Source organism: Syngnathus acus, chromosome 3 (genome assembly GCF_901709675.1).
Source record: "Syngnathus acus chromosome 3, fSynAcu1.2, whole genome shotgun sequence".
Classification (NCBI taxonomy): Eukaryota; Metazoa; Chordata; class Actinopteri; order Syngnathiformes; family Syngnathidae; genus Syngnathus; species Syngnathus acus.
This window is the reverse complement of record NC_051089.1, coordinates 18,300,904-18,589,261: the sequence shown is the minus strand read 5'-3', so window position 1 is coordinate 18,589,261 and position 288,358 is coordinate 18,300,904. Positions and strand designations below refer to the sequence as shown.

The following is a 288,358-nucleotide window of genomic DNA, read 5'->3' as shown; positions in this document are numbered from 1 at the left end:
CGTTTCACTGGTCGTCACTAGATTGAAATGTCAGTTGTAGGAATGTGCATTGAAGGTATTTACTTTTATTGCCGTTTGCAATCAATCATCATTTTTCATTTACGGATAAGGGTGGGTGGGATTGTGAGAATGTCTAGAAAAAGAACAGGGCGATTGCAGATGGCGGGTGCTTGCAACAGGAAGTCCCCAACATCATGTGGGGGGATGTAACTGCACAACCGAATGTAAAATCTTCACCTCAATAGTCCCATGGAGATGAGACTTTCCTTATTTGGAAAAGCAGCAGTGCCTCCCTGCAAACAAGTCTCACACAAAACTTACCCACCCTTGGCAAGAACAGAACACACAAACAGCTAGGCAGGCTCTTTTGATGAAATGTATGGTATAGGCTGGGTCAGGGATAGGAGTTTTTTGTCACTCTACTTTGCGGTTAGGGGCAGCTGTGACCCAGAGGTCCACCTAGAGACCAGGCTTGCTGTAATTTTTTGTTAGGAATAAATACTTTATGTTGCTGATGCAATAGAAGCATGTATGTGTGCATTCCTGAGCCCACCAAATGAGCACCTCTGAACTTCACAAAGGACAATTGCTTATTTAAAAATAATTGATTTTTCTGCCTTCAAAGTACACTTTGACCCGTGGTTCGCGAGCCGCATGCAGCTCTTTTCCTGGTTTCATGCGGCTATTTTACGTTCATATCAAGATTTGTGGGGGGTTTTTTTTGTGCGTGTTCGCTTCAAAAATATGGTATTTTCGTCAAACGCGCATGCGCATGAGGTGAAATCCCGCAAAGGAGGAGGGGCAAACCCATTCGAGGAAACAATGGAGGATATGCACTGACGTCACAGCCATTATTGTTTGGGTGGCAAAAAGCCTCGTCCGCTGCCACTAGACTCGTGAGGATGGCTGCCTGGGTGGGTGTCGTGAGTGATTATTTCGTCCAGTTGGACCAAGAAAGCCGCAAGAGATACATTGAAAAGTTAAAAAAATATAACATTCGTGTTGATCCGCTGTGGAAGCCAAGTAAGAACGCCACCAGCTCAAGCGTAGCAGGAGCTGGGACAGCAAGCGTTTGGTCCTCTGATAAAGCGACTTTTCCGCCAGTAACATTTCCAGACATTTACAGCTATTTGATAGATTGTTCAAGTCCATATACCAAGGAAGACCTCAGAGCCTACAAGAGTTTGCAACGATATCGCTACCTGACTGCTGGTTATGTCCATTCCGTTGAGTCACCGCCAGTGGAGCGAAACGGAGAAGATGCCAGCCATGGCAGCACATAATATAATAATAATAATATATTATAATTCTAGATATGTGAACAATCTAATTATTAGAAACTAGCAATTGGACAAACATACTGTAATGAAGCTGTGTAATTATGCATTCCTTAGGTCATGGCAGAGTAGCAGCAAGAAAAAGGGAATATCCGAGCAATAATAATAAACTTTATTCCAGGCTCTTGGCCCACAGGGTAAAAAACAAACATCACATACATTAAAATAAATAAAAAGAGTACATTTAAATGTTATGAGAGGCACTCATGCTAGCGTCCTCTGATGGTGGATGTGTACCTTACACTACATCCAGTATACCTCACAGATGAATGTTGACGTCAATAAAACAAAATTACGTACTTCCCACAAAGAGATCTGAGCAGATGTAAGAATGGATAGTTGGCTTCCAAAGCTTGGAGCTGTTGCGACCATGTTCCGCCCTGCGAAGCGCCGCCACCCAGCTATCCTTTCTGGTATGGTCCGCAGGGAACTGATATAACTTCTTGGTATCGCTTTTTTGGAAGCGATAGGCACACCCTATGGCACAACAACTCTTCACCATGGTTTAAGTTGCCTCCGTAACAACTCTGCCACGATCTGCAACCGATAAAATGCTAAAAAATGCTCCAGTACCAGGCTTGGCCCTATTAGCGTCCGCCGCTTTTTGCCACCCAAACAAACCGTCGGCCGGTCAGTGACGTCACGTGCATATCCTCCATTAGTGTCAATTTCGCTCTTGAAATGGCAGGGAAAAAATGCACAGCTAAAAGAAAAGGTAAAGATGAACACAGGACGTTTTTAACAGAGTGGGAAAGTTTATATTTTTTGTTGAACGCAATGGCAACCCATTCTGCCTGATGTCAGACGTCATTAGCGCATTTCAAAGCGTCAAATCTTCAGCGCCACTTCAGCTCACATCATGTTAATATCGATAAGGACTTTCCAAAAAGGACTGGATTTCGTAAGCGCAAGTTAGACACTTTGAAAAGTCAAGCAGAAAAACAGGTACAGTTTTTCCCAAAAATCACGAAGCACTCAGAAACTGTCACGCTTGCATCGTATCAACTGGCTTGGAACAAAGACATACAATGAAGGGAAGTTTGTTAAAAAATGCCTCAGTGACGGTATTGAAATCTTGTCTCCTGAAAACGACAAACTAAAATGAATGGTATCAGACATCCGACAAAAAGAATTGCTTCGAGTAGCAACAACGGAATACAAGCCAGATTTGAAGATGATTGTTCAAGGTAAGGAATGCACTGAGTTGTACTAAGCAACATGCATAGTAAGTGAAAAAACGCTATTGTAAATTATTATGTTTTTGTTTGTTGACTTTGTTGAACTGAGAGTTTGTGTGTGTGAGACAGTGCACACAATGTTCTTTGTTGAAAATGACTGGCCTGTGGTCTACTGTAGGAGTCATTATCATGTTAGTGCGTGACATGATAATGTCACACAATAAATTTGGCTGAGCGGAAGGTGTGTATGCGTGTGTGTGTGTGTGTGCGTGTGTGTGTGTGTGTGTGTGTATGTGTGTGTGTGAGAGTGTGTGTGCGCGCGCGCTCTTTGCGGTAACAGAGTAAAAAATATGGCTCTTAGTCTCTGACTGGTTGGCCACCCCTGATCTAGCTGTACTGTGAATACCGTATTGGGCCGAATATAAGACGTTTTTTGCATTGAAATAAGACTGAAAAAGTGGGGGTCGTTTTACATTCGGGGTCTAGACATTATACCCATTTTCACTTGTGCGCAGCGGTAAGTTAAAGGTTGCTGGTATCGACTGAGTATGTTGCTGTGAACGCGTGCGTCTTTGACACAAAGTGAGTACCGTAATTTTCGGACTATAAGTCGCGGTTTTTTTCATAGTTTGGGTGGGGGGGCGACTTATAAGGAGCGACTTATGTGTTTTTTTTCAAAAATGTTAAAAAAAAAAAAAAAAGTGAAACCGCGATAAACGAACCGCAATGTAGCAAGGGATTACTGTAATTTGAATTTCAAGTGACGTCAGCAGCGCGACGTCGCGTCAGCAGCGCGACGCGGCGTGGCGCGGCGGTTGTTTACATAAAGGACAAAGATTGACTCGACGGAGCTCTCTTTCACTTCCGTGGATTGAAGTCGGGGGCCGGCGCTCGGCCGGGTGGCTGTCCAGGGACGGTGGATGGGGCTCGGACAATGCTTTTACGCACGCCCAGTCCTACTCTACCGAGCTGTCTTTCACCTCCGTGGATGGAAGTCGAGGGCCGGCGCTCGGCCGGGTGGCTGTCTGGGGACGGTGGATGGGGCTCGGTCATGGCTTTTACGCACGCCCGGTCCTATGCTATGGAGCTCTCTTCCACTTCCGTGGCTGGAAGTCCACGCCGCCACACGCCTGGAAGTTTGTTTTCTTAAATAAAGAGCCGTTTACCAAACCCACGTCTTTCCTTGAACTTTGTTAACGCTACAATATAGTTATATAGTAGATCTGTGGAATAACGACGAGGCTGACGTCAGGGCGCACGCGCGGCGTTGTTGACAAAGGACGAGGAATTTGATCGATGGATTTAATGATTTAGAGTGCACAGATGGTTTGATAACATTATTGCTTATTAGGGGTGTAACGATTCATCGATACACATCGATTAATCGATATAATGCTCTACGATTTATTGGCATCGATGCTAAACGTAAACATCGATTTATATCGCCGTGTTTGACCTCGGACATTAGACGCGACTTTATTTTGAAATCCAGTTCATTGTTGCTTGCTTCCTCTTTCCGGGAGCAGTACGCGGCGTGTTGTGTTGTGAGCAGAGCAGGCACGTGAAAGGGGAGCCGACAACTACGCGGCTCCTGGGCTGGTGCTATGGCTAGTGTCCAAGAAGACGAGGAAATTCGCTCCCCTTTGAGCTTCAAGTCATTCGTTTGGAAGCACTTTGGATTCCAAAGAAAAGATGGCTCAACGGACAATTAAAATTATTGTAAATAAATAGTTCAGTAATGCACTTTAAAGTTAATGGTATTACAAAAAAAAGAAAGAATATTCATTTTTCTTTACTTATATGAGAAAAAATATAGGAATTTGATAAAGTTCAGTGTTAAAATAAGTACTTTGTATACTACAATACTCTTGTAATTTCCTAAATAAAGAGTTTGCAGTACCTTGTTGATTTTGCGTATGAATTGTTATAAATCAGGATATTGTTCTATATTTATTTAAAAAAAAAAAGAAAAAAAATATCGATCGTGGAGCACTATATCGTGATGTATCGTGAATGAATCACAGCAGGCTTTAAGATATCGGCAAATATCGTATCGTGAGTCTTTGTATCGATATGATATCGTATCGTGACAAAACCCGCGATTTACACCCCTATTGCTTAGATAATAGTTATTTGATATATACCGTATTTTCCGCCCTAAAAGGCGCACCGGGTTATAAGGCGCACCTTCAATGAACGGCCCATTTTAAAACTTTGTCCATATATAAGGCGCACCGGATTATAAGGCGCATAAAATAGAAGCTATACTGCATCAAACTGAGGTTGACTAGGGTTGCGGTATGCATCCACTAGCCAATAACCAACGAGCCCTCTGTAAACAATCGCGTTTCTCAAACGATCTCCTATAAAATGATCAGAACTGACTAAAGTTCGATCTAACGCATTGGTACTACTTACCTATGTTTCCCTTCCATATCGATCCGTAGATTTACTCGAAACATTAACAGAGCCTATTTTGACATGAAATAGCCTGGTACGTATAGCAGCTATCGCAATAGCATTAGCCATCCGCAAAGTCTCACGAGCCTCAGCTCGCAATCTCCCATGAGCCTCAGCAAAGTGTAAACAATCGCGTTTCTCAAACGATCTCCTATAAAATGATCGGAACTGACTAAAGTTCGATCTAACGCATTGGTACTACTTACCTTTGTTTCCCTTCCATATCGATCCGTAGATTTACTCGAAACATTAACAGAGCAGCCTATTTTGACATGAAATAGCCTGGTACGTATAGCAGCTATCGCAATAGCATTAGCCATCCGCAAAGTCTCACGAGCCTCAGCTCGCAATCTCCCATGAGCCTCAGCAAAGTGTAAACAATCGCGTTTCTCAAACAATCTCCTATAAAATGATCGGAACTGACTAAAGTTCGATCTAACGCATTGGTACTACTTACCTATGTTTCCCTTCCATATCGATCCGTAGATTTACTCGAAACATTAACAGAGCAGCCTATTTTGACATGAAATAGCCTGGTACGTATAGCAGCTATCGCAATAGCATTAGCCATCCGCAAAGTCTCACGAGCCTCAGCTCGCAATCTCCCATGAGCCTCAGCGAAGTGTAAACAATCGCGTTTCTCAAACGATCTCCTATAAAATGATCGGAACTGACTAAAGTTCGATCTAACGCATTGGTACTACTTACCTATGTTTCCCTTCCATATCGATCCGTAGATTTACTCGAAACATTAACAGAGCAGCCTATTTTGACATGAAATAGCCTGGTACGTATAGCAGCTATCGCAATAGCATTAGCCATCCGCAAAGTCTCACGAGCCTCAGCTCGCAATCTCCCATGAGCCTCAGCAAAGTGTAAACAATCGCGTTTCTCAAACGATCTCCTATAAAATGATCGGAACTGACTAAAGTTCGATCTAACGCATTGGTACTACTTACCTATGTTTCCCTTCCATATCGATCCGTAGATTTACTCGAAACATTAACAGAGCAGCCTATTTTGACATGAAATAGCCTCGCGGGTACAACAGCTATTCGGTGACGCCCCCTGACTACAGTTGCCGTAATGCTGGGAAGCGATGCGACCTTGTAATTTACTAGTCGTACTAAAACGTACTGAAACATTTTGGCAGAGCACTGTGTACAACCAGTATGGATCAACAAATTCATCAGTTGATCCATATATAAGGCGCACTGGCCTATAAGGCGCACTGCCGGCTTTTGAGAAAATTTTAGGTTTTTAGGTGCGCCTTTTAGGGCGGAAAATACGGTAATTTATATATCGTTATATGGGCCTGTGGAATATTTTGAAGTGCAAGAGCCGTCAGCGGCGCGCACGCATTGTTGACAAAGGACGATTGATGGATTTAATGAATTGGAGTGACACAGATGGTTTTATTAACGTGTTATTTATGTAATAGTTTTTTTAATAACTCTGAATTTTACGTCAGGGCCGTTCTCAGCTCTTAGTTTGTGTTTATGTCACGTTAGCATACCTATCGTTTAGCCTGTTGTTGCTCGTTCATGACTGTTCTTGGTGTTGGATTTTGTCGAATAAATTGCCCCCCAAAATGCGACTTATACTCCGGAGCGACTTATATATGTTTTTTTTTTACTTTTTTGGGCATTTTATGGCTGATGCGACTTATACTCCGGAGCGACTTATAGTCCGAAAATTACGGTATATACATTTCATTGTTACTACTGTCCACTGTTGTGCCATTTGTCCGATCGCGGTTTGCTTCGTGTGCGTGCCGTTTGATTGACAGGTCCGGCGCGCTCATAATCGATTCAGTATGTTGCTGTGATCGTGTGCGTCTTTGACACAAAGTGAGTATATACCGTAATTTTCGGACTATAAGTCGCGTTTGTTTTTCATAGTTTGGGTGGGGGGACGACGTATACTGAGGAGCGACTTGTATGTGAATTTTTTTCACAAATTTTTAAAATTCAAAAAAAAAAAAAAAGTTAAACTGCGATAAACGAACCGCGATGTAACAAGGGATTACTGTAATTTGAATTTCAAGTGACGTCAGTGGCGCGGCGCGGCGGTTGTTTACATAAAGGGCAAAGATTCGATCACGGGATGACGAAGGGCCCCGCGTACTACCGGCATCATTAGCGGCTTTGTTTGTAGGTGACACGGAGGACTAAGAGTTTGAAGGTTTTAATGATTTGAAGTGACACAGAAGGTTTGAAAAACTATTACGGCTTTTACGCACGCCCGGTCCTACTCTACGGAGCTCTCTTTCACCTCCGTGGATTGAATTCGGGGGCCGGCGCTCGGCCGGGTGGCTGTCCAGGGACGGTGGATGGGGCTCGGACATAGCTTTTACGCACGCCCGGTCCTACTCTACGGAGCTCTCTTTCACCTCTGTGGATGGAAGTCGGAGGCCGGCGCTCGGCCGGGTGGCTGTCCGGGGACGGTGGATGGGGCTCGGACATGGCTTTTACGCACGCCCGGTCCTATTCTATGGAGCTCTCTTCCACCTCCATGGCTGGAAGTGCCACCTCCGGTGATGGAAGTCCATGCCGCCACACACCTGGAAGTCGACGCCGGTGCTTGGGGCCGTGTGGTGGTGAACTATTTATGTTATAGTTATTTGATATATTTTATTTCGTATAGCAACTTGTATATGTTTTTATCGTTACAGTTCAGTACTTGTTGGCTCGTTGAACTCTTGTTTTGTTAAATAAAGAGACGTTTACCAAACCCACGTCTTTCCTTGTACTTTGTTAACGCTACAATATAGTTATATACTAGATCTGTGGAATAACGACGAGGCTGACGTCAGGGCGCACGCGCGGTGTTGTTGACAAAGGACGAGGAATTTGATCGATGGATTTAATGATTTGGAGTGACAGATGGTTTGATAATATTGTTGTTTATATGATAGTTATTTGATATATACTTCATATATCGTTATATGGGTCTGTGGAATATTTTGAATATTTAGGCGGCGCGGCGCATACGCGGCATCGTTTCCATAAAGGACGATCGATGGATTTACTGAATTGGAGTGACACAGATGGTTTTATAAACTTGTTATTTATGTAATAGTTATTTGAATAACTCTGAATGTTACGTCTGTATAAAAATTAAATTTGGTGTTCAAAAAGTCTTTTTTCAAACTTGAGTCTTGAAAAAGAGGGGGTCGTCTTATAATCGGGGTCATCTTATATTCGGGCCAATACGGTAAATCGTTTTAACTCAATTTTGGTTCTTCGGGTGTTTGTGGCGGTAGAGGGTGGTGCTGGTGGTTGGGTCAGTATGTGATCTTACCTGTAACAGATGAATAGTACAGCATTAAGATTGCAACCCTCATGTTTTGTCACTTACTAGTATACATTTATTAAATGGCTGCAGTGCAGACTGACAAGAACATACTCTGAGGATGCACATTGAGTATGCAGTAGGTCAAACATTGCTTCAGCCGCAAAAACAGCGAAACAAGCAATCAGGGTATAGTTTGGATTTTCATTTTTCAATTAAGTAAATGCACATTGTTGTTGCAGGTCAAAAGCAGTTAAAGTTTGGAGAAACAAAGCTGGCTTCATACGCTTTTTTTATTCATTTATTCTCAAATTCTTAATTCTTTCCTTACCCTCCATGTCACTTGTTTGTGTATGTTCTTTTGTGTGGTTTTTAGTTTGTATAGTCTTTTAGCTTTTATTTTTTATTTTTTTATTTTAGCAGATGCACTGATCGGTTGGCACTTTTAATTTTGTTGTACATGTGACAATGACAAGAAAGATCTATTCTATTCTAAATTGAGCATTAGATTGTGGCTGGTTGATGTGCTAGTTGTTATCTGAATAATAATCTTTAGCTATGACGCTCAAAACAAGCATACCTGCGCAATTTTACTATGCACAACGGTGCCGATGGTGCCCGCACAAAGCCTTGGACCGAGCCCTTTGAAGAGACCCGCTTTTCCATCAATCTTGATGATGTGTTTTGCTGAAACATGAAAGAAACAATCAAAAATTATGCCAATGTTGAAAAGGGTACATTCATGAAAAAAAAATCAAAGCATGAAAAATGCAATTTTTATTTACAATGAAAAAAAAAAGGGTTTACCGTAATTTTAGAGACTATAAGTCGCGGTTTTTTTTCATAGTTTGGGTGAGGGGGCGATTTATACTCAGGAGCGACTTATATGTGAATTTTTTCACAAATTTTTACTTGATCATTAACACATTACTTACTTACTAGTATAGTTGATCACTTCACATGTTATTTTCACTTTAAACCGCATGAGGGCGCACTATGGCTGTGGAATAATTGGAACCTCAATGACAATGAGTTCCGTTCACCGACTTCCGAAGTCGGGAGATTTTATGATTTGGAGTGACACAGATGATTTGATAAACTTGTTATTTATGTCATAGCTATTTGACATATAGTTTATTTAGAGTAGCAACGTGTATGTTGTTAGACTTCAGTAATTTCTGATTGTCTAGGGAGCCCGTGAAGGCAGCAGGGGAGGGGGGGGAGCGATCCAGGGCGCTTGCGTGTGTTGGCTTATATGTTGAGCTCTTGATTTGTGAAATAAAGAGCCGGTTACCAAACCCACGTCTTGCCTGGTACTTTGGTAAAGCTACAATATAGTTATATACTAGATCTGTGGAATAATTGGGGCCGCAGCTGATGACGAGACTGACATTAGCGGCACACATAGGTCCGGAATTGACAGCTGTTTTTTTGTTTTTTTTTGACACAGAGAATAATATTCCGGTGGATTTAATGATTTGTAGTGACACGGATGGTTCGTTGAAATTCTTGTTTATATAACATTTATTATATTTATTATATAGACCATTATTATATTTATTATATAGACCAGCTCAGTGGCCTAGTGGTAGAGTGTCCGCCCTGAGACTGGAAGGTTGTGGGTTCAAACCCCGGCCGGGTCATACCAAAGACTATAAAAATGGGACCCATTGCCTCCCTGCTTGGCACTCAGCATTAAGGGTTGGAATTGGGGGGTTAGATCACCAACTGATTCCCGAGCGCGGCACCGCTGCTGCTCACTGCTCCCCTCTCCCCCAGGGGATGGATTAAAATCACACGGGGATGGGTTAAATGCAGAGGACAAATTTCACCACACCCAGATGCGTGTGTGACGATCATTGGGACTTTAACTTTAACTTTAACTTTTTGATATATCTAGTCTGACGTTAGCAGCCCACGTAGTCCGGCGTCAACAGCTGTGTATTTTTCTTTTTTTTTTTTACACAGGATAAATATTCCGATGGATTTAATGATTTAGAGTGTCTCGGATGGTTTGTTAAAAATTTTCTTTATATTACATTTATTTGATATATCTAGTCTGAGGTCAGCAGCGCACATAGTCTTTCCGGTGTCAACAGCCGTGTGTGTGCGTGTTTTTTTTTTTTTTTTTTAAGTGACAAGACGAAGATTCCATTGGATTTAAAGATTTGGAGTGACACGGATAGTTTGATTAAATTGTTGTTTATAATATTGTTATTTCATACATACCGTATTTATTCTAATTATCGCCCATATTCTAATAATCGCCCAGTGTGTGTTAGCGATGACGTAAATAAAAAACATTGATACCTTTAATTATCGCTCATGCTGCTAAAAATTCCCCCCAAAACTTACGTTTTCCTCCGCGACCGCATGCCGACGTCATTGCGCAAGTTTAAATATGACTGATTTGACAGCACGTCGAATGTCCCTTTTAAATTGTTTTTCTCCATAAACTATGATACAATTACACTCGTCACTCCGCTACAATATCCTCACACAATTACGTTATCGGGGCGTGCGCTCGAACAAGACGATCGCGATAACGACGGGCGCAACATGTGATGTGCGACGGTAACGTGTCACATCGATGGAGCATCAATTGACGCACCCCGCTGTTAGAGGTAGATGAAAACAGCTGCTGTTCTAGTGTTAAGAACACCAGTGAGATGCAGGTATTGCATACTACATAAGGAAAATATACATATCGCCCATTTCAGTGACCCTTGGCGATCGGACAAAAAGTGTTTGTTTCTATTAATCGCCCATAAACATAAACATGGACATAAACCTTCGCCCTGGGCGATAATTAGAATAAATACAGTAGTTTATATATTATTTGGGCCTGTAGAAAAATTTGATCTGCAACGCGCCGCTGACGTTGAACTTGTTTTCATAAAGGAGGACGAACTCGATCGATGGCTTTAATAATTTGGAGTGACACAGATGGTTTGATAAAGGTGTTATGTATCTTATAGTTATTTGAATAAGTGTTAATCTTACATCAGGCCCGTTCTCAGCTTCTCATTTGTGTTTATGTCACGTTAGCATACCGTAGCGTTAGCCTGTTGCTGGTTCATGTCTGTTTTTGGTGTTGGATTTTGTTGAATAAATTTCCCCCAAAATGCGACTTATACTCCGGTGCGACTTGTATTGCGGAGCTACTTTTAGTCCGAAAAATACGGTATTAGCCTAGTCACATTGTCATTAAGTGAATTTCTGAGGCAGGGCAAATCTAAGCAAATACAGTCAAATCTCGGTTTTCGAACGTCCCGGTTCTCGAACAAATCGGAATTCGAACGCAAAATTCGAGATTTTTTTGCTTCGGTTGTTGAACAAAGTTCGGAGGTCAAACCTCGCGAGATGAGCCAAAAGGACCCGAGAAAACCCGACCGCGCGGCCCGGATAACGACTGACTCCGTTCGTTATTGTATTTTCGTTACTTTGAGGAATGTATTAACCCCTAATCATGCCTCCAAAGAAAGCAAGTGGGAGCAGTAAAGCCATTCTAAAACACAAAGACGCTCTTAAAGCAATGAGACAGTGAGCGCCCGGCTCAGCTCTCTTAACCCCGACGGACTGGTACAGAGTCCGCATTACTGCCGACGCTGCACTAATCTGCCTGTCGATCTCGCGCTCCATTCTGCCCTCACTCGTGAACAAGACCCCAAGATACTTGAACTCCTCCACTTGGGGCAGGATCTCATCCCCGATCCGGAGAGGGCATTCCACCCTTTTCCGACCAAGGACCATGGACTCGGATTTGGAGGTGCTGACCCTCATCCCGACCGCTTCATACTCGGCTGCGAACCGCTCCAGTGAGAGCTGGAGATCATGGCTTGAAGAAGCCAACAGCACCATGTTGCCTTCAAAAAGCAGAGACGCGATGCTGAGGTCCCCAAACCGGACACCCTCAACGCCTCGGCTGCGCCTAGAAATTCTGTGCATAAAAATTAGGAACAGAATCGGTGACAAAGGGCAGCCTTGGCGGAGTACAACCCTCACTGGGAACGAATCCGACTTACTGACAGAAATGCGGACCAAACTCTGGCATCGGTGATACAGGGACCGAACCGCCCTAATCAGTTGGCTCGGCACCCCGTACTCCCGAAGCACCCTCCACAGAACTTCCCGAGGGACACGGTCGAACGCCTTCTCCAAGTCCACAAAACACATGTGGACTGCTTGGGCGAACTCCCATGGATCCTGCCGAGGGTGTAGAGCTGGTCCACTGTTCCACGGCCAGGACGAAAGCCACCTCCCGACGGACCCTCCTCTCCAGCACCCCTGAATAGACCTTACCAGGGAGGCTGAGGAGTGTTATTCCCCTGTAATTGGAACACACCTTCCGGTCCCCATTCCTAAAGAGGGGAACCACCACCCCAGTCTGCCAATCCAGAGGCACCGTACCGTCCCTGATGTCCACGCAAAGTTGCAGAGGCGTGTCAGCCAGGACAGCCCCACAACATCCAGAGCCTTTAAGAACTCCGGGCGGATGACGTCATATGATGGCGCCGCGGATGGCAGCCACGGTGAGTCGCTCTGTTTCTTTGTCTTATTTTGTGTGTTTTCTGTGTCCTCTGCTGTCCATCCCGGATCACTTTTACCAGAGAAGCGCTGTTAAACATCGGACAGTCTTCTTCTGGTATTTTCTCTCCTGTTCTCTCTGATTCAGACTGTTTGTCGGAGATTCTAGCCGGAGCGGCGGTGCTATACAAGCTAGCGCGACGGCGGCGCAGAAAACGAGCCGGAGCACTCGTAAAGCTGAGGGAGAGAGGGTTCCGTTCTGCCCTACCGTCAATTCATCTGGCGAATGTCCGCTCCCTGGCGAACAAGATGGACGAACTGCTGCTCCTCACTTCAAGGAACACGAACTTCAGCAGATCCGCCGCGCTGTGCTTTGTGGAAACGTGGCTCAGCGAACGAACCCCCCACCACGCGGTGGAGCTAGCGGGGTATAGGCTAACTCGTGCAGATCGCAGTGCGGAGCTCTCCGGAAAATCGAAGGGAGGTGGTCTCTGTTTCTACATTAATGAACGTTGGTGTACTGATGTCACGGTGTTGAAAGAGTTTTGCAGCCCTCTCCTAGAAACACTTTTCATAAACTGCCGGCCGTTCTATTCACCACGGGAGTTCTCCTCGATCGTCATGGCGGCTGTTTACATTCCACCACACGCACGTGCAAGTGAAGCCACGCAGATGCTGGCTGACCAGGTAACAGACATGGAGAAACTTCTACCAAATTCACTCATCATTGTTCTGGGTGATCTTAACAGGGCGAACCTCGCACACGAACTCCCCAGATACAGACAGCACGTAACGTGTCCCACCAGAGGGGCACAGACTCTGGACCACTGCTACACCGTGATTAAGGATGCATACCACTCTGCGGCTCGTGCAGCTTTAGGACTCTCGGACCACTGTCTAGTTCATCTGGTCCCGGCCAACAGGCAGAAACTAAAAACTTCTAAGCCTGTGGTGAGGACCGTGAGGAAGTGGACAGTGGAGTCAAGGCAGGACCTCCAAGCCTGCTTTGACTGCACCGATTGGGGAGTTTTCGAGGCTGCAACTTCAGACTTGCATGAACTCACTGACACATCATACATCAGTTTTTGTGAGGATCTGTGTATGCAGACTAAGACCTTCTGCACGTACAACAACGACAAACGTTGGTTTACACCACAGGTGTCAAACTCACGGCCCGGGGGCCAGATACGGCCCGCCACATCATTTTATGTGGCCCGCGAAGATAAATTGTGCATCAAATTCACGTGTCATTACTAGAATTGCAAATTGTCTTCACTCTTGAAAAGATATATTTTTTTAATATTTGACCAGTTTTTACTAGTCTGATTTGAAAACGAGTTATTTGTCAGTTTGTTTTGTAGCTTATACTGTATATAATATGAGGTGCTCATACATTTATTTGGGTTGACAGTCATAATGGCCCTCCGAAAGAAACTACGACTACAATGTGCCCCGCGAAAAAAAATGAGTTTGACACCCCTGGTTTACACCGAACCTCAGGAGGCTGCGCAAAGTCAAGGAGGAGGCCTACAGGAGCGGCGACCGCGACCTGTTCAAGCAGACCAGAAACACACTGAACCGAGAGGTCAGGAAAGCCAGGAGGTGTTACGGGGAGAACCTGAAGAGACACCTCTCTGCCAATCCTGATCCCTCAACAGTGTGGAAAGGTCTGCAGAGCATCACGGGGTACAAGAAACGAACCCCCCGCCCTGTGGAGAGCCCAAGGCTTGCTAACCAGCTAAACAGGTTCTACTGCAGGTTTGATCGGTCCTCCCACACAACGGGACTTCCTGCAGCACAATCTACATACTCATCGTTGTCACCCACTCTCTCTCTTGCAGAGGCCGCGCCCGCACTCCAGATCCGCGAGGAGGAAGTGCGCCAGATGTTCCGGAGACAAAAGACCAGGAAGGCACCGGGCCCAGACGGCGTGTCACCTTCCTGCTTGAAAGTCTGCGCTGAGCAGCTGGCGCCCACCTTTGCCCGGATCTTCAACCGTTTTCTGGAGCTGTGTGAGGTGCCCTCGTGCTTCAAGAGCTCCACCATCGTTCCAGTGGCCAAGAAGCCCGCCATCACAGGTTTGAATGACTATAGACCCGTCGCACTGACATCTGTGGTCATGAAATCTTTCGAGAGGTTAGTGCTGAACCACCTGAAGGATGTCACGGGCCCCCTGCTTGACCTCCTCCAGTTTGCCTACCGGGCAAACAGGTCAGTGGATGATGCGGTCAACATGGGACTGCACTACATCCTGCACCACCTGGACACCCCAGGAACGTACGCCAGGATCCTGTTCGTGGACTTCAGCTCGGCGTTCAACACCATCGCTCCTGACATCCTCCAACAGAAGCTCATCCAGCTTGCGGTGCCTGCCTCCACCTGTCAGTGGATCACCAGCTTCCTGACCAACAGGAGACAGCGTGTGAGGCTGGGGGGCATCACATCTGACACCCGGACCACCCATACTGGAGCCCCTCAGGGGTGCGTCCTCTCCCCACTGCTCTTCTCTCTCTACACCAATGATTTCTCCTCAGGTGACTCTCCTGTGAAGCTCCTGAAGTATGCAGACGACACCACTCTCATCGGACTGATCCAGGACGGTGATGAGACTGCGTACAGACAAGAGGTGGAGCGGCTGGTCCACTGGTGCAGCCAAAACCACCTGGAGCTGAACCCGCTCAAGACCGTGGAGATGACAGTGGACTTCAGGCGAGACCCTTCACCACTTTTACCCCTCACTATCCGCAGTAATACTATTCTCTCCACAGACACCTTCAAGTTCCTGGGAACCACAATCTCTCGGGACCTGAAATGGACCGGCCACATAGACTCTGTCCGGAAGAAGGCCCAGCAGAGGCTGTACTTCCTGAGACAGCTCAAGAAGTTCAACCTGCCGCGAGAGCTTCTGAAGACCTTCTACACTGCCATCATCCAGTCTGTCCTCTGCACCTCCATCACTGTCTGGTTTGGATCGGCCTCCAAACAAGACAAGCACAGACTGCAACGGACAATCAGGACTGCAGAAAAGATCATTGGAATCAACCTCCCATCTATCCAAGACTTGTACCTGTCCAGGACCAGGAAACGTGCAACGAACATCTCTACAGACCCTTCTCACCCACGTTGCAGTCTGTTTGAACTACTCCCCCCGGACGGCGTTATAGAGCTCGGTACGCCAAAACCAGCAGACACAGAGACAGCTTCTTCCCCCAGGCTGTTGCTCTGATGAACTCACACCACTCTTAGAGTCTCAGAGTCATTACTGTCAATAACATCCTGCTCTTCACACCTTTTTTGAATTTGTCTACACTGTGTTTGCCATTTTTCACATGTCCTGAGTGTTGTTAGTCACCAAAATGTTGAACAGAGGGTGTGTTTTACCGAAGTCAAATTCCTTGTTTGGCACGCTCAAACATGGCGAATAAAAAACTCTTGAATCTTGAATATCATCCACCCCTGGGGCCTTTCCCCCGAGGAGTTTTTTAACTGCCTCAGTGACTTCGACCCTGGAGATTGGAAAGTCTACCTCAGAGTCTATATAAGCAATAATATTATCAAACCATCTGTGTCACTCCAAATCATTAAATCCATCGATCGTCTGTCTGTCAACAATGCCGCAGGCGCGCCGCGCCACTGACGGCGGTTGCACTTCAAATTATTCCACAGGCGTATATAACCATATATAAATTATACATCAAATAACTATTATATAAGCAATATTATCATCAAACCATTTGTGTCACACCAAATCATTAAATCCATCGATCGTACTTAATGTCAACAATGCCGTGTGTGCGCTGCTGACGGCGGTTGCACTTCAAAATATTCCACAGGCCCATATAATTATAAACAATTTTATCAAACAATCTCTGTCACTCCAAGTCATTAAATCCCGTGATCGAATCATTTGTCCTTAATGTAAAACATCGCCGCGTATGCGCCGCAGTTGCAGTTCAGATTACAGTAATCCCTTGCTACATCACGGTTCGTTTATCGCGGTTTCACTACATCGCGGACTTTTGAATTTTGAAAATTTGTGAATAATTTCACATATAAGTCACTCCTGAGTATAAGTCGCCCCCCCACCTAAACTATGGAAAAAAACGCGACAGTCCGAAAAATACGGTAATCACATTCTTTATTAACTCATTTAATCGCGCATTTTGATTTGACGGCTGCGTGTGGACCAAGGCGGAAGTAATCTGGGGAGAGGACGCTGGCGCTGATTGTTCGCCGCTTCTCCACCAGAATTAGTTTAGTTTTAGTGTTTTTATTTATTTATTTTTTTTAGCCATTATTAAAGTTTAGTTTTTAGCTTCTAGTTTTAGTGTGCAGTGCGCCTGGACCACGGCGATCCGCGGCGAACCTCCACAGAGCCGGCTGCCTACTACGGCGCGCCCACCCCACCACCCCCCGCCAAGGCATCCTGGCTAGCCTAGCCAATGGCTAACACCCAAGTTCAGTGTTCTCCAACCGGCACTATGTTAACTTACTCCATCCCCCCGCTTGCTGGAGCTGAGTAATCACACCATTCCAGGGTGTGTCTCAGTCATCAAACAACTCGGACTTCTCCGCAGACCACGTTACATCCACAGAAGCACCCGTCGTAACTTTGTTTTCTCCCAACCCGTCCATAACACTGTACCATTCATCTGCTCCTCCTCCGCCCGACACCCCGTCGCATGTACAACACGTCATCAGATACCTGGCGCACTTGGATCTTATTGTAGCAACCATGCGGGGCTGCAGTACTCCAGGTGGCCTGGAAAACATGGTGCGGACGTCACTCCTACACGGAGCGGACTCCGACACAAGACGGACACCGGGTTGCCGGGAAAACACGGAGTGTTAATTTCTCCAGCTCGGGACGGACACTAACACGGAGTGGATTTCACTCCAACACAGAGTGGACTGCACTGCATGTGGCACAGAAAACGTGGAGTGGATTTCTCTCTACTTCGCCCCCTACCTAAACACAGCCCCACAGCCACAATCAAAATGGATCTCCTCAACATCCAAGCACTCACCCGTAAATCATCATTTATTCACGACCTCATCCTGGACAAAGGCTTAGACATAATGTGCCTGACTGAGACCTGGCAACCACCGGATGTCTATCAATCCCTCAATGAAGCCTGTCCCTCTGGTTATAAATACATAACTAAACCTCGCAGCACTGGCCGTGGCGGTGGCCTGGCTGTACTCCACCGTCTTGATCTAGAGCTGTCCCCCCTCCCTCTACCTGATCACTCCTCATTCGAATCCCTTGCATTCAAATGTAAACCTCCATATCCTATCACAGTTTTACTTATTTACCGCCCTCCTAAACCAAACTCCTCTTTCATTCCAGAACTACACGATCTACTCACTACCCTCTGTACCTCCACTTCCTCTAATCTAATCATATTAGGTGATGTTAACATCCATGTCGACACCCCCTCCTGCCCCCCTGCCTCTGACCTGTTGCAACTATTGGACTGTTTACACCTCACCCAACATGTAAATGTCCCCACACATGACAAAGGGCATACACTTGACCTTGTCATCTCCTCATCGGCCATAAGCAACCTGCAAGTTCACGAGGTCGGTGTGTCTGACCACAAACTTATTCAAATGGAACTTCCTTTCCCACGCCCCCACTCCAAACCCAAGCGGCAAATCTCATTCAGAAATTTCAAAAACATCAACCAAGACACTATAGCACAGGACCTCCAGCTTCTCTCCTCCTCCTCCTCTGCAACCTTTACATCAGTCAGCAAGGCAGTGGACCATTACAATAACTCTTTGGCCAAACTTCTAAGTATCCACGCCCCCCGAAAAACCAAAACAGTCACCTTTTCACGCTCAGCCCCCTGGTACACCAGTGAGCTGCGTCTGATGAAGTCAACTGGACGCATCCTGGAGCGTCGTCTTAAAGCCTCAGGACTGACCGTGCACAAACAGGCCTACAAAGAACATCAGAAGGCCTACTCAAAAGCCCTTGGGACTGCACGTGCCCAGTTCTATTCCAATATCATAAACAATACCCCTGGAAATTCAAAACAGCTCTTTTCAACCATCAACCACTTTCTCAAACCCCAACCCACCACTCCAACAGAATCCTCAGAGGTAGTGTCCAATAACTTTATGACCTTCTTTACCGCTAAGGTTGACAACATCCGCACCCAGCTCCTCTCCTCTTCTGGCCCCACCACTTCACCTCCTCCCCCCTTCCTTCCACCCGGGACAGTCCAGCCTCTCCGCTGCTTCTCCCCTATCTTGCAGTCGGAGGTAGAGGACATCATCAAAAAGATGAAACCCTCCACATGTGCCCTGGACCCTTTCCCCACAGCCCTCATTAAACAACAAACCTCAGCCATTAGTCCCCTAATAACCAATGTCATCAACCTCTCACTCCAGTCTGGCTCTGTACCCCCTGCATTGAAGACTGCCATTATTACCCCCCTGCTCAAAAAACCCTCACTTGACCCGGACAACCTTGCCAACTACAGACCAATATCTAACCTCCCGTTCCTCTCCAAGGTTCTGGAAAAAGTGGTAGCTGCCCAACTTCACACTCATCTCACCCGCAATAACATCGCTGAGAAATTTCAATCCGGGTTTCGCTCTGGCCACAGCACTGAAACAGCACTTGTTAGGGTCACCAACGACCTTCTCATGGCTGCCGATGCAGGCTCCCCGTCACTTCTCATCCTGTTGGATCTGTCCGCTGCATTTGACACTGTCCACCACAATATCCTCCTTAACCAACTTCACTCCACTGGATTCTCTGGCACTGCTCTAACCTGGCTTCAGTCCTACCTCTCGAACCGGACCGAGTACGTTTCCCTGGGGGGGAAAAAATCCGACACTCACACTGTCACCTCCGGTGTCCCCCGGGGATCTGTACTCGGTCCTACCCTCTTCACTCTCTACATACTACCCCTCGGCAATATAATCAGGAAGTTCGGCATCTCATATCATTGTTATGCGGACGACACCCAGCTATACCTCAAACTTGACCCCCCGCCCTCCATAACCCAGCCTTCTCCATCTCCCTCATCCATCCTCTCCCTGTGTCTGGAGGAGATAAAGGCGTGGATGAATCTCAGCTTCCTGCAAGTTAACAGTGACAAAACCCAAGCCATGTTAATTGGCACTCCCCATCAGATCCATACCTGCCCAATAACAAGCATCTTATTCGCCGGTCTCACTATTCCCCTCTCAGCCACTGTCACCAACCTGGGTGTGAAACTGGACCCTCAACTCAACCTTGAGTCACACATGAAACACATCTGCAAAACCTCCTTCTTCCACCTCAGAAATATTTCCAAACTCCGCCCCACACTTACCCTGACGGATGCTGAGAAACTTGTCCACGCCTTTGTCTCCTCAAGGCTAGACTATTGTAACGCACTCCTCATCGGGATCCCTAGCAAGAGCCTCCAGAGGCTTCAGTACATTCAAAACAGCGCTGCTAGGATCCTGATGAGGGTGCGGAAAAGCAATCACATCACACCCATCCTCCGTTCTCTGCACTGGCTCCCCATCAAATTCCGAATTGATTATAAGATCGCCCTCCTCACTCACCATTGTATCCTCGGACATGCTCCCCCATACCTCAAAGAACTCCTTGCCCCAAAACCTGCCACCCGAAGCCTCCGCTCATCCAATTCACACCTTCTCCACGTTCCGAAAACCAAGCTGCGCACCATGGGCGACCGGGCCTTCTGCCATACAGCCCCTACACTGTGGAACTCCCTCCCCGACCACCTAAGAGCACCCCAATCCACTGACTCTTTCAAAACTGGACTTAAAACTCACCTCTTTACCTTAGCATTTCCGTAATTTCTCTCATATCTTGGTTGTCGTCCAGTTGTTTTAAACTTGTCCTTGTTTTGTTTTCTTGTTTTTTATCTGCCATGTAGCACTTTGAGATTCCCCCGAATGTAAAGTGCGTTATAAATATAATTTATTATTATTATTATTTTGTTTTTATTTATTGGAAAAAAAATCCCCAGATTTTTTTTTCCTGAGTCATGTTTTTAGGAAATTTTGATAACCTTAACATGAAGAGAATTGATTTTCTATGCAGACATTTTTTATTGAATTGGATTCAATTTATAAAAAGTCAGACAAACAGACCCTCAACAGTCCATTCTAAGAATTGAAAATTTGGGCATTATAAACAATAATAATAACAACAATAATATGCATACATATAAACAAAGACTCAACCAATAGTGCAACAAACCATTTATCAAAGTTTATTTTGAACTTTCTAAAAATGGATGAAATCCCTAAAAAATAAGCCAAGACAAGTGTCACCAATGTGGTGTGCTTGATGTTTATTTCCAGTCTCGCAAAATCTGCCGATGTATTGTAGTTTTTCTGCAGCAACAGTACATGAAAAGAAAACTAATTTTATTAGGTCAAAATGAGCCTTAATCACGTGATTAAAAAAATGTATGACATTAAAAGGGATTAATCGCGTATCTGACACCACTAATAACCGGGACAACAACTTCCCGACATGTTGCGTTGAAAATTGAATATGTTGAGGACCAAGGTGGTTGACTGCGAGTGTGTGTGTGTGCGTGTGTGTGTGTGTGTGTGCGCGTCTGCGTGCACTCTTTGCGGTAACAGTAAAAAATGTGGCTCTTAGGCTCTGACTGGTTCACCACCCCTGATCTAGCCAAAGTTGCTCTACTGAAACAGGGAAAGAATCTAAGAGGATCAAATGTCTACAATAACGAAAATCTCAACAAGCAAAATGCAACCTTTGCATGGAGACCTCACCAACTGAAAAAGAAGGAAAAAATACAAAGCTCTTGGACAGCAAATTGCAAAATCTACATAAAGCCGAATGGCTCATCCCCATAAAGTACCAAACCAGTGCCGATCAAAGCGACGGAAGAGCTGGAGAAGTATGCAAATTAATGTTTGTCAAGCTTAACTTCATTCTATTAAATCACAACAAAAATGTTAAACAAATTGCAAGAACGGACTTGGCTGCGAGATTTGAGAGAATTCAATTGGAAATTAAAAATCATCAATGATCAAAATGATCGTCACGACTATGGAAATGGATTAGACAAATGTAGATACTACTTGGAAGACCAATTCAACAACTGCATAAATATGAAAGAACTCCAACTCTTGACATTGATTCAATTGTTACTGTTACTCAGTCTTGGTACCGGCTCCCCACAGGGCTGCGTACTGAGCCTACTGCTTTACACGCTCTACACACATACATGCACCCCCGCCCACCGAAGCAACACCATCGTGAAATTTGCGGATGACACCACCGTGGTGGGGCTCATCTCAAAGGGGGATGAGTCTGCCTACAGGTACGAAGTGGTGCAGCTATCGGAGTGGTGCGGAGAGAACAATCTGCTCCTAAACACGGCTAAAACCCAAGAACTGGTCATTGATTTTAGGAGGAAAAATAAAACGGACATTCCACCAGTTATTATCAACGGGGTCTGTGTGGAGAGGGTGTCCTCCTTCCGCTACCTGGGAGTCCACATCGAGGAGGACTTCACCTGGAGCGTGAACACCTCTGAGCTGCTAAAAAAGGCACAGCAGAGACTCTACTTCCTAAGGGTGCTGAGGAGGCACAGCATTACACAAAGACTGCTGGTGTCCTTCTATCGCTGCTCCATAGAGAGCACTTTAACATACTGTATATGTGTTTGGTACTCCAGCTGCACTGCTGCTCAGAGGAAAAAGCTCCAAGGGGTCATCAACACAGCACAGAAGATCATTGGCTGCCCTCTCCCCACACTGGAAGACCTACACAGAACCCGCTGTCTCAAAAAAAACACAGAACATTCTGAAGGACAATTCCCACCCTGGCCACTCCCTTTTCGAACTGTTGCCATCAGGCAGACGCTACAGATCAATTACCGTAATTTTCGGACTATAAGTCGCACCGGAGTATAAGTCGCACCAGCCATAAAATGCCCACAAAAGTGAAAAAAAACCATATATATGTATATAAATCGCTCCTGAGTATAAGTCGCCCCCCCACCCAAACTATGAAAAAAACCCGCGACTTATAGTCCGAACATTACGGTAGGTCAAGGACTAGCAGATTCGCCAACAGTTTTTACCCTACAGCGGTAGTCACATTGAATGCCGCTAAAAGAAAATGATTGTCTGTGTATGTTCTTCTGTGGGTTTTTAGCTTGTATTTTTTAATCTTTTTCTTCTATTTATTTTTTTATTTTCATGCACTGATCGGTTGGCACTTTTTAAATTTCGTTGTACATGTGTGACAATGACAATAAAGATCTATTCTATTCTATTCTATTGTATTCAAATAAAATAGTCATAATCCGTACAACTCAGTTAACTTGTCATTGCTATAGTCACATCAAATATTATCCTGTGTAAATTTTCTGATTCTTTGTGTCTTCCTCTTCTTGGTTATGGTGGTACTATAGGTAATGCTGTAGATATGCAGACCGTGTGTCTGGCAATGTAAACCCTTGGTTGAAATTGGGACGGGACCAGATCTGCGCTTTAAATGGACCTCTGAGTCTATCAAGAAGCATGTGCATTTACACCAGGGGTCTCAAACGCACGGCCTGCGGGCAGTAGTTTGTGGGCCTTGCCTTAATATGAAAGTTAAATGTTAGTGTGGCCCGCCATTTTGATATGAATTGTGTGCGATGTTGATTCGAATGCGTCTTTCTGGGAGAACATACAGTGATAGTTACGAACGCCTATACTTACAAACTTTTCGAGATACGAAGCAGAGCCTCGTGGTTTTTTTTGCATCTACTTACGAACCAATTTTCGACTTCTGTGTAGAAAATTAGAACAGGTTCCTCCCTCCCCAAGCAAAGATAGGAGGTCAAGAATAAAGTGACATTTATATTTTGTTCAAAAGGTTTGAAAATGAGAAAATAAAACTGTTGTCTTGATTTTCTGTGTGTTTTACACAGAATAATAGGACCAAAAATGTGACTTTTGAGATAGACCGGCTCGCAGTATTTCCTTTTACATTGATTCCTATAGAAAAGTGTTTCCAACTTTTTTTCATCCACACCTTTTCATTGGAAAAAGTCTCGGAGCACACCACCAACAAAAATCTGTTAGGCTTTACGTCAGTCTCTATATTAAAATGAGTTACCGTAAATTCCGGACTATAAGGCGCACCGGACTATAAGCCGCACCAGCTAAAATTGGGGGATATTTTAGTTTTTTTCTTATATAAGCCGCACCGGACTATAAGCCGCACGTGCACACGCGTTTTTTACAAAGAAAGACCGTTCACAGAAAGCCTTTTTAAAGTTTTAATAACATACTTTAACATGTCTTTCTAAACATTGCCTGTGACGCAGCAGTAGTACCGCAGCAACACGGAAGTGTGCACGCGAGTTATTAACAAAGAAAGACTGGACACAGAAAGCTTTTTTAAAGTTTTAATAACATACCTTAACATTTCTTTCCAAACACTGCCCGTGACGCGGCAGTAATACCGCAGCAACACGGAAGTAACACAAGACTAATAGGGCTGGATTAAAAAAAACATACCCGGTAAAAGTCACTGAGACGTCATCAACATCGACTGCCTTTAGCTTAAAAGCGGCATCATAGGCATTTCTTTTGTCCCCCATGACGGTTTGTGTATAAAAGCTTCCTTTCAGTAATGTCCGTCTTGAAAAACTAGCACGTCTTCTTCGGCGCATTATCTCTTCTTCGTCTGTCTCGCTCTTGCTTCCTGCTAGAGCGCCCCCTGGAGGCCGTAAAAATTCATAAATACGCCGCGCCGCCATTTAAGCTCTATTTCCCTCTTTGACAGCCAAACCGATTGCTTTTAACTTAAAAGCTGCATCAAATGCATTTCTTCGTGTGTTTTCCATGATGAGGGTGTGTGCGTGATCCGCGAAATGTTCAAAACACAAACTAGCACGTCTTCTTCGGCGCATTATCTCTTCTTCGTCTGTCTCGCTCTTGCTTCCTGCTAGAGCGCCCCCTGGAGGCCGTAAAAACCCATAAATACGCCGCACCGCCATTTAAGCCTCGGGGTTCAAAGTAACCTTCTGAATAAAATGCATTAAAAGTTCACGTTCATTACAACTTGTTTTTGGTGAGCAAAATGTCAGAAGAATTGAATTTAAATGCTGATTGATTGGGTTTTAATACAATGCAGAGGGTCCAAACAGCGCCACTGCTTTGTGTAATCTCTGAGTCACATGGCAGAGTAAGAGAAAGGGTTTAGAGCCCTTTGACGCAGGTCACCTAGCGTGCATTCCTACTAAAGCGCATAATAGTCACAAGCAACACAGCCAGAATAAGCAGCAGCCATAGTAGTGTTTCAAAATAGTATTTTTGTTGTTTTTTTCTTCAAGATACCGCAGTGTATAAAAGTGATCAAGTCATCACAAGAATCACGAAAAAAATCCTTATATAAGCCGCACCTGACTATAAGCCGCAGGGTTCAAAATTTTGGAAAAAAGTCGCAGCTTATAGTCCGGAATTTACGGTATATTACAACGAAAGACGTTGTAAACTTGCTATATAGTAAATAGAGTCAGAGAGAGTCAGAGAGAGAGAGAGAGAGAGAGAGAAACCTGAACCTCCTGAGAAGCCTGAACCTCTTTTATTTTCCCTTACACTCTTATGTAAGGCCTTGATTTTATTACACTTTCAAGACTTTCTAAATTACGCGCTTTCGGGGTAAATGCGATTTCCAAATCCTGGACCCCAAAGTCCGCATAAAATCGAGGCTCATCTGTAGAAATCGTATTATTACAGCAAAACCATGATCACCAAACAATAGACTACAACAGACTAATAAAAAAGAACTACAACATTGTCAGAGTGTACACACCCTTTGTGGTTCTACAAAAAGTGTTATTTTTGTTTGTGTGTGCGTGCCATGCACGCTTGCAATGGTCGCTGTAACGTGACATCACTAGAGAGGTGAGGAGGGGCTCCTGGGTTGAGGCAGTGGATGTGGAGACGCACTGTTTTTGGGTCTGGAACCGAGCAGAGTGAAGCAGGGTCGTGGATCAGGGTAGATACCGTCGGTGGAAACTGTAAATTTCCATATACGACGATATTTGTCACAAACATTTATTTAGCCACGTTTCTCACTCCACCGCACTCACAGGCTAAACAGCAAAAACTAGCAACACTTTTGCATTGGAAGTTAACAGAAACTAGGCTAAAGTTGGTAGGGTATACGAGTGTTGCATTTGTAGTAATTCATGAAATCTTGCAAACTGAAATACCCTTTGCATCTCTTGAATACAATTCAACTCAGGCAGCCTGGACTGGGCCACTTCGGCATTGTTATGGGCCAATTATTGAAAAGCACAGATTTAAAGAATACATTAATGGATATTGATAATCTGTTGCGTGAAAAGCATTCCCCGAAGTGCCAGCCAAAACAAATGTCCGTGCAGAAACACAAGAACAAGAACCAATACGTCCAGTACCAATTTGGTGCCAACACGCAAAAAATACCGATACCTGTTTTTTGTGGTACCATCTGAACTTTTCACTCAGCGAGCTGTGTTAATTCTTCCCGAAACTGAAGGGGGCAGTATACGCATACAAGCAGCACGGAGCAGCAGTCAGCAGCGTTGAAGAAGAAGAAAACTTTCGGTCATTCATAACAATGGCTTCAGCAAGTGGGAGTGGAAGTCCAACACGCCGGCTTGTTGAGAAGCCAGGGCGCTCAAAGAGTCGTGCGTGGAAATACTTTGCATTCGAGGCGGATGCAACCGGAGCAATTATATATTCATCCGTTTACTATCACTGTTGTGCCACGTTACATTATAAATACGTTAACCTGAATATGCCTATGTGCCGTCATTTCGGCATGAGTCAGCTGGGGCAATACGGTTACCAAACGTATTTAAAGTCAAACACATAGACAAAGTGCTCAGACAAAGGCTCAAATATGCAAAATTACATTTGGGCACATGTTGAGGGTGTGTACGCAAGCCTTCTTGGCTATAGCAGATGGATTAGTGATTTTAAAAGTAAGTGGATTCTGTTGTTTTGTTGTTTTTTACCGTGGTAACGAATTAGTATAGAGAATTGTGGAAAATCACAGGTATTGGTACCGACTACTGAAATTCTGGTGGTATGACAACCCTCGTTGCAGGTTTCGCAAAAAAATATTTTAAAAATATAGTTTCAAGCGATACATTTATATTTTGACCAATTTTGGTGGTCTACACAATCGAGCTGGTATACTATGACATGAATATCATTTCATAAGCATATAGCCATATTTTAACCTTCAAATAATAAGCCCCGATTATCTTTGCGGGTGTATGTACAAGGCTTTTCAGAGTGAGACTTACCATAAGCAAACAGTCCAGGTAACTGGTAGACCTGTCTCCCCAATAGGTTCCTGCCGAGGGTGGGAGGAAGTGGCTCATGTCCAACCTACAAACAATAATAAATATTATACAAATATATAATGGGCTGATATCTGCTATTTTTTAATTACAGGGATGAGAATGGCAAATGTGAAAAAGCACCGAAAAGTAGCGGGGGGGAATATATATATATATATATAGGGGTGTAAATCGCGGGTTTTGTCACGATACGATATCATATCGAAAGATACACGATACGATATTTGCCGATATCTTAAAGCCTGCTGTGATTCATTCACGATACCACGATATAGTGCTCCACGATCGATGTTTTTTTTTTAATTATTATTTTTTTAAATAAAAAATATAGAACAATATCCTGATTTATAACAATTCATACGCAAAATCAACAAGGTACTGCAAACTCTTTATTTAGGAAATTACAGGAGTATTGTAGTATACAAAGTGCTTATTTTAACACTGAACTTTATCAAATTCCTATATTTTTTCTCATACAAGTAAAGAAAAATGAATATTCTTTCTTTTTTTGTAATACCATTAACTTTAAAGTGCATTACTGAACTATTTATTAACAATAATTTTAATTGTCCGTTGAGCCATCTTTTCTTTGGAATCCAAAGTGCTTCCAAACGAATGACTTGAAGCCCAAAGGGGAGCGAATTTCCTCGTCTTCTTGGACACTAGCCATAGCACCAGCCCAGGAGCCGCGTAGTTGTCGGCTCCCCTTTCACGTGCCTGCTCGGCTCACAACACAACAGCCGCGTACTGCTCCCGGAAAGAGGAAGCAAGCAACAATGAACTGGATTTCAAAATAAAGTCGCGTCTAATGTCCGAGGTCAAACACGGCGATATAAATCGATGTTTACGTTTAGCATCGATGCCAATAAATCGTAGAGCATTATATCGATTAATCGATGTGTATCGATGAATCGTTACACCCCTATATATATATATACTATATATATGCCGTCGGGCGGGGGAATGCTCGCGAGTCGCCGAGGCTAACGTTGCCCGGCCAGCTGGCCAGCCGCTCCCCCCATATATAAAAAAATAATTTTGTCAACGGATTTACACGATTCATGAAAATACTTTCGACGGAAAAAAACACGGAAATCTGCGGATCCGCGGAAAATTCTCATCCCTGTAATTAATCGTCACTGGCGATATTTGTGTTTAGTCGATTTAAAGTCAGGCATGTCCGCTGGCAGCCCCGTGTAAATGGTGCAGTGGAACATGCTGTTGTTGGTTGCCTTACTGAAGAACCCCAAACCAAAATGTTTGGAATACGTACTCAACAACAGACCTGGGAGAAAGGTCAGTCTTACATTCTGATATCTGATTCTGAAGTCCTATGGTCATACATTTACATTTATTGTATGTTACGAGTAAACTATTAAGTGATCAGTTACTGATCAGTTTGAAAAAACGAATGGCATAAAACCGTCTAAAACTGGTAGCTACAGCTGACTGAAGGTTCACTAACTTGCAGTTAACTTGAAGGACTGCAATTGAAAGCTATCAGGAGTTAGCTTTACATAGCGTTATTAGCCCCAATGTTATAAATTGTGTTTTATTTCTCCACGAGTCTGAGAATTATTGGCTGTGCATGGGGTAGAATAGGCATAGCCCTAGCAAATGCTGCACTCCCTCCCGCTCACACACACAGCACCGTGCTCAGAGACAGAAGCTCCCCTGGACCAGAACTGTAGGCTATGATATCTTTTTTGAAATCATGGTAGTTGATGCAAACACGAGACAGGTTTCCATCCAATTTACCGTATTTTCTGGACTATAAATCGCAGGTTTTTTTCATAGTTTGGCCAGGGGGTGCGATTTATAATCTGGAGCGATTTATATGTGAAATTATTAAGACTATTACTTGATCATTAACACATTACTTACTTACCAGTAGTTTTCACTTCGCATGTTATTTTCACTTTAAACCGCATGAGGGTGCTCTAAGCCTGCAAAATAATTGGAACTGCAACTGACGATGGGTCTGACATCCACTGACTTCCACCATCCACTGACTTCCGGAGTCAGCAGAGTTGTTTATAACAGTGGTCCCCAACCACTGGGCCGCGGACCGGTACCGGTCACGTGACATGTTTCCCCAGTCGAGTCCGCAAAGCTAGCAAAAATGAGTAAGAATTTATTTTGAAAAACATAAAAAAAATTGGCGATTCTCTCCCAATTACATCCGTCGGTTCAGGTCAAGACGCTCATCTCGGTCACGTGACCTCACATCAGTCGAGCCCGTGAAGCAAGCAAAAATGAGCAAGAAACAGAGATGTTTGGAAAGCTTCTTCGGAAAGGGAAAAAAGCCCAATGAGGAGACGGAAGAAGAAGAGGCTACGACTTCTAAGAAAAGGAAAGCTGCTTTTAAAAGAACATTTCTGGAGTCCTACTTAAAATATGGATTTATCGCCACAGGTGACTCTGACGCGCCAAGCTCACTCTGCATAATATGTGGCGACAGGCTAGCTAACGAGGCAATGAAGCCTTCAAAACTGCTTCAGCACATGGAGACCAAGCATCCTGCATTTAAAGACAAACCTTAACCACTTCGTGTCATTGTCTCCGATTACGCCGAGATGGGACCGGCTCGTTTCTGAGAAACAAGCTGAGTGCTCCCACTAATTCAACGTAATGGTGAGTTTTATTTTTATGTCATTTATACTTGTTTTTATGCCAGTCGTATCATTTTATTTCATCGTATTCATATATTTATTATAAATGTATTATTTATTTATATAAATGTATTATTTAGTTATATAAATCTATTATTTATTTATATAAAGGCCGGTCCGCGAAAATATTTCTGACACGTAACCGGTCCGTGGCGCAAAAAAGGTTGGGGACCACTGGTTTATTAGACACAGAGGACAACGATTTCGATGGTTTTAATGCTTTGGAGTGACACGGATGGTTCAATAATTGTTTCTGTTATAGTTGTTTGATATATAGTTTATATATCCATAGTTATATAGGCCTGTGGAATAATTGGAACTGCAACTGACGAGGCCGACGTCAGCACCGCTTGTACTTCTGGAGTCAGCAACGGCGTTGTTTATAAGCAACACAAAGGACGAAGATTTTGATGGATTTAATGGTTTGGAGTGACACGGATGGTTTGATAAAATTGTTGTTTATGTTATAGTTATTTGGTAAATAGTTTATATTTTGTTATATAGGCCTGTGGAATAATTGAAACCGCAACTGACGAGTCTGATGTCAGCGCCGCATTTACTTCCGGAGTCAGCAGTGGCATTGTTTACACAGAGGACGAAGATTTCAATGGATTTAATGATTTGGAGTGAATCGGACGCTTCGATGAACTTCTTATTTATGTCATAGTTATTTGATTTATAGTTTATATATAGTTATATAGGCCAGTGGAATAATTGGCACCACAACTGACGAGTCTGACGTCAGCGCCGCATGTACTTCCGGAGTCAGCAGCGGCGTTGTTTACGCAGAGGACGAAGATTTCGATGAATTTAAGTATTGGGAGTGACACAGATGGTTTGATAAACTTGTTATTTATGTTATAGATATTTGAATAACCGTTAATGTTACGTCAGGCACGTTCTCAGTTCCTCGTTTGTGTTTATGTAACGCAGTGGTTCCCAAAGTGGGCGGTACCGCCCCCCTGGGGGCGGTGGAAAGATCTGGGGGGGCGGTGAGGAAGAAAGGGGCGGTAGGGGGGCGGTAGGGGGTGGCAGTCGATTTGTACACAACACGCCGCTCTGGCCCAGTCAGATCCGACAGCATAGACTACAAAAGCAAAAGCTCAGGTTTGTAATTTCAAGCTTGTAATGTTCAGAATTTTATCTTATAATAAAAACCGCATTCTGGCGGTCAACATCATCTTGAGTTCAAGTCAACATGAAATTGGGGACTCGCCAGAACGCGCCGTGTTGTGTTGAGCTGGTTAGGGCAGTGGTCCCCAACCACCGGGCCGCGGACCGGTACCGGTCCGTGGGTCACTTGGTACCGGGCCGCCAAGCCGCACAGAATTTTTTTTTTATCGACGATCAATTAATTCAGGTCAAGACACTCGTCCCGGTCACGTGACATGTTTCCCCAGTCGAGCCCGCAAAGCTAATATGTGGCGACAGGCTAACTAACCAGGCAGTGAAGCATTCAAAACTGCTTCAACACATGGAGACCAAGCATCCTGCAATAAAAGACAAACCTTAAATCACTTCGGGTGTCATTGTCTCCGATTACGTCTAGATGGGACCGGCTCGTTTCTGAGAAACAAACTCAGTGCTCCCACTAATTCAACGTAATGGTAATGATATTATAAATGTATTATTTATTTATTTATATAAATGTATTATTTATTTATATAAATGCCGGTCCGCGAAAATATGCCTGGGGGGGGGGGGGGGCGCTAGGAATTCACTGGGGAGCCAAAGGGGGCGCCAGCCTGCAAAAGTTTGGGAACCACTGATGTAACGTGAGCATACCGTATCGTTTAGCCTGTTGTCGCCTATTCATGTCTGTTCTTGGTGTTAAATTTTGTCAAATAAACTTCCCCCAAAATGCGACTTGTACTCCGGTGCGAGTTTCTGTATGTTTTCTTTCTGTATTATGCATTTTATGGCTGGTGCAATTTGTACTCCGAAGCGACTTATAGTCCGGAAAATACAGTATTTGCATTAATGAAAATTCAGCTCAAGTATCTATTGTGTATTGGGAGTAAAAGTGGACTTAATTAGTGGAATAAAGTGATGTGTTTGAGCGATGACGTTGCAGTTATTTTCCTTATTAAATCTCTCTAACTTTGACAGTCAAGATCAGAAAATCATTATGGTTTTGCACACAAGGCTGAGAAACATGAGTTGTTTATTTTTTTGATTGATTCTTGGTATGTAACGTGTAAGCAATTTGTTAAACGACAGTGAATATTTTGGATCATTTACACTTCATTTTGAAAATATATTAGATCGTAATTGTATTTAAAAAATACATTCTACTATATTAGATTGTAAATGACAATTGACAATTCACGCCAGGCAGTGCGTATTGTCAAAGTCCATTAAAGAGCTCTAAATTAACCTAGATATTTCCACTTAATTAGCGCTGGGTAAAATTGATACGATTAAAATGTTATATAATTGATTCATGGGACATTAAATTTATAATTGTAATACACATATGGTGCGTACAGGAGAGTTCCTTACAAGATGGACGATGGGATTGTGGGATAATACCTTTTTAGCACAAAGAGCAGTAAATAGTTGTTTTTTGTTTCTGTAGTTACAGAGCCGTATTATTTTGTAAAAGTAGTAAATCCAATTAATTGTGAAAGGCGAATTGGATGTTGTTGGGTAGGGAACTTCCTTTTTAACGTCATACAGGGAAGCTATGAGTCCAAGTTTTTGAGGCGAGCACAGCCTGTACATTTGTGAGTAGTGTTGCCACCTTTCATGGTCTGTCCCAGAAAAAAAAAAATCCATTAATTGTAGCGCGCCTATGTCCATAAACTTGTGCACAGCCTTATTGGCTCTAGAAAAATGATGTAGCATATTCTAAAGATGACTGTTTAGAATAGGAGAAATACACTATGTGGCTAAAACCATGCCCAGACGATCCATTTTATTCCAGCTGCTCCCTGTGCCCAGCAAAAATTATCTTCAAATATTAAGGTAAGATCGCATTAGATGATCACGCCAAGTCTAAAAAACATCAAAATCGAACCCAGCCATAAGCAGCAAGCAGCAGAGGCACAGGCAAGCACAAGCAAAGCACTCACCACACTCTAAGCAATCACATAAGTTTGACATTACACTTTAAATTGTTACATTTGGTTATTATTACAGACTGTGAATAATAACATAACTTGTTTTTCTTCCACATAAGCAAACAGAACAATTATTTATTCCCCCTTTTCCCCCCAATACTGCCCCCAGGTGCCCACAACAAAACACTGTTGAAAATGAACCAAAATAATAAAGGCCTGCTATTAAATAAAGCAAATAAACAAATAACTAGTACGTGTTATTTTTACTAAATAGAGCTATACAATTGCAGCGTAGAAGGGTGATTTTTATCTTGGGTTTGATGTGCGAAGGGCGCTGTTGCTTACAAACAAAACTGGCTGGTCAAAATTTACAGTATTTTTGGTTCATAGGTGGCAACCCTATGTGTGAGAAATAATACGCAATATGTCAGTGCTAATTAGTGGGATGTTCACACTAAACGGTACAAAACAAAATTTCCTCAATTCCATACTTGTCCAAATCCGTTTGATTTCTAACTTCTCTAAAGAAGCAGGGTGATCCTGCTAAAAAGTAAATTAAAGAATGCGTTCACATACACAAACGTCAAACGGTTCTACGGGCATTTATTGCTAATCTTTTGACCCATATCAATGGAAGAATAACGATTTCGTTTTCCGTAATCCCGAGCTGGTGACCAACAATAACAATCGTGTTTACAACTGCTCACGACATAAAACTCAGCGTATCAACAGGACGTGCATTGCAGTTCCAGATTGCATATTCAAAATAAAACCGGTTAACATACGTCGCTTCAACCCGATTTCGCAATCTCAGGATAAGAGAAGGTCAAGGGGACAGTTCACGAACTGTTAAGATTAGTCGTGGAGGTCAGGCATCAACAATTGCGGTGGCGTTGTATTAAATATGCTTTTTATCATGTTGTAAACATTAATATATTCTATTGGTCACCTAAATGGAAAAGAAGAGTGTAATTAAAATACACTATTTCCATGTGTAAGCAGTTCTCTAAGCTAATAAAGTCAGCTATTATAGTTTAAAACATTCGCGCTAAGAAATATTATTTAGCATATAAAAGACAACGCTACAGCAGCCATCATCAGAATCAAATGCAATCGTTTTACCTGAACCAACACTTTTATGTACATCAAAGGATGAGATAGGACAGTAAGCCCGGATCCCAATATTACTTGGCCGCACGTGTCCGCCATTTTTAGTACCACAGCTTCACCGGAAGATATTCTTTGCACTTTCTTTACGGAGAACTCGAACACATTACTCTTATCATACGTACCGCCATCTAGTGTTGAATTCCGCCATGTCAGGCTACAAAGAAAATCAAACGCGTGACACACGCCGTTCATGACTCTCATTCGTTCCTTCCATTTTCAGTTATCAATCAATAATCAATAAGTGAAACGTGTCAGACTGTGTAGAAATTGGAACTCGAACAAAAAAGGCTCAAGTCAACTCAAACACGTGAAGTTGATTTGCATAGCCCTTAATTAAACTTCTCTTCTGTGTGTGTGCGTATATATATATATATAAAAGTTAAAGTCCCAATGATCGTCACACACACATCTGGGTGTGGTGAAATTTGTCCTCTGCATTTAACCCATCCCCATGTGATTTTAATCCATCCCCTGGGGGAGAGGGGAGCAGTGAGCAGCAGCGGTGCCGCGCTCGGGAATCAGTTGGTGATCTAACCCCCCCAATTCCAACCCTTAATGCTGAGTGCCAAGCAGGGAGGCAATGGGTCCCATTTTTATAGTCTTTGGTATGACCCGGCCGGGGTTTGAACCCACAACCTTCCAGTCTCAGGTCGGACACTCTACCACTAGGACACTGAGCTGGTAAAAAAAAAAAAAAAAAAAAAAAAAAAAAAAAAATATATATATATATATATATATATATATATATATATTTTTTTTTATTTTTTTTTTTTTTTTTTTTTTTTAAGATATAGTTAATAGTTGATCTCGGTGCAGTAGAGATATAGCAATTTTGAAAGACTTTGAATTAAGAGCAAAATTACATTTTAATTCTGACATGCCAGCTAACACAAGGATGAAAAAAAATCTAGCTGAAAAGTGGCAAGTGTTGTAAATTGGGCCATGAGACATTCACTTTAAAGTACTATCCTTGACTGAGCATCCGTGAAGACGCTGGCGCACCTGGCTGCCGCTTCTCGCTCTACCTCAATCTCAAACCGGATTACCCACCGAAAAACCTCCACCTATCTATGCTACAGCTTCAGAAACCCCTGCGTTGTCTGTGTGTGTTGGCTGGACTTGCCGGAGTCGTGGGGCTCGGCGTAGGAGCCATCGACACTACCTGGACGCGGGTGGGCGCCTTGGCGGCCCCACATCGCCGGCGCTGCCGCGGCTGCCGGGCCCCAGGGCCAGGCCCGGCGCACCGCCGTCGGGGGCCCCGCTGTTGCTGCTCACCCTTCTTCACCATCTGCCACTTCTCAGCGTCTGTCATGGTCCTCCATTACACGCCGGCCGAGCTTCACCGGTTCGTTCCCGGGCTTCCTTCTTCCGGCGAGCTGGTCAACGCACTGCGAGACTTTGCCCTTTTACGCCGACTCCCCTACATCCATCGCGGATTCTTGTCGAATATTCATTTACACTTTTAACACTGAAAACTGTATTCCAACACTATGGGCTGATCGCAGCTCACACACCGGCTTCCACACTTCGCCCTATGTCATCGCAACAACCCACATCATCAGATTTCGTCCTAGGTGAAACTTTTCAACCTCCTGACAATCCCAACCACCTCCCCAACGGCTTCAAAACAAAAGCCGAACCAAAACAAAACCGCACAATCATCTTTCGCAACCTCAAGTCCATCTGCCCAGGCACTCTCTCCACCTGCATATCAGACACACTTGCCGCCCTCACCCCCCCCTGAAACCCCCACGGACCTCGTCAACACTTACGACAACATTCTGTCTACCTCCCTCAACACAGTGGCTCCTCTGAAAACCAAAACATTCACTTTTACTCACTCAACACCCTGGTTCAACCCAGAACTCCATAAATTTAAGAAACAACTCCGACATCTAGAACGATTATGCAAGAAAACCAGCCTCACAGTCCATGCCCTCACTTACAAAGACCTCATGCACCATTATAAATCAGCCCTTAACAAAGCCTGCTCATCTTATTACTCTGGCATCATCCACTCTGGTTCTTCAAGCCCACGTTCCCGGTTTTCGCCCATAAACAAACTACCGTTTTTTTCCATGTATAATGCGCAAAATTTAACTAATTTATTGTCCTAAAATCTGGGGTGCGCATTATACATGGGTACAATTTTTTTTTTTCTTTTTTTTTTTTAATCTGGATATCATACGGAGGCCGCCATTACAGATGCGCTTGCTTTCTTCTCTGCTGTTCACTTCAAACACGCTCCATACGAACATAATGCTCTCGTATCAGACGCTTGCTCGATCACCTGCTCGTTTGCTGTCACAATGTACCCTACACAAATCCAAAACATTTCTTCGCTATTGAGTTTGCTAGCGCATGCGCAGTGATACTGACCGGCAGAATAACATCCGGTTGTTCCCAAAGATGATCTTTTTTCTGAAATAATTTTACGTTTACGGACTTTTTCCAAGATGGCGGCGCCCCAGTTGGCCGCGGCCGCCACGGGTCTCAGCAATCGACGAGGATTTTCACAAAATATGTCGCCTAGGACACTACAAACAACACAAAGTTTAGTTTATCCATCCAGTAGATTAGTGTATGATCGCCAGCGCCTGCTGGAGGTACGGTCATCGAGTGTTTTCGGACTCGTAGCCACAACTACCCTAGTCTGTTTGCGTAGCCTCGGAGTGCTTAGGGCGCTAGCCCCAGAAGCTCACGACGCAGCGGGCTCGCCGGGCAGCACACGCCGGAGGAGGAGTAAGCGTAGGCGGTGTGACCGGCGGCGAAAGCGCGGCTGTCGAGGTGGGCTAACGGCTAAGCTTAGAGCTAACCCCTACAAACCGCCGCTTCCATCCATCTTCCTCTCCAACGTCCGCTCACTGGATAATAAAATGGACCATCTAAAACTGGAACTCTCTTCAAAGAGGGAAGTTAGAAACTGCTGCGCTCTCATCCTGACGGAGACATGGCTGAACTCATCAATGCCGGACAATGCCGTTAGCCTGGAGGGGCTCGCTACATTCCGCGCCGACAGAAACAGCGAGCTAAGCGGTAAATCCCGAGGAGGTGGGCTGTGTGTCTACATCAACAACAACTGGTGCAAAAATGCTAGATCTGTCGCCAGCTTCTGCTCTTCGGACATCGAGCTTTTGACTGTTAACTGCAGACCCTTCTACCTGCCCAGAGAGTTTACTGTTGTTAGCATCACGGCTGTGTACGTGCCTCCTAGCGCTAACACTAAAGAGGCCATGAGGGTTCTCTATCGGACAATCAGTGAGCTGCAATCCACGCACACAGAAGGGGTTTTCATCATTGCTGGGGACTTCAACCAGGCTAGCATGAAGACTATTCTCCCTCATTTTTACCAACACGTGGATTTTCCAACTCGGGGAGAGAACACTCTGGACTTGGTTTACACCAATATAAAGGATGCATTCAGAGCAGCCCCCCGCCCCCACCTCGGCTCTTCAGACCACCTATCTGTTATGCTAACCCCTGCATACAGGCCCCTGCTGATCAGAGCAAAACCCACAGTGAAGCAGGTGAGGGTGTGGTCTGAGGGGGCCATGGAGGCACTCCAGGACTGCTTTGAGTGCTCTGACTGGGACATGTTTAAATCAGCAGCAACATATGACAATCAGATCGACATTGATGAGTACGCCATGACTGTGTCAGCCTACATCAACAAATGCTCCGAGGACGTCAGCACCACTAAGAACATCATCACCCGAGCCAACCAACGACCCTGGATGACTGAGGATGTACGTCATACGCTACGAGCACGGAACTCAGCCTTCAAGTCTGGCGACAAGGAGGCACTGAGGACAGCGAGAGCCAACTTGAACCGTGCCATCAGGCTAGCGAAGCGAAGCCACAGTCGGAAAATTCAGGATTTTTTCCACGACGCCAATAACACCAGGAGTATGTGGCAAGGCATACGGGCGATCACGGACTACAACTTACCCTCCCCCCCGGTGGGTGAGGTTGATGCTGACTTCCTAAATGGTCTAAATAACTTCTTTGGGCGTTTTGAGGCACTAAACAGCACTCCTGCAGTTAAAACTGTTCCCCACCAGGAAGAGGAGGCCCTCTGCCTTGACTCAGCCGACGTGTGGAAGACTCTGAGAAGAGTCAACCCACGTAAGGCCCCAGGCCCCGACAACATACCTGGGCGGGTGTTCAAGGAATGTGCAGGCCAGCTGGCTGGTGTCATCACAGACATTTTTAACATCTCGCTGGACCAAGCCAAAGTGCCAGTGTGCTTCAAGGCTGCCTCCATCATTCCGGTGCCGAAGAAACCTCAAATCACCTCATGGAATGACTACAGACCTGTGGCACTGACTCCCATCATGATGAAGTGCTTCGAAAGGCTGCTCAAAGATCACATCGTCTCCAGACTCCCCCCAGCATTCGATCCGTTCCAGTTTGCCTACCGGCAGAACCGCTCCACTGAGGATGCCATCTCCTCCGTTCTTCACCTGAGCCTGGCTCACCTGGAGGAGAGGAACACCCACGTGCGGTTGCTGTTCCTGGACTTCAGCTCAGCGTTTAACACCATCATTCCACAACATCTGGTGGAAAAACTGGAACACCTGGGCTTCAGCACCCCCCTTCGGAACTGGCTGCTAGACTTCCTCACCAACAGACCTCAGTCAGTCCGGGTCGGACAGATCACCTCAGATGTCATCACCCTCAGCACAGGCTCCCCTCAGGGCTGCGTCCTGAGCCCCCTGCTGTTCACCCTGATGACACACGACTGCGCCCCCAGGTTCACCACCAATCACATCGTGAAGTTTGCAGACGACACAACGGTGGTGGGCCTCATCAGGGACAACAACGACCTGGACTACAGAGAGGAGGTGGAGCAGTTGGTGGGCTGGTGCAGAGAAAATAGCCTGATCCTGAATGTGGAGAAGACGAAGGAGATCATCGTCGACTTCAGGAAGAACCAGCCTCACCACGCTCCACTGATCATCAACAGCTCAGCTGTGGAGGTGGTCAGCAGCACTAAATTCCTGGGAGTCCACATCACAGACGACCTCACCTGGACTGTGAACACCACAACACTGGTCAAGAGGGCACAGAAGCGCTTGTACTTCCTGCGGAGGATGAGGAGAGCCCACCTGCCCCCACCCATCATGAGGACGTTCTACCGAAGCACCATAGAGAGCATTCTGACAAGCTGTCTCTCGGTGTGGTGTGGAGGTTGCAGCGCCTCCGATTGGAAGAACCTGAGGAGAGTGGTGAGGACAGCAGAGAGGATCATCGGGGCTCCCCTTCCCTCCATTCAGGACTTGTCATCCCAGCGCTGCGTGTCCCGAGCCCGTAATATTATCAGTGACCCATCACACCCCCACCATGGACTGTTCTCCCTGCTGCCCTCTGGGAAGAGGTTTCGCAGCATCCGCTGCAGGTCCACCAGGTTCTGCAATAGTTTTTTTCCCTGCTGTCGTCAGACTGTTGAACATTCAAACGTAGCATTCCTCTGCACACTTGTAAATACTGCTTTTGTCTCCTGCACTGTTTACATACTTTATCACTGCTGCACTTTGTACTTTATAATTATCTTATTTCATATTTTTATATAGAATGTCACTTTTTTTAACCAGCCGAAATACCACTACATTGTTGAAAGCCGTATGCAACGAAATTTCGTTTTGTACACACCTAGTGTTGACAAAATGACAATAAAGTTCTGTCTAAGTCTAAGTCTAAGTTAAGTAGGAGTCAAAATTTGGGTGCGTATTATACATGGGTACAGGCTTTTTTCCAGCATCAACATGCCATTTTTAGGGTGCGTATTATACATGGGGGCGCATTATACATGGATTAAAACGGTACTCAAACCCCACGACAACACTTCATCATCATTCACCCCAGAGAAGTGTGACACGCTTTTGTCATTTTCAATTCTAAAATAGAAAACATCTACCACCAGCTCGCATCCTCCCCCTCCACTACCCCACAACCTGAACCCACATTCTTTTCATCATCTGACCCCCGGCTATCAACCTTTTCCCCCATAACTTCTGGTGACCTCTCCAAAATACTCTCGACCATGAAATCCTCTACCTCCCCTCTGGACCCCATGCCATCTCAACTCGTCAAAGACTGCCTCACCCCCATTGCCCCACTCATCATAGACATCATCAATTCCTCCCTCGCCTCTGGCACAGTCCCCTCACCTCTTGAGCTTCCAGCCATCACTCCTCTCCTCAAAAAACCCAGCCTTGACCCTGAGGATCCCAACAACTACAGACCCATCTCTAATCTCACATTTCTATCAAAACTATTGGAAAGAGCCGTCGCAACTCAACTCAAGACCCACCTCCTCTCAAATAACCTGTATGAAACATTCCAATCTGGTTTCCGTACACACCACAGCACTGAAACGGCCCTACTCAAAGTCACAAATGATCTCCTGCTTTCCTCTGACTCTGGCTCTCTCACCATCCTCCTCCTCCTTGACCTCAGTGCTGCCTTTGACACAGTAAACCACTCCATTCTTCTCAACCGCCTAGAATCCATCGGCATCACCAACACCGCCCTCTCCTGGTTCAAATCCTACCTGCCTGACAGATGTCACTACATCACCATCAACCAACACAAATCCCACACCACCCCTGTTGCACACGGAGTCCCTCAAGGATCAGTTCTGGGACCCATTCTCTTCAGTCTGTACATGCTTCCCATTAGACACATCATCCGCCACCATGGTCTCAAATTCCACTGTTACGCTGACGATACACAACTCTACATCACCACTAAAATCATCTCTCCTGCCATCCTCTCTACCCTCCCTTGCTGCCTCACAGACGTCAAAGACTGGATGACTCAAAACTTTCTCAAACTAAACAGTAACAAAACGAAGATCATCATTGTTGGTCCTAAATCCAGTCTCCCTACCGACCAGAACTTTACACTCTGTATTGACGGCCACTCTGTCACTCCCTCCCCCCTAGTCAGAAACCTCGGAATTTATATGGACCTCACACTCTCCTTCAAACTACTCATCAACCACGTTACCAAAACATCCTTCTTTCATCTACGAAACATTGCACGCCTTCGACCCTTTCTTTCTACCCCTGCGGCAGAGACATTAATTCATGCATTTATTACATCCAGACTGGACTACTGCAATAGCACCCTGTATGGTCTCCCCTCAACTGTCCTTCACAAATTACAATATGTTCAAAACTCTGCTGCTCGACTGCTCACCCGCTCACCCTCCAGACAGCAAATCACCCCTGTCCTCCGTCAACTTCTCTGGCTTCCCATAAAACAGCGGATACATTTCAAGATCCTTTTCACTACGTACAAGGCCCTAAACAACCTTGCCCACCTCCCACCTGTCTGACCTCCTGCACCGCTACACGCCCACCCGCCGACTCCGCTCTACTGACGCCAAACTCCTCATCCCCACCACCTTGACCAAATACCAGACCATTGGGGATAGAGCCTTTGCCATTGGTGCACCCACTCTATGGAACTCTCTCCCCCTGACCATTCGTAACGCTGACTCCCTGCACTCCTTCAAACACCATATCAAGACCCACCTCTTCAGCTCTGCATATGACACCTAACTCATCGTGTGTGTCTGTGTGCGTGCGTGCGTGTGTGTGTGTGTGTGCATGTGTGTGCACGTGTGTGTGTGTGTGCGTGATTATGCGTAAATTTTTCTATGTAAAGCGGCTTTGAGTACTTAGAAAAGCGCTATACAAAACTGATATATTATTATTATTATTATTATCCATACGCGCTGCTGACAACAATAACTTGTGAGAGCTTCACATGCCCACAGTTGACAAATATAAGACATCCCCTCAAATTTTAATTTTAAAATGCTACAAATAAATACAAATATAAATAAATACAACTATTTATAGAGCGTATTTCACAACACCTGCAGCTGTAACATAAAAAATAAAAAACTATATATATATATATATATATATATATACATATATAAATGTATATATATATATATACATATATACATGTATATATACATATACATTGTTTGTTATTGTTGTTATTGTTTGTTTTTTAAAGATATAGTTAATAGTTTATCTCGGTGCAGTAGGGATATAGCAATTTTGAGAGACTTAGAATTAAAAGCAAAATTACATTTTAATTCTGACATATGCCAGCTAACGTAAGGATGAAAAAAATACTACCGTGTTTTTCCGTGCATAATACGCACCCTAAAAATGGCATGTCGATCCTGGAAAAAAGCCTGTACCCATGTATAATACGCACTCAAATTTTGACTCTTAAGTCCGTAAACGTAAAATTAGTTCAGAAAAAAGATCATCTTTGGGAACAACCGGATGTTATTCTGCCGGTCATTATCACTGCGCATGCGGTAGCAAACTCGATAGCGAAGAAATGTTTCGGATTTGTGTAGGGTACATTGTGACAGCAAACGAGCAGGTGATCGAGCAAGCGTCTGATACGAGAGCATTGTGTTCGTATGGAGCGTGTTTGAAGTGAACAGCAGAGAAGAAAGGAACAAGGCAAAGTGTTGTGAAATAAAATATTACCTGTAATACGCATTTAGGTAGAGAACTGAACTCTCGCTCTTTATATAGCTGACGTGTCTTGCGCATCCGTTCTGCGCATCTGTAATGGCAGCCTCCGTATGATATCCGGTTTGCGGTGGAGATTAAAAAACAAACAATATTTGACAATAACACACCATCAAGGATTGCACCATCGCATCAAACGATGTGTCGTCAATTATGAATTTTACTGACTAAGTGTGTTGGGCAGGATGGTTGAATGCGATGCGCGATTGACAACAAACAAGAAGAAAGGTGTGATTTCAAGTTTTATTTCGAGGGAGATTTTCTTCAAAAATTGTTGTAGCCATGCATAATGCGCACCCCAGATTTTAGGACAATAAATTAGTTAAATTTTGCGCATTATGCATGGAAAAACACGGTAGCTGAAAAGTGGCAAGTGTTGTAAATTGAGACATTCACTTTAAAGTACAATCCTTAAGCGCTGCTGACAACAATAACTTATGAGATGTAAAATCAAGGAGGAGTGTCATATTTAGAACACAGGCGCTGTATGACCTATAGATCGAACAATAACATTTGTCGCCTATACAACCTTGTTGGTAGAATGTAAAATTACATTACAGTTTATTACAAAGGATTTTGAAATTTTATCTGATGATAAATGCTGGAAGTCAGAAAAAAGAAGAATGAGGAATGTGAGTTGACAATGGGGTGTGAGTGACGTGTGAAGTGAGAGATTGGAAGAGGAGAAGAAATTATTTACGTGAGGCCAGTAGGTGATCGAAGGAAAAAGGAATCGAAGATTGGAGTCAGGATAAAGGGAAAATGCAAGGTTTTTTGAATATTTGATTTTGAATGTCGGAAACAATTATTGAAAAGTTGTGAAACATTTTTGAAGAAAGAGGATTATAGCCATGTTAATAGGTAGGCTGGATGGATTACTCAGAAGGAAAAAGAGAAAGCATTTGATAAGGGCGGCTTGATAGTAAGATGATGAGTGTGCGCAACTGATGGTATACAAAATGTTAATAGGAAGATTTGGGGTGTAATAAACAAAAGCTACACAGGAAGTAATGACTGATAACACAAAGATAGTTTTGTAAAGTTTCTGTCCCAGTGTGTTCTGCCCTAGCACATGGCACGATTCCTGAATTGGGTCCTTTTACTCTATTTTTGGCAGCATTTAGTGTGACTACTGCTGTAGGGTAAAAGCTGTTGGCGAATCTGCTGGTCCTTGATTTAATTGATCTGTAGCGTCTGCCTGATGGCAACAGTTCGAAAAGGGAGTGGCCAGGGTGGGAAGTGTCCTTTAGAATGTTCTGTGTTTTTTTGAGACAGCGGGTTCTGTGTAGATCTTCCAGTTATGGGGAGAGGGCAGCCAACGATCTTCTGTGCTGTGTTGATGACCCCTTGGAGCTTTTTCCTCTGAGCTGCACTGCAGCTGGTGTACCAAACACATATACAGTATGTTAAAATGCTCTCTATGGAGCACCGATAGAAGGACACCAGCAGTCTCTGTGTGATGCTGTACCTCCTAAGCACCCTTAGGAAGTAGAGTCTCTGCTGGGCTTTTTTTTAGCAGCTCAGAGGTGTTCACGCTCCAGGTGAAGTCCTCCTCGATGTGGACTCCCAGGACACCCTCTCCACATGATGATTAGTGGTGGAATGTCCATTTTTTTCCTCCTAAAGTCAACGACCAGTTCTTGGGTTTTAGCCGTGTTTAGGAGCAGATTGTTCTCTCCGCACCACTCCGACAGCTGCACCACCTCGTCCCTGTAGGCAGACTCATCCCCCTTTGAGATGAGCCCCACCACGGTTGTGTCATCCGCAAACTTTACAATGGTATTGCTAAGGTGGGCGGGGGTGCATGTGTGTGTGTAGAGCGTGTAGAGCAGTGGGCTCAGTGCGCAGCCCTGTGGGGAGCCGGTACCAAGGCTGACGGCCCACTCTCCCCCTCTGGCTGCGACCTGTCAAGAAGCTCTTAATCCACATGCAGGTGTTGTGTGGAAGTCCCAGGTCCCCCAGTATATCCCCCAGTCTGTGGGGGAGGATGGTGTTAAATGCAGAGCTGAAGTCCACGAAGAGCATCCGCACATACATCTCAGAAAATTTGAATATTGTGATAAAGTTCTTTATTTTCTGTAATGCAATTAAAAAATAAAATGTCATACATTCTGGATTCATTACAAATCAACTGAAATATTGCAAGCCTTTTATTATTTTAATATTGCTGATTATGGCATACAGCGAAAGAAAACTCAAATATCCTATCTCAAAATATTAGAATATCATGAAAAAGTATACTAGTAGGGTATTCAACGAATCACTTGAATCGTCTAACTCGAAACACCTGCAATGGTTTCCTGAGCCTTGAAAACCACTCATCTTGGTTCAGTAAACTAAATCACAAGTATGGGGAAGATTGCTGATCTGACTGCTGTCCAGAGGACCATCATTGACACCCTCCATCAGGAGGGTAACACACAAAAATAAATATCTCAAAGAGCAAGCTGTTTACAGAGTGCAGTTTCAAAGCAAAAAGTCTGTTGGAAGGGGGAAATGTGGCAGGAAACGCTGCACAACCAAGAGAGATGACCGCAGCCTTAACAGCATTGTGAAGAAGAATCGCTTCCAGAATTTGGGGAGCTTCAATGACAGTGGACTGAAGTTGGAGTCCAGGTATCAAAAGCCACTGTTCACAGACATGTCCGGGAAATGGCCGACAATAGGTCAAGCCACTTCTGAACTCAAGATAACGGAAGAAGCGTCTGACTTGGGCTATGGAAAAGAAGCACTGGACAGTTGCAGAGTGGTCCAAAGTCTTCTTTTCAGACGAAAGCAAGTGTTTCATCAAGTCCAGAGTAAATGCAGCTGTGTACCAAGAGATTTTAGAGCACTACGTTTCCGTCTGCTGAAAAGCTCTATGGAGATGATGATTTAATTTTCCAGCATGATCTGGCACCTGCCCACAGTGCCAAAACCACCAGTAAATGGTGTACTGACCATGGCATTACTGTCCTCGATTGGCCTCCCAATTCCCCTGACCTGAACCCCATAGAGAATTTGTGGGGTATTGTGAAGAAGCTGAAAGACACCAGACCCAACAATGCAAATGAGCTAAAGGCCGCTATTGAAGCATCCTGGGCATCCATAACACGAAATATTAAAACAAAACCAGCAATAATAGTGCGGTTTGCAAGCAGGTAATACAAATACGAGCTATTGAAACCGGGGAGACGGCTGAAGGGATCAGACGTATACCTTAACGAGAATCTGATAAAGAAAAATGCGGATATTGCAAGAATGTTCAGCCCGTCTTTTAAGAAAACAGAAGAAAATACAATCTACATGGACTTCAAACTGCAAAGTATATATCAAACTAATCGGAACACCAGAACAAGCCAAAGTACTAGTCATCAAGGAGCTGGAGGAGCTGAGCAAATACCAATAAAACACACAACACTAAGGTAAACACAAACCACATTCATGACAACTCCTGATAACAAAAACCCATTAGGACTAGAAACCTTTGTATATACAGAACATAAATCACAGTAGTGTTGGCTCGTGAGTGAACGATTCGTTCAGAAGGAACGAATCCTTTCAGTGAACGAGAGTGAACGAATCACTTCCTAAAGTGATTCGTTCTTTTCCTTTCATATATAACTTCAACCAGTAGGTGTCAGTAATGCCCATTGAAGCTGGTGCTACCTCGCCGTAAAACAAAACGAAGAAGAAAATGATGTAACTTCCCGTTCACGAACGAGTCGTGAATTGCATTTCCCGTTCACCAACGAACGAATCTGTGAGTGAATCACTGAGTGATTCGCATTTCCAGTTCACCGCGAGAACGGATCAGTGAGGGAACGAATCCTGGCTTTCCCGTTCGCGAACGAGTCAATGAGTGAAATGCCTTCTTGTGCATCAACGGATCAGTCATTAAATATGTTGCGTCTCCTGGCGTGAACTATGGAAGCCAGAATGTAGATTTACGATTTACTTATAGTAGGTTTTAAATAACGTGTTGTGGCGTGCAAGGACTGGCGTCGGAGGCGGAGTGACAAACGACGGTGCCAACGGCAGTTGTTTTAATGACATTTATAATTATTCTCATTCAACAACGGGCAGACTCTTTTCCCCTCGAGATCCTAACACACACTCAACTAAACAGGAAATTCCCACCCGTGTAACTGTCCCACCGGAACTATGTAACGTGAACTTAGGTTCCGGGCTCAGGCGAGCGGGGGCTCCTCCCGCCGTCATGACTACTTTTTACCGCGGCACCATTGAGAGCGTCCTCTCCAGCTGTATTGCTGTCTGGGGTGGCAGCTGCACTGACTACGACTTGAAGGCCCTGCAGCGCATAGTGAAACGGCTAGTAAGACTATTGGTGCTTCTCTCCCCTCCTTGAAGGACATTTACACCTCCCATCTCACCCGCAAGGCGACCAAGATTGTGAGTGATGTGAGTCACCCCGCTCACTCTTTGTTTGAACTTCTGCCCTCTGGGAGGCGGTACAGGAGCCTGCGCTCCCGCACCACCAGACTCTCCAACAGCTTCGTACTCCAGGCTGTTAGGATCCTAAACTCGCTCCCCCTTTCAGCGTAGCGTCCTGTTCTTGCTGTCTGCTGTATGCACACTGGCTCGGTTTTGCCCCTCTTATTTAATGGGTTATTGGTCTATTATTTATTCATCGCTCATTTTATTTTATTTATTATTTATTATTTATGGTTTGTGCCTTCTTGTTTTTGTTTTGTGTCGCCTACTTGTATGTCTCGTCACCGTGGGATGGAGGAAACGGAATTTCGGTTTCTTTGTGGGTCTTGACATATGAAGGGATTGACAATAAAGCTGACTTTGACTTTGACTTTGACTTATGTCAACCCACTACACAAGCCCCCCCAGAATTCACCCATAGTCAAAATCGCCACGCCGGAAAGGGACGACAGCCCGACCACAGCGGGTGTAGGTGGCAGGGGCTGGCAGGGGGTCAGGGGTAGGGGGCGCCGCCGGAAAGACCGCCGGGCCGGACGGTCGTGTCGTCGGTCGGGCAGGCGGGAGCTCGGTCAGGTTGGAGGGGCGAGGCGCTGGGGGGCGTCCGCGGCGTGGGGCCTGCGCCAATTCCAAAGTCCGGGAAACATCCACGTGGGCAGGCTTAATCCTATCAACCGAGACAGTCTCAGGCCTACCGCCGATGTCCACGACCATGCTCTTACCCCCGTGCTGCAAGACCTTAAAAGGCCCGTCGTAAGGCGGACGCAACGGTCCGCAGTGGGCGTCGTGGCGGATGAACACAAAACCCGCCGAGCGCAGGTTGGTGGGCACCCGGGAAACAGGGGTGCAGTGCTGTGATGTGGGGACAGGTGCGAACGTCCTGGCAACTTCCAGCAGGGAGGACCGCTGCCTGGCCGCCGACCAAGGCGTTGTGGCGTCCGGAATGAAGTCCCCAGGAACCCGTAGTACCTGGCCGTAGACGAGTTCAGCAGACGAGGACTGCAGGTCCTCCTTAGGGGCCCAGCATGACCCAGGGAAGTCTGTCCACCCAGTTGCCATCCACCAGACTGGCGCGTAGAGCAGCCTTCATGGAGCGGTGGAACCGCTCGCACAGCCCGTTAGCCTGGGGGTGATATGCGGTGGTGCGGTGCAGCTTGACCCCTAAGTCTCTAGCAACCACATTCCAGACTCCGGAAGTAAACTGTGCACCCCGGTCCGAGGAGAGGTCCGAAGGTGTTCCAAAGCGTGCGACCCATGTGCCGATAAACGCCCGGGCCACGTCGGCAGCTGAGGTTGAGGAGAGGGGGACGGCCTCAGGCCAACGGGTCGTCCTGTCCACCATGGTGAGGAGGTAGGTGAAACCATGGGAAGGGGGGAGCGGGCCCACAAGGTCGATGTTGACGTGGTCGAACCTCCTCTCGGGGACAGTAAACGGCTCCAACGGGGCCTTGGTATGGCGGTGCACCTTCGCACGCTGACAAGCCACACATGAGTCGACCCAGGCCCGCACGTCTCTCTTCAGCCCTTTCCAGACGAACTTCTGAGCCACCAGCCTCACGGACGCCTTTCTGCCAGGATGGGACAGGCCGTGTATCGCCTCAAAGACAGCCCGCTGCCAGCCGGCAGGGACAAGTGGTCTAGGTTGGCCGGTGGAGAGGTCGCACCACAGCCTGACTCCTGAGTCGCCAACCGCGACCTCCTCCAGACGCAGCCCAGTGTCCGAGTCTTTGAGTGACTGGATCCCAGGATCTGAGGCTTGGTCAGCACTCATACCTGAGTAGTCGAGACCCAGCTGAACCGTGTGGATGACCGCTCTAGAGAGGCAATCGGCGACCACGTTGGACTTGCCGGCGATGTGTCGGATATCTGTGGTGTACTCGGAGACAAAAGACAGCTGACGCTGCTGGCGGGCGGACCACGGCTCAGCCACCTTGGACATAGAGAACGTGAGGGGTTTGTGGTCGACGAAAACCGTAAACCCACGGCCTTCCAGGATGGAGCGGAAATGGCGGATCGCCAACCAGACGCCGAGTAGCTCCCTGTCAAATGTGCTGTATCTGCGCTCCCTAGGGACCAGCTGGCGGCTGAAAAAGGCGAGCGGTTGCCAGGCGCCACCAACCCACTGCTCAAATACAGCACCAACTGCGTAGTCAGATGCGTCGGTTGTGAGGGCGACCGGGGCTCCAGGCGACGGGTGGACCAACATGGTGGCCTGGCACAGCGCAGCCTTAGTATCCTCGAAAGCCTTGACCCTCTCGGGGGTCCAGTCGATGTCCTGGTTGGGGGTCCTACCCTTAAGGGCCTCATACAGTGGGTGCATGATGTGGGCCGCCCGGCGTATGAATCGGTGGTAGAATGTAACCTTCCCAAGGAACTCCCGGAGCCCCCGGGCCGAATGTGGGCGGGGAAAAGCGGAGACTGCTTCCACCTTTGACGGGAGGGGGGTGGCCCCATTACTGCTGATGAGATGCCCAAGAAACTGGATCGACGGCACTCCGAAAACGCACTTCGCCGGGTTAACGATCAGGCCATGCTGGTCGAGCCTTGTGAAAAGGGCCCGCAGGTGCGCCGCATGCTCCTCCTCCGAGGAGCTGGCGACGAGGACATCGTCCAAGTAGACGAAGATGAAAGGCATGTCCCTAAGCGCAGAGTCCATCAACCGCTGGAAGGACTGGGCCGCGTTTTTCAGGCCGAAGGGCATCCTAAGAAACTCGAAAAGCCCGAAAGGAGTCACCACTGCTGTTTTAGGGATGTCGGCAGGGTGCACTGGGACTTGGTGACAACCCCGCACCAGGTCCACTTTGGAGAACAGGTGCTTCCCTGCTAGATGTACCGAAAAGTCCTGAACATGGGGGACCGGGTAGCGGTCGGGCGTGGTGGCATCATTGAGGCGGCGGTAGTCGCCACACGGGCGCCAACCACCATCTGGCTTAGGCACCATGTGGAGTGGGGAGGCCCACGGGCTGTCAGAGCGGCGAATAATGCCAAGGCGTTCCATGTTGGCGAACTCGGCCCGAGCAATTGTCAGTCTCTCCGGGTTGAGCCGTCGGGCCCTAGCGTAGATGGGGGGGCCTTTGGTCTCGATGTGGTGCTCGACCCCATGTTTAGCTGTGGTGCCGGCAAAGGTGGGCTGTGTAAGGCTGGGGAACTCTCCGAGGAGTTTCTGGTACATGTCGCCCTCGGAGAGCGAACTGGAGAGACTCGCATACTTCCCCTCATCGCGGACACATGCGAAGGAGGAGAAGGTTAACGCGTCCACCAGGCGGCCATTCTTAACATCCACGAGCAGTCCGTGGGCGCACAAAAAATCTGCGCCGAGCAGGGGGAAGGAAATGTCGGCAGTGACAAAGTCCCATGTGAAACGCTGCCCCCCGAAACATATGTCCACAGTCTTCGTGCCATACGTCCTGATGGGGGTGTCGTTGGCGGATGTTAAGGGTGGGCCGTGCAACCCTCCCGCGGCGTCGTCCACCGTAGCCGGCAGGACGCTCCTCTGGGCACCGGTGTCACAGAGGAATCTGCGACCCGAGAGGGTGTCCTCAACGAACAGCAGCCGGTTCTTTTTGCCTGCGCTCACGGCCACTACTGAGCGCAGGCTTTGGCGTTTCCCGTCGTGTTGAAGTTGCAAGGGGAGCGGCACCTTTTAGCCTTGGCACCAAAACGTGCATGGAAGTAGCACAAACCTGTGCTGGTGCGGCCGTCGGTTGCAGCGTGTCCTCTGCCAGGGGAAACGCCAGCGCCTGGGGACGTGTAGCTGCGTGTTGGGGCCAGCACATCAGGGGCGAAACGCTGGGTGGCCAAGTAGAAACGGTCTGCTTCCTCCGCCAGAGCACGCGGCTCCGCAATAGTCGTATTTGCGAGGGCCGTTTGTACGTGCGGCGGCATATGTCGCAGAAACAGTTCAATGAAAAGAAAATTCGGCTCTTCCCCACCCAGGAGGTTTAACATCATCGCCATGTGTTCAGAGGGTTTGCTGTCCCCTATGCCTTGAATAGCAAGCAGGCGCCGGGCTCGTTCGGATCGTGACAGTTCAAAAATCCTGAGGAGATAAGCCTTGAGCCCTGCATATTTATCCTGGGCAGGAGGGGAAGTGATGAAACTTACGGCTCTGGCTGCGGTGGAGCTTCCGAGTGCTGAGACGACGTGGTAGTAGCGTGTGGTGTCATCCGTAATTCCCCGGAGGGCGAACTGAGCCTCCGCCTGTGCGAACCACGTTGCCGCAGACGTCTCCCAAAACTCAGGCAGTCTGAGGACGGCGGAATGCGCCATGCCGTTTCGCTCGTTATTCTGTTCAGTCCCGAAATCTTCAGCGGAATCACGTCGGGGTCACCAGTGTGGCGTGCAAGGACTGGAGTCGGAGGCGGAGTGACAAACGACGGTGCCAACGGCAGTTGTTTTAATGACATTTATAATTATTCTCATTCAACAACGGGCAGACTCTTTTCCCCTCGAGATCCTAACACACACTCAACTAAACATGAAATTCCCACCTGTGTACCTGTCCCACCGGAACTATGTAACGTGAACTTAGGTTCCGGGTGAACTATGTCAACCCACTACAGTGTATGCATATATATGCCTAAATGTTGTTATCCAATACATCGACTGCAGTTCCACATTAGATTGCTGATTTGAAATGTACTTTTATTATTGTGTGAAGGCGATGAACATATGTTATTCTACACCATTAACTTTATTGTGTGAAGGCGAAGGCCTTCACACATATGTTATTCTACTCCATTCACTTTATTGTGTGAAGGCGATGGCCTTCACACATATGTTATTCTACACCATTCTCTATTATTATTATTGTGTGAAGGCGATGGCCTTCACACATATGTTATTCTACACCATTCTCTATTATTATTATTATTATTCTTCTCTTTTATTCTCCACACTTTTTTGACACGCTTCTTCTTCCACAAAATTCATCCGATTCACTCCATTCCACTTTTCACGTATTCCAAATATTCACGACACGAGCGCTTCCATTTTTCTCGTTCCGAAAATTTTCCGTTTTCGCAAAATTCCCAGAATTCCGACAAATTTTTCCCCATTCATTCTTAATGTCACATTCGACATTTCACAATATTTCGTTTTTCACCTCTCATTTCTACATTTTTCAACCGATTCAACCCATTCCAACTTTCAACTGTTCAACCTTTTGCCTACCTATTCCACAACTTCCCACTTACCAAAAATTCGAAATTTGAAATTCAACCAAAATTCTCTAAAATTTCGTTTTTCTACTCTAATTTCTACATTTTTCAACCGATTCAACCCATTCCAACTTTCAACCTTTTGCCTACCTATTCCACAACTTCCCACATACCAAAAATTCCAAATTTGAAATTCAACCAAATTCTCCAAAATTTCCTTTTTCTACTCTAATTTCTACATTTTTCAACCGATTCAACCCATTCCAACTTTCAACCTTTTGCCTACCTATTCCACAACTTCCCATTTACCAAAAAATCCAAATTTGAAATTCAACCAAATTCTCCAAAATTTCGTTTTTCTACTCTAATTTCTACATTTTTCAACCGATTCAACCCATTCCAACTTTCAACCTTTTGCCTACCTATTCCACAACTTCCCACTTACCAAAAATTCCAAATTTGAAATTCGACCAAATTCTCCAAAATTTCGTTTTTCTACTCTAATTTCTACATTTTTCAACCGATTCAACCCATTCCAACTTTCAACCTTTTGCCTACTTATTCCACAACTTCCCACTTACCAAAAATTTGAAATTCGACCAAATTCTCCTAAATTCCGTTTTTCTAGTCTAATTTCTACATTTTTCAACCGATTCAACCCATTCCAACTTTCAATTGTGATTCCTAATTTTCAAATTTGAAATTCGACCAAATTCCCCAAATTCTCGTTTTTCTACTCTAATTTCTATATTTTTCAACCGATTCAACCCATTCCAAGTTTCAATTGTAATTCCTAATTTTCAAATTTGAAATTCGACCAAATTCTCCAAAATTTCGTTTTTCTACTCTAATTTCTACATTTTTCAACTGATTCAACCGATTCCAACTTTCAATTGTAATTCCGAATTTTCTAATTTGAAATTCGACCAAATTCTCCAAAATTTCGTTTTTCTACTCTAATTTCTACATTTTTTAACCGATTTATCCCATTCCAACTTTCAATTGTAATTCCAAATTTTCTAATTTGAAATTCGACCAAATTCTCCAAATTCTCGTTTTTCTACTCTAATTTCTATATTTTTCAACCGATTCAACCCATTCCAAGTTTCAATTGTAATTCCTAATTTTCAAATTTGAAATTCGACCAAATTTTCCAGAATTTCGTTTTTCTACTCTAATTTCTACATTTTTCAACCGATTCAACCCATTTCCAACTTTCCATTGTAATTACAAATTTTCAAATTTGAAATTCGACCAAATTCTTCAAAATTTCGTTTTTCTACTCTAATTTCTACTTTTTTCTACCGATTCAACCCATTCCAAATTTCAATTGTAATTCCAAATTTTCAAATTTGAAATTCGACCAAATTCTTCTAAATTTCGTTTTTCTACTCTAATTTCTACATTTTACAACCGATTCAACCCATTCCAACTTTCAACTTTTTGCCTACCTATTCCACAACTTCCCACTTACCAAAAATTCCAAATTTTAAATTCAACCAAATTCTCCAAAATTTCTACATTTCTCAAGTAATTCAACACATTTCAACGTCATTCGGCAGCATTCCCCGAAGAAGTTATTCATACATTTCGCCTTCACACGCAATTTCTCCAGAAATTGCACATTCTAGTTGTGTGAAGGCGATGGCCTTCACACATATGTTATTCTACTTTTTCACTTTATTATTATTATTATATTTTATTCTCCTCACTTTTTTGTCCCGCTTCTTCTTCCACATAATTCATCCGATTCGCTCCATTCCACTTTTCACGTATTCCAAATATTCACGGCATGAGCGCTTCCATTTTTCTAATTCCGAAAATTTTCCGTTTTCGCAAAATTCCCAGAATTCCGACAAATTTTTCCCCATTCATTCTTAATGTAACATTCGACATTTCACAAAATTTTGTTTTTCACCTCTCATTTCTACATTTTTCAACCGATTCAACCCATTCCAACTTTCAACTGTTCAACCTTTTGCCTACCTATTCCACAACTTCCCACTTACCAAAAACTTCACATCTTTTATTTTGAAATTCAACCAAAATTCTCTAAAATTCCGTTTTTCTACTCTAATTTCTACATTTTTCAACCGATTCAACCCATTCCAACTTTCAACTGTTCATCTTTTGCCTAGCTATTCCACAACTTCCCACTTACCAAAAACTTCACATCTTTTATTTTGAAATTCAACCAAAATTCACTAAAATTCAGTTTTTCTACTCTAATTTCTACATTTTTCAACCGATTCAACCCATTCCAACTTTCAACTGTTCAACCTTTTGCCTACCTATTCCACAACTTCCCACTTACCAAAAACTTCACATCTTTTATTTTGAAATTCAACCAAAATTCTCTAAAATTCCGTTTTTCTACTCTAATTTCTAAATTTTTCAACCGATTCAACCCATTCCAACTTTCAACTGTTCATCTTTTGCCTACCTATTCCACAACTTCCCACTTACCAAAAACTTCACATCTTTTATTTTGAAATTCAACCAAAATTCACTAAAATTCCGTTTTTCTACTCTAATTTCTACATTTTTCAACCGATTCAACCCATTCACACTTTCAACTGTTCATCATTTTTCTACCTATTCCACAACTTCCCAAAAACTTCACATCTTTTATTTTGAAATTCACACCCAATTCCTTTTTCCTTTCTCATTTCTACATTTTTCAACCGATTCAACCCATTCCAACTTTCAACTGTTCATTATTTTTCTACCTATTCCACAACTTACCAAAAACTTCACATCTTTTATTTTGAAATTCACACCCAATTCTCCAATATTTCCTTTTTCCCTTCTCATTTCTACATTTTTCAACCGATTCAACCCATTCCAACTTTCAACTGTTCATCATTTTTCTACCTATTCCACAACTTCCCAAAAACTTCACATCTTTTATTTTGAAATTCACACCCAATTCTCCAATATTTCCTTTTTCCCTTCTCATTTCTACATTTTTCAACCGATTCAACCCATTCCAACTTTCAACTGTTCATCATTTTTCTACCTATTCCACAACTTCCCACTTACCAAAAACTTCACATCTTTTATTTTGAAATTCACACCCAATTCCTTTTTCCTTTCTCATTTCTACATTTTTCAACCGATTCAACCCATTCCAACTTTCAACTGTTCATCATTTTCTACCTATTCCTCAACTTACCAAAAACTTCACATCTTTTATTTTGAAATTCACACCCAATTCTCCAATATTTCCTTTTTCCCTTCTCATTTCTACATTTTTCAACCGATTCAACGTATTCCAACTTTCAACTGTTCATCTTTTTGCCTACCTATTCCACAACTTCCCACTTACCAAAAACTTCACATCTTTTATTTTGAAATTCAACCAAAATTCTCTAAAATTCCGTTTTTCTACTCTAATTTCTACATTTTTCAACCGATTCAACCCATTCCAACTTTCAACTGTTCATCTTTTGCCTACCTATTCCACAACTTCCCACTTACCAAAAATTCCAAATTTTCAAATTTGAAATTCAACGAAAATTCTCTAAAATTCCGTTTTTCTACTCTAATTTCTACATTTTTCAACCGATTCAACCCATTCCAACTTTCAACTGTTCATCTTTTGCCTACCTATTCCACAACTTCCCACTTACCAAAAATTCCAAATTTTCAAATTTGAAATTCAACCAAAATTCTCTAAAATTCCGTTTTTCTACTCTAATTTCTACATTATTCAACCGATTCAACCCATTCCAACTTTCAGCCGTTCATCTTTTGCCTACCTATTCCACAACTTCCCAATTACCAAAAATTCCAAACTTTCAAATTTGAAATTCAACCAAATTCTCCAAAATTTCGTTTTTCTACTCTAATTTCTACATTTTTCGACCGATTCAACCCATTCCACATTTATTCACTTTATTCACCTTATGCTTCCCACATTCACTCCCATTCACCCCCACTTCCACTATGCTTCCACAATTCAACCCTTGACCCCCAATTCCAGTGTGGCGGCCATTTTGGATTGACCCTGAAGTGCCCCCAATGAACCCAGAATGAACCGGAAGTGCCCCAAATAGACCGGAAGTGACCTCAGGTAAACCGGAAGTGACCCCAAATCAAACCGGAAGTGACCCCAAATGAACCGGAAGTTACCGTTTTAAACCGGAAGTGACCTCAGCTAAACCGGCAGTGACCTCTGCTAAACCGGAAGTGACCTAAATTAAACCGGAAGTGCCCCAAATAAACCGGAAGTGACCCGAATCAGACCGGAAGTGACCTTATTTCAACACTAAGTGCCCCAAATAGCTACATTTGCGCTAACTTTTGCATTTATTGTCCGATTAAATCCGTTTCAACATTTTAACCCCAAAAGTGAACCTCCTGAAGCCATTTTTCTTCGTTTTGTTCCAAATTTCGAAATTTAGCCTCAAACGGTCCGTGCGTCTTCTTGCTATTGTTAGCACGCTAGCATCTGCGGTTGTTACTGTTAGCTTGTTAGCGCGCGTGTAAACGACATATATTCTTCAAACGTTGAGCGATATAGTCCTTCCGTCTTCCAGCCTTAAGACGCTCTAACGTGAGCAGTGATTAGTAGGGGTGTAACGATTCATCGATACACATCGATTAATCGATATAATGCTCTACGATTTATTGGCATCGATGCTAAACGTAAACATTGATTTATATCGCCGTGTTTGACCTCGGACATTAGATGCGACTTTATTTTGAAATCCAGTTCATTGTTGCTTGCTTCCTCTTTCCGGGAGCAGTACGCGGCGTGTTGTGTTGTGAGCAGAGCAGGCACGTGAAAGGGGAGCCGACAACTACGCGGCTCCTGGGCTGGTGCTATGGCTAGTGTCCAAGAAGACGAGGGAATTCGCTCCCCTTTGGGCTTCAAGTCATTCGTTTGGAAGCACTTTGGATTCCAAAGAAAAGATGGCTCAACGGACAATTAAAATTATTGTAAATAAATAGTTCAGTGGTGGCTCGGTGGGGCACTGGGTAGCACGTCCGACTCACAGTTAGGAGGGTGCGGGTTCGATTCCACCTCCGGCCCTCCCTGTGTGGAGTTTGCATGTTCTCCCCGGGCCCGCGTGGGTTTTCTCCGGGCACTCCGGTTTCCTCCCACATCCCAAAAACATGCTTGGTAGGCCGATTGAAGACTCCAAATTGTCCCTAGGTGTGAGTGCGAGTGCAAATGATTGTTTGTCTCTGTGTGCCCTGCGATCGGCTGGCAACCGGTTCAGGGTGTCCCCCGCCTACTGCCCGATGACAGCTGGGATAGGCTCCAGCACTCCCGCGACCCCCGTGGGGACTAAGCGGTTCAGAAAATGGATGGATGGAAATAGTTCAGTAATGCACTTTAAAGTTAATGGTATTACAAAAAAAGAAAGAATATTCATTTTTCTGTACTTATATGAGAAAAAATATAGGAATTTGATAACGTTCAGTGTTAAAATAAGCACTTTGTTTACTCGTTTACTTACTTGTTTACAATACTCGGCGCACGGCGACCGGATATGACGTCACATTGTAGTTTTTTTTCCCCCTCGCGCTTACTTGTAGGCCACAAATCGGCGACCAAATATGACAATAGGTGTAAATAGGTTCAACATAAGAGGCGGTTGCTGTGTCGAATTAAATATTTTATATTAAACTTTGATTCTTTCAATAATCGCAATAATATGTATGTAAATGTCTTTATTTCATCGGGACATCGGGACTTTTACGGTGGCGCACGGCGACCGGATATGACGTCACATTGTAGTTTCCCCCTCCTCGCTTTTACTTGTAGGCCACAAATCGGCGACCAAATATGACGTCACATTGTAGTTTTTTTCCGTCGCGTGTACTTGGATGCAACAAATATATATCGAACATAATGGTTTTCGCTATTCTTAAGCATACTGTAATATAAATAAATGTTGATGTTTAGTAGACAAACAACGCATCTTGACAACCGGTTGTGTTTCAGTGTCCTATGTTGAAAAATCCATGTACATTTTGGGGTTAAATTGATGCGTTGGAAAGTGACGTCACCACGCCAAGTCTCGCGTGAGTTATATCCGCTTATCGCGATTGTTGCAGCCCGCGCGCAGTGGTCGGTCACAGACGGCGGTTATCGAAAGAGACTGTTGCTGTGATTGTGTGCGTCTTTGCCAAAAAGTAAGTATAGACATTTATGTGTTACATTGTTTACTGTTGTGCTGTTTATCTGCTCCCAGATTGTTTCGTGTGTGCGCCGTTTGGTTGGTAGCTTCGGCGATGCTTTACATAAGAAGTCGTTTATTTGGTTTATTTTCTCAGTGAAGCATTGCCGCTAGCTAGCTAGCATTAGCGAAACGTCCAATAGCTCGGCTCCGGAGTTCAATAGGCGTAAAGAGGTTCAACATAAGAGGCGGTTGCTGTGTCGAATTAAATATTTTATATTAAACTTTCATTCTTTCAATAATCGCAATAATATGTATATAAATGTCTTTATTTCATCGGGACTTTTACGGTGGCGCACGGCGACCGGATATGACGTCACATTGTAGTTCCCCCCTCGCGTTTACTTGTAGGCCACAAATCGGCGGCCAAATATGACGTCACATTGTAGTTTTTTCCCGTCGCGTGTACTTGGATGCAACAAATATATATCGAACATAATGGTTTTCGCTATTCTTAAGCATACTGTAATATAAATAAATGTTGATGTTTAGTAGACAAACAACGCATCTTGACAACCGGTTGTGTTTCAGTGTCCTATGTTGAAAAATCCATGTACATTTGGGGTTAAATTGATGCGTTGGAAAGTGACGTCACCACGCCAAGTCTCGCGTGAGTTATATCCGCTTATCGCGATTGTTGCAGCCCGCGCGCAGTGGTCGGTCACAGACGGCGGTTATCGATAGAGACTGTTGCTGTGATTCTGTGCGTGTTTGCCAAAAAGTAAGTATAGACATTTATGTGTTACATTGTTTACTGTTGTGCTGTTTGTCTGCTCCCAGATTGTTTCGTGTGTGCGCCGTTTGGTTGGTAGCTTCGGCGATGCTTTACATAAGAAGTCGTTTATTTGGTTTATTTTCTCAGTGAAGCATTACCGCTAGCTAGCTAGCATTAGCGGAACGTCCAATAGCTCGGCTCCGGAGTTCAATAGGCGTAAAGAGGTTCAACATAAGAGGCGGTTGCTGTGTCGAATTAAATATTTTATATTAAACTTTCATTCTTTCAATAATCGCAATAATATGTATATAAATGTCTTTATTTCATCGGGACTTTTACGGTGGCGCACGGCGACCGGATATGACGTCACATTGTAGTTTCCCCCCCTCGCGTTTACTTGTAGGCAGCAAATCGGCGACCAAATATGACGTCACATTGTAGTTTTTCCCCGTCGCGTGTACTTGGATGCAACAAATATATATCGAACATAATGGTTTTCGCTATTCTTAAGCATACTGTAATATAAATAAATGTTGACGTTTAGTAGACAAACAACGCATCTTGACAACCGGTTGTGTTTCAGTGTCTTATGTTGAAATTGAAAAATCCATGTACATTTTGGGGTTAAATTGTTGCGTTGGAAAGTGACGTCACCACGCCAAGTCTCGCGTGAGTTATATCCGCTTATCGCGATTGTTGCAGCCCGCGCGCAGTGGTCGGTCACAGACGGCGGTTATCGATAGAGACTGTTGCTGTGATTCTGTGCGTGTTTGCCAAAAAGTAAGTATAGACATTTATGTGTTACATTGTTTACTGTTGTGCTGTTTGTCTGCTCCCAGATTGTTTCGTGTGTGCGCCGTTTGGTTGGTAGCTTCGGCGATGCTTTACATAAGAAGTCGTTTATTTGGTTTATTTTCTCAGTGAAGCATTGCCGCTAGCTAGCTAGCATTAGCGGAACGGCCAATAGCTCGGCTCCGGAGTTCAATAGGCGTAAAGAGGTTCAACATAAGAGGCGGTTGTTGTGTCGAATTAAATATTTTATATTAAACTTTCATTCTTTCAATAATCGCAATAATATGTATATAAATGTCTTTATTTCATCGGGACTTTTACGGTGGCGACCGGATATGACGTCACATTGTAGTTCCCCCCTCGCGTTTACTTGTAGGCCACAAATCGGCGACCAAATATGACGTCACATTGTAGTTTTTTTTCCCGTCGCGTGTTATCGACAGAGACTGTTGCTGTGAATGTGTCACTTCCGGTTCATTTGTAGTAATTTCTTTACGGCAGAAATGCATGGCGTCTTTCTCCCTGGAGTCCCTGTGGAAGTTTGAACATTTTCTCCAAACATAAGAAGATTCACGTTTTTATGCTGTGTTGTATCTTATTTTTCATTGGTAGAGTTTGTGTGCAAGAAATATTTAAAATTCCCAAACCAAAATATTTGTATTTAAAAATAATATATTTTTAAAATATTTACATTTTGATGGAAATGTATGTTCAAGTACAGTAACTGATTTCTCTCTCTCTCTTCCTCTCTAGGCAGTTGAATTGCTTTGATCAGGTAAGGTGTGGATTATGATTATTTAATTTCACTAATGGCATCAGACGTTTTCAGACAGATTTATAGTTTTTTGTGGGAGAGATTTGGCATACATTACGTTTGTTGTGGTGCTTGACACATTGTCCAACTGTTACTTCCCAATTTGAACACTAGGTGTCACCCAAGTGACATTAAAAAACTGATGTGGCGCTGTCGCTTCGTTGCAGTGTAAACAATAAAAGAAATATAAAATCGATCGAATGCGGATGTTAATGCATGTTTTATGTGTGTTTGTGATACTATTGGTTGAATGTGTCATATTCAAACGCTAATATTAAGATCACCCTTTTGGTTTTCTAACAAATTGTGACTCTTCAGTCGTGTTGTGTGCAAATAGCGACTATTCCTCTAAGTTTTTGTATCATTGGTTTGTATGGTGACAGTTGTGACCACTGTGTGGATGTGTTTGAAGTGAATAATATTCAAATGTTTATGTTCTGTTCTTGCTTAATTTTGGTTAAGTAGATTTCGTGCTAAAAATATTTAAAATATCAAAATGTGTATATTTTAAATAGTCCTGCAACATTTTGTACGTTTTTTGTACGCAGATGTATGTTCAAGTACAATAACTGATTCTCCTTTTGTCTCTGTTTGCAGAGTTCATTCGCTTTGACCAAAGGTGAAGTGAGGATTATATCCAGCCAGCTAACCATGCTTCCACCCATTATGCAATAAAAGTTTCATAGTGATGATGTTTAACTGTAAAAAATGCTGTTTGTTCTTTGTACAACATACAATTAGATGCAGAGATCCTGTCACCTGTTTGTAAATGCGTTTATACAAATGCTATTGTTAGGAATATTACAATCTTTTAGCATTTACTGTTGTGCATTTTATCATTCATTTTATGTGGCCACATAATAAACACATGCTTTTCTGCAAAGAATTGCTAACCGAATTTCACATTTTATTATAAATTGTCATGCAAATTTCTAGTATACGGCGGTTCAGCAGTGACAGTAAAAATAAGGTTGCGGTGCCACCATTTTTTAAAGCTGACGTGAATTACAAGAGAAGTAGAAAGATGGTACCGTTGTAACAAATATTTGAACACTGTGGTTGACTTTAATTAATGCTTTTATGCTTTTTGTACCCCTTCTCCCCAGGCTGCCGACTGAGTCCCACCCCAACCCTCTTTATCGCTGCTCCACCTTTTGTCTCTGACTTCTTTCACTCACTGTCCATCTTGTGGTGTTGATAAGACCCAATTTGTGGTGTGGATAAGACCCAATTTGTGGTGTGGATAAGACCCAATTTGTGGTGTGGATAAGACAATTTGACGTGTGGATAAGACAATTTGACGTGTGGATAAGACAAAAACCCTTTTTGGGCTGTGCATTGAAATATCACCTTGCATCGGGGCCTGACTGTTGAGACTTCATTACCTGCTGTGTGGAATCCAATTGAGAAGTGCAAGACACGAGCCATGCCACGCAAAAGCAAGAAGGCGCAAGCTCTCAAGGTAAGCTGGCAAAAGCGTAAAAACGACACAGACTCTGGAAGTGCAGATAAACCAACAACTGCCAAAGAATTGATGGCCATTGAACCTGAAAACTCTATGGAGGTAATGATGTCTACATCTCATGATCCTGTAACGTGTGTTTTGGCATCCTACAGTCAGGATCATCCAAAGTATGCTGATTCCAGAAACAGTCAGTGTGCTGCAAACTCTGCTACATTTCTAGCTTTCCTGCAGGAGATAGACAATGTGACCAGTGCTCACCTGGACCTTGTTCTCGATCGAGGCAATGAGCTCTATGTGGCTACTGTGGCTGTGCTGAAAGCAGAAGGACGCTACGAACATCATCATTTGGCAACCGATGAAATTCCATCCATTGTGAATGGCTTTCACAAACAACATGTGTTAATAAAGTATCAGTCAATGTATGGTCTTTTCAATTCCTCTATTGCTGATGTGGCATTTATGATGCTCTGTGACGGACTTCAGTGCCTGGTGTCAGAGGTAAATTATGCTCTTTTGGTCATGAATTCATTGTTTATTGCTGTTTTCCGAAACCACCAAGGCAGATATGGCTATTTTGATCCACACACCAGAGAACGTGATGGTCTCCCTCTGCCCTCCGGTGCACCACGTGGTACAGCTGTCATGATGCTTTTTACATGTTTGAACGATCTGATAGATAAGCTCATACAGGTGTTCACTCTGGCTGGTGCCGCTCCCACTACTCAATATGAATTGATGCCGGTAAGTTTTCAACCTATTGACAATGCAAGTGACCGTGAAATGGCGACTGATGTAGAATCTTCTCTTATGAGAACACACAATGATGACGCTATGTTTAGCCAGTCTGCTGCTGAGATGACACAGCGTGTGGTGACGGGTGAGTCCAAACCATGTGCGAGCAAACACGAGTCCATTGAAAGGGTACATGACAACAGTAAAGTGGTATGTGCACAACAAACACGAGATGTGTTGAAAATTGCGAAATCCAAAAGGAAAACATTTCAAAGACGAACTCAAGCCCAACAAAAGATAAATGATAAAGCTATGGGGAGAATCACAAAACAAGAAACAAGGCGAATACACGCAAACATGAAAAAGAAGGAAAGATACAGCCAAACTCCAGAGGTTAGACAACGTAAAAAGTCTTACATCGTGACTCGCTACCAGCAAGACCTTAATTTCCGTGTAAAACAAAAGTCGTTCGCAGTCGACCGCTATTGCAAATATGACACAATTAAGATGAAACAGCGCAAATATCTCAAGCAGAGATACAGTCACGATGATAAATTTCGGACCAAAATGTGTTCCTATATCAAGGAAAGGTATGGTCATGATGGTGAATTTCGGCGCAAACAGCGCTTGTTTATCAAGCAGAGATATGCACTTGACGATGAATTTAGGCGCAAACAGCGCTTTTACATCAAGCAGAGATATGCACATGACAATAAATTTAGGCGCAAACAGCGTTCCTATATCAAAGAACGTTACGCACATGATCCTGCATTCAGATCCAAGCAGAAGGAAAACATGAGTTTGCGCTGGAAAGCCAACCATGATTCATCAATGAGGACAGATGCAATGCGCACTGCAATGAAACTGCTACAAAAATACAAAGTCATCAACAGATTATGCAAAGAGAGAAACGACCATGCAATCATGAAAGCTGTTGCACTATTCCAAGCTCTGGTAAAAAATGGACCGACTTTTGTTTGCACAGTTTGCCACCGAGCATTATTTCCCAATCAAGTACGCCAGCTGATCCAATATAAGAAAAACAAGGACGTTGTTGCACGTTGCCTTACACGAAGGTTTGTTCATGTTTGTAATCGTGAATGTAACACATGCTGCAAAGTACCGGATGAGAGAAAAATGGAGTGGATATGTCACACCTGCCATGCACATCTCAAAGATGGTAAAATGCCAGCACTTGCTGTAAGTACCAATCTCCAACTTGCAGACATTCCCACTGAACTGTGTGATTTGAATATTCTGGAAAGACATCTTGTTTCAAAATGCATTTCATTTGCCAAAATTGTCCCTCTGCCAAAGGGTCAACAACGAGCCATCCGTGGGAATGTTGTGTGTGTACCATCAGAAGTGGAAGAAACGGTCAATGTCTTGCCCAGACTAAGAAGTAGGTCTCAGGTGTTGAGAGTGAAACTGAAAAGACGACTTTGTTACAAAGGACATCAGATATTTCAAACTGTCACTTGGTCCAAGTTAATGAGTGCCCTGATAAAACTGAAACAAATTCATCCGCAGTACAGCAACATCACTATTCGCGATGATGCTGACCTTTGCGACCCGACGCTCACTGATGACGATAGCAGCTCTGATGAAGACGAAATGAACGAAAGTGACTACAATGAGGAAGACCTCGAGGCAATCCACACATTTGAGAGGGATGCTCTCTGTGAATTGAATAGTGACTCACAGAACGATCCTCGTGGTAATGTGCAAAAACAACAGAGTGCTGAAAATGTGGAAGAAGGTGATGCACCAAACGGTGGGGTTATCCTGGAGTCATGTCTCCAACCAAATGATGTGTCAGAGGAAATTATGAGTTTTACTCAAGGCATTTACTGTGTGGCTCCTGCAGAAAGAAATAACCCGGTAAGCTTTTTCAGGACTCCCAAACTTGAGGCCATGGCATTTCCAGTGCAGTTTCCAACCGGAATAAACACCCTTGATGAAGAGAGACAAATAAAACTCACACCAAGCAAATATTTCAAAACACGTCTGTGTTGTGTGGATGAACGTTTTGCTCGTGATACAAACTACTTGTTTTTTGCTCAGTTTGTGACTGAAATTTACCTGGCAACATCAAGCATGAGAATCCAGCTACGCAAAGGTAAACCTTTTACCAGGGATGGTCGGAGGATAAACAATGCTATGCTGCAGGACAAACGTGAAGTTGAGAAACTGGTGCGCAGCAAAGATGCAGTCCGTTTTATGACGCCCCTGAGAGGGACGCCGGCCTATTGGGAAAGAACCACCAAAGATCTTTTTGCAATGATCCGACAGCTGGGTACACCCACATTCTTTTGCACATTTTCTGCTGCCGAAATGCGTTGGGAAGAGGTCATCACTGCCATTAAAGCGCAACAAGGTGAGGTGGTGAATTTTGCTGAACTTGACTGGGCCACAAAGTGTGAAATCCTACGCAGCAATCCAGTGACGACAATGCGCATGTTTGACAAACGTGTGGAAGCTCTGTTCAGAGATTTGATCCTCTCTCCGCAACGACCGATTGGTGAAGTCGTCGACTACTTTTACAGATTAGAGTTTCAGCACAGAGGGAGTCCTCACATTCATTGCCTCATATGGGTTAAATAGATGCCCCTGTATTTGAGGAAGCCTCAGAAGGAGCCATCTGTGGTTTTGTGTCTCGCTACATCTCGGCTCAGCTGCCGGACCCAGAAAAGGAACCCGAATTGTATAAAAAAGTCACCGAAGTTCAGATGCACAGCAAAAGTCACTCCAAATCGTGTGTCAAACATCAAGGTGCAAACTGCCGATTTGGTTTTCCCAAACCGCCGTGCGAAACCACAATGATCATCACGCCTGCAGCCTGTGAAAATCAAGATCGACACAAGGAGAAGCAGGTGGTGGCAAATGACAAGCTTGTTCGTGTGCAGCGTTTGCTGAATGAACCTGAAACCTCATCCCTGACTTTGCCGCAGCTTTTGGCTAAATGCGAGCTCACCGATGCTGAGTACATGGAATGTTTGTACATGACCGCCTCAAAGAGTTCTGTTGTGCTCAAGCGAGATCCGAAAGACTGCTGGGTGAACAACTACAACCGCCATTTGCTCCTTGCCTGGGATGCCAACTTGGACATCCAGTACATTCTGAATGCCTATTCGTGCATCGCGTACATCTGCAGCTACATCAGCAAAGCTGAACACGGTCTGAGTCAATACCTGAAATCTGTTATTGAAAACTCACGCAATGAAAATGTCAATGAGAGCGATGAAATGAAACAAATCATGCAAGCGTACTCAAAGAAAAGAGAAGTGAGTGCTCAGGAGTGTGTCGCACGCGCGTGCGGCTTGCATATGAAACAGTCCTCTCGCAGTGTGGTATTTGTACAAACGAGTGACAATCCGCTGAAAATGAGTTATCCTCTCTCACTCCTTGAGGGCAAAACGCAGGAGTCTCATGAAGTGTGGATGACTGGCCTGCCAGACAAATATAAATGCAGACCCCAAACGAAGGACTTTGAAGTGATGTGCTTGGCTGATTTTGCATCAACGTGCAGAATTGTTTACGGCAAACAGGTAAAAGGCAAAAATGTTTTGCCTCTGCTGAACGACATGGGCTTTGTCAAGAAAAGAAAAGAAAAAGCTGCGGTCATCAAATACTGCAAATTCTCAGAACAAAAGAATCCTGAGGAATATTACTGCTCTTTGCTCAAGTTGTACCTGCCTCATCGTGCTAATTGCCAGTTAAAATCTGAACGCTGTCCCTCATACCAGTTGTTTCATGATCATGCTTGTGTACAGTTACCATATAACGACTCTGTGGAGCGTGTGTGCGAAATTGTCAAAAGGAACAGAGAAAGGTATGAGAAACACAGTAAAGACATTGACGATGCCATCCAAGAGGTGGAGGAGAGTGGGCTTGTCATAAACGAATGGTGCCACCTGGCCCCTGAGAGTGAGTTGCAAAGACTCGAATGCATTGAGGAAAGCAACGCGAGAGATGAACCAAATGACAACGTGGAGGAAAATGTCCCGGACTATAACGTAAGGTCAGAAACATCTGAAATTTCCATTGCGACAGAGGCTGCTGCCATCGATCCCGCAGTGTTACGTGACATGTATCGGAACCTGAACCAAAAGCAAGCGTCTGTTTTCTACAAGGTCAGAGATTGGTGCATAAAACGTGTGTGTAACTCAAAGCCGATCGAGCAGTTCTTCTACTACATCAACGGTGGCGCCGGGACCGGCAAATCGCATCTGATCAAATGTATCCATGCAGAGGCTACCAAAATACTGCACAGACTACCACGGCTGGCTGAGGAGGCCGACATTTCCAAACAGACGGTTGTTCTCGCGGCCTTCACTGGCACGGCGGCATTCAGCATTTCTGGGACAACTTTGCATTCTCTGCTCAAACTGCCCAGAAGTCTCAAACCCCCGTACCACGGCCTGGGCAATAAACTGGACGAAGTCAGAGCCGAGCTGTCGATCGCCGAAATACTCATCATCGACGAGATTTCCATGGTGTCCAAAGACCTCTTTGCCTATGTGAATGCCAGGTTGAAACAAATCAAAGGCATCGATTTACCTTTTGGTGGCATGTCTGTTCTTGCTGTTGGAGATTTCTTTCAGCTCCCTCCCGTGAAACAGTCCAAACCTCTATGCGTGTACGATCCCACTCGGCTGGACCACTGGCGTGACACCTTCAAAAAGATCACGCTCACCGCCATCATGAGGCAGAGAGACGATGTTGCCTTTGCCGAACTGCTGAACCGACTCCGGGTCAAAGAGAAGTCTGATGAACTGTCGGAACTGGACAGAGCTCTGCTTGCTACAAGGTACACTTCTCCAGAAATGTGTCCAAGTCATATTCTGCATGTTTTTGCCACCAATAAACAGGTAGATGGCCATAACTCTGCGATGCTGAATCTGCTTCATAAGGACATTGTGCAAATTGATGCAGATGACTACAAGAAGGACAAACAAACTGGCAGAATGGCGAGGCAAACTTCCCCTGTGCAAGGCGCTAAGAGCGAGCTCCCGGACTCAATCAAAGTTGCCCTCGGTGCTCGTGTTATGCTCACGCGTAATTTTGATGTTCGAGCAGGTCTGTGCAACGGGACGTTTGCAAAAATTGTGGAATTGGTCAACTATCCCAATGAAGCCCGTGTCCAGAAAGTTGGGTTGGAACTCGATCATGTGAGTAACACAGCGCGTGCCGCTAACCGTGTGTACATTGACAGACAGGAGGAAAAGCTGAAAAAGCCTGGAGTGACGCGGCGACAGTTTCCCATCAAGCTTGCTTTTGCCTGCACGATCCACAAGGTACAAGGCATGACAACATCAGAGGCCGCTGTTTCGCTGAAAGGCGTTTTCGAACACGGCATGGGGTACGTAGCTCTGAGTAGAGTGACTTCGCTCAGTGGTCTGCATATTCTGCATATGGACGAGAGAAGACTTCATGCAAATCCAGAAATCACTGCTGCTCTTGCTGAGATGGCAGAGGATTCTTTGGAGAGCGTGATGCCCCTCCTTCACGTGATGCCGTCGGTAGATCGGGCAAATCACCTGGTTGTCGTCCATCATAACACCGAAGGGCTGTCTTGTCATGTGCAGGACATCAGGTGTCACCACGAGCTGCATTTTGCTGATGTTTTGTGCTTCACGGAGACACACCTTCAAGGATCTGTGGCTGATGGACGTGCCTGCTTGGAAGGCTTCACGATGTTTCACAGGAACCGAAGAGATTCTTACACAAACTGTCCTGACTTGGCAACAAAACTCGGTGGCGGCGTAGGTATCTGTGTCAAAAGTCACATCGCAGCCCAGGAAAAGAAATACATACAGGGTGTGACCGACATGGAATTTGTTGTGGTGAAACTTGAAGCTCCCCTCAATGTGTTGATTGCTGCCGTTTACAGGCCTCCAGGCAACAGTCTGCGCACTTTTCTGCCAAGCTTGGGAAATCTCTTGCGGTACCTTGAAGTAATGGACCATCATCAGATCTTGGTATGTGGAGATTTTAATGAAGATATGCTATCTGCCTCATTCAAGCCCATTCTCGATTTGTTTCGCTCAACAGGTTACACGCAACTCATAACCGCTGCTACCACTGACAAAAACACATTGCTTGACCTAATTTTTGTCTCTCCACCTCAGTGTGCTCTTCATTCAGGTGTCTTGCAAACGTACTACAGCTATCACAATCCTGTTTTCTGTGTTTTGGCCGCTGACAGGTAAGTCACAGCTAAATCATGTGGTTCAGCATTTGCAAAAAGGATGGAAATCAGAACGTGAACGTCGTCGTAAGTGTATAATATTAGTGGTGGGATGTGGTGGGTGATTTGTTGCCTTTAGGTGAGATGGGATCTGGGGCGAAGGTTGCTCAAAATGACAAATGAAAGAAACCTGAAAATTCAAAATAAATAATAACTACAGACCTATGTATCACATACTTTATGTTTTCTGCAGATAGTATAAATATAGCTGACCTCATGTCTCTGGTAGGAAGATAGTCCTGTAGGTTGAGATGGAATAGTGGTTGGGGGTCGGTGAGGAATCAAGTTGAGTTAAGGGAAGGCAAAGGCTTTTTAAAATTTCAAAAAGCCTTCCCTTAACTCAACTTTTTAATTTTTAAAAAGCCTTCCCTTAACTCAACTTTTTAATTTTTTAAAAGCCTTCCCTTAACTCAACTTTTTAAAAATGTTACTTTTATTATTTAAAATTTTAACTTTTAAAACTTTTAACTCTTTTAAAAATGTTACTTTTATTATTTAAAATTTTAACTTTTAAAACTTTTAACTTTTTAACTTTTTAAATTAACTTATGGTTGAGATAAGGGGAGACTTTTTAACTTTTTAAATTTTACAATCAAATTTTAAAGATGAGTTAAGGGAAGGCATTTTAATTTTTAATTTTTTAATTGTTTTGAATTTTTATTTTGGATTTTTTTGAATGTCATAATCACGAGGCGAGAACAGAAAACAGATGAGGTAAGTTGCTCGTCATGAAACATGTTTTTTCCTTTCTTTCTAAAGACAGTAAATGCTGCTATTTCACTCTTTTGTATTGTAACAGTTTTTATATGGCGAAAGCAGGTCATCCCAGAATGGAGGCCAGAGGTAGGCATGACATATCACCTTATTGTAATGTAATTATAACTTTGTAACATGTTGTAATTTCTAGTTAAGCTTGTGTAAGCCCTCTGTAGAATCATACATTTTCAATCAATTTTGCTGGATTGTCCTTTTTTCTCCACAAAGACCTTGAGCATGCAAAAACATTCATCATGGACCAACGACTCCCAAGCAGACTCAAGGCACGCCACCCCTACAACATGGCAGCACAAGAGATGCTCAATTCCATCCCTGAAGACATCTCCAGAGATGCCTGGCTGGCAGCAGCTTGGAAGCAGGAGTGGGAGGCAGCTGGCCCCTCCCTGATGCACCGTCATGTCTGGGAACCAGGAGACGGCGCCATAGGAGGAGACGAACTACCTCGCCAGCAGTGGACCACACTGAACCGCTTAAGAACTGGTGTTGGGCGCTTCAACACGTCTATGCGGCAGTGGGGACTGGCGGACAGTGCGGCATGCGAGTGCGGAGCCCCCGAGCAGACAGCCGACCACATCATCAACACCTGCCCCCTATGTTAAGGGACCCTCAGAGGCCGACCTCTTCGACCTGGGACCAGAGATGCTGGCGTGGCTCCACTACACCAAGTTGGAGCTCTGACGTTACACCAGAGAGAGAGAGAGAGAGAGAGAGAGAGAGGGAGAAAGAGAGACTCCCAAGCCAGGGTGGCAAGAAGCAGGACTTCTCATTCCTCTGTAAGTAGCCAATTATTATTGACTATTGTCACAAAACACTCTCTTTAATTTTGAATGTCTTTTTCAACTCATGTCCTCAACCACCTCTATGTTTTTTCTTCTTCAGTTTTTTATGTTGCGTGTGGCTCCACATGCTCCATTTGTCTAGACCATTTGTTTGGCCACCTTGGTACTCAATGAGAGCCTGTCTCGCCAAAGAAATGACCGAAATTTTAAGAAGATCCATGGGACCAATGTTATTCTCCTTTTCTATTGACTCCAAGCAACATGTAAGTAATTGTCATTCCAAATTGAATGTGTTCATGTCATTCACTCTTTAGTAGATGGACACAAGTTGTACATATGCTTGATGTATGACTGTATTGTAATGTGATTTTTAAAAATGAATTAATTATGATGTTATATTATAGCACAGCGAGAGCCAAGACTTTCCAAAAGACCTGTACAAGGGAGGCCAGCATCATGAAACACAAACTCCTAAACCAGCATGGTAACACACAGGACTTCTTCTGATTCTTCTGTGAGTAACCAACAAGGAACATTTTCATGACGCATTTTGCTCCTTTTCCTCAACACCTCTTTCATGTTTTTTTTAGCATGTTCTTGGGTCTTGCCTGTGGTTCTACACGCATCCAGAAATGCAGACAAAGAACAGCTTGGCCTTTAACAGTCGGAAGCCTCTGATTTTACTCTACTAAGCCTCAGATACAGTCTGTTTTTCTGTTCTCATTCATTCATTTATTCATTCATTCATTCATTCATTTATTTATTTATTTATTTATTTATTTATTTATTTATTATATTTTTGCCTCAAATTATGTTTGCATTATCTTTTGTATAACAGCGTCTACAATCATGTTACACTTAAACTCTTAAAAAATAACACTGAAATTAACATAACATCCATCCATCCATTCTCTGAACCGCTTAGTCCCCACGCGGGTCGCGGGTGTGCTGGATCCTATCCCAGCTGTCATCGGGCAGTAGGCGGGGGACACCCTGAACCGGTTGCCAGCCAATCGCAGGGCACACAGAGACAAACAACCATTTGCAATCGCACTTCAGTCGGCCTACCAAGCATGTATTTGGGATGTGGGAGGAAACTGGAGTGCCCGGAGAAAACCCACGCATCCCGGGGAGAACATGCAAACTCCATGGAGGGGCGGAGGTGGAATCGAACCCGCACTCTCCTAACTGTGAGGCGGACGTGCTACCCAGTGCTCCACCGAGCCGCCCTTAACATAACATTCAAAATAAAAAATAGCATCCCCATGCACAAGCATGATTTTCTTTATGGCATATTTTTGCCCCACTGCCATCTTTGATTCAGCTGGAAAAAGAATCATACTGCATTTTTGTCCTAAAAAGCACACTTTCTTTTCTTGCGTTTGGTTCATTATGTTTGGTGTGTCCAATGTTTACACGTAAATTTGAACACATTTAAGTCTTAATTCATTATTGTTTATCATCACTGTGTTTATTATTTATTTAATCAGTAAAACATTTGATATGTTTTCTGTTTTTGTTATTTCTTGAGAGTTTCTAAAAGTTATTTATATTATTTCTAGCATTACATGTTTGATTCAGCTAAAAAAAAACATTGTATTTAGTCCCAAAAAGCACCAATTATTTTCTTTTGTTGTGTTTGCTTTATTATGTTTAGTTTTTTACAATATTTAAACATGACTTTGAACACATTCAAGTCTTTGTTTGTTGTCGTTTATCATTTTTATGTTTATTTATTATTTTTGTTATTTCTTGAGTTTCTAAAAGTTATTTATATTATTTCTAGCATTACACGTTTGATTCAGCTAAAAAAAACCCATTGTATTTAGTCCCAAAAAGCACCAATTTTTTTCTTTTGTTGTGTTTCCTTTATTATGTTTATTTTGTCCAATATTTAAACATGACTTTGAACACATTCAAGTCTTTGTTTGTTGTCGTTTATCATTTTTATGTTTATTATTTATTATTTTTGTTATTTCTTGAGAGTTTCTAAAAGTTATTTATATTATTTCTAGCATTACATGTTTGATTCAGAAAAAAAAAAAAAACATTGTCTTTAGTCCGAAAAAGCACCAATTTTTTTCTTTTGTTGTGTTTACTTTATTATGTTTATTGTTTCCAATATTTAAACATAACTTTGAACACATTCAAGTCTTTGTTCGTTGTCGTTAATCATTTTTATGTTTATTATCTATTGAATCAGTAAAATACTTGATATGTTTTTATTTGTATGTCTTCAGCGTTTCTGAAAGTTATTTATATTATTTCTTGCATTACTTCTTTGATTCAATTAAAAAAAAACTGTATTTTGTCCCAAATAGCACTATTTTCTTTTCTTCTCTTGTGTGTGATTTATTATATTTTGTTTCCAATATTTAAACATGAATTTGAACACTTTCGAGTCAAGCCCAATTTATTCATACTTTTTCAGAGTTTCTGAAAGTTATTTATATTATTTCTTGTAGCCCTTCGCTCTGACTTGGACATCCACTTTTTTGATTTTCATATTATGTATTATTTGTGCCCTCTCTGCATCCATTACAACCTGGTGATCCTGAAAGGGGGATCCTTCCATCTGTGGTCCCTTCTCAAGGTTTCTCATTTTTGAGTTTTTCCTTGCCCTTTTGGGAGCTTACATTTTTCTACCTATTCCACAACTTCCCACTTACCAAAAACTTCACATCTTTTATTTTGAAATTCACACCCAATTCCTTTTTCCCTTCTCATTTCTACATTTTTCAACCGATTCAACCCATTCCAACTTTCAACTGTTCATCATTTTTCTACCTATTCCACAACTTCCCAAAAACCTCACATCTTTTATTTTGAAATTCACACCCAATTCCTTTTTCCCTTCTCATTTCTACATTTTTCAACCGATTCAACCCATTCCAACTTTCAACTGTTCATCTTTTGCCTACCTATTCCACAACTTCCCACTTACCAAAAACTTCACATCTTTTATTTTGAAATTCAACACAAATTCTCCAAAAATTCTACATTTCTCAAGTAATTCAACACGTTTCAACGTCATTCGGCAGCATTCCCCGAAGAAGTTATTCATACATTTCGCCTTCACACGCAATTTCTCCAGAAATTGCACATTCTAGTTATTATTATTATTCTCTTTTATTCTCCACACTTTTTTGACACGCTTCTTCTTCCACAAAATTCATCCGATTCACTCCATTCCACTTTTCACGTATTCCAAATATTCACGACACGAGCGCTTCCATTTTTCTCGTTCCGAAAATTTTCCGTTTTCGCAAAATTCCCAGAATTCCGACAAATTTTTCCCCATTCATTCTTAATGTCACATTCGACATTTCATAAAATTTCGTTTTTCACCTCTCATTTCTACATTTTTCAACCGATTCAACCCATTCCAACTTTCAACTGTTCAACCTTTTGCCTACCTATTCCACAACTTCCCACTTACCAAAAATTCCAAATTTGAAATTCAACCAAAATTCTCTAAAATTTCGTTTTTCTACTCTAATTTCTACATTTTTCAACCGATTCAACCCATTCCAACTTTCAACTGTTCATCCTTTTGCCTACCTATTCCACAACTTCCCACTTACCAAAAATTCCAAATTTTCAAATTTGAAATTCAACCAAAATTCTCTAAAATCTCGTTTTTCTACTCTAATTTCTACATTTTTCAACCGATTCAACCCATTCCAACTTTCAACCTTTCGCCTACCTATTCCACAACTTCCCACTTAACAAAAATTCCAAATTTGAAATTCAACCAAATTCTCAAATTTCGTTTTTCTACTCTAATTTCTACATTTTTCAACCGATTCAACCCATTCCAACTTTCAACCTTTTGCCTACCTATTCCACAACTTCCCACATACCAAAAATTCCAAATTTGAAATTCAACCAAATTCTCCAAAATTTCGTTTTTCTACTCTAATTTCTACATTTTTCAACCGATTCAACCCATTCCAACTTTCAACCTTTTGCCTACCTATTCCACAACTTCCCACTTACCAAAAATTCCAAATTTGAAATTCAACCAAATTCTCCAAAATTTCGTTTTTCTACTCTAATTTCTACATTTTTCAACCGATTCAACCCATTCCAACTTTCAACCTTTTGCCTACCTATTCCACAACTTCCCACTTACAGAAAATTTGAAATTCGACCAAATTCTCCTAAATTCCGTTTTTCTACTCTAATTTCTACATTTTTCAACCGATTCAACCCATTCCAACTTTCAATTGTAATTCCTAATTTTCAAATTTGAAATTCGACCAAATTCTCCAAATTCTCGTTTTTCTACTCTAATTTCTATATTTTTCAACCGATTCAACCCATTCCAAGTTTCAATTGTAATTCCTAATTTTCAAATTTGAAATTCGACCAGATTCTCCAAAATTTTGTTTTTCTACTCTAATTTATACATTTTTCAACTGATTCAACCGATTCCAACTTTCAATTGTAATTCCGAATTTTCTAATTTGAAATTCGACCAAATTCTCCAAAATTTCGTTTTTCTACTCTAATTTCCACATTTTTTAACCGATTCATCCCATTCCAACTTTCAATTGTAATTCCAAACTTTCTAATTTGAAATTCGACCAAATTCTCCAAATTCTCGTTTTTCTACTCTAATTTCTATATTTTTCAACCGATTCAACCCATTCCAAGTTTCAATTGTAATTCCTAATTTTCCAATTTGAAATTCGACCAAATTTTCCATAATTTCGTTTTTCTACTCTAATTTCTACATTTTTCAACCGATTCAACCCATTTCCAACTTTTAATTGTAATTACAAATTTTCAAATTTGAAATTCGACCAAATTCTTCAAAATTTCGTTTTTCTACTCGAATTTCTACTTTTTTCTACCGATTCAACCCATTCCAAATTTCAATTGTAATTTCAAATTTGAAATTCGACCAAATTCTCCAAAATTTCGTTTTCTACTCTAATTTCTACATTTTTCAACCGATTCAACCCATTCCAACTTTCAACTGTTCATCTTTTGCCTACCTATTCCACAACTTCCCACTTACCAAATATTCCAAACTTTCAATTTTGAAATTCACCACCAATTCTCCAAATTTTCTACATTTCTCAAGTAATTCAACACGTTTCAACGTCATTCGGCAGCATTCCCCGAAGAAGTTATTCATACATTTCGCCTTCACACGCAATTTCTCCAGAAATTGCACATTCTAGTTATTATTATATTTTATTCTCCTCACTTTTTTGACACGCTTCTTCTTCCACATAATTCATCCGATTCACTCCATTCCACTTTTCACGTATTCCAAATATTCACGACATGAGCGCTTCCATTTTTCTCGTTCCGAAAATTTTCCGTTTTCGCAGAATTCCCAAAATTCCGACAAATTTTCCCCATTCATTCTTAATGGGACATTCGACATTTCACATTTTTCACCTCTCATTTCTACATTTTTCAACCGATTCAACCCATTCCAACTTTCAACTGTTCATCTTTTTGCCTACCTATTCCACAACTTCCCACTTACCAAAAACTTCACATCTTTTATTTTGAAATTCAACCAAAATTCTCTAAAATTCCGTTTTTCTACTCTAATTTCTACATTTTTCAACCGATTCAACCCATTCCAACTTTCAACTGTTCATCTTTTGCCTACCTATTCCACAACTTCCCACTTACCAAAAACTTCACATCTTTTATTTTGAAATTCACACCCAATTCTCCAATATTTCCTTTTTCCCTTCTCATTTCTACATTTTTCAACCGATTCAACCCATTCCAACTTTCAACTGTTCATCATTTTTCTACCTATTCCACAACTTCCCAAAAACTTCACATCTTTTATTTTGAAATTCACACCCAATTCCTTTTTCCCTTCTCATTTCTACATTTTTCAACCGATTCAACCCATTCCAACTTTCAACTGTTCATCATTTTTCTACCTATTCCACAACTTCCCAAAAACTTCACATCTTTTATTTTGAAATTCACACCCAATTCCTTTTCCCCATCTCATTTCTACATTTTTCAACCGATTCAACCCATTCCAACTTTCAACTGTTCATCATTTTTCTACCTATTCCACAACTTCCCACTTACCAAAAACTTCACATCTTTTATTTTGAAATTCACACCCAATTCCTTTTTCCCTTCTCATTTCTACATTTTTCAACCGATTCAACCCATTCCAACTTTCAACTGTTCATCATTTTTCTACCTATTCCACAACTTCCCAAAAACTTCACATCTTTTATTTTGAAATTCACACCCAATTCCTTTTTCCCTTCTCATTTCTACATTTTTCAACCGATTCAACCCATTCCAACTTTCAACCTTTTGCCTACCTATTCCACAACTTCCCACTTACCAAAAATTCCAAATTTGAAATTCAACCAAATTCTCCAAAATTTCTACATTTCTCAAGTAATTCAACACGTTTCAACGTCATTCCGCAGCATTCCCCGAAGAAGTTATTCATACATTTCGCCTTCACACGCAATTTCTCCAGAAATTGCACATTCTAGTTATTATTATATTTTATTCTCCTCACTTTTTTGTCCCGCTTCTTCTTCCACATAATTCATCCGATTCACTCCATTCCACTTTTCACGTATTCCAAATATTCACGACATGAGCGCTTCCATTTTTCTCGTTCCGAAAACATTCCGTTTTCGCAGAATTCCCAAAATTCCGACAGATTTTCCCCATTCATTCTTAATGGGACATTCGACATTTCACATTTTTCACCTCTCATTTCTACATTTTTCAACCGATTCAACCCATTCCAACTTTCAACTGTTCATCTTTTGCCTACCTATTCCACAACTTCCCACTTACCAAAAACTTCACATCTTTTATTTTGAAATTCACACCCAATTCTCCAATATTTCCTTTTTCCCTTCTCATTTCTACATTTTTCAACCGATTCAACCCATTCCAACTTTCAACTGTTCATCTTTTGCCTACCTATTCCACAACTTCCCACTTACCAAAAACTTCACATCTTTTATTTTGAAATTCACACCCAATTCTCCAATATTTCCTTTTTCCCTTCTCATTTCTACATTTTTCAACCGATTCAACCCATTCCAACTGTTCATCTTTTGCCTACCTATTCCACAACTTCCCACTTACCAAAAACTTCACATCTTTTATTTTGAAATTCACACCCAATTCTCCTATATTTCCTTTTTCCCTTCTCATTTCTACATTTTTCAACCGATTCAACCCATTCCAACTTTCAACTGTTCATCATTTTTCTACCTATTCCACAACTTACCAAAAACTTCACATCTTTTATTTTGAAATTCACACCCAATTCTCCAATATTTCCTTTTTCCCTTCTCATTTCTACATTTTTCAACCGATTCAACCCATTCCAACTTTCAACTGTTCATCATTTTTCTGCCTATTCCACAACTTCCCAAAAACTTCACATCTTTTATTTTGAAATTCACACCCAATTCCTTTTTCCCTTCTCATTTCTACATTTTTCAACCGATTCAACCCATTCCAACTTTCAACTGTTCATCATTTATCTACCTATTCCACAACTTCCCACTTACCAAAAACTTCACATCTTTTATTTTGAAATTCACACCCAATTCCTTTTTCCCTTCTCATTTCTACATTTTTCAACCGATTCAACCCATTCCAACTTTCAACTGTTCATCATTTTTCTACCTATTCCACAACTTCCCACTTACCAAAAACTTCACATCTTTTATTTTGAAATTCACACCCAATTCCTTTTCCCCATGTCATTTCTACATTTTTCAACCGATTCAACCCATTCCAACTTTCAACTGTTCATCATTTTTCTACCTATTCCACAACTTCCCACTTACCAAAAACTTCACATCTTTTATTTTGAAATTCACACCAAATTCCTTTTTCCCTTCTCATTTCTACATTTTTCAACCGATTCAACCCATTCCAACTTTCAACTGTTCATCATTTTTCTACCTATTCCACAACTTCCCAAAAACCTCACATCTTTTATTTTGAAATTCACACCCAATTCCTTTTTCCCTTCTCATTTCTACATTTTTCAACCGATTCAACCCATTCCAACTTTCAACTGTTCATCTTTTGCCTACCTATTCCACAACTTCCCACTTACCAAAAACTTCACATCTTTTATTTTGAAATTCAACACAAATTCTCCAAAATTTCTACATTTCTCAAGTAATTCAACACGTTTCAACGTCATTCCGCAGCATTCCCCGAAGAAGTTATTCATACATTTCGCCTTCACACGCAATTTCTCCAGAAATTGCACATTCTAGTTATTATTATTATTATAAACATTTATGTTATAACTTGTCTGGTGTTTTATTCCTTGTTTTTATATTCGCCATTCAAAACATAAAAATCAGACATTTGGTTAACTGCTTTATATGACAATATGTATGTGTTTTACGTTGTTATATGAGTTGGTGTCGGCATAACGTTTTTTTTTTTCAACCTTTTATTCAAACACAAACATAAACACATTCGGTATAATAACACCATCAACTACTAGCCAACAAATACAAAATTAAAATATCAATGTCGGCATAACGTGTGTCGGCTGGCAATAGCATAGCAGCAATGCTGTCTGTCACTCAGTCACTCACTCGTGCAGACCAACCAGCAGCGCCAGCGAGCGTTAGATGGAGGAGGGACTTTACGAGTCAGTGACGTAACTTCCCGTTCACGAACGAGTCGTGAATTTATTATTATTATTATTATTTTTTTTTTTAAAATAAACATTTATGTTAAAACTTATCTAGTTTTTTATTCCTTGTTTGTATACTCGCCTATTAAAACATAAAAATCAGACATTTGGTTAACAGCTTTATATGACAATATGTATATGTGTTTTACATTGTTATATGAGTTGGTGCCCCCCAAAATAACAAATGTCGGCATAACGGGTTTTCTTCAGCCTTTTATTAAAACACAAACACATTCGGTATAATAACACTATCAACTACAAGCCAACAAATGCAAAATTAAAACATCAATGTCGGCATAACGTGTGTCGGCTGTAAATGGTTTTAGCAGCAATGCTGTCTGTCACTCACTCGTGCAGACCAATCAGCAGCGCCAGCGAGCGTTAGATGGAGGAGGGACTTTACGAGTCAGTGACGTAACTTCCCGTTCACGAACGAGTCGTGAATTGCATTTCCCGTTCACCAACGAACGAATCTGTGAGTGAACGAATCACTCAGTGAGTGATTCACTCAGTGAGTGATTCGCATTTCGAGTTCACCGCGAGAACGAATCCTGGCTTTCCCGTTCACGAACGAGTCAATGAGTGAACTGCCTTCCTCTGCATCAACGGATCAGTCAGTGGACGTGTTGCGTCTCCTGGCGTGCGTGAACTATGTAAACCAGAATGTAGATTTACTATTTACTTGTAGTAGGTTTTAAATAACATGTATGCATATATACTTATGCCTAAATATTGTTATCCAATATATCGACTGCAGTTTCACATTAGATTGCTGGTTTGAGATGTACTTTCATTATTATTATTATTATTATTATTATTATTATTTTAATAAACATTTAAGTTATAACTTGTCTGGTGTTTTAATCCTTGTTTTTATATTCGCCAATCAAAACATAAAAATCAGACATTTGGTTAACTGCTTCATTGGGATTCATTGAACGATTCGTTTGAACGAATCTTTTGAGTGAACTGATTCTAACGATTCAGTTCACCTAAAAGAACTGGAATGCACATCACTAAATCACAGGACATAGAATATGATATTGATCCAGATAACAACCTAGTCAATGATATAGTGAACAGCTGCATTTACTACACAGATGAGCACTACAATTCAACTTTCCAATCAAAGCATAACATATCAATCATCCACTAGAAGCTTGTATGCCAACTTTCATAACATTAAAGAGTATCTGAAACAGTTTAAGAACCCATCCAACATCATAGCAATCTCAGAGACACGGATAAACACTGACAGAGGTGTGGATTTTGAGATGGAGGGTTATGAACTAAATCATATAAATAGAGAGAATAAGAGTGGAGGTGTGGCAATTTAAGTGGACAAAGGACTGAAGTATAAGGTGGTGGAGAGTATGACATCAGTTGTTGATAATCTGGTGGAATGTATCACAGTGGAAATTTGTATGGAAAGAACAAAAAATATAATTGTGAGCTGTGTATACAGAACTCCAGCATCAAGTATTGATATTTTTGAAAACTGGATGTAAAACATGGTATCGATGTCATTGCAGAAGACTTTGTTTATCTGTGGGGATTTTAATATAGATCTATTAAATCCAAAAATGTTTGGACTTTTTGTATTTTTGCTTCGGCGGTACACCACTACAGCCGACAGGACCTCGTAGACATCGGCTATCGACACAAGACTGCTGTCTCGAGGGAATTTCAATACAGCCACAACATCCTGGACGAACTAGCAAGACCGCCGGACTCCCCGTGGATTGTTGTCGGGACTGGAAACCGGCGCAGGCGGAGGAGGGAGAGGAAGCAGAAGCGAGGCCGCAGGTCTGGCCTCCTGTTAAGGCTAAAGAACCGACCGCACAAGCCACCCCTCCCGAGCCTGTATTTCACCAACGCCAGATCGCTCACCCACAAGACGGAAGATCTGGGACTACAGCTTGCGGGAAATTGCTACGTTCGTGACTGCTGCGCCCTCATCATCATGGAGACCTGGCTGAACCCGAAGATCCCCGATGCTAGCGTGCAGCTAGCAGGCTGTTCTCTGTACCGCTGGGAATCGGACTGAGGACTCCGGCAAAATTAGAGGTGGGGGGCTCTGTATCTACGTGCATGAGGACTGGTGCAACAACAGCAGCATCATAAAGAAGCACTGCTCCACCGACATTGAGTACATGTCTGTTAGATGCCGGCCTTATTTTCTACCGAGAGAGATAGCAGTGGCGATCATCACTGCTGTTTACATCCCACCAAATGCTAACGCTAGCGCGGCGCTCTCTCTCCTGCTGAACACCATCAATGAACAGCAGCGGGCTCACCCCGATGGGCCAATCTGAAGACTGTACTCCCAAGTTTCACCAGCACGTTAAGTGCCCAACAAGAGGGGAAAGGACTTTAGACCACATGTACTCCAACATCAAGCACGGGTACAGAGCCATGCCCCTCCCCCACCTCGGTCAGTCAGACCATCTCTCCCTGCAACTCATCCCTGCATACACCCCTCTCAGACGCAGATCCAGGCCCACCACAAGGACTGTAACAACTTGGCCAGAAAATGCACTCAGCCAACTCCAGGATTGCCTTCAAAACATGGACTGGGACATATTTCACCACCAAGACCTGGCTATGTTCACAGGGACAGTTCTGGACTACATCAAGTTTTGTATGGGAACTGTATCCATGGACAAAACCATCCGGGTCTTTCCCAACCAGAAACCCTGGATGACAAGCCAGGTCCGCTCACTCCTCAGGGCCCGCGACTCTGCCTTCAGGTCAAGCGACAGAGCCCTTTACAGCTCAACTCGGGCTGACCTGAAGAAAGGGATTCAAAAAGCCAAAGCGGACTACATGAGGAAGATGGAGTCCCACCTCGCCAGCAACAGACCACGAGAGGTGTGGCAGGGCATCCAGACCATCACCAACTTCAAGGGCTGTGATGTGACGTCAGACCCAAGTGAGTCGCTGGCAGAGGAGCTTAATTGCTTCTTTGCCCGCTTTGAATCACCACAACCTCACTCACCTGCTCTAGCCCGGCCCTCACCCCATCCACATCAGATCCCAGTACCCTTCCACACTGTAAAGGAGCAGGAGGTGAGGCGTGTGCTCCAGGCAGTAAACCCCAGGAAGGCTCCCGGTCCAGACGGAGTACCTGGCAAAGTGCTCAGAGCCTGCGCCCACCAGCTGTCCCAGATATTCTGCAGGATCTTCAACCTCTCGCTGGCCCAAGCAGTCATGCCCACCTGCCTGAAGTCAGCCACAATAATGCCCATACTGAAAAAGTCACCCACAACCAGCCTCAACGACTACCGCCCTGTTTTGAGAGACTGGCTCTCCAGCGCATCAAGGGCTGCCTCCCCCCCACACTCGACCCCCACCAGTTCGCATACCGGGCGAACAGATCCACGGAGGACGCCATCACCACCTGGAACAGCAGCAGAACTATGCGAGAATGCTCTTTGTGGACTACAGCTCGGCTTTCAACACAATCATCCCGGACATTCTGGTCACAAAGCTGGACACGCTGGGCCTCCCCCCTCTCACATGCACCTGTATTAAGGACTTCTTGACCAACAGGCCCCAGACTGTGAGACGCGGCCCCCACCTTTCCTCTACACGCACACTGAGCACTGGTTCACCACAGAGCTGCGTACTGAGCTCCGTCATCTACTGCCTCTATACCTGCGACTGCAGTCCGGCCCACGGCGACATGATTGTCAAATTTGCTGGACACCACAGTGGTCGGGCTGATCTCGAGTGGTGACGAGACACCACTTTGTTGCCAAGCTCACGACCTGGTGCTCGGCAAATAACCTGGCTCTGAACACCACGAAGACAAAGGAGATCATCGTGGACTTCAGGATTAAGAAAAGGGATCCCCTCCCCTCTACATCAAGAGCGAGAGTGTGGAGAGGGTCCACGACATCAGATTCCTGGGAGTCAAGATCTCCGATGACCTCTCCTGGACACACAACACCTCAGCTGTCATCAAGAAGGCTCAGCAGTATCTACACTTCCTGAGAGTCCTCAGGAAGAACAGTATGGACCGGAAGCTTCTGCTGGCCTCACAGCTGTTTGAGCTGCTTCCTTCTGGGAGTCGCTACAGATGCATCATCACAAGGACTACCAGACTGAAAAACAGTTTCTTCCCGAGAGCCATCACCACACTGAACTCTGAGAGGAAACAACACCAGCTATAATATGTTACCAATGCACCTTTATACTAACACTGTCACTGCTGCTGTCAACACTAAGTGCAATAACTATTTATTATTTACTTCCTGTAAATACCTCATTCCTGTTTATATAAATAGCTACATTGTATGTACTGTAAATAAGATTCTTTCACCTTTATTCTTTATGCTCCCTTTATACTTCTTAATTTTTGTAATGTTTATTTTTTGGGATTTCTTTTTTTATTCTTATTGCACTGGAAAGGGAGAAGCTCTCCAATTTCGTTGTACAATTGCATTGTAAAATGACAATAAAGGGCATTCTATTCTATTCAAGAGAGCTTCTGAAGACCTTCTACACTGCCATCATCCAGTCTGTCCTCTGCACCTCCATCACTGTCTGGTTTGGATCGGCCTCCAAACAAGACAAGCACAGACTGCAACGGACAATCAGGACTGCAGAAAAGATAATTGGAATCAACCTCCCATCTATCCAAGACTTGTACCTGTCCAGGACCAGGAAACGTGCAAGGAACATCTCTACAGACCCTTCTCACCCAGGTTGCAGTCTGTTTGAACTACTCCCCTCCGGACGGGGTTATAGAGCTCGGTACGCCAAAACCAGCAGACACAGAGACAGCTTCTTCCCCCAGGCTGTTGCTCTGATGAACTCACACCACTCTTAGAGTCTCAGAGTCATTACTGTGCAATAACATCCTGCTCTCCACACCTTTTTTTGAATTTGTCTACACTGTTTGTACTATGTGTCCTCTCTGCATCCATTGCAGCCTGGTCATCCTGGATAAGGGACCTCCCCATCTGTGGTCTCTTCTCAAGGTTTCTCATTTCCCCTAGCTGGAGTTTTGAGTTTTTCCTTGCCCTTTTGGGAGTTTAAGATCAGGGGATTTTTGAGAATATTTGCCATTTTTCACATGTCCTGAGTGTTGTTAGTCACCTAAATGTTGAACAGAGGGTGTGATCTACCGAAGTCAAATTCCTTGTTTGGCACGCTCAAACATGGCGAATAAAAAACTCTTGAATCTTGAATTCTATTCTATTCTAAAAAAGCATAAAATGACAGAAAATATCTTATATACAATGTACAGTATGGACTTATACCCCAAAATCACCAAACCTAGTAGAATTACTTCTCATTGTGCTACATTAATAGATAACATATTTACAAATAGTATGGAAAACAATACAGAAAGTGGGCTTTTATATAATGACGTCAGTGACCATTTGCCTGTAATTATTGTATTTCACTGTAACCACCCAAGGACATAAATCAGTTGAAATACAAACGTATAAGAACGGACAAAAACATACATATATTTAAGAGTGAATTGTTGAAACAGGACTGGAATGGACTTTACGAGGAAGGAGATATTGACATAACATACAGTAGATTTATAAATATCTTGAAAACATTATATGATAGAACCTGTCCTGTACAGAAATACAGGGTTGGACAAAAAGAGGCAAACAGCCCATGGGTCACTAAAGGATTAAAAATTGCTTGCAAAAAAAAGAACACGCTGTATAAACAATTCATAAAAAACTGAACTATAGAGGCAGAAATTAAATCTAGAAAATACAAGAATAAATTAACCAGCATTATGAGAACATGTAAGAAGGAATATTATAATAAAACATTAGATAGTAATAAACAATAATATGAAGGGGATGCGGAAAACAGTGTTATTAGGAATAGAGCTAAAAACAAAAACACAAGCTACCGTGATTATTATATCGAAAATGACCGATCAATAAACAATATGAAAGAGGTGGTGAATGGATTTAGTATTGTTTTTTGTAAATGTAGGACCAGAGCTGGCAGGATAAATACAGGATCCAGACAGACTCGGGGGAATGGAGGCTGCTCAATGGGAGAGAAATGCTAAATCTATATTTCTTGGTGCAGTTAGCACAAAAGAAGTAATAGAGATTGTAATGAGAAGTGAAAGCAAAACTGTTAGAGTGGTGCTCACTCTAATTTATTTGCAAGAATCACACGGGAGACAGTATGCCCTTTGAGCACTTGCAAGTGGAGAATTCGTTCGTCACTGTGCATACAGCGATGTTCGAACAAGGTTTGACTTTGGACTCTTGCAAGAGCATATTTATTGAGAGAAGCAGGATGGGGGTGAGAGTTGACAAGTTTGGTGAACCCCTGGCCTCTGAGCAAATCAGAGCAGGGGGTGTTTTACGATGTTGTGTAAGCAGAACAACTTAGATTGCTTCCTCTGCAGCTGATCAATCAGTAAAGATGATGCAAGCACTTTATTATACAAGGTTGTGGAAACAGAAACTAGTGGAGCATTATAGATAAGCAAGAATGTTTCCACACCATTTGGAAAGTTTCAACAACTGAATGGTTAAACCTTCCAGAGTCAAGGAAAAGTGAAAGGTTTACACGCAGTTCAGCTACGGTAGGAGACACAGATCTTGATACAGCTGACTTCAAACATGAGATAACACAGGTTGTAAATGAGCACAACAATCACAGAAGTCACAAGTTTCAACAGCAGTTGCCACCAGGCGCCAGAGCATAGCCATGAATGAAATCCCATTGATATGGGACTTTGTCCTCCGACTATAATGTGGCACACGCCACCTTGCGCTGCAGTCATTAAGTCCAGAACCATCCTGTTTTGAAAGACCATTAGTCCAACAGCCTGAATCTCTCTGTTTTGTCCATCAGCGAGAGATTCACAAAAGCTTGTAAATAGTTCAGAGTCTCTTTTAGGAGTGATTTTTTTTTTCCACTTCCTGATCCAAGGAAAAAGCGCATGAACCATTTTGTCACCGACGGACCATACTTTATGGCTGTCAGGGACATTTTAAAGATTAAAGTCCCATTGATCGTCACACACACACCTGGGTGTGGTGAAATTTGTCCTCTGCATTTAACCCATCCCCGTGTGATTTTAATCCATCCCCTGGGGGAGAGGGGAGCAGCGAGCAGCAGCGGTGCCGCGCTCGGGAATCAGTTGGTGATCTAACCCCCCAATTCCAACCCTTAATGCTGAGTGCCAAGCAGGGAGGCAATGGGTCCCATTTTTATAGTCTTTGGTATGACCCGGCCGGGGTTTGAACCCACAACCTTCCAGTCTCAGGGCGGACACTCTACCACTAGGCCACTGAGCTGGTTGTTAGTACCCCAGACGGGGCCACGTGGTTCAAAGGTTGCAACAGCCCTGCGTCGACGTCCAGAAGAGTTGTGTGCCGTCGTCAGTTGATGATGTTGTATCTTGTGGTGTGGTCCGTTACCCACACTGGTGCACACACTCCTGTCCAGTTGGCAGGCAGCATCAACCTTGTGACCACAAAGCCACCAGCCATTCTGAATGAAGTAGGTCCCGTTCGATGGTGCAGCCATGTTGGTAGGAGAGCCCTGACCACTTGAAATGGCTCTCCTATCCTGGCACTCAGCGGTGATGTCCAAATCTCCCATCCAGTTTCCTCCTGGAGAGAAGTCTTTAATGCATTTGTGGGTTTCATTTTCAAGTCAAGTCAAGTCAAAGTCAGCTTTATTGTCAATCCCTTCATATGTCAAGACACACAAAGAAACCGAAATTCCGTTTCCTCTATCCCACGGTGACGAGACATACAAGTAGACGACACAAAATAAAAACAAGAAGGCACAAACAATAAATAATAAATAAAAAATAATAAATAAATAAAATGAGCGATGAATAAATAATAAAGCAACAACCCAATAAATAAGAGGAGCAAAACTGAGCCAGTGTGCATACAGCAGACAGTAAGCATAGCGCAAAGAACAGGACGCTACGCAGTTTCTTAGATGAAACACGTGCAGTTCACTCCAGGTAGCCTTTTTGTTTAGGCCACTTGTGGCATCTTTTGTCCTTCAACAGTCACATTGAGATTAATCCAAAAGAGTTTGATCACAGGTTTCTTTCTGTGAGTCCAGGGCAGTAGGGGTAGCATCATTGACTGTGACAGCACGGTGTTGAAATCCAACTCTTCCCTTAGAGGCCATGCATTTCGCTTCAGTGACAGTCATTGCTCTGGCCTCCAGGTGAACTTGCGTGGAGGTAGGGGGGGAGTTTGGAACACACATAGCATCCCTCCTGTGTGTGGGATCTCACAGTGAACTTTACACACCGGTACCAAGTGCTGGTTTCGTAGGGGTTTTCTGTGGTCCCATGACCAGTCCTCAAAGTTCTCATCATGTGACCATCTTTTTCCTCGGTTGACATTGTCAATCGGTCTATTCAGATGAGCCCACAGACCATAGCACGCTCCAACCACAACGCAGCAGAGGATCCACCTGGCATGTGGAGTCCCCCTTTCTACTAGGTTGGCAGAGACACCGGTATATCCCATTGCCAGAGTGGGGATCGTTGAATTCTTCACCAATATTGAGACGCCCCACCCTAAACGATGAGGCCCCTTTGTCATCAGGCTTCCCTACCACTCCGAAAATGGGGTCCAGCACTCTCTGTAACTTGCAGTGGCTGAGGTGAATCCAGCTGGGCCTTTCAGCAATTTTCGGTGCAGTGGGGGTAGTCAGCAAGACTTGGAATGGTCCCTCACACCGTGGCTGGCCCAGTTTGTTCTTTTTGACGACCTTTATATCGTCTCAGTCTCCTAGCTTGGAGCAGTTGTTGACCTGTGGGGAAGAAAGATCAGGCGTCAGTAAATTTGCATTTGACACATCTTTCAGTTTGAGTGCTCTGAGCATGCTATCTGCCAAGGACTGTTCTTGTCTGCTTTTTACAAATCTTGTATCATTCACCAGTCAATTTCGTTGCCCTTTTGAACTGTTTGCAAGGAGAGTCTGAGCACTTTCTAATGATTCCTCCTCACAAAGACCATTTATGACAGGGGCTATCCCATTTATTGCCTCCTGTTTTAAAGGAGATGCTCTGATCTTGGTTGGATTTGGACGGTGGGAATGGACGTTAAGTCTTGTAGCAGATGGTTCCTTTGCCCACCTCCTTATCAGTCAAACAAATGTTGATTAGTCAGGGAAGCGCATAAGCGCGTTCCCTTCCAACAGCTACACCACTTCCTCATAGCTTCTTTAGTCACATTTCAAGCATCTTCCAATTGCTTACAGCAAAAGTTTGAAAAGTTTGATAAAATTTTAACTTAATGGTATGACGCCAAATGTATTAGAGAATCCATATGTCGTAAAGTGTTGCACTATCTTTCACTATCTGTCCTACTCCCTCCCTCCTTCTGAGGCGTGGCGACGCCCATGCCTCACACCTTGACAAACTTTTTGGGAGGATGTGTTCTTTACTACATATGATTCCATCATCATTTAATTTGACTTTCTTTCCAAAACGCTTCTCAGTTTCCCAGTTCACACATCTTCTGCATGTGTTACTGGTTCTCCAGGGGTTTTTTTTCTATTTTTTTTCTGTAGTTAATTATCAATCCAAAAGCAACTTTTTTTTTCTTAGCATTTAACTTGGTCAAAATCACTCTTCCTTGAAAGTTGTTCTACTAATTTTCCATGGTAGTCTCCAACAACTTCAACCATTCAATCTGTATTTTTCTTTCATCCAGTCAATCATTCATCCTTGCTCATTTGCATCTCACACACAGTCTCCAAAAACGAGTCTTTCCATCACATTGGTCTCAATTTATCCAAGCTCTCCACACAACATTCATATGTTCTCAACTCACATTCCTTATCCTAATATTTTCCATTATTTCTCTTAAATGTAGCATTACAATGTCTCAAATTCATAATTTTGCTTCATCCAATTCCTGAAAGCATGTTCTCTCTTTCTTTCGAATTAACCCTAACCCTAAACCTAACCCTATCCTAATATTTTCTATTATTTCTCTTAAATGTAGCATTACAATGTCTCAAATTCATAATTTTGCTTCATCCAATTCCTGAAAGCATGTTCTCTCTTTCTTTTGAATTTGTCATCTGGGCGAGACACTAATGAGCACTAGTGTGAACCAGTTTCTGCCCACAAACAGATTTCTTTCTTTTCCTCTCTTTTTTATTGTTCAAAATTGAATCTGTTTTTCAAATAAATTAAATTGAATTAAAGTCCCAATGATCGTCACACACACATCTGGGTGTGGTGAAATTTGTCCTCTGCATTTAACCCATCGCCGTGTGATTTTGATCCATCCCCTGGGGGAGAGGGGAGCAGTGAGCAGCAGCGGTGCCGCGCTCGGGAATCTGACTGTTGTATCTTTAGTTAGATCATTATCATCATCATCTAGATGAAATACATCGGCACTTTTGCCTTTCTTGATCACTTTGTCAGCGTCTCTGGCCCACTGCATGGTTGGTGTAACACTAGCAGTGTCCACTTCCACCAAGTGTTCCCTCACCCAGTTGCCCATTTCAGGGCGGAAACCAGTGAGGAGCGCTTTAAGCTGTTGCTGATAAGCACTCTCAGCTGCATCATTGCACTGTGCACCCTGAATTATTTTTCAAATCTCAATTGATTGGCGGCCTCATCACTTTTTATCTTTCTATTTTTTGTCTTTTGAATTGGTTCTCTTCTCTCTTGTGAAGCTTTCAACCACACTCTAGCACAGGGGTGGGCAAACTTTTTGACTCGCGGGCCGAACTGGGTTCTAAATTTGGACCGGAGGGCCAAACCAGGAGCAGATGTTTGTGTGAGCATTTTGTGTGAAGTAATATAAGCGACCTGTAAAGGTCATTGCATAAAAGATTTTGGCCTTTAGTAGGTAGTAAAGCATGGATATTCCAAACAAGTTTTTTGAAAACAAATGCATTTATTAACAGCATTTAAAAAAAAAAATCACTAAAAAACTGCTATCAGTGATTCTCATAAAATACGACACTATTATTATGAATAACAGTCTCCATCACTTCAGTGCCTGCAGGTCAGATTAATGAAAAATGTTTATCTTATGAGATCACATCAAACAGCAAACATTCTGACCAAATATATCATCTTGAAGAATCGGTGAAAGCATACATCCAAATAAAGTAATCAAAACGGCAACACGGTGAGGGGTATCTTTACAGGTTAAGGTTAAGATTAGTCGCAAAAAGGTGGTGCATCAATGTCCTTGAGCATCCTGCATTGTTTGAAAATGAGAATGGTCGCTAGTTTCAATCCCTGCTATGTGTACAAATCATATTCAAAATGCATTTTTTTTACAACAAACTTGAGAGCCTCCCCTTCATTTTCAGTGGGAACAGTGTTGTTGGTCTCCCTTTTTTGCTAGTGCATCATAGTCTGGAGTAAAATTTGGTGTGGCAATTCTTAGGAGAGATCCGTTTACCTCGATCTGTGACGGGTTGATGTGGCTGAACGTCACGTCGCGTACGTCGAGCCAAATTGGCCACTCTTTTAACATTCGGCACTCACTTCTTTTCTTCGGGCCACTCATTTTAATGGAAGGATTCCAGGGGAAGGTTTGTGGGTGGCTTTAGCGTCAAACTGTATCTGAAAGCTCAGCGAGCGAATTACAAGAATGCTGTCGTCACAGCCCACGCTCTAAATTCGGGACTGATACAAATAGAGCGCGAGTGCGCCATGTCCGTACTACTGAGTACGTACGTACACGCACTTGTGAGTGTGCACCGAGCTTTCTGACACGGCTTCCGGTAGTAAATGCGCAGGCGAGCGGTTCCCCATCTACTGGGGAAACGCAGTCATTGCAGGCAAAATGACAGAAAAAAAAAAGTTTAATAATACAATTAATTCAGGGTTGGCGGGCCGGATTAAACGGTCCCGTGGGCCGGATGTGGCCCGCGGGCCGTAGTTTGCCCACCCCTGCTCTAGCACATTGCAATTCTCTCTCTTTTCTTTCCTTCCTCAGTCCCTTTGTCTTCCTAGCCACACTCTCCTCCAAAATGTCTACCACTATGTTTCACATTTCAACCTTCAATTTTCCTTCTACTCCATAATTCTTCTTCCACTTTGGCATGTATCGTATACAATTAAGAAATCTACTCGCCATGTACTTCTCATCTCCTTCAAGAGCTCTTTTATTTGGAGATTTGCAGTTTTCATTTCCCATCTTAATTTAGTATTTTAGGTTTTTACAATTTTTTCTTAATATTTTTTCTTTGAAGATCCTCAATGCAGTTTCAAATTGACCTTTCAACAGAATTGCTTTTTAGTCAATTCCTACCAGTAACTCTCAACCACACAAACTCCAGCGCTTTTTTTTCCTTCAGGCCTATTCAGGATAGGTGTAAAATCCTCCAAAACAGCTTGGAAAAACGGACAAAAAAGAATCTACGCCCTTCTTCGATTAAGAAAAAGAAGCTCGGGTTTTCTTAGCCCGTTCCTTCCACAAACCAAAGCCATATCTCATGGCTTGGACAAACCAAAGCCGTATCTCATGGCTCGGACACACCAAAGCCGTATCTCATGGCTCGGACACACCAAAGGCGTATCTCATGGCTCGGACAAACCAAAGCCTTATCTCGTGCACTTTTGACTTTAGGGCTTTTACTTACTTGTCCCCTGGTTCGTTGCACTTCCGGATCCCGTCAATCCATTGTTGTCAGACAAAGGCAGACCAAGATGCTGGCCCAGCGAAGAATTTTCTTCCCAGGTCTTTCTGTACCAGGTCCTCCTAATGGATGCTGGCCTGTCGACAGTGTGCAGCACGTCCTCCTCCGTCCATCAGCAGTGGGTATGTTGAGATCCGGGTCATGGCACCAAAATGTTAGAGTGGTGCTCACTCTAACTTATTTGCAAGAATCACACGGGAGACAGTATGCCCTTTGAGCACTTGCAAGTGGAGAATTCGTTCGTCACTGTGCATACAGCGATGTTAGAACAAACTCTGACTTTGGATTCTTGCAAGAGCATATAGACACATAGACTCTGTCCGGAAGAAGGCCCAGCAGAGGCTGTACTTCCTGAGACAGCTCAAGAAGTTCAACCTGCCGCGAGAGCTTCTGAAGACCTTCTACACTGCCATCATCCAGTCTGTCCTCTGCACCTCCATCACTGTCTGGTTTGGATCAGTCTCCAAACAAGACAAGCACAGACTGCAACGGACAATCAGGACTGCAGAAAAGATCATTGGAATCAACCTCCCATCTATCCAAGACTTGTACCTGTCCAGGACCAGGAAACGTGCAAGGAACATCTCTACAGACCCTTCTCACCCAGGTTGCAGTCTGTTTGAACTACTCCCCTCCGGACGGCGTTATAGAGCTCGGTACGCCAAAACCAGCAGACACAGAGACAGCTTCTTCCCCCAGGCTGTTGCTCTGATGAACTCACACCACTCATAGAGTCTCAGAGTCATTACTGTGCAATAACATTCTGCTCTTCACACCTTTTTGAATTTGTCTACACTGTTTTTGCCATTATTCAAATGTCCTGAGTGTTGTTAGTCACCTAAATGTTGAACAGAGGGTGTGTTTTACCGAAGTCAAATTCCTTGTTTGGCACGCTCAAACATGGCGAATAAAAACTCTTGAATCTGAATCTTGAATCTCTTGAGAGAAGCAGGGTGGGGGTGAGAGTGGACAAGTTTGGTGAACCCTTGGCCTCTGGTCAAATCAGAGCAGGGGGTGTTCACGATGTTGTGCAAACAGAACAACTTAGATTGCTTCCTGTGCAGCTGGTCAATCAGTAAAGCGGATGCAAGCACTTTATTATACAAAGTTGTGGAAATAGAAACTAGTGGAGCATTTTAGATACCGTAATTTTCGGACTATAAGTCGCGTTTTTTTTCATAGTTTGGGTGGGGGGGCGACTTAATAAGGAGCGACTTGTGTTTTTTTCAAACATTTTCCAAAAAAAAAAAAAAAGTGAAACCGCGATAAACGAACCGCGATGTAGCAAGGGATTACTGTAATTTGAATTTCAAGTGACGACAGCAGCGCGACGCGGCGCGGCGCGGCGGTTGTTTACATAAAGGACAAAGATTGATCACGGGATGACGAATATGACGAAGGACCCCACGTACTACCGGCATCATTAGCGGCTTTGTTTCTAAGTGACACGGCGGACGAAGAGTTTGAAGGATTCAAGGATTTGGAGTGACACAGAAGGTTTGAAAAACTATTATGGCTTTTACGCACGCCCGGTCCTATTCTACGGAGCTCTCTTTCACCTCCGTGGATGGAAGTCTGGTGCCGGCGCTCGGCCGGGTGGCTGTCCGGGGACGGTGGATAGGGCTCGGTCATGGCTTTTACGCACGCCCGGTCCTATTCTATGGAGCTCTCTTCCACTTCCGTGGCTGGAAGTCCACGCCGCCACACGCCTGGAAGTTTGTTTTGTTAAATAAAGAGCCGTTTACCAAACCCACGTCTTTCCTTGAACTTTGTTAACGCTACAATATAGTTACCGTTTCTTTCCATGTATAATGCGCCCCCATGTATAATACGCACCCTAAAAATGGCATGTCGATGCTGGAAAAAAGCCTGTACCCATGTATAATACGCACCCAAATTTTGACTTTTTGTTCTTTTTTTTTTTAAATTTATTTATTTATTTTATTTTTTTAAAGTCCCAATGATCGTCCCACACGCGTCTGGGTGTGGTGAAATTTGTCCTCTGCATTTGACCCATCCCCGTGTGATTTTGATCCATCCCCTGGGGGAGAGGGGAGCAGTGAGCAGCAGCGGCGCCGCGCTCGGGAATCATTTGGTGATCTAACCCCCCAATTCCAACCCTTAATGCTGAGTGCCAAGCAGGGAGGCAATGGGTCCCATTTTTATAGTCTTTGGTATGACCCGGCCGGGTTACTTAAGTCCGTAAACATAAAATTATTTCAGAAAAAAGATCATCTTTGGGAACAACCGGATGTTATTCTGCCGGTCAGTATCACTGCGCATGCAGTAGCAAACTCGATAGCGAAGAAATATGTGAGACTCTCAACGGGATCACCAATATTTGAGTGATGTTCCAGTTATTTATCACAATTATTTATTATTATAATAATAATATATATAATATATATAATAATTATTTATTTATTATTCACAATTGTCATGGTGATCTTTCTGGTGATTTCTTAAGTAGGCTGGATGTATTTTTTTTGTTGGCGTTGATTTCTCCGACTGCCCAGAAAGGCACCACCGCGATCAGTTAGGTTAAAATGAAAAGAGAGGAAAGTGACGTTGTAAAGAACCATCCGTGACAAGATTGTCTTCAAAAATTGTTGTACCATGATTTTCTTCACAAAAAAACAAAAAAAAAACAAAAAAAAACCATTTTTTTTAAATTGTACCCATGTATAATGCGCACCCCAGATTTTAGGACAATAAATTAGTTAAATTTTGCGCATTATACATGGAAAAAAACGGTATATAGTAGATCTGTGGAATAACGACGAGGCTGACGTCGGGGCGCACGCGCGGCGTTGTTGACAAAGGACGAGGAATTTGATCAATGGATTTAATGATTTAGAGTGCACAGATGGTTTGATAATACTATTGCTTATATAATAGTTATTTGAGATCTAATTTCTATATCGTTATATGGGCCTGTGGAATATTTTGAAGTGCAAGCGCCGTCAGCGGCGCGCACCCATTGTTGACAAAGGACGATCGATAGATTTAATGATTTGGAGTGACACAGATGGTTTGATAACATTATTGCTTATATGATAGTTATTTGATATCTAATTTATATATCGTTATATGGGCCTGTGGAATATTTTGAAGTGTAAGCGCCGTCAGCGGCGCGCACGCATTGTTGACAAAGGACGATCGATGGATTTAATGAATTGGAGTGACACAGATGGTTTTATTAACGTGTTATTTATGTAATAGTTTTTTGAATAACTCTGAATTTTACGTCAGGGCCGTTCTCAGCTCTTCATTTGTGTTTATGTCACGTTAGCATACCTATCGTTTAGCCTGTTGTTGCTCGTTCATGACTGTTCTTGGTGTTGGATTTTGTCGAATAAATTGCCCCCCAAAATACGATTTATACTCCGGAGCGACTTATATATGTTTTTTTTCACTTTTTTGGGCATTTTATGGCTGATGCGACTTGTACTCCGGAGCGACTTATAGTCCGAAAATTACGGTAACTAACTAAGCAAGAATGTTTCCACACCATTTGGAAAGTTTCAACAACTGAATGGTTAAACTTTCCAGAGTCAAGGAAAAGTGAAAGGTTTAAACAAAGTTAATAATTCTAGTCTACATTCCAACATAATCATACGATCAAAATAATCTATCAACCCTAACAAAAACCTCTACTGATTACAATGATATTGATATGTGTATAATAAGAGAAGTTATTGATGAAATTGCAGAACCATTTACTCACATATGCAATATGTCTTTCACATCTGGTAAATTTCCAAATGACATGATAATAGCTAAAAGTTATACCTCTATATAAATGTGGGGATAGACACCATTACGCGAATTACAGGCCAGTATTTCTACTCTCTCAGTTCTGCAAAATCCTTGAAGAACTGTTCACAGAAAAACTAGACCACTTCATTGAAAAAAACAAGCTTTTAGCTGACAGTCAATATGGATTCCGGAAGGACAGATCAACAACAATAGGTCTTATAGAGAACATCACAAATGGCATAGATAATAAAAAACAAGTTATGGGGATATTCATAGATCTAAAGAAAGCGTTTGACACAATAAATCATGGCATTTTATACAACAAATTGGAAAGATATGGCATCAGAGTTGTTGGTCTGGACTGGGTGAGGAGCTACTTAAGCAACAGGCAGCAATTTGTAAAAATTGGAGATCATGTATCTGTCTTTTTGCCCATAACATGTGGAGTACCTCAAGGGTCTGTCCTTGGTCCTAAACTGTATATAATCTATGTCAATGACTTATGTAATGTATAAAAAAATAATGAAATGCATTTTATTTGCTGATGACACAAACATCTACTGCGCTGGGGACAATTTACAGCAGCTTATGGAAATAATCACAACAGAAATGAATAAATTCAAAAGGTGGTTTAATGTAAACAAATTGTCACTGAATTTGACTAAAACAAAATGCCTCTTATTTGGAAAACATAAATCGAACCCTCGTTTGGAAGTGAAAATTTACAATGTTATAGAAAGAGTTTCTGTAATAAAATTCCTGGGTGTTATTGTTGACAATAAAATCTGCTGGAAATCACATATTAATCATGCAAAAACAAAAATGTCAAAAATGATTGCAATTTTAAGGAAAGCAAGAAGCATTCTGGACTCCAGATTCGTACATATTCTCTATAATGCACTCATATTGCCATATCTGAGCTACTGTGTGGAAGTATGGGGTAACACCTAGTATAAGTCCAACCTACAGCCATTGTGTACGTTACAAAAAAGAGCAATAAGAATAATCAATAACAAGGGATATCGGGAGCATACAAACGCACTGTTCATAATAACACAAACTTTGAAATTCGAGGATCTGATCAAACACAACACAGCTTAAATTATGTACGGAGCAAGATATAACCTTCTTCCAAGTGGGATACAAAATTTGTTTATGGAAAGGCAGGGTGGGTATAATCTGAGAGGGGAACTGAATTTTAAGCGAGTAAAAGTCAGAACAACTATGAACAGTATGTGTATGAACAACTATGAAAAGTATGTGTATGTGGGGTGAAATTGTGAAATTGTCTCGAAAATGAGCACAAAAATAGTGCAAACATAAGACTGTTTAAAAAAGTGTATAAAAACTGTTTTCTTAACATGTATGAGAAAAAAAATAAATAGCCAAAATGACACACAAGCAAAAATGAAAATAATTCTGAAAGTGTGTCTACATGTGTACCATTTTATTGATTTAGATGTTGAATTATTAGTTTAACTGATTAAGTGAGAAAGGGGTAGGAATCTAAAAAGCAATGCTTCCTCCTACTCCTTTTCGAGCATTCTTTGTTGTGTATTTTCTTTCAGTTTGTTGGTTTTTTTGTTTGTTGCATGGACTTAGATATGGCACTTTAAAGTGTTAATTGTTTTATTTATTTTTTCCCTATTTCTCATGTTTTAAATATGTTCGAAATAAAAACATATCAATCAATCAACCAATCAATTTGTGAAACTTGTATTTACTTTGCGGGTTGTCAACTGCAGTCTTGGAGAATTTTGTGTCATGTCTGTGAAAATGCATTAACACTAACCCCTTGCTTTTCATAATGACTTTGTAAATGTGCTTGTTTTCAGGACAGGCTCAGCAGACTCCAGTTTTCAATTTGATATGTTTGACATGCATTCGTGTGTGGATTATTGTTTGTTTAACATTGCGAATTATACTTTTGATTTTTGGTATTATGGATGGCTATTGTGAGCAGAGCTGCATGCACAGCTACAGGAGGGTGATTGCTTTTGTTCAAACAGCCATGTGAGGTGCTGCCAATTGAGTTTCAGAGTCTGATAAGTGGCGATTCCAGGCCAGGATGGCATCTGGAGCTACAGTAATCCCTCGTTTTTCACTGGGGTTACATTCCGAAAAGAACCCGTGATAGGTGAAGTCCGTGAAGTAGAAACCTTTATTTTTTTACCATTATTATACAGGTAAAACATTGAAACCAAAACCAAAGGACAAAACTTGTTTTCAGGCCCGGGCATTTGTTTAACAAAGAGAAGTAAACACTTTCTTCCAGATAACTACAGTAAAATAATAATTTTAATCATCAATACAAAGTACGTACTATATAGTGCACCCCTGCGGCCTGACTCCGTTATGTAGTGTCTTTTTCTTCTGAAGCCATAACACAATGGACTGTGAAAAAATCCGTGAAGCAGCGAGGCCATGAAAGGTGAACCGTGATATATAGCGAGGGATTACTGTACACCGAAGTCCAGCTGGCGATGGGTATGTTATTTTATTTTTTTTTACTTTTAATCCATAGTGACACATTTTTAGAATGTGCCTAAAGGGGAGGGAAAAAAATAAAAAAAATTAACCAAAACCTTTCCTCATGCATCTTCTCGCTTTTTAAGGATTTTTATTCAACAATCTGGTCAGAATCTCCCCTGCCATCCCTCCTTGATAGTTCCATGCTGCCACTGGAATGTCATCTGGGCCAATTGCCTTTCCACTCTCCATCTTTACAAATGTCTGTGTATGAATTTTATCTATATTTATTTTTCTCACTCATTGGCGGCCCCACAGAGGGACTTGAAGCGGCTCCACAGAGGGACGTGATGTGCCAACAGAGGGGGACCCTGGTCGTATCAACGGTTTTGGTGACTTCAGTTACTGAGGTCAACAGAGGGAGTGAAGACAATGGGGTCCAAAAAGTCCTGCTGAGCTACAAAAACAGATATGCTCACACCTCATTGAATAAAGTACATAAGCAGACAATTATATTCACACATTAAATCAACAAAAGAAACATTTTAAGCATATAATTACCGTTTTTTTTTCATGTATAATGCGCCCCCATGTATAATACGCACCCTAAAAATGGCATGTCAATGCTGGAAAAAAGCCTGTACCCATGTATAATACGCACCCAAATTTTGCCTTTTTTTTTTTTTTTTTTAAGTCCCAATGATCGTCACACACGCATCTGGGTGTGGTGAAATTTGTCCTCTGCATTTGACCCATCCCCGTGTGATTTTGAGCCATCCCCTGGGGGAGAGGGGAGCAGTGAGCAGCAGCGGCGCCACGCTCGGGAATCATTTGGTGATCTAACCCCCCAATTCCAACCCTTAATGCTGAGTGCCAAGCAGGGAGGCAATGGGTCCCATTTTTATAGTCTTTGGTATGGTCTTAACTAGGCTGGATGTATTTTTGTTGTTGGCGTTGATTTCTCCGACTGCCCATAAAGGCATCACCGCGATCAGTTAGGTTAAAATGAAAAGAGAGGAAAGTGACGTGCGGATATGTGAAAAAGGCGGCTCTGTATGGGAGAGAAGTTGAAGAGGAATAAAAACACCCTTGGAAACCAAAACTTGCCCCTCGTCGTGACTCGGAGCCGCAACAAATGTTTCGGATTTGTGTAGGGTACATTGTGACAGCAAACGAGCAGGTGATCGAGCAAGCGTCTGATACGAGAGCATTGCGTTCGTATGGAGCGTGTTTGAAGTGAACAGCAGAGACGAAAGGAACAAGGCAAAGTGTTGTGAAATAAAATATTACCTGTAATACGTATTTTGTTATTTGCTGATTGTATGTATTAAACTATCACATTCATTGTCAGTCATGAAGAGAAGAGGACTATTCGCATCGGATCCATAGTGCGCATGCGCAGTGATACTGCCTCCGTATGACGTCCAGTCCGCGATGGAGATTAAAAAACAAACAATATTTGACAATAACACAGGTTTCTGTTCCTGTCTTTGGTAATGGTCCCCCTGTCTTTTTGTTCCACGTCTTTGTCGGTCAGTCCTGTTGTTGGTTTTGTTAGAGAGTTATGTTAGTTTACCAAGTCTGTGTTTTGAGTTCCTCCAATGAACCCTGGTTCAAGCTGCACTTGGTCGCCCTCTTCCTTTCCACACTCCATCCGTGACAAGATTTTCTTCAAAAATTGTTGTACCATGATTTTCTTAAAAAATAAATAAATAAATAAATAAATAAAATAAAAATTAAAAAAAAATTGTACCCATGTATAATGCGCACCCCGGATTTTAGGACAATAAATTAGTTAAATTTTGCGCATTATACATGGAAAAAACGGTATACCTACACACTAAATAAACAAAGAAGACATAACTATGTAGACTTTTTTTAATATGTGATGTACTAAGTGGTAATGAGAAATGTTTTTATAACTTCATGATCTGATATGTTTTTGTGTGCACTTTGAAGAAACAAATGTTTTTTGGTAAATTGCCTGAAATGCTTAACTTGCTATGGAATTCCTTCTTGCACCTCTTCATAATTTGCGTCAGCTTATTTTTATATATTTTGTACTTAATTTCTCTCTCTATGGTTCTATGCTTTATAAATTCTCGATACATAGAATTGTTCTTTTTACTGGCATTTTGTAGACCTTTTGTGATGATCCATGGGGACTCTGTATACTTATGCTTCCTACTGCATTGCTTTAGTGGGCAGTTTTTATCATACAATGACATAAATCTTTCTAGGAATATATCATATGCTTTGTCTACATTACACTCATACACACAATTCCAGTCTTCTGTCAATAGATCTGCTCTGAAAGCACTCAGGGATTCTGATGTTCTCACCCTCCTGTAAACTTTACTTCCATCCTTTACATTATTACAATCACAGTCATAAACCACAAAAACAGGCAAATGGTCACTTATATCAATCAGCAATAACCCACTAATGATATTTTTTTCCAAGCTATTTGTGAATATGTTATCAATGAGAGTGGCATAATGTAATGTTACTCTGCTTGGCTTGGTGATCATGGGAAAGAGACTCATACTAAACAATGTATCATAGAACTCGTCAGTTTATGTTTGTTGGGATTCAGAAGATCTATATTGAGATCATCACAGATGAAGTTCAGTTTCTGATTTGTATTGGCAAATAATCCCTCCATAATGTCCTTAAAAATGTCAATGCTGGAGCCAGGAGCTCAATAAATACAACTAACAATTGCCTTTATTTTTTTACCCATGTCGATTTCTATGGTAATACATTCCATTACATCAGCAATAGTTACAGTCATGTTTTCGATCACTTTGAAGTTTAGATTCTGGTTTACAAACAAGGCCACTCCCCCTCCCTTTTTATCCATCCTACTCTTGTACTTGAGTTCAAAACCTTTTAACTCAAAATCTGCACCCTTCTTGGAGTTAATCCAATTCTCAGAAATAGCTACAATATTGAATTGCTTCTTAAAATGGTATAAGTACTCCTTAATATGTTGAAAGTTGGCGTAAAGGCTTCTGCTATTAAAATGGATAATTGACAGCCCTTGATTTACATTGATTTTGGCATTAAATTGGTCATCTGTATAATAACCACAATTGCTGTTTACATTCTTAAAGAAGTTGCTATCAGGGTCAATGTTATATTCAAATCCATGCATGTTATGTTCAGTGAGTTCAACGATATCAGAAGAGTCTAATGCCGGTCCACAGTCATTTCCACAGGTAGCCAGTCCATAAGTAGACAGCATTGTTACCTTGTGTAGTTGTCATCTGATTGTCACTGATACTTGTTCAATTATTCTATACTTCTGACGACCATCCCTCTGGATCAGGGACGTGCGGTCAGAGGAGGCAAGGGAGGCCACGCTTCCCCTGATCATGAAAAGGGGAAAAACAAATTCAATGTTTTTATTATAATGTCATTTTCGTCAGAGCCTCCCCAGTCATGAACCTCACCGCACGTCACTGCTCAGGATTCCTCTGGCGTTCCGTTCAGCTTTATAAAGACTTTGCAATTTGCTGTCCATGTGGATTGGATCTTTCTGTCCTTTCGTACAAAGCGAGCTTTCTTGGCGATATCTGCATTCTTTTTGGTCAAGTGCTCATTCAGGTAAACGTCGGATCCTCTCAGCATTTTCTTTCGTTTTAACAGTGCTGTTTTATGTTTTCGGTTTGCAAATCTCAGTATTACAGCAGGTTTGTCGCTCGTTCTTCTCTGCGGGAGTGGGTGACAGGCCTCTATACTACGCCCATCCAGTTCTATGCCCTTGGACAGGAAAAAGGCTGTCACCTGTTGCTCCGCGCTGGTTGAATCGGCCCGGTTGGTCTCATCGAAACCCGCCACCGCCCGGGCAAATGACCGGGCTTTAATCGCAAGTCCAGTGACAATTATGTCGTTCATTCTTGTGTACTGCTTGAGGTCCGACACTCCTTCTCATTGAGTTGTAGTCGTAGCGTTTTAACTTCTTCAACCAAGTTGAGAATAGTTTTTTGCTCCAGTCTGACGGCCATCATCTCCGCAGTCAGAAAATCGAGCGCTTCCTTAAGCTCTTTTTCCACTTTCGTCGGCATGGTAAAAAGGCGGTAAAAAGAGTGTCCACCAGAGTTTGCGTAACACCGGGGACGAAGCCGAGGCCTTCAAGCTCTCCAGACAAAACGGCAAGATCGCTTTTGGGACACCGCTACTTGTAGTCGGGTCAGTCAATGCATGACATCTCTGCATCATTGGGTTTGTTATTCTCCACCGCCTTGTCTGCTTCTTGCTGTTTTTTCCTCATTCCCACCAAGGTACTCATGTATGTGTGTATGTACGTATGTATGTATGTGGGAGCTGATTCCGTGGGGGTAGGTGCAGTGATGGGCGATTCGGTGTGTGTGTGTGTGTGGGGCTTGGCGATCACCCTTTGGCCGGGTTCTTGGCTGTTCTTCTCCTGCCGCTCTTCCTCTGGCATCTCTGCTGGTTTTATCTCCAAATGTACTTCCTGTAAACATTTTTCCTCCATTCTCTGGCAACTCTGCTGGTTTCATCTCCAAGTGTACTACCTGTAAACATTTTTCCTCCATTCTTGCACAACCGACCTTCTGCATACATAAACTTCACCCTTTGTCGCACATCATCATCCTGCCAATTTGTCATTTTGTACGGAATTACGTGAAGTTTTGGGTGTGACATAAACTGTTAGCCGAGACGTGAACTTGTGATCATGCTGTATTTAGCAATTTCATTAATACCGATATCACTCTCTCCAGATAGACTACACCATAGTTCTTGTTACAGCAGACATTTATTATTCATTCGTCTCCGTCAAACTGGATGACTGCACAATATCAAAGGGAATGAGTCCAAATCTTCACAGACACTTCTGGAACGTTGTTGGATTTTGTCCACAATTTAGGGAGCGCGCTATCTGCGCCTCACGGCAAAAGCCATTGCCAATCACCTGTTATCCAATTTACTTACTGCGTGCTCGTTTGATTTCTTCAGATTTAGAAAAATGCTAAGACACTGAAGCAGAAATTAGACTTACACAGGTTGGTTGAGTTCAATCACAATTCTTGTTAAGAAAGCTCTGTTTTCAGGAAAGTACAATACAGCGCTGGGCCTTTCAAGAGCAGAAAGTCTCCATTCAGAAAAGGCAACGTTCAAGGTTCTTTGGTCAGCTTATATTCAGTTGCACATGCCGGTGCTGGCCGAGTTTGATGGGTGATGAGTCTTTGGGGTGGGACAAGTTCGCAGTAGAGTTTGATTCCATGGGAGTGGGTGCTGGTTATGGGCGATTCGGTGTGTGTGTGGGGGGGGCTGTTTTCTTCCATCCCGTCTTTCGGCCTTGGTGATCATCTTTGGCCGAGTCCTTGGCTGTCTCCCTCTGGCACCTGCTGGTTTTATCTCCAAGTGACCTTCCTGTAAACATTCTGCTCCATTCTTACACTGTCGCACCTCATCCATTCGTCATTCTTTCAATTTTGTCATTTTGTACGGAATTATGTGAGCTTTTGGCTGTGACATCATCAATTTATTAATGTTCCCTGACTATGCAAAGTTTGTTCTTTTGATACTCCATGTCTTTGCTTACATCATTACATTCTTAGTTTAATCATGCTTCCAACCGTATCTTTTCTTTGTTAGGCAAAATATTTCCCTCTGTGCAGAGCGTTCAGTAGTAATCGAAAAGCTGGCGTCTCGCATTTAGGCGACATATGACGTTTAGTCAAAACACAAGATATAATCAAGTACTGAACGGTCAAGACGACTCTGGCCGTGTCCATGATTTAGAGAAAAAACATCAGGCATGCATTACACAGTTCCTTAAGGGTCATTAAGCTATTTAGGCAATATATCAAAAAACATTTGTTATTTCACAGTGCTCAGAAATATATCAGATCATAAAGTTATAAAAACCTTTGTCATTACCACCTATTAAAAATGTCTAGTTATGTCTTCTTTATTGATTTGGTGTGTAGGTATAATTATATGCTTAAAATGTTTCTTTTTTTAAATTTAATATGTGACTATACTTTTCTGTTTATGTACTTTATTCAATGAGGTTTGAGCATATCTGTTTTTGTAACTAGGCAGGACTTTTTGTATTTCGACCCCATTCCTTCAACGTAAACATGTTATCTTCGTCAATGACCAATAAGCACTTCTTTTCTGTACTATTTCACTTGGGTTATGTTGATAAGTTATTGCAGTAGGCTAGATTGTTAGATGTCTTGGCAATTCCAGCTGCACTTGACGTCTGCATCAACCGGTGACCGCATGGACATCACTAAACAGGAAGTGCGACACCCAAACGAGTCCCCAGTGCAACAAATTAAGTAAACTTAGTACTGTCCCAGGTGCAATCAATCACAATTGGGAAAAGAAATTCTGAACATAAAATATGCATACAAATTATCAGAAAATCAACTTGGCAAATTTAGCTTGACGAATAATAATAATAATAATAATAATAAACTTTATTTGTATAGCACCTTTCATACAAGAAATGCAGCTCAAAGCGCTTTACAACAATGAAAGAAAAACATGAATACATAAAAACAAAACATTAATGTATGCATACACAATTAATAAAGTGAGTTTAAAATAGGAGCACGCTTTAATAAAATAAAGAATATATCTTTAAGAAAAGGTAAAAAATAAAATAAAGATAAAGATAAAATTAGGCTTAAAATGAAATTTATAAAACGTAATTAGTTAAATGCTCGGGTAAAGAAATGAGTTTTAAGTTTTGTTTTGAAAATATCTAGCGACCTGGCCTCCCTGATACCTATTGGCAGTGTGTTCCATAGTTTGGGGGCGTAATTAACAAAGGCTGCATCACCGATCTTCTTTCTGCTGTTGCTGGGAGCCTCCAATAAACCACCAGCAGACGATCGTAGGGTTCTTGGAGGTATATAGCTAACAAGAGAGTTTGCAATGTAGCTTGGTCCCTGCCCATTGAGGGCTTTGTATAGAAGGAGAAGGATTTTAAAATCAATTCTAAATGTTACAGGAAGCCAGTGCAGAGCAGCTAGAACTGGTCTAATGTGCTCTCTCTTCTTGGTCCTGGTTAATAGGCGAGCTGCAGCGTTTTGGATGAGCTGAAGTCTATCAGTGTTTTTTTTCGGGAGACCAGTAAAGAGTGCATTACAGTAGTCAAGCCGGCTTGAAATAAAGGCATGAATCAGTTTCTCAGCATCATTTTGATTTATGAATGCTCTTACTTTGGCTATATTTCTAAGGTGGAAAAATGATGTTTTGGTAACCTTGTTAATGTGGGACCTGAAGCTTAGATCTGAATCTAAAATAACACCAAGACTTGTAATCTCGGATTTAATCCAGGGAGTTAATTTCCCCAAATTATTAAACAGCATTTCTCTTTTAGTTTTAGGGCCGATTAGCAAGATTTCAGTTTTATCCTCGTTTAACTTTAAGAAATTGTTGCTCATCCATTTATTTATAGCCAGAAGACAGTTGGTGATGGAGTTTATAGGTGTAGCATCATTGGGTTCTGCAGATATGTACAATTGTGTGTCATCCGCATAACTATGGAAATATACATTGTGCTTTCTGATGACGTCGCCAAGCGGCAGCATGTAAAGTGAGAATAATAGTGGACCAAGGCAGCTGCCTTGTGCAACCCCATAGCGACTGTCATGTGTGTTGGACACATGCTCTCCTAAACTGACATAGAACTTTCTCCCTTTGATATATGTTCTGAACCAGTTTAACACACAGTCCGAAAGACCGACTAACCTTTCAAGACGATTGATTAGGATATCATGCTCAATGGTATCAAACGCTGCACTTAGGTCTAAGAGGATAAGAATCGACACCTTGTTTTCATCAGAGTTTAATCTGAGGTCGCTGATTATTTTAGTAAGAGCAGTTTCAGAGCTGTGGTATGTTCTAAAGCAGTGGTTCCCAAACTTTTGCAGGCTGGCGCCCCCTTTGGCTCCCCAGTGAATTCCTAGCGCCCCCCCAAGGCACATATGGAAACAAACACCTCTTTCTTGATATTTGGTTTGCTGCAATTTGAAAAGAGAAAGGTTAAACACAAATGTGTATTTCACAAATAAAACCCAATCTAGTATTTAGTAAACCAATTTATTTTTTAGCAGTTTTAACTGTTTCAGCAACATAGAACCGTAAATAAACATTCCACCAGTAACCTTCATTGTCTCACACGTAATATTAATGGGATGGATGTGCTTGGTGCAGGGACATAAGCTTCTCAACATCAGGCTGGAACTCACTAAGAAGTCGTAGATCCCCGCGGTCAGTAATTTTCAGTCGGTTTCTTTGCTTGGAAAGAATTTCTGCACTGAAGCCCCGTTCTACTAAATATGATGTTGGGAAGGCAATGAAGTACATCTTGACCTTGTTCCACAGCACTTGATAGCAGTCAGAGATTTTTTTTTGTAACCATAAATCTTGATATGACTTTTTGAACTTTGGCCTTAGCTCAATGTCATTTTGAATTGAAATCAGTTCTTCCTCTGCCACTCCAGTTTCTTCACCGTCGACATTTAGGAATGGATTGATCACCCAGTCTGGTATTTCAAGCAATAAAATGTCCTCAAATCTCTCAGACATGTCTCTGTGCAGTTCATCCAGGTGTGTACAATACACTTGAAGCTCATCGTCTGGTATGCCTTTTTCCTCATCCAATTCAGAGAGGCTTGGGAACTGGTAGAGTGCATGGCGAGCGATGTTTCGTTTGAATAACTGTAACTTGGCCAGGAAGGTGGAGATAGCTGATTTGACTTTAATTAGGTTAGCCTCATTTCCCTGCAGCTGCAAATTAACTTCATTGAACTTTGCGAATATATCTGCAAAATAAGCAATGTCATGCTTCATGTTTCTTAGTTCATCACACAGAACAGAATTGGAGTCTTGGAAGAATTCAACAACTGTATCAAACAGTGAATAGAAACGTCTCAGGCAGTTTCCCTTTGACAGCCATCTAACTTCTGTGTGCAACACTAAACGTTCAAACTCTTCATCATTATCAGTGCACAGCTGTCGAAACAGTCGGGAATTGAGGGCATGTGCCTTGATTTTATTTATTGCTGTGATAACAGTACTCATTGATTTGTGTAGTCTACCACTCAGGTTTTTTGCGACCAGATGCTGCCTGTGGATTACACAGTGCACTGTAAGTACTCCAGGTACAGCTTTTTTCAAGAAACTAATGAAGCCACGATGACGACCTACCATTGATGGTGCCCCATCTGTTGCACAAGCAAGAATGTTAGAAAGTGGGATGTCTTTCTCTTTGGAAAAAATCATCAACGACACGAAATACGGACTCCCCTTTTGTGTCTGTTTCAAGCTGTCTTGCAAATAACAGCTCTTGAACCAAGCTTTCATCTTTGACGAAACGAACATAAGCAAGAAGCAAAGATTCATTGCCTGGCAGAGTGGACTCATCTAACTGTAAACTAAATTCTGTTGTCCTAAGCATGTTACACAATGTTTCTTCAATATTTTCAGCCATTTCATCTATTCTTCTCTGAACAGAGTTATCACTGAGAGGAATAGCTTTTATAATTTGGTCAGGTGACTTGTGTAGAACTGTGTGTAGAACCTCTCTTACTGCTGGTAGAATAAGCTCTTCTCCAATTGTATGAGGCTTACCAGATCTAGCAATCAGCAAAGAGATGTTGTATGACGCTCACAAACCGTCAGTAGATTGTTGTGAAATGCTGTCAAACATATTTCCGATGGTTTTCCGTTTCTGAACATTGTCTCGGAGTGACTGAAAATATGCCAAGTTTTTGTCTGCTTTATCAGAGTGCATTTTCTTCAAATGTTCCAAAAGCCTCGAAGGTTTCATAGCTTCATTTGAAAACACTCTATCACACATAGAGATGCACCGATCCGATATCTGGATCGGATATCGGCCCCGATATCAACAAAATTGATGGATCGGGTATCGGAAAATGCAGCCGATCTGTGAGCCGATCCTTTCCTTAATCTATTGGGACGCGGGCTACGTCATACGTCAGCAGCACGTGTGCCGCGGGACGCGGGCTACGTCATACGTCAGCAGCACGTATGCCGCATGCCACGAGAGTTTTCTAAACAAACGCAAACATGGAGCGAACGAAAGAGTCAGCTGTGTGGAGGTACTTTAAACTGAACACGCCAACTAGCTCGACGGCAGTTTGTAATGTCTGCAAAGCTAATGTTGCCAGTGGTGGTGGTAGTACTGCCAGTTATAGTACTAGTACTAAGCGGAGCTTGTTTTCAGGGAGCACTTCTCATTGCTGCTTAAATGAGCATTTCAACAGGTCATGAGTGATGTGGAACGGCACCTAATGTTTACATGTTTACTATTTATTTTAATATTTGGTTACTGTGTGCTTGATCACCCTTTCTATATTTGCCCAGTGCAGTTTCAGCTGCAACATTTGTATTTTTTTTTTTTTAAGAAGTTTGTATCCTAATTTACTTGAATTTAAATGCTAATACACTTTATTGCTGCTGTTGCACAATTTTTGTTGCAAATAAATAGTTCATTGCATTAATCTGCTTTATCTTGTTACATTTTGTCTTAGGAATGAACTGTGTAGTCATGCCTGATGCCATTGCCTTTAGTCTTTTCTGTTCCACATGTAGAGGTATGTAGCTTGTTAAGTCAACCATAATATCGGATCGGTATCGGGTATCGACCGATACGCAAACTCACGGCATCGGTATCGGTATCGAAACTGAAAAAGTCGGATCGGTGCATCTCTAATCACACAGTAGACACATTGGTTGCTGTTGGTTGTGTGGTGCTGCGACAAATCCATATTTCAGATATTCCACACTATATTGCCGACACTTCTTTTTTGTTTGCTGTACCAAGGCCATACTTTATTCTGGAACAAAAAAATAAAACCATGTAAAATACAGCATTTTATCGCATTTCATAAATAGGCCTACTTAAAGACAAAAATGACAACATTGAAGGTATGAAAAGCAAGTTTACCCTCTCATGTATTCATTTTCTTCTATTTACTCACAGAAAATGGTGGCGGACGTGATCTAAGGCAGTGGTCCCCAACCTTTTTTGCGCCACGGACCGGTTACATGTCAGAAATATTTCCGCGGACCGGCATTTATATAAATAAATAATACATTTATATAAATAAATAAATAATACATTTATAATATCATTACCATTACGTTGAATTAGTGGGAGCACTGAGTTTGTTTCTCAGAAACGAGCCGGTCCCATCTAGACGTAATCGGAGACAATGACACCCGAAGTGATTTAAGGTTTGTCTTTTATTGCAGGATGCTTGGTCTCCATGTGTTGAAGCAGTTTTGAATGCTTCACTGCCTGGTTAGTTAGCCTGTCGCCACATATTAGCTTTGCGGGCTCGACTGGGGAAACATGTCACGTGACCGGGACGAGTGTCTTGACCTGAATTAATTGATCGTCGATAAAAAAAAAAATTCTGTGCGGCTTGGCGGCCCGGTACCAAGTGACCCACTGACCGGTACCGGGCCGCGGTTGGGGACCACTGCCCTAACCAGCTCAACACAACACAACACGGCGCGTTCTGGCGAGTCCCCAATTTCATGTTGACTTGAACTCAAGATGATGTTGACCGCCAGAATGCGGTTTTTATTATAAGATAAAATTCTGAACATTACAAGCTTGAAATTACAAACCTGAGCTTTTGCTTTTGTAGTCTATGCTGTCGTATCTGACTGGGCCAGAGCGGCGTGTTGTGTACAAATCGACTGCCGCCCCCCTACCGCCCCCCTACCGCCCCTTTCTTCCTCACCGCCCCCCCAGATCTTTCCACCGCCCCCAGGGGGGCGGTACCGCCCACTTTGGGAACCACTGTTCTAAAGCCTGACTGAAATTCCTCCAGGATATTGTTTTCTTTCAGAAACGAGTTTATTTGCACTGAAACTATCTTTTCAAGTATCTTACTAATGAAAGGAAGGTTGGATATCGGCCTATAGCTGGTCAGTACATTTCCATCTAGGTTGGGCTTCTTTAATAAAGGTTTTACCACAGCTGTTTTAAAGGCATCTGGGAAGATGCCTGTTTGAAGGGATGTGTTTATAATGTTTAGGACATGACTTGAAACACTGTTGAATACCCGCTTAAAGAATGCTGTCGGTACAGGGTCAATACTTGAATAATAAATCAAACAAATTAAATGACAAATATAATTTGGCAGTTAAAACTGAATTTGTTAATGTTCCCTGACTATTTCCATGCAAAGTTTTTACTCACCACATACCATGGATTTGTTTGTTTATTCTTTCCAGATTTCATGCACTTACTTACTTTTGTCACATTCTCAGTTCATCATGCATCCAACAATATATTTTCATTGTTAGGGAAAACATTTCCCTCTGTCCAGAACATTCTCCAATAATCCAAGGTGTTAGGAAACATACGACGTCACATCAAGCATTAGGCAAAACACAAGATATAATCAAGCATTCAACATTCTTAGACACCCTATGCAGTGTCCGTAATTTAGAAAAACATCAGGCATGCATTGAACAGTTCATTAAGGGTCATTAATAGAGAAAAATAGAAACAATAGTAAAGGGATATGGAAGGTTTTAAACAGTATTATCTGGAAAGGAGCTGCTAAGACAAAGTATCCTGAACACTTCATGGATAATGACAAGAACATAAACAATATGGAAGATGCGGTCAATGATTTGAATGCATTTTTTGTGAATGTAGGACCGAAATTGGCTGAGGGTATCAGTGACCCGTCGATAGGGCAGGCGAGAGCAGTAGGAGATGGTAATGAAATTAATCCAAGTTCGATGTTCTTGAAAGCGGTTGATGAGAAAGAAGTTTTAGATATTATAAAATCATGTAAAAATAAAACATCTACAGATGGGAATGATGTCGATATGGCCTTAATTAAGGAAGTTGTTGATGGAGTGGTAAATCCTCTGACATACTACATCTGTAATTTGTCCTTTAAAACAGGTACCTTCCCAAGCAAAATGAAAACGGCTAAGGTTATCCCACTGTATAAAACAGGAGATAAACATCTCTTTACAAATTATAGACCTGTTTCTCTATTATGTCAATTCTCTAAAATCTTGGAGAAGCTTTTCATTGTGAGACTGGATAGCTTCACTGAGATACACAACTTGCTAACTGACAGCCAATATGGATTTAGAACAAATAGATCAACAACTATGGCGCTAATGGATTTGACGGAAGAAATAACTAACTATTGACAATAAGGAATATGCGGTAGGACTATATTGATTTGAAAAAAGCTTTTGATACCATTGACCATAACATATTATTGTATAAAATAGAACGATATGGGATGAGAGGCGTAGCATTGAGCTGGTTAAAAAGTTACATTACTAATAGACAACAGTTTGTTAAGATGGGTAATCATATATCACCATACCTAGACATTAGCTGTGGAGTCCCACAGGGGTCAGTGTTGGGCCCCATATTTATTTTGTACATACAATGGAGCCTCGGTTTTCGACCACAATCCGTTCCAGAAGGCTGTTCGAGAAGTGAATCGTTCGCATTACGAATCATGTTTCCCTATTACAAATAATGGAAAAAAATGAATCCGTTCTAAGCCAAAAAATGCTTTTTTAAAGCAGGTTTTCATTATTCTACACTATAAACTGCATAAATAAATGAGTAGGTAATGTATAAATAAATAAACGGAATTAAGAGAGTAGGCTAGGCTGGGGAATATATTGGCATATCTGTAGCAACTCACTTGTGTGTTTCATTCTAATAGTAAAAGATATCTTTTTAAATTGTGAGGGGGAAAAAAGCACATCAAAATATATTTTTTATTTTCATCAATGAAAGACAACATTTCAAAGATCATGTGAAAGAACACAGCAAAAACGTTTTCTTAATTTCAAAAAACTAAAACAAAAAAAACCTGCAGAAATTCTAATGAAAGATAACATACAGTATACGTACTGTATCAAAGTCTTTGTTTTTCAGGAAAGAGCTTATTGTCGATTTTGCCATGCAAAACTCCCGCGCCAACTCTGAAACATGCACACCGGACTCATATTTTGCGATTCTTTTTTAAATTCAACCGTTTTGCGCACTACTTTCCTCTTTTCGCCATGATCAGCTTTACTGCTCCCACTTGCTTCCTTTGGAGGCATGATTAGAGTTGATGCAATCCTCGGAGTAACGAGAATGTAATAATGAACGGAGTCAGTTGGCATGCGGGTCCTCTCGGCTCATCTCGCGAGGGTCGACAACCGAAATTTCGTCCAACATCCGAAGCAAAAAATTCTCGAATTTTTTGTTAGAGTACCGATTTGTTCAAGAACCGGGACGTTCGAAAACCGAGGCTCCACTGTAAATGATATTTGTAAGGTGTCAACTATCTTTAAATGTATTATTTTTGCGGACGACACCAATATCTTCTGTTCTGGAAATAACTTAAAGAAACTATTACAACTGAATTGTCCAAACTAAAAATATGGTTTGACATTAATAAATTATCATTGAATGTAGACAAAACCAAACTGATAGTATTTGGAAACCGTAAAATAAATAGCGTAATTTTCGGACTATAAGTCGCGTTTTTTTTCATAGATGGTTTTATAAACGTGTTATTTATGTAATAGTTTTTTTTAAATAACTGAATGTTACGTCAGGCCCGTTCTCATCTCCTCGTTTGTGTTTGTCACGTTAGCATACCGTATCGTTTAGCCTGTTGTTGCTCGTTCATGTCTGTTCTTGGTGTTGGATTTTGTCGAATAAATTGCCCCCCAAAATGCGACTTATACTCCGGAGCGACTTATATATGTTTTTTTTCACATTTTTGGGCGTTTTATGGCTGGTGCGACTTATACTCCGGTGCGACTTATAGTCCGAAAATTACGGTACACAGGTTCAAGTAACAATAGATAATGCCAATATTGAACAAGTTTATGAGATCAAATTAATAAGGAGTAATATTAGACAATAAATTCTGTTGGAAACCTCATATAAGATATGTTAGAACCAAAGTAGCAAGGAGTATTGCAGTACTGTGCAGTGCAAAACATATTCTGGAGCAGAGAATATTGTATACTCTGTATTGTTGTCTTGTCTTACCATATTTGACTTACTGTTGTCATCGTTTTAGCGATTGATTTGACCCACATGCAGAAAAACCAACTCAGACGCCCAGAATGAGTGAGGAGTGTTTATTGGAGGAGATGCGGTGGAGGTAGAGCGGGATGATCGGAGCCAGGAGCATGGAGCGTGGCAGCAGTGGCAGAGCGTGAGGAGTTCAGCCAGGACGGGGTGGATCTTGGCGGTGATCGGTGGAGGTAATCTACAAGCAGGATGCACAAGATTTGGTCAGAGAATTCAACGTGGCTGTGGCGGAGCTCTTACTGCGAACCAGAGGATCTGAAGAACTTGGCGTCGGAGAGCAAGGCGAGAACTATGAGCGAGGAGCTAGAGGCACAACCGTGGAGAAGATCACAACGAAGGGACACTCAGGCGACGAGCAGTTGACAGCATGCTCCTTAAGAGCTCTCCTCTAACGAGCCTGATGAGTCGTACCTGGGCCCTCTGCACTATGCTGCTCTGCTCACAGTTGCTCCCTGTGGACAAAAAAGGTACGCCACCCCGGACCCTGACAACTGTGTGGAGATATGGGGAAATGCATACATAAGCACTTTAAAACCATTAATTATACTACAGAAAAAAACTATGAGAATTGTACACAAGGTTGGATTTCGAGATCATACAAATAACTTGCTTTTAAAATCAAACGCTTTAAAGCTAATGGATTTATTCAAATTTAGACTGGCAGATAATGTATCGAGCAAAGACTCACAGGGAACATTAAGAAATGATTTATTGAAAAAGACAAGGGATATAATTTGAGAGGAAAAAGTAACTTTGATAAGGGGTATGCTCGCACCAATCTCATGAGCAGGTGCATATCATCCTATGGAGTAACTGTGTGGAATGCGCTAGAAGACAAAATGAAGGAAAGCAGAAATATAGTTCTATTTAAAAAAATGTATAAAGGAATGATATTTGCTAATTACCAAAAAGAGGAAAATTAAGGTGACTACTGTCAAACTTCTGGATTATAAACAGTTTTTGTTGTTTTTCTCTTGTTCTTTTGCAGATTCATGTTCTCACTTGGAACTAAGTGATGGATAGGGGTAGGACATGATAAGGTTAGGCTTCTTCCTACTCCTTTTCAAACAGTGATGTATATTGTTTGTTGTTTATTCTTTAAATCATGTTCGAAATAAATAGATAAAGATGAATTCATTCATTCATACATACGTACATACATACATACATCGCACACACACACTCACGCGCACACACGTACGCGCGCGCACTCACTCACGCACACACACGTACGAGCGCGCACTCACGCACGCATTCACACACACACACACACACACACACACACACACACACACACACACACACACACACACACGCACACATATAAACACACAGTCAACCACCTCGGTCCTCAACATATTCAGTTTTCAACGCAAAATGTCGGGAAATGTTGGTTCCGGTTCTCAGACAAACTTGGAAAATGGACCCAACTCACTCGACTATTGAATAAACAAATGATATTGACCTAGATGGCTCTCAATTGATTCGCTTTGACAGGGAACCGGCAAAAACATGGTCAATAGGGAGCGGGCTGTGCAAGGCTGTAAATTCTTGATGGGCTGTTAGCGTAACAGTTAGAGAAACTGAGTGGAGTAAACACCACGAAATCATGACTGTGTTGTTTCGACCCCATTGCCTTCCACGGGGATTTACCCAGATCACAGTGGTGGCTTTTTTATGTGCCTGGTCCTGACTTCAGACATGCAGTAGACCGACCGCATTGCTGATTGCTATTAGAGCTGTCCACCAAAGCAGTGACCCACCCTGTGTTTCTGCTCAGGGCATTCAACAGGTGAGACGTCACTGCACGACTCCCGACTCTGGAGCAGTACGTAATCACCCTCTCCCGGCTTGACAGAAGCTCAACTTGTTCTTCAGGAACATACCTGGAGCTTTCGTCTCTAAGCTCCGCCCACCGCTGGGCCGCTCTGATCACAATGTTATTTTGCTGCTTCCCAAATACAGACAAAAATTAAAAACGTACAAAATAGAAACTAAAACCATTTAAGTCTGTAATAATGAGTCCTTGGAGGCACTCAGGGGCTGTATGGAAATTACAGACTGGGACGTATTTTTCCAATGTTCTGTAGAACAGTGGTCCCCAACCTTTTTTGCGCCACGGACCGGTTACATGTCAGAAATATTTTCGCGGACCGGCATTTATATAAATAAATAATACATTTATATAAATAAAGAAATAATACATTTATAATAAATATATAAATACGATGAAATAAAATGATACGACTGACATAAAAACAAGTACAAATGACAAAAATAAAACTCACCATTACGTTGAATTAGTGGGAGCACTGAGTTTGTTTCTCAGAAACGAGCCGGTCCCATCTAGACGTAATCAGAGACAATGACACCCGAAGTGATTAAGGTTTGTCTTTTATTGCAGGATGCTTGGTCTCCATGTGTTGAAGCAGTTTTGAATGCTTCATTGCCTGGTTAGTTAGCCTGTCGCCACATATTAGCTTTGCGGGCTCGACTGGGGAAACATGTCACGTGACCGGGACGAGTGTCTTGACCTGAATTAATTGATCGTCGCTAATTTTTTTTTTTTTCTGTGCGGCTTGGCGGCCCGGTACCAAGTAACCCACGGACCGGTACCGGTCCGCGGCCCGGTGGTTGGGGACCACTGCTGTAGAAAACCTGAATTTTCTCACAGACTATCGCCTCCTACCTTTCCTTCTTTGTGATTTTGTAATACAGTGATACCTCGCCACTTCGCGCTTGACCTTTCGCAAATGCGCTACTTGACAAGTTTATAAGTGACGGGAGAACGGTGTTGTGCCAAAGTAGGTTCCCCCGTGAAGATTTGTTTCCCTTGCCGCGGGAGCGCGCACGCCTTGTGTGGAAAGCGGTGGAAAGCGAAAAACCGATGCCGTACGGCGACAGCACTAAGTTGTTTTCAATAAAAACATGAAGAACACACGTTTGCGTCAGTCAATATTCATTTTTAGAAACGGTTTATTTCATTTTTCTTCTTAAAGTTCATTCGCGTTCTGCCGTTGACACGAGGTGCGTTCAAAGACCAATCGTACAGACGGAACACTCACTTCACCAAAAAGCAACGATATACTGTCATTACGGGAGCTCTTTGCATAAACCTCGATGCAAAGGAGTTCCACTTTTTGGGGAGCATTACATGCTACAAGGAGTATATATTACAAAGGAGACCTTATACTTAATTATGATCATCATTCATCAGTGCATTATAATCAGGGCTGTGGACTCGGTTCGGACTCGGGGACTCGGACGGACTCGGTCATTTTTGCCGGACTCGGTGCTGATTTTGACCGAGTCCACCGAGTCCGACAATAAAAAAAAAGAGGCAAAACGCAGCCAGAGAGTGTCAGGTTACAGTCAGCGCGGTAGGAGTTGGAAGAAGCAGTAAAAACTCCACCAAACTCGTCGTAATGACCCGTGATATATGTTATATCCTTACTATTTTCCAGGTTCTTAGATAGCAAGAATAGGTCGGACAACGACGTGAATGATAACTGCTTTATTCCTTACTCACAGTGCGTTCACAGGGCGTACCAGAACAACACAGAATGCCCATCCCACTTCCGGGGTTTTTCTACTACGGAATTTGAGTTAGCCCAAAATACACAACATCTCTTCCCCTCTTACAATGAACGTGCTATATGCATGAACAACATAGTCTTATGCACCTATAACTTGACATCTTCAAGATCAAGATCCGACTCGGAGCCTGTGGCCGCCTGCTGTGGACTCGACGGCAGCTCTGGCCCGGCTCTCTGGCCTTCCGTCCGGCGTCCTTGGGGGACGGGCTCCACTCCCTGCGGGCTCGCCAACTGTGGCTCTGCTATGTGCCGCCGTGGTGCGTTGGGGCCTGCCGTTCGAGCGGGTGCAGTCGAGGTCGACCGGCATCACCACCTGGTCCACTGCTGCTTCCACATGACCGCTGTCATTTTAAAGCAAATTAATAAATGCAACATTATTAATTTGCTTTGAAAATACCTGAGTAATAAAATGGATGGATGAATGATTCTCACAATTAAGTAGAAAGTCTCCTTTGTAATATATACTCCTTGTAGCATGTAACGGTACCCAAAAAGAGGAGTTTCTTTGCATCGAGGTTTATGCAAAGAGCTCACGTAATTATGTTGTTGCTTTTTGGTGAAGTGAATGAGTATTCCGTCTGTACGACTGGTATTTGAATGCACCCCGCTTCAATGGCAGAACGCGGATGAACTTAAAGACATCAAATGAGAATAATCCTTTATAAAAATTAAAATTGACTGACGCAAACGTGAGTTCTTCATGTTTTTATTGAAAACAACATAGTGCTGACGCCGTACGACGCCGTACGACATCGGTTTTTCGCTTTCCAAATAAGGCGTGCGCGCTCCCGCGGCAGGGGGAACAAAATCTCACGGGGGAACCAAATCTAGCACAACACCTGAATCAGGATGACTGACCAGCGACGAACGACGTCTATATACATATCCTGGTTAGCACGGGTCACGTGGTGGCAATCAGCGCCGATATAATAATAATAATAATAATAATAATAATAATAATAATAATAAATTCTATTTAGAAGCGCCTTTCAGGTCACTCAAGGTCACTTTACAAACAGTTAAAATAAGTTAAAAACAAATCCAAACAATAGCAATCTGTAATAAAATGTAAAAGCATTTTAAAAACAACAACAATAAGGCAATTGGAGTTCAAATGCTGTCCTGAATAGGTGGGTCTTGAGAGTGGATTTAAACTGTGGGAGGGAGTCAATGATGTCGGGTGGAAGTGAGTTCCAAAGTTTGGGAGCAGAGCAGCTGAAAGCTCTGCTCCCTATGGTGGTGAGCCGGACAGAGGGGACAATGAGGTGGATGGAAGAGGAGGGAGGATCTGAGGGAGCGGGTGGAAGTGGCGGTGTGGAGGAGTTGAGACAGGTAGGGAGGGGCGACGTTGTGGATGGCTTTGAAGGTATGGAGGAGAATTTGGAAAATAATGCGATAGTGGATTGGAAGCCAATGCAGGTGCTATAGGGCGGGGGTGATGTGATGGAAGGAGGGGGTTCGGGAAATGATGCGAGCAGCTGAATTCTGGACCAGTTGGAGCTTATGGATAGATTTCTGGGGGAGACCGAGGAGGAGAGAGTTACAGTAATCGAGAAGGGAGGTGACGAGGCTGTGAACAAGAATAGAGGTGGAGTGGGGGGTGAGAGAGGGGCGGAGGCGATTGATATTACGGAGATGAAAGTAAGCAGTGCGGGTGGTGGTGCTGATATGGGAAGTAAAGGAGAGAGAGCCATCGAGGATGATACTGAAGAAATGGGGTCGAAATACACTAGCTACAAAAACAGATATGCTCAAACCTCATTGAATAAAGTACATAAGCAGACCAGTATATTCACATATTAAATCAACAAAAGAAACATTTTAAGCATATAATTATACCTACACACCAAATCAATAAAGAAGACACAACTAGACATTTTTGATAGGTGGTAATGACAAAGGTTTTTATAACTTTATGATCTGATATGTATTTCTGTGCACTTTGAAATAACAAATGTTTTTTGATATATTGCCTGAATAGCTTAATGACCCTTAAGGAACTGTTTAATGCATGCCTGATGATTTTCTAAATCACGGACACTGCCAAAGTCGTCTAAAAATGTTCAGTACTTGATTATATCTTATGTTTTGATGAATGCTAGACGCCAGCTTTGGATTACTACTGAGCGTTCTGGACAGGGGGAAGTGTTTTGCCTAACAATGAAAAGATATGTGTCAAAAGATAGTGTCAAAAGAACAAACAACAATGCCAAGGCCGAAAGACGGGATGGAAAACAACAGCCCCCACACACACCGAATCGCCAATAATCAGCACCCACCCCCACGGAACCAGCTCTCACCGAACCAGCACCCACTCCCATAAAATCAAACTCTCCTGCGAACTTGCCACATCTCCTGACTCATCACCCATCAAACTCGGCCCACACTGGCATGTGCAACTGAATATAAGCTGACCAAAGAACCTTGAACGTTGCCTTTTCTGAATGGAGACTTTCTGCTCTTGAGCATGGTCGCACGAAAGGCCCAGCACTGTATTGTATTTTCCTGAAAACAGAGGTTTTTTAACAAGAATTGTGATTGAACTCAACCAATCTGCGTAAGTCTAAATTTTGTTTCGGTGTCTTAGCCTTTTCCTAAAACTGAAGAAATAAAACAAGCACGCAGTGAGTAAATTGGATAACAGGTGATTGGCTATGGCTTTTGCCGTCAGGCACGGATAGCACGCTTCCCAAATTGTGGACCAAATCCAACAATACCCAGACTCTTAACCTGGGGAGAGGGGGAAACTAAGGAGCTGTCAAAACTGTCAACTTTTGATAAAGTGGATTTGGAACCAATTAAAAGGATTTAAGTTTTTCCACTGTTAAGTTTGAGAAAGTTGGAGGTGAACCAGGTTTGTATTTCGGAGAGGCAGTCAGTCAGGGAAGAGTGAGGTAGGGTGGGGTTGGGTTTGGTGGAGAGATAGAGCTGGGTGTCATCCGTGAAGCAGTGAAAAAGGGCATTAAATGTACGGAAAATAAGACCAAGGGGGAGGAGGTAAAAGAAGGGGACCCAGGACAGAGCCCTGGGGTACACCAGTGGAGACTGGGGCGGGTTGGGAACGGAAGGATTTAAGTTAGATGAAATGAGTACGGCCTGAGAGGTCGGGGTGAAACCAGTCGAGGGGGGTGCCAGTGATACCGATGGAGGATAGTCTATTGAGGAGGATGGAATGAGAGATTGTGTCAAAGGCCGCACTTGAGAATGGAGAATAAACCGGAATCAGCTGCAGTGAGGAGGTCATTGGTGATTTTTAGATGGGCTGTTTTGAGATTGCTGTTTGTGGACTTCAGTTCTGCCTTCAACACCATTGTGCCACAACGACTCATCTGCAAACTCGACAAGCTGGGCCTCAGTACCTACCTCTGCAACTGGCTACTGGACTTCCTCTGTCATAGGCCTCAGGTGGTACGTGTTGGCGACAAAATCTCCGCCAGCATCACGCTGAGCACAGGGGCCCCCCAAGGCTGCGTGCTCAGTCCGCTGCTCTTCACCCTGCTGACGCATGACTGCACTGCAACCTACAGCAACAACCGCATAGTGAAATTTGCTGACGACACGACTCTGGTGGGTCTCATCACCAAGGGCGACGAGACTCAATACAGGTTGGAGGTTGACCTTTTGACCACGTGGTGCAGGGACAACAACCTCCTGTTGAACGTCAACAAGACCAAGGAGATTGTTGTTGACTTCCGGAAGGGTCACACCCAACACCTGCCACTGACCATCGACGGTGCTGTGGTGGAGAAAGTAAGCAGCACCAGATTCCTGGGGGTGCACATCAGTGAGGATCTCTCCTGGTCCACCAACACCGCATCACTGGCGAAGAAAGCTCAGCACCGCCTGTACTTCCTGCGGAAACTCAGGCGAGCAAGTGCTCCTCCGGCCGTCATGACTACATTCTACCGTGGCACCATTGAGAGCGTCCTCTCCAGTTGTATCGCTGTTTGGGGTGGTAGCTGCACTGAATACAACATGAAGGCCCTGCAGCGCATAGTGAACACGGCTGGTAAGATTATTGGTGCTTCACTCCCCTCCCTGAAGGACATTTAGACCTCCCGTCTGACCCACAAGGCGACCGCGATTGTGAGTGATGCGAGTCACCCCGCTCACTCTTTGTTTGATCTTCTGCCCTCTGGGAAGAGGTACAGGAGCCTGCCCTCCCGCACCACCAGACTCACCAACAGCTTCATACTCCAGGCTGTTAGTATCCTGAACTCTCTCTCCCCTTCTGCGTAGCGTCCTGTACTTTTGCGCTATATTCTGACTGTCTGCTGTATGCACACTTGCTCCATTTTTGCTCCTCTTATTTATTATGTTATTTGTTTATTTATTATTTATTCATCACTCTCATTTATTCATTGTTTGTGCCTTCTTGTTTTTGTTTTTTGTGTTGTTTACTTGTATGTATATTGTGTACTATGTCTTGTCACTGTGGGATAGTGGGAACGTAATTTCGATTTCTTTGTGTGTCTTGGCATGTGAAGAAGCAGACTTTGACTTTTGACTTTGACTATGGCGGGGCCGGAAACCGGACTTAAACTGTTCATATAAGTTATTTTGAGAGATGAGACTGGAGTTGAGAGGCAACGATTTTTTCGAGAATTTTTTAGATGAAAGGTAGGTTGGAAATGGGGCGGAGGTTATAAAATTGTTGCAATCTGAACCAAGTCTTTTTAGAATTGGGGAGACAGCAGCAGTTTTGAAGTGTGAGGGAACAGAGCCAGTACTGAGAGAGGAGTGGATGATGGCAGTGATAAGAAAGAGCAGTGATGGGAGGCAGTATATGACCAGGGCAGTAGGAAGTGGGTCTAACTGACATGTAGACGATTTGGATTTGGAGATGAGAGCAGAAATAGCAGAGGAATCAGGGAGTTGAAACGAAAAGAATGGCAGACAGGTTCAGAGGAGTAGGGAGAAGAGGAAGAGGGGCTCATTTGCTGGTGGATTTTGTCAATGTTTTGAGTGAAAAACAGAAGGAGTGAGTTACAAGTGTCAGAGGAGTACAGGTGGGGGGCAGGAGATCTGGGCGTTGATGAATTTTGTCGAGGAGTGAGAAAAGAGCCTTAGTGTTACCACGGTTGGAAGAAATGAGATTGGAGAAGTAAATGGATTTGGCTGAAGCAACAGAGTCCTTGGACTGTAAAATGTGTTTTTTGTACATGTCATGGTGAACAGTGAGACCAGTCTTTATGGAGGCGTTCAAGTTGACATCCTTTGGACTTCATGGAGCGGAGATCTGGGGTGAACCAGGAGGCAGTATGGATGAAGAAAACAGACCGGCTTCTGACTGGAGCGAGGGAGTTAAGAATGTTAGTGAGTGAATTGTTATATTGGAGAACCAGTTCATCAGGGGAGGAGGAATAATCAAAGTCTGGTAAAGAGGCAATGGTGGAGGAGAGGGTATCAGTATTTATGTCCTTGATGTTACGGAATGAGATGAGACAAGGTAGCTTGGTTATGGAGAGGCGGGTGAGGGGGAGAGTAGTGTTGTCCATGTGGATATTGAAATCGCCCAGTAGAATTACGTTGGGTGAGAGTGTGGAGAGATGGGCAAGAAGAGCAACAATGTCATTTAAAATCTCGGGGTGGGGCTTAGGTGGACGGTAAACAGTGGCGACAATGGTAGGAGTAGGACCGAATGAGCTGCATGTAGGGACAGAGAGAGAGGTAACTTTCCACTTCTCGCGGTGAATTATCGCTAGACCACCCCGCGACCAGAGCCACGGGGTTGCGAGATGTAAACAAAGCCCAGAGGTGTAGTGTCGTTGAGCTGAGAGAAGTCGTTGGGCTGCTGCCATGTCTCTGTCAGAAAGAGAAAGTTGGACTTGCGTTCAGTGATTGAGTCCCGGACGAGGTGGCCTTTGCTCGTGAGTGAGCGGATGTTGAGAAGCCCAAAGTTGACGGTGGAGTTGTCGTTCTTGACAGCAGCGTTAGCCGACCTGGGTAGGCTGGCTAACACGCTGTGGTCAACCCGGCGGCCGGCGGTGTTTGTTGGAGGACGACGGGTGGTGGACCAGAAGGATTTTATTGGCTTGGAGTTGTCAGTTTGGAAGCTCCGGCGAGAGCCACGGTGGATGTATCTGCGGTGAGGCAGGGGAGCTTCGTCCCGGAGGCGCAGCACTGCAGGCGGAGGCTCAGACAGGTGGAAGCGTAGCCAGAGGAGCTCAGCAGCCGAGTACTGGAAAAGCCCAGACACAGGTCCATGGAGCATCGACAGCGTAATCCAAGCAAGTGCAGACCAGAAAATCCACTTAGAGGACAACATTTTAACCAAGAAGCCAGGTGAGTTTACTAAACACAGTAAAACAGTAAAAACAACCGATGAGTAGCGGCAGCAACACGCGCCAGCGTGCACTCAGACCGGAAACAGTGGGTCCGACGCGCAGTTCCGTATTGGCAACACGCGCCCCGAGGTCTCGCGCGGAGGGCACGTCAGCCGACCAGAAGGACTGGAGCCTGAGACGTGACACAACTACGCACGAAGGAAAAATGCACCGCTGTGCAGAAAGCGTCGGTACAGCGACAATGAGTGCTCATAGCGCGGGGCGTGCCTCTGAGCAATGTGCTTCACTGAGGACAAGCGCTGTGTATGTGGCTAGGTCCCGCGCATGTAGGAAAAAAGCACTGCTGTCCAGGGGTCGTTCTCCTGTCCCTTATAAACCCGCGACGTAGCGGTAGGTGGGTTAGGGTTAGAGAGAGGATATGTTTTTTAAGTCAAGTTTCAAGTCAAGTCACAAGGTTAACATTTTCAACTTCGACCTCTACCGGAGTGGAGTGGAACTGATTATACCAGTCACCTGAATCCGAGCAGCGGAGGAAGTGGATATTTGACGAACCAATTTCCACCTGGTTACCGGTGAGCCTGGCCTTTTGGGCAGCTCAAAACAGGAGTTGAAGTGTCCTTCCCTCCAGCAGTAAAGGCAAAACCTTTGCTCTATCTGTCGCTCGCTCAGGCCCTTCCATCCTAACTGCATGACTCGTCCTCCGGAGAGTGGCGTGATACTGGGTGCTGCTCGGGAATGCTGTAGTTGGTGTTACATGGGACCTGTGGTGAGTCCAGGGGGTGAAGTGATTGCCAGTGTAAGATTGTTGTTTGTTGCTCTCTCACATTGTCTAACCAGATAGCCAAGTCTATCAGATGGTTCAGGGATGGGCCGCCATTTCTGAGCACCAATTCGTACTTCATCTCACTGGACAACCCCTTTAGAAATATGGTTCGAAATGACGAATCCCCCTACCTGCTCTTCACTGCCAAAATGTGAAAGGTGATTGCATTACCCTGCTGCAAGTGTCCTATGGCCTTTCACTGGGTGGTCAAATATCGGTTTCATTTCTTTGGTGAACAAACCATCTGTGAGGATTTCTGATTGTTGAGTTGAGATTGCAAGTGACCAGGCTGCTGCCTGACCTGAGGGCAAACTCATTACAAAAGCTATTTTGGATTGGTGAGTAGCATATAAAGCCCAATAACCCCGGTGGAGAAACTGAGCCCATAACCCTTAGTTTCCTGAATACTTGTCAGGAATCAGAATGTATGGTTCTCTGGATTGGGGTGCTGGACTGGCAGTCGGGTCATCTGGTAAATGGGGGAGAAGGAACCTGCTGGTGGAATTTGCTGGTCCCACATTGTATTGATTTGTCTGCCCAGCTGTGCCACGCTTGCATTGGATGATCCATGATCTGGTGCAACGAGGTCTCATTAACATGAGACCTCGTTGCTCACCTGAGCAGCCTGGCTGGATAGCATTTATTTAAGTCCCTTGGTCCATTGCTGGCCAGATGATTGTGTTGCTATCGAGGAGCAAGGAACCCAGGTGCTGAATAATTCAAATTTATTTGAGCACAAATACAGATAAATCTCCTCTTAGGGATTGACTCTTCTTGAAACAAATGCAAAACACAAAATCATCTCAAGGAGGAAAAAACAAACAAAGAATAACTCCCAGCGGGAAGCAGAAGCATGTGTGAATGGCTGCAAAGGCAAAAACGTCTGGCACAGGACTAGCATCCGGAGCATCCTTAAGAAGCCATCTGATTGTAGATTTTTAGCAGGTGTGTCTTAATGAGCTCTGCTCTCCAGCAGCTCTGTCTCACCTTCCTGCACTGCCATGGCTGAGAAAGAGGAAAGGAAGATTAGTGCTGAAAACAACAAGAAAGAACCACAGGCATAACAGTTTTTTTTATTTTCTCTTTTTTCACCCATTGATATCAAAAAGATTTACAGTCAAACCTCGGTTTTTGACCACAATCCGTTCCAGAAGGCGGTTCGAGAAGTGAATCGGTCGAATTCCGAATCTATTTTTCCCCTTACAAATAATGGAAAAAATCTTTTATCTGTTCCAAGACTTAAAAAAAACCGCCTTTTTTAAGCATTTTTTCATTTGCGCATTTTTGTCCAATCGTGCAACTGCAGCGCACCGCCGAACGCACAACCGTAGCGTGCCGCCAACTGCGCAACTGCACCGTGCTGGTCGCATTATTGTGACAGAGCCGTCGCTGAAATTTAGAAAATATTTTTAAAGTCCTGATGTACTTTCCAAAATTTAAGTGGACCTCAGTGCGCAGGGAGCTTAATTTGGTCCGATCACGCAACCGCAGCGCGCCAGGCGCTCACTGTCGCATTGCTTTAAGAGCGTCTTTGTGTTTTAGGATGGCTTTACTGCTCCCACTTGCTTTCTTTGGAGGCATGATTAGGGGTTAATACAGTCCTCAGAGTAACGAAAATACAATAACGAAGGGAATCAGTCGGCATCCGGGCCGCGCGGTCGGGTCTTCTCGGGTCCTTTCGGCTCATCTCGCGAGGTTCGACCTCCGAATTTTGTTCGACAACCGAAGCAAAAAAAATCTTGAATTTTTTGTTCGAATTTTTCGTTTGAATTCAGATTTGTTCGAGAACTGGGACGTTCGAAAACCGAGGTTTGACTGTACCTCATTTGCCCTTATAAATATCTTGCAGGCATATTTTGGACTAAATAGGCTAGAGCTTGTCACTTATGTTGAGGTTGTTTTATAGGCTATGCTATTTTTTATTCATTTTATTTTAATTAGATTCACTGAAAGTGTATTTTAATGGTATTAGAGAGGATCTTATTTAGATCTTGCGCCAAGTACCGCGATGTGTGTAACTTGTGATTAAAACTCTGCAAATATTGGACGCTTTTCATTGTTTGTGCCTTCTTGTTTTTGTTTTTTTGTGTTGTTTGCTTGTATGTATATTGTGTACTATGTCTTGTCACCGTTGGATGGTGGGAACGTAATTTCGATTTCTTTGTGTGTCTTGGCATGTGAAGAAATTGACAATAAAGCAGACTTTGACTTTGGCGTAGTTTTAGTGTTCCCTACTTGACTTCTGAGTGAAAATGGTTAATGAACTTCGTGATGATGAAGGTTCTCGCAAAAGAAAGCCCGTTTTTGACTTCTTCGAGAAGACAACCTCAAATATGGCGCTCATGCATGTGAATGTGGAGTCATTTGTTAAAAACATCAGGGAAGGGTGGGAGGAGGTACCTGCGCATAAGCAGTATTCAAAAACAGACAAATAGATTCTGGTTTCTGAGCTGTCGGAAAGATCATCTGTAATCCCTTTAAGGAAGTGACGCCTATGTGCTGGGTTAAATTTAAATGCTTCTTCTGCATTTACTAACCAATCAAAATAATTGTGTTAATTTTTATCGGAAGTCACTGGTGGCCTGTGGGTACAGTTGCCTTGAGAGGGGGTCGTGCAGAATCGATTCTTGCTCAGTGTTAGTGTGCATGTGGTTGTGGACGGCAAAGACGAAAACCATAGCCATACAACATCTAATGTTTGTGTTTAGCTTCATTCATTAAAACTCATTGAATTATTTAGCTATTTTAAAGGGAATTGGTTTGTTACATAATTAATTTTTAAGATTTTTGCACCGGGATAAATCCGTCTGTCTTGTTGAATTCAATTGGTCATTTTTTGGAATTTAGCACAATAATAAAACATTCAGATTCCGAGAAACCTTGAGGATTCACGTATGTGTCCAGAAATGCTTTTTTTCTTACTGGCAAATAAAAATAAAGTTGTTAAAGAATTGCTATGCTACAACCTAAAATACCAGAGGTTTGCATGTACTGTACTTTCACTGTAAGTTTGGGTCGTGTGTCCCCAGTGTAAGTGAAGGTGGCGGTGCTGTTGTAGCTGACAAAGCAATTCTTCTTCCGTTGGCTCCTTGACTTGCTCTCTAGAGATTATATGCACAAAGTTTGGGATCAACTCAAAAAACACCATTTATTAACTAATGAACATCATAATCGCAATTGTACATACTTGAACATGAGTTGAACAGTTGCTTCATATCTGATCCTATCGACATCTGTAACAGAGCAGCTGTGGCTGCGATCCCACTTATAGGTGAAGTTCTGTTAGAGAACAAAGAGCAAATATTTCAGACAGAGGAGAACATCTAGCTCTTACACAAACTGTTAACGATTAGGAACAGTACCCTGCATACTGTTCTTGAGCAAAACATTATTTATTTATTTCATTTATAACTTTAGTCTATCGATTGTTTTTCTTTATCATTTGTCCTCCTTAGGATTGTGGGCAGTGATGCCCGTAACAAACTTCAGCAGTGATTCGGCAAATGGCGGTCTGCGGGCCACATGCAACCTCCATGCACCCAACCCCTCTCTGAGTCCCCCATCCATCTCCCAAACTTAGTGTGCTCACTAAAATAAAAAAAATACAATATTTTGTAAGGCTCAGAACAGCGACTGTGAGATTATCCCTATTGTATTTGTAGAAATTATTGACCCCCTGTACCCAACATATTCAGATGTTGACGCAAAATGTCAAAAAATCTTTACCTCTGATGTTGAACAAAACTTTGGAAGCCAACATTAGTTGGCTTTGTTGTTTAGCGGGTTTTAAACCATTGTGTCGCCTGAATGCGGGCAGTCTCCTAGCAGTGTTCTCCCTTTTGTCTTTATTTTCTTTTTATCTGTAATGTGATATTTGCCCACAGGGATGTGTGGCCATGGTCGGGGCCGTCCCAGGTTTGGCTGTCCACATGGCGATGCTGGTGCCGACTACCACACCTCGGCGTGTGCGGATCCTGTTCCTGGCCCTGACAGCTGGGGTGGCTGGGCGCGTCGGTCAGGACCTACGTGACTCAGCGACAGCCTGCTCATCCGGCCGGTGTTGACAACCTCCCTTTCTACCTTGCTACCTACCTACCTGAGAATAATTTTCAAGAAATTAAGGCTTTATTTCTGCTGGTAATAACAATTAGTGGGCTACAGACTGGCCTTGTTAACAGCAGAAACTCCCATGCTATTAATAATAACTTGTCAATTGGTCTGCAATTTATGTGGAGCTCCTGGCTATTTACATACAGATGAAGCCGTTTTTAGAGTGAACTACAAAGTATGACCACTACAAAGTATGACTTGATGCATCAAGTCATACATACATCATACTTGATGTCATCAGTGGATTATAATATTGCTCTTTCCAATACCGATTGAATACCACCCCCCCATTTTTTTTTTTTTCCTTGAACCCTAAGTTGTGGGAGGAATCATATTAAAAGGATTACCGTATTTTTACGACCAAAGGGCGCACTGTACTAAAAGGCGCAGTCTCAGTTATGTGTGCCATTACTGTATTTAACACACACATAGATGCACGCTGCATCATAGGGTGCATGCATGCCATGATTTACAGTAAACAAAAAGAACGTCACGGGAGCAAGGAAGTGAGTTCAGTTGTACTTTATTCTATTGTTTAACCATGTGCTCTACTGTACTCACATTTTGTTGATCGATATTCATACGCAAATCCGTCCAAGTCCTCATCTTCTGTATCCAAACTAAACAGTTGGGTAAGTTCGCCTTCTGACATGCCAATTTCCCTCGTCATTGTTTCGTCGTTGTCACGTTGCTCTTCGGCAATGATCCTGGCTTTCCAGGAAGCTAGAATTGTGCCTCGTAAGCATGTCTCTTTGTCTATGCCATTTTAGAGGGTCCTAATGCTGTTTTCTTTGCAAAAACGATTGTATTTATTTATCAATAGCGGTGGAGGTACGTACTCTACGTCTCACATGAAGTCCCCTGATTGGTTTACCGCCCCAATCTACGTAAAACGTAACGTCCTCTTATTGGTTCATCGTGTCTACATATTACGCCTGTTTATTACGTCTCTGTGTGGCGGAAGCCACACAAAACAACTTTACAGATTTGCACAAACGGTAGTATTTATTTATCAATGGCAGCGGAGGTACGTACTTTGCTCAAACTGTAGTATTTATTTACTAATGGCGGCGGAGGTACGTACTCCTCTACGCCATCCAGACGTCGGATTGGTTTACCGCCCCGATCGACACACAAAACAATGGTGGTGAACGTATGTACTTCTTCACGTGACACGTCTAGTCCTCTGATTTTTTTTTTTGTCCCGATCTATGTCTACGCCTGTATATTACGGAAGCCACACAAAACAACTCTACAGATTTTTGAATTTAGTCCACACAAAAGGCGCACCTTCTTAAAAGGCGCACCTTTGTTTTTTGAGAAAATTAAAGGCGTTTATGTGCGCCCTATGGTTGTGAAATTACGGCACTTATGTTTTGCTACGCTTACAACACATTAAACAATAAAGATTTGCTGTTTTCCACAACCGAAACTGTGAGTCAGGTTATAATAAGGAAAATAATATATTTAATTTTTTAAGCATTAGAAAAACTGAATTTAAACCGTACATTGATAAAAAACTATGCCAGTTGATTCCGCAAAAACACATGAAACAGGATCAACAGGATCTTGGCCTGTTTCCCATCTGACCCTGCTGTGCAACACCTGATTCAAATGATCAGGATTGTTTATGGTTTCTTCAGAACTTGCTAATGAACTAATTATTTCACGAATAACAATCCGCATTATGTGGAGTCCTAGTTTCCATAGTTTCCAAGATGGCCACGCACATATCACACTGTGTCATGACCATTTTATTTTATTGTATGTCGCGTGCCCGTGCCACATGCCACTCATTCCCTCAGTCACCGTAATGACTGTCACCTGCTCCTTCTTGTTACCCTGTGTATTTAAACCCTGCCCGCATGTTTCTCCTTGTCAGTGTCTACTGTTGCTTCTCATCTGTTTCTGCTTCAGTTGTTCCTGTCCCGTTGTGCAAATAATAAATAAATAATAAATTAGTCAGCGATCAACTGAAGCAATATTTTGACACTAATATTATTTTATCTCCTTTTCAATCTGGTTTTATAAAACAGCACAGCACAACTACAGCTGATCTTAAATGATTTTAATGATTTTTTAAATGTTTTAGACCAGTTGTCTCAAACTCACGACCCGCGGGCCAACTAGGGCCCCCGGGACAATAATTTGCGGCCCTGGTCTTAATATGAAAGATTAATGTTAGTGCGGCCCGCAAGATTGATATAAATGACACTTGTGGTGTGCTGAGCTGAATGAACCAATCACGGTGAGGTATATGGCTCTGGAGGGCCGGACATCGGCTGGGCTGTCCAGTGCCTCGCTCACTTATTCATTCATTCATTCCTCCAGTCAGTTGGGCGGAGGAGAAGCCGTGAAGCCGCTGACTCTGCTGTGTGTGTGTGTGTGTGTGTGTGTGTGTGTGTGTCTATATCATACAATCCACCATGGAACTTGACACCCTTTTCCTTTGCGGGATTTCACCTCACGCGCATGCGCATTTGACCAAAATACCATATTGAACTCGAGCGAAGCAAACACGCACAAAAAATAAACACAAATGTTGATATGAACGTAAAAGAGCCGTATGAAACCCGGCAAAGAGCCGCATGCGGCTCGCGAGCCGCAAGTTGGCCACCCCTGGTTTAAGGGAAGGATACAAAAAGCTAACATAGAGATTTCAGCTGCCAGTTTGCACTGTGAGGAACATAGTGAGGACATGGAAGATCACAGGCACAGTTCTAGTTAAGGCCCGGAGTGGCAGGCCAAGAAAAATCTCAGATAAGCAGAGGCGAAGAATGGTGAGAACAGTCAAAGTCAACCCACAGAGCAGCTCCAAAGACCTACAACATGATCTTCATCCAGATGGTGACACTGTGCATCGTTGAACTATTCAGTGCACTTTGTAAAAGGAGATGCTGTATTGGAGAATAATGCGGCAGAAGCCTTTTCTGCGCATATGCCACAAACAGAGTCGCTTGAGGTATGCTAAAGCACATTTGCATTAGCCAGCTTCATTTTGGAATAAGGTGATGTGGACTAATGAAACTAAAATTTAGTTATTTGGACATAACAAGGGGCTGTATGCATGGAGGAAGAAGAACACAGCATTCCATGACAAACACTTGCTACCCACACTCAAATTTGGTGGTGGTTCCATCATGCTGTGGGGCTGTGTGGCCAGTGCAGGTACTAGCAATCTTGTTAAAGTTAGATTGCATGGATTCAGCAGATTCTTATAAACAATGTTCAAGAATCAGTGACAAAGTTGAAGTTCCGCAGGGGCTGGATACCTCAACAAGACAACGACCCCAAACATTGCTCAAATTCTATTAAGGTATTCATCCAGAGGAACAAGTATAACGTTCTGGAATGGCCATCACAGTCCCCAGACCTAAATATTATTGAAAATTTGTGGTGTGATTTAAAGCGGGCTGTCCATGCTCGGAAACCATCAAACCTGACTGAACTGGAGATATTTTGTCAAGAAGAATGGTCAAAAATACCTTCAACCAGAATTCAGACTCTCTTTGGAAGCTATAGGGCAGCGGTGGCCAACCCGCGGCTCGCGAGCCGCATGCGGCTCTTTGGCTAGTTTCATGCGGCTCTTTTACGTTCATATCAACATTTGTGTTTATTTTTCGTGCGTATTTGCTTCGCTTGAGTTCAATATGGTATTTTGGTCAAACGCGCATGCGCGTGAGGTGAAATCCCGCAAAGGAGGAGGGACAAACAGAGCGATTGGTTTTGCCCGCTTTTTTTATGAATGGCGACTGTGACTACGGGGGCCCATTAGGTCCAGAAAAGCTGACAAGACGCTTGCCAAAATGGCAAGGAAAAAATGCACAGCTAAACGAATATATGACGATGAACACAGGACGTTTTTAACAGAGTTAAAGTTGTTTTTTGTTGAACGCTATGGCAAGCCATTCTGCCTGATATGTCGGACGTCATTGGCGCATTTAAAAGCTTCAAATGGTCAGCGCCACTTCAGCTCACTTCATGCCAATATCGATAAGGACTTTGCAAAAGGGACTGAATTTCGCAGGCACAAGTTTGGAGACTTTGAAAAGTCAGGCAGAAAAATAGGTACAGTTTTTCAAAAAAATTACGAAGCACTCAGAGACTGTCACACTTCCATTGTTTCAACTGGCTTGGAACATTGCACGGGCTAAAAAGCCATACAATGAAGTGGAGTTCGTTAAAATATGCCTCAGTGACGTTATTGAAATCTTGTCTCCTGAAAACGACGAACTCAAACGAATGGTTTGTCCCGCCACACATAGTAAGTGAAAAAACTTATGTTTTTGTTTGTGGAATTTGTTGAACTGAGAGTTTGTCTGTGTGAGACAATGCACACAATGTTCATTGTTGAAAATGTGGTCTTTGGTCTGTGGTTTTAGTACTGTAGGAGTCAATTTGTCATTATCATGTTGGTGCGTGACATAATAATGTCACACAATAAATTTGGCTGAGCAGAGGTGTGTGTGTGTGTGTGTGTGTGTGTGTGCGTGCGTGCGTGTGCGCGTGCGTGCGCGTGCGTGTTTGTGTGCGTGTGTGTGTGGGGGGGGTGTTCATGTGTGCTCATGTGTATGATGTGGCTCTTTGCGATGACACAGTAAAAAATGTGGCTCTTAGTCTCTGACTGGTTGGCCACCCCTGCTATAGGAAGTGTTCAGAGGCTGTTATTTCTGCAAAAGGAGGATCTACTAAATATTGATGTAATTTTTCTGTTGGGGTGCCCAAATTTATGCACCTGCCTACATTTGTTTAGGTAATGAATACACACTTTCTGTAAATGCTATAAACTTCATTTCACTTCTCAAATATCACTGTTTTTTGTCTGCTATATGATATATTTAACTGAAATTGATGATCCGAACAACCAATGATTTATAAAGGCAAATCTTGAAAATGATCAGGGGTGCCCAAACCTTTACATACGACTGTATTTGGAATAAGTTAAAAATGGAATGGAGACGTTAGTAAGATGATAGCTAAAGCAGGAATTTTTTATTTAAATTTTTTATTCTTTTTTAATTTATTTATCTCATTTATTATTTTGTGTTAAAAATAAAGACATTTGAGAACATTGGAATGTTTTATCAGCGCTTTTCTAGTCAGCCAGTCAATATGTGGTTTCTTCAGTCGTCTGTATCTGCTGTATGATCATTAATGTTATTTATTATCCATCGATGGATGGATCCATCCATCCATTTTCTGTACCGCTTTGTCCCCACGGGGGTCGCGGGCCTGCTGGAGCCTATCCCAGCCGTCATCGGGCAGTAGGCGGGGGACACCCTAAACTGGTTGCCAGCCAATTGCAGGGCACACAGAGACGAACAACCATCCGCACTCACACTCACACCAATTTGGAGTGCTCAATCGGCCTACCAAGCATGTTTATGGGATGTGGGAGGAAACCGGAGTGCCCGGAGAAAACCCACACGACACGGGGAGAACATGCAAACTCCACACAGGGAGGTCCGGAGGTGGAATCGAACCCGCACCCTCCTAACTGTGAGGCGGACGTGCTAACCAGTGTGCTAACCAGTGTGCTAACCAGTGTGCTAACCAGTGTGCTAACCAGTGTGCTAACCAGTGTGCTAACCAATGCGCCACCGAGCCGCTTTATTTATTATTACAGATTTATTTATTTTTTTATTCATTTTTAATTAATTTATTTAATTCATTATTTTGTGTTAAAAATAAAGATTTTTGAGAACATTGGAATGTTTTATCAGCGCTTTTCTTGTGGAAATCCTGATGCGGCCCAGCCTCACCCAGACTGCCTCCAGCAGCCCCCAGGTAAATTGAGTTTGAGACCTCTGCTTTAGACGGTAAGAAACACTGTATTGCCTGTTGTTTTAGACCTGTCAAAGGCATTTGACACAGTGGACCACTTATACTGATAAAGAAGCTCACTCAGATTGGCCTCTTAAAAAACACAGTATCACGGTTTGCCCATTATCTATCTGGGAGAACTCAGTGCGCTTATGTCTGGATCGAATTCGTCACCCTTGGAGATTGACAAAGGTGTCCCCCAAGGCTCTATCTTTGGACCCATTTTATTCTCAATTCATATCAATAATGTGTGACAATCTGTCAAATGACCTCTTCAATTTTTATGCTGACGACACTATCATTTATTGTTGGTCATCCTCGGCTGTAAAAGCTCTCGTTGGACCAGGGTTCCCTACACCAAGGTATATTTTGCATTAATTTATATTTTTGTGGTTTATTTTGTTCCTGTGTACCATATTAAAATCAGAGTGAAATAACATAACATACTACAATGGTGACTTTAAACTTTTACACAGTTTTGTATTGTTCTCAAATCTGTCCATTTGTGCATCACCTGAGGGCCCAAACCTCCTGTCCTAGTGTCACCTTTGCTTTGACTATAAACTCTTTTACTCCCTCTTGCCAAAATGTATTCAAACAGATTTGTCTGTGCATTGAGTGTACTGACCTCTAGGATGAGTGCCACAAACAAGTTTACCCACATGACAGAGGAGGTGAACCACCAACAGACAAAGTAGATTTTCGACCATCTGCGAAACATTAAACACATTTAAATTAGTTCAACATCATATCCAATTGCTGCTCTATGTTTATCTTTTTTCCTCACTCAGTGGTATATCTGGTATACGCATCCATGAAGGCCTGCCAGTTGTTGACTATCATGATATCATACAGCAAAATGATGGCGCCCTAAAAAACAGCGGGAGCAAATATTTGTCAGCATGAGCAAGTACCCGCAGCCTTAGATAGATATCCTCTGAATATGTTATATTAGCAAGTTTTCAAACAGTGGTTCTCAACTTTCGGGTTGGAGCCCAAAATTGGATCACAGACCTAGTAAAAAGTTGCACATATTCAGAGCTGACAAACTATGGCAATTCACTTCTACAAATATGTATCTGAATTTCCATATTTTCAAAATTCTGTCGAGATATACACTTCCTCAGCCGGACAGTATCTCCTTCAAGGTTGGATTCTTCACCAGAGGCCTGGGAGCTTGAGGGTTCTGTGCAGGATCTTATTCCCAATAATTAATTGTGTGTGTTTATAATAATAATAATAAACATTTGATTTATCAGGTGCCTTTCAGGACACTCAAGGTCGCCGCACATAGGTATAAAAACAATTCAAGAAAGGACACAGTTTAAAAAAGCCAAGAGCGCTTGCAGCAGAGCATCAAGTGCAGTAGGTGGTCAATGCGTGCCTAAATAAATGGGTTTTGAGGTGGGATTGAAATGAGGTGATTGAGTCAATGTTTCTGATGTCAGGGGGGAGGGAGTTCCAGAGACGTGGGGGGGAGCGGCGAGCTGGGGGGACGGTGAGGTTGATGGAGGAGGCAGATCTGAGGGACTGGGTGGGGATATTGGTATGGATGAGGTCAGACAGATATGGGGGGGGCAGGTTATGGACCAGGGGTCTCCAAACGTTTTGCAAGGAGGGCCAGATTTATTAACGTGAAGGGGCCCGGGGGCCAATATTTGCTAATTATATTATACGCTGCGTGTTCGCTTCCCTTCCGGGGGGGGGGGGTGCTAATGGGACGTCAAACGCTTTGTGTGGCGGGCTCCATCTAGTGTGGAAACTGAGAAGTGCAACAGAGTTGAGCTCAAGCTTCTTGTGCGGGCCATATTCAATTATGTTTTCAGAATTTGCTGCGGGCCAATAAAAACTGGCCCGCGGGCCGCAGTTGGCCCGCGGGCCGTAGTTTGGAGACCCCTGACTATACGGTATTTGATGGGAAGCCAGTGTAGTTGGTGAAGAACGGGGGTGATGTGACAGATGGAAGGGGTTTTGGTGATGATACGAGCAGCAGCGTTCTGAACCAGTTGTAGTTTATGGAGGAGTTTGTGGGGGAGACCAAACAGAAGGGAGTTGCAATAGTCCAAACGGGAAGTGACAAGTGAATGAACCAGGATTGCGGCGCTGTTGGGAGTGAGTGTGGGGCGGAAGCGATTGATGTTTCGGAGGTGGAAGTAGGCTGACCGGATGGTGTTGTTGATGTGTGACTGGAAAGATAAAGTGCTGTCGAGGACGACACCCAGACTCTTGACCTGAGGGGAAGGGGAGACGATGGAGTTGTCCATGGTGAGGGTGAAACTGGGTTGCTTGGAGAGTATGGATTTGGGCCCAATGAGAACTGTCTCAGTTTTGTCACTGTTCATTTTGAGGAAATTGGAGGTGAAGAAAGTTTTGATGTCCTGTAGACACGCACAGAGGGAGGAGGGTGGGAAGTTGGAAGAGGGTTTGGAGGGAACATGGAGCTAGGTGTCGTCCGCATAGCAGTGAAAATTGATGTTGTATTTACGGAATATGAGACCAAGTGGGAGGAGGTAGATGATGAACAGGATAAGGCCAAGGACAGAGCCCTGGGGAACACCAGAGGATAGGGGTGAGGGATCGGATGTGAATGATTTTAACTGAATGAACTGATTACGGCCAGAGAGATATGAGTGGAACCAGTCTAGGGGTGTGTCAGATATGTCAATGGAGGCTAGTTGGTCGAGGAGGATGGAATGGGAGATGGTGTCAAAAGCTGCGCTCAAGTCTAGGAGAATGAAGATGGATATTAAACCGGAGTCAGCTGCCATGAGTAGGTCATTTGTGATTTTGATGAGGGCTGTTTCTGTGCTGTGACGGGGGTGAAAACCTGACTGAAACTGTTCATAAAGGTTATTTTTGGAAAGGCGGGCCTGAATCTGTGATGCTACAGCTTTTTCCAGAATTTTAGAGAGAAATGGCAGGTTGGAGATGGGGCGGAGGTTATTGAAGATGTTGAGGTCTAAACCAGGTTTCTTCAGTAGAGGTGTAACAGCAGCAGTCTTGAGCGATGATGGGACAGAACCAGAGGTGAGAGAGGAGTGAATGATGGCTGTTATCAGGGGTAATAGAGAGGGGAGGGAGGCTATAACCTGGGAGGATGGGTGGGGTCAAGTTGGCAGGTAGACTTGGAAGTCCGGATGAGTTTTGATAGATCGGTGACAGAGGGGATTTGGAAGTAGGAGAGGGGCATAGAGATGTGGGGGTTAGGAACAAAAGGGGGTGGACAGCTGGATGAGTGGGGGGCCAGTTGTTGGTGGATGGTGGATATTTTTGAGTTGAAGAATGACATCAGAGAGTTACAGTGATTGGTGGAGTAGAAGTGTAGGTGGAGGGAGTCAGGAGGGCGGATGGAATTGTTTACTACTGAAAACAGGGCCCGGGTATTACCAGCACCAGCGCTGATTTTTTCTGTAAAATATTGAGATTTGGTTGAGGAGAGGGCGTCCTTATAAAGGAGGATGTGTGCGTGGTGCATTTCTTTGTGTACAGTGAGTCCAGTTTTATTAAAGAGCCGCTTCAGCTGACGACCTTTGGCCTTCAGCTGGCATAGGTGGGGGGAGAACCAGGGGGCAGAGTGAGGAAATAAAACACTCCGGGTTTTGAGGGGTGCAAGTGAATTAAGCAGAGCTTTGAGACCATCATTGTAAAAATGAACCAACTGATCTGTGGTGTGGGGGGGTTGATGATGGAGAAACTGTCAATGCCAGTTGTGAGGTCGGTCAGGTTAGTGTTTCTGATGTTACGGAATGATATTGTTCGTGAATGTTTAGTTTTGGACAGTGTGAGACTTAAATGAAACCAGCTTGTCGTCAGAGATGGGGAGATCAACAGCAGAGCAATTGAGGGGAGTGACACCAGAGCAACAAACTAAGTCCAGAATATGTTTGTGTGAGTCCAGGCTGTATGAAGAGAAAGTAAAGGCATTTCCATATGTTTTCCATATGGAGCAGAAGCTGCTCCATCTTGGAATCTTCCGAAAAGTTGAAGTTGTTATTCAGACATGTCTTCTACAAAGGCATGTCTGATGTTCTTAATATTTGCTGGAGCCATTCTTCCAACTTGAGGGTAACTGCCCTCAGTGCCTGGTCACGAGTGGCACCAATGTTGCCTTCATCCTTCAGATTTTCTCTAGTTCTTTATTCAGCCTTTGGTATTCCTCCAGCTTTCATGTTTCCCTTTACGGATGTTGCTATCATTTCGGGTTGCTACATCTATCACAACTGTGGTCCTCTCATACACCACCATGTCAGGCTGTTTGGTTTGTTCATGCAGAGGACTTCTTCTTTAGCCAGTAGACATGAATCATTTTCATTTTGAACACTCTTACTCTTGGGTCAGGCAATTGAGTGGGTCGTTCATTAACCGGAGGGTCAGCTGTCCAAATTCCTTGGGGGGGGGGGGGGGGGGTCTTCACCCACCTTGCCTTCAATGTCACTTGACTTAAAGGAACCCGGACAAGGATCTTGCAGCAACAACAACCATCCTTTGAAGTATAATTCCACCTTGTAGAATTACAGGCTCCACCAGGAAGGTACACTTAACAGGCTAATCATTGAATGAGTGAGTTTTGGTGGGCCTGACCAAGGATCGGCTGTTCTACATGCTTCTGTTAATATTGAGTCTTTGACATCCGCACCTTAAGAAGTATTGAAACATGCACATCCGCTCTGGAGGTCCACTCGTGTGGTTGTGTTAAAAACATTTTCAATTATGATACCCGTGTATTACATCGACTTGCTGGAGCCTACCGTTTGAAGTAGATTTGAGGAAAAGCTCAAGAAGGTTGGCGGGAACGATCCCTATGGACTTCCACAATCAGAAGTCAGCTATAACAACATTGTGAACTATTTGATTATTAAGAGGAGCACCTACACGTGGGAAGACTTCGATACCGCCCAAGAGCCTGGACTTATATAATTACCGTATTGGCCCGAATATAAGACGATGTTTTTTGCATTGAAATAAGACTGAAAAAGTGGGGGTCGTCTTACATTCGGGGTCTAGACATTATACCCATTCACAACGCTAGACCCGCCAGATATCTTTAAAGCGAATGCTGAACTTAACTCCCCGGGCCAAAGCGAACCCCTGTCTGTCAGGAATGATTGGAGCCAGGGTGACCAAAAGCAGCTTGGACCAGGGTTTATTGAAGGGAAAAGGGAGTTGGGAGGGAGGAAGGTGGGCAAGGAAAACACGGACGGGATAGAGACTCACGTCCAGCAAATGTTGGAAAGTTACATCACCGTGCCTTAAGTCTCGCGTGAGTTACCTCAGCTTATCGCAATTGTTGGAGCTTGTGCGAAGCGGTAAGTTAAAGGTTGCTGGTATCGACTGATGTTGCTGTGATCGTGTGCGTCTTTGACACAAAGTGAGTATATACATTTCATTGTTACTACTGTCTACTGTTGTGCCGTTTGTCTGATCGCAGTTTGTTTTGTGTGTGCGCCGTTTGATTGATCGCTTCGGCGCGCTCCTTTAAGTTTGCCTCGCATCGTACGAGTAGCTGTTACGCAGTGGCACGCCGACTAACGGTCGCCAGCAAATGTATTTTTATTGTCTTGATGACTTATGTTTGGTGTGTTGCAGAGAGTATTTCATTTATGGTTATTTAGTATAGCGGAACCGTTACGCGCATTTAGTTATGTAATGTGTGCCGTCTACTAGTGTTGTGTGACGTCGTTGAGCGTTGACTTACGTGCTGTATTTCTGTCTGTTGCAGAACCACACAGCACACACACACACACACACCACACACACACGCACACACACACCTATACCCTTTTGCCGGTTTGGCCCTATGAGCCACAGTGCCTGTTACTTTTTTACCAATTATTCAGTAAAGCAATCAAAACTGAACCACGTCTTTCCTCCTGTGTTCTGACCGACACCCGGGGGCAAAAAGAGCATAACCATCAGAGCGAACCCCCTATACAGTCCTCAGGCTCCCCAACAATAGCGGTAGCAGTTTGCATTATTTTATTGCAATGTTTTTCCTTATTCAGATTATTTTCAAGACTACAGTTAGTTAGACTTCACTTTGATGGTTAATGCAGTTATTGCAATTTTGTTGTTTTATCACAGTAGATTGGTTTATTTACATTTCAAAAACCAGAAGCCATACATTTACAAATGTGATTGCACTTTAGTTTACATATTTAAATGTTCAGATATTAAGATGTGATAGACAGTTTTTGCATGATTTGAATGAGGCAAAATAACATGCTTTTTCTCTCGAATATATTGTTAATCATTTGTTTCAGATGTACTGTAAGTATTTTCTGTATAAAAATTAAATTTGGTGTTCAAAAAGTCTTTTTTCAAACTTGAGTCTTGAAAAAGAGGGGGTCGTCTTATAATCAGGGTCGTCTTATATTCGGGCCAATACGGTATTTCGTGCCTGGGTGGGTGAAGCGTGTTGGCTTAATTCAACACAACAATCTTCATCTTGTGACAGCAAAGGTGTGTTGGTTTTGGTTGAAACATTAAATAGTTTTGTGTTTATATAAACTCGTCTTGGTATATGTCAAACAAGCCTTTCAGGCTGGCTTAGCTTGTTAGCTGCTGACAAAAAGAGGCGATTGTTTGCAGCGCATTGCTCAGTGGACGTCTGTCACGAACAAGGCAGGGCAACCAAATGCAGCACAAATCTTTATTGATAAAGGGGACGTGGAAGGCTGGGCTGCCAACTTGGCTGGGCAGCGGAACAGGAACCGGCGGATGACCGGGACAGAGTCGCAGCGGAGTGCTGGCCTCGGAGCGACAAGCTGGCTGACGGCAGGAGCCAGCCTGGTGTAGAGAGCAGCAGAGCAAGCGCGCCGGGCAGAAGAGCGGTACACGGATAATGTCGGCAATAGGAATCGTTCAGGCAGAGTACAGTGAGCTGCGGTGGTGGCGTCACGGGCAGGGTAAGGAGACAAACCGACAGTCACTGGTTTGATTTACAGGGTTTAAATAGGCCTGACCTAACAAGCTGTGGCAGGTGCTGGTGATTGGCTTGATTGGGGGCTTGGCTGGAAGGCAGGTGACGCAGGCACGTGACACGTCCAGAGTGTAAATTGTGTAATGTAACACTGCTCAGAGGCGCTCATGGCCGCCATCCCGACTCCTGGATGGCAGGGCTTTTTTTTTCTACGTGCACGGCAGCCAGCCACACACCCAGGATCCAATGCAAGTTGGCTAGTATCAGGGTAATATGATCAAACTTTTCTTTTCCTTGTAAGCAGTCTCGCTGCAGCATGTTATACCAACTAAAGACTTTTACCGTTTTTTTCCGTGTATAATGCGCCCCCATGTATAATACGCACCCTAAAAATGGCATGTTGATGCTGGAAAAAAGCCTGTACCCATGTATAATACGCACCCAATTTTTTATTTTTTTTTATTTTTTTTTTTTAATTTGTTTTTTTTTTTTAAGTCCCAATGATCGTCACACACGCAGGGAGGCAATGGGTCCCATTTTTATAGTCTTTGGTATGGTCTTAACTAGGCTGGATGTATTTTTTTTTGTTGGCGTTGATTTCTCCGACTGCCCATAAAGGCACCACCGCGATCAGATGAAAAGAGAGTAAAGTGACGTGCGGACATGTGAAAAAGGCGGCTCTGTATGGGAGAGACGTTGAAGAGGAATAAAAACACCCTTGGAAACCAAAACTTGCCCCTCGTCGTGACTCGGAGCCGCAACAAATGTTTCGGATTTGTGTAGGGTACATTGTGACAGCAAACGAGCAGGTGATCGAGCAAGCGTCTGATACGAGAGCATTGCGTTCGTATGGAGCGTGTTTGAAGTGAACAGCAGAGACGAAAGGAACAAGGCAAAGTGTTGTGAAATAAAATATTACCTGTAATACGCATTTTGTTATTTGCTGATTGTATTAAACTATCACATTCATTGTCAGTCAAGAAGAGAAGAGGACTATTATCCCTTCTTTGACGAAATGACCAGAGCACAGTACAAACACACTATTGTTCTTGTAACGTGTTTTGTATTTAAGTCCTGTCTGCCCCTCGCTCACCGTCGGATCATTGCATGTGTTACTGTCATGATGTCTGTTTGGTGTCTGTTCCTGTCTTTGGTAATGTCACCCTGTCTTTTTGTTCCACGTCTTTGTCGGTCAGTCCTGTTGTTGGTTTTGTTGTACCATGATTTTCTTAAAAAAAAAAAGAAAAAAAAAAAAAAAAAAGAAAAAAAAAAAATTAAAAAAAAATTGTACCCATGTATAATGCGCACCCCAGATTTTAGGACAATAAATTAGTTGAATTTTGCGTATTATACACGGAAAAAAACGGTAATACTAGACTTCGGAAGACCAGAGCACAATACGTTACAGTAATCAAGGTGCGATGTAACAAACGCATGTATAATAATTTCCGCATCACGAGTTGAAAGAATCGGAGGAATCTTAGCAATATTAGGTGGAGGTGAAAAAACACTGTTTTAGTTACGGTCTTAATGTATTTTTGAAATGAGACAGTTAGTCAAATATAATACTGAGATTGGTTACAGTATCACTTTGGGTAATAATACATTTATCAAAGTAAAGCAGTGTCACAAGCTATTTTTTCCAATTTTATGACCTCAATTTTACGCAGCAATCAGTCAAACATCAGGAGAAGAATAAATGGTGGAAATCGAGAACTACAAAGTACAAACAAGAATCCAAAGTGTGCCAATTTCAAACATGACTGCGGTAGTGTTATGGCATAGCAATGTATGGCTGCTAATTGTTTGCAACCAACTGGTGTATATTAATATAACTGGTGTGTATTAATATAACTGCTGAGAAGTAACTGCATATTTGAAGGAAAATAAAGTAGTCAAGTCAGTGATTTGAAAAGCTGAAACAATACCTTTCCAGATTTTCCATGAGATGAGTGGGAACATTGTCATCAAAATCCACACAATGCTAAATCAGTGGACTGATCTTAAACAAATGCTTCCATGCTGCTAAACAAGGCCAGTTTTATGATTTTGGGCCCCATTTTTACCAAAGTACAAGTTACACCACAAAATGAAAAAAATAAAACTCGTACTTGTTTGCAGAACTGAGAAATTAATTTGAAATAGTTAATACTATAAGAGAAGCATTGCAAAAAGTGAGGCACTAAATCGCTCCCAACAAAGCACATACTTACAGCAAAGTCATCGAAATTGTTTGGCCAGTAGCCTAGCTGTTCATAGGTGCCACACTCAGGGCTGAAGTTAGAGGTGGTGTTTTCCATTGTTGTATTATATGGCACACTGAAAACATAAAAGTAAAGTCCATTGCAAAACGATACTTAAGCTAAAAGCACAAATATAGAGCCAAGAGCCAAAATGCTGTTATTATAAACAGTTATGTATTAACTGCATTAATAACAAACAAACTAAATAAATACTTACTATATCATTTGTGTAATAATACCTCATATGTGCTGGTGGTTTAATGACCCCCTCAAACAGCCAGATGCCAAACACAGCAAATATATAGTAAACCACCTACAGAGAGAAGAAATGTCAGTCACTGATGGCCCGTGGCTGGGTCGGGCCACCTGAAGTTCGCTAATGGTGAACAGGGTTTCTTGGGCCTGATCAAAATAATTGGCCAATTGTTCTTAATGTTATTTATGTATTTACTACAGTTGCAGGTCTCAATTGTTAGCCTTCATTGGCTAATCAACGGAATGTTTACTTGTTTTACACACAGTCTTGACACAGAGAAACTTCAATGTGAGTTAAATATTACAAATTCAATTATTCGTGACACAAACACATATGACAAGGATTCAAACAAAAATGGGTGCATATAGGCAGTGTGCAGAGAACTTGAAATTGAATATTGCACTCTAGTTCAAGTCAGTCTTATGAATTCTTTGCGCATTAAGTATATTGCAGCTCAGTCCGTCAGTGGTCAGAAGCCACATGCCACCAAAATGATTTTCACGAATCTGATTATGATGCCTCCTAGACGTCTCCCTGGTGAGGTGTTCTGGGCATATCCCACTGACTGGAGACCCTAAAGACAACCCAGGACATGCTGGAGAGACAATGTCTCTCAGATGGCCCGTGAATGCTTTGGAATCCCTCTGGAAGAGCTGGATGAAGTGGCCGGGGAGAGGGAAGTTTTGTTTTCTCTGCTGAAACTGCCACCTCGATGACCCGACCCCTGATAAGCGGTGGGTGGATGTGTCGGTGGTTGGAGAGAAAGATGGATGGATGGATGGATGGATGGATGGATGGATGGATGGGAAGATGGGTGGGTGGATGGATGGATGGATGGATGGGAAGATGGGTGGATGGATGGATGGATGGATGGATGGATGGATGGATGGATGGATGGATGGATGGATGGATGGACGGACGGATGGATGATGGCTGGATGGATGATGGCTGGATGGATGGCTGGATGGATGGATGGATGGATTGTTGGGTGGGTGGTTGGATGGATGAATGGATGCATAATCCATATCTGAGGAAGCTGTTTCATGCTGGTTCCTCGTTTGGATTTCTAACTACATAAAATACTAGCAATCAAACAGTGTGACAATTTAATTGGGATACAAATAATCATACCCAAATTATCCTAATCGGTGATGCATTATGATATTGCTAAAAGAAAAATAAATCAACAATACACACAACAGAAACTTTTAATAATAACGGCAGAAGTCTAATAAAATGTTATGACTGTGATGAATAACATCCAATTAATTAGAGGCTTTGTAAATAATCTGATTATAATGAGACGCATCTGAAACCATTTTGGTCAGCACAAACAATAAGTACAGCACATGTGAAATCAGTCTATGTTTTACACAAAACTAAACAGCAACACATTCTGCTGAGTATGGTTTTAGTCATAAATACCTATTAACATTTGTCATCTAAAAATTATGGATAATGGAAAAGATGAAAAGATAATGGATTAATCTTGTTTAACTCACCACCAGTATTCCTGCAAAGGCTCTTAGGTTTTTCACCAGGTCCAGCAAAGTACTTGCAACTAAAGCCATTAGCTGTAGAACAAAATACTTGTGTAAGTGCATGGAAAATAACTACTTTGTTAAACAATACATGAGACTTTTGTATTGGTTAATTAATCACATACAACACATTTACTAAAAAAGCTTAAAGCAACAATGTAGAATTGTCTTAAGTTAAAAAAAAAAACTCTTGACAAACGACCATAAGAACAAGAACCAGTATTGCTTTCATTGTCATTGTATACAATAGGTCAAAATTTGAGGGTGCTGCTCCCTGGTTCCATCTTCATCATCTTCCCAACTGGTAATCCTCACGACGGGTCAAGGGGATGGTGTAGCCCATAGGTGTCAAAGTCAAGGCCCGGGGGACAGATACGGCCCGCCACATCATTTTATATGGCCCGGGGAGACAAATTGTGCATCGACTTCATGTATCAATACTAAAATTGCAAATTGTCTTCACTTTTAAAAAATAGAGATATTGCTCAGTTTCTATTACCATGCATCTTTTTAAAATATTTGAACAGTTTTTACTCGTCTCTGATTTCAAAACTTGTTTGTTGTGTAGCCTATACTGTATATTATGTATGACGTTGACAGTCATAATGTCCCTCCGAAGGAAACTACGATTACGATGTGGTCCGCGACAAAAATGAGTTTGACACCCCTGGTGTAGCCGATCCCAGTAGTCATTGGGCGTTAGGCGGGGAACACCCTGAACTGATTGCCAGCCTATTGTGGGCACAATAGATAAACTATTTACACTCACAATTACTCCTACGGACAGTTTGAAGTGGTCAATCGGCCTATGATGCATGTTTTTGGAATGTTTGGAGGAAACTGGCGCACCCTGAGGAAAACCCACGCAGGCACGGGAGAACATGCAAACTCCACAGAAGGGCAGAATCTAAACATGCACCTCTGAAATATGAGGCGGAAGTCAGTGCCCCACCTGAAAGGCAGACTACACACTGAACTGTTTGCCAGCCAGTCGCAGGGCACAGAGACAAAAAAATTGTCATACCAACATGCACACTATCACTGAGCAGAAATCAATCCCCTGCTGCCAGCACACAAGTCAGGTGACTATACCCCCACACCATCAGCGAATCTCCGTGGCTTTTATACATAAACATATTTACTGGTGTGTTGAGAATGTGGTTTATATGGTAATGCACTTATGTTGTTCTTCCTTTTCCCCTCGTTTTACGAGTATGTTCAGTAGTCTTTTACGGCACAGTTCCTGCGTCTCCTTCCCTTTGGCACCACAATACCATTGTTTTTATGCTGGTCGTATCATTTTATTTTGTTGCATTTATCCCCTTGGTGTTCAGATCACTTTTGAAGACGTCACACTATATGATTGGCTGGAAGAACAGTACAGTGACGTTCCAAAATGTGGTTGGTCTGTTTTACAGAAATGGGATTGTAGTTCAAATGGATGATTTTTGCAAATAAAATGTCTAAAAACAATGTACAGTTGTGATTATTTGATTTATTGATGCTTTTGGCTTTTGATTAGAATCATTTATTCTAGAATGGTTTTTAGAAGTTCTCTTTGAGAAAAAAAAAATTGTGATCATCTAACACTGGTTTGTGAAAATATTGTCTGACAATAAAGCGGTTCGTAGTGCTAAAAAGGTTGGGGATCACTGATGAAGAGCACTATATACAATAAATACAATTTTTCACTGGTGAGGTGTTTGGCATGTCCCAGCCCCCAACTGATACCTACCTTAATATCTGGTATGATGCGCAGAAAGCGGAAGACAATCAGCATGTTAACAAATCGAACCATCTCCTGCAGAGAAAACATTCCCTGAGAGGATGGGCTCCTGTCGCAACACATGGAGAAACACACACAGTTTGTTTACAGAGCTGTACTGTTTGACACCTCTAATGTAAATAGCCATCAAATTCCTCCTAACTTTAAAACAATTCAATTGACACTGTAAAGAGTGAACCAGATGATTAAAAAAAGTTTCACATCAACTTCTGTTAATTCTGTATAGTTAAAGAGGCTGTAAAGAGGCATGGTCGAAAAAGGGTGGAATGCCCTCTCCGGATCGGGGATGAGATCCTGCCCCAAGTGGAGGAGTTCAAGTATCTTGGGGTCTTGTTCACGAGTGAGGGCAGGATGGAGCGCGAGATCGACAGGCGGATCGGTGCAGCATCGGCAGTAATGCGGACTCTGTACCGGTCTGTCGTGGTGAAGCGAGAGCTGAGCCAAAAGGCAAAGCTCTCAATTTAACGGTCGATCTATGCTCCTACCCTCACCTATGGTCACGAGCTATGGGTCGTGACGGAAAGAACGAGATCCAGGATACAAGCAGCCGAAATGAGTTTCCTCCGCAGGGTGTCCGGGCTCTCCCTTAGAGATAAGGTGAGAAGCTCGGTCATCCGAGAGAGACTCTGAGTAGAGCCGCTGCTCCTCCACGTTGAGAGGAGCCAGATGAGGTGGCTCGGGCATCTCATCAGGATGCCTCCTGGACGCCTCCCTGGGGAGGTGTTCCGGGCATGTCCCATCGGTAAGAGACCCCGTGGACGACCCAGGACGCGCTGGAGAGACTATGCCTCTTAGCTGGCCTGGGAACGTGTTGGAACCCCCTGGGATGAGCTGGATGAAGTGGCTGGGGAGAGGGAAGTCTGGGAGTCCCTCCTAAAGCTGCTGCCCCCGCAACCCAACCCCGGATAAGCGGAAGAAGATGGATGGATGGACACATTTATATCACCATATCACCAGGAGATTATAATCCCATACGAACACTGATTAAATGCATTGAACAACTCAATGACTGGATGTGCCAGAACTTTCGCCTATTAAACAAAGAGAAAACTCAAGTCATTTTTTTTGGAGCCAAAGATGAACGATTAAAAGTCACCGCTCAGCTTCACTCAGTGATGTTAAAGCCCACAAACCAAGCTAGAAATCTTGGTGTAGTTATGGACTCAGACTTGAATTTTAACAGTCACATCCAGGGCTGTGGACTCGGACTCGGGGACTCGGACTCGGCCGGACTCTGTCATTTTTTGCCGGACTCGGACTCGGTGCTGATTTTGACCGAGTCCACCGAGTCCGACAATAAAAAAAAAGACGTTCAATTTTATTTTCATCATGCTGCTGAGAATGCGCGCCGGACACTAACAGCAATGACAATCAGCCAAGTCAGCGTAGAGCGCCTGTTTTCCGGGCTCAAATTTATCATGTCTGATCAGCGCGGCGCGATGAAGGCTGACTTGGTTGAGGCGATTTTGTTCCTACGAACAAACTCAAATCGTTGAATTGAAACTTGAAAGTATCTGTTTGTTGTATTCGTTTATATGTTTAATAAAGACAAAGCCATCACAAAACTGTTGTAATTAAAGTTAAAGTTAAAGTCCCAATGATCGTCACACACACACACCTGGGTGTGGTGAAATTTGTCCTCTGCATTTAACCCATCCCCGTGTGATTTTAATCCATCCCCTGGGGGAGAGGGGAGCAGTGAGCAGCAGCGGTGCCGCGCTCGGGAATCAGTTGGTGATCTAACCCCCCAATTCCAACCCTTAATGCTGAGTGCCAAGCAGGGAGGCAATGGGTCCCATTTTTATAGTCTTTGGTATGACCCGGCCGGGGTTTGAACCCACAACCTTCCAGTCTCAGGGCGGACACTCTACCACTAGGCCACTGAGATGGTTATTTAATTATTTAGATTTTGATCTAAATTAGCCTTGAATAAAGACTAAGCAGTCACATGAAATAACAGAAAAAATGGACAGCCGGACTCGGACTCCGACTCCGACTCGGTGGTCAAGAGGCCGGACTCGGACTCGGACTCGGTGCAAAAATCCGACCGAGTCCACAGCCCTGATTAAAACTATTACAAAGTCAGCCTACTACCACCTGAAGAACATATCAAGGATTAAAGGCCTTATGTCTCAGCAAGACTTGGAAAAGCTTGTCCATGCTTTTGTTTTTAGTAAACTTGATTATTGCAACGGGGTTTTGACAGGCCTTTCTAAAAAATCAATCAGACAGCTGCAGCTGATGCAGAATGCTGCCGCTCGAGTTCTCACTAAAACAAGAAAAATTGATCATATCACTCCAGTTCTGAGGTCCTTACACTGGCTTCCTGTCTGCCAAAGAATTAATTTTAAAATACTTCTATTGGTTTATAAGGCTCTGAATGGTCTAGGACCTAAGTATACAGGACTGTCTCAGAAAATTTGAATATTGTGATGAAGTTCTTTATTTTCTGTAATGCAACGGCTGGGATAGGCTCCAGCACTCCCGCGACCCCCGTGGGGACTAAGCGGTTCAGAAGATGGATGGATGGATGCAATTAAAAAAACAAAAAATGTCACACATTCTGGATTCATTACAAATCAACTGAAATATTGTAAGCCTTTTGTTATTTTAATATTGCTGATTATGGCATACATCTTAAGGGTGTGTCTGACTTCATAAGACCAAGTCGGGTTGTTGTGATGCGTCTAGTGTGTTGGTGGAGTGCCCAGTGCATGTCACTTCTCACTGTCAACCCTCACCGCTGGCTAGCAGTATGCGAACGGGAGAGCCGAGTGCGTAAGTCTCTCCCTGCCAGTACATAGCCTCTCTAACAGCAAGCCCTATGTAGTGCCTCCACGCAGCGACACATGGTAACTGGGTACAACACGGACCCAGGCTAAACTACAAGGGACTCGGAGGAGGTTTGGCCCCTAGACGTGCGGCACGCAGGCACACCGGTGTGTGGACACGCCCTGTGCCCACGAACCAGCCCCCAACTATGGGTTAAATAGTACCACTGCCCAGTGGGCTCCTCGGGAGAGGAATGGGCTCAGGGAGTCAACCCCTACAGAAAATCAATTTCCCCTTGGGTTGGTGTCAGGAAGGCCATCCGACTGTAAAACGTTTTGCTCCAAAAATATTCTCAGTATGGCTAGACAAACACAGGAGAGGCGGGGTACAGCCTTAAGTACTCCGTGGGCATTTTCATCAGCCTACGACAAAAAGAATGATGGAAAAGGAGGCCAAACCGCAGGTAGATTATATGCCGGCCCTCAGCCCGATGGACTGCGGGGAGGCCTGAACCGGAATAGAGAGGGGCAGGAGGCACGTGTTAGGGTGGCTACATGGAACATCGGCAGCATGTCGCACTGATCGGGGGAGGTGGTTGAGGCTCTACACAGGAGAAGGGTGGATGTCTGCTGTGTCCAGGAGTCGAGATGGAAGGGTGGAAGTGCAAGGATGCTGGGTGCAATCGGCAGAAGGTACAAGTTCTTCTGGCAAAGCTGCAACGAAGGGACTGGTGGTGTTGGAGTACTTATCGCTGAAAAGTGGATAGATCAAGTGCTAAGCATTAGCAGGGTAAATGAGCGGATCATCTTTGTGAAGTTGATCGTTGGGAAGCGCCTGACAAACGTAATTTCAATCTATGCCCCTCAAGTTGGTAGAAGTCAGGACGAGAAGGATGCATTCTGGGACAAGGCCATCATGTCAGGGATCCCCCAGAATGAGGTTATAATTCTGGGAGGTGATCTGAATGGACACGTGGGGAGGGAGTCAGATGGCTTTGAGGGGGTACATGGGGGACAGGGGTACAGCATGCGGAACGCAGAGGGAGAGAGGATCCTGGAGTTCGGCGACGCACTGGAGCTGGTGCTGTGCAACACGCTTTTCAAGAAGGACGAAGCCAAATTAGTAACATACAGTTCGGGTGGCTGCAAGAGCACAATAGATTACATCATTCAAGATTCAACAGTTTTTTATTCGCCATGTTTGAGCGTGCCAAACAAGGAATTTGACTTCGGTAAATCACACCCTCTGTTCAACATTTAGGTGACTAACAACACTCAGGACATGTGAAAAATTGCAAATATTCTCAAACATCCCCTGATCTTAAACTCCCAAAAGGGCAAGGAAAAACTCAAAACTCCAGCTAGGGGAAATGAGAAACCTTAAGAAGAGACCACAGATGGGAAGGTCCCTTATCCAGGATGACCAGGCTGCAATGGATGCAGAGAGGACACATAGTACAAACAGTGTAGACAAATTCAAAAAAGGTGTGGAGAGCAGGATGTTATTGCACAGTAATGACTCTGAGACTCTAAGAGTGGTGTGAGTTCATCAGAGCAACAGCCTGGGGGAAGAAGCTGTCTCTGTGTCTGCTGGTTTTGGCGTACCGAGCTCTATAACGCCGTCCGGAGGGGAGTAGTTCAAACAGACTGCAACCTGGGTGAGAAGGGTCTGTAGAGATGTTCCTTGCACGTTTCCTGGTCCTGGACAGGTACAAGTCTTGGATAGATGGGAGGTTGATTCCAATTATCTTTTCTGCAGTCCTGATTGTCCGTTGCAGTCTGTGCTTGTCTTGTTTGGAGGCCGATCCAAACCAGACAGTGATGGAGGTGCAGAGGACAGACTGGATGATGGCAGTGTAGAAGGTCTTCAGAAGCTCTCGCGGCAGGTTGAACTTCTTGAGCTGGAGGGGGTCAAGCAGGGGGCCCGTGACATCCTTCAGGTGGTTCAGCACTAACCTCTCGAAAGAGTTCATGACCACAGATGTCAGTGCGACAAGTCTATAGTCATTCAAACCTGCGATGGCGGGCTTCTTGGCCACTGGAACGATGACCTTTCATGGTCAGAAAGGAGGACCGCGTCCTGGTCAGGGATGCCAAGGCAATCCCCGGAGAAGAGTGTGTGTCTCAGCATCGCCTAGTCATCGGAGACCTAACTCTGCGGATCAAAAAGGTGGGGGCTAAGAAGCATCCTCCCAAGTTGAAGGTGTGGAAGCTACATAGCGGAGGGAATAAAAATGAGTTTAGAGAGAAGATTGAGCATATAGCAGAAGAAGTGGAGGAGATGATGGAGTCGGGTGGTGTGGATGGCAAGTGGCAGGCAATGAAGAAGGCTCTGCTTGAAGCTACAGAGGAGGTGTGCGGATGGTCAAAGGGTAAAGCAAGACAAAGAGAGACATGGTGGTGGAATGACAGCGTCGAAAGAGCGGTGAATGAGAAGAGGAGGTGCCATAAAGTATGGAAGAAATCTAAAAGGGAGGCAGACCGAGCGCGGTATGTAGAGGCAAGGAGGGTGTCACGGACAGCAGTGTGGGAGGCCCAAGAGACCAAGAGGAAAGAATTTGCAAGTGAATTGGAGAGTGAGAGAGGACAAAAGAGCTTCTTCAAGATAGCGAAGCAAATGGTTAAGGAGAGGCGTGATGTGACCGGTGCAAACTGTGTGAAGGATGAGGATGGCAACATCGTGACAGACAACAGAGGAGTGAAGGAAGTATGGCGAAGGTACATGGAGAAGCTGCTGAATGTGTAGAATGACTGGGATGGAGAGGTGGGATGCGACGAAGTGGAGGGTGAATGTGGCCCGATCACGCAAACAGAAGTGGGGAAAGCCATGAAGGCCATGAAGGATGGAAAGGCAGCTGGACCATCTGGAGTGGTGGCAGAGATGCTAAAGGCAGCGGGAGACGTCGGTGTGCAGTGGATGACTGACCTGTGTAACTGTGTCATCGCTGAGGGGCACATTCCGGAGGACTGGACAAGAAGCGTCCTGGTGCCTCTATTCAAAGGGAAGGGGGACCCACTCGCATGCGGGTCATACAGGGCCATAAAGCTGCTGGAGCATGGAATGAAGCTATTAGAGAGGGTGTTGGAAAGGAGGGTGAGGTCACGGGTAGAGGTGGATGAGATGCAGTATGGCTTCATGCCTGGTAAAGGTACAACAGATGCAATTTTTGTCATCCGACAGATGCAAGAGAAACACCAGGAGAAGAGGAAGAGGTTGTACTTCGCTTTTGTTGACCTGGAAAAAGCGTTCGACAGGGTGCCAAGGGAGGTGGTGAGGTGGGCCCTAAGGAAGTCGGGCATGGAAGAGGGACTGGTTAAGGCTGTGATGGCTCTCTACTGCAGAGCCTGCACAACTGTTAGAACAGGAGTTGGCGACAGTAATGGGTTTGAAGTAAGGGTAGGGGTGCACCAGGGATCAGTGCTCAGCCCATTACTGTTTGCTATCGTGATGGATGTGGTATCGAGGGAAGTGAGGGGTGGACTACCATGGGAGCTGCTCTACGCGGATGACCTGGTATTGATGGCTCACAGTCGAGAAGACCTAGCTAGGAAGCTAGCGGCCTGGAAGACATGCCTGGAAGTGAAAGGAATGAAGGTGAATGCGGCAAAATCAAAGGTCATGGTCGGTGGTGCTGGCCTGGGAGTGATATCGCAGTCAGGAGCATGGCCATGTGGAGTTTGCGGGAAGGGAGTGCAAGCTAACTCTATCCGGTGCAAGGGTTGTCAGAGATGGGTAGACCGAAGATGCAGCGGAGTAAAAGGCAGCCTACTAGCTGCAAGTGAGACCTTCCAATGCAAGCGGTGCAGGGGAGAAGTCGCCCAAGCAGACCCAGCTGAGCAAGAGGGGCTCGTGGTAGATGGGGAGATGTACGAGGTGGTGGACAGCTTCTGCTACCTTGGAGACATGCTTAACGCTGATGGGGGGGTGGACCTAGCAGTGACCACAAGGGTGAGAAGCGGGTGGAAGAAATTCAGGGAACTCATGCCCTTAACATCTAAGGCCCCATTCCTGAAGATGAGAGGCCAAGTGTACTCAGCCTGCGTCAGAAGTAGTATGACGTACGGAAGTGAGGCACGGGCCCTGAAAACAGAACACGAAGACAAACTAAACAGAGCAGAAATGAGGATGATCAGATGGATGTGTGGTGTGTCAATGAGGGAGGAAAAGACCAGTGCAGAGCTGAGAAAGAAGATGGGAGTGGAGGCCATAGTGGATGTGGTGAGGAGAGGCAGACTGCGATGGTACGGACATGTAGTGAGGAAGGACGAGAACGACTGGGTGAAGAAAGTTATGTCGTATAACGTAGAGGGAACAAGACCCAGTGGCCAACCTAAAAAGACCTGGCAGACGACCGTGGCAGCCGACATGAAGGCACTCGGCATCAACCACGAGATGGCCATGGACCGTTCCCGGTGGAAGAAAGCCAGATCGAGAACCCAGTCCAACCCAGCGGCGCCTGGAAAGCGGACTTTAAACCAATGATGATGATGATACATCTTAAGAAAACTCAAATATCCTATCTCAAAATATTAGAATATTGATTGATTGATTGATTGATATCTTTATTTCGAACATCCAAAACAAAAAAGAAAAACAAAAAAACAAAACAAATAAATTCTAAAGTGCCACATAAGTCCATACAACAAACAAACAAAAAAATAAACCAACAAATAGAAATAAATAAATTAAATAAATAAATTAATAATAATAATAATAATACATAAGTAAATAAATCAATAAAGAATGCTCGAAAAGGAGTAGGAGGAAGCATAGCTTTTTAGATTCCTACCCCTTTCTCACTTTATCCATTAAACCAACGATTCAACATATGCTGTAAATCATGAAAAAGTATACTGGTAGGGTATTCAACGAATCACTTGAATCGTCTAATTAACTCGAAACACCTGCAAGGGTTTCCTGAGCCTTGAAAAACACTCAGCTTGGTTCAGTAAACTAAATCACAAGTATGGGGACCGCTGTATCTGACTGCTGTCCAGAGGACCATCATTGACAGCCTCCATCAGGAGGGTAAGACACAAAAAGAAATTTCTCAAAGAGCAAGCTGTTCACAGAGTGCAGTTTCAAAGCACATCCACAAAAAGTCTGTTGGAAGGGGGAAATGTGGCAGGAAACGCTGCACAACCAAGAGAGATGACCGCAGCCTTAACAGCACTGTGAAGAAGAGTCGCTTCCAGAATTTGGGGGAGATTCAAAGACAGTGAACTGAAGCTGGAGTCCAGGTATCAAAAGCCACACCGGGAAATGGGCAATAATAGCCGTATTCCCATGGTCAAGCCACTTCTGAACTCAAGACAACGGAAGAAGCGTCTGACTTGGGCTATGGAAAAGAAGCACTGGACAGTTGCAGAGTGGTCCAAAGTCCTCTTTTCAGATGAAAGCAAGTTTTGTATTTCATTTGGAAGTCAAGGCGCCAGAATCTGGAGAAAGGCTGGAGAGGAGCAAAATCCAAGTTGCTTGAAATCCAGTGTGAAGTTCCCCCAAGTTCTGCTGAAAAGCTCTATGGAGCTGATGATCTCATTTTCCAGCATGATCTGGCACCTGCCCACAGTGCCAAAACCACCAGTAAATGGTGTACTGACCATGGCATTACTGTCCTCGATTGGCCTGTCAATTCCCCTGACCTGAACCCCATAGAGAATTTGCGGGGTGTTGTGAAGAAGAAGCTGAAAGACACCTGACCCAACAATGCAAATGAGCTAAAGGCTGCTATTGAAGCATCCTGGGCATCCATAACACCTCAGCAATGCCAAAGGCTGATTGCCTCCATGCCACGCCGCATTGATGCAGTAATCCGTGCAAAAGGATTCCCAACCAAGTATTGATTGCATTAATGAACATTTTCAAATGTTTGATTTTGTTTTGCTGTTACACCGTATTTTTCGGACTATAAGTCGCGTTTTTTTCCCGAATTTGGGTGGGGGGGCGACTCATACTCAGGAGCGACTTATATGTGAATTTTTTCACAAATTTTTACTTGATCATTAACACTTTACTTACTTACTAGTATAGTTGATCACTTCACATGTTATTTTCACTTTAAACCGCATGAGGGCGCACTATGGCTGTGGAATAATTGGAGCCTGAGAGACAATGAGTTCCATTCACTGACTTCCGAAGTCGGGAGATTTAATGATTTGGAGTGACACAGATTATTCGATACTTGCTATTTATGTTATAGTCATTTGATATATAGTTTATTTAGAGTAGCAACGTGTACCAGCTCAGTGGCCTAGTGGTAGAGTGTCCGCCCTGAGACTGGAAGGTTGTGGGTTCAAACCCCGGCCGGGTCATACCAAAGACTATAAAAATGGGACCCATTGCCTCCCTGCTTGGCACTCAGCATTAAGGGTTGGAATTGGGGGGTTAGATCACCAACTGATTCCCGAGCGCGGCACCGCTGCTGCTCACTGCTCCCCTCTCCCCCAGGGGATGGATTAAAATCACACGGGGATGGGTTAAATGCAGAGGACAAATTTCACCACACCCAGGTGTGTGTGTGACGATCATTGGGACTTTAATCTGAATCTTTAATCTTTAATGTTGTTAGACTTCAGTAGTTTCCGATTTTCTAGGGAGGCTTTGAAGGCAGCAGGGGGGGGGCGGAAAGAGCGATCCAGGGTGCTTGCGTGTTGGCTCACATGTTGAGCTCTTGATTTGTGAAATAAAGAGCCGGTTACCAAACCCACGTCTTGCCTGGTACTTTGATAACGCTACAATATAGTTATATACATTGATCTGTGGAATAATTGGAGCCGCCAACTGACAACAAGGCTGACATCAGCGGCGCACGTAGGTCCGGAATCGACAGCTGATTTTACCTTAACTTATACTGCACTGAATTAAATTTTAATCAACTGTTTTTAATGTTTTTAACTGTACCTTGATGCTTTTAATGTTTTCTTTTTCTTTGATGCCTTGGCTTGCCTTGCCTTGGCTTGGCTTGGCTTGGCTTGGCTTGGCTTGGCTTGCCTTGGCTTGGCTTGCCCTTGGCTTGGCTTGCCCTTGGCTTGGCTTGCCCTTGGCTTGCCCTTGGCCTTGGCCTTGGCCTTGGCCTTGGCCTTGCCTTGCGTATTCAAATAGCTCAAAACACAATTCACAATTTCCTTAATTGATTATATTACACAACAATATTGAGTGATAACAGCTTTTCTGCAATGACTTGGATTTGAGAATTGGAGGGGAATTGTTCAAGCAGTGGACAAAACTTAAAAAGAAATGGCAGTTAGTTTGTTGAAGCTATGCAAATCTGCTTTCTGGCTACGCTCAAGGGTGTCCAAGCAAGGCTCCAACCCCAACCAATTGCAGTAGAGCAGGGGTGTCAAACTCATTTTTTTCACGGGTCGCATTGTAGTCATAGCTTCTTTCGGAGGGCCATTATGACTGTCAACCCATATAAATGTATGAGCACCTCATATTATATACAGTAAAAGCTACAAAACAAACTGACAAATAACTCAATTTCAAATCAGACGAGTAAAATCTGGTCAAACATTTAAAAAAAAGATATTATTAAAAGTGAAGACAATATGCAATTCTAGTAATGACACAAATTTGATGCACAATTTGTCTTAGCGGGCCACATAAAATGATGTGGCGGGCTGTATCTGCCCCCCGGGCTTTGAGTTTGACACCTGTGCAGTAGAGGTTCAGCAATGTTGGCGTGCCCCCTTTTCACTGACATTTCTCTTGCAGGTCTGCATGGTCTATGTGTGTAGTGTGCAACACAAAATATATACAGAGTAAAATTAATTCCTCCTTGAGGGATTATAATCAGTCTAACATTAAAAATTAAATAAAACTTACATATGTGAGTGAGTAAGCCCGTAGGTGACATAAATAGTTATCTGCAGGACCTAATGATAGAAAAAAAAAAAAGATTTAGTGACAAATACAGCAAAATAAATTAATCAAACTAAATAAAAGAGACATCCTGTTAGAACACAGAGGGCATGACATACTAAGATCTCAAAAAGCAGGCAATACATTTTGTGTTCAAACTAACAGATTGTGTGCATGCAAGAAGTGTGTGTCTTGGATATGATTACTACGAGTGTCAATTCCCACACTTGGTACGTGTTAAATTTAAAAAACTGGTTTTTATGTAGATTATGCTTCTCCCCAAATTATTGAATGCTTTTGTCACGTGCCCATGCCACATGTCACCCAGCCAGCAACTTTCCCCCAGCCACCGTAATCACCGTAACGACTGTCACCTACTCCCTCTTGTTAACTTCTGTATTTAAACCCTGCCCGCGAGTTTCTCCCTGATGGTGTCTACTGTTAATGGCCATCTGTTTCTGTGTCGTGCACTCCTTCACAGTTGCATTTACAGGAGCTTTTTAAAAATATTTTGGCGCATAGATCAGACATGGGCAAACTACGGCCCGCGGGCCACATCTGGCCCACTGGGCCGTTTAATCCGGCCTGCCAAACCTGAATAAATTGTATTATTAAAAATGTTTTTTGTCATTTTCCCTGCAATGACTGCGTTTCCCCAGGAGATTGGGAAATGCCCGCCCACACATTTACTCCCGGGAGCAGTATCAGAAAACTCGGTGCACACTAACAAGTGCGTGTACGTACTCAGTAATATGGACCCGGCGCACTCCGCGCTCTATTTCTATCAGTGCCGAATTTCGAGTGTGGGCTGTGACGTCAACATTCTCGTAGTTTGCGCGCTGAGCTTTCAGATACAGTTTTACGCTAAAGCCACCCACAAACCTTCCCCTGGAATCCTTCCATTAAAATGAGTGGCCCAAGGAAAAGAAAGGTGTGTTTAAAAGTGTGTGTTTAAAAGAGTGGACAATTTGGCTCGACCGACGTGTGTGAGCAGACGTTCAGCCACGTGAACATCAACAAAGCCCGTCACAGATCCAGGTTAACGGACCAAAACCTCGGCTCTATCCTAAGAATTGCCACAACACATTTTACTCCAGACTATGATGCACTAGCAAAAAAAGGGATGTGTACTCGCCCCTCCCTTCCTGTGTCAACTCACAATCAATGTACTAATCACAGTCACCTGCCTCTTGTTACCCTGTCTCGTATTTAAGTCCTGTCTGCGTGTCACTCCCCTGTCAGATCATTGTTAATGTCATCATGTCTTTTTGTTTCACGTCTTTGTCGGTCAGTCCTGTTGTTGGTTTTGTTAGTAAGTTATGTCAGTTTACCGAGTCTGTTAGTTTGTTTTCGTCAATAAACCCTGGTCAAGCTGCACTTGGTAGCCCTGCTCCATTTTGATTCGTGACAGCCGGACTGTTAAAATTATACCATAGTCTGCTATAAATAACCAAAATATCAAGTCTTTCCTTTTTTTTATTGTAAAGAAGCACAAGAACATTAGGAAAATGTTGAAATTTAATGAACATTCGTTTTACAAAACATTTCATGAAACACCTGAGATTTCCTTAGACAAATGTCTAAAATGTCTTCGGTTGTTGTGGTGTCCATCATTGGCACCAACTAAAGAAACTCTTCAGTAACAGTCAATGTGTCATCACCTCCACGAATAAATAAGGCCAGTTGTGCCACGTCTGTGATGTCAGTGCTCTCGTCAATTGCAACGGAAAATGCAATAAATGACTTGACTCTGTTTCAATTGGCTGTATAAATCTGCTGATAGGTCCGAAATCCTCTCTGCTATAGTATTCCTCGTCAAGCTAATATTAGCAAAAGCTTGTCGTTTCTCGGGACATACAAGTTCAGCTGCCTTCATCATGCATCGTTTAACAAAGTTACCATCGGAATACGGCTTTGATGCTAATGCTATTTCACTGGCAATTGGTTAGCTGGCTTTTACCGCTGCTTCACTGACTTGTCGACTCTGGATGAAAGTTGACTGCTATTTCCTCAGACCCGCCTGCAATTCGTTGATCTTATCTCTTCTCACTTGTCCTTGCAAGCAGTCATATTTTTCGCTGTGAAGAGTCTCGTAGTGGCGTCGAATATTATATTCCTTCAATACTGAAACTTGTTGCAAACACACCAAGCACAAAGGTTTTCCGTGCATTTCAATAAATAAATAGGACATGGTCCATTTTTCATTGAAAATTCTACACTCCATATCTACTTTTCTCTGTTTGGATAATGACATTTTGGCTAATGAGGGTGTAGGGGAGAGGTAGAGACCAGGGTAGAAACAACGTTGTAACAAGCAGCAATTGGTGCATTGCTACCGTCTGCTGTGTTGGGTCTGTCTTCTCTGATCAAAACAATGTTGTCTTCTACTCTGATCAAAACAGTGTGCCCCATAGCGGATAAACCATTAATAGCATATTATTAAAAATATTAATTCCGTGTCTTTTATGCATTTTTTCACTTTTAAATGATCCTGCGGGCCTGATCGAACACGGGCCTGATCGAACCTCCTTGCGGTCCGGTTCCAGCCCACGGACCGTATGTTTGACACCACTGCCCTAGATCATTGTTTGCCTGATGTTTCAAGTCATTAAGGACAAACTCCTCAATCAAATCAACACATTTAATTTTCACATCTCACACGTCTATGACATGGGCAAACTACGGCCCCTGGGCCACATCCGGCCCACTGGGCCGTTTAATCTGGCCCGCCAACCCTGAATAAATTGTATTATTAAACATTTTTGTGGGTCATTTTCCCTGCAAGGACTGCGTTTCCCCAGTAGATGGGGAATCGCCCGCCCGCGCATTTACTACCGGAAGCCGTGTCAGAAAGCTCGGTGCACACTCTCAAGTGCGTACAGTAGTACGCACATGGCGCACTCCGCGCTCTATTTCTATCAGTGCCGAATTTAGAGCGTGGGCTGTGACGTCAGCATTCTCGTAATTCGCGCGCTGAGCTTTCAGATACAGTTTTACGCTAAAGCCACCCACAAACCTTACCCTGGAATCCTTCCATTAAAATGAGTGGCCCAAGGAAAAGAAAGGTGGACACTGAGTGCCGAGTGGACAATTTGGCTCGACCTACGCGAAGTGACGTTTAGCCACATGAACATCAACATCAACCCGTCACAGATCTAGATTAACGGACCAACACCGCGGCTCTATCCTAAGAATTGCCACAACAAATTTTACTCCATAGGATGATGCACTAGCAAAAAAAGGGAGACCAACAACACTGTTCCCACTGAAAATGAAGGGGAGGCTCTCAAGTTTGTTGTAAAAAAATGCATTTAGAATATGATTTGTACAAATAGCAGGGATTGAAACTAGCGACCATTCTCATTTTCAAACAATGAAGGATGCTCAAGGACATTGATGCACCACCTGTTTGCGACGAATGTTAACTTTGAAAGGTTTTAAGGCCAACTTTAAGGAAGTGTTTCCCGTTTCCTCACCTCTGTCACCAGGTGTTTCTAAAAGCTCTGCTCTGATTTTCAGATATCCGTCACCGTGTTGCCGTTTTGATTTCTTTATTACTTTATTTAGATATATTCTTTCACTCATTCTTCAAGATGATGTATTTAGTCAGAATGTTTGTCGTTTTATGTGATTTCGCCTCATAATTATAAACATCTTTCATAAATCTGACCTGCAGCCGCTGAAGTGATGGAAACTTGCCCAGGGCGTAATACACTGAAGAACCGCCACTGGCCACACACACACACACACGCACACGCACACTTTTGATACCCATTGTAAATACCACTACATCAGGGGTGGCCAAACAGTCAGAGACTAAGAGGCACATTTTTTACTGTGTCATCGCAAAGAGCCACATCATACACATGAGCATACATGAACACCCCCCCACGCACACGCACACATGCACACGCACAAACGCGCGCGCACACACACACGCACACACACACACACACACACACACACACACACACACACACACACACACACACACACACACACACACACACACACCTCTGCTCAGCCAAATTTATTGTGTGACATTATCATGTCACACACCAACATGATAATGACAGAAATTGACTCCTACAGTACTATGACCACAGGCCAGTCATTTTCAACAATGAACATTGTGTGCACTGTCTCACACACAAACTCTCAATTCCACAAAGTCCACAAACAAAAACATAATAATTTACAATAGCGTTTATTCACTTACTATGCATGTTGCTTAGTGCATTCCTTGCCTTGAACAATCATCTTCAAATCTGGCTTGTATTCCGTTGTTGCTACTCGAAGCAATTCTTTGTGTTGGATGTCTGATACCGTTCGTTTTAGTTTGTCGTTTTCAGGAGACAAGATTTCAACACCGTCACTGAGGCATTTTTTAACAAACTCCCCTTCATTGTATGGCTTTTTAGCCCGTGCAATGTCCCAAGCCAGTTGATGCGATGCAAGTGTGACAGTCTCTGAGTGCTTCGTAATTTTTGGGAAAAACTGTACCTGTTTTTCTGCCTGACTTTTCAAAGTGTCCAACTTGCGCTTGCGAAATTCAGTCCCTTTTGAAAATAGTTGACACTATTTGTTTCCTCAAATGGATTTGCCCCTCCTCCGCGGGATTTCACTTCGTGTTTGACGGAAATACCATATTGAACTCAGGCGAAGCCACACGCACAAAAAAAACACAAACACAAATGTTGATATGAACGTAAAAGAGCCGCATGAAACCAGGCAAAGGGCCGCATGCGGCTCGCAAGCCGTGGGTTTGCCACCCCTGCACTAGATGATTATAAATGCATTACATTCAACATTAACAGTGGTTGTGGAAGATTGTGCCACTAATTTACCAGCAGCAGGACGGTGAGGAATCCATCGAAGATATTGTTCCTGAACGAAAGGTACCCTTTCCAGCCCAAGGCGAATATCTTCACACACATTTCAAACAGGTAGTAGATGATAAAACACGTGTTCTATTATGGATGGAAAGAGAAAGTGGTACAGCATAAATGTCACGATAATTCTGTATACTCATCAAATGCTGGTTGAAACTGGTATGACACATCAAAGAAATGTTATGGTCGAGCTCACCTCCATGTAATGGTTATCTTTCTCTGCTGTGGACTTTTCTGAATTCAATACCAACACAGCCTAAATCACAAAAAGATAGTACAGTGCATATGCAGTAATAGCTGTCACTGACCACGTGTTCTTGAGTACACAATTAGATCTTCACACATCGGGATGCTATGGGGCTGCAATTTCTGCAGCAGCTACACCCGCTAGCACCATCCCTTTTCAAGTCCCCTTTCGATATGTTCGAGTAAATGCTAATGCACACCGGTCTATTTCCACCCTTGTTTTCACTGTTAGCAACTCAAGAGGGCAATTCATTCGTACAGTTGAGAGAAAAAAACCCGTATTTTCCGCCCTATAAGGCGCACCTAAAAATCTAAATTTTTATCAAAAGTCGACAGTGCGCCTTATAGTCCGGTGCGCCTTATATATGGATCAATTGATGAATTTGTTGATCCATACTGGTTGTACACAGTGCTCTGCCAAAATGTTTCAGTACGTTTTAGTACGACTAGTAAATTACACGGTCGCATCGCTTCCCAACATTACAGCAACTGTAGTCAGGGGGCGTCACCGAATAGCTGTTGTACCCGCGAGGCTATTTCATTTCAAAATAGGCTGCTCCGTTAATGTTTCGAGTAAATTTACGGATTGATATGGAAGGGGAACATAGGTAAGCAGTACCAATGTGTTAGATCGAACTTTAGTCAGTTCCGATCATTTTATAGGAGATCGTTTGAGAAACGCGATTGTTTACACTTTGCTGAGGCTCATGGGAGATTGCGAGCTGAGGCTCGTGGGACTTTGCGGATGGCTAATGCTATATCGATAGCTGCTATACGTACCAGGCTATTTCATGTGAAAATAGGCTGCTCTGTTAATGTTTCGAGTAAATCTACGGATCGATATGGAAGGGAAACATAGGTAAGTAGTACCAATGCGTTAGATCGAACTTTAGTCAGTTCCGATCATTTTATAGGAGATCGTTTGAGAAACGCGATTGTTTACACTTTGCTGAGGCTCATGGGAGATTGCGAGCTGAGGCTCGTGGGACTTTGCGGATGGCTAATGCTATAACGATAGCTGCTATACGTACCAGGCTATTTCATGTCAAAATAGGCTGCTCTGTTAATGTTTCGAGTACCGTATTTTCCGCCCTAAAAGGCGCACCTAAAAACCTAAAATTTTCTCAAAAGCCGACAGTGCGCCTTATAGTCCAGTGCGCCTTATATATGGATCAATTGATGAATTTGTTGATCCATACTGGTTGTACACAGTGCTCTGCCAAAATGTTTCAGTACGTTTTAGTACGACTAGTAAATTACAAGGTTGCATCGCTTCCCAACATTACGGTAACTGTAGTCAGGGGGCGTCACCGAATAGCTGTTGTACCCGCGAGACTATTTCATTTCAAAATAGGCTGCTCCGTTAATGTTTCGAGTAAATTTACGGATTGATATGGAAGGGAAACATAGGTAAGCAGTACCAATGTGTTAGATCGAACTTTAGTCAGTTCCGATCATTTTATAGGAGATCGTTTGAGAAACGCGATTGTTTACACTTTGCTGAGGCTCATGGGAGATTGCGAGCTGAGGCTCGTGGGACTTTGCGGATGGCTAATGCTATAACGATAGCTGCTATACGTACCAGGCTATTTCATGTCAAAATAGGCTGCTCTGTTAATGTTTCGAGTAAATCTACGGATCGATATGGAAGGGAAACATAGGTAAGTAGTACCAATGCGTTAGATCGAACTTTAATCAGTTCCGATCATTTTATAGGAGATCGTTTGAGAAACGCGATTGTTTACACTTTGCTGAGGCTCATGGGAGATTGCGAGCTGAGGCTCGTGGGACTTTGCGGATGGCTAATGCTATAACGATAGCTGCTATACGTACCAGGCTATTTCATGTCAAAATAGGCTGCTCTGTTAATGTTTCGAGTAAATCTAAGGATCGCTATGGAAGGGAAACATAGGTAAGTAGTACCAATGCGTTAGATCGAACTTTAGTCAGTTCCGATCATTTTATAGGAGATCGTTTGAGAAACGCGATTGTTTACACTTTGCTGAGGCTCATGGGAGATTGCGAGCTGAGGCTCGTGGGACTTTGCGGATGGCTAATGCTATAACGATAGCTGCTATACGTACCAGGCTATTTCATGTGAAAATAGGCTGCTCTGTTAATGTTTCGAGTAAATCTACGGATCGATATGGAAGGGAAACATAGGTAAGTAGTACCAATGCGTTAGATCGAACTTTAGTCAGTTCCGATCATTTCATAGGAGATCGTTTGAGAAACGCGATTGTTTACACTTTGCTGAGGCTCATGGGAGATTGCGAGCTGAGGCTCGTGGGACTTTGCGGATGGCTAATGCTATAACGATAGCTGCTATACGTACCAGGCTATTTCATGTCAAAATAGGCTGCTCTGTTAATGTTTCGAGTAAATCTACGGATCGATATGGAAGGGAAACATAGGTAAGTAGTACCAATGCGTTAGATCGAACTTTAGTCAGTTCCGATCATTTTATAGGAGATCGTTTGAGAAACGCGATTGTTTACACTTTGCTGAGGCTCATGGGAGATTGCGAGCTGAGGCTTGTGGGACTTTGCGGATGGCTAATGCTATAACGATAGCTGCTATACGTACCAGGCTATTTCATGTGAAAATAGGCTGCTCTGTTAATGTTTCGAGTAAATCTACGGATCGATATGGAAGGGAAACATAGGTAAGTAGTACCAATGCGTTAGATCGAACTTTAGTCAGTTCCGATCATTTTATAGGAGATCGTTTGAGAAACGCGATTGTTTACAGAGGGCTCGTTGGTTATTGGCTAGTGGATGCATACCGCAACCCTAGTCAACCTCAGTTTGTTGCAATATAGCTTCTATTTTATGCGCCTTATAATCCGGTGCGCCTTATATATGGACAAAGTTTTAAAATGGGCCGTTCATTGAAGGTGCGCCTTATAATCCGGTGCGCCTTTTAGGGCGGAAAATACGGTATACGTATATATATATATATATATATATACGTATATATATATATATACGTATATATATATATAGTATACTATATACATATATATATATATGTATACTATATATATATATATATATATATATATATATATATATATATATATATATATGTAAATATATGTAAATATACTATATATACTATATATATATATATATGTGGATTTTGAAAAACCACCAAATCTCAGTTCGACCAGTGTATCTGTTGTTTACCAGTATATCTGTTATTTAGAAGCTGTGCCATCTTTGTTTTAAGAGTCCACTAAATTTGGAGCCCCAGGTCCTTTTGCAGGGACATGAAAAATAGTACAGCTAAGCCTCGATTTTATGCAGACTTTGGGGTCCAGAATTTCGGAATCACATTAACCCTAAAAGCGCGTTATATAGAGTCTTGGAGGGAGAAAAAATTCTAAGCGTGGATCGGGAAATTGCAGGAGGGAAATACACGTGTTTGCACTTGAGGAATAACATCCTTCTTCTGGGTGAAAATTAATACAATGTTATTATTAAAAATTATAGGAAGTCTTTACGAAATGTATTTGGACTGAAACATCAAAACACAAAACTAATAGACATTGTATTAATACAGCAAAACCACGCTCACCTGTCACGTGCCTGCCTCACCGGACTTCCAGCCACGCCCCCAATCAAGCTAATCACCAGCACCTGCCACGGCTCATTGGGCACGCTCTATTTAAACTCAGTGAATCAAGCCAGTGGTTGTCAGTTCGTCTCCTTACCCTGCCCGTGACGCCACTGCTCACTGTGCCATGCCCGAATGATTCCCGTTGCCGTTTTTGCTCGTGCTCTGACCCGACTCGCCTTGCTCGCTGCCTGTCCTGACTACTCGCCTGTCCTTGACCACGTTCTGATCGCCCCCTGCCTTGACCACCTGCCTGCCTCCGACTACGCGCTGCGCTCTTCTGCTCAGCCACACCACCCAGACCGGCAGTCCAGCGTTCCACTTCCCCTTTCCCCTGTTCAATAAAGGTCGCCCTGTCTCTGTTCTTGACATCACCGAACAATAACAAAACAGAGTAATTACAGTGTAATAAAAAAGAACTACAACACATGTACATAAGAAACATTATTTGAATTAATTTTTTGATCTCTGAAACAGAAAGCGTCCATAAACTGTGACGTGTAATGTTGCGTTGTTACGCAGAAAACATTGCACACGTTAATGAGTTTAAAGTAATCCCAAAAGTCCTTCTTAAATTCCATGTTTAAAATAGTCCATAATGCCCTTACAACTTTAGTCCATTGCTTCCTTGCAAAATCTAGGATGTCCTGAGTTTCCGGGTAGCGATCATGTCGGGACGTCCTACCTGTCGAACTAGCATAAGCAGTCATCCTGTTGCATGTTGTTTTCCAAATTATTTAAGGTTAGTAGTAAAATGCATGTAGGACAAAAAAAAAAGCGGTTCATGACCAAACTGCGTTAGACAGAAAGTTGCATAGATCAAGGCTTAGCTGTATTGCTAAATAATACAGTACAGTATTTTCTGCACTATAAGGCGCATTGGATTATAAGGCGCACCTTTATTGAAGCGCACCAGACTAAAAGGCACATAGAATAGAAGCTACTGCATCAAACTGGGGTTGACTAGGGATGTGTTATGCACCCACTAGATGGAGCTGTGCTAAAGGGAATGTCAACCCAGTCAATGAGGTAAAAAAAAGTCCAACTCCCATTCCGTATGAAAGTGATACGGTTTGGCTTCTTACTTGGTCCAGCAACCCCACTCATTTTTTATGACCATAAACTTTATTTAGTTTAAAAGAAAAAAGCGAGTGCGGGGGTTTATGCCTAATGCGTTGATTAGCTTGTTAGCTTTGGCACCGGTTTTGTGTATGCGCAGCCGAACTTGCTGCGGTGAGGAGGTGTGGTTACTGTCTATTGCGTATGTGCGGTTCACTGTGATTGCCTCCTGACAGTCTTACCTGTATGTCAACCATGGATTCTAGCCTATAGAAAAAAAGTCATGCGATCGACCAGTAGTAGCTTACTTCGGTGACGCCCCTGACCACGGTTGCTGTAATGCTGAAAGCAATGCAACCTTGTAATTTACTAGTCGTACTGAAACGTCCTGAAACGTTTTGGCAGAGCACTGTGTACAACCAGTATGGACCAACAAATTCATCAATTGATCCATATATAAGGTGCTCTGCATTATAAGGCGCACTGTGATTTTTTGAGTAAATTATAAGCTTTTAAGTGCGTCCTATAGTGCGGAAAATAATGTAGTTTTAACAGTGCAGCTATTATCCTCTTATGACCTTTACACAATAATAGCGCAATCAGGCTTTTTGGATGGTTCCAAACTCCTTGTTAAGGAAACAGCTTGTGGTCTGCACATTGGTACTGCACATGACAAAAGCTTTCTCACTGTGGATGTTCAAAAAGACAAAGGTGAGTGTTTTTCTTACACATATGCACACCACATGGGCCATCGCCACTGCATTGCTAAATACAGCAAAATAGTAGTGGCTGAAGATCACTTGGAGCTTCTGCAGTCCCATAGAGTTATACTGTGGTACGGATGGGTGCTGTGAAGAAAACAGGTCTATTTACAATCTTCAACAATAAACCAACAACCACGACCGATGTGCCTTTTAATATTCGGTTTGATATGTTGTACCTCTTCTATACGATCTTTATCCAGTTCATCAAATATGTGTTTGAACTGCTCTCTATTCATGAAGCCTTCAGTTTCATATTGACGAGACTTCTGAAATAATCATAAGGCAAAAGTGTCAGGAAGATTGACCAGTTGTGTTTCTTTTGAATTTATTATAGTCAGTGGTGTCCCTAAGGGGAAATTTCAACTTACTGTACACCGATTTGGGGTTTTGGTTAATTATAGTAATGTTCAGTTTCTTTTTAAATAAACATTGTAACCCCAATTTCTGTATAGAAGCAGCAGATCTACGGAATATTGAAAAGGTATTTGGCCTCATTTCTTGTTTTTGCAACTGTTCAATCATTCAAATGGGGAAATTATGCAACAACAAACTAAAAATTTGTGGAGACAAATACTTTTTCATACCACTGTACATCACAGACAGAACACTTATGTTGAATTCAAAGAACATGGTTCAAGTAGTAAATTAGTGTACTAAATGTAGCCACAATGAACTGACAGTAGTGATCGCCTCTCTGTAGTAGCTCTGCATCTGGATCCTGGACATCACTTGGAGCACAGCATCAATTGGCACACGTTCCCTAAAATCAAATCAATATCAATACCGTTTTGCAATTAAGGGCTTGCTAAGTGTATGATATCTTTGTTTTCATAAATTTTACTGACAACCTACACTGAACTATAACTATTAATTTATTGAAACAGGCCTAATTCCCACTGGACAATATCACATTGTATATTGGTTACTCCGTAATGGCCCTTTTCCAAATTGTGCTAGCTGCGAGGAAAAAAACTGGCTTTGTGGCGTGGCAAATTCAACCTCATACCTTCACTTATGAATGGGGGATGCTGCTGGAGGGGAGGTGAGGCAAAACCTTATAATATATATTTCCAGGCTGAGAGTAACTTAAAGAAAAGAGGATCATATGCCTGTACTTACAATTAGTAATATATACTATAATACATTTAGTACAAATCCTACGTAAACTTTTGAGAGCCCCCTACTTTTTCGATGAGTTGTTTCAAGTTATAATGTATCACATATGTAAATGATGTATGCAAAAAGTTCCGTATCATCTTAACGATTTAAAAACAAAATTTGTTACTAAGGGATGAACCATTTAGAGTATATTGCTATATGTGTCTGAGAGTGCTCATTTACCTAGCAGCGTTATCTTCATCATGAGAGCTAAGGACTTGGAAGGCTGCTCGGATTCCCAGACGCCTTCTAATGATAGATGTTTGGACTGACATCTGGATGACAAACATAACAGGCTAACTGTTAAAATATTTGATAGTGAGCCCCCCCAAAAAGTAAAATATCTATTTTTTCATCTATATTGTTTCAGTAGGGCAGTGGTTCTTAACCTGGGTTGGATCGAACCCTAGGGGTTCGGTAAGTCAGTCTCAGGGGTTCGGCAGAGCCTCCACTGCGGAGGTCCGAACACACCTGATTTATTGTGTAAATTTGTGACGACGCATATCTGAACTGGTCTCAAAAAGGCAACAACAGAAGTCACAATGATTTGCAGGTATGTAATTTGTTTTGAGTTCATGCATTGTGTTGGTTACGTTCTTTGAACAAGGTGATGTTCATGCATGGCTCATTTTGTGCACCAGTAATAAACATTGATGACATATGAAACTGGTGGGGTTCGGTACCGCCAATAAGGTTAAGAACGACTGCCGTAGGACCTGTAATACTAAGTTCAGACCAAACACGAAAAAGCACATCATCCCATATATGTCTCGCGGGAGAACTACACGGTGGTTGCTTTCATCTGAGTAGAGGCTCCTCTTCCAATCGAAAAAGATATTTGAATATCAATACTCAATGTGGTAACTAATTACATTAAATTACTATACTACTAATTAATTACATTAAATTACTATACTACACATACTACCGTAATTTTTGGACTATAAGTCGCAGTTTTTTCATAGTTTGGGTGGGGGGCGACTTATAACAAGGAGCGACTTATGTGTTTTTTTTCAAAAATTTTCAAAAAAAAAAAAAAAAAGTGGAACCGCGATAAACGAACCGCGATGTAGCAAGGGATTACTGTAATTTGAATTTCAAGTGACGTCAGCAGCGCGACGCGGCGTGGCGCGGCGGTTGTTTACAAAAAGGACAAAGATTGATCACGGGATGACGAAGATGACGAAGGGCCCCACGCACTACCGGCATCATTAGCGGCTTTGTTTCTAAGTGACACGGAGGACGAAGAGTTTGAAGGATTTAAGGATTTGGAGTGACACAGAAGGTTTGAAAAACTATTATGGCTTTTACGCACGCCCGGTCCTACTCTACGGAGCTCTCTTTCACCTCCGTGGATAGAAGTCGGGGGCCGGCGCTCGGCCGGGTGGCTGTCCGGGGATGGAGGATGGGGCTCGGTCATGGCTTTTACGCACGCCCGGTCCTATTCTATGGCTCTCTCTTCCACCTCCGTGGCTGGAAGTCCACGCCGCCACACGCCTGGAAGTTTGTTTTGTTAAATAAAGAGCCGTTTACCAAACCCACGTCTTTCCTTGTACTTTAACGCTACAATATAGTTATATACTAGATCTGTGGAAAAACGACGAGGCTGACGTCAGGGCGCACGCGCACCCATTGTTGACAAAGGACGATCGATGGATTTAATGATTTGGAGTGACACAGATGGTTTGATAAACAGGTTATTTATGTAATAGTTTTTTTAAATAACTCTGAATGTTACTTCAGGCCCGTTCTCAGCTCTTCGTTTGTGTTTATGTCACGTTAGCATACCTATCGTTTAGCCTGTTGTTGCTCGTTCATGTCTGTTCTTGGTGTTGGATTTTGTCGAATAAATTTCCCCCCAAAATGCGACTTATGCTCCGGAGCGACTTATATATGTTTTTTTCACGTTATTGTGCATTTTATGGCTAATGCGACCTATATTCCGGAGCGACTTTTAGTCCGAAAATTACGGTACATTATATATACAGTAGCATGAGTGTAAATTGGATTTCCACTTAGGTCCAAGGTGACACGATAGGCTCAGAACTCAAGGGGGTCCTGAGCTGAAGGAAACAGCGGGTGATTCATGTCCATGTTAATAAAAAAAAAAACAACACTGCTTTGCTGAGCTTGATATAAGCAACTTCCACACAGGGCCCCCTTCCGAGTTCTTGTTGGCTGATGGGCCCGACTTCCGACAGACAGCTGATATTTGTATACTGTATGTCCAGGGGTGCACATAACAATTTTAGTGTGGTTCTCACAGTGACGTGCAGTGAGGTTCATGGTTGGTGAGGCACTTAAGAGTCAGATTTACAAGTATATGGACCCAAAAGGATAGCTTATTCACTTGGCTCCTGGTTATTTTGTATCTCATCAGCATTCTACGCACACACACGTGCATGCACACACACGTGCATGCAGACACACACTGGTACTCTTGAGAATAATTCCCAAAAGAGTACCAGATTGGTGCGCATGTGTGAGTAGTCATAGAACGCACTTCGAGTAAACTGTCGAACCTGTCACGTTCCCACGTCACCTGACTTCCAGCCTAGCCCGACTCATGGAATTGCCAGCACCTGCTACAGCTCGTTAGGTTCTGTCACGAACGGAGTGGAGGAATGGAGCGAGGACGACCAAATGCAGCTTGGACCAGGGTTTATTGCAGGAACTCAAAGGCCGCGTCTTGTTCGACCTCCAGCCCGTCACATTTGCCACGGAACCAGCCAAGGTGGGTTTCGTGCTCACTCACCTGACGGGCGAGGCATGGCTGTGGGGGGGGTTCTGTCATGCCTCGTCCACAGTTTTGTGATGTGTCATCGTTTCTGTGTCTGTGTGCTCGCCCCTCCCTTCCTGTGTGCCCTTGATTTGTGTGATCACACGCACCTGCCTCTCATTACCTGTGTTGTATTTAAGTTCTGTTTGCGTGTCACTCTATGTCGGAGCATTACCTGAGAGATGTGGACAATGCATGTCTCACTGTCACGCGGTTTGTTTGGTTCCTGTCTTTTGTTTCACGCTTTGGCGGTCAGCCCTTTTGGTTTTGTTGTTTAGTCACGTCAGTTTGCCGGGTTGGTCCTTTGAGTTCCTGCAATAAACCCTGGTCCAAGCTGCATTTGGTCGTCCTCGCTCCATTCCTCCACTCCGTTCGTGACAGAACCACTTGCTTTCTTCTGCTTCTTCATGCAACTATGGATCATTGAACACAAGCACTTTTTTTTATAAAACTGAAAATGGAAAAACAATTGTGTTGATAAGTGACCAGCATCAATATATGTAAATGACTCTCATTGATGTAGCTGGTAGTGATAGCAATGTACAACTGTTTTTAAAGGCACGGCTCTCATGGTTGACTCATTTAAATGGAGGGTAAACGGTGGATGGTTCATTTTTCACTTACTAGCCCAGACTATGTATTTTTTGACCAGGAAAATTGGCTATATCAGTGGTCCCCAACCACCGGGCCGCGGACCGGTACCGGTCCGTGGGTCACTTTGTACCGGGCCGCCAAGCCACACAGAAAAAAAAAAAAATTGTTTTAATCGACGATCAATTAATTCAGGTCAAGACGCTCGTCCCGGTCACGTGACATGTTTCCCCAGTCGAGCCCGCAAAGCTAGCAAAAATGAGTAAGTATTTATTTTGAAAAATATAAAAAATTGGCGATTCTCTCCCAATTACATCCGTCGGTTCAGGTCAAGACGCTCGTCTCGGTCACGTGACATGTCACCTCAGTTGAGCCCGCGAAGCAAGCAAAAATGAGCAAGAAACAGATGTTTGGAAAGCTTCTTCGGAAAGGGAAAAAAGCCCAATGAGGAGACGGAAGAAGAAGAGGCTACGACTTCTAAGAAAAGGAAAGCTGCATTTAAAAGACTATGACGCGCCAAGCCCACTCTGCATAATATGTGGCGACAGGCTAGCTAACGAGGCAATGAAGCCCTCAGAACTGCTTCACATGGAGACCAAGCATCCTGCATTAAAAGACAAACCTTAACCACTTCGGGTGTCATTGTCTCCGATTACGCCTAGATGGGACCGGCTCGTTTCTGAGAAACAAGCTCAGTGCTCCCACTAATTCAATGTAATGGTGAGTTTTATTTTAATGTCGTTTATACTTGTTTTTATGCCAGTCGTATCATTTTATTTCATCGTATTCATATATTTATTATAAATGTATTATTTATTTATATAAATGTATTATTTAGTTATATAAATCTATTATTTATTTATATAAAGGCCGGTCCGCAAAAATATTTCTGACACGTAACCGGTCCGTGGCGCAAAAAAGGTTGGGGATCACTGGGCTATATGACTACTTCAACATTTTACAAGGATTTGCTGTGGCTGATTTCAATGAAATGAGCAGCCTCTCTGCAGCTAAAGTGCCCTGTCGGGGTGCGTTCAAAGACCACTCACACAGTCAGAAAACTCATCAACTGCACCAAAAAGCAATGAGGAGTACGTTGCTAGGGCGTACATGGCAGCAAAAAAGACAACGCATAATTAAATGCAGAAATTAAAGCAATGCAAAAAGTGTTCATTTAAGAAAAAGTCACACACCTTGACATTCGTTACATCAGCAAATGTTTGTGATGAAATAAATCCATCCATCCATCCATCCATCCATCCATCCATCCATCCATCCATCCATCCATCCATCCATCCATCCATCCATCCATCCATCCATCCATCCATCCATCCATCCATCCATCCATCCATCCATCCATCCATCCATCCGTCTTCTATCGCTTCGCGGGGGCAGCAGCTTTAGGTGGGATGCTCAGTGTTAGAGTGTTGTTTACTCTAACTTATTTGCAAGAACCACACGTGAGACAGTTTGGCCATTTTACGCCTGCAAGCGGAGAAAGCCATCAGCACCCTGTGTGGTTCAGAGGTGCTTGACAGCAGTCTGACTAAGACCTCTTGCAAAGGCATAATTATTGAGAGAAAACAGGGTGGGGGTGAGAGTGGACAGGTTTGGTGAACCCCCGGCCTCTGGTCAAATCAGAGCAGGGGGTGTTTTATGACGTTGGGGGAAACAGAACAACTTTGATTGCTTCCTCAGCAGCTAGTCAACCAGTACAGGGGTCTTAGCACTTTGTTTAAGATGTTGTGGGAACGAACAGAACAAGTTTGTTCCCCTCAGCAACTGGTTAATGAATATAGTCTACATTCCAACATAATCACACAATCAAGATAATCTATCAACCCTAACATTTCCCTCCTGTTAATCATATGATTGTCCCCCTGATCAACAAACATAAGCAAGAAAATATAATGAAGATAGAAAAACAAAAAATAAAAAACACAAACAGTACATCATTGTATCCATTTGATTTGATTTTTGATGGTAAAATCATCAAGTTTCTGTAAAACATGTTCAGCTAAACAGCATTATCGCAATCTTCTTTCCGCAGCGCATTAAAGTCATCACATTCGACACGCCTGAGATGTATTTGTACTTGTGCTTCGGTAGAAGACTTCAAACATGGGATAACACAGGTCGTAAATAAGCACAACAATTCCAGTACACCAAACACAGGAGTCACAAATTTCAACAGCAGTAGCCACCAGGCGCCAGAGAGTAGTCATAAAAAGAAATTTCATTGATGTGGGACCTTGTCCTCCGACATGGCCTGCTGTAAGTTCCTCAGTGAGTTCATGGCGTCGTTGATGTGAGTGTCATTATTTCCTGGTATGTACGTGCAACAGGAAGTTCCAATAATGTGGCACACGCCACCTTGCTCTGCAGTCATCAAGTCCAGAACTATCCTGTCCTGCAAGACCATTAGTCCAATAGCCAGGATGTCTGTTTTGTCCATCAGCAAGAGATACACAAAAGATTGAAAACAATAGTTTAGTGTCTCTAAGAAGAGTGATTGTCTTCCAACTCTGATCCAAGGAAATAGCGCATGAACGATTTTGTCTCTGACGGACCATACTTTATGGCTGTCTGGGACATTCGTACCCCAGGCGGGATCATGTGGTTCAAAGGTCGTAATAGCCCTGCGTCGACGTCCAGGAGAGTTGTGTGCCGTTGTCATCTGATGATGCTGTATCTTCAGGTGTGGTCTGTTACCCACACTGGTGCACACACTCCTGTCCAGTTGGCGGGCAACATCGGACAAACCTTGTGACCACAAAGCCACCAGCCATGTTGGTCGGAGAGCCCTCACCACTTGAAACAGCCCTCCTATCCTGGCACTCAGCGGTGACGTCCAAAGTTCCCATCCAGTTTCCTCCTGGAGGGCAGTCGTCCTCAATGCATTTGTGGGTTCCATTTCCTTGGATGTAACACATGTACTTCAATCCAGGTGGCCTTTTTGTATAGGCCACTTGTGGTATCGTTCGTCCTTTAACAGACATTGAGATTAATCCAGAAAAGATGATCACAAGTTTCCTTCTGTGAGTCCAGGGCGGTAGGGGTAGCATCACTGAGTGTGACAGCACGGTGTTGGCATCCAACTCCTCCCATAGAGGCCATACATTCCGCTTCAGTAATGTTCCTCACTTTGGCCTCCAGGTGAACTTGCGTGGAGGAAGGGGGGAGTTTGGAACACACATAGCACCCCTCCTGTGTAGGATCTCACAGTGAACTCCACACCGGTACCAAGTGTTGGTTTCATATGGGTTTTCTGGGGTCCCATTACCAGTCCTCATGGTTTTCCTCATGTGACCATTTTCTCCTTCGGTTGACTTTGTCAATGGGTCAATTCGGATGAGTCAATAGACCATAGCACGCTCCAACCACAACGCAGCAGAGGATCCACCTGGCATGTGGAGTCCCCCTTGCTACTAGGTTGGCAGAGACAATGGTACATCCCATCGCCTGTCAGAGTGGGGATCGCTGAATTCTTCACTGACATTGAGATGCACCACCCTAAACGATGGATCCCCTTTGTAGTCAGAACTTCCCCACCACTGCGAAAATAAGGGTCCAGCACTCTCTGTAACTTGCAGTGCCTGAGGTGAATCCAGCTGGGCCTTCCAGCAACGTTCAGTGCAGTGGGGGTAGTCAACAAGACTTGAAATGGTCTCTCGCACCGTGGCTGGCCCAGTTTTTCCTTTTTACGACCTTGATGTCGACCCAGTATCCTGGCTTGATGGAGTTGTTGACCTGTGGGGAAGAAAGATCAAATGGCAGTAAATTTGCATTTGACACATCTTTCAGTTTGAGTGCTCTGATCATGCTATCTGCCAAGGACTGTTCTTCATCCGCTTTTTACTAATCTTGTATCATTCACCAATCAATTTTATTGCCCTTTTGAACTGGGCAAATAGGAGTGTTTGCAAGGAGAGTCTAAGCACTTCCTAATGATTACTCCTGACCAAAGACAGGGATGAGAATGGCAAATTTAAAAAAACACTGAAAAGTAGCCGGGGGTCTGGGGGGCCAACCAGTAGTCTGGGGGGCCGATGATATATATATATATACTATATTCGGCTTGTCTGTTTCCCTGGCATGATCCTCATGCTGGCGAAAACTTTTGCTGAGTAGGCCCTAGATCTATCTAACTAAATAACTCGTCTACAAGTGATGAAAACCCAATCGCAAATTCACATTGTGGTGGTGTAAAAACACTAGTTCTCCGCGTAAGTTAAGTTTACAAGTAGAAATGATGTGACGAAAGTAGCGCCAAAATGCTGCCGAAAATAAGGCGGATGTTGTCGCATCATTGCTGCCAATGAGTTAGGTTTACAGAGGCAAGCAGATTTCCGTACTCACAGCTTAACTAATTTTGCCTTGAGAAGTGCCAAAAGATGCCGTCGCGGCAGGCGGGCGAATGCTCGCGAGTCGCTGAGGCTAACGTTGCCCGGCCAGCTGGCCGGCCGCTCCCCCTATATATAAAAGAATAATTTTCAACGGATTTACACGATTCACAAAAATGATATTTTCGAAGGAAAAAAACACGGAAATCCGCGGAAAATTCTCATCCCTGCCAAAGACCATTTATGACAGGGGCTATCCCATTTGTTGCGTCCTGTTTTAAAGGAGAATCTCTGATCTTGGTTGGATTTGGACTGGGGGAATGGACGTTAAGTCCTGTATCAGATGGTTCCTTAGCCCACAGTTTGTCAGGAAGCTCTGCTCATTCCTCCTCCTCCTTATCAGTCAAACAAATGTTGATTAGTCAGGAAAGCACTTAAATGCGTGCCTTTCCAACAGCTACATCACTTCCTCATATCTTCTTTAGTCACTTTTCAATCATCTTCCGATTGTTTACAGCAAAAGTTTGAAAAGTTTGAGAAAATTTTAACTTAATGGCATGACGCCAAATGTATTAGAAAATCCATATGTCGTAAAGTGTTGTATTAATTACTATCTTCCACTATCTGTCCTACACTCTCCCTCCATTTGAGGCTTGGCGACGCCCATGCTTCACACCTTTTTGGAAGGATGTGTCCTTTACTAAATTTGATACTATCATCATTTAATTTGACGTTCTTTCCAAAACACTTCTCTGTTTTCTCAGTTCACACATCTTTTACATGTGTTACTGGTTCTCCAGTTTTTTTTCTCTTCCTATTTTTTCCTCTAGGTAATTATCAATCTAAAAGCAACCCTTTTTTTTCTCTTAGCATTTAACTTGCTCAAAATCACTCTTTCTTCACAGTTGTTCTACTAATTTTCCTATAGTAGTCTCCAACAACTTCAACCATTCAACCTGTGTTTTCCTTTCATCCAGACAATCATTCATCCTTGCTCATTTTCATCTCACACACAGTCTCCAAAAAGGAGCCTTTCCATGACATATTGGTCTCATTCTCTTCAAGCTCTTCACACAACATTCTTAACTCGCGTTCTTTATCCTAATTTTTCCTAAGGTTCCTGATAGAACAATCCACCAATAAAAAAAAAAAACAACACGAAAAACTGCTAGCAAATAAATCAGAATTTTTTCTTCGTTTTTAAGTTTAACTAAATCTCTTGGGTTTAACTCACATGCAAAAGTCTGTATAGTCTTATAACACAACCAATTAATTTTCCTCTTAAATTTAGCATTGCAATGTCTTAAATTCACAATTTTGCATGTTCTCTCTTTCTTTTGAATTTTTCATCAGGGCTAGACACTAATGTGCACTAGTGTGGACCAGTTTCTGCCAACAAACAGATTTCTTTCTTTTCCTCTCATTTTTATTTTTCAAAATTGTTTCTGTTTTGCAGTGCAAATCGAAAATACCAGTCTAGCAAATTTCTTTGCACACAAGTTTAGCCAATTTCATTTTAACACATGGGGGTGGCATCAATGATTCGTCACAGGCTGGCCATTTCCTGCAATCGATCACGAAGCCGGTGCTCGCCCACACACGCGAGCACCGCACATTCCAATTCTCTATTTATCTTCTAGAAGCAGTCTGTATTTCTTTACCACTTGATTTGCAAATTTTTCTTCAGTGTGCACACATAATTTGATCCCTGGTCATACTTCTTGTATGGACAGGAGTTCTAATAATCTGACAATGAAATGTTTTGCTACTATATGGGGGGAGGCTTTAGGTCTTTTAAATCTGGATACATATTTTGCATAGGAGCGGAAAGCTCCTCTTGCTGCTCTGCAGCCTTGAGCTGCGGCTGGAACAGTGCACCTGGGCACTGTGGCCTCATTGTCTTTCGGTCTGACAAACACTTGCAGCTTCATCACTTTTCATCTTTCGAATTTTTTGTCTCTTGAATTTGTTCTCTTCTCTCCTGTGACACTTTCCAACACTTTCTAGCACATTTCAACTTTCTTTCTACTCCATACTTTTTCTTCCACTTTGGCATATATCGCATACAACTTGCCATGTACTTCTCATCTCCTTCAAGAGCTCCTTTATTTGGAGATTTACAGTTTTATTTCCCTTCTTAATTTAGTATTTTAGGTTTTTACAATTTTTTTTCTGTTTTCTCTCTCTGAGGATCCTCAATGCAGGTTTAAATTGACCTTTCAACAAATTACTAGCCTGTGTTATTGCCGTGGGTTATTGCTAGTACTGCTTTTTAGTCAATTTATCCTACCAGTCACACTCTCACCCACACAAGTTTTTTTCCCTGCCAACGCGAAGTACTCTTTAGAAGACATACCTCATCCAGAGGGGGACTCTACATCACCCCCTCCTTCCCCGGGACTTCAGGACACCAGTCCTGTTACCCGTGTTCTAATTTTTTATTATTTTTCCTGCCAACGCGAAGTCCTCTTAAAAAAAGAGCTGCTTCATCCAGAGGGGGACTCTACAACACCCCCTCCTTCCCTGGGAACTAACGACAACAGTCCTGTTACCCAGCCCTGCCAACGCGAAGTAGTACTCTTTAGAAGAGCTACTTCATCCAGAGGAGGACTCTACAACACCCCCTCCTTCCATGGGACTTAAGAACTTCTGTCTTGCCCATTTACTAGTACGTTTTCCCGTGCACTTTAACGTTTTACGCGTTTCACATCAGCACAATCACACAACTTTTAGGCTTTTTACTTACTTGTCTCTTGGTTCGTTGCACTTCCGGATCCCATCAATCCACTGTTGTCAGACGAAGGCAGACCTAAGATGCTGGCCCAGCGAAGAATTTTCTTCCCAGGTCTTTCTTTACCAGGTCCTCCTAATGGACGTTGGCCTGTCGACAGTGTGCAGCACGTCGTCCTCCGTCCGTCAGTAGCGGGTATGTTGGAATCCGTGTCACGGCACCAAAATGTTGTTTACTCTAACTTATTTGTAAGAACCACACGTGAGACAGTTTGGCCATTTTACGCCTGCAAGTGGACAAAGCCATCAGCACCCTTTGTGGTACAGAGGTGCTTGACAGCAGTCTGACTTAGACCTCTTGCAAGGGCATATTTATTGAGAGAAAACAGGGTGGGGGTGAGAATGGACAGGTTTAGTGAACTCCCGGCCTCTGGAAAAATCAGAGCAGGGGTGTTTTACGACGTTGGGGGAAACAGAACAACTTTGAGTGCTTCCTCTGCAGCTAGTCAACCAGTGCAGAGGTCTTAGCACTTTGTTTCCGATGTTGTGGGAACAAACAGAAGAAGTTTGTTCCCCTCAGCAACTGGTTAATCAATATAGCCTACATTCCAACATAATCATACGATCAAGATAATCTATCAATCCATCCCCGGGGTCTCCTGCCGGTGGAACATGCCCGGAACAACTCCCCGGGAGGCGTCTAGGAGGCATCCTGATAAGATGCCTGAGCCACCTCAACTGGCTCCTCTCAACATGGATGAGCAGGGGCTCGACACCACGTCCCTCCCTGATGACCGATCTTCTCACCCTTTCTCTAAGGGAGAGCGCGGACACCCTGCGGAGGAAACTCATTTCGGCCGCTTGTATCCGGGATCTTGTTCTTTCGGTCACGACCCATAGCTCATGACCATAGGTGAAGGTAGGAGCGTAGATCAACCGGTAAATCAGAGTCTGCATCACAGCAGATGCTGCATCTGTCGATCTCACGCTCCATCCTGCCCTCGCTCGTGAACAAGACCCCAAGATACTTGAACTCCTCCACTTGGGCCAGAATCTCACCAGAGAGGGCATTCCACCCTTTTCCAACTGACGACCACGGTCTCAGATTTGGAGGTGCTGACCCTCATCCCGACCGCTTCACACTCGGGTGCGAACCGTTCCAGTGAGAGCTGGAGATCACGGCTTGAAGAAGCCTACAGCACCACATTGTTTGCAAAAAGCAGAGATGCAATGCTGAGGTCATCAAACCAGACACCTTGAACGCCTCGGCTGCGCCTAGAAATTCTGACCATAAAAGTTATAAACAGAATCGGTGAAAAAGGGCAGCCTTGGCGGAGTCCAACCCTCACTGGAAACGAATCCGACATCCGTGATACAGGGACTGAACCGCCCTTATCAGTTGGTTCGTCATCCCGTATCCCCGAAGCATCCTCCACAGAACTCCCAGAGAGACGCGGTCGAACGCCTTCTCCAGGTCCACAAAATACATGTGGACTGGTTGAGCAAACTCCCATGCACCCTCGAGGATCCTGCCAAGGGTATAGAGCTGGTCCACTGTTCCACGGCCAGGATGAAACCCACACTGCTCCACCTGAATTTGAGATTCGACCTCCCAAGGGACCCTCCTCTCCAGTACCCCTGAATAGACCTTACCAAGGAGACTGAGGAGTGTGATTCCTCTGTGGTTGGAACACACCCTCCAGTCCCCCTTCTGAAAAGGGGGACCACCACCCCAGTCTGCCAATCCAGAGGCACTGTCCCCGATGTCCACGCAATGTTGTAGAGGCGTGTCAGCCAGGACAGCCCCACAACATCCAGAGCCTTTAAGAACTCCGGGCAGATCTCATCCACCCCTGGGGCCTTTAACTATCACGGTGACTTCGACACCAAAGATTGGAGAGTCCACCTCAGATTCTCCAGGCCATGCTTCCGCAATGGCAACTGGGACAGGCTCATGTATACCACTGTGTTAAATCGCCTTTTCTTTTAACAACACTCAATAAATGTTTGGGAACTGAGGACACTAATAATTAGAGCTTTTTAGGTGGAATTATTTCCCATTCTTGTTTGATGTACAGTTTCAGCAGTTCAATAGTCTGGGGTCTCCGTTGTATTTTACGCTTCATAATGCACCACACATTTTCAGTGGGAGACAGATCTTGACCGTCAGCAGGCCAGTGTTGTAAATACATTATTTTACTATGAATCAACACTGTTGTAATGTGCAGAATGTGGTTTGGTATTGTCTTGCTGAAATAAGCTAGCCTTGCAAGTCAGACCCAATGCTGGTCTGGTCAAGAGATCATTGATTTTGGCTCGGTTTGGCTTAAAATGAACCAACGAATCAAATTATGTAGTTTACTTGCTGTGATGTATCCTTAGTGCGCAACGTCACACCTCAGCAGCGGATGTCCATCCTCACAACATTAAATGGGTTCTCATTTTTCTTATGTTAGTTCAAAATTTCATGACCAATTCTAACTGTTAAAAGATTAAAATGTTCAGCTTGTTTGTTTGTCCGGGAGCCAGAAGTTCAAGCTTAAATGAAATCCAACATTATTTTCCATCAAAACGACCAGCAAAAAAACTACAAAATTACCGTATTTTTCGGACTAAAAGTCGTTCCGGAGTACAAGTCGCACCAGCCATAAAATGCACAATAAAGGGGAAAAAACATATATAAGTCGCACAGGTGTTTAAGTCGCATTTTGGGGGAAATTTATTTGACAAAATCCAACACCAAGTACAGACATGAACCAGCAGAAACAGGCTAAATGATACCGAATGCTAACGTGACATAAACACAAACGAGGAGCTGAGAACGGGCCTGACGTAACATTAACAGTTATTCAAATAACTATAACATAAATAATACGTTTATCAAATCATCTGTGTCACTCCAAATCATTGACTCCATCGATCGAATTCATCGTCCTTCCTGTAAACAACGCCGCGTGTGTGGAGTGCCGCTGATGTTTCTACTCTAAATAAACTATATATCAAATACCGTTTTTTACCATGTATAATGCGCAAAATTTAACTAATTTATTGTCCTAAAATCTGGGGTGCGCATTATATATGGGTACAATTTTTTTAAATGTTTTTTTTTTTCTTTTTTGTGAAGAAAATCATGGTGCAACAATTTTTGAAGAAAATCTTGTCACGGATGGTTCTTTACAACGTCACTTTCCTCTCTTTTCATTTTAACCTAACTGATCGCGGTGGTGCCTTTCTGGGCAGTCGGAGAAATCAACGCCAACAAAAAAAATACATCCAGCCTAGTTAAGAAATCACCAGAAAGATCACCATGACAATTGTGAATAATAAATAAATAATTATATATATTATATATATTATTATTATAATAATAAATAATTGTGATAAATAACTGGAAAATCACTCAAATATTGGTGATCCCGTTGAGAGTCTCACATATTTCTTCGCTATCGAGTTTGCTAATGCATGTTTACGGACTTAAGTAACCCGGCCGGGTCATACCAAAGACTATAAAAATGGGACCCATTGCCTCCCTGCTTGGCACTCAGCATTAAGGGTTGGAATTTGGGGTTAGATCACCAAATGATTCCCGAGCGCGGCGCCGCTGCTGCTCACTGCTCCCCTCTCCCCCAGGGGATGGATCAAAATCACACGGGGATGGGTCAAATGCACAGGGCAAATTTCACCACACCCAGACGCGTGTGTGACAATCATTGGGACTTTAAAAAAAAAAATTTAAAAGAAAATTTAAAAAAAAAAAAAAAAAAGTCAAACTTTGGGTGCATGTATTATACATGGGTACAGGCTTTTTTCCAGCATCGACATGCCATTTTTAGGGTGCGTATTATACATGGGGGCGCATTATACATGGAAAAAACGGTAACTATAACATAAATAACAAGTTTATCGAACCATCTGTGTCACTGCAAATCAGAAAAAATCTCCTGACTCCGGAAGTCAGTGAATGGAACTCATTGTCAGTGAGGCTCCAATTATTCCACACCCATAGTGTGCCCTCAGGCGGTTTAAAGTGAAAATAACATGTGAAGTGATCAACTATACTAGTAAGTCAGTAATGTGATAATGAGCAAGTAAAAATTTGTGAATTATTACACATATAAGTCGCTCCTGAGTATAAGTCGCCCCCCCAAACTATGAAAAAAAAAAGTGACATATTCCGAAGAATACGGTACTTTTTTTGTCCTCCTGTACTTTCTACATTGTTTTACTGCACAGGTGTCAAACTCAGATTGTCACGGATGAAATGGAGCAGGGCGACCAAATGCAGCTTGGACCAGGGTTTATTGGAGAACTCAAAGACAGACTATGGAGGATATGCACGTGACGTCACAGACCGGCCGACGGTTTGTTTGGGTGGCAAAAAGCGGCGGACGATAATAGGGCCAAGGCTGGTACAGGAGCATTTTTTAGCATTTTATCGGTTGCAGATCGTGGCAGAGTTGTTACGTAGGCAACTTAAACCATGGTGAAGAGTTGTTGTGCCATAGGGTGTGCCTATCGCTTCCAAAAAAGCGATACCAAGAAGTTATATTGGTTCCCTGCGGACCAGACCAGAAAGGATAGCTGGGTGGCGGCGCTTCGTAGGGCGGAACATGGCCGCAACAGCTCCAAGCTTTGGAAGCCAACTATCCATTCTTACATCTGCTCAGATCACTTTGTGGGAAGTACGTAATTTTGTTTTATTGACGTCAACATTCATCTGTGAGGTATACTGGATATAGTGCTATAAGGTACACATCCACCATCAGAGGACGCTGGCATGAGTGCCTCTCATAACATTTGAAATGTACTCTTTTTATTTATTTTAATGTATGTGATGTTTGTTTTTTCCCCTGTGGGCCAAGAGCCTGTAATAAAGTTTATTATTATTGCTCGGATATTCCTTTTTTCTTCCTGCTACTCGGCCATGACCTAAGGAATGCATAATTACACAGCTTCATGACAGTATGTATGTCCAATTGCTAGTTTCTAATAATTAGATTGTTCACCTATCTACAATTATAATATATTATTATTATATTATGTGCTGCCATGGCTGGCATCTTCTCCGTTTCGCTCCACTGGCTGTGACTCAACGGAATGGACACGACCTGAGGTCAGGTAGCGATATCGTTGCAAACTCTTGTAGGCTCTGAGGTCTTCCTTGGTATATGGACTTGAACAATCTATCAACTAGTTGTATATGTCTGGATATGTTACTGGCGGAAAAGTCGCCTTATCAGAGGACCAAACGCTTGCTGTCCCAGCTCCTGCTACGCTTGAGCTGGTGGCGTTCTTACTTGGCTTCCACAGCGGATCAACACGAATGTTATATTTTTTCAACTTTTCAATGTATCTCTTGCGGTTTTCTTGGTCCAACTGGACGAAATAATCACTCACGACACCCACCCAGGCCGCCATCCTCACGAGTCTAGTGGCAGCGAACGAGGCTTTTTGCCACCCAAACAATAATGGCCGCCCCGATCTGTGTCGTCAGTGCATATCCTCCATAAGAAGCTCTACTACGGACAAGACTAACTGAACAAAAAGACAAGATAAAAACAGGAACGACGACGACAGACGAGACGAGACGTGAAGACATTAATGATCCGACAATGGAGTGAGGGGCAGACAGGACTTAAATACACAACACGAAACACGAGGCGGGTGACTGTGGTTACATTGATTGAGGTAACACAGGAGGGGAGGGGCAACGCGAACAGAAACCATGGTAACAAAGACACAATACAGCATCGAAGATGAGTCATGACAGTACCCCCCCACAAGGGACGGCTCCCGACATCCCAAAAAAACAAAACCCCCAAGTGGCGAGCGGGGGGCCGGGGGGGAAGCGCACCAGTTCAAATGACCTCACTGGCCATGGCAAAGTTCTAACCGCGCTCAGCGGCAACTCTGGAACATAACCTCAATAGGCGGCAACTCTTGGGACATGAACCGCAATCGGCGGCAACTCTGGGGACATGAACCGCAATCGGCGGCAACTCTGGGGACATGAACCGCAATCGGCGGCAACTCTGAGGACATGAACCTGGGGACATGAACCGCAATCGGCGGCAACTCTGGGGACATGAACCGCAATCGGCGGCAACTCTGGGGACATGAACCGCAATCGGCGGCAACTCAGGGGACATGAACCGCAATCGGTGGCAACTCAGGGGACATGAACCGCAATCGGCGGCAACTCTGGGGACATTAACCGCAATCGGCGGCAACTCTGGGGACGTGAACCGCAATCGGCGGCAACTCTGGGGACGTGAACCGCAATCGGCGGCAATTCGGGGACAGAACCGAAATCAGCGGCAACTCTGGGGACATGAACCGCAATCGGCGGCAACTCGGGGACAGAACCGCAAACGGCGGCAACTCGGGGACAGAACCGCAATCGGCGGCAACTCTGGGGACATGAACCGCAACCGGCGGCAACTCTGGGGACGTGAACCGCAATCGGCGGCAACTCTGGGGACGTGAACCGCAATCGGCGGCAATTCGGGGACAGAACCGAAATCAGCGGCAACTCTGGGGACATGAACCGCAAACGGTGGCAACTCGGGGACAGAACCGCAAACGGCGGCAACTCGGGGACAGAACCGCAAACGGCGGCAACTCGGGGACAGACCCGCAAACGGTGGCAACTCGGGGACGGAGCCCCAAACGGCGGCAACTCGGGGACAGAACCGCAAACGGCGGCAACTCGGGGACAGAACCGCAAACGGTGGCAACTCGGGGACAGAACCGCAAACGGCGGCAACTCGGGGACAGACCCGCACTCGGCGGAAACTTGGGGAACGGAACCGCACTTGGCAGAAGATTAAAGATTAAGATTAAAGTCCCAATGATCGTCACACACACACCTGGGTGTGGTGAAATTTGTCCTCTGCATTTAACCCATCCCCGTGTGATTTTAATCCATCCCCTGGGGGAGAGGGGAGCAGTGAGCAGCAGCGGTGCCGCGCTCGGGAATCAGTTGGTGATCTAACCCCCCAATTCCAACCCTTAATGCTGAGTGCCAAGCAGGGAGGCAGTGGGTCCCATTTTTATAGTCTTTGGTATGACCCGGCCGGGGTTTGAACCCACAACCTTCCAGTCTCAGGGCGGACACTCTACCACTAGGCCACTGAGCTGGTTTTACCCGGGGAACGGAACCGTGCTTGGCGGAAACTCAAAGTCAGAGCCGCAATCGGCAGCATTTGGAAGTCCGCACCGCGATCAGCGGCATTCGGAAGGCGGAGCTGTGGCAGCAGCAAGAGCCACCACGCGCCGCAACAGTGGGAGTGGGGCCAGGGACGATCGCGGGTCCGGCGCAGCTGGCTTGAAATCTGGCGACGCCCGCGGGTCCTGCAACGCTGGGTTGAAGCCCGATGGTGGCCGCGAGTCTGATGGCGCCGGGAGGCTCTCCAATGGCGCTGGAGCGAAATCCAACGGCGGCTGCGGGCCCCTGGCGCCAGAAGCACTCCGATGGCGGCCGAGGGTCCGGCGTCGCGGGAGCGAAGTCTGATGGCGGCCACGGAGCCCATGGCGCTGGCACAAGCTCGGATGACGGACGTGGATCGGGCGTCGCTGACGGGAGCTGGTGGTGGAGGGAGGGCCAAGCGCTGGTCGCTGTGATGGTCGGATCATTCTGTCACGGATGGAATGGAGCAGGGCGACCAAATGCAGCTTGGACCAGGGTTTATTGGAGAACTCAAAGACAAACCATAAGAAGCTCGACTAGGGACAAGACTAACTGAACAAAAAGACAAGATAAAACAGGAACGACGACAACAGACGAGACGAGACGTGAAGACATTAATGATCCGACAACAGAGTGAGGGGCAGACAGGACTTAAATACAAAACACGAAACACGAGGCAGGTGACTGTGGTTACATTGATTGAGGTAACACAGGAGGGGAGGGGCAACGCGAACAGAAACCATGGTAACAAAGACAATACAGCAACCGAGGATGAGTCGTGACACAGATATCATTTTATGTGGGCCGCAAAGACAAATTGTGCATCAAATTCATGTTATTACTAAAACTGTAAATTGTCTTCACTGTTAAAATCATCATTTTAAAATATTTGAACAGTTTTTACTAGTCTGATTTGAAAACGAGTTATTTGTCAGTTTGTTTTGTAGCTTATAATTTATATGAGGCATTCAGACATTTATTTGTGTTGACAGTCATAATGGCCCTCTGAAGGAAACTATGACTACAATGCGGCTCGTGACAAAAATGAGTTTGACACCCCTGTTTTACTGGTTCAAAGAGTGGAGAGAAGATTAGTAGATGCGCATTCTCGCCCCAAGGCTCCCCCAGATAAATATGTAAACCCAACATTCCTTGTTAGATACAAATCCTTTTGTTTAACATGCACTATACCTTTAATAGGAGTGTAGACTTATGACTTGGCTCATGTTCGCTCACTATTGCACTCTGGTGGCTGATGATTGTGATTCGACCTCCCGAAACAAATAAAAAAACTTTTACTAAAACTTAGTTTGTATCCGGCGGCTCGGTGGGGCACAGGGTAGCACGTCCGCCTCACAGTTAGGAGGGTGCGGGTTCGATTCCACCTCCGGCCCTCCCTGTGTGGAGTTTGCATGTTCTCCCCGTGCCCGCGTAGGTTTTCTCTGGGCACTCAGGTTTCCTCCCAAGATCCAGATCCAAGAGTTTTTATTTGCCATGTTTGAGCATGCCAAACAAGGAATTTGACTTCGGTAAAACACACCCTCTGTTCAACATATAGGTGACTAACAACACTCAGGACATGTGAATAATGGCAAAAACAGTGTAGACAAATCCAAAAAGGTGTGAAGAGAAGGATGTTATTGCACAGTAATGCCTCTGAGACTCTATGAGTGGTGTGAGTTCATCAGAGCAACATCCCAAAAACATGCTTGGTAGGCCGATTGAGCACTCCAAATTGTCCCTAGGTGTGAGTGCAAGTGCGAATGGTTGTTTGTCTCTGTGTGACCTGCGATTGGCTGGCAACCGGTTCAGGGTGTCCCCCGCCTACTGCCTGATGACGGCTGAGATAGGCTCCAGCACACCCGTGATCCCCGTGGGGACTAAGCGGTTCAGAAAATGGATGGATGGATAGTTTGTATCTTAGCTGTGTTTTCATGACAGCCTGTTCATTTGACCATATCAAGAGCAGTGTTCGGCCATTTACTTCCAAAATGTAATTTGTTACAGTTACTAGTTACCATTCCAAAAAGTAATTTAATTAGTAATTGAATTACTTTTTAAATGTAAGTAATTACTAGGGAAAGTAATTTTTGCATTACTTTTTCAAAGACGTTCAATGATGTAAAATAATTCAGATTTTTGAACAAATGTCAAGAGTTGCATAGTGTAGAACAACATAGACCAGTACTTCATTTAACTTAATATTTATTGAGCAACAATGTAAAATAAGCATAACATAAATAAATTGTTACACAACTTCCAGACAATTGTTCACATCAGCAGGACGCACAAACAGCACACTTTTTCATTTTTTTTTAAGGCAACACTCCTCTGATGAAAGGGGAAAAAAAAGTTTCGGCACGGAGTGGCTGACAATCCGCAATATGGTAATGTGAAAATGTTGCATCATCGTAAAGTCCAAATACTGAAAGAAAGAAAAAAGTACAAACATACCAAATATGCCAAGTTCCTCACTTAAAGTCCCCCAAGCCTGCTCCTGTTTTGCCCCGGTCCCCTTTTGTGTCTGCATGTGGGTACATGCGTGTGCAGTTTGACAAACGTGTAGTTCATCATCATTATGGTAGTGGCATGATACGGGCTAGTCCTTATCATGGACGGAAGTTGGACGCTTCCACCACCACGAGTCTCCACTATCTTGCGAGCATGCTGCAAGATATGTCGGAAGTTACAGATCTGGGATCTCTTACTGACAGGGCTCTGTCCACCCAGCATGTGAAGTCTGGATTCGGAGGACAGCGTGGATGAACTACTTCTGTAGTCAGTGTGCTTAAAGGCAATTACCAGCAATGCGTCGTGGAGCGCATAGGGCGTGGTAGGACACGTACGACATCACGGCCATCCACTGCATCCGTTTCTGTCTCCGGTTGTCTTGACTTTGCCATGGCACTGGATCTTGATGGTCTCGGATGAGAGAGTGAGGCTCACGTTCTGCGCAACTCTCTCTCACTTTAATCCAGTGCTTCTCAATTATTTTCTGTTACGCTCCCCCCCAGGAAGATGTAAACGTTTCGCGCCCCCCCCCAACTCTCCGCCGCCACTGTAAATAGTATCATTTTTCTATAAAATTATTATAGGTACACCTATGCATAACCTTGTATCCTTGTTAACATTAAAGAAAACAAAAAAGAAAGTAATATATGTAGATCAACTTACAATAAAGAATAACTTTATTATATTATATTATATTATATTATATTATATTATATATTTTTTGTCTGTAACAGAGAAGACTTAAAGTGCATCAATTTGTCCGAATTTTTTTTTTTTTTTTTTTAAAAATCACATCTTTATTTAAACTGTAAACACTGGATCTAGGTACATTCTTTGACCATTCGATATTGAAAAATATAATTAAATGAAATCAATAAATAATAATAAATCAAATTCATCAGCAACATTAACTCAGGAGCACAATATGACAAACAATTTGACCAACAAAACAAAAGTTAAAAAAATCTGTGCTGATTTTTTTTTTCACTGAGCAATTTGGTATGCCACTTTATATAATGCTAAAAGTGCTCGCTGGTTTACTGAAGTAGCACTCACAAAGCGGGACGATTGTTGGCAATATTTAGCACGTTTTCGCTGAAAAAACTCAAGCGGCTTATCAGCGTGATTGGGGTGTAATGTCTTTAAGTGCCGCCTTAATTTATTTGGCTTCATGCTGTCCGCTGCCAACATTTTTAGACACAGTAAACATACCAGTCTTTCCTCGTCTCCCACCATAGTAACAGTGAAGCCAAGCGCTACATACGCTTCGTCATATTTCCTCGTCTTGGCTTTCGGGTGACTTACGTTTGTCTCATTATCTGCGTCCCTCTCCGCCTTTCTTTTCATCCCTGTCAAATATTTTTTCATTGTGTTGCTGAAGAGTTTGTTCGTTGAACTTTTACCACTCCTGCTCTGTGCTGTGTGCTCTTGTTTGGTGCAAAAATACCGTAACTCCCTGCGCGCCCCACTATTTGAGAAGGACTGCTTTAATCCAAGCCTAGCGCAAATCATGACCATCCCAAACCATCCTGTGCAACCTTCACAAGTCCTGTGGCAATGGGCGTGTGGCGAATCAGCAGGTGCGGATACATTGGGAGCGGACAGTCACAGACCGACACACAGGCGGCTCAGGACATGTGGTCGCTCTCTACTGGAGCGAAGCAGCAGTGGAGTTCGGCAGCCCCTTGGGTGTTTGAGCATCCCTTTTATAGGATTCACTCTAGGGGCTAGAAAAGGTGCCCTAAACCCAGATGATGTCAACGACAAGTCCTACAAAGAACTGGATGCCCTCATTGCAGCAGTCTCACAATCAGAGAAGCTATTGATTCTCGGGGACTTCAACGCCAGAGTTCCGGACAGACCATCAGAGCTGGGAAGGAATCTTTGGGAAGCATGGCATCGGCAAATGCACCAGCAATGGTTTATGCCCAGCATCTACACCCTCTTACAGACAACACAGGTCAGATGGGCTGAACATGTCGTGAGGATGCCTGACTGCTGAAACAGCTGTTATACGGCAAGTTGTGCCAGGGCAAACTGACAGTGGGAGGACAGAAGAAACGCTTTAAAGACAGCCTGAAAGCTTACCTCAGAGACCTCAGCATCGACACCAATAGCTGGGAGATGCATGCTCTGGACCGCCCCAGCTGGCAATGCAGGCTCACGACTGGAGCTCGTGCAGCCGAAACTCAAAAGAGAAAATGTGCTGAACGCAAGGCCCGAACTGCCGCCATTACAACAACTACACCCACCCACCTGTGTCCCACATGTGGGCGAGATAATGTATTTACTGATTCCAGTTAATTCTCTGGTGATCCAAACTACTATTAAAAGAAAAAGAATGAAAAACTAACACTTTTGCCAACTCAATGTTTGCAAAATTCTACTTTCTTGTACAGTGGAGGGAAAGAGGGAATGTATTGTAGTTAGCATGTTGGCATGACTCTTGACAACATTTTCGATTTCTAACTCTGAACATTTGAATAATTCATTGCCCATCCCTGACTTACTCCATGGGATGTCTGACTGCACCAGATCTTGGACAGCGGTTCGCTCTAAGTGTTTTTGCAATATTTTCCAAAAACAAAGCATATCAGTTCGAACATTAAATATTTTGTCTTGGTAGTGAATTAAATTGAATATGGGTTGGATATGATTTGCAAATTATTAGATTCTGTTTTTAATTATATATTAAAAATTCTCCCAACTTCACCTGAATTGGAGTTTATAGCTACAGGTCATATGAACTGGGCAACTTTGAGGATTGTGAGGGCCTCAAATATTTCATTCTGTCCTTTCGGGAGAAGTAGATCATACAGTGTAAGTGCGACTTACTAGCAAATATCCTCTGAACTGGTTGTAGATAATGGCTGTCAGTAAATTCATCAAGCAATATGTTCCTGGAAGGAAACAGATAATTAGACATTACATGAGGAAACACAAATTTTCTTTCAAGAAACAGGTAGTAAATATTGAACTGAAATAGACAACGACAATACATCTTACCAATAACACTGAAGGAGACAAAGAAAATGGCATATCCTCTGTTTAGGGAGTAGGCAGGAATCATCACTGCACAAAATCAGAATATTTGTAATTAATAAAAAATAAATATGGCAACTAACTAACTAAAAACAGTAATGCGTGAAGAGGACAGTGTTGACTGAAATACCATCTGGGTTGTTTGCTGTAGTGAGCAGCACTAGCAGGGAAGTAAGTGAAGTAGAAAGGTTTCGAAAATACAGTTTCCACTCTTCATTCTTAAGTGGATCCTGAACCAAAGAGGGAGAGCGTTAATAACAAAATGAGGCATTTATTGTGTATCATGAGCATATGTGAAAGGTGTTCCATGAAGGGAAAGAGCTCAAAAGGCTGACAGAGCTCTACATTGCCCAAAGAACCCCACCCCCCAGCCAGCCAGCCACCCACCCAACCCTGAAACTCATTACTCATTTAGAGGTCAGACGAAGAAATTCTCATTGATTTTTTTTCTCTTGATTTCCTGGTTATTAGGGATATAAATAAGAAAAAAATACATGGCAATTATGCGTTTTGGGTGCAAAATATGCCATGTCCATGTGAGACGCAAAGTTTGTTCTCTGCTTACTAACCCAACTCAATAAACAAACTTTGATTAGTATTCTGTAAAAATATGCCCAACACCACAAAGACAGACAGCAAAGGCTTAGTAAAGGCACGGTAGCTGTGGCTAAAAGCATGGAGGGTAAACTAAGGAATTGTTCACAAGACTGGAATCTTTAATTGAAGCTGTGAGCGCACAACTGCTGCAGCTGGAAAAGAGGGTTGTGGTAGTTGAGCAGCATATAGTAGCTACGACAGAGGTTGTATCAGGTTCCTGAAGTAAGCGAGAGATGCGTTGGCCTTTGTTTAAAAGCTACTACCGAAGGTGGTAACTGAATTCCGGCTAACAGAACCTGACGTTAGTATTTGTTGGGCACACAGAGAGTTAATGCCTAAATCAAATGAAAATGACCCTCCTCACCCCATCGTGATTAGTTTTGCGGACTACACAGTGAAGGAACAGATAGACAAGAGGCAGATCTACTTTGATAACGACTACTCCCTGGAGCTAAAAAGGAAACACGCCCAGGTTGTGTAAGCATAGAGCAGAATTCATTGCGTGACGTACCCATGTCAGTCAGTGTTTTTAAATAAACGGTCCCAAAAGAAATAGGAAATCAAGAATGTATTGGTAACACACTTTAAAATTATGGTCAACAGTGCAACAAATAATTAAAGGGACTGTGGCCTCTTTGAAGGCTATACAGATTGCTGGAAACCTGAACTTCCCTCACTCAGTGACAAATATCACCTTTGGAAATTGGGTGAACAGCAATTTGAGTTAGTGAACAGTTGTGTTGTAACAATTCCATTCTCCTATCCCCAACATAATTTTTCTTTCGCCTTAAATTAGAAATTTAGATATTTTCGGATTACAGTAATCCCTCGCCACTTCGTGGTTCACCTATCGCGTCCTCGGTGCATCGCGGGTTTTTATGAAAGCAAATATTGCGGATATATTCGGTTCAACGCGGCTTTTTGCGGCGTCACTTGGAGCGTGGGGCTTTGTCTGCCCATATGACTTTACAGCACACAATTGACCGGTAGAGGAGACAATGGGAACATGTTGATCGCTATCCTTGCCGCTGATTGGCTTAGAACTGCTCAGTTCTATCCACGCTTTATTTCAGCCTCCCGCAGTCGCGAAGCGTATCTAATCTTCCACTTTGTTCGCGTCAGCAGAATCGGCAGCATCTCTGATTTCCACTCATTTTGTCACGAACGAGGCAGGACAACCAAATGCAACACGGGCTCACACAAAGTTTAAAGGAGACAAGGAGGGCTGGAATGACTACAGAGCAGGAGAGCAGAGCTCGCATCATGCGTCATCGAAGCAGAAGGGCATCGCAAGCTTTTTGAAGCTATTTAAAAATTATTTAAATATAAAATAAAGTGTGTAAAAATAAAATTAGGAATGTCTTGTAAGGATGCCCTCGCGCTGGGCTGCGGGGGCGCATCAGCCGGCCAGCACAGCGAGAGCAGAGCGGAGCCGTGACACCTTTACACTTTAAAATGTTTAAAAAAGTGTTTAAGATACAATAACATATTTAAAAGTACAATACAGTATATAAAAATAAAATTATAAAACTCTTGTGCAGATGCCCTCGCGCTGGGCCGCGGGGGCGCATCAGCCGGCCAGCACGCAAGAGCAGAGAGGAGCCAGACAGGTTTACACTTCATAAAAGGTTCATAAAAGTCTTGTGTGGATATTGTAACAATATATTTACTTTTATTTATTTCATTATTTATTCAAATAAATAAGAATGTTTCTGCAAGTCAGTTTGACTTTAAAGTTTTTACAAAACTGTTCAAAAATACAAAAAAGTCTTTAAAAAAACAAAGTGTGTAAAACTACAATAAAGGTTCATACAAGTCTTGTGTAGATATTGTAACAATATACGTATGTATTTACTCTTAATTATTTTCTTTATTTTCTTATTTTTTTAAAAAAAGGAGAATGCGTATGAAAATCAGTTTGACTTTAAAATGTTTACAAAAGTGTTTAAAAATACAAAAAAGCATTTAAAAATACAATACAGTGTTTAAAATTATAATATAGGTTCATAAAAGGCTTTTATAGATATTGTAACAATATATTTTATCTACTTCACGCATTTTGTCTATCACGGGTTCTTTTTGGGACGTAACCTCCGCGAAAAACGAGGGTTCACTGTATACATTGTCAGAAGCCATGAAGACTGCAATTTTATTAAAAATGCTTCATTAAGCTTAGAAAATTATTCTATCAATGACGAAACGTGTGGGTAGCACGGTGGTGCACTGGTTGCCATTTTGGCAAGCGTCTTGTCAGCTTTTCTGGACCTAATGGGCCCCCGTAGTCACAGTCGCCATTCATTAAAAAGCCAGCAAAACCAATCGCTCTGTTTGTCCCTCCTCCTTTGCGGGATTTCCCCTCACGCGCATGCGCGTTTGACCGGTTGGCGAGGTGGCGGCCGACAAACGCCGGCGGCGCTCAATGCTGTCAAGTTCTCTTTCAAACTTGATCGTAAGCAGGGCTGTGGACAGTATTCCTACGCGCATTCTCAGCAGCATGATGAAAATAAAATTGAACGTATTTTTTTTATTGTCGGACTCTGTGGACTCGGTCAAAATCAGCACCGAGTCCACGTCCGAGTCCGGCAAAAATGACCGAGTCCGACCGAGTCCGAGTTCCCGAGTCCGAGTCCACAGCCCTGTAACTGAAATCAACTAATATGTAGTATGTGCAAAGAGTGCCATAGAGAAGGCCTGTGAAAGCAAAAGAAGGGTTAAGAAGGGCATAACTCAAGCTACCGTTCTACTCACGTGTCCCAAAGAGGTCTATTCTAATAGAACTGTGAGGTGGACGTGCTAACCAGTGCTCCACTGTGCCGCCAATTAGTACTACATTGTAATAGCCGAAATTGGTCGGAGTGAACGTGCCTTAGACGTGAAATGGTGTGATAGCACGACATGGAACTAGTTAAGAGGCTTTAAATTACCGTTAATTTTAATGGCACATTTATGTTGTGGTTCAAAACTTTAACCATCTGTTATTTTGACGTTAAAGTTAACAAACCTAAAGACCACCGCTAACTTTTTAAATGTGTGGTTAACAAAACTCTATATGGCATTCATGGATATATATATATATATATATATGTATATATATATATACGTATATATATACCCCTAGATCTATCTAACTAACTTGTCTGCAAGTGATGAAAACCCAATTGCAAATTCACATTGTGGCGGTGTAAGTTAAGTTAACAAGGAGAAATGATGTGACAATGATTTATATGTACACACACACATACACCCCTAGAACTATCTAACTAACTTGTCTACAAGTGATGAAAACCCAATTGCAAATTCACATTGTGGTGGTGTAAGTTAACAAGGAGAAATGATGTGACAAAAGTAGCGCCAAAATGCTGCCGAAAATAAGGCGGATGTTGTCGCATCAGTGCTGCCAGTTAGTTAGGTTTACAGAGGCAAGCCGATTTCCGTAAGATAACGTAGCGGCGGGCGAGCGAATGTTCGCGAGTGCCGAGGCTAATGTTGCCCGCTTCCCTACACCCCCCCATATATAAACAACATTTTCTCGACGGATTTAACAATTCACGAAAATGACTCTTTCGACGGAAAAAAACACGGAAATCCGTGGATCCGTGGAAAATTCTCATCCCTGATATATACATACATACGTACATACAGTATCTCACAAAAGTGAGTACACCCCTCTCATTTCTGCAATGTTTTAAATATATCTTGTCATGGGGCAACACTGAAGAAATGACACTTTGAGACAATGTTAAGTAGTCACCGTAGAGCTTGGATGGCAAAGTAAATATATTGTTACTTCAAAGTAACTCAAAATACAACAATGTGTAAAATGCTGGCAACCAAACTGAAAATGTCAAAATTGGATCCAAATGTCAATATTTTGTGTGGCCACCATTATTTTCCAGCACTGCCATAACCCTTTTAGGCATGGAGTTCACCAGAGCTTCACAGGTCGCCGCTGGAGTCCTTTTCCACTCTTCCATGATGACATCACGGAGCTGGTGGATGTTGGAGACCTTGCGCTCCTCCACCTTCCGTTTGAGGATGCCCCACAGATGTTCAATAGGATTTAGGTCTGGGGACATGGTTGGCCAGTCCATCACCTTCACCCGCAGCTTCTTTAGGAAGGCAGTGGTCGTCTTGGAGGTGTGTTTGGGGTCGTTATCGTGTTGGAATACTGCTCCGCGGCCCAGTTCACGGAGGGAGGGGATCATGCTCTGCTTCAGTATTCCACAGTACATGTTGGCATTCATTGTTCCCTCAATGAACTGTAGCTCCCCAGTGCCAGCAGCACTCATACAGCCCCAGACCGTGACGCTCCCACCACCATGCTTGACTGTAGGCAAGACACTTGTCTTTGTACTCATCTGGTTGCCGCCACACACGCTGGACACCATCTGAACCAAATATGTTTATCTTGGTCTCATCAGACCACAGGACATGGTTCCAGTAACCCATATCCTTAGTCTGCTTGTCTTCAGGATATGGATATGGGTTACTGGAACCGTCACTGTCGATTTATAATATAGATTATTTTTCAGCCATATGACCCAGTCCTAATAAGCACATTATTTTTTTCAAATACATTTATTTAATCTTGAAACTGGCCAGTTTATTTTATTTTGTACCTTGATTGATTAGTTATTGAAATATAAGCCTGCCTCAATGTGGAGATAGGATTCAGCTGCTGTTCAGTGGAGGTGCAGGTCCGTAGGCCATACCAACTTAAAAAAATAAAAAATAAAACGAAACTATATGCCTTAACACTTTTAACAGAAAGCTGAAACATAGCAGTTTTTCAAAGTAACATAAATAAATAATCACTTAATTAATTGGTTTTATCGTGTATTATAAGTAAAATATAAAAGATACTAGCCATTCCTTCTTTCATTATTTTTTCACTATACGCCTCTCAGAGGAAAAAGTTTGGACACCCTTGCAATACAGCACTTAACTTTTGCCTTGTATTCAGTTTTTGATCTGAAACCCCAATGTCTTCAGTAAACAAAAAATATAGCCATTCTTTTACAGGGGACCGTATATTTCTAAATAGAACATTATTTTCCAATCAAAAGCCATTCCTTAATGTTAATTTGGCTACATTATAGAATCCACTCTTCAGATGTCACAAAAGAACAAATACTGTATTAGCATCAAATTCTCTGTTCTGCTCGATATCCTTTTTTTGCCAAAAGTAATTGTTCTCAGAATTCTGTGAGATGTGGTGCTAAATTTTACAAAACGTAACTATGTTCTACGGGTGAAGAACAGAAAAAGCAGAATCAAGCTTTTTCCCCTGGTGAAAGAAAAGAGTCTAATCTTTTTTCAATTCAATGTTTTACAAGGTAAGTTGATTGAGAACATTTTCCCATTTACAATGGCGACCTGGAGGCAAGGTGTGTGAAGTGTCTTGCCCAAGGACACAATGACACATGACTGTGACAGAGCTAGGGTCAAACCGCCAACCCTCCGGTTACTAATCGACCCTCTCTACTGCCAGAGCTACGGCCGCCACTGTCTTTCTTTGGTAGGTTCGCTTGTTATGGCTCACAACATTTTGTGGCCATTTTTGAAGTGTCAGTTGTCAGTCAGGTTCGTGTGTGGGCGTGCTTCACCTGCTACTTGCCGATTGGTCGCCCTCGTCCCTGACTCAGCTAACCAATCAGTGCAGGGGAGAGTGGCCTGATGACCGGTTGTGCTGACTGGTTTGCTGAAGACATAGTGTGTTCAGGACGAGGTCTTTGCCCCTCGCAATAGCTCGGTTTATGGTAGAAGTGAGGAAAACATCTTTATTCTGACTGACTGCCAATAACTGTCAAGACACAAGTCTTCAAAGCAACAAAGACAACATGATGCAGGAAAAGACAAATATATTACCCCACCCATAACTGCTGGGTGAGAGACCTGGTACTGAAGTCCGCCACACAGACCCCCCCCCCCCCCACCTAACACCCAGAAAGAAACTTAAAACACATGAAAAAAAATATCCACAGGGTCCATGAGACGGTGCAGAGGCGCAGATTCAGTTCAGCAGGCGAGACATAGACAACGATGTGCCCCGATGGATTACGTGTGCGCAGCGTCCTATGCACTCTGTTGGGGTAGATGAAGATAGTGTGCGTCTGCACCACGGGGCAGGTACGGCGGAGGTCGGCTATATCAGGGGTCCGATGAGGACGAGGTGGCGGATCTCTCATATGGTTGGCTGCTGCAAGGAAAAGGGAGCAAATCTCTCACTGAAGGCACAGCCATGAGGAAGAGGGCATGGCACACCGGCAGATGTTGGCCACCTGTCTTCAACACAGGTAGAAGAGCTGGCCCAAAATCCCAATGAGAAACTGCAGATGTCGGCCAGGTAGATACTTGCGTTTAACACAGGTAGCAGAGATGGCCAGATAGCCCGGTCAGGCGCAGCAGGTTGGATCTGGATGGCTTACCAGGGAGGTTAAGGAGTGTGACTCCTCTGGAGTTGGAACACACAATCTCGTCCCCCTTCTTAAAAGGGGGACTACCACCCCAGTCTGCCAATCCAGAGGCGTTAAGAATTCTGGACGGATCTCATCCACCCCCTTGCCACCTCAGAGACCCCAGGCTCTGCTTCCATAATAGAAGACATGTCGGTGGAATTGAGGAGGTCTTCGAAGTATTCTCCCTACTGATTCACAATGTCTGTGTTCAGCAGCACCCCACAGTGTTAACAGTGCACTGCTTCCCCCTCCTGGATGGTGGACCAGAATTTCCTCAAAGCCGTCCAGAAATCATTCTCTGTGGCCTCGCAAAATTCCTCCCAGGCCCAGGTTTTTGCAACTGCCTAAGCCGCATTCCACTTGGCCATCCAGTCCCTGTCGGTCCCACAGGTCCCAGAGGCCGAATAGGCCCAATAGGACTCCTTCAGCTTACCACCAGTGTCCACCAGCGGGTTCGGGGGTTGCTGCCACAACAGGCACTGACCACCTTACGGCTACAGCTCCAATTGGCCACCTCAACAATGGAGGCACGGAACATGGTTTACTCAGACTCAATGTCTCCCGCCTTGACCGGGATGTGGGCAAAGCTCTGCCGGAGGTGAGAGTTGAAACTCTTTCTGACAGGGGATTCTGCCAGATGTTCACAGCAAACCCTCACAATACGTTTGGGTCTGTCAGATCGGACCAGTATCTTTCCCCACCATTGGAGCCAACCCATCACCAGGTCGTGATCAGTTGACAGCTCCGCCCCTCTCTTCACCCAAATGTCCAAAACAAGCGGCCGCAAATCCGATAACACGGCTACAAAGTCGATCATCAAACTGCAGCCTAGGGTGTCCTGGTGCACACATTGACACCCCTATGTTCGAACGTTGTGTTCATTATGGACAACCATGTTGAGCACAGAAGTCCAATAATAGAACCCCACTTGGGTTCTGAACTGGGAGGGCGTTCCGCCCAATCACGCCCTTCCAGGGCTCACTGTCATTGCCTATGTGAGCATTGAAGTCACCCAGCATAACGATGGAGTCCCAAACAAGGAGCGCTCTCCAGCACTTCTTTTAAGGTCTCCAGAAAGGGTGTGTACTCTGAACTGCTGTTTGGTGCATTGACATAAGCAACAGTCAGGACCCGTCCCCCCACCTGGAGGCGGAGGGAGGCTACCATCTCGTTCACCGAGGTGAACCCCAATGTACAGGCGCCTAGCCAGTGGGCAATAACTGTGCCCACACCTGCTTAGCGCTTCGCACCATGGGCAGCTCCAGAGTGGAAAAGAGTCCAACCCTAGGGGTGTAAATCGCGGGTTTTGCCACGATACGATATCATATCGATACAAAGAACCACGATACGATATTTGCCGATATCTTAAAGCCTGCTGTGATTCATTCACGATACATCACGATATAGTGCTCTACGATCGATATAGAACAATATCCTGATTTATAACAATTCATACGCAAAATCAACAAGGTACTGCAAACTCTTTATTTAGGAAATTACAAGAGTATTGTAGTATACAAAGTGCTTATTTTAACACTGAACTTTATCAAATTCCTATAATTTCCTCGTCTTCTTGGACACTAGCCATAGCACCAGCCCAGGAGCCGCGTAGTTGTCGGCTCCCCTTTCACGTGCCTGCTCTGCTCACAACACAACACACCGCGCACTGCTCCCGGAAAGAGGAAGCAAGCAACAATGAACTGGATTTCAAAATAAAGTCACGTCTAATGTCTGAGGTCAAAAACGGGCGATATAGATCGATGTTTACGTTTAGCATCGATGCCAACAAATCGTAGAGCATTATATCGATTAATCGATGTGTATCGATGAATCGTTACACCCCTATCCAACCCCTCTCAAGAGGACCGGTACCAGAACCCAAGCTGTGTGTGAAGGCAAGTCCAACTATGTCTCGTCAGAACTTTTCTGTCTGACACACCAGCTCAGGCTCCTTTGCTGCCAGACGGGTGACATTCCACGTCACTAAAGCCAGCTTCTATAGCTGGGGATCGGACTGGCAATTGGCCGTCACCCAGCTCACTCGGCACCCAACCGCTTTGGCCCCTCTCACAGGTGGTGAGCCCATAGGAAGATAAATAAATATAGAACACAATATTCTTTGAGTCTCGAAAAATCCGTCAAATGCTCTAAAATGACTGGCAACTCAGGAGTCGTCTTCTGAAAATGGATAGCATTGAATTAGTTAAATGATAACGCACCTCGACTTTAAGTCTTATTTTTAATTATAGTCGCTGTTTGCAAGAACCACACGGGAGACAGTATGCCCTTTTAGCACTTGCAAGTGGAGAAAACGTTTGTCAGTGTGCATACAGCGATGTTCGGACGAAGCCTGATTTAGGCCTCCTGCAAGAGCATATTTATTGAGAGAAGCAGGGTGGGGGTGAGAGTAGACAGGTTTGGTGAACCCCCGGTCTCTGGTCAAATCAGAGCAGGGGGTGTTTTACGACGTTGGGGGAAACAGAACAACTTTGATTGCTTCCTCTGCAGCTGGTCAATCAAGCAGAGGATGCAACCACTTTATTTTACTGCGTTGTGAGAGCAGGACAAGTTTGGTTAATCATTATAGTCTACATTCCAACATAATCATCCAATTAAAATAATCTATCAACCCTAACAGTCGCTGATAGTTAGGGGTACACTTGCTTGACTTGTGCGTGAGCAGCGTAGAATCGATTCCCGCTCAGTGGCGGTGTGCATGTGGGTGAAACTGGTTGTTCGTTTCTAAATGTGCCCTGCGACTGGCTGGTGACCAGTTCAGGGTGTAATCTGCTTTTGACTCGATGTCAGCTGGGATAGTCATGAATCAATAAAACGAATAATGAATATAATGAATAAAAACTATGGAAATGGTTCGGCAGAATTTGAAAGAAGTTTTAGTTTGTAGGCTCTTTCCTGCAGCGCGTCATTTCCTTGAATGGACTTTTACACTACTTTATCACATATTGTTTCGTATTACATTATGTAATTAACATTGCCTATTTAGCATCCACTGCAACCTGGTCGCACTGAAAGGGGCATCCTCCTATCTGCGGTCCCTTCTGATTTGTTTCCATCTTTGTCAAGTACGTGTCTCTGTAAAGTGATACGATATACAGGGGGTCCTCGGTTTACGACGTCGATTCTTAGATGACCATGTCAGCACTTTCCACAATTAAGTTCAGGAATTTATTTGGAGGACACAGCCATATTTGGTGTATAAAAAGCACACGCGCCATAGATAATAGCAGAACGCAGTTGGCTCCTGTAGCCCGCCCACCAAGTGTCGATGGCGCAGCCAGCTGAAATGATCAAACATGTCAGACACTCCGAGCCAATGGGTCCGGTGCCATTGACAATCAACAAATGTCCCCGCACACAAGGTGTGTGTGGCGACGAGGATTGGTGATAGGAAACGCCATTGGTGACTAACGTCTCGTGAGCCAGGCGTAAAGAAAAAAGTGCAGGATTCCAACATTTCTATGGTGCTATGTCAAAACATTATGTGAAACAACTCCATGGGACAGAAAAGGTTGGGGATCGTCACATAAGACAAGGGAGTGGTGTGATGAGTGTAGTGGAATATACTTACAATAACTCACCTCAGTTTTAGGAAACAACAACATGCCAATCATAGTAAACAGACAGAGATGAAGTGCCAACAGCAAAATGACACTGCAGAAAAAGGAAACTTGTTATCAAAGTCAAAGTCAAAGTCAGCTTTATTGTCAATTCCTTCATATGTCAAGACACACAAAGAAACCGAAATTCCGTTTCCTCTATCCCACGGTGACGAGACAAACAAGCAGACGACACAAAATAAAAACAAGAAGGCACAAACAATAAATAATAAATAAAAAATAACAAATAAATAAAATGAGCGATGAATAAATAATAAACCAATAACCCAATAAATAAGAGGAGCAAAACTGAGCCAGTGTGCATACAGCAGATATATACATATATACATATATATATACATATATATATACATATATATATACACACATATACATATATGTATACATATATACATATATATATACACATATATACATATATATATATATATCTATCGTAATTTTCGGACTATAAGTCGCACCGGAGTACAAGTCGCACCAGCCATAAAATGCCCAAAAATGTGAAAAAAAACATATATAAGTCGCTCCGGAGTATAAGTCGCATTTTGGGTGGCAATTTATTCGACAAAATCCAACACCAAGAACAGACATGAACGAGCAACAACAGGCTAAACGATACGGTATGCTAACGTGACAAACACAAACGAGGAGCTGAGAACGGGCCTGACGTAACATTCAGTTATTTAAAAAAAACTATTACATAAATAACACGTTTATAAAACCATGTGTCACACCAATTCATTAAATCCATCGATCGTCCTTTGTCAACAATGCCGTGTGCCGCGCCGCAGTTCAAATTATTCCACAGGCCCACACAACGATATATAAACTATATTTTAAATAACTATCACATAAACAACAATATTTTCAAACCATTTGTGTCACTCCAAATCATTAAATCCATCAATCAAATTTCTCGTCTTTTATCGATCGTCCTTTGTCAACAATGCCGTGTGCCGCGCCGCAGTTCAAATTATTCAACAGGCCCATACAACGATATATAAACTATATTTTAAATAACTATCACATAAACAACAATATTATCAAACCATTTGTGTCACTCCAAATCATTAAATCCATCGATCAAATTTCTCGTCCTTTATGTCAGAGGACATGTCCAGAGGATATGGCGCTTTAAAGTGTTAATTACTTTATTTGATTTTTTCTCTCTATTTTTCACGTTTTGAATATGTTCAAGATAAAGATATCAAAGCATGTGAAGTGATCAACTATACTAAAAATAACATGTGAAGTGGTCAACTATACTTGTAAGTAAGTGATGTGTTAATGATCAAGTAAAAATTTGTGAAAAAAAACATGAGTCGCTGCTGAGTATAAGTCGCCCCCCCACCCAAACTATGAAAAAAAACGCGATTTATAGTCCGAAAATTACGGTATATATATATATATATTTATATGTACACACACGCACACACACATATATATATATATATATATATATATATACACACACATACATACACAGTGGAGCCTCGGTTTTCGACCACAATCCGTTCCAGAAGGCTGTTCGAGAAGTGAATTGTTCGAATTCTAAATCATGTTTTCCCATTACAAATAATGGACAAAAAGATAATCCGTTCCAAACAAAAAACCCGCCTTTTTAAAGCATTTTTTCATTTGCGCATTTTTGTCCGATCGTGCAACTGCAGCGCACCGCCGAACGCCCAACTGTAGCGCGTCGCCGACCGCGCAACTGCACCGCGCTGGTCGCATTATTGTGACAGATCCGTCGCTGAAATTTAGAGAATATTTTTATAGTCCTGATCTACTTTCCAAAATTTAAGTGGACATCAGTGCGCAGGGAGCTTAATTTTGTCCGATCGCGCAACTGCAGCGCACCGCCGAACGCGCAACCGTAGCGCGCCGCCGACCGCGCAACTGCACCGCGCTGGTCGCATTATTGTGACAGAGCGGTCGCTAAAATTTAGAAAATATTTTTAAAGTCCTAATGGACTTTCAAAAATTTAAGTGGACCTCAGTGCGCAGGGAGCTTAATTTGGTCCGATCGCGCAACCGCAGCGCGCCGGGCGCTCACTGTCGCATTGCTTTAGGAGCGTCTTTGTGTTTTAGGATGGCTTTACTGCTCCCACTTGCTTCCTTTGGAGGCATGATTAGAGTTGATGCAATCCTCAGAGTAACGAGAACGTAATAACGAACGGAGTCAGTTGGCATGCAGGTCCTCTCGGCTCATCTTGCGAGGTTCGACAACCGAATTTCGTCCGACATCCGAAGCAAAGAAATCTCTAATTTTTTATTCGAATACCAATTTGTTCGATAACCGGGACGTTCGAAAACCGAGGCTGGTCATAAGCTTAGTTGCTAACAAAACTTGATGTCGTTTAATGTGAATAAAGTCAATACCTTGCAATCTCTGGCAGAGTTCTCCTGATGCACTTCAGTGTTTTTTTCATCAGGGATGAGTTTTGCAAGAGGAAGAATGGTCGAAAAAATCTTCTGACTCTCATTTTCTGACCAATGATAGAAGAAATAAAACATTACTTAATATGTTGATTTCTCCCCTCCGTGAGTCGTCACTTTATCGTGGTGGAGGGGTTTGCGTGCCCCTATGATCCTAGGAGCCATGTTGTCTGGAGCTCCATGCCCCTGGTAGGGTCACCCATGGCAAACGGGTCCGAGGTGAGGGGCCAAACAAAGCACGGCTCACACTAGCCCCTTATGATGAATAAAATAAATGGATTTCGTTTTCCCTCGCCCGGACGCGGGTCACCGGGGCCCCCCTCTGGAGCCAGGCCCGGAGGCGGGGCTCGAAGGCGAACGTCTGGTGGCCGGGCCTTCGCCCATGGGGCCCGGCCGGGCCCAGCCCGAAAAGGAAACTTGGGTCCACCTTCCCATGGGCTCACCACCTGTGGGAGGGGCCAAAGGGGTCGGGTGCAGTGTAAGCTGGGCGGCGGCCAAAGGCAGGGACCTTGGCGGTCTGATCCCCGGCTGCAGAAGCTGGCTCTTGGGACATGGAATGTCACCTCTCTGGCTGGAAAGGAGCCCGAGCTGGTGTGCGAGGCAGAAAAGTTCAGACTAGACATAGTCTTGCCTCCACGCACAGTTAGGATTCCGGTACAAGCCCTCTCGAGAGGGGCTGGACTCTCTTCCACTCTGGAGTTGCCCACGGTGAGAGGCGTCGAGCAGGTGTGGGTATACTTATTGCCCCCCGGCTGGGCGCCTGCACATTGGGGTTCACCCCGGTGAACGAGAGGGTAGCCTCCCTCCGCCTTCGGGTGGGGGGACGCGTCCTGACTGTTGTTTGTGTCTATGCATCAAACGGCAGCTCAGAGTACCCACCCTTCTTGGAGTCCCTGGAGGAAGTGCTGGAGAGCGCTCCTTCTGGGGACTCCATCGTTCTACTGTGTGACTTCAATGCTCACGTGGGCAATGACAGTGAGACCTGGAAGGGCGTGATTGGGAGGAACGGCCCCCCCGATCTGAACCCGAGCGGTGTTCTATTATTGGACTTCTGTGCTCGACACGGATTTTCTACAATGAACACCATGTTCAAACATAAGGGTGTCCATGTGTGCACTTGGCACCAGGACACCCTAGGCCGCAGTTCGATGATCGACTTTGTAGTCGTGTCATCGGATTTGCGGCCGCATGTTTTGGACACTCGGGCGAAGAGAGGGGCGGAGCTGTCAACTTAGACTTAGACTTAGACAAACTTTATTGTCATTTTGTCAACACTAGGTGTACACAAAACGAAATTTCGTTGCATACGGCTTTCAACAATGTAGTGGTATTGCGGCTGGTTAAAAAGTGACATTCTATATAAAAATATGAAATAAGATAAGTATAAAGTACAAAGTGCAGCAGTGATAAAGTATGTAAACAGTGCAGGAGACAAAAGCAGTATTTACAAGTGTGCAGAGGAATGCTACGTTTGAATGTTCAACAGTCTGACGACAGCAGGGAAAAAACTATTGCAGAACCTGGTGGACCTGCAGCGGATGCTGCGAAACCTCTTCTCAGAGGGCAGCAGGGAGAACAGTCCATGGTGGGGGTGTGATGGGTCACTGATAATATTACGGGCTCGGGACACGCAGCGCTGGGATGACAAGTCCTGAATGGAGGGAAGAGGAGCCCAGATGATCCTCTCTGCTGTCCTCACCACTCTCCTCAGGTTCTTCCAATCGGAGGCGCTGCAACCTCCACACCACACCGAGAGACAGCTTGTCAGAATGCTCTCTATGGTGCTTCGGTAGAACGTCCTCATGATGGGTGGGGGCAGGTGGGCTCTCCTCATTCTCCGCAGGAAGTACAAGCGCTTCTGTGCCCTCTTGACCAGTGTTGTGGTGTTCACAGTCCAGGTGAGGTCGTCTGTGATGTGGACTCCCAGGAATTTAGTGCTGCTGACCACCTCCACAGCTGAGCTGTTGATGATCAGTGGAGCGTGGTGAGGCTGGTTCTTCCTGAAGTCGACGATGATCTCCTTCGTCTTCTCCACATTCAGGATCAGGCTATTTTCTCTGCACCAGCCCACCAACTGCTCCACCTCCTCTCTGTAGTCCAGGTCGTTGTTGTCCCTGATGAGGCCCACCACCGTTGTGTCGTCTGCAAACTTCACGATGTGATTGGTGGTGAACCTGGGGGCGCAGTCGTGTGTCATCAGGGTGAACAGCAGGGGGCTCAGGACGCAGCCCTGAGGGGAGCCTGTGCTGAGGGTGATGACATCTGAGGTGTTCTGTCCGACCCGGACTGACTGAGGTCTGTTGGTGAGGAAGTCTAGCAGCCAGTTTCGAAGGGGGGTGCTGAAGCCCAGGTGTTCCAGTTTTTCCACCAGATGTTGTGGAATGATGGTGTTAAACGCTGAGCTGAAGTCCAGGAAGAGCAACCGCACGTGGGTGTTCCTCTCCTCCAGGTGAGCCAGGCTCAGGTGAAGAACGGAGGAGATGGCATCCTCAGTAGAGCGGCTCTGCCGGTAGGCAAACTGGAACGGATCGAATGTTGGGGGGAGTCTGGAGACAATGTGTTCTTTGAGCAGCCTTTCGAAGCACTTCATCATGATGGGAATCAGTGCCACAGGTCTGTAGTCATTCAATGAGGTGATTTGAGGTTTCTTCGGCACCGGAATGATGGAGGCAGCCTTGAAGCATACTGGCACTTTGGCTTGGTCCAGCGAGATGTTAAAAATGTCTGTGATGACACCAGCCAGCTGGCCTGCACATTCCTTGAACACCCGCCCAGGTATGTTGTCGGGGCCTGGGGCCTTACGTGGGTTGACTCTTCTCAGAGTCTTCCACACGTCGGCTGAGTCAAGGCAGAGGGCCTCCTCTTCCTGGTGGGGAACAGTTTTAACTGCAGGAGTGCTGTTTAGTGCCTCAAAACGCCCAAAGAAGTTATTTAGACCATTTAAGAAGTCAGCATCAACCTCACCCACCGGGGGGAGGGTAAGTTGTAGTCCGTGATCGCCCGTATGCCTTGCCACATACTCCTGGTGTTATTGGCGTCGTGGAAAAAATCCTGAATTTTCCGACTGTGGCTTCGCTTCGCTAGCCTGATGGCACGGTTCAAGTTGGCTCTCGCTGTCCTCAGTGCCTCCTTGTCGCCAGACTTGAAGGCTGAGTTCCGTGCTCGTAGCGTATGACGTACCTCCTCAGTCATCCAGGGTCGTTGGTTGGCTCGGGTGATGATGTTCTTAGTGGTGCTGACGTCCTCGGAGCATTTGTTGATGTAGGCTGACACAGTCATGGCGTACTCATCAATGTCGATCTGATTGTCATATGTTGCTGCTGATTTGAACATGTCCCAGTCAGAGCACTCAAAGCAGTCCTGGAGTGCCTCCATGGCCCCCTCAGACCACACCCTCACCTGCTTCACTGTGGGTTTTGCTCTGATCAGCAGGGGCCTGTATGCAGGGATTAGCATAACAGATAGGTGGTCTGAAGAGCCGAGGTGGGGGCGGGGGGCTGCTCTGAATGCATCCTTTATATTGGTGTAAACCAAGTCCAGAGTGTTCTCTCCCCGAGTTGGAAAATCCACGTGTTGGTAAAAATGAGGGAGAATAGTCTTCATGTTAGCCTGGTTGAAGTCCCCAGCAATGATGAAAACACCCTCTGTGTGCGTGGATTGCAGCTCACTGATTGTCCGATAGAGAACACTCATGGCCTCTTTAGTATTAGCGCTAGGAGGCACATACACAGCCGTGATGCTAACAACAGTAAACTCTCTGGGCAGGTAGAAGGGTCTGCAGTTAACAGTCAAAAGCTCGATGTCCGAAGAGCAGAAGCTGGCGACAGATCTAGCATTTTTGCACCAGTTGTTGTTGATGTAGACACACAGCCCACCTCCTCGGGATTTACCGCTTAGCTCGCTGTTTCTGTCGGCGCGGAATGTAGCGAGCCCCTCCAGGCTAACGGCGTTGTCCGGTATTGATGAGTTCAGCCATGTCTCCGTCAGGATGAGAGCGCAGCAGTTTCTAACCTCCCTCTTTGAAGAGAGTTCCAGTTGTAGATGGTCCATTTTATTATCCAGTGAGCGGACGTTGGAGAGGAAGATGGATGGAAGCGGCGGTTTGTAGGGGTTAGCTTTAAGCTTAGCCGTTAGCCCACCTCGACAGCCGCGCTTTCGCAGCCGGTCACACCGCCTACGCTTACTCCTCCTCCGGCGTGTGCTGCCCGGCGAGCCCGCTGCATCGTGAGCTTCTGGGGCTAGCGCCCTAAGCACTCCGAGGCTACGTAAACAGACTAGGGTAGTTGTGGCTACGAGTCCGAAAACACTTGATGACCGTACCTCCAGCAGGCGCTGGCGATCATACACTAATCTACTGGATGGATAAACTAAACTTTGTGTTGTTTGTAGTGTCCTAGGCGACATATTTTGTGAAAATACTCGTCGGTTGTTGAGAGCCGTCGCGGCCGCGGCCAACTGGGGCGCCGCCATCTTGGATTCTGATCACCACCTGGTGGTGGGTTGGCTCCGATGGTGGGGGAAGATGCCCGTCCGACCTGGCAGACCCAAACGCTCTGTGAGGGTCTGCTGGGAACGTCTGGCAGAATCCCCTGTCAGGAAGAGCTTCAACTCCCACCTCCGGCAGAGCTTTTCCCACGTCCCGGGGGAGGCAGGGGACATTGAGTCTGAGTGGACCTTGTTCCGCGCCTCCATTGTTGAGGCGGCCGACCGGAGCTGTGGCCGTAAGGTCACTGGTACCTGTCGTGGCGGCAATCCCCGAACCCGCTGGTGGACACCGGCGGTAAGGGATGCCGTCAAGCTGAAGAAGGAGTCCTATCGGGCCGTTTTGGCCTGCGGGACTCCGGAGGCAGCTGACAGGTGATGGCCAAGCGGAACGCGGCTTCGGCGGTTGCTGAGGCAAAAACCCGGGCGTGGGAGGAGTTTGGCGAGGCCATGGAGAATGACTTACGGACGGCTTCGAGGAAATTCTGGTCCACCATCCGGCGTCTCAGGAGAGGGAAGCAGTGCAACGTCAACACTGTTTACAGTGGGGATGGCGTGCTGCTGACCTCGACTCGGGACGTTGTGTGTCGGTGGGGAGAATACTTCGAAGACCTCCTCAATTCCACCTACACGCCTTCCATTGTGGAAGCAGGGCCTGGGGACTCTGAGGCGGACTCTCCAATCTCTGGGGTCGAAGTCACTGAGGTAGTTAAAAAACTCCTCAGTGGCAAGGCTCCGGGGGTGGATGAGATCCGCCCGGAGTTCTTAAGGGCTCTGGATGTTGTGGGGCTGTCATGGCTGACACAATGGTGCACCCACCATACCACACCGGAATCTAGTATGGAAGAATGCTATTAATGGTTGTTTAGTAAAATGTCCCCGCTGGAATCGGTGTTGGGCTTTCTTCACCACCGCTATACTGTTGACAGTCCAGGAGGTCCATCGGAGATGTGCACGCCCAGGAGATTGAATAAGTGACCCTTTCGATGCAGGTCCCATTGATGATCAGTGGGGATGTGTCTTTCCTGTGTTTGTGGAAGTCTAGGATCAGTTCTTCAGTATAAATCAATTTCTTTTGAACAAACCTCACAATGAAAACAGTACATTGTCAAAAATAAAGAAAACTCAAAATGCACTATTCCAAATGCACAGCAGCGTTTCAAAACATGTTATAGGTTGTAAAAAACTGGAAATGGTGATTTGTTGAATTATAGCATTAAGAGATCACATTCATTGAATCAAAAGCTCGTTCAATCAAAAACATCCTAACAGGCCAAGGTACATGTTAATATTGTGTTGTGTTATTAACACGACCCGTTAAAATTCTTTGATATTACCTTTACGATTCATGTATACATTGAAATTGTGAGTTTTTTGAGAGTTTCTGCTTACATTTCTTTGCATGATGTCAAAATAGCCTCCCAGAGCTGCTGTTTGGATGTGAACTGCCTCCCACTAGTTTGCCTGATTGTAAGCTGCTTGAAAGACGATCGCTTCCGTTTTGCAAACTCCAATTGCCACTCACACTACGTGTCTGTTGCGTACTCACAGCCATCTCCTCTAAATTTGCTCCTTTGTTTTGCTCTACCGCACTCACGAAGAGCAATAGTTTGTTCAATTGTAAGCTACTTGAAAGTCGATTGTTTCCGTTTTGCCATTTTGTCTCGCTCTCGGACTTCTTCCTCCATTACTCCACAACTACACTCTCCGTTGTGCTCCCATTTGGACTGGCCTTACAGTTTATGTCACCGCTCTATGAGCCAGCAAGAGCAACTCTGCCATTAAGTGGTCAGAGTTAACCACTACAATGCTTTATAGACTTTATAGGCTTCATAGACTTGATTTTAAGTGGAGAGGTGGCCAGGTACATTCTTGAAGACCTCTGTCCAAGATTGATTTCATTTATTTCGAATAGCCTCTGTACAAACAGATAAATAACATAATGATAAATAATAATGATAAATAATGGTAAACATAAATATGTATATTCGAAAAAGTGAGAATGGTTCTGTCCCTCTATCTTTCAAATCTGCTACATTCACACCAACTCTTAAAAAACCTGGCTTAGACCCCAATATCCTCAGTAACTTCCGTCCCATCTCCAACCTGCCATTTCTCTCCAAAATTCTTGAAAAAGTCGTTGCATCACAGATCCACACCCACCTCACTAATAATAATCTATATGAACAGTTCCAGTCCAGTTTTCGCCCTCGACACAGTACAGAAACAGCCCTTATTAAAATCACCAATGATCTCCTGATTGCAGCCGACTCTGGTCTCATATCCATACTCATTCTTCTTGATTTAAGTGCAGCTTTCGACACCATCCCTCACTTCATCCTCCTAGGAAGACTAGCCTCTATTGCAGCGGTGGCCAACCCGCGTCTCGCGAGCCGCATGCGGCTCTTTGCCGGGTTTCATGCGGCTCTTTTACGTTCGCTTCGCTTTGGGGGGGGTTAATGGGACGTCAAACGCTGCGCGTTCGCTTCGCTTCGGGGGGGGGGGGTTGGGGTGTTAATGGGACGTCAAACGCTGCGCGTTCGCTTCGGGGGGGGGGTTGGTAATGGGACGTCAAACGCTGTGTGTTCGCTTCGCTTCGGGGGGGGGGTGAGGGGGGGTTTGTGGCTCTTTGCGGTACACAGTAAAAAAATGTGGCTCTTAGTCTCTGACTGGTTGGCCACCCCTGCTCTATTGGACTGGTTGACACACCCCTGCACTGGTTTCACTCTTATCTCTCCGGACTTTCTCAATTTATCCAGTTAAAATCATTCACATCTCACCCCTCCCCCGTGTCCTCTGGTGTTCCCCAGGGTTCCGTCCTTGGTCCCCTCCTATTTATCATTTATCTCCTCCCACTTGGTCAGATTTTCCGTAAATATAACATTAATTTTCACTGTTACGCGGACGACACCCAGCTCTACGTCTCTTCAAAACCCCCTTCCAGCCTCCCACCCTCCTCCTTCAGTGCGTGCCTTCAAGAAATTAAATCCTGGTTCACCTCAAACGTCCTTAAACTAAACAGTGAGAAAACTGAGGTAGTCCTCATAGGTTCCAAAGCTTCTCTCGACAAACAACCCTGTTTCACACTCACCATTGACACCTCCTCAGTTTCCCCTTCCCCTCAGGCAAAGAGCCTGGGTGTCGTCCTCGATAGCACCCTATAATTCAGCACCCACATAAACAACACTATCTGTTCTGCCTATTTTCACCTCTGTAACATTAATCGCCTCCGTTCATCACTCACCCCACACAGTGCTGCTATCCTAGTCCACTCTCGTCACCTCTCATCTGGATTATTGTAACTCCATCCTTGTCGGTCTCCCTCACAAACTCCTCCTTAAATTGCAACTGGTCCAGAATGCTACTGCTCGCATTGTCACCGGAACCCCTGTCTACCATCATATCACTCCCGTTCTATACCAACTTTACTGGCTACCCATAAAACAGCGCATTGATTATAAAATCCTCAACACATTCAAGGCTATCCATAACCTCGCCCCTCCATACCTGTCAGACCTCCTTCACATACACATTCCGACCCAGTCTCTCAGGTCTGCCTCCAGTATCACCCTCACTGTCCCCCCATTTCATCTGTAAACTATGGGGGCCAGAGCCTTCAGTTGCGCTGCCCCTCGCCTCTGGAATTCCCTCCCCCCGGACATCAGAAACATTGACTCCATCCAACTGTTCAGATCCCACCTCAAAACCCACCTGTTTAGGCAGGCATTTGTCTAATTTTATTACTCTGCTGCAGATGTTCTTTGTTTTTAGACTCTCTTTTTTTCTTTTAAATGTGCCTGCTGTTTTATGTGTGTTCGGCGAACTTGAGTGCCTTACAAATAAAATGTATCATTATTATTTTACTATTAAGAAGTAAAACTTATTAAATCCCACCCCCTTTATATGAATTATTTACTATGAAAATAAGTCCAGTGCCCGCTGTGCAACAACGTAGGCTGTGTTTGAGAAGCCATTTATAAGAAACAGAAAGAATAAAGAAAAAAAAGATGTTAATAATTTGACTGTTGACTATTAACAATAATCCGAACAATCACAATTGAGGAAGAATGGAAAGAGTTGGTGTTCACAGAGGTGAATGGCTTCAAAGCATCGGCGGGCAAGTCCGGCAGCCTTCAGGTGGAGCAGTGAGCCTCAGTCCCTTTAAACACAGACTCAAAGAGTCGGCACGTTTCACAATTACAGGGAAGATTTAAGGTCACCTCACAAAAAAGATGATTTGATTTAATGATGTTTTATTATGTAATGTCTTTTGCATGCTAAATAATGTTTTAGATTGTTCCTTAGCATGAAGTCACCAAGTCCCCTCCTTGAAAGCCTTTATCCAGTAACTTAATTTGAACTGCAAAACATCCCAAATATAATTTCAATCTGTTACTTATTCACGTAGAACACCCGCTTTCAAAAAGGAAAATAAATGCCAGGATATTTTCTTACATTCACAATTAGTTGATGACAAATATTTTGCAGGACATTGATGTGTATAAATAAGACTGGGTTTGCTGTCAGTCGAAATCACGACATACTTCCGCTGTACACATATGGCATTACTCATTCTTTTAAATTCTAAGTTAGTGCTCACAATGTAAACAAAATATAAAAACTAAGCCGATTTTAAGAATGGAGAGCGGATGTATTCCTGGTTCCTCAAGCGCTCACAAGGTAAACAAAATATAAAAACTAAGGCATTTTTAAGAATGGATGTCTCATGGTTGTTCAGCGTTGGCGGCATCTTATCTGACTGGTTGGCACTCGCTATTTCTGAAAGTATAATTGCATCTACTACGCCATTATCGCTCACTGTTAAGTGACGGCGCTGTAGCAGATTTGTAATTTTAAACATCGCTACTTGCCGAGACGCATCAGCTGTTTGCCTACCATTCACTGTAACCTGTAAAGATTACAACGTAAACAATTTAGACAAAGATTGCTCGTATGCCAACCAAATATTGTCAAAAATAACTAGTGTGTATGTGTGTGGGATGGGGAACTTAATCCACCCAAATTGGGTTTTGTCCCCTTTAGGTAGTCACCCATTGTCTAATTAGTTTTATGGATGACAAGATCTATAAAAATAACTAAGTAGAAAAAATGGTGTGACTACCTGTGATTCATTTGAAAAATTTAACCATTCACTTCTAATAAACACATAAATATGCAATAAATATTGGGCTGATTATGTTTGATTATCAGTGCCGCCGGTAATGAACAGTTGAGATAATTCTGGATTGTTTAACATTAGAGAAGGTTCACTGAAAATATTGATAATTTTAGCTTTGAATAAACTTGTACTGAATTTCATTTCCAGATAGTACTGGTTCTTTGCCAATGAGAATATGGTCAACATCTGAAACCAATGGTTCTGAAATGTTTGATCTGCAAGACAAATGACCATTTCATTTCAGCCAAGGGAAAACGAGTGAATTTCATTAAAGCCTTTTGTGACTTCTGAAGCAGCCTTGATATGGATGACACTGCACTGAGGAAAAAAATATATGGTAAATAAACTGGATGGACAGGACTTCAAATGCAATATAATCAGGAAGTTCGGCATCTCATATCATTGTTATGCGGACGACACCCAGCTATACCTCAAACTTGACCCCCCGCCCTCCATAACCCAGCCTTCTCCATCTCCCTCATCCATCCTCTCCCTGTGTCTGGAGGAGATAAAGGCGTGGATGAATCTCAGCTTCCTGCAAGTTAACAGTGACAAAACCCAAGCCATGTTAATTGGCACTCCCCATCAGATCCATACCTGCCCAATAACAAGCATCTTATTCGCCGGTCTCACTATTCCCCTCTCAGCCACTGTCACCAACCTGGGTGTGAAACTGGACCCTCAACTCAACCTTGAGTCACACATAAAACACATCTGCAAAACCTCCTTCTTCCACCTCAGAAATATTTCCAAACTCCGCCCTACACTTACCCTGACGGATGCTGAGAAACTTGTCCACGCCTTTGTCTCCTCAAGGCTAGACTATTGTAACGCACTCCTCATCGGGATCCCTAGCAAGAGCCTCCAGAGGCTTCAGTACATTCAAAACAGCGCTGCTAGGATCCTGATGAGGGTGCGGAAAAGCAATCACATCACACCCATCCTCCGTTCTCTGCACTGGCTCCCCATCAAATTCCGAATTGATTATAAGATCGCCCTCCTCACTCACCATTGTATCCTCGGACATGCTCCCCCATACCTCAAAGAACTCCTTGCCCCAAAACCTGCCACCCGAAGCCTCCGCTCATCCAATTCACACCTTCTCCACGTTCCGAAAACCAAGCTGCGCACCATGGGCGACCGGGCCTTCTGCCATACAGCCCCTACACTGTGGAACTCCCTCCCCGACCACCTAAGAGCACCCCAATCCACTGACTCTTTCAAAACTGGACTTAAAACTCACCTCTTTACCTTAGCATTTCCGTAATTTCTCTCATATCTTGGTTGTCGTCCAGTTGTTTTAAACTTGTCCTTGTTTTGTTTTCTTGTTTTTTATCTGCCATGTAGCACTTTGAGATTCCCCCGAATGTAAAGTGCGTTATAAATATAATTTATTATTATTATTATTATTAAATGTGTGAATGGAGCCAGGAACAGTGTGTTTCGAAGCAAGAGCACTAACAGAGTTCAGTTTGCCGCCAACTACAAATGCTTTAGGTTGCACACACAAAGGGGCAAACTATCAAGCTGCTATTTATTGTCTTGCTCTAGAGCAGTGGTTCTTAATCTTGTTGGGGGTACCGAACCCCACCAGTTTCATATGCGCATTCACCAAACCCCTCTTAAGTGAAAAATAAAATAATTATTTTCAAATTGAAGACAGATGTTTTTTACTGGTGCACAAAATGAGCCGTGCATGAACATCACCTTGTTCAAACAACAAAACCAACACAATGCATGAACTCACAACAAATTACATACCTGCAAATCAGTATGACTTCTGCTGTTGCCTTTGCGAGACGAATTCAGATATGCGTCATCATGAATTTACACGATAAATCAGGTGTGTTCGGACCTCCGCGGTGGAGGCTCTGCCGAACCCCTGAGACCGACTCACCGAACCCCTTGGGTTCGATCAAACCCAGGTTAAGAACCACTGCTATAGAGCAAAAAATATGTTCACCATTACCAGAACGGCATGGGTGGAATAACCATGAAAACCAGCTCTCTATCCTCTGTGATCTTGCCCCGAGAGAGGTGCTCAAGCTCATTAGCAGTAAATGCAAAACAGGAAGTATGAAGAAACTCGTTCTCACCTCATCACAGACCATGCTGATGGACAACACCCAGTCAATGATGGAGACGGAAGTGACAATGGTATAGCTCATCAGCCATTTGTTCTTTCTAAACTCATCCCAGCCAATTAAGTAGCTCTGAGAGTGAACCAAAAAAAGAGAAGCATGATTATACTTACAGTGGTACCTCTAATTACGAACGCATAAACTTACGAACGTTTTGAGATACGAAATGAGCCTTGCGATTTTTTTGCATCTACGAAAAGGAGCCTTGCTATTTTTTGTATCTACTTACGAACCAGTTTTCGACTTCCGAACCGACGTCCCAGTCTTGTCCCCTTTGCTCTGCCATTCCCCGTTTGTCTCGGCGCGTTAGCAGTGTATAGAACAAGTAGTGTAGTTGAGTATGTCTCCTAAGACTATAAGTAGATATGAAACTCGAAATCATAAAGGAGCATGGCGAATGCATGTATATGGTCGGGCTCATGACAAAGTATACATTGTGAAAATCTGTATCCCCTGTTGCAGAAGTGTGCGCGCAATGAGTGAAAGGTAGAAGCTGTTGCCGTGCGGCAGACAGTACCAGCTTGTTTTCAATAAAAACACGCTCGATTCCTTTTCTTTTCTTTTTTGTAAGTTCTCACTCGCGTTCTGCGCGAGGTGCGTTCAATGACCACCCACACAGTCGGAAAACTCATTAATTCCACCAAAAGGTAATGACGAGCACGTGACCACATTGCAGGGAGCATGTGGAAGCATACAATAATTTACTAGCCTGACTTTTTCTGACTTCTCAGGGGTATTTTTACAAAGTGTAGAAAACTAGAACAGGTTCCCCCCTCCCCAAGCAAAGTTAGGCGGTCAAGAATAAAGTGACACTTGTTTTTTGTTATAAAGGTTTGAAAAAGCAAAAAATAAAACTTGTTTGGTTTAGGGGGTGTTTTACACAGAGTAATAGGGCAAAAGTGTGACTTTTGGGATAGTGTGGCACACATTATTTGCTTTTACATTGATTCCTATGAGAAACGTTGCTTCTATTTACAAACATTTCTATTTACAAACCTGATCGCAGAACCAATTAAGTTCCTAAGTAGAGGTACCACTGTATTTTATATGCTGTCATGTGAGAAATGTTTGAATGCATGTACCTTAACAGCAAGATCAAGAGTGAAGATGATAAGACAGACTATCTCAATGCTCTCAGTGAAACCGCAAGGAGGCTCCCAGGGTGGAGAGCGATATCGAGAGTCAGAGGTTATAGAAAGGGAAGATGGCCGCTCCACAAAAGCTAGCAACAGCACCACTCCAATGGTCAGGCCTAAGGTCCTGTATGGGTATGAATAATAGATTACAGAGACTTGAAACTGAAGTGACTGGTACAAATGAACTGTAAATCTGACATTAAACATTCAATACGATTTATTGGATTTGATGGACATTACAAACCAGATTAATAAATTTGCTTATTTTACACACAGTTATTGCTATTGCTAGTGCACATCAAAGATTTTGGGGGAAAGCTGTAGTGTAGCTATGGTGGTACATTGTAGTAGCAATGCCCCAAATGTTGTACAGTTTTGACTTAGATCATGGTGGGCAATAAACTTTGCAAAGGGCCCAAGCTGGAACGTTTGCCGAGGGCCAAGCATAAATGATGATCTCAACGTTTAATTTGTATTTAACTCTCTATGGGTGTTTTGCTTGCGTCTTAACTTTTTGCAACACTTATTCTGTAAGGTTAAAATATGGAAAATGAAGAACAATATCCACTATAAATACGTCACTTGCAGATCTCCGTGTAGCGCTGTGCATTCTGGGTAAGGTGTTTTTTTTGAGCTACCAAATTGACTGGTGCAAGCTAATGATGAGGGCTATTTCAACGTCACTAGAAATAACATTTCTGTTGGGCTGATTCCTTGTTCTGTCCCATAGCTTGCTTGCTGTATAGTCTGTTCTAGATGGTTTCAAGATTTTGACACGATAAATCTTTTCAAGAAATTTACAATTTCAGTCAACCTTTTTCGTCTGTCTGGAAATTTTGAAAAATGAACAGAGGTTTAGAATGTGTGTTTTTTCACACCAAGGTTCAAGCCTAAATAATCAATTTGAACGGTTAAACATGTCACAAAGTGCATCTGTTTTTGTCAGCGAAGGCTTAAAGCCTTTTAATCAATGCCTGGAGTTTTAAAGTGTCGCTGTGGAGGTCCCACATTGGGGTCTTGTTGGGGACAGGGAGCAATAATGGAAAGTCTGGTGTCCACAACATCGGCCACGCCGAACAAACAAGAAAGCGGCGGCGCTGCGATAGCGGCACCTAGTACGAGCTTGCAGCCACTCAGCTTTTTTTTTTTTTTTGTGCGGCGGCTTTTCAATGACATATTTACGAACCTTTGTCAATATTGATGCTGCTAAATTGGGAGAATTACTCCGATTCGTTCGAACCAGATGTTATCTACTGTCCGGGCCATGTGGATTTAGTTGACATCTCAAGCCGAACAAGGAAGCGGGAGCACGGCAGCATTGTTGAGGAGCTTGCTCGGTGTCCTGCCTGGCGTACAGTGAACATTTTCTCACATATGGCGGCTTATCAAAATCATGTAGTGAAAATATCAAAGTCACTTAGTGAAAAAAAACAATTTCAATCCATAGGCAAGCAATCTGGCCACTCAATAGGAAGTGGTGGTGAAAGGGACGTCAACAGCAAGACGTCACCCGTTCCAACATGGCGTTGTGCATTAAGGGTAGAGGAGTATTATTTTGGCAAATAGACCAGACACAAAAATGGGGACACCAGATATTGACCAAACTTTACATTATTGATCTCTTCCTCCAGCAATACCTCAATGTGGGACGTCCAGAGGTACAGTTTAAGGAGCAAAGTTAATAATACAGTCATGCCTTGCTATATCACGGTTCACCTTTCATGGCCTCACTGCTTCACGGATTTTTTTCACTGTGCATTGTTATGGCTTCAGATGAAAAAGACACTACAGAGCGGAGTCAGCCCACAGAGGCGCACTATATAATACATACTGATGATTAAAATGATTATATTACTGTAGTTATCTGGAAGAAAAAGTTTACTTCTCTTTGTTAAACAAATGCTTGGGCCTGAAAACAAGTTTTGTCCTTGGGTTTCAATGTTATACCTGTTATAATAATGGTAAAAAAAAGAAAGGTTTCTACTTCACCTTTCACCTATCACGTTTTTTTTTCGGAACGTAACCCCAGCCAAAAATGAGGGATTACTGTATACCTATGTATAAACCGTATTCGGTTGAAGTTGGAAAATTGTGTAAAATATAAATAAAAACAAAATACAACGATTTGAAAATCCTTCTCAACCCATATTCAATTGAATACACTACAAAGACAACATATTTAATGTTCAAACTGATAAACTTAATTGTTTTTTTGCCAAATCATAATTAACATAGAATTTCATGGCTGCAACACATCCAGTGGAAGTTGGAAAAGGCGGCAAAAAATACTGAGAAAGCTGAGAAAAGCTCATCAAACACCTATTTGGAACATCCCACATGTGATCAGGCTAATTGGGAACAGGTGGGTACCATGATTGGGTATAAAAGAAGCCTCCCCAAACATGCTCAGTCATTCACAAGCAAGGATGGGGCGAGGTTCACCACTTTGTCCACATCTGCATGAGAAAATAGTTGAACAGTTTAAGAACAACATTTCTCAAAGCAAAATTGCATGGAATTTAGGGATTTCAACATCTACGGCAGGGGTCACCAACTCCGGTCCTCAAGGGCGCCAATCCAGCCTGTTTTAGATATATCCCCCCTGCAACACACCTGATTCAAATAATCAGGATCGCTATCAGCCTTAATAGAGCTTGCTGATGAGCTGATCATTTGAATCAGGTGTGTTGTTGCAGGGCTGCACCTAAAACAGGCTGGATTGGCGCCCTTGAGGACCGGAGTTGGTGACCCCTGATCTACGGTGAAGAAATGGGGTCGAAATACAAAACGTCCTGCCTAGCTACAAAAACAGATATGCTCAGACCTCATTGAATAAAGTACATAAGCAGACAAGTATATTCACATATTAAATCAATAAAAGAAAACTTTTAAGCATATAATTATACCTACACACCAAATCAATAAAGAAGACATAACTAGACATTTTTGATAGGTGGTAATGGACAAAGGTTTTTATAACTTTATGATCTGATATGTATTTCTGTGCACTTTGAAATAACAAATGTTTTTTGATATATTGCCTGAATAGCTTAATGACCCTTAAGGAACTGTTTAATGCATGCCTGATGATTTTCTAAATCACGGACACTGCCAAAGTCGTCTAAAAATGTTCCGTACTTGATTATATTTTACGTTTTGATTAATGCTAGACGCCAGTTTTGGATTACTACTGAACGTTCTGGACAGAGGGAAATGTTTTGCCTAACAACGAAAAGATGTGTCAAAAGATAGTGTCAAAAGAACAAACAAACAAATAAATGGTAAGTGGTGAGTAAGAACTTTGCATAGTCAGGGAACATTAACAAATTGATGATGTCACAGCCAAAAGTTCACATAATTCCGTACAAAATGACAAAATTGAAAGAATGATGAATGGGCGCTGTGCGACAGTGGGCAAAGTGGATGTATGTGCAAGAATGGTTTACAGGAAAGACACTTCGAGATAAAACCGGTAGAGATGCCAAAGGAAGAGCGGCAGGAGAAAAACAACCAAGAATGAACAACCAAAGGTGATCGCCAAGGCCGAAAGACGGGATGGAAAACAACAGCCCCCACACACACCGAATCGCCCATAATCAGCACCGACGCCCACGGAACCAGCTCTCACCGAACCAGCACCCACTCCCATAGAATCAAACTCTCCTGCGAACTTGCCACACCCCCTGAGTCATCACCCATCAAACTCGGCCCACACTGGCATGTGCACCTGAATATAAGCTGACCAAAGAACCTTGCACGTTGCCTTTTCTGAATGGAGACTTTCTGCTCTTGAGCATGGTCGCGCAAAAGGCCCAGCGCTGTATTGTACTTTCCTGAAAACAGAGCTTTCTTAACAAGAATTGTGATTGAACTCAACCAACCTGTGTAAGTCTAATTTCTGCTTCAGTGTCTTAGCCTTTTCCTAAAACTGAAGAAATAAAACGAGCACGCAGTGAGTAAATTGGAGAACAGGTGATTGGCTGTGGCTTTTGCCATGAGGCGCGGATAGCGCGCGTCCCAAATTGTGGACCAAATCCAACAACGATCCATAATATCAACAGGTTCAGAGAATCTGGTGAAATCACTGCACATAAGCGCCACGGCCGGAAACGAAGACTGAATGACCGTGACCTTCGATCCCTCAGACGGCACTGCCTTAAAAACCGACATGAGTGTGTAAAGGATATCACCAAATGGGCTCAGGAAAACTTCAGAAAACTACTGTCAGTAAATACAGTTTGTCACTACATCAGTAAGTGCGGGTTAAAACGCTACCATGCAAAGCAAAAGCCGTTTATGAACAACATCCAGAAACGCCGCCGGGTTCTCTGGGCCCGAGCTCATGTAAAATGGAGTGATGCACAATGGAAAAGTGTTTTGTGGTCTGATGAGTCCGCTTTTCAAATTGTTTTTGGAAACACTGGACATCGTGTCCTCCGGACCAAAGAGGAAGGAGACCATCCGGACTGTTATCAACGCAAAGTTCAAAAGCCAGCATCTGTGATGGTATGGGGGTGCATTAGTTCCCATGGCATGGGTGACTTACATTTCTGTGAAGGCAACATAAATGCTGAAAAGTACGTACAGATTTTGGAGCAACATATGCTGCCATCCAAGCGACGTCTTTTTTATGGACGCCGCTGCTTATTTCAGCAAGATAATGCCAAGCCACATTCTGCACGTGTTACAACAGCGTGGCTTCGAAGTAAAAGCTTGCAGTCCAGACCTGTCTCCCATTGAAAATGTGTGGTGCATTATGAAGCGTAAAATACGACAGGGAAGACCCCGGACTGTTGAATAACTGAAGAGAAAGAATTCCACATGAGAAGCTAAGAGAATTTGTCTCCTCTCTTCTAAAACGTTTATTGAGTGTTATTAAAAGGAAAGGTGATGTAACGAAGTGGTAAACATGCCCTTTCCCAACTTCTACTGCACGTGTTGCAGCCATGAAATTCTAAGTTAATTATTATTTGAAAAATTAAATAAAGTTTATGAGTTTGAGCATCAAATATGTTGTCTTTGTAGTGTATTCAATTGAATATAGGTTGAAAAGGATTTTCAAATCATTGTATTTTGTTTTATTTACATTTTACACAATTTCCCAACTTCAACCGAATCCGGTTTGTACAAGCATACATTTTTTTACGCGGTTCTCACGCATCTGCAGATCTGAAAATGACTTATTAGCACTCACACTCTCAGCAGATGGTGTTCAAGTACGTATTTTTGTTCAGTGAGTGTTTGAGTGTGATGGCAGTTGGAATGCAACTTTCTGTTTGAAAAATAAATTGCATCCGCTGTGGCTGGTGCCATAGAATGGTTATCTGAGATATGCTTGTGACATATACTTGACATAGCTTGTCACGCACCCTCTTGTGATCAAGAGGGTGAGTGACAGTTATGTGTGTGTATGTACAGTATGTCATGATGTAACATTTTGAGATTAGATTACATGTGACGTATGTAATTTTAAGTATTTTTGTGTATTGTGGGACAGTTCATGTTAAAAATGAGGTGTACTTATTACCATTGCTCATTTCTAATTACATTATATATACATATACATATATATATATACACATTTGTTAAAAGTGTTCAAATGGCGTTTTCAAATGGTTAATACAGGACTGCTTAACTCTGACACAGAGTACGTGTGTGACAATAATATTAAAATATTAAAATATTGCTTGCACAGTTAATGAAGGTTTAACAATTAAAGTTTTATTTTGGATGGAATGGATTGTTCTTGCACTTAAATGTACCACGGATACAGTGCTGCTTTTCTACAACTGGGGGTATTCCAGAAAGCAGGTTCAACATACTCTGAGTCTATCCCTGAACTCTGAGTTGACCTACTCTGAGATGGGAGACTCTGAGTATTCGGTTCCAGAACAGCTGATCTGAGTTAGTTCAATCAACTCTGAGTAGGTTAACCTGGAGTTACGCGCGTGCACAACCACTATAAAAAGCCATCATCAATAGAGCCCCGATACTACGAGTCACCATGACAACTGAGGAAAAACAGATCACCTTATTTTACCACGATGGAGTTGGAGGTCCTTATGCAGGCCTACGGCGAGTACAAACTTATATTTTGCCTCAAATATAATACGGCTGCAGCAGCGAAGGAGAGAGAGACGTCATGAGAGGAAATTGCTGCCCGAGTCAATGCGTAAGTTTGAATGTATTATTCCATTGATGGAACATTTACCCATAAGATCGTAGCATAGCCTATAGTTATGAATTTAAGTCAGAATGAAATCTGATTTTCATTTAGGTGCAATCCAACAGGAGAAAAAAATACTTGGAAGCAGGCACGATTTGCTAGTCTGTGATTGCGCCTCACTTTGATTTTAATTTAATTATTTTAAATGGACTTAGGCTATTAAACAAAGTACCGTTTTTTTCCGTGTATAATACGCAAAATTTAACTAATTTATTGTCCTAAAATCTGGGGTGCGCATTATACATGGGTACAATTCTTTTTTAATTTTTTTTTTTTAATTAAATTTTTTTTTTTTTTTTTTTTTTTTTTAAGAAAATCATGGTACTGGTACGAGTATTGATTTATGTATTGTTCTCTTCTTGTCATGTTGTGAAAGAATGTGGGTTGAATAAATACCGAAAGAACAATAGTGTGTTTGTACTGTGCTCTGGTCATTTCGTCAAAGAAGGGATAATAGTCCTCTTCTCTTCTTGACTGACAATGAATGTGATAGTTTAATACAATCAGCAAATAACAAAATGCGTATTACAGGTAATATTTTATTTCACAACACTTTGCCTTGTTCCTTTCGTCTCTGCTGTTCACTTCAAACACGCTCCATACGAACGCAATGCTCTCGTATCAGACGCTTGCTCGATCACCTGCTCGTTTGCTGTCACAATGTACCCTACACAAATCCGAAACATTTGTTGCGGCTCCGAGTCACGACGAGGGGCAAGTTTTGGTTTCCAAGGGTGTTTTTATTCCTCTTCAACGTCTCTCCCATACAGAGCCGCCTTTTTCACATGTCCGCACGTCACTTTCCTCTCTTTTCATCTGATCGCGGTGGTGCCTTTACGGGCAGTCGGAGAAATCAACGCCAACAAAAAAAATACATCCAGCCTAGTTAAGACCATACCAAAGACTATAAAAATGGGACCCATTGCCTCCCTGCGTGTGTGACGATCATTGGGACTTAAAAAAAAGAGAAAAAAAAAAAAATTTAAAAAAATAAATAAATAATTGGGTGCGTATTATACATGGGTACAGGCTTTTTTCCAGCATCAACATGCCATTGTTAGGGTGCGTATTATACATGGGGGCGTATTATACACGGAAAAAAACGGTAAATATTATTTGAACTAAAATATTAATTCAGGGGGCGGCTCAGTGGCGCACTGGGAGTCACGTCAGGAGGGTGCCGGTTCGATTCCACCTCTAACCCTCCCTGTGTGGAGTTTGCATGTTCTCCCCGTGCCAGCGTGGGTTTTCTCCAGGCACTCCGGTTTCAAAGCACAGTACAGAAAATGGATGGATGGATTTTAATGAGTGTTGGTGTAGGCTACAGTGTCACATTTTAAATGACTTCAATATGTATAAAACATAAATGCGTTTGTGTCAAGCGTAAGTGTAGACTTAACTGAGAGGACAGTGGAAAACATTTTGTTTGGGGTTTAAATGATTTGAAGTAGCCACTGAATTAATATCCATCCATCCATTTTCTATACCGCTTGTCCCCACGGGGGCCGCGGGCGTGCTGGAGCCTATCCCAGCAGTCATCGGGCAGTAGGCGGGGGACACCCTGAACCGGTTGACAGCCGATCGCAGGGCACACAGAGACGAACAACCATCCGCACTCGCACTCACACCTAGGGGCAATTTGGAGTGCTCAGTTGGCCTACCAAGCATGTTTTTGGGATGTGGGAGGAAACCGGAGTGCCTGGAGAAAACCCACGCAGGCATAGGGAGAAAATGCAAACTCCACACAGGGAGGGTCGGAGGTGGAATCGAACTGGCACCCTTCTAACTGTGAGGTGTACGTGCTAACCATTGTGTCACCGAGCCGCCCCCTGAATTAATATTTTAGTTTAAATTAATATTGACTTTGTTAAATAGCCTAAGTCCATTTAAAATAATTAAATTAAAATCAAAGTGAGGCACAATCACAGACTAGCAAATCATGCCTGCTTCCAAGTCCTTTTTTCTCCTGTTGGATTGGCCTCCTAACTGTGAGCCGTCTACTCTTTAAAATACTATTTTAAAACAAACATTAAGTTCTGCTCAGCCAACAGAAATAAATTGAAAAATGTAGTGCTATGCATAAAGTTTGCTCTGATGTGAGTGCTCGTCCGCGGTGTGTAGAGATATGTTGGAGATGTTTTTTAGTCACACATTCACACACATGCAGTTTTTTTTTTTTTTTTTTTAAGTCACACGCTCACACACATGCACACCATCATATGTGGGGAATTAAACTCATGGTGCCAAACTCATGGTACACACAAGACAGGCGAGTGTACAACTACACTAGGATATTCTTCTAGAAATGATAAAACTTCTAATCTGGGTCGGAAGATTCTCTCGCGATGTAAAGCGTTTCGAATTATTGCGGCTTCGATGTCGATCGGATTTTGAATGAACAGCTAATCCATAATCAACCGCTTTCTTTGTGTGCGAGGAGACATGTAGAAACTCTGGGTCTCTTGTGGTAAACCTGCCAGCGAGCAGGTTATGTTCAAAGAGTAAGTTACCGCAGTAACTGACCCGGATTTTAAATTACCTCTCTTTCTGGAACGGATAACTCAGAGTTTACCTCATCTCAGGGTTAACTTACTCAGAGTTTTCACATACCCGCTTTCTAGAATACCCCTCTGATGTGTCTGAAGAACTGATCCGCCAACTGACTGGAAAATCGTCCAAATTTAAAAGAGATTAGTGTTAGCAAATATTCAACAACCACAGTAAAGCACATTTGGTTATAAGTGTTGTTTTAAAGAACCAATGAGTTTGAATTAAATGGAGTGAACCAGTTGTTATCCTATGATGACAGATGATGAACAAAGTAAAAAGGTTTGAACTGACCACTGATATATCCTTGAGTAGTACCAACGATACAGACGAAGTGATCTTGCATCCACCCGGTGGTTAATGGACCGATACTGGAAGAAAGCAAATAAACATTCTGACTATATATTATATTATGTATATTGTATATTGTCAACTTTCAATCTTCCGGTTTGCCACGTAGAGCGCCGCAGCGTCACTAGAGAGACGATCTACATTCCTACATTTGTATATTCTTTTCTAGTTTTTCCCTCGCTTTTTACGTTTTTTACTCCACTTTTGGGAGTTTACTATTGTTGAAAGTCGCGGACCGTCAATCCCTGCCTTTTCGACCATGTCACTGTTTGGCTCTCAGCGGAGGCTTCGTGGCTGTTTGTCTACCGTCGATCATCGGACACGTAAGTATGGCTGCAGATCAAGAGGTTTGCTCGGCTTCGTGCACTAACTGCACCTTCTCTTAGAGAGGTTGTCCCTGCGAGAGGGACGTGTCTGCCAGCTAGAGCAGAATAGTGCGATAACAGTAGATGTGGCGGACACAGATGTGGACTGTAGTCAGCCCGCTAGCCCAGTTAGCATTAGCCCCAAGTGGCTTGCTAACCGCGATGAGACAGTTAAGACGCATAGCCAAGCCATCTCGGTCTACTGGCTCTCGCACCTTGGTCATAGGTGACTCAATTACCCGAAACATCACGCTTAAAAATCCAGCCACGGTAATGTGTATCCCTGGAGGCAGAGCACCCGACATCGAAGCTAATCTTAGGGAGCTGGCTCTCAATAGGTCTAGTCAACAGCGTAGGTCCAACAACACTAGCTACTCGGATATAGTGATACACGTTGGCTCCAATGATGTTAGGATGAGGCAATCAGAGATCACAAAGAAAAACATAGTGAGGACTTGTGATTTCGCCAGAAAGATGAGTCGGCATCGAGTATTTGTCTCTGGCCCCCTGCCTGGGAGAGGCACTGATGAGAGGTTTAGTAGATTAGTCTCCCTTAATCGATGGATGGCTGGTTTCTGTAAGAAGCAGGGGCTGTATTTTATAGATAACTGGTCCTCCTTCTGGGGCCGCCAGGACCTGCTGAGGAAGGACGGCCTTCATCCTAACCGTGAAGGCGCCTTCACTCTTTCAAGGAATATAGATTACTGTTTGAGCAATTCATGACAGGTCACAGGTGACTAGGCCACCTGTTAGGATGGGTTTGGAGTCTGTTAAGTTAAATTTAACTAGCGCTAGGGTAGATTCCCAGCATGCACATAGCTCCTTGTGCAGACTAGAGCGTCACAGTTTGAATAGTGCCACAGTACACATTGACACACTTTCTACTGAGGTAGTAGACAAATCCAATCACTCCACCCTAACCGGTATCGCTGATGGAATGGTGCCTGTTCCAGATAATATTACATGTTTGCCAAATATTAACTATCAAATTCCTATGGTCGTATCGTCCCGCCGCGCTAACAAGCATTTTAGAGGTAATGTCAGACCTAGAGAACACAATCTTACTCGTATTTCGTTGAAAAATCCTCCGATAGATACGAACCCTGATCCACCGATTAGACTCAAACTCGGTTTTATGAATATTAGAACACTTCATACGAAAGCAGTACTCGTTAATGACCTCTTCATGAAACATACTGTATTTTTCGGACTAAAAGTCGCTCCGGAATATACGTCGCATTAGCCTTAAAATGCACAATGACGTGAAAAAAAACATATATAAGTTGCTCCGGCGTATAAGTCGCATTTTGGGGGAAATTTATTCGGAAAAATCCAACACCAAGAACAGACATGAACGAGCAACAACAGGCGAAACGATAGGTATGCTAACGTGACAAACACAAACGAAGAGCTGAGAACGGGCCTGACGTAACATTCAGAGTTATTCAAATAACTATTACATAAATAACATGTTCATAAAGCCATCTGTGTCACTCCAATTCATTAAATCCATCGATTGACCTTTATGTCAACAATGCCGGCCGGGTGCGCGCCGCTGACGGCGGTTGCACTTCAAAATATTCCACAGGCCCATATAACGAAATATAAATTATGTAACAAATAACTATTATATAAGCAATAATATTATCAAACCATCGATGTCACTTCAAATCATTAAATCCATCGATCAAATTCCTCATCCTTTGTCAACAACGCCGCGCGTGCGCTGCTGACGTCAGCCTCGTCGTTATTCCACAGATCTAGTATATAACTATATTGTAGCGCTAACAAAGTACCAGGAAAGACGTGGGTTTGGTAAACGGCTCTTTATTTAACAAAAGAGTTCAACGAGCCAAGAACTACTGAACTGTAACGATAAAAACATATACAAGTTGCTACACGAAATAAAATATATCAAATAACTATAACATAAATAGTTCACCGCCACACAGCCCCAAGCACCGGTGTCGACTTCCAGGCGTGTGGCGGCGTGTGGCGGCGTGGACTTCCATCCCCGGAGGTGGCACTTTCAGCCACGGAGGTGGCTGGGACCTACATAGAGTAGGACCGGGCGTGCGTAGGAGCAGTGTCCGAGCCCCATCCACCGTCCCCGGACAGCCACCCGGCCGAGCGCCGGCCCCCTACTTCCATCCACGGAGGTGAAAGAGAGCTCCGTAGAGTGAGACCAGGCGTGCGTAAAAGCCATAATAGTTTTTCAAACCTTCTGTGTCACTCCAAATCATTAAATCCTTCAAACTCTCCTCCGTGTCATTGACAAACAAAGCCGTTAATGATGCCGGTAGTACGTGGGGCCCTTCGTCGTCTTCGTCATCCCGTGATCGAATCTCTGTCCTTTATGTAAACAACCGCCGCGCGTCACTTGAAGTTCAAATTACAGTAATCCCTTGCTACATCGCGGCTCGTTTATCGCGGTTCCACTTTTTTTTATTTTTTATTTTTAAAATTTGTGATAAAATTCACATATAAGTCGCTCCTCAGTATAAGTCGCCCCCCCACCCAAACTATGAAAAAAAACCGCGATTTATAGTCCGAAAAATACGGTAATCTAAACATTTTTGGTCTTTGCGAGACCTGGTTAAAACCTAATGAACTGCTGCCGCTTAATGAGGCCTCGCCTCCAAATTTTGTGAGCTTGCATGTGGCGCATCCTTGTAAAAAGGGTGGGGGTGTCGCCCTTATCTCTAATTCCGATCTTAGATTTAGGCCTCGTTCGATTAACGTATTTAAAACATTTGAAGTTCTCATTGTCCGATCCACAGCTCTACCGTCATTTTATCTTGCTGTTATTTACCATCCACCCGGGGTTTACTCTGGTTTCCTGGATGAATTTTCAGAATTCGTGGCTGATCTAGTGACAAATGCGGATAATATAATAATTATGGCGGATTTCAATATCCACATGAATTTACCGTCAGAGCCACTTACTTTGGCGTTTCAGACTTTAATTGATACGTTTGGTTTTACGCAAGCCATACAGGCAGCAACGCATAAAAATGGAAATACCTTAGATCTGGTATTATCCCGAGGACTGGCAACCTCAAATATAACAGTACTGCCATACACTACTGTTACTAATTTATCGAATTAGTGAATTAAGAGATTAAGACATCTGATCACAAAATGTGCATAAAAAAGCTAAATATTGATTGATTCCAAATAGCCGATTAGATCAGTGTATTCTATCGAAAAGGCAAGTTACACAGGAGGCATTTATATTGATTGTTGTGTGTTGTTATTCAAAACACTACTAGAGGTGGGGGAAATTTCCGATTCTTAGATCAATCGCGATTCGGGCGTGGAAGAATCGAGAACAATTCGCAAAAATCCAAATTCCGATTACCGTATTTTCCGCCCTAAAAGGCGCACCTAAAAACCTAAAATTTTCTCAAAAGCCGACAGTGCGCCTTATAGGCCAGTGCGCCTTATATATGGATCAACTGATGAATTTGTTGATCCATACTGGTTGTACACAGTGCTCTGCCAAAATGTTTCAGTACGTTTTAGTACGACTAGTAAATTACAAGGTCGCATCGCTTCCCAGCATTACGGCAACTGTAGTCAGGGGGCGTCACCGAATAGCTGTTGTACCCGCGAGGCTATTTCATGTCAAAATAGGCTGCTCTGTTAATGTTTCGAGTAAATCTACTGATCGATATGGAAGGGAAACATAGGTAAATAGTACCAATGCGTTAGATCGAACTTTAGTCAGTTCCGATCATTTTATAGGAGATCGTTTGAGAAACGCGATTGTTTACACTTTGCTGAGGCTCATGGGAGATTGCGAGCTGAGGCTCGTGAGACTTTGCGGATGGCTAATGCTATTGCGATAGCTGCTATACGTCCCAGGCTATTTCATGTCAAAATAGGCTGCTCTGTTAATGTTTCGAGTAAATCTACGGATCGATATGGAAGGGAAACATAGGTAAGTAGTACCAATGCGTTAGATCGAACTTTAGTCAGTTCCGATCATTTTATAGGAGATCGTTTGAGAAACGCGATTGTTTACACTTTGCTGAGGCTCATGGGAGATTGCGAGCTGAGGCTCGTGAGACTTTGCGGATGGCTAATGCTATTGCGATAGCTGCTATACGTACCAGGCTATTTCATGTCAAAATAGGCTGCTCTGTTAATGTTTCGAGTAAATCTACGGATCGATATGGAAGGGAAACATAGGTAAGTAGTACCAATGCGTTAGATCGAACTTTAGTCAGTTCCGATCATTTTATAGGAGATCGTTTGAGAAACGCGATTGTTTACACTTTGCTGAGGCTCATGGGAGATTGCGAGCTGAGGCTCGTGAGACTTTGCGGATGGCTAATGCTATTGCGATAGCTGCTATACGTACCAGGCTATTTCATGTCAAAATAGGCTGCTCTGTTAATGTTTCGAGTAAATCTACGGATCGATATGGAAGGGAAACATAGGTAAGTAGTACCAATGCGTTAGATCGAACTTTAGTCAGTTCCGATCATTTTATAGGAGATCGTTTGAGAAACGCGATTGTTTACAGAGGGCTCGTTGGTTATTGGCTAGTGGATGCATACCGCAACCCTAGTCAACCTCAGTTTGATGCAGTATACCGTTTTTTTCCGTGTATAATACGCAAAATTTAACTAATTTATTGTCCTAAAATCTGGGGTGCGCATTATACATGGGTACAATTTTTTTTAAATTTTTTAAAAAAGATTTTTTTATTTTTTTATTTTATTTTTTTTTTAAGAAAATCATGGTACTGGTACGAGTATTGATTTATGTATTGTTCTCTTCTTGTCATGTTGTGAAAGAATGTGGGTTGAATAAATACCGAAAGAACAATAGTGTGTTTGTACTGTGCTCTGGTCATTTCGTCAAAGAAGGGATAATAGTCCTCTTCTCTTCTTGACTGACAATGAATGTGATAGCTTAATACAATCAGCAAATAACAAAATGCGTATTACAGGTAATATTTTATTTCACAACACTTTGCCTTGTTCCTTTCGTCTCTGCTGTTCACTTCAAACACGCTCCATACGAACGCAATGCTCTCGTATCAGACGCTTGCTCGATCACCTGCTCGTTTGCTGTCACAATGTACCCTACACAAATCCGAAACATTTGTTGCGGCTCCGAGTCACGACGAGGGGCAAGTTTTGGTTTCCAAGGGTGTTATTATTCCTCTTCAACGTCTCTCCCATACAGAGCCGCCTTTTTCACATGTCCGCACGTCACTTTCCTCTCTTTTCATCTGATCGCGGTGGTGCCTTTATGGGCAGTCGGAGAAATCAACGCCAACAAAAAAATACATCCAGCCTAGTTAAGACCATACCAAAGACTATAAAAATGGGACCCATTGCCTCCCTGCGTGTGTGACGATCATTGGGACTTAAAAAAAAAAAGAAAAAAAAAAAATTAAAAAAAAAAAAAAAATTGGGTGCGTATTATACATGGGTACAGGCTTTTTTCCAGCATCAACATGCCATTGTTAGGGTGCGTATTATACATGGGGGCGTATTATACACGGAAAAAAACGGTAGCTTCTATTTTATGCGCCTTATAATCCGGTGCGCCTTATATATGGACAAAGTATTAAAATGGGCCGTTCATTGAAGGTGCGCCTTATAACCCGGTGCGCCTTTTAGGGCGGAAAATACGGTATTTAAATATGCCAAGTAAAGCGGAACTAAAATACAGTAAGCGCATTCTCCGAGACGCTATGCGGAACGGACCGAGAGCACAGTGGCACACTCAGCACACTTCCACAGTACACTCCTCCTGAAAAATAGCAACAAACATGGCTGAGCCTGAGATATTCAACCCACTTTGCCGAGAGATCCGACCTGCTCCTAAAAATTTAAAAGCAGACGTGTGGAATCATTTTGGATCCTACAATGTTGACGGAGGAAATGAATTGGACAAAAGCTACGTTGTATGCAAGATTTGTCGCGCTCAAATAAAATACTTTGGCAACACAACGAATATGAGAAGTCACACAGCACGATTCCACCCTACAGAGGAGGTCCTGGGATGTCTCCACTGGTCAGGGAAATAAAGAGAGCCATACACGAGGACCTCAGCAAGAGATACAGCAGCGAGCAGGAGAAGCAAACTCTTCAGATAGCTGCTGCCCTCGACCCTCGGTTTAAAAGCCTGCCCTTCCTGTCGGAGGAGGACAGAGAGACCTATGACATAGTGGCTGTTGAGGTTGCTGCACAACTCCAGGTAATTTTGCAATTTGTATTATATTGTATTATATAATATTACCTGTAAAGTGTTACTCTGTGCATATGCTGCATAATATAACATTTATTTATTTTGTACATAATTCAATATAAAATTCAATCGTTTGTATCAAATGTCAATTTAACAATGAAGTTGTGATAAACATTTGAGCCTTTTTGTTTACACGTTTTCCTCATTATTTGTTTACCTACAGCAAAATGAGCAAGAGAACGAGGAACAAACATCTGCTGCAGGGGAAGAGGACCCACCAAACATAGACATGGAAGAGGAACACAGAGCTTTGTCATCTTCCCTGTTGGAGGATCTGCTGGAGAAGCACTTCACTCAAGCCGAAAGGCAGCCACAGCCCCGATCTGCCTACGCCAGGGCTCAAGAAGAAGTTAACAAGTACTGAACTAGTACTCCAGCTCTCCGTCTCTCTGAGGACCCTCTTGACTGGTGGGCAAGGAATGCAGTACATTTTCTTCTTATTTCCAGGCTTGCCAAGAGGTATCTGTGTATTCCAGGCACCAGTGTTGCTGCAGAACAAGTTTTTTCCACTGCAGGAGACATCATCACTGCACAACGCAGCACACTCTCATCTAAGCATGTGGATCAACTCCTGTTCTTATACAAGAACACTAGAGTTCAAATGTTCATGCATTTCCATTCCAATGGATATTTCCATAAAGGTTAATAAGATATAATGGAAATGACAAATGCAGTGTTTTTTGAACTGCAAGTGATGAATGCTCATTCAGTGAGACAAAAAGAAATGTGGAAAAAGTGCATCATATACATAAATTAAAAATGCATCAATAATCGTTTTATAATCGAAGCGTAGCCTCAGAATCGTAATCGAATCGTGAGGTGTGTCAAGATTCCCACCCCTAAACACTACTGTATAAACTCATAATTCTGAACAATTTAATATAAATTATTTGTACCAATAAACTAATTTTTTTACCGTATTTTTCGGACTAAAAGTCGCTCCGGAGTACAAGTCGCTCCGGCATCCATAAAATGCTAAATAAAGAGGAAAAAAAACATATATAGGTTGCACCGGAGTTTAAGTCGCATTTTGGGGGAAATTTATTTGACAAAATCCAACACCAAGAACACACATGAACCAGCAACAACAGGCTAACGATACGGTATGCTAACGTGACATAAACACAAACGAGGAGCTAAGAACAGGCCTGTTGTAACATTAACAGTTATTCAAATAACTATAACATAAATAACACGTTTATCAAACCATCTGTGTCACTCCAAATCATTAAATCCATCGATCGAATTCGTCCTCCTCTCTGTAAACAACGCCCCGTGTGCGGCGCGGCGCCCCTCTGACGTTGGACTCGTCGTCAGTTGCAGTTCTAATTATTCCACAGGCCCATATAACGATATATAAAGTATATATCAAATAACTATCATATAAACAACAATATTATCAAACCATCTGTGTCACTCCAAATCATTAAACCCACCGATCGAATTCTTCGTCCTTTATGTAAACAACGCTGCGTGTGCGCCGCGCCGCTGATGTCGGACTCGTCATCAGTTGCAGTTAAAATTATTCCACAGGCCCATATAATTATAAACTATTTTATCAAACTATCTCTGTAACTCCACGTCATTAAATACATTGATCGAATCCTTCGTCCTTTATGTAAACAACGCCGTGTGTGCGCCGCGCCGCTGACGTCAGACTAGTCGTCAGTTGCAGTTCAAATTACAGTAATCTCTTGCCACATTGCGGTTCATTTATTGTGGTTTCACTACATCGTGGATTTTTTTTTCCAAATTAAAAAAAAATAAGATTCAAAATAAAACTTTTAAATTGAGGAATTATGGCACAAATGTTGCCAACCCGTCAGCAGATGGCGGGGAGTGCCCACACAATTGCAGTGCATAGACCATTTTATAAAAAAAAATTGTTATAATAATGAATTCTAAAAACACATTTAAGAGTGTTATAACTTGTTATAGAAAAATTGTTATAATAACAAAACAGTTCTAAAAACATATTTACAGTATGTACACTTGTACCTTGTTATTAAAATTGTTATAATAATAAAAGCTGTTCCAAAAAGATATTTATAGTATGTGTTAAGAATTCTTTGTTATTTATGTTATTCAGCCGTGCTTTGATTTGAGGTAGGGTGCTTTATTTTGAAGGCCGTTTTCAGATGATACCATTTCAAATCATTAAATCTCCTGACTCTGGAAGTCAATGAATGGAACTCATTGTCAGTGAGGCTCCAATTATTCCACAGCCATAGTCATGCGGTTTAAAGTGAAAATAACGTGTGAAGTGATCAACTATACTAGTAAGTAAGTAATGTGTTAATAATCAAGTAAAAATTTGTGAATAATTTCACATATAAGTCCCTCCTGAGTATAAGTCGCCCCCCCATCCAAACTATGGGGAAAAAACGCGACTTATAGTCAGAAAAATACGGTACTAATATACTTTGGGCTTTAATAACTTTGACTGAGCAAATATTTACATTCAGAAAGTAGTAGGTTACCCCTGACAACAAAAGTAACCCACTTTTTCATCTTACGTATATCTTCAGTGAATACCAACTTAGCAGTTGCAAATTTCTTTGTTCTACAGTATGTTAAGAAACATTATGAGAGACTAATGCAATAAAAGATTGTTTTGTCAAAAACAGAAACTTTGCAAATGTTATTCATGTTAATATGAAAATGCATTCAAAATTCATAAAATTGAATAGGGTCTATCTCCTATCCAATCAAGTCAGTCCATCAGACATCCTCATTTATTCTATTGAAGCACCAAAATTGGAAACATTTTGGTTACCTGAATGGCATCTTCAATGAGAACAACAGCTTGTTGGATGTGGAGGTCCTCATCTGTCGGAAGAGAGACCGGTGAGAATGGAAAAACCATCTTTGTCGCAGAGGTGAAGTTTAACAAATTCCAAAGTTAATAGGCATTGTGAAATAAACTGTTCTGTATCAACTGGTCTACCTTCACAAGATTTTCTGACTGATAGAGATATTAAACACGCTGCCTTACTAAATTAAACAAAAGATGTCAGTGAAATATTGTCTGTGGAACCCGTCTGACTGGTTTGTTTCCTACCTAAATAAGATATTAAACGCACTGCCTTACTAAGTTAAACAAAAGATGTCTGTAAAATGTTGTCTGTAGAACCTGTCTGACTGGTTTGTTTCCTACTTAAATAACAGAAGTTCCCGTTCAACGTTCTTGTTTGCGCAAGTCCTCAGCCAGTTACGATAGAGATTTCAACATTAAAGAGTAACCTATTTTAGCTAAAAGAGGTAGGGTACACCTTAAAACAAGGATGGGCAACTGGCAGCACACTGCATGTAGCATGATTAACTAGAAAATGCAATTTCTAGAGAAATTGCATGTGAAGGTGAAGAAACTGAATGCATTCTTAGGGAATGCTGCAGAATGATGTTGAAACGAGTTGAATTACTTGAGAAATGTAGAAATGAGAAGTGTAAAACGAAATTTTGGAGAATTTGGGGTGAATTTCAAAATTGAAAATTTGGAATTTTTGGTAAGTGGGAAGTTGTGGAATAGGTAGGAAAATGGGTTGAATCGGTTGAAACATGTAGAAATAAGAGGTGAAAATCATAATTGGGGAGAATGTGGCGTGAATTTCAAAATTGAAAATGTGGAATTTTTGTCGTGGGTAGTTGTAAAATAGGTAGGGAAGAGATGAACATTTGAAAGTTGGAACGGGTTGAATCGGTCAAAACGTAGAAATTAGAAGGTAAAACGAAATTTTGGAAAAATTGACATGAATTTCAAAATTGAAAATGTGGAATTTTTGTAAGTGTGAAGTTGTGGAATAGAAAGGAAAAAGATGAACAGTTTAAAGTTGAAATGGGTTGAATCGAAATGCCCCATAGAGAATGAATGGGAATTTTTTTTAAAAAATTGCGCCAAAATCTTTTTAAATTTGGAACGAAACAAAAACTACGGGTTTAAGAGGTTCACTTTGGAATTCTAAAGTTGAAACGGGTTGAATCAGACAAAAATTGTAAAAGTTAGAGCAAATGTTTAATTTGGGTCACTTCTGGTTGAATTAAGGTCACTTCCGGTTAATTTGGGGCACTTCCGGTTTGTTTGGGGTCACTTCCAGTTTAGCCGAGGTCACTTCCGGTTTATTTGTGTCACTTCCAGTGTAATTTAGGTGACTTCCGGTTCATTTGGGTCATTTTCGGTTTGATTTAGGTCACTTCTGGTTTGATCTGGGGCACTTCCGGTTTAATTTGGGTCACTTCCGGTATGATTTTGGGCCCCTCCGGTTCACTTCCTGTTAAAATTGGGGCCCTTCCGGTTCACTTGCTGTTCATATTGGGTCACTTCCTCTTCATTTTGGGGACCTTCCTGTTTGTTTTGGGGCACTTCCGGTTCACTTCGTGTTCATTTTGGGGCACTTCTGGAACAATCCAAGATGGCCACCACACTGTGGAAGTAGAGGGTGAAGGGGTGAATTGGGTAAGCATAGTGGAAGTGGGGGTGAAGGGGGTGAATATGGTAAGCATAAAGTTAAAGTCCCAATGATCGTCACACACACATCTGGGTGTGGTGAAATTTGTCCTCTGCATTTAACCCATCCCCGTGTGATTTTAATCCATCCCCTGGGGGAGAGGGGAGCAGTGAGCAGCAGCGGTGCCGCGCTCGGGAATCATTTGGTGATCTAACCCCCCAAGCAGGGAGGCAATGGGTCCCATTTTTATAGTCTTTGGTATGACCCGGCCGGGGTTTGAACCCACAACCTTCCAGTCTCAGGGCGGACACTCTACCACTAGGCCACTGAGCTGGTGTGAACAAAGTAAGGTGAACAAAGTGAATAAAGTTGGAATGGGTTGAATCGGTTGAAAAATGTAGAAATTAGAAGGGAAAAACCAAATTTTGGAGAATTTGGCGTGAATTTCAAAATTGAAAATTTGGAATTTTCGGTAAGTGGGAAATTGTGGAATAGGTAGGCAAAAGATGAACAGTTGAAAGTTGGAACGGGTTGAATCGATTGGAAAATGTAGACATTAGAGTTGAAAAATGAAATTTTGGAGAATTTGGTAGGCAAAAGATGAACAGTTGAAAGTTGGAACGGGTTGAAAAATGTAGAAATTAGAGTTGAAAAACAAAATTTTGGAGAATTTGGCGTGAATTTCAAAATTGAAAATTTTGAATTTTTGGTAAGTGGGAAGTTGTGGAATACGTAGGCAAAAGATGAACAGTTGAAAGTTGGAATGGGTTGAAACGGTTGAAAAATGTAGAAATTAGAGGTGAAAAACGAAATTTTGTGAAATTTTGCGGAAATCTTAAACGTGAAAATGTGAAATTTTTTGAATTGGCAATTTTGGGAATGTCGAAAATCTTCCCCAATGTGAATTGAATGTGCTGAATGATGCGAATTTCAAACTGGAACGACGTAAATGTGAAATGTTGAATGTGCCATTAAGAATCAATGGGGAAACGTTTGTCGTAAATTTGAGAATTTTGTGAAAACGTAAAATTTTCGGAATGAGAAAAATGGAAGCGCTCATCTCGTGAATATTTGGAATACGTCAAAAGTGAAATGGAGTGAATCGGTTGAATTATGTGGAAGGAGTAGCAGGACAAAAAAGTGAGGAGAATAAAATAGAAGAAGAAGAAGAAGAAGAAAGTAAATGGTGTAGAATAACATAAGTGTGAAGGCCTTCGCCTCCACACTAATTAATGACTTAAATGGGTTGGCCGCACGGTGGAGCACAGGTTAGCACAGATGTGGGCAAACTTTTTGACTTGCGGGCCGAACTGGGTTCTAAATTTGGACCGGAGGGCCGAACCAGGAGCAGATGGATGTAGTGTTTGTGTGAAGTAATATAAACGACCTGTAAAGGTCATTGCATAAAAGGTTTTGGCCTTTAGTAGGTAGTAAAGCATGGATATTCAAAAAAAGTTTTTGGAAAACAAATGCATTTATTAACAGCATTAAAAAAAAAAAAAGGAAATTCACTAAAAAACTGCTTTCAGTGATTCTCATAAAATACGACACTGTTATTATGAATAACAGTCTCCATCACTTCAGTGCCTGCAGGTCAGATTAATGAAAGATGTTTATCTTATGAGATCACATCAAACGGCAAACATTCTGACCAAATATATCATCTTGAAGAATCGGTGAAAGCATACGTCCAAATAAAGTAATCAAAACGGCAACACGGCGAGGGGTATCTGAAAATCAGAGCAGAGTTTTAACTCACAAACACCTGGTAACAGAGGTGAGGAAACGGGAAACACTTCCTTAAAGTAAGCCTTAAGAACTTTACAGGTTAAGATTAGTCGCAAACAGGTGGTGCATCAATGTCCTGAGCATCCTTCATTGTTTGAAAATGAGAATGGTCGCTAGTTTCAATCCCTGCTATTTGTACAAATCATATTCTAAATGCATTTTTTTACAACAAACTTGAGAGCCTCCCCTTCATTTTCAGTGGGAACAGTGTTGTTGGTCTCCCTTTTTTGCTAGTGCGTCATAGTCTGGAGTAAAATTTGTTGTGGCAATTCTTAGGAGAGATCCGAGGTGTTGGTCCGTTTACCTCGATCTGTGACGGGTTGATGTTGATGTTCATGTGGCTGAACGTCACGTCGCGTACGTCGAGCCAAATTGGCCACTCTTTTTTAACAACACTCGGCACTCAGTGTCCACCTTGCTTTTCCTTGGGCGACTCATTTTAATGGAAGGATTCCAGGGGATGGTTTGTGGGTAGCTTTAGCGTAAAACTGTATCTGAAAGCTCAGCGCGCGAATTACAAGAATGCTGTCGTCACAGCCCACGCTCTAAATTCGGCACTGATACAAATAGAGCGCGATTGCGCCATGTCCGTACTACTGAGTAAGTACACGCACTTGTGAGTGTGCACCGAGCTTTCTGACACGGCTTCCGGTAGTAAATGCGCAGGGCGAGCGGTTCCCCATCTACTGGGGAAACGCAGTCATTGCAGGCAAAATGACCCAAAAAAATGTTTAATAATACAATTTATTCAGGGTTGGCGGGCCGGATTAAACGGTCCCGTGGGCCGGATGTGGCCCGCGGGCCGTAGTTTGTCCATACCTGGGTTAGCATGTCCGCCTCACAGTTTAGAGGTTACTGGTTTGATTCTACCTCCAGCCCTCCCTATGTGGGGTTTGCTTGTTGTCCTTGTGACTGCGTGGGTTCCCTCCAGGTACTCCGGTTTCCTCACACATCCCAAAAATATGCACGGTAGGCCGATTGAGCACTCCAAATTGCCCGAAGGTGGACTTAGATGGGATAGAAACAATTCTGCATACTGTTCAAATGCATTACCAGAATAACTAATAAATTACAGATTTCATATTTGTTATTTTCATGTATTTATAACATCAACCATGTCGTGATGAGAATGTAGCGACAACATGAAATGAAACATTTAGTAACAGTTTAACAGTGTGCACTGAGCATATTTCGAGGGAGGGAGGGAAGGCGATTGATCGATCAATAGATAGACACCATTGGGACTACCAGATCCAGACTGATAGCCAACCAGCCTGGCAGTCTTGGTAGATAAACATCTGAGGACAGCAGACGCGATAGATGTAGCAATACCAAATGATCGCAACATCCGGAAAAGGAACACAAAAAGCTGGAGAAATACCAAGAGCTGAAGAAAGACAGAGAAAATGTGGACGGTAAAGGCAACAATGGTGCAAGTAGTGATATGGGCACTGGGGGCAGTCACAAAGGTATCATTAAACATCAGTAACAATAACTACCCAATATCTATAAAATTCTCTTTGAGCTATATCATAAACCAGCATCCAAGATGGCGGCGACCCAGTTGGCCGCGGCCGCTACGCGTCTCAGCAATCGACGAGGATATTCACAAAATATGTCGCCTAGGACACTACAAACAACACAAAGTTTAGTTTATCCATCCAGTAGAGTAGTGTACGATCGCCAGCGCCTGCTGGAGGTACGGTCATCGAGTGTTTTCGGACTCGTAGCCACAACTACCCTAGTCTGTTTGCGTAGCCTCGGAGTGCTTAGGGCGCTAGCCCCAGGAGCTCACGACGCAGCGGGCTCGCCGGGCAGCACACGCCGGAGGAGGAGTAAGCGTAGGCGGTGTGACCGGCGGCGAAAGCGCGGCTGTCGAGGTGGGCTAACGGCTAAGCTGAGAGCTAACCCCTACAAACCGCCGCTTCCATCCATCTTCCTCTCCAACGTCCGCTCACTGGATAATAAAATGGACCATCTAAAACTGGAACTCTCTTCAAAGAGGGAAGTTAGAAACTGCTGCGCTCTCATCCTGACGGAGACATGGCTGAACTCATCAATGCCGGACAACGCCGTTAGCCTGGAGGGGCTCGCTACATTCCGCGCCGACAGAAACAGCGAGCTAAGCGGTAAATCCCGAGGAGGTGGGCTGTGTGTCTACATCAACAACAACTGGTGCAAAAATGCTAGATCTGTCGCCAGCTTCTGCTCTTCGGACATCGAGCTTTTGACTGTTAACTGCAGACCCTTCTACCTGCCCAGAGAGTTTACTGTTGTTAGCATCACGGCTGTGTACGTGCCTCCTAGCGCTAACACTAAAGAGGCCATGAGGGTTCTCTATCGGACAATCAGTGAGCTGCAATCCACGCACACAGAGGGGGTTTTCATCATTGCTGGGGACTTCAACCAGGCTAGCATGAAGACTATTCTCCCTCATTTTTACCAACACGTGGATTTTCCAACTCGGGGAGAGAACACTCTGGACTTGGTTTACACAAATATAAAGGATGCATTCAGAGCAGCCCCCCGCCCCCACCTCGGCTCTTCAGACCACCTATCTGTTATGCTAACCCCTGCATACAGGCCCCTGCTGATCAGAGCAAAACCCACAGTGAAGCAGGTGAGGGTGTGGTCTGAGGGGGCCATGGAGGCACTCCAGGACTGCTTTGAGTGCTCTGACTGGGACATGTTCAAATCAGCAGCAACATATGACAATCAGATCAACATTGATGAGTACGCCATGACTGTGTCAGCCTACATCAACAAATGCTCCGAGGACGTCAGCACCACTAAGAACATCATCACCCGAGCCAACCAACGACCCTGGATGACTGAGGATGTACGTCATATGCTACGAGCACGGAACTCAGCCTTCAAGTCTGGCGACAAGGAGGCACTGAGGACAGCGAGAGCCAACTTGAACCGTGCCATCAGGCTAGCGAAGCGAAGCCACAGTCGGAAAATTCAGGATTTTTTCCACGACGCCAATAACACCAGGAGTATGTGGCAAGGCATACGGGCGATCACGGACTACAACTCACCCTCCCCCCCGGTGGGTGAGGTTGATGCTGACTTCCTAAATGGTCTAAATAACTTCTTTGGGCGTTTTGAGGCACTAAACAGCACTCCGGCAGTTAAAACTGTTCCCCACCAGGAAGAGGAGGTCCTCTGCCTTGACTCAGCCGACGTGTGGAAGACTCTGAGAAGAGTCAACCCACGTAAGGCCCCAGGCCCCGACAACATACCTGGGCGGGTGTTCAAGGAATGTGCAGGCCAGCTGGCTGGTGTCATCACAGACATTTTTAACATCTCGCTGGACCAAGCCAAAGTGCCAGTGTGCTTCAAGGCTGCCTCCATCATTCCGGTGCCGAAGAAACCTCAAATCACCTCATGGAATGACTACAGACCGGTGGCACTGACTCCCATCATGATGAAGTGCTTCGAAAGGCTGCTCAAAGATCACATCGTCTCCAGACTCCCCCCAACATTCGATCCGTTCCAGTTTGCCTACCGGCAGAACCGCTCCACTGAGGATGCCATCTCCTCCGTTCTTCACCTGAGCCTGGCTCACCTGGAGGAGAGGAACACCCACGTGCGGTTGCTGTTCCTGGACTTCAGCTCAGCGTTTAACACCATCATTCCACAACATCTGGTGGAAAAACTGGAACACCTGGGCTTCAGCACCCCCCTTCGGAACTGGCTGCTAGACTTCCTCACCAACAGACCTCAGTCAGTCCGGGTCGGACAGAACACCTCAGATGTCATCACCCTCAGCACAGGCTCCCCTCAGGGCTGCGTCCTGAGCCCCCTGCTGTTCACCCTGATGACACACGACTGCGCCCCCAGGTTCACCACCAATCACATCGTGAAGTTTGCAGACGACACAACGGTGGTGGGCCTCATCAGGGACAACAACGACCTGGACTACAGAGAGGAGGTGGAGCAGTTGGTGGGCTGGTGCAGAGAAAACAGCCTGATCCTGAATGTGGAGAAGACGAAGGAGATCATCGTCGACTTCAGGAAGAACCAGCCTCACCACGCTCCACTGATCATCAACAGCTCAGCTGTGGAGGTGGTCAGCAGCACTAAATTCCTGGGAGTCCACATCACAGACGACCTCACCTGGACTGTGAACACCACAACACTGGTCAAGAGGGCACAGAAGCGCTTGTACTTCCTGCGGAGGATGAGGAGAGCCCACCTGCCCCCACCCATCATGAGGACGTTCTACCGAAGCACCATAGAGAGCATTCTGACAAGCTGTCTCTCGGTGTGGTGTGGAGGTTGCAGCGCCTCCGATTGGAAGAACCTGAGGAGAGTGGTGAGGACAGCAGAGAGGATCATCGGGGCTCCTCTTCCCTCCATTCAGGACTTGTCATCCCAGCGCTGCGTGTCCCGAGCCCGAAATATTATCAGTGACCCATCACACCCCCACCATGGACTGTTCTCCCTGCTGCCCTCTGGGAAGAGGTTTCGCAGCATCCGCTGCAGGTCCACCAGGTTCTGCAATAGTTTTTTCCCTGCTGTCGTCAGACTGTTGAACATTCAAACGTAGCATTCCTCTGCACACTTGTAAATACTGCTTTTGTCTCCTGCACTGTTCACATACTTTATCACTGCTGCACTTTGTACTTTATAATTATCTTATTTCATATTTTTATATAGAATGTCACTTTTTTTAACCAGCCGAAATACCTCTACATTGCTGAAAGCCGTATGCAACGAAATTTCGTTTTGTACACACCTAGTGTTGACAAAATGACAATAAAGTTCTGTCTAAGTCTAAGTCTAAGTCTAAGTAAATCGGCCAGTTTTAATTTACTTTAAAATTCGACCAAGCTTTGACTTTAAAAGCCAGTGTAACTACCCACATGATACTAAATTTAGCACATTGAGTCAAAAGTACTAGTGGTATTAGGTACTTGATATCAGTGACTAATCAAGAGTTGAACTGAATCAGTCTGAAAAACGTGGTACCAGCCATCCCTAATTGAAATTCCAGTATTTAACTTGTACTGTACCTAAAGAAATGACCGTAATTGCCGGACTATAAACTGCTACTTTTTTCACAAGCTTATTTATGGATTTTTGATTTTTTAGTGATATTGTAAGAGGATTTGTTTTGGTAAAACGAGTGGTAGAAATGAGGACAGCGATGCTTTCTCTGAATTCCTCATTTTGATAGCATCACAGGTCTCTCTTTTACTTGTTCTGAGTGCGGCTCAGAGCAAGCCGTTTTGAATGCAAATGAGATACTTCACACCCCACTCCCTCCAGGCCACAAGATGTGCACCTTCCTTTCAAGTCGGACATATTTGTAGTTTTGTAGCGAAAGTAGCGTTTACTTGCGCCGCAAACTTTTCGCATGATTAAAAGATGTCAACGGCAGACTTGTCCATACATACATAACACGTAACAAAATAAATTCCCTCCCAATATTTATGAAAACATCTTGTAAACAACCGCTGCAGTAAGCTAATGCTAGCATTAGCGAGAAGCTAACGAATGCATGTAACACATTGTGTTCCCCTAGATCAGGCGTCAGGAACCTATGGCTCGCGAGCCAGATAATGCTCTTTTGGTGACGTTATTAAAAAGAATACATTAGGACACTCAAAAAATCATTGGTCTTAATTAAAACACATGCATTTAGTTGTATCTAGCCTATTGTTTTTTTTTTAAAATGGTATGGCTCTCACGGGAAATTATTTGTAAAAAATGGGCATGTATGGCTTTGTCTGCCAAAAAGGTTCCCGACCCCTGCCCTAGATTCTAGGGGTGGGCAAATGTTTTGACTTGCGGGCCGAATTTTTTTTTTTTATTCTATGTTTTACCAGGTAAGCCAATTGAGAACATTTTCTCATTTACAATGGCGAACCAGGAGCAGATGGATGTAGTGTTTTGTGAAGTAATCTAAACGACATGTAAAGGTCATTGCATAAAAGTTTTGGCCTTTAGTAGATAGTAAAGCATGGATATTCCAAAAAAGCTTTTTGAAAACAATGCATTTATTACCAGCATTAAAAAAAAATTCACCAAAAAAGTGTCTCATGAAATACGACACTGTTATTATGAATAACAGTTTCCATCACTTCAGCGCCTGCAGGTCAGATTTATGAAAGATGTTAACTTATGAGCGAAATCACATCAAACGGCAAACATTCTGACAAAATTAAAGATTAAAGATTAAAGTCCCAATGAATCGTCACACACACACCTGGGTGTGGTGAAATTTGTCCTCTGCATTTAACCCATCCCCGTGTGATTTTAAGTCCATCCCCTGGGGGAGAGGGGAGCAGTGAGCAGCAGGCGGCGCCGCGCTCGGGAATCAGTTGGTGATCTAACCCCCCAATTCCAACCCTTTAATGCTGAGTGCCAAGCAGGGAGGCAATGGGTCCCATTTTTATAGTCTTTGGTATGACCCGGCCGGGGTTTGAACCCACAACCTTCCAGTCTCAGGGCGGACACTCTACCACTAGGCCCTGAGCTGGTCAAATACATCATCTTGAAGAATCAGTGAAAGAATATATCTAAATAAAGTAATAAAGAAATCAAAACGGCAACACTGTGACAAATATCTGAAAATCAGAGCAGAGCTTTAACTCACAAACACCTGGTGACAGAGGTGAGGAAACGGGAAACATTTCCTTAAAGTCGACCTTAACAACTTTAAAAGTTAAGATTAGTTGCAAACAGATGGTGCATGAATGTCCTTGAGCATCGTGCATTGTTTGAAAATGAGAATGGTCACTACTTTCAATCCCTGCTATTTGTACAATTATATTCAAAATGCATTTTTTTTACAACAAACTTGAGAAACTCCCCTTCATTTTCAGTGGGAACAGTGTTGTTGGTCTCCCTTTTTTTGCTAGTGCATCATCCTATGGAGTAAAATTTGTTGTGGCAATTCTTAGGATAGAGACGCGGTGTTGGTCCGTTAACCTAGATCTGTGACTGGGTTGATGTGTGTTCATGTGGCTAAACGTCACTTGTCGCGTAGGTCGAGCCAAATTGTCCACATCGGCACTCAGTGTCCACCTTTCGTTTCCTTGGGCCACTCATTTTAATGGAAGGATTCCAGGGTAAGGTTTGTGGGTGGCTTTAGCGTAAAACTGTATCTGAAAGCTCAGCGCGCGAATTACGAGAATGCTGACGTCACAGCCCACGCTCTAAATTCGACACTGATAGAAATAGAGTCGCGGAGGTGCGCCATGTACGTACTACTGTACGCACTTGAGAGTGTGCACGCGAGCTTTCTGACACGGCTTCCGGTAGTAAATGCGCGGGCGGGCGATTCCCCATCTACTGGGGAAATGCAGTCATTGCAGGGAAAATGACCCACAAAAATGTTTGATAATACAATTTATTCAGGGTTGGCGGGCCAGATTAAACGGCCCAGTGGGCCGGATGTGGCCCAGGGGCCGTAGTTTGCCCATGTCATAGAAGTGTGAAATGTGAAAATTAAATGTGTTGATTTGATTGAGGAGTTTGTCCTTAATGACTTGAAACATCAGGCAAACAATGATCTAGGGCAGTGGTGTCAAACATACGGTCCGTGGGCTGGAACCGGACCGCAAGGAGGTTCGATCAGGCCCGTGTTCGATCAGGCCCGCAGGATCATTTAAAAGTGAAAAAATGCATAAAAGACACGGAATTAATATTTTTTAATAATATGCTATTAATGGTTTATCCGCTATGGGGGCACACTGTTTTGATCAGAGTAGAAGACAACATTGTTTTGATCAGAGAAGACAGACCCAACACAGCAGACGGTAGCAATGCACCAATTGCTGCTTGTTACAACGTTGTTTCTACCCTGGTCTCTACCTCTCCCCTACACCCTCATTAGCCAAAATGTCATTATCCAAACAGAGAAAAGTAGATATGGAGTGTAGGAATTTTTCAATGAAAAATGGACCATGTCCTATTTATTTATTGAAATGCACGGAAAACCTTTGTGCTTGGTGTGTTTGCAACAAGTTCAGTATTGAAGGAATATAATATTCGACGCCACTACGAGACTCCTTTCACAGCGAAAAATATGACTGCTTGCAAGGACAAGTGAAGAAAGAGATAAGATCAACGAATTGCAGGCGGGTCTGAGGAAATAGCAGTCAACTTTCATCCAGAGTCGACAAGTCAGTGAAGCAGCGGTAAAAGCCAGCTAACCAATTGCCAGTGAAATAGCATTAGCATCAAAGCCGTATTCCGATGGTAACTTTGTTAAACGATGCATGATGAAGGCGGCGTGAACTTGTATGTCCCGAGAAACGACAAGCTTTTGCTAATATTAGCTTGGACGAGGAATACTATAGCAGAGAGGATTTCGGACCTATCAGCAGATTTATACAGCCAATTGAAACAGAGTCAAGTCATTTATTGCATTTCCGTGCAATTGACGAGAGCACTGACATCACAGACGTGGCACAACTGGCCTTATTTATTCGTGGAGGTGATGACACATTGACTGTTACTGAAGAGTTTCTTTAGTTGGTGCCAATGATGGACACCACAACAACCGAAGGCATTTTAGACATTTGTCTAAGGAAATCTCAGGTGTTTCATGAAATGTTTTGTAAAACGAATGTTCATTAAATTTCAACATTTTCCTAATGTTCTTGTGCTTCTTTACAATAAAAAAAAGGAAAGACTTGATATTTTGGTTATTTATAGCAGACTATGGTATAATTTTAACAGTCCGGCTGTCACAAATCGAAATGGAGCAGGGCGACCAAGTGCAGCTTGGACCAGGGTTTATTGACGAAAACAAACTAACAGACTCGGTAAACTGACATAACTTACTAACAAAACCAACAACAGGACTGACCGACAAAGACGTGAAACAAAAAGACATGATGACATTAACAATGATCCGACAGGGGAGTGACACGCAGACAGGACTTAAATACGAGACAGGGTAACAAGAGGCAGGTGACTGTGATTAGTACATTGATTGTGAGTTGACACAGGAAGGGAGGGGCGAGTACACAGACAGACAGAAACGATGACAACCTACATATCAAACAACCGGGGACAAGTCGTGACACCGGCCCACTTGACATCTACCGAGGCCGCATGTGGCCCACAATGTGAAATGAGTTTGATACCCCTGATCTAGGGCCTAGAACTACGGACCGCGGGCCATCTGCAGCCCGTGGTTCATTTTTAATTGGCCTGCCGCAGCATATTCTAAAAACATATAATAATGAAATATGGCCCACACATGAAAACTTGAACTTCTTTGTATTGTAGTTCTTAGTTTTAACACTAGGTGGTGCTACTCAGTAGCAGCAGTCAACAAGGCAGCGTCTCCACTTAACAAAATGAATCAAAGAAAAAAGGCACGGATGGACCCACAACAATGGCAGAAACAAAGAAACGCAAGATAGGAAGTGAATGCAGAAAATTTCAGACACGGTGGGAAAATGAATATTTCTTCAAAGAAGTCAAAGGGAAGTGTGTCTGTTTGATTTGCAGTGAAACGGTTGCGGTGATGAAAGGTTCTAATGTACGACGGCATTATGAAACATCAGACATACATGTCCTACACCGGTGCTGAGTGAGAAGAGAAAGTTAAGCAACAACACTTTTTCCGTGCTAATGAAAAGCAAGAAAATGCAACAATAGCGAGCTACAAGGTCGCTCAACTGATAGCATGACACGGGAAACCTTTCTCAGATGGTGACTTCATTAAACAATGCGGGAATAATGTGCCCGGAAATTATACTCAACAACGTGAGCATGTCCAGAAGCACAATTGTGCGGCGAATCGAAGACATGTCAGCTGGCTTACAAAATCAAGTGTCACTTAAAGCTTGTGCTTTTGATTTTTTCTCCATTGCATGTGATGAGAGCACAGATGCCACGGACACGGCGCAGCTGTTAATTTTTTTGCGCGGAGTTGACGATAACATTTGCGTTACAGAGGAGCTGCTTGATCTTAAGAGCCTTAAGGGCACAACAACGGTTAAGGACATGTTTGAAGCCGTGTCAAGTGCAATTGTGAAGATGGAACTAAAATGGGACAAGCTGTGTGGAGTGACAACGGATGGGGCTACAGCTATGGCAGGTGAGTGTAAGATGATCCGAGTCGTGTAGTCATCAAACTTTTTCACTATGACGCCAAAGTCATCTCTGTGGCCTTCTTCGGTGAAGGTGAATGACTTGAATATATTTTCGGCCTCATTGCCCATGGCATATATCTGAGAGCTCACCTGAACTCTCCCGTCATCCTTGTCCAGCTTTGTAGCGAGCCGAAAATGCTTAAAACGTTGCCCCCAGTCCGGCCATTCAGTTGGCTTATAAAACGAAAAACTCTATGAGGGATTAAAATTCGCCATACCGAATTGTTTATCCCACTTCTGACACCATGTAAGATGATCCAAGTCGTGTGGTTATCAAACTCCGTTTATTTGTGAGACAGGTGGCATGCACACAATTTAGAGCGAGACGAACCGGTGCGCGTGCGTAACAGCACACTCCACTGCCGTAGAACGCACTGATATGGAAAGTGTTACGACACTGCTGCAAAACACATTACATTACATATATGACAGTGAGCGCAAAGGAATGGCTTCTATGATGTGCGCGAAGATGCGAGAAAGTGGAGGTGAAGCTGTTAAAATGCAGTGTCAGCCACCAAGAAGTCCTCTGTGCCAAGACAGTCCAGCTCGATGATGTGATGAACATAGTTGTGAAAACTATCAACACAATTTGAGCGCGAGCGCTTTACCACAGAGAATTTCAAGCTTTCTCATCTGATGTCGATGCTGAATACGGGGACGTACTGTATCATTCTGATGTGCGCTGGCTTAGTCGCGGCTCCGTGCTGAAGCGGTTTTATTCTCTGAGATCACAAGTTGACCAATTTTTGAAAGAGAAGGACCGGCCTCTTCATGAACTGACCCTCTATGGTTGGCAGACCTGGCATTTCTTGTTGATCTTATGGATCATCTTAACACACTGAACAAGCACCTGCAAGGCAAAGACCAGCTTGTGCCACAACTTTACGCACACATGAAAGCATTTTGTGCTAAGCTTCGTCTTTTTGAGACGCAATTACGCAACTTCAACGTTGCACACTTCCCTGCGCTGTCCGAAATCAAATGCGCTTTACCAAAGGCCAACATTTCTGCTAAAAAGGGAAAATATGTGTCTGTGATCACATCTCTTGTGACAGAATTCAAGCTGTTTTCAGCTCCCTTCCTGGTGGATGCAGAAGAAATGGAGGAGTGTCTGCAATTAGAACTTATCGAAATGCAGAGTGATGATTCTCTGAAGAATCAACATCATCTTCTCTCCCTACCTGACTTCTACAGGAGCTTGGAAAAGGCCAAATTTCCTCTGATGCAACGCCACGCAAAAGAATTTTGAGCCTCTTCGGCTCAACATACATATGTGAGCAAACATTTTCTCTGTTAACAAAAGCAGACTGAGAACCAAAATGACAGACAGCCATCTCTGTGATGTCCTTCGCATCTCAACCACTAAACTTACTCCTGACCTGCCAGCCATCCTTCAGTCCAAAGCGCAGCAGCATTATTACCATTAAGAGCAACTTAATTCCAATTGCAGGTGAGCTAAAATATATTACACAGCATTCACATGTTCGAAAGCCCAATTACTTAATAAATTCAATCAATTAAAGTTGAAAACATCTTCTAAATAAAATGTTAACTAATGTGTTAACAACCCCATATAACTTAACTTAGTTCCCTTATTTTTCACTGTTTAACCAGCTCAGTGGCCTAGTGGTAGAGTGTCCGCCCTGAGACTGGAAGGTTGTGGGTTCAAACCCCGCCCGGGTCATACCAAAGACTATGAAAATGGGACCCATTGCCTCCCTGCTTGGCACTCAGCATTAAGGGTTGGAATTGGGGGGTTAGATCACCAACTGATTCCCGAGCGCGGCACCGCTGCTGCTCACTGCTCCCCTCTCCCCCAGGGGATGGATTAAAATCACACGGGGATGGGTTAAATGCAGAGGACAAATTTCACCACACCCAGGTGTGTGTGTGACGATCATTGGGACTTTAATCTTTAATCTTAACAGGGCTGTGAAGGGGGATCACCATCCTGACTAAGAATCAATCTGAGGATGCTGTTTTGAGAATGAGCTGCCAACCCTTTTTGTAAAAATAAATAAATAAATGAAAATCAATTCATGGAAAGTTGTGATGTATGCAGTTTTTTGCTTTAAGTATATTCAATTATCAAACACAATTTACCTACATTTGATTGATTTTCTTAACTTAAATACACGCAAGGTTAGGCGATATATGTACTTCCTCTCCAGTGAGTGGCCCAGGCTTTCGTATATTTTTCTGAATGTTTGGGCACCCCTGATTGATTGATTGATTGATTGATTGATATCTTTATTTTGAACATATTTAAAACATAGAAAGACAAAAAATAAAACATATAGCACTTTAAACTGCTATATCTAAGACCATACAACAAACAATAAACCAACAAATTGAAAAAAAACAATAACAAAGAATGCTTGAAAAGGAGTAGGAGGAAGCATAGCTTTTAGATTCCTACCCCTTTCTCACTTTATCCATTCAACTAATGATTCAACATTTAAATCTACAACAGAACACAAGTAGACACACTTTCAAACTTATTTTTCTGTTTCATTATTGCTTGTGTGTAGCCATTTAGCATGTTTAGTCCTTGTACCCGCTAAACAACATATTTGTGTAATTTTTTTTAAACTGGTGGATATTTGCTTGGACTTTGCTTGAGTTCCTCACTTGGACTGTTCCATAGTTTGACCCCGGTTGTCAGGGTTTTCCAAACTATCTTGATCGTATGATTATGTTGGAATGTATGTAACCAGTAATAAATAACCTAGCTAGATTAGTTTTATGCTTACGTTGGTGTGTAACCAGTAATAAATTACCTAGCTTGTCCCATCCTACACAATGTCGTAAAACATCCCCTGCTATGCTTTGACTACAGGTCAAGGGTTTTCTCTTCCCTATCCAGTCCACTGTCACCCCCACCCTGTTTCTCTTAATAAAAATGCTCATGCAGGAGGCGAGAGTCAGACCTCCATTCGATCATCGCTGTACGCACGGCGACGAATGGACTCTCCACCTGCAGGTGTCAAAGGGCAAACTACTGTCTCCCGTGTGGTTCTTGCAAAATAAGTTAGAGTGAGCACCACTCTAACATTTTGGTGCCGAAACCCGGGACCCTCATACCCGCCATCTGGCTGACGGAGGAAGACGTGCTGCATTGTCGACAAGCCAGCGTCCATTAGGAGGACCTGGACAAGAAAGTCCTGGGAAGAGAACTTCTTCGCTGGGCCAGCATCTTAAGTCTGCCTTCGTCTGACAGAGGTGGATTGACGGGACCCGGCAGTGCAACGAACCAGGGGACAAGTAAGTTAAAGCCCTAAAGTTGTGTGATTGTGTTGTTGTGAAACGCGTAAAAGTAAAAGTGCACAGAGGAAAAAAATAAAATAGGCAGGACAGAAGATTTTAAGTCTTGTGGAAGGAGGGGGTGTTGTAGAGTCCCCCTCCGGATGAAGTGGCTCTTCTGGAGCAGTGGTTTTCAAACTGTTTTATATATTTTTGTAAAATCTCATGTACCTCCGTGTACCCTCATTTGACAACCACTGTTCTAAGGGGTACAACTTCGCGTTGGCAGGGCTGGGTAACAAGACTGTTGTCTTTAGTTCCCAGGGAAGGAAGGGGTGTTGTAGAGTCCCCCATCCGGATGAAGCAGCTCTTTTTTTTTTTTTTTAAAAGAGGACTTCGCGTAGGCAGGGATAAGAGTTTGTGTGGTTGAGAGTGTGTCTGGTAGGATGAATTGACTAGAAAGAGAATTTGTTGAAAGGTCAATTTAAACCTGCATTGAGGATCCTCAAAGAAAAAAAAGATTGAAAAAAAAAACTGGAAAAACTAAAATTAAGATGGGAAAAAGGAACGATAAATCTCTAGCTCTAGAAGGAGATGAGAAGTTCATGGCGAGTAGATTTCTTAATTGTATGCAATACATGCCGAAGTGGAAGAAAAAGTATTAAGTACAAGGAAAGTTGAAATGTGAAAAAAATAAATAAATAGAAAGGTGAAAAGTGATGAGGCTGCTTAAAAAAGGCAAAAGTTCTGATGTATTTCATCTAGATGATGATGGTAATGATCTAGATGAAGATACAATAATCTTCTTCCAAAGTTCCCAAAGGGGCAGAGGAAGAGTTAGAGACCAACAAGGCCGCAGGCCGCCGTATAATTCAAAACCCCCATCAGATTCTGACAACTGTTGGAACTGTGGGAAACGTGGACACTGGTCAAGAGAGTGTTTTAGAAAGAAAAAGAAAAAAAAAAAAAGCGGTGCCAATCAAAGGGCGGTGGAAGAGGCAGAGGAAAAGTCACATTTACAGCATGACAAGCTTCCTCTACTTTGACCCCTCATGCTAATACAGAGAAAGAAAGAATAGATGCCCATATGACAGCAAAACATGTCATTGTCAGATTATTAGAACATTTTTTGGATTATTAGAGCTCCTGTCCATACAAGAAGTATGACAATGCTGTTTGTATGCCCAATGACCAGAGATCAATTGTGTGTGTACAGAAAAGTTAAAATTTGCAAATCAAGTGGTAAATAAATGCAACTTGCTTCTAGAAGATAAATAAAAGTTAGAATGTGCTGTCCTCGTGTGCGTGGGAGGGACCAGCTCATGATCGACCACAGGAAATGGCCAGCCTGTGACGAATCATTGGTGCTGGGATCTACCTTTCGCGCACGAGAGCTGTGCATGTGTGTTAAAATGATGAAAATTGGCTAAACATTTAGTGTAAAGAAATTTGCTAGACTGTGGTCTATCCAATTTGCACCGCAGAACAGAAACGATTTGGAAAGATAAAAATGAGAGGAAAAGAGAGAAATGTGTTTGCGAGCAGAAATTGATCCACACTAGTGCATGTTAAGTGTCGAGCCCTCATGAGAAATTTGAAAAAGAAACGACGGAACATGCTTTCAGGAATTGGAAGAAGCAAAATTGTGAATTTACGACATTGCAATGCTACATTTAATAGGAATAATTGATTGATGATGTTATAAAGTTATACAAACTTCTATATGCAAGCTAAATCTGAGAGATTGAGTTCTTTAAATTTAAAAACAAAGAAAAAATTCAGATTAATTTGCCAGTAGTTTTTATGAGTTGAGTTTTTTTGGATTGATGGATTGTTCTATCAGGAACCTTGAGTTGAAGATGGTATATGAATGTTGTGTGGTGAGCTTGGATGAATTGAGACCAAAGACTCCTTTTTGGAGACTGTGTGTGAGATGCAAATGAGCATTGATGAATGATTCCCTGAATGAAAGGAAAATACAGGTTGAATGGTTGAAGTTGTTGGCGACTACTATGGAAAATTAGTAGAGCGACTTTGATGAAAGAGTGATTTTGAGTAAGTTAAATGCTAAAAAGAAAAACGTAGCTTTTGGATTGATAATTAACAAGAGAAAAAACTGGAGAACCAGTAACACATGCAGAAGATGTGTGAACTGGGAAATTGAGAAGCGTTTTGGAAAGAAAATCAAATTAATTGATGATGGAATCATATGTAGTAAAGAACACATTCTCCCAGAATGTTTGTCAAGGTGTGAGGCATGGGCGTTGCCAAGCCTCAGAAGGAGGGAGTGAATAGGACAGATAGTGGAAGATAGTAATAATACAACACTTTACGACATATGGATTTTCTAATACATTTAGTGTCATACTGTGGTAAATTTCTATTCTGGTATCATGCAATGTATATCTCACAAGTAAGCCTAAGTGTGACCGGGTCATGTTTCAGGTCAGGTTTGTGCGGGATTGTTTGGGCCTTGGTCCATGATCTCATTGGCACGAGACATCTGGTTTCCATTAACAACTGACAAGAGATGCACCCGAGTGAGGAAAGGGAGGCTAACTCATAAATAATGAGGAGATATTGGGAGTAATCTGTTGGTCCTTTCTTTAAGACCCTTCCTGGTGTAGATAGGTTAGCAACACGAGAGATTTAGAGGTTCAAAAGAAAGACCGTTAAAAGAAAACAACATTACTGATTTGGACGATTGCAGGCTAACAGGAGCATGAGAAAGAAGAGCTAAGAAGCGGGATCCAATTTGATCAGGGAGATTGGAAATTCACACCATATTCTAAGTCACATTTTGAGCAAGCATGACGCAAGTAATAACGTTTGAGAGATCAAGACATAGATCAGGGCTAGATGTCGAACGCAGACCTCGATGCGTTAATTTTGAATAATGATACTGAAAAAACAATGTGCTGTCCCATTAAATTGGAACTAGAGACAGAACGTAGCTCGAACATAGGATGAGTTGCAGGACTTACAACATAAAGACGAGATCACTGTTACTAGGAGAATTTGAAGTTTGGTAAACAAACGTTACTAGCAGCAGCTACATTTGGTTACAAGTTTGATGTCCCAGTCTGTCGCTCTCAGTGCCAGGATCCCTGAAACTCGATCCCGAGACTCTGCCTGCAGCCGTGGACGTCTACAAAACGGTGCCTGGCTTTGAGGCATCTTTGACCTTTGGCAAGGACAAGGAAAGACTGTTGTTGTGCTTGTAGGGGGGCAAGTACACTCCAGAGAAAAGACGACATCCTTGGGGACGAGAAAAGACAGTGAGAAGCAGAGGAACTCACAATGATGAAAATGGGCTCATTTGAACAATGGACTCATTCGAGAGTGATGGATGGGTTGGCTCTGAAGCAACAACAAAAGAACACCAACTTGAGAGTGTGAGATGCTGCAAAAGATATGGACTTGAAGTGTCCGACGACCAAATCGCACTCCTTGCTGTGGCGTTACCAAACTTGGTGGGGCTTGGCTCAAAGTGGAAGGGAGCTTCATTGTGCACTGGGTTTGACAGAACTGAGGAGATTTGTTAAAAAATTAAATAATGCGTAGAGCTACAGAGAAAAGCATTATAATCGGAAACTGAACAGATTTGGATAGAACAAATAGGCTAAAACGGTAGGAAACATCTGATATTTTGGCTCGTCAGGCTCAAGAAGGGGAGGTTGAGTTATATACATTTTAGAATAGGACATTTGGACTAAAGTGAATTCAGTCAAGAGGAAGCTAGGTTCCTCAATGTACCTACTCACTAAAATAGTAAGTTTGTTGCCCCACAGTGGAGTTTGGGTGGTCAGAAAGTTGGATACGTTCAATTTTTGACTTTCACACAATCATGCATAGGAGTCGCACAAGGCGACAGTTAACAATAGGGGTCTGACTGCAATAGGGGTCACTTACAACTGCACCGACATGGAAAAGTAGAAGCAAGGGAGTTGAGTAAGGGATTATATGCTAAACAGTCCGCTACGCAGTTACCAATAGGAGGTTCTATCAAAAGAAGCTACATGAGAGATGTATAGAATCCCTTGTCTGTGTTCTGTGTTCGTGCGTAATCTCTGTAAAGTTGTGTCAGGCTGTAGTCGTTTGTCTGAGCCTTGGGTGCGCGCTCGGGGTGTGTGCGTTTATGTGCACAACCTATGTGGGTGCGAATGTGTTAGGAAGAAGACGGCATGGATAAGGGAATCTCCTTTAAGACAGGAGGCAATAAATGGGAAAGCCCCTGTCATGATCGGTGTTTGGTTAGGAGGAATCAGTAGGGAGTGCTCAAACTCTTCCCGCAAACACTCCTATCTGCCTCGTTAAAAAGGGCATTACAATTGACTACAAGAGTTGCAAAGGGCAGATGAAGAACAGTCCATGGCAGTTTATATGATCAGGACCCTCAAACTGAAAGATATGTCCAATGCAAATTTACTGCCGCCTGATCTTTCCTCCTCACAGGTCGACAACCCCATCAATCCAGGAGACTGGGTCTACATCAAGGTCATTAAAAGAAAGAACTGGGTCAGCCCACGGTGGGAGGGACCATTCCAAGTCTTGCTGACTACCCCCACCTTAGTGAAGATCGCTGAACAACCCAGCTGGATTCACCTCAGCCACTGCAAGCTACAGGGAGTGCTGGGCCCCTCATTTCGGGGTGGTGGCGAAGTCTGCGAACAACGATCCCAACTCCGCTAGGCGGGGGTATGTCTCGGTGTTCCTGTCATCTTAGTAGCAACGGGGCTCCAGATGCCAGGTGGATCCTCTGCTGCGTTGTGGTTGGAGCATGCTATGGTCTATGGACTCATCTGAACAGACCAAGTGATAATGTTGACCGTGGAAAACGATGGTCACACGATGAGAACTTTGAGGACCGGTCATGAGACCCCAGAAACCCATACGAAACCAGCACGTGGTACCGGTACGTCAAGTTCACTGTGAGAGCCCACACACAGGAGGGGTGTTATGTGTGTTCAAAACTCCCCCCTTCCTCCACGCAAGTTCACTTGGAGGCCAGGGCAATGAATGTCACTGAAGCGAAATGTATGGCATCCATGGGAGGAGTTGGATATCAACACCGTGCTGTCACCGTCAGCGACGCTACCCCTACCGCCCTGGACTCGCAGAAATGAATCTGTGATTGAACTCTTTTGGATTGATCCCAATGTAACTGTTGGAGGACGACAGATGCCACAAGTGGCCTAAACAAAAAGGCTACCTGGAATGGACTACACGTGTTTCATCCAAGAAAACAAGACCCACGAATGCATTAACGACAACTGCTCTCCAGGAGGAAACTGGATGGGAGCTTTGGACATCACCGCTGTGTGCCAGGATGGGAGAGCCAGTTCAAGGCGTAAGGGCTCTCCTGCCAACATGGCTGCACCATTGGACGGGACCTAATTCATTCAGAACGGATCGTGGCTTTGTTTTTTTGTTTTTTATTGATAGCATTCTGGTCGCCTAAGGCAGAGGGACCGTGTGAGACTTTTCCTGCGATTTAACATCGGCCAGCAGGTTTTTAGATCACACACTAAGTTTGAACTGGAGTATTGAGGAAAAACCTCATCTTCACTGGAAGTTGTCGCTATCATTGTTTGTTGTTTTTGTCATGTTTCACCATACGCGATCCCCGACCCGTCCGCTGTCATCTCTGTTTTTTGTCGATCTTTTTTATTAGTGTTTTTATTATTTTTACTGCTCTTCTTTATATTTTCTTGCTTATGTTTGTGGATTGGGTTGACATAATCATATGATAAAACAGGAGGGATATGTCAGGGTTTTCCAAACTATCTTGATCGTATGATTATGTTGGAATGTATGTAACCAGTAATAAATAACCTAGCTAGATTAGTTTTATGCTTACGTTGGTGTGTAACCAGTAATAAATTACCTAGCTTGTCCCATCCTACACAATGTCGTAAAACATCCCCTGCTATGCTTTGACTACAGGTCAAGGGTTTTCTCTTCCCTATCCAGTCCACTGTCACCCCCACCCTGTTTCTCTTAATAAAAATGCTCATGCAGGAGGCGAGAGTCAGACCTCCATTCGATCATCGCTGTACGCACGGCGACGAATGGACTCTCCACCTGCAGGTGTCAAAGGGCAAACTACTGTCTCCCGTGTGGTTCTTGCAAAATAAGTTAGAGTGAGCACCACTCTAACACCGGTTATAGCTATACAGAAACTTTTATGGTTGTTCTTATGTTTAAGATTTGAAGTTGTGATCGCCCCTTCACTTATAACCTCCCTCCCAATTCCTAAATAAGTTTTGGATATTTTCGAGTAGTTGTTTTGCTTTTGCCCTATACATGATGATTGCTGTTTGATAAGATACCATGTCTGTGAATTTCAATAGTTTTGGATTGTATGAAAAGTGGATTGTGTGTTCCAAGTAGTTGACTTTATGAATAGTTATATATTGTTTAATAGTTTAATAATTGCTCTTTTATGCAGGATGATAAGTGGCTGTAGTGAAGTTTTGTATGTATTTCCCCAAACCTCAGCACAGTAATGCAAATATAGCAAGACAAGTGAACAATAAAGTGTCCGAAGTGAATGATAATCCAGAAGTTCTTTTGCTTTGTATATGACTGCAATGCTCCTTGAAATTTTGGACTGTACGCGTTTGATGTGTGGCTTCCAACTCAGCCTGTCATCTATTATAACCCCAAGAAATTCGTTTTCCTGCACCCTTACAATTTCAGTCCCATCTATTTCTATTCGTACCTTTATGTTTGCTGTGCCTCTGCCAAATAACATAAACTTGGTCTTACACACGTACATTTAATGATATTTTGTTCCAGTCAAACCATGTTTTTATTTTTTTCATTTCCTCATTTAACACTGATTCCACTTGTTGGATGTTATTACCTAAACAAAAGATATTGGTACCATCTGCAAAATTGATATACGTAGGTCTGTAGTTTGTAGAGTTGTGTTTGCTTCCAGTTTTATAAAGCGGAATGACCTTAGCAATTTTGACCTTAGGACTTCATCAGAGGACACTCTGATGAAGGCGAAAGTACACGCCGAAACATGTCAGGTAAATAAAACAACCAAAATCATTTGTCTGTGATAAAAGAACCAGTCAACTAATTTATAAGTCAAGACAAAATTAACTTAATACAACAATCAATATATTAATGTTATAATCCATCCATCCATCTTCTTCCGCTTATCCGGGGTCGGGTCGCGGGGGCAGCAGCTTCAGGAGGGACTCCCAGACTTCCCTCTCCCCAGCTACTTCATCTAGCTCATCCCGGGGGATCCCAAGGCGTTCCCAGGCCAGCCGAGAGACATAGTCTCTCCAGCGCGTCCTGGGTCGTCCCCGGGGTCTCCTACCGGTGGGACATGCCCGGAACACCTCCCCAGGGAGGCGTCCAGGAGGCATCCTGATGAGATGCCCGAGCCACCTCATCTGGCTCCTCTCAACGTGGAGGAGTAGCGACTCTACTCCGAGTCTCTCCCGGATGACCGAACTTCTCACCCTATCTCTAAGGGAGAGCCCGGACATCCTGCGGAGAAAACTCATTTCGGCCGCTTGTATCCGGGATCTCGTTCTTTCGGTCACGACCCATAGCTCGTGACCATAGGTGAGGGTAGGAGCGTAAATCGACCGGTAAATTGAGAGCTTTGCCTTTTGGCTCAGCTCTCTCTTTACCACGACGGACCGGTACAGAGTCCGCATTACTGCCGACGCTGGCACCGATCCGCCTGTCGATCTACGCTCCATCCTCCCCTCACTCGTGAACAAGACCCCAAGATACTTAAAACTCCTCCACTTGGGGCAGGATCTCATCCCCGATCCGGAGAGGGCATTCCACCCTTTTCCGATCGAGGACCATGGGACTCGGATTTGGAGGTGCTGACCCTCATCCCGACCGCTTCACACTCGGCTGCGAACCGCTCCAGTGAGAGCTGGAGATCACGACCTGAAGAAGCCACCAGCACAACGTCGTCTGCAAAAAGCAGAGACGCGATGCTGAGGTCCCCAAACCGGACACCCTCAACGCCTCGGCTGCACCTAGAAATTCTGTCCATAAAAATTATGAACAGAATCGGTGACAAAGGGCAGCCTTGGCGGAGTCCAACCCTCACTGGGAACGAATCCGACTTACTGCCGGAAATGCGGACCACACTCTGGCATCGGTGATACAGGGACCGAACCGCCCTTATCAGTTGGCTCGGTACCCCGTACTCCCGAAGCACCCCCCACAGAACCTCCCGAGGGACACGGTCGAACGCCTTCTCCAAGTCCACAAAACACATGTGGACTGGTTGCGCGAACTCCCATGCACCCTCGAGGATCCTGTTGAGGGTGAAGAGCTGGTCCACTGTTCCACGGCCAGGACGAAAGCCACACTGTTCCTCCTGAATCCGAGGTTCGACCTCCCGACGGACCCTCCTCTCCAGCACCCCTGAATAGACCTTACCAGGGAGGCTGAGGAGTGTAATTCCCCTGTAATTGGAACACACCCTCCGGTCCCCCTTCTTAAAGAGGGGAACCACACCCCAGTCTGCCAATCCAGAGGCACTGTCCCCGATGTCACACGCGATGCTGTAGAGACGTGTCAGACATGACACAGCCCCACAACATCCAGAGCCCTTAAGAAATCCGGGCGGATTCTATCCACCCCCGGGGCCTTGCCACCGAGGAGTTTTTTAACTACCTCAGTGACTTCAACCCCAGAGATTGGAGAGTCCGCTCAGAGTCCCCAGGCCCTGCTTCCACAATGGAAGGCGTGTCGGTGGAATTGAGGAGGTCTTCGAAGTATTCTCCCCACCCGACACACGACGTCCCGAGTCCGAGGTCAGCAGCACCCCATCTCCACTGTAAACAGTGTTGACGTTGCACTGCTTCCCCCTCCTGAGACGCCGGATGGTGGACCAGACTTTCTCGAAGCCGTCCGGAAGTCATTCTCCATGGCCTCGCCGAACTCCTCCCACGCCCGGGGTTTTTGCCTCAGCAACGCTGAAGCCGCGTTCCGCTTGGCCACACCGGTACCTGTCAGCTGCCTCCGGAGTCCCGCAGGCCAAAACGGGCCCCGATAGGACTCCTTCTTCAGCTTGACGGCATCCCTTACGCCGGTGTCCACCAGCGGGTTCGGGGATTGCCGCCACGACAGGCACAATGACCTTACGGCCACAGCTCCGGTCGGCCGCCTCACCAATGGAGGCGCGGAACAAGGTCCACTCGGACTCAATGTCCCCCGCCTCCCCCGGGACGTGGGAAAAGCCTCTGCGGAGGTGGGAGTTGAAGCTCTTCCTGGACAGGGGATTCCGCCAGACGTTCCCAGCAGGACCCTCACAGAACGTTTGGGTCTGCCAGGTCGGACCGGCATCTTCCCCCACCATCGGAGCCAACCCACCACCAGGTGGTGATCATTTGACAGCTCCGCCCCTCTCTTTCGCTCCGAGTGTCCAAAACATGCGGCCGCAAATCCGATGACACGACTACAAAGTCGATCATCGAACTGCGGCCTAGGGTGTCCTGGTGCCAAGTGCACACATGGCACCCTTATGTTGAACATGGTGTTCATTATTGAAAATCCGTATCGAGCACAGAAGTCCAACAATAGAACACCGCTCGGGTTCAGATCGGGGCGGGCCGTTCCTCCCAATCACGCCCTTCCAGGTCTCACGTCATTGCCCACGTGAGCATTGAAGTCACCCAGTAGAACGACGGAGTCCCCAGAAGGAGCGCTCTCCAGCACTTCCTCCAGGGACTCCAAGAAGGTGTGGGTACTCTGAGCTGCCGTTTGGTGCATAGACACAAACAACAGTCAGGACCCGTCCCCCCACCCGAAGGCGGAGGGAGGCTACCCTCTCGTGTCACACGGGGTGAACCCCAATGTGCAGGCGCCCAGCCGGGGGGCAATAAGTATACCCACACCTGCTCGACGCCTCTCACCGTGGGCAACTCCAGAGTGGAAGAGAGTCCAGCCCCTCTCGAGAGGGCTTGTACCGGAACCCAAACTGTGCGTGGAGGCAAGTCCGACTATATCTAGTCCGGAACTTTCTGCCTCGCACACCAGCTCGGGCTCCTTTCCAGCCAGAGGAGGTGACATTCCATGTCCCAAGAGCCAGCTCTGCAGCCGGGGATCAGACCGCCAAGGTCCCTGCCTTTGGCCGCCGCCCAGCTTGCAATGCACCCGACCCCTTTGGCCCTCCCACAGGTGGTGAGCCCATGGGAAGGGGGACCCACGTTTCCTTTTCGGGCTGAGCCCGGCCGGGCCCCATGGGCGAAGGCCCGGCCACCAGACGCTCGCCCTTCGAGCCCCGCCTCCAGGCCTGGCTCCAGAGGGGGGCCCCGGTGACCCGCGTCCGTGGCGAGGGAAAACGTGATCCATTAATTTTTTTCATCATAAGGGGCTGATGAGCCGTGCTTTGTCTGGCCCCTCACCTAGGACCCGTTGGCCATGGTGACCCTACCAGGGGCATGAAGCCCAGACAACATGGCTCCTAGGATCATAGGGGCACGCAAACCCCTCCACCACGATAAGGTGACGACTCACGGAGGGGAATGTTATAATCCCCGCAAAATAAAGATAATTTTGTGCCTTTTGCATTATACGCTTTCTATCCATACTGTGAACTTGTCAATGCTAGAACCGGAGCTCTACAGACACAGCTTATAATAATATTTTTTTTCTTTTCAACACAAATCTGTATTGTGAGACATTCAAGACATTGTCCACCACCTGTGTCATAGCTTCTACAATCTTGAAATTCATATTCAAATCAACATAGATTGCAACACCACCCCAACTTTACTCTGTCTGTTATGTATGAATTCATAGCCTTCCATCTCAAAATGCATTCCTTCTCAGCGGTAAGCCAGGTCTCAAAACAGTAATTATATTAAATGGTTGTTTGAATGTGTTTAATTACTCCCTAATGCTACGAAAATTTTTATATAGACTTCGGCTATTGAAATGGATAATAGATAGCTTATCCTTTGTTAAGATGTCCTTTGATGCAATTCATCTCATGCAACTAGTAAGAAGTGAAAACACAGAGCGCACAGCTCTAAAATCAGGAGATAGACTGATGCTAATTCTATGAAAATCACAGACACGCAATAATATGAAAGTGAAATACAGTTTATTTATTTTGTGTCCATCTCAAGCTTTAAACGCTTTACTGTGTCCGTCGTTTCCATAGATTGAAGGAACTGAACCATCAACTAAACAGTCTTTCGGCGAATCCTTCTGACGAAAGATTTCTGAAACACTCGTCCAAGCAGGACTTTACCCACAGATGTGGGAACACTGCTTAAAAAATGAAATTTGACTAGGCAACTTCTTTGAGGTTCTAATGCTGGGAGGACGGTGCAATGAATTGTGTGGATTGATGCATCCAACAACGGAACATTTTATCCCTCCACTTCGGCTTTCTTGAGGTTTTTGGACTACAAAAGTCCTCTCTGAGTAATAATGATGGCGGATTTGTTTGGCCGCACCCATTACCTTATTTGGTAGTCCTGCCCCAACGGATGTGATGTAATAGATAAAAAATACGTAATAGAAAAAGGAGAAAACTGAACGGAGTAAAAAATAGCCCCCCAAACAGATCATAAAAGTATCTCTGCAGCACCTGGAAGGATAGATTACACTTTTCTACAATCTTGGAGACTCCAAGTACACAAGATGAATACAAAAGCAAAACAAATGGATTTTCCATGATACGTCTCCTTACAACACATCATTAAAACTGTGAATTTATGATCCTACATGCCTTGACTTGATTTGGCGCTGAATCTATGAACGTGGAGGTGGAGAGGAGGTGCATTGTTTGTAAAGGGAAGCCCCTTCCATAAAAAAAAATTCGGTGGCTGCATTTTGTCATTGTTTTCCTTTTTATTTTTTCCATTGGTAACCCCTCGTAGCCCCCTTAGCAACACTAGCAGTTTTTATCGTCTCTCTATTCCTCAAAAATGAACCTATGGTTGATCTCGGCACTTTGAATTCCATGCCAAGTCCATCATACGAATGCTTCTTTCATACTTGTCTAACATCGCCTTTTCCAGCTCTCTGTTTCTTGCCACTTTCCTCTTCTGCTTTTCTTCCTGATTCGTTCTTGGGACCCATGTTTTTCTCTAGTACAGTGCAGCCTTACAGCGGTCCTACAACCCGCCAAACACGCCAACCAGTGCCGACTAGCGTGAGGTAGAACGATCTCTATTTTGTTTACAATAGCCACGTTGTCGGGTTGGTTTCCGAAGTTTCTGTGACAAAGATTTCCCAACATTTTGAGTTGAAAACCGAATATGTTTGAGTTCCGAGGCAGTTGACTTCCAGGGGTTCCACTGTATAGCTCCTGTATTTTAAACTGCCGAGCACAAAACAAAGCCAGCCCCGCCTCCCGCACTCATAAAAGTTTAAATAAAAGCAATAACAATAATGGCTTGTATCAAGAAATACTCTCAAGGTGACTGAAGGCAAAAGATACCATGGATAATGTGGGAGAAGATGCAAATGCATGTTTCACACGAGATTCAAACCTATAATTTTTAACTGCGACGCAGACATTCTAACCACAACTTCAATCGAATGAAGAAGTAAAATGTCAAGACAGATGAAGTGTGACTTTTTCCTATACAGAAGTAACTTGTATAAATGTTGAGTCACTTCTGTTCACACAGGTTGCACACGAGGTGTCATTGTGGCAAACAACTGACAAACAGCAAACAGGTGTTACAGAAAAGTACAACCAAAGTTGTGGTCTTTTTATTTAATTAACATTTATTTTTCCTTTCAAATAGTAAACCAAAACAAAAACCAAGTCATTGCCAATACAGGTTGTGAAATATTTAGTATTTTAGCTCCATAAATAATTACAGATATTCAAATAAACTTTAACTTCGTATTTAAAATAAACCAATGATTCAGAATCTGGACTGGCCTTGTCGAGTCTTCAACAGTTCACATGTGAAGGAAATGAGGAAGTGGTGACTGTATTCACTGTTGGGGACATTACCTATTCATCTTAAGAATAGAGACTAGAGAATAGATCTTTATTGTCATTGTCACGTGTACAACAAAATTAAAAGTGCCAACCGATCAGTGCATCTGCTAAAATAAAATAAAAAATACAATCTTAAATAATGTTTCCAAAGTTTGAGCTTTCAGTCTGCTGTGTTTGAAGCTAAGTTGCTAGCCCGTTGCGCCAAAGGAAGTTTCACACTGTTACAAATCATCCACAGATTTACTATTCAAACCATATTAAAAATAAAAATGGCTAAACTTGGCAGGGGAAATGTGGTATTTTATCGTGGTGACACCACATATCGTCATCAGCGTGCAGGTACGTGTGTGTGTGTGTGTGTGTGTGTGTGTGTGTGTGTGTGTGTGCATGTGTGTGTGCATGTGTGGTGTAAGTGTGTGTGTAAGTGTGTGGCGTGCGTGCGTGCTCAATGTGAGTGAGCGGGGTGAGGTATAAGCTACCCATTCCACACGATAGAACACCTTTGTAAGCATCTATCAAGTACCTATCTATTTATGTTGCCTTCAGAGACAGCTTAACCAGTCAATCAATCAATCAATCAATCAATCAATTTTTCAGTCAACCAACCAATCAAACAATTAATTAATCCACCCATCTGTAACTGTCAGTTTCAGCCTTATGCAACTTTTTTCAGTTTTATATTGTGAACATATTGTGATTTATTTCCGTTCATTTAGCAAAAAGGTTTAATTTATATAGTAAAGTAAAGAGAAGTATGAGAGAAACAGATCATAACTACCGTTTTTTTCCATGTATAATGCGCCCCCATGTATAATACGCACCCTAAAAATGGCATGTCAATGCTGGAAAAAAGCCTGTACCCATGTATAATACGCACCCAAATTTTTATTTTTTTTTTTAAGTCCCAATGATCGTCACACGCATCTGGGTGTGGTGAAATTTGTCCTCTGCATTTGACCCATCCCCGTGTGATTTTGATCCATCCCCTGGGGGAGAGGGGAGCAGTGAGCAGCAGCGGCGCCGCGCTCGGGAATCATTTGGTGATCTAACCCCCCAATTCCAACCCTTAATGCTGAGTGCCAAGCAGGGAGGCAATGGGTCCCATTTTTATAGTCTTGGTATGGTCTTAACTAGGCTGGATGTATTTGTTTTGTTGCCGTTGATTTCTCCGACTTGCCCATAAAGGCCACCACCGCCGATCAGTTAGGTTAAAATGAAAAGAGAGGAAAGTGACGTGCAGACATGTGAAAAAGTCGGCTCTGTATGGGAGAGAAGTTGAAGAGGAATAAAAACACCCTTGGAAACCAAAACTTGCCTCTCGTCGTGACTCGGAGGGCCGCAACAAATGTTCGGATTTGTGTAGGGTACATTGTGACAGCAAAACGAGCATGTGATCGAGCAGCGTCTGATACGAGAGCATTGCGTTCGTATGGAGCGATGTTTTGAAGTGAACAGCAGAGACGAAGGAACAAGGCAAAGTGTTGTGAAATAAAATATTACCTGTAATACGTATTTTGTTATTTGCTGAGTGTATGTATTAAACTATCACATTCATTGTCATTCAGAAGAGAAGAGGACTATTCGCATCGATCCATAGTGCGCATGCGCAGTGATACTGCCTCCGTATGGACGTCCAGTCCGCGATGGAGATTAAAAAACAACAATATTTGGACAATACACAGGTTTCTGTTCCTGTCTTTGTAATGTCACCCTGTCTTTTTGGTTCCACGTCTTTGTTGGTCAGTCCTGTTGTTGGTTTGGTTAGAGAGTTATGTTAGTTTACCAAAGTCTGTGTTTTGAGTTCCTCCAATGAACCCTGGTACAAGCTGCACTTGGTCGCCCTCTTCCTTTCCACACTCCATCCGTGACAAGATTTCTTCAAAAATTGTTGTACCATGAGTTTCTTAAAAAAAAAATAAAAAAATAAAAATAAAAAAAAATAAAAAAATAAAAAATTGAAAAAAAATTTTACCCATGTATAATGCGCACCCCGGATTTTAGGACAATAATTAGTTAAATTTTGCGCATCATACATGGGAAAAAACGGTAATTGATGTAAAAAACGCATAAAATGATTTTGCATTGTGATATTAAAACGTTTATGCACAATTGCCTAATAATTCTGCACACAGTGTATACATACGTACTATATACATTATGTATATACTAATATATCTGCAAGATATTATTCCTTCCATCGATACATCCATCTACTCAAACCCGAAAAATCCATCCATCTATCCATCCATCTGTACTATGCCGTTAAATCAAGGGTGTCAGTGGACTTGAATTTACTTTACCCTCCTATCGTCCTCAAAAATAATCACAGATTTGGTCCTTGGGGTCAATTTGACCCCAGGCACATTTACCTTTAGAAATAATTTACAGAATTTGTTGGCCCAACGTTTTGTGAAAGGCACTTTTTTATTCGTTGAATACATAAATATCCCCATGAAGATCAGTGAGTTGACCTCTCTAGCGTCACCATAGCTCCAATCTTTAAATTACAATTATTTTATTTTGAAGTTTTCATACAAATCTTCTCAAATATACTTCTCAACATTAATGATCGCACGTACTGGTTTTGGTGATGACGTAATATGACCGAAGGATATGACTTGTTTTTTTATCTAATTTTTGTAATATATTGTGGGCTAATTACTGTAACCTATCACTCATCCATCCTCTTTTTGTTATATGGGCTTGGGACTGGGCTGCCCATATTTTTATGCCTTATTTGGCTGCTTTATTAGGCATACGTAGGCTATATTGTCGGAATGGACAGCGCCCACGAAACGCAGCTAAGGACTCATCAACAGTTACGTAGGGGCCTGGAGCAGGGGTAAACGCAGCACCCACTTGACACACACAACCCTTATTGCCACAATTTTGTCACATTCTCGTCTGCCCTGCCTTGTTTGTTTGTTATCAAGCGTATGACGCGGGACAAACTTGCAATGTCTTCAGAGACATGGTGGAAGGAAATATTGCTCTTCCCTTCACAGCATCCCAAAGGCTTGCTGTTTCTTCGCCTTTTGATTTGTAAATGCCTGCCAAAATTAGCAAGCCAATGTAGGCTTCCAAGTCAACGAGATCCAAGTCATTTCCACTGTCCCCAGGCACTCGCTTCCCTCTAAATTTCTCATCCAAGAACAATATTTGCTGATTGAAGATGAAGAGCTCCAATGATGGATTGATGTCAAACCAGTGGCTAACTACATAGTTGGTTGGGTCCTGGAACCATTTTGATAACGTTGGGAGCACCAGCCTACCCTGCTGATTCAGTGGAAAACTGACATTATCTTTCAATTTTAGGAAGCGATAGTGTCTGAATCGTTGAGGGGACAACAGGGAGGGTCAAAACTCTCATTCTCAGCAGATGAGCACACCTCAAAATCAGGGTCTTCCTCCAAAACAGTCCTGTTTCAGAGACAATCTCCTCTATGTCACTTCACTTCAAAGAGCTGTTCCATAACCTCTTAGACAGACATGGGCAAATCCGGCCCGCTAAACCTGAATAAATGGTATTATTAATTTTTTGGGGTCATTTTCCCTGCATTACTATGTTTCCCCAGTAATGGGGAAGCGCACAGCCCAGCGCATATTCTCCCGGGAGCCGTGTCAGAAAGCTCGGTGCACACACTCACAAGGGCGTGGTGCGTACTCCAGTAGTACGTAGTCATTTTCATCTATCAGTGCCGAATTTCGAGTGTAGGCTGTGACGTCAATATTCTCGTAATTCGCAGCGCTGAGTTTTCAGATACAGTTTACGGTAATGCCACCCACAAACCTTCACTCTTGGAATCCTGTACCATTAAAATGAGAGTGGCCCGAAGAAAAGAAGGTGGACCTGAGTGCCGATTGTTAAAAAAGAGTGGACAATTTGGCTCGACCTACGTGTGTGAGAAGACATTCATCCACATGAACGTCAACAAAGCCCGTCATAGGTCTAGTTAACGGACCGACACCGTCGGCTCTATCCTAAGAATTACCACACAAAATTTTTACCTCCAGACTATGATGCACTAGCAAAAAAGGGAAACCAACAATACTATTGATTCTTTATTACTTTATTTAGATCAGAGGTGTCAAGATCCTTTCCTCGGGGCCGAATCCCTACATGTTTTCCCAAGTTTCCCTCGTTAAACACACCTGATTCATTATCAGGCTCCTGCTGAAAGTGAGGACGACTGGTCATTTGAATCAGGTGTTTAACAGGAACTTGGAAAACATGTAGGGATTCGGCCCCCGTAGGAAAGGAGTTGACACCAACGCCTGATGTAGATGTATTCTTTCACTGATTCTTCAAGATGATGTATTTGGTCAGAATGTTTGCCGTTGAATGTGATTTCGCCTCAATTAGATAAACATATTTCAGAAATCTGACCGTGCTGGGCGCTGAAGTGATGGAAAATGTTATTCATCATAACAGTGTCGTATTTAATAAGAATCACTGGGATGGGTAGTTTTTTTGGTGAAATATTTTTTTAATGCTGTTCAATAAATGCATTTGTTTTCAAAAAGCTTTTTTTAATATCCAGTGGTTTAGTATCTACTAAAAGTAAAAAGCTTTATGCAATTACCTTTACATGTCATTTATATTACTTCACACAAAACACTACATCCATCTGCTCCTGGTTCGAGGCCCCCGGTCAAAATTTAGAACCCAATTCGGCCCGCAAGTCAAAAGGTTTGCCCACCCCTGTCTTAGACAGTAAACCTTTTTCTAGATGACATTTTCAAAGACAGACAGATAGCATATAACTCAATGAGGAAGGATTTAGATAGAGGACTGCCATGCAAGATTTCATGTTTGCACCTCCCTGATTTTGCATGAACCATCAATGTCCTTGCGGAACAACCCGCCCTCCCAGCAGGTGCGTAAAAATCAGTTTTACTTGTGGCAAGTGTGAGTACAGTAGGTCTCGCTCACCCACGCACCCATGCACATACATACACGCACGCACGCACACACACACGCACCACACACACGCACACACACACACACACACCTTCATGCCCATGGGGTGGGAAATCTCAATGTTCTCGTGTAATAGGAAACTAGAAATAAAAATAAGCAATGTATAATACAATAAATAAAATGTTTCAACTCAAATGTATCAACTCTGCACCTGCAGCTGTGTGAATGTTAGGTCACACACACTGACAGACGTTTGAACAGCTAAAAGAGCTTGGGGTCAAACTGACCCCAGAGGATGACCAATGCGTGCAATATGTGTTCAGTACATTGAAAAAATATTATCCCAAAAAAAGTATGGAAAATATATGGATTATGAGGCAAAAAATAAAAGTCAACGACTATATTTTATAAGCATTTAATGGGGTCAAATTGACCCCTAGGACGATAGGAGGGTTTACTTAAACGTGTCTTATTAGACAAAGTGATAGGTCATAAAAACATTCCAGATTGAGGTCTTTGTAGTCTTTCCTGACTCATTGGAAATTAAGATAGATATATTCATAGCATAGATATGTTCACCTGCTTGTCCGCTGACACTGCTCGATCGGCATTTGACCAGGTACGTCCGCTTAGAAGGGTCCCGGTGATCTCTGCCCGACCAGCATCCGTAATCTCTGGGGGTTCGTTCGGCACTTTCCACCAGCAGCTTTTGTGATTCCATTCAAGAAAGCGACGCGCTGTTTTTTCCGAGCTTTGGCCCCACAATTGAAAAAGTAATGTAGCGTATCGAAGTATCAGGCAAGTCGTGGCTTGTAACTGACTCTTTATTGAACAACAACAGGAGTTCTTAACATCCGCGCCAAGAGATCGAGTGTGTCAAGTCTCCCTCCCACAACGCGCACTGCCCCCCTCCCCCTAGTCAATCGGACTGCCGAACACTAACTATATACAAGTTGCTACAGTAACCATTTAATTGCTAGGTATGCAAAGTGTCACTGTGGAATAATTTTCAAACGTTATCCTTACTAGTCACTATTGCAAATTCTGATCTCTTCAAGGGGAACATACCAAGGAATGACTGATTTCCTCTGTCCCATGAGTGTCACCTTACATTGACTTCCTACCCTCTCGACTCCACCTCCACGGTCTGCCTGTGTTGCAATTTGTCGTCCAAAAAAAAAGCTTACTGGGACGAAAAAAAAAAGTGATCAGCATTCAAGGGAACGGTGTCTGTGTTAACTCACTGTTTACGGTGGTGGGTAGGGGTGAAAATATAGACTGTAAAAATAAAAACTAGGCGACAGAAAAAGGCAGCGCTGGCTCACACATTAGGAAACATAATCAGATACTAAGGGCGTCTTGGACCCAGAGGGTGCCAAAACCCAGTAAAAATGCACTTTCAATATACAGTGATCCCTCGTTTTTCGCGGTGAATGCATTCCAGAACCACCCGTGAAAAACGAAGATCCGTGAAGTAGAAACAGTATATACATTATTTAGAAATTTAAACACCACATTGGTGTATTGCAAGTAAATTAGAAGTGTGGTTTAACTTGCAAAGTGTCTACTTTGAGAATTACCACACGACACTAACCCAGGGGAAATCATGCATTGTGAAACCAGTGAGTCATGGTTGCGCGTGAATCTCCATTTGAATTGTGATCCAGTACATAATATTATAGCTTTTTAAACCCTCCCCAATACATTTACACTCCATAAACCTTTCCATTCCCTTAACACTAGGACTACCAGCATTTTCACACTACTCCTTTTTCTACCAAGCACTGCCAAATGGGAGCACTGGGGTTACTTTCCATTTCATTAGGCCACATTTTCTTATGTACATGGGGCCATGAGATAGGAATGTGGGAAACAGGGATGGGTGTGGGTTGAGAAGCAAAGATGCCAAAGTTTTACAGCACCCTCTAGGGCTCAAATGAACTTTTAGTCACAGAAAAAATCTGATATTTGGGGAGAATTATCCTATAGGGTAGTACTATTGTTGGATTTCCTCAATGAGAAGTGCACCAGTCACACTTCACAGCAGAAAAGAAACACCAGAGTCATAGAGTCAGTTTATTTTGCCATTTTGGAAGACCACATTGGAAAAGAGTTTACGAGAGCTAAAAAAAACAAACACTTAAGACAAGAACAACAGACAAGCAATAAACAGATAAATAGACAATCAATAGACATACACAATAGATAGAATAAAAAGGACTATTTGCCCCCATGGATAGGCTGACTGTCACATAAGAAAAGTACATTTCATATAAAAAAATTGCATACTAGAAAAGTGCAACGTGCCCACCACTGACACCTGCAGGAGCATAATAACATAAAATTAAGTTTGTTTTATTATTGTTATTGCAGCGTCTCTGATTTTTTATTTCAACTTCATAAGCAACAAACTACTTCATAATCATAAAATAATAATCCAGTCCTTTTGTTCTTTGCGATCACTGTGAGTGGGCGGGGCAGACACGTAGTAGTGTGTAGAGTTAGTACGAAGTAGACAGCTCTCACCAGTAGGTCCGTGTTCTTTTTTTTTTTTTGCCTTGTGCAGTGTCACTTGCGTCTCCGATTTTAGCATCGCCTTAGTCCTTGGTGCGTGAACATTTGAATGAGGAAGTGTCTGTGTCACTGATTATCTTGCAAACGCATCATTTCCCTGTGAGCCATAACTAAGGCTATTAGACCTCTCCTCTATGTGTAGACCTAATTTAGACGTCTAAATTAAGTCTCTATGTAAACCTAAAATAGATTTCTAAATTAGAAACATCACATATGATCATATTTCGAAATTTTAAAGTCTCAACCAGCTGTAAGTTGTATAATAATGTACAGAAGTTGTTTGGCTTTGTTTTTAACAACCATTGATCCATACATGTGAAGTGTGGTTATTTCTGTAACCTGATATAGACGTCTATTTTAGGTCATTATATAGACCTAAAATAAACGTCTATATTAAGTCTGTGTAGACCTAGAATATAGACCTAATATAGACCTACATATAGACCTACTATAGACGTCTATTTTAGGTCTATGACATCTATTCTACGTAGGTCTACACATAGACCTAATAAAGATGTCTATTTCAGGTCTACACATAGACCTAATATAGACGACAAATTTAATTCCATCAAATATGAAATAATAAGCCCAAGACCATTCTGTAAATTGTATAAATAATGGACAGAAGTATCGATGCTCTGTTTTAAACAACCATTGATCTGTGTGAAGTGTGGTTATTTTGGTAACCTATGGAATAACCTAAAATAGATGACAAAAATTAAATCGATAAAATATGAAATATAAACTCAAAACCATTCTGCAAGTTGTATAAATACTGTACAGAAGTTGTGATACTTTGTTATAAACAACCATTGATCTGTGTGAAGTGTGGTTATTTCTATAACTTGATATTAGGGCTATGGAATAACCTAAAATAGGTGACAATTAATCCATCAAATATGAAACATTAAACACTAAACCAGCTTGTAAGTTGTATAAATATGTATAGAAGTTGTATTGCTGTCAGACTTGGATCAAGGAGAGGACTTGGATGCAGAGTGCCAACAAAAAAGGAATTTATCTGACAGGTTGGCGTCAGCAAAAAATCAAAGCACCTCAAAAGAGGGAAAATACGGTGGCAAAAAACAAAACACAGAGCTTAGGCTTGACAACAAAGGTCTCTTCACAAACTAGGTTCTCTAAAGGTCTCTTTAACTCCACGCGATCGCTGGCGCTCTGGACGGGACAAGACGCACTGGCACAAGACAAGGGGAAGACTCTGACTAAATACACACAGAAGGGTAAGGGCACAGGTGCAGACAATTAGGATCAAGGACACAGGTGCACACAATTGGGATCAGGGAATACAAGTAGACTGACGCACAGAGGAAGGACCCACGAACTGAAACGAGAGGAGCGTTATCAAAATAAAACAGGAAGTGACAATACGACAAACAGGACAAGACAACAATAACCCACAAAACATGACGGCATGACAATTGCTTGTTTTAAACAACCATTGATCCATGTGAAGTGTGGTTAATTCTGTAACCTGAGGCCTAATTTAAATCCATCCTCCATCCATCCATCCATCCATCCATCCATCCATCCATCCATCCATCCCCTATACCGCTTGTCCCCCGCCATTAAATATGAAATATTAAAGCCTAAACCAGCTATAAATTGTATAAATAATGTACAGAAGTTGTATTGCTTTGTTTTAAACAACCATTGATCTGTGTGAAGTGTGGTTATTTCTGTAAACGTGATTAAATCCATCAAATTTGAATATTGAACCCTAAACCAGCTGTAATTTGTATGACAATGTAGAAATGTTGTATTGCTTCATTCGACAATTTCCGCTAAGAGGCAGCAACGTGCATAAATTGTGCGCCACCGTCAAAAAAAACAAGAAGGAGTGTGCAGAACAAGTAAAGTTGTCTTTGAAGTTCGAGGCGAGTCGACGCCGGTTGCTTCTAAAAGGACAAAATTAAAAAAATACTAAGGAAGGCTGCTATGAGGTGAGTCTCCGAGGTTTTTCAGTAAGAGTTGTTGTTTTGTCCTGCAAAGTTTGTTCATTTCATTATCAATCAATTTCAAGCTTGGACTAAGGTTGTAGCTTGCTTGCTAGCTCGTACTTCGTTTTCGCTACGTGACTAGTTGTTTAGTTTTGATAGTTTGGAAGAGAAGAGCTTCTGACACAAAGGTTAATGGGTTCTAAACGTTAATGGTAGCTAAAGTGAGTTTGCTACAAATTCCAAATAGTTTGTTTCATGTCATGTGTATGTCATGGTTTTCTTAAGTAAATAAAATCTCAAGTGAATAAAATATTTTTGAAAGTTTATAACTGTAGACATTTAAAAAAATATATATTTTTGACAAGAGGTTATGCCGTATGCATTTACAATTCAAATGTGAATTCAAAACTAATGTTAATAATGGCATTGACGAACGAAGTGGCCATGTTAATACTGTTATGTTATACATAAACCTGTAGACATGACACAAACTATTACTTTCTGAAAGATATTGTAAATGACAAGAGCAAAACTCACTTGTTTTAAGTTTTAAAAATAACAGACAAATTTGCATTACTTATAACTCCTGTTTAAAATGTTCATGAGGCAAAAATAATTTTAAACTCATGTAAATGTAAGGTATTTCAAACAGTTTGTTCAATGTTATCTGACTCTTCAGATATGAATGAAAGGCAGAATTTGTGTTTTTAGAGTTGTTCACATCTGCCTGAATGGCTTATATTTGGTTATTTTGTCATTTGAAAAATAAAGACAATTGTGACAATGAAATTTGTTTTATAACAGTGTGTATTTGCATGAAATTTTTGTCGTCAAAAAATGTCTGAAAAAACGATTGGCCCGATGGGCCCCTTCACTTTATTAAATCTGGCCCTCCTTGCAAAAAGTTTGGACACCCCTGGTTTAGAGGCTGTTATTTCTGTAAAAGGAGGACTTTTCTGTTGGGGTGCCCATATTTATCCACCTGCCTACTTTTGTTAACGATTGCACACTTTCTGTAAATCCTATAAACTTCATTTCACTTCTCAAATATCACTGTTTGTCTGCTATATGATATATTCAACTGAAATCGCTGACCCGAACAACCAATGATTTATAAAGAAAAATGAAACTGTTCAGGGGTGCCCAAACCTTTGCATACGACTGTATGTATGCTTAGCTACTGTTGAGCATATGCAAAAAGCACGTGTTGTAATTGCAATCTTCAATATCGAACTTGCATTTATAAAGTCAAAGTCTGCTTTATTGTCAATTTCTTCACATGTCAAGACACACAAAGAGATCGAAATTGCGTTTCCTACTATCCCACGGTGACAAGACATATTACATATATACATATATATATATATATATTAGGGGTGTAAATCGCGGGTTTTGTCACGATACGATATCATATCGATACAAAGAACCACGATACGATATTTGCCGATATCTTAAAGCCTGCTGTGATTCATTCACGATACATCACGATATAGTGCTCCACGATCGATATTTTTATTTTTTAAATAAAAAATATAGAACAATATCCTGATTTATAACAATTCATACGCAAAATCAACAAGGTACTGCAAACTCTTTATTTAGGAAATTACAAGAGTATTGTAGTATACAAAGTGCTTATTTTAACACTGAACTTTATCAAATTCCTATATTTTTTCTCATATAAGTAAAGAAAAATGAATATTCTTTCTTTTTTTGTAATACCATTAACTTTAAAGTGCATTACTGAACTATTTATTTACAATAATTTTAATTGTCCGTTGAGCCATCTTTTCTTTGGAATCCAAAGTGCTTCCAAACGAATGACTTGAAGCCCAAAGGGGAGTGAATTTCCTCGTCTTCTTGGACACTAGCCATAGCACCAGCCCAGGAGCCGCGTAGTTGTCGGCTCCCCTTTCACGTGCCTGCTCTGCTCACAACACAACACGCCGCGTACTGCTCCCGGAAAGAGGAAGCAAGCGACAATGAACTGGATTTCAAAATAAAGTCGCGTCTAATGTCCGAGGTCAAACACGGCGATATAAATCGATGTTTACGTTTAGCATCGATGCCAATAAATCGTAGAGCATTATATCGATTAATCGATGTGTATCGATGAATCGTTACACCCCTTATATATATATGTATATAGGACTGTCTCAGAAAATTAGAATATTGTGATAAAGTTCTTTATTTTCTGTAATGCAATTAAAAAAACAAAAATGTCATACATTCTGGATTCATTACAAGTCAACTGAAATATTGCAAGCCTTTTATTATTTTAATATTGCTGATTATGGCTTACATCTTAAGAAAACTCAAAAATCCAATCTCAAAATATTTGAATATTTCCTCAGACCAAGTTAAATAAAAGATTTATAACAGTAAAACAAAATCAAACATTTGAAAATGTCGATTAATGCACTCAGTACTTGGTTGGGAATCCTTTTGCACGGATTACTGCATCATTGCGGCGTGGCATGGAGGCAATCAGCCTCTGGCATTGCTGAGGTGTTATGGATGCCAAGGATGCTGCAATAGCGGCCTCTAGCTCATTTGCATTGTTGGGTCTGGTGTCTTTCAGCTTCTTCACAATACCCCACAAATTCTCTATGGGGTTCAGGTCAAGAGAATTGGCAGGCCAATCGAGGACTGTAATGCCATGATCAGTACACCATTTACTGGTGGTTTTGGCACTGTGGGTAGGTGCCAGATCATGCTGGAAAATGAAAATCATCATCTCCATATAGCTCTTCAGCAGATGGACGGATGTAGTGCTCTAAAATCTGCATTTACTCTGGACTTGATGAAACACAGTGGACCAACACCAGCAGCTGACATGGCTCCCCAAACCATCGCTGACTGTGGGAACTTCACACTGGATTTCAAGCAACTTGGATTTTGCTCCTCTCCAGCCTTTCTCCAGACTCTGGCGCCTTGACTTCCAAATGAAATACAAAACTTGCTTTCGTCTGAAAAGAGGACTTTGGACCACTCTGCAACTGTCCAGTGCTTCTTTTCCATAGCCCAAGTCAGACGCTTCTTCCGTTGTCTTGAGTTCAGAAGTGGCTTGACCATGGGAATACGGCTATTGTAGCCCATTTCCTGGACACGTCTGTAAACAGTGGCTTTTGATACCTGGACTCCACCTTCAGTCCACTGTCTTTGAAGCTCCCCCAAATTCTGGAAGCGACTCTTCTTCACAATGCTGTTAAGGGTGCAGTCATCTCTCTTGGTTGTGCAGCGTTTCCTGCCACATTTCCCCCTTCCAACAGACTTTTCGTGGATGTGCTTTGAAACTGCACTCTGTGAACAGCTTGCTCTTTGAGAAATTTCTTTTTGTGTCTTACCCTCCTGATGGAGGGTGTCAATGATGGTCCTCTGGACAGCAGTCAGATCAGCAGTCTTCCCTATGCTTGTGATTTAGTTTACTGAACCAAGCTGGGTGTTTTTCAAGGCTCAGGAAACCCTTGCAGGTGTTCAGAGTTAAGTAGACGATTCAAGTGATTAGTTGAATACCCTAGTAGTATTTTTTTTTTATGATATTCTAATATTTTGAGATAGGATATTTGAGTTTTCTTAAGCTGTATGCCATAATCAGCAATATTAAAATGATAAAAGGCTTGCAATATTTCAGTTGATTTGTAATGAATCCAGAATGTATGACATTTTTCCATCCATCCATCCATCTTCTTCCGCTTATCCGGGGTCGGGTCGCGGGGGCAGCAGCTTCAGGAGGGACTCCCAGACTTCCCTCTCCCCAGCCACTTCATCTAACTCATCCCGGGGGATCCCAAGGCGTTCCCAGGCCAGCTGAGAGACATAGTCTCTCCAGCGCGTCCTGGGTCGTCCCCGGGGTCTCCTACCGGTGGGACATGCCCGGAACACCTCCCCAGGGAGGCGTCCAGGAGGCATCCTGATGAGGTGCCCGAGCCACCTCATCTGGCTCCTCTCAACGTGGAGGAGTAGCGACTCTACTCCGAGTCTCTCCCGGATGACCGAACTTCTCACCCTATCTCTAAGGGAGAGCCCGGACATCCTGCGGAGAAAACTCATTTCGGCCGCTTGTATCCGGGATCTCGTTTTTTCGGTCACGACCCATAGCTCGTGACCATAGGTGAGGGTAGGAGCGTAAATCGACCGGTAAATTGAGAGCTTTGCCTTTTGGCTCAGCTCTCTCTTCACCACGACGGACCGGTACAGAGTCCGCATTACTGCCGACGCTGCACCGATCCGCCTGTCGATCTCGCGCTCCATCCTCCCCTCACTCGTGAACAAGACCCCAAGATACTTAAACTTCTCCACTTGGGGCAGGATCTCATCCCCGATCCGGAGAGGGCATTCCACCTTTTTCCGATCGAGGATCATGGACTCGGATTTGGAGGTGCTGACCCTCATCCCGACCGCTTCACACTCGGCTGCGAACCGCTCCAGTGAGAGCTGGAGATCACAGCCTGAAGAAGCCAACAGCACCGCGTCGTCTGCAAAAAGCAGAGACGCAATGCTGAGGTCCCCAAACCGTACACCCGCAACGCCTCGGCTGCGCCTAGAAATTCTGTCCATAAAAATTATGAACAGAATCGGTGACAAAGGGCAGCCTTGGCGGAGTCCAACCCTCACTGGGAACGAATCCGACTTACTGCCGGAAATGCGGACCAAACTCTGGCATCGGTGATACAGGGACCGAACCGCCCTTATCAGTTGGCTCGGTACCCCATACTCCCGAAGCACCCCCCACAGAACCTCCCGAGGGACACGGTCGAACGCCTTCTCCAAGTCCACAAAACACATGTGGACTGGTTGGGCGAACTCCCATGCACCCTCGAGGGTCCTGCTGAGGGTGAAGAGCTGGTCCACTGTTCCACGGCCAGGACGAAAGCCACACTGTTCCTCCTGAATCCGAGGTTCGACCTCCCGACGGACCCTCCTCTCCAGCACCCCTGAATAGACCTTACCAGGGAGGCTAATTCCCCTGTAATTGGAACACACCCTCCGGTCCCCCTTCTTAAAGAGGGGAACCACCACCCCAGTCTGCCAATCCAGAGGCACTGTCCCCGATGTCCACGCGATGTTGCAGAGACGTGTCAGCCATGACAGCCCCACAACATCCAGAGCCCTTAAGAAATCCGGGCGGATCTCATCCACCCCCGGGGCCCTGCCACCGAGGAGTTTTTTAACTACCTCAGTGACTTCGACCCCAGAGATTGGAGAGTCCGCCTCAGAGTCCCCAGGCCCTGCTTCCACAATGGAAGGCGTGTCGGTGGAATTGAGGAGGTCTTCGAAGTATTCTCCCCACCGACACACGACGTCCCAAGTCGAGGTCAGCAGCACGCCATCTCCACTGTAAACAGTGTTGACGTTGCACTGCTTCCCCCTCCTGAGACGCCGGATGGTGGACCAGAATTTCCTCGAAGCCGTCCGGAAGTCATTCTCCATGGCCTCGCCAAACTCCTCCCACGTCCGGGTTTTTGCCTCAGCAACCGCCGAAGCCGCGTTCCGCTTGGCCATCCGGTACCTGTCAGCTGCCTCCGGAGTCCCGCAGGCCAAAACGGCCCGATAGGACTCCTTCTTCAGCTTGACGGCATCCCTTACCGCCGGTGTCCACCAGCGGGTTCGGGGATTGCCGCCACGACAGGCACCAATGACCTTACGGCCACAGCTCCGGTTGGCCGCCTCAACAATGGAGGCGCGGAACAAGGTCCACTCGGACTCAATGTCCCCCGCCTCCCCCGGGACGCGGGAAAAGCTCTGCCGGAGGTGGGAGTTGAAGCTCTTCCTGACAGGGGATTCCGCCAGACGTTCCCAGCAGACCCTCACAGAGCATTTGGGTCTGCCAGGTCGGACCGGCATCTTCCCCCACCATCGGAGCCAACCCACCACCAGGTGGTGATCAGTTGACAGCTCCGCCCCTCTCTTCGCCCGAGTGTCCAAAACATGCGGCCGCAAATCCGATGACACGACTACAAAGTCGATCATCGAACTGCGGCCTAGGGTGTCCTGGTGCCAAGTGCACACATGGACACCCTTATGTTTGAACATGGTGTTCATTATAGAAAATCCGTGTCGAGCACAGAAGTCCAATAATAGAACACCGCTCGGGTTCAGATCGGGGGGGGTCGTTCCTCCCAATCACGCCCTTCCAGGTCTCACTGTCATTGCCCACGTGAGCATTGAAGTCACCCAGTAGAACGATGGAGTCCGCAGAAGGAGCGCTCTCCAGCACTTCCTCCAGGGACTCCAAGAAGGGTGGGTACTCTGAGCTGCCGTTTGGTGCATAGACACAAACAACAGTCAGGACCCGTCCCCCCACCCGAAGGCGGAGGGAGGCTACCCTCTCGTTCACCGGGGTGAACCCCAATGTGCAGGCGCCCAGCCGGGGGGCAATAAGTATACCCACACCTGCTCGACGCCTCTCACCGTGGGCAACTCCAGAGTGGAAGAGTGTCCAGCCCCTCTCGAGAGGGCTTGTACTGGAACCCAAACTGTGCGTGGAGGCAAGTCCGACTATATCTAGTCGGAACTTTTCTGCCTCGCACACCAGCTCGGGTGCCTTCCCAGCCAGAGAGGTGACATTCCATGTCCCAAGAGCCAGCTTCTGCAGCCGGGGATCAGACCGCCAAGGTCCCTGCCTTTGGCCGCCGCCCAGCTTGCACTGCACCCGACCCCTTTGGCCCCTCCCACAGGTGGTGAGCCCATGGTAAGGGGGACCCACATTTCCTTTTCGGGCTGTGCCCGGCCGGGCCCCATGGGCGAAGGCCCGGCCACCAGACGCTCGCTTGACATAGCTGCTCTTTCAGAAACCCGACGGGCAGAGGAAGGTCATCTGAAGGAGGAAAAGGGTGGATACACTTTCTTCTGGAAAGGAAAGGCCACAGATGAGCCTATGATCCATGGGGTTGGTTTTGCCATCAAGAACCAACTGATCAGTGAGCTCTCTGAACTCCCTGTGGGAATCAGTGAGCGCCTGATGACCCTCCGTCTGGTGCTGGCCAACAACCAGACAGCAACAGTTCTTAGTGCTTATGCACCTACCCTCGTTTCCGATGAGGACAAAAAAGAGGCCTTCTATGCCTTCTGGATGAGGTATTGTCAAAAATCCCCAAGGAGGACAAGATTATTATATTGGGAGATTTCAATGCCAGAGTGGGCCGGAACCACCACCTCTGGAAGGGCACCATTGGAAAGGAAGGCATTGGAAACATCAACTCCAACGGGGTTTTGCTTCTTAGCAAATGTGCTCAATACGACCTTACCATCACCAATACCATCTTTCGCCAGAAGAACAAACTCAAGGGTTCATGGAGACACCCTCGCTCTAAACAATGGCATCTTATTGACTATGTCATTGTCAGAGCCAGGGATCAGCGCGACGTGAGCATCACAAAAGCCATGATGGATTCAGAGGCCTGCTGGACAGATCACCGCCTGATACGATCCACGATGTCCATCAGACTCAAGAGGAAGAGGAGACTGCAAAAGAAGCTGAGCCGGCAGAGACTAAACCTCGAGACCCTGAACAACACTGCCGCCCTGCAGCTGTTTCAGGCCTCTCTTGGAGAAAGCCTCAATCAGGACTACCCTGAGGACATTGAAGAACACTGGAGCCTGCTCAAGTCTTCCATCCTCGACACCTGCCGTGCCACTCTCTGGTACAAGGCCAGAAAGCATCAGGACTGGTTTGATGAGAACGACACAGAGATAGAACAGCTCATCTCCAAGAAAAGGGAAACCTTTCGTGTCTGGCAAAATGACATCACCTGCACAGCAAAGAGACAGGCTCACTCCAGAGCCAAGGCTGACGTCCAGAGCCGGGTGAGACAGATTAAAAACTCCTGGTGGACAGAAAGGGCACTGGAAATCCAGAGTTTGGCAGACTCTGGTGACACCAGAGGCTTTTTCAGCGCTACTAAGGCTGTCTACGGCCCAAGCCATCGCGGCCAAAAAACCCTACGCTCTAAAGACGGGCAGGAGCTGTTGAAGGACAATGAGTCAACCGGTGGAGAGAGCACTTTCAGGAACTCCTCAACCGTGACAGCACAACTCAGTCAGATTTCCTCAGTCACATCCCTCAGAGTCCCATCAGGGAAGACATGGGTGAACCTCCCACTTTAGTAGAGGTCCAAGATGCCATCAGGAGCCTGAAGAACAACAAGGCCTCTGGGCCAGATGGGATCCCAGCTGAGGTCCTAAAGGAAGGTGGACTAGAGCTCCAGCGTCACCTCCATTCCCTCTTTCTGAAGGTCTGGGAAAAAGAAGTACTCCCCTCGGAGCACAGGGATGCTCTGATAGTGACCATTTTCAAGAAAGGGGACAAAGCGGATTGCGGAAACTATGGGGGCATCTCGCTCCTTTCAACAGTTGGGAAAGTACTTGCTCGTGTTCTTGCCAATCGCCTCCTGCCACTGTCTGAGGAAGTTCTCCCAGAATCGCAGTGCGGTTTTCGCCCATCTAGAGGAACTGCAGACATGATTTTTACAGCACGCCAACTCCAGGAGAAATGCCGTGAGCATAAACAGCCTTTGTTCATGGCTTTCATAGACCTGACAAAAGCCTTTGACACGGTGGATCGCCAGGCCCTATGGAGCATCCTTCTGAGGTATGGTTGCCCGGATAAATACGTCAGAATACTGCGTTTATTACATGACGGAATGACAGCCACAGTGCTCAACAACAGCTCCTTGACTGAGCCTTTCACTGTAGAGACAGGGGTCAAACAGGGATGCATCATTGCACCCACCCTGTTCTCTGTCTTCATTGCCGCCATACTCCACCTCATCAACGAAGAACTACCACACGGAATCCCAATTTGGTACAGAACGGATGGCAGGCTCTTCAACCTTAACAGGTTCAAAGCCAAAACCAAGATCAGAACCACCACGGTCGTGGAGCTCCAGTATGCAGACGATAATGCCATTGCAGCACACTCTGCAGAAGACCTCCAGGGCATCCTGAACTCCTTCGCTAAGGCATACAGAGCCCTGGGTCTGACCGTGAACATCAAGAAGACCCAGGTGCTACATCAACCCCCCACCCAACCAGCCATCTACTCCGCCCATCATAAATGTGGACAACACTGCACTTGAATATGTTCACCACTTCCCCTACCTCGGCTGCCTTCTCTCCTCCAAAGCGGACATTGACTCTGAGGTCAACCATCGCCTGAGCTGTGCCAGTGGAGCGTATGCCAGACTCCGGAAAAGAGTCTTTGAAGACAGAGACCTCCGGGTTGACACCAAGCTCCTGGTTTACATAGCGGTGGTTCTCCCCACCTTACTTTATGGGGCAGAATCATGGACAACTTACAGCAGGCACCTAAGAGCTCTTGAACACCACCACCAGAGAACCTTGAGGAAAATACTCAGGATCAAATGGGAGGACAGACGCACAAACATCAGCATTCTGGAGGAAGCCAGGATACCGAGCATCACCACCTTAATAATGCAGCATCAACTCCGATGGACAGGACATCTCATCCGCATGGCTGACACCCGCCTCCCCAAACAGATGTTATACTCCCAGCTGGAGAGAGGTCCGCGAGCCCCGGGCGGGCAAAAGAAACGTTTTAAGGACAACCTCAAGACCAATCTCAATAAATTCCAAATAACATCTCGGGACTGGGAGCGCATCGCCTTGAACAGGAACTGCTGGAGGGCAGCGGTGCAAGAAGGTGCAGCACATCACGAAAATGTATGTGTGTATATGTATGTGTGTGTATATATATAGGTCCACGGACAACAAAACATTCAAGTAAACAATACAAAAAGTAAAACAAGAAGGCACATACAATGAATAATAAAAAAATAATAATAATAAGAGCAATGAATAAATAATAAATAAATAAATTAGAGCAACATGGTTGAAATGGAGCAATAGTGCATACAGCAGACAGTCAAAATATAGCGCAAAAGTACAGGAGGAGTAGTGCAAGGCAGCCAACGTGGCCCAAAAGGCAAGGACGTTATGCAGCCGAGGGTGGAGGGGGGAGAGAGTTCAGGATCCTAACAGCCTAACATGTCATTGCCTTGACTTTCACACTCCGGAAACCGGGGCGGCTGTCCAAGTGCAAACTAAAACCTAGGTTTACCCTGTACATTTTTATCATTTGGATAACAACTTGTAGAACAAGAACTTTTATTTCTACAGAGTACTACTTAGAAATAACGTTATTGGATATGTATAACATCCAAATTAAATTGCAGCACAGACAAAATGCCATCGTTTTTTTTCAAACGGCAAATGTTATAATTGGAAAATGGTTCGTTTGAATCTTGCAGCTAACATTTGCTTCATTCTTCAACAGCTAGGAAGTGAGTGAAACACCCATGACAGGAAAAGAGTTGTTTTTTTTTTTTTTTGTAGGCATTAGTCATCTAAAAAGAGGTCATAGCTGCGCTGCAGTAATTTAAGTGAGTATTTTATTTCTATTTCTCTTTATTCTCAGAGTTTCTGAAGGTCATCGTGGAGCCCCTTCTGGCAATACCTGGGCTGAGGAGCCTCAACTCTCGTTCATAATGTGACGCGGAGAGTGGATGGTTGCCCATGACTGATCTGGAGACCTTTGACATGATGTCCAAGGAAATAAATGACAAACAGGATGCAAGAATGAATGACAGAATGATTAAGCTTGGAATTGGTTCGTCAAAATTTTGTATGTTGTGGTCCCCCCTTCACTCTTGATAGCTTACAAATGGAACCTGTAGGGTTTAATTGCTGTACTGTCAAAGTTACTGACTTCTCAGTTATTTTTAGCTTGATTTACAAGAAAAAAAGTCCTCAAATCAATTTTGTCCACTCTTAATTCTACTCTTGTGAGACACTGTTGATAATTCCTTGTATACAGATTGCAAAGCAGTCTTGTGTTGGGAGGGGCTGATTTAAAGACCTGCATGTTTCCAAGAAGACCATAGACAGGTATGATTAGTTTGATATCTGTACTGTAGATTAAAAAAGACAACAGTGAAGGCTTACTAGTGGCTGCTCTCAATGTTGACATTTTTTTTCTGTTGAGGACTCTACACAAATGACAACGTTCAATATGCGTGCTCGTGTGACTCGTGCAGAGGGCCCTCAGGAAGACTGCTCTGACAGCGCTGGTAAATAAAAACACCTGTCTGCTCGTTCCTGTGAGATTGCTTCATGTTCGAAATGGGCGACATGACATACATCAAGAAAAACAATTTCCAGGTAGTCGTTTTTTTCATATTCATATTTCTTTTACAGAGTAATCCCAAGGTCAACAATGCGTGGTGCCCGATGTCCATCGAGTTCATCTTTGTAGATGCTGTTGGGGACACGCACGAAGAGGCCACGGATGATGAAACAAGGACAGCGATGGCTTTAAAATTAAAACAGGCTCCAGCGCTGAGTAGCTTAGGGGGCTATCAAAAGCCCACAAGAGAGTGATGTTTATTTTGTTTCCCCCTTGTTTTGGGCCAAGCAGGTTGTTTTGTTTATTTGATATGTAAAAAGTATGTATATAGTAATTTTGTTCTATTAAATTAACCCCCATTTTTTTAATATTGTATGTATATTTTTACATTTTTTGAACATATGATTAAAAACATTGCACATTTAAGTTTGTGATGGTTGGATAATGTATGAATGGTTTTATTTAGGTTCAATTGTAGTTTTGGTTAATCTTAACACCAAAAGGAGTATTTATATCTGCAGCAAACGTATGCATGACTGTTACTAAAACTTACTTTTATATATAAAAAACGATGTAAATTTTCACACCCTGGCACATCTCAAAGGTAAGGATCACAGGTTAAATGTATTGAAGAGAACATCATTTAATGTTGAATAGACGTGTAGATGTTCAAATGATTACTAGCTATTCCTGGACACCCCAGGAACGTATGCCAGGATCCTGTTTGTGGACTTCAGCTCGGCATTCAACACCATCGCTCCTGACATCCTCCAACAGAATGAAATAAAAAAGATAAAATGGATATTGATTTAATTTGAGGCGGCTCGGTGAAACATTGGTTAGCACGACCGTCTCACAGTTAGGAGGGTGCGGGTTCAATTCCACCTCCGGCCCTCCCTGTGTGTTTGCACGTTTTCTCCGGGCACTCTGCTTTCCTCCCGCATCCCAAAAACATGCTTGGTAGGCAAATTGAGAACTCCAAATTGTCCTTAGGT

At 43.5% G+C, this 288,358-nt stretch overlaps 3 protein-coding genes and 4 long non-coding RNA genes across 21 annotated transcripts in view; 4 read left to right on the top strand and 3 right to left on the bottom strand.

Annotated features, from left to right (window-relative positions):
* The window catches only part of mtch2 (mitochondrial carrier homolog 2), a 72,933-nt gene extending 38,758 nt beyond the window's left edge, over window positions 1-34,175 (bottom strand). For all 3 annotated transcript variants that reach the window (XM_037246693.1, XM_037246695.1, XM_037246694.1), the window contains exons 1-3: window positions 34,022-34,175; window positions 27,109-27,193; window positions 8,850-8,956 (exon numbers count right to left, since the gene is read on the bottom strand). In XM_037246693.1, the coding sequence (XP_037102588.1) occupies window positions 8,850-8,956; window positions 27,109-27,193; window positions 34,022-34,108 (279 nt within the window). In that variant the 5' untranslated portion in view covers window positions 34,109-34,175. The remainder of the gene's footprint in view (window positions 1-8,849; window positions 8,957-27,108; window positions 27,194-34,021) is intronic.
* Window positions 10,610-18,908, bottom strand: LOC119120097. The gene is made up of 3 exons (XR_005097447.1): window positions 18,619-18,908; window positions 18,572-18,576; window positions 10,610-10,619 (listed from the first exon to the last, which is right to left on the bottom strand). It is a non-coding gene; the product is annotated as an uncharacterized LOC119120097 (long non-coding RNA).
* A 26,466-nt stretch (window positions 34,176-60,641) lies between the features above and the next one.
* Window positions 60,642-61,971, top strand: LOC119120084. The gene is made up of 3 exons (XR_005097433.1): window positions 60,642-60,705; window positions 61,342-61,363; window positions 61,851-61,971. It is a non-coding gene; the product is annotated as an uncharacterized LOC119120084 (long non-coding RNA).
* A 28-nt stretch (window positions 61,972-61,999) lies between these two features.
* Window positions 62,000-68,008, top strand: LOC119120863. The gene is made up of 6 exons (XM_037248087.1): window positions 62,000-63,151; window positions 64,259-64,822; window positions 65,006-65,060; window positions 65,546-66,225; window positions 66,490-67,751; window positions 67,813-68,008. The coding sequence occupies exons 1-6, from the start codon at window positions 62,171-62,173 to the stop codon at window positions 67,814-67,816; spliced, it is 3,546 nt and encodes a 1,181-aa protein (XP_037103982.1). The 5' UTR covers window positions 62,000-62,170; the 3' UTR covers window positions 67,817-68,008.
* A 2,684-nt stretch (window positions 68,009-70,692) lies between these two features.
* Window positions 70,693-71,676, top strand: LOC119120089. The gene is made up of 4 exons (XR_005097438.1): window positions 70,693-70,741; window positions 70,848-71,010; window positions 71,152-71,261; window positions 71,338-71,676. It is a non-coding gene; the product is annotated as an uncharacterized LOC119120089 (long non-coding RNA).
* Window positions 71,677-124,847: 53,171 nt separating this feature from the next.
* tpcn2 (two pore segment channel 2) lies at window positions 124,848-272,908 on the bottom strand. 13 transcript variants are annotated; one of them, XM_037246655.1, is made up of 26 exons: window positions 272,265-272,907; window positions 236,977-237,029; window positions 227,509-227,585; window positions 218,388-218,565; window positions 217,261-217,377; window positions 205,447-205,553; window positions 203,026-203,098; window positions 192,502-192,601; window positions 192,336-192,401; window positions 192,165-192,229; window positions 169,370-169,461; window positions 168,707-168,788; window positions 168,205-168,294; window positions 167,993-168,112; window positions 162,538-162,597; window positions 162,297-162,419; window positions 157,414-157,463; window positions 146,767-146,866; window positions 144,993-145,064; window positions 143,474-143,547; window positions 143,205-143,310; window positions 134,860-134,942; window positions 134,701-134,782; window positions 127,327-127,418; window positions 127,115-127,240; window positions 124,848-125,144 (listed from the first exon to the last, which is right to left on the bottom strand). In XM_037246655.1, the coding sequence occupies exons 1-26, from the start codon at window positions 272,404-272,406 to the stop codon at window positions 125,123-125,125; spliced, it is 2,352 nt and encodes a 783-aa protein (XP_037102550.1). In that variant the 5' UTR covers window positions 272,407-272,907; the 3' UTR covers window positions 124,848-125,122. The 13 variants fall into 13 exon arrangements, with proteins under 13 accessions (XP_037102550.1, XP_037102548.1, XP_037102552.1 ...); XM_037246653.1 differs by having other exon boundaries at window positions 127,143-127,240; window positions 272,265-272,906; XM_037246657.1 differs by having other exon boundaries at window positions 127,137-127,240; window positions 168,065-168,112; window positions 272,265-272,906.
* LOC119120099 lies at window positions 234,105-234,982 on the top strand. Its single transcript, XR_005097448.1, has 2 exons — window positions 234,105-234,149; window positions 234,364-234,982. It is a non-coding gene; the product is annotated as an uncharacterized LOC119120099 (long non-coding RNA).
* Window positions 272,909-288,358: the final 15,450 nt, after the last annotated feature.

Bases quoted from the DNA above. Each gene is read 5' to 3' on its own strand.
- LOC119120863 (XM_037248087.1), top strand. From the start codon at position 62,171: ATGCCACGCAAAAGCAAGAAGGCGCAAGCTCTCAAGGTAAGCTGGCAA. The intron at 63,152-64,258 runs GTATGTGCACAA...CCTCTGCCAAAG, and splicing joins TACATGACAACAGTAAAGTG to GGTCAACAACGAGCCATCCG. The intron at 66,226-66,489 runs GTGAGTGCTCAG...TACGGCAAACAG, and splicing joins CGTACTCAAAGAAAAGAGAA to GTAAAAGGCAAAAATGTTTT.
- tpcn2 (XM_037246652.1), bottom strand. From the start codon at position 272,406: ATGGAATCACAAAAGCTGCTGGTGGAAAGTGCCGAACGAACCCCCAGA. The intron at 143,311-143,473 runs GTATTATTACAC...TTATGTTTTCAG, and splicing joins AAACCACCAGCACATATGAG to TGTGCCATATAATACAACAA. The intron at 125,145-127,136 runs GTACAGTACATG...CCTCTTTCTCAG, and splicing joins GACCCAAACTTACAGTGAAA to CCATGGCAGTGCAGGAAGGT.